This window comes from Acipenser ruthenus, chromosome 42 (assembly GCF_902713425.1).
Source record: "Acipenser ruthenus chromosome 42, fAciRut3.2 maternal haplotype, whole genome shotgun sequence".
NCBI lineage: Eukaryota > Metazoa > Chordata > Actinopteri > Acipenseriformes > Acipenseridae > Acipenser > Acipenser ruthenus.
Window position 1 is genome coordinate 4,622,883 of NC_081230.1, and position 243,793 is coordinate 4,866,675.

Below are 243,793 nucleotides of genomic sequence, written 5' to 3' on the forward strand. Positions count from 1 at the left end.
GCCCCAGCGACTTCGCACGTGGTCCAAGCAGTTTGCCAAACCATCCCTGGCACCTCCCGAGCGCACGCACGGGCCACAGCAACCCCACGCGGGGTTCCAGCGACTCACCAAATGGTCCCTGGCACCTCCCAAGTGCGTGCGCACAAGAACCAGCGACTTCGCATGGGGTCCAAACAGCTCGCCAAACTGTCCCTGGCACCTCCCCAGTGCACGCATGGGGCCCAGCGACCCCCCATGGGGTCCCAGCGGCTTGCCAAATTGTTCCTGGCACCTCCCCAGCACGCGCACGGGCACCAGCGACCCTGTGCGGTGTACCAGCGGCTGGCAAATGGTCCCTGTCACCTCCCCAGTGCGTGCGCCCGGTCCCTAGTGACTTCGCATGGGGTCCAAGCCGGCTCGCCAGACGGTCCCTAGCACCTCCCAAGAACGCGCACAGACACTATAGCGACCCCAGGTGGGGTCCAAGCGGCTTGCAAATGGTCCCTGGCCCATACCCAGCGCGCACACAGGCCCCAGCGACTTTGCATGGGGTCCAAGCACCGCAACAAATGGTCCCTGGCACATACCCAGCAAGCGCACGGGGCCCAGCGACCAAGTGCGGGGTCCCAGCGGCTCGCCAAATTGTCCCTGGCACCTCCGCAGCATGCGTGCGGGGTCCCATCGGCTGGCAAATGGTCCCTGTCACCTCCCCAGTGCGTGCGCACAGGACCCAGCGACTTCGCATGGGGTCCAAGCAGCTCGCCAAATTGTCCCTGGCACCTCCCCAGTGCACGCACGTGGCCCAGCGACCCCGCGCGGGGTCCCAGTGCCTCCCCAAATGGTCCTTGGCACCTCACCAGCGCGCACAGGCCCCAGAGACCCCTAGCGGGGTCCCAGCGGCTCACCAAACGGTCCTTGGTGCCTCCCCAGCACCCGCCTGGGCCCCAGCGACCCCACATGCGGTCCCAGCTGCTCGCCAAATGATGCCTGGCACATCCCCAATGCGTGCACAGGGCCCAGCAACCATGCGCGGGGTCCCAGCGGCTCGCAAATGGTCCCTGGCACATCCCCAGCACGCGCCCGGGCCACAGTGGCTTTGCAGGTGGTCTAAGAAGCAATCTAGGTAAAGTACCTTGCTCAAGGTTACAGCAGCAGTGTCCCCAACCAGGGATTGAACCCACAACCCTCCAGTCAAGAGTCCAGAGCCCTAAACACTACTCCACACTGCTGCTGTGTACTCTTGAGCAAAGTACTTTATAATAACAACTGTTATATATAACACTGTATATAACAGTGTTATACAGTAGCCTCCAAATGTATTCATACTCTTGATGAAGTGTAACTAAAAGTTGATTTAGCAAGAAAATGCAGGTGTACACTCAATATTGTTAGATACAAATAAGATGCTAACAGTTCTGCCATGCGGCAGGAAATACTGTGGTCGGAGCCCCACGGAGGGGAGCTGCCGGCCATGAAGAAGGGGGGGGGGTCAGGAGACCAGCTCCCCCCGGAACAATTTTGCTGCAGGAGAACGGGTGGCCGGAGCCCCACGGAGGGGAGCTGCCGACCATGAAGAATGGGAGGGGAGTTCTGGAGACCACCCCCAAAATTTTCTTGGCCGGAGGAGCCGGCCTGTGCGCGGTCCACAGGAAAACTACAGCTGTTTGGGTGGGAGGATGACATCCCGTCGTGGCCTCTTCATCTGACCACTCAGATGAAGAGGATTCAATTATTCCATCCTTGGTCATTTCATCCAGATGTTTCTTAATCAGCTTCCTCTTGAAAGGGGATACCCTTTATACCCGAGCTCAGACAGGCATGCCATCAGTGGTATGAATAGAATAGAATGTAGATCTTGTTACTCCCACACGGTCAGAGCATACTCTAGGCCACATCTTCATCAGCTGGATCAATGGCTTTTGGTAGATCTCCCTTCCAGCAGGTAGAATAAACACATCTGAGGGTACTTCTGGTACGTTATTCTGTAATAAAGTAGATTCACGAGTATCAACCACATACAGACTAATCCCGGATGTCCTGGTTGCCACAGTCTGCACTGGCCAAGATGTTCCCCACTCCCTTGGACACCGAAAATGATAAAACACATAGTATGGCTTGACCAGAAATTCCACGCACCTCTGTGACAGTGACTAAATTCAGATCATCGAACCTACTGCATACTGGACAAGGTTTACGTATTTGCTGGACAACACTGATGACTTCTTAATTATCCCACAAGTTGATTTTTTTGAAGATTTCTCAGAGGTCTGGCTTTGACCTTAACCCAGTATTATTTTTGTGCTGCCCAGTCTCTCTCCACCATGGTCCCTCTTCTCACCAAGTCAGACACTGTGGAAAGTGATCCTCAAAGACAGTTTGCCAACTTGGAATTGAGGTTATTCAGAATCCTGCACACGACTTCTGCTTCATCCATATCAGGTTTCCACTTCAGACAAAGCGCTCTATAATCATACGCAAAGTCTTGGATATCCTCTCCTGGAGTTTGCACCTCTCCTGGAGTTTGCATCTCTCAGTTGATTTTCAACCTCTGTGAGGAAATCTATGAGGAGAAAGGCTTTGGAAAATAGATCTTTCAACTGTTCCCATTTATGGACCATCTTCTTTTCTGCCACCCACCAGCTTTAGGCTGGACCTTATAAAGCTGAGGACAAAGTTGCCATTGTCTCAGAATCTGACATGGGTCGTATTGCTAAAAAAATCTTCTCATTTTTCAAGAAAACTCATGACATCAGTTATTTGTTCACCCCCATCAAAGTCATTCTGATAGGGGGTTTGCCTCCTGAAACTGGTAAGGATGTAACTCTTTCCATAATCATTGGTAACACTGACAGTCTACCCAGAGTGTCATTACCAGAAATGCAAGTACTATCAGAGAACCGGGACCGAATACTGGATACTCTTGGGAAGCTAGTTGATTTTCTCCAGCTCTTTTTTCCATACTCCTTCTTTCCTTAAAAAACAATGCGCCACAGAACTCTCCAGCCTGACTAGTGAGTTTTCCACAGGGGCGTACACTGCTTCAAACCTCATAATATGAAATAAATAGTTGCTAGATTTTATTGATATTTGACCTGATGATTAATAGATCAAATAAAAAAGTGTCATACACTCACTAACTAATTGCATTCATTATTTACACCTGTAGTTAGGCTTTTACAGTTTCTTTTAATTAAATATATACCGAGCATCAAAAGAAACGTATCACTATTATAACACATTTATTTTAAAAAACAAATGGTATATAAATGATGTACATTGACAAAATGTTTTTAGTTTAATCACTCGATTATTCATCCTTGACCATGACACACTTTAGTGACTATGACTGAAGCATATGCACTTAATCACCTAATTAGTGAGATAGTTGATTGGACACTGGATATTCAGTGATTTCAGCTGTTGAATTGCAAACTTGAATAAAATCAATAAAGAAAATCACAGAAAAAAACAATGTGCCACGTCTGTCAAGAGAGCAGCGCCTTCGTGCGATCTGCATGTTGGAGGCTGGACTAGGGCAGCGTACTGTGGCTCGCTGTCTTGGGTGCTCACAGTCAGCAATTTCAAACCTGGCAAGACAGTATAACCAGACACATTCTGTCAATGACAGGCCATGAACTGGGAGACCAAGAGTCACAACACCTGCCCAAAATTGACAGAACATTTTGCAGCATCATTGTGATTTCAGTTGTTAAACCAGCACAATAAAATGTCACTGCACCTGCTCTAAAACAGAGTTTGTCATTTTTCGATCACACCTAGTGAATTTTATCCAAATATACAGTGCCTTGCGAAAGTATTCGGCCCCCTTGAACTTTGCGACCTTTTGCCACATTTCAGGCTTCAAACATAAAGATATGAAACTGTAATTTTTTGTGAAGAATCAACAACAAGTGGGACACAATCATGAAGTGGAATGAAATTTATTGGATATTTCAAACTTTTTTAACAAATAAAAAACTGAAAAATTGGGAAAGAAAGATGTGGTCTCTGTTAAAACAAATGAGGGATGAGAGCATCACCAAAGACGGCTACTCTTGACCAATATCCTTGAGGCATACAAGCTTTTCAGTGAAGAATACAAAGATACCTCTTCATAGTCGTGCATACCGATAAATCATCTCATGACCACTCATTTTTATCACCAAACTCCTCAATAATGCGATCCAAGTCATTATTTTATTACTATAACATCTAAAAAAAGCAATGTCTGTGATATTCTTTGAGCGCTGGATGCAGAAGCAGCTGTCTTGTTTGTTTATGTCCGTGTTATCTATGTGGTGCCGGGGCTATCTGTATTCTTGAGATATGACCATTTTTATTTTATTTTTTCACCTTCTCTCGGCTCCTATCAGTCTCACTCAGCCATTGAATGGTTTTCTCTGCCTTTTTTTAATCAAGAAAACGTGAATACAATAGGCCTACTTCTGATTTGTCCAACGCCTGTGAATCTAGAGGCCTAAAGTGTGTATCCTAGCAACGTGCTAATCTACCATACTAGTGCTAAAAGAAGCGCACTCTCACACACTCAAGGTTTTAATGAAAACCGACAACAGAAGAATTCAGACTGGGTTCACCAATATGTAATCGAAGCTCAGGAAATTTAAGGACAGGTGATCAATAATTGATTAATTGCTGCACCCCTAACTAATAATAATAATAATAATAATAATAATAATAATAATAATAATAATAATAATAATAATAATAACACTGATATTGATCATCATTAGAATAATAACCTCATCCACGTCGATTGCAGCTGCATCATCTTCCACCAGTTGGTGTAAGGTGAATATCACATCCCTGTTTTGAAAATGATACTATACTCTACTATGCTATGCTATACTATACTATTCTTAGGGCTTGAACTTTTCATTTTCATTTTCCTTCTCACTACCTGTCTTTAAATCATAATCAGTTGTTGTTAAGCTGTACCTGCATTCAAATTACGAGAACATCTTAAAGTAGCAAGATTAAAGTGCGAGAACAAAACGCAAGTTAAAATAGGATTGGGGTGGGCGATTAACATCATTGGTTTATCTTGTGTTCGAATTACAAAGAAGGGCGAAATAGAATCAACAGTAGAGAATCCAATCCTGAAATAGAATCAGCGGTAGAGAATCCAATCCTGAAATAGAATCAGCGGTAGAGAATCCAATCCTGAAATAGAATCAGCGGTAGAGAATCCAATCCTGAAATAGAATCAGCAGTAGAGAATCCAATCCTGAAATAGAATCAGCAGTAGAGAATCCAATCCTGAAATAGAATCATCGGTAGAGAATCCAATCCTGAAATAGAATCAGCAGTAGAGAATCCAATCTTGAAATAGAATCAGCGGTAGAGAATCCAATCCTGAAATAGAATCAGCGGTAGAGAATCCAATCCTGAAATAGAATCAGCATTAGAGAATCCAATCCTGAAATAGAATCAGCGGTAGAGAATCCAATCCTGAAATAGAATCAGCAGTAGAGAATCCAATCCTGAAATAGAATCAGCGGTAGAGAATCCAATCCTGAAATAGAATCAGCAGTAGAGAATCCAATCTTGAAATAGAATCAACGGTAGAGAATCCAATCTTGAAATAGAATCAGCGGTAGAGAATCCAATCCTGAAATAGAATCAGCGGTAGAGAATCCAATCCTGAAATAGAATCAGCGGTAGAGAATCCAATCCTGAAATAGAATCAGCGGTAGAGAATCCAGTCTTGTCCTGCAATCCTGGAATGAAAACATGAAACCCCGGGATTTCGGGATTGTGGTTAACGAAAAACAATTGACTGCGGAAGTGATTGTGTGACTCTGCGCTGACTTGCTGCCTGTCTGCAGTGCGTGAGTGACGCACACACATTGGCCTGACAGCCTCCCTGGCCGCACGCACGCATGCATGTACGCACGTGAGTGACACGAGACAGCTCGTCTGCTTATTTACCGATTTGCTCACATGGATTTGTTTACTTGACTCTGGAGATGCGTGTATTATCCAATATCCTTTTTGTAGCAAGGTAACCAGAACTGAACATAATATTCTAGATGAGGTCTTACTAATGCATTGTAAAGTTTTAACATTACTTCCCTTGATTTAAAGAGGAGTGGTTGAATATCCCTCCTGAGAAGTTGCAAACCTATTAAAAGCCTACGGGAAGCGCCCCTCCATGTTATAAAAGCCAATGGAGGATTCACAAAATACTGATTGCCGGGGTATGAATACATCTGAACATCGTGTATTTAGAAATATATGTAAGTATTTTTGACAGATATGCTATTGATACATACAATATTGATAGTCATACAATTCTTTCTTTTTTATTTATTTGTATAGAAAAATACTGAGTTACATTTCATCAAGGATATGAATAAATTTGAGGCTACTGTACATTAAGTAGTTCTGATGGCTTACCATAGTTTGGACAGCTGGGTATATAACTTTCTGTGGTGCAGACCAGTTCAATACGCGAGCGGTCAGAGCTCTCTCGGATTTTGAAAATTGGTTTCCTTTTAGCCTAGTATTCATATATTATATCTTTAGACACATAACAGGTCTGCTCATCATGGCATCCATACTTGACATAGATGTAACTGTGAAATGCTTCCTGTTGGTGTTCTCTGCTCTGAAAACGATAGAGTGTGCCATTTCCCTGAAGAAACAAACAAACAAAAACAAATATCAAATCAGATGACATCATTCGAGTGAATTGAACATTATTGGTGGTTAGTCGCCACCTTTCCCTTGAAATATTCCTCTCAATATTGCCTATTTCTAAATTTCTCCTTTAAAATGTTGGACGCTGACAGTATCGCTTAAAAGGGACACCAGCTTATTAAAATGCGTTCATTGCAAAATGAGATTTGCCTTTTTGCTAATTTTCTCTTCACACATTTTTTTCCCCCAATGATAATGATAATGAGAGGGTGAGATTGATATTGTATGTTTGCACTGTAATTGTTTTTTAATGTGTTCTTTATTAAAACTGCTGTATCTCGTTAAAATCAGGGGTTTACGTAAGGGGTACACATCTATAGCAATCATTCTAAAATCTCCTTATTAGTGACAGACATAGAGAGAGAAAGCAAGAGACAGTAGAGACAGAAAGAGAAAGAGAGACAGAGAAACATATATATATATATATATATACATATATATACATGCACATACATACATACATACACACACATCTATATGTATATACAGTGCCTTGCGAAAGTATTCGGCCCCCTTGAACTTTGCGACCTTTTGCCACATTTCAGGCTTCAAACATAAAGATATGAAACTGTAATTTTTTGTGAAGAATCAACAACAAGTGGGACACAATCATGAAGTGGAACGAAATTTATTGGATATTTCAAACTTTTTTAACAAATAAAAAACTGAAAAATTGGGCGTGCAAAATTATTCAGCCCCCTTAAGTTAATACTTTGTAGCGCCACCTTTTGCTGCGATTACAGCTGTAAGTCGCTTGGGGTATGTCCATATCAGTTTTGCACATCGAGAGACTGAAATTTTTGCCCATTCCTCCTTGCAAAACAGCTCGAGCTCAGTGAGGTTGGATGGAGAGCATTTGTGAACAGCAGTTTTCAGTTCTTTCCACAGATTCTCGATTGGATTCAGGTCTGGACTTTGACTTGGCCATTCTAACACCTGGATATGTTTATTTGTGAACCATTCCATTGTAGATTTTGCTTTATGTTTTGGATCATTGTCTTGTTGGAAGACAAATCTCCGTCCCATCTCAGGTCTTTTGCAGACTCCATCAGGTTTTCTTCCAGAATGGTCCTGTATTTGGCTCCATCCATCTTCCCATCAATTTTAACCATCTTCCCTGTCCCTGCTGAAGAAAAGCAGGCCCAAACCATGATGCTGCCACCACCATGTTTGACAGTGGGGATGGTGTGTTCAGGGTGATGAGCTGTGTTGCTTTTACGCCAAACATAACGTTTTGCAATGTTGCCAAAAAGTTCGATTTTGGTTTCATCTGACCAGAGCGCCTTCTTCCACATGTTTGGTGTGTCTCCCAGGTGGCTTGTGGCAAACTGTAAACGACACTTTTTATGGATATCTTTAAGAAATGGCTTTCTTCTTGCCACTCTTCCATAAAGGCCAGATTTGTACAGTATACGACTGATTGTTGTCCTATGGACAGAGTCTCCCACCTCAGCTGTAGATCTCTGCAGTTCATCCAGAGTGATCATGGGCCTCTTGGCTGCATCTCTGATCAGTCTTCTCCTTGTATGAGCTGAAAGTTTAGAGGGACGGCCAGGTCTTGGTAGATTTGCAGTGGTCTGATACTCCTTCCATTTCAATATTATCGCTTGCACAGTGCTCCTTGGGATGTTTAAAGCTTGGGAAATCTTTTTGTATCCAAATCCGGCTTTAAACTTCTCCACAACAGTATCTCGGACCTGCCTGGTGTGTTCCTTGTTCTTCATGATGCTCTCTGCGCTTTAAACGGACCTCTGAGACTATCACAGTGCAGGTACATTTATACGGAGACTTGATTACACACAGGTGGATTCTATTTATCATCATTAGTCATTTAGGTCAACATTGGATCATTCAGAGATCCTCACTGAACTTCTGGAGAGAGTTTGCTGCACTGAAAGTAAAGGGGCTGAATAATTTTGCACGCCCAATTTTTCAGTTTTTTATTTGTTAAAAAAGTTTGAAATATCCAATAAATTTCATTCCACTTCATGATTGTGTCCCACTTGTTGTTGATTCTTCACAAAAAATTACAGTTTCATATCTTTATGTTTGAAGCCTGAAATGTGGCAAAAGGTCGCAAAGTTCAAGGGGGCCGAATACTTTCGCAAGGCACTGTATATATACACACACATACATATATACACTTTCTTTTTTTAATTCATCTTCGCCCTCTATTTCCAAATAATTATCAAAAATAAAACCTTTTACACAAATCTCAAAAACATCAGTATCTACAGGTTAATAATCAGTTATTCAGTTAGAATCATCATATATTCCGCATAAGACACCACTTGTACACCAAGGCATCTAAAAACATGTCCAAGTTTGCATTAGTTTGTAGTATTTAAAATCAAACTTAACCCTACATTTCACAAGCATATTAATAACAAATACAGCATCTTGGCTCTTACAGCCATTTACCTTGTTCTTCCTGCTCTTATAAATAGCCATCTTTGCTTGGCCGAGCAAGAAATTGGCTGACTGGTCTGTATACTTTGGTTTTTCATGGTACTTTGCCCCAAAAATAAAAACTGTTGTGTTAAAAACCAAGTTAAGATCTATAAATAGATGGGCTAAAAGATTAAAAATGGGTGTTGATCGGGAGCATTTACTAAAACAATGAAAAACCATTTCAATCTGAGTGCAGAATGGGCTGGAGTCAGACACTGCAGGGTATAGAATACTAATTCAAGCATTTACTGCAGGGGCTCCCGAGTGGCGCATCCGGTAAAGGCGCTCCGCATGGAGTGCAGGATGCGCTCTATAGCCTGGATGTCGGCAGTTTGAGTCCAGGCTATTCCACAGCTGACTGTGGATGGGAGCTCCCAGGAGACGGCGCATTTACTTCAACAATAGTATGTAAAACCTTCCACTGCAGATCCCCAGCTATCTTATACCCCGTTTACATTAGCACACCTATTCCACTAGCGCTCGATGCCCTCACGGTACGGGTGTGTTTACACTAGCAAATACCCGAGCCGAGCCGGAACCAAGCCATGAAACTCCAGCCCTGCAACATATCTGAATGTGGCTCGGGGCCGAAGCAGGCTGTGGGCGGGGTTACTGCATTTCATCATCACGCTGAAGCGTCATTAGAAGAAAAAGTGGCAACGCCCAGGACCTCAACCGTTGAATGTTTTCTTAACTCCTTACTTTACTCTTTTATAAATTTAGTCATTGCCAATTATTTTGTATTATTTTCTCCCAATTTGGAATGGCCAATTGTTTTGTTATGTTCAGCTCACCGCTACCACCCCTGCGCTGACAGGGGAGGGCGAAGACGAACACACGCTGTCCTCCGAAGCGAGTGATGTCAGCTGACTGCTTTTTTCACACTGCAGACTCACTGTGCAGCCACCTCAGAGCTACAGCGTCAGAGGACAACGCAACTTACAGGGAAGCCTGCAGGTGCCCGGCCAGACTACAGGGGTCGCTGGTGCGCGGTGAGCCGAGGACACCCTGGCTGACCTATCACTCCCTCCCCCCCGGCGGCGCTCGGCCAATTGAGCGCCGCCCCCTGGAAGCTCCCGTCCTCGGTCGGCAAAGGAATAGCCTGGACTCGAACTCGCGACATCCAGACTATAGAGCGCATCCTGCACTCCACGTGGAGCACCTTTACTGGATGCGCCACTCGGGATCCCCTAAATCAGCAGTTTTTAAACTACAGCCTGGCTAAACGGCAGTTGGGAGTTCAGTTCGAAGCGACAGACAAGCAAACCAACAAAATGCGAGAAGGAGAGCGGGTCGGGAGAGGGGGAGAGGGGAAGAGGTAATGGGCTCGCTCCAGGTTCGGCTGCCAGAGCAGGGCTGAAGCGTCTTGTCTCCCGGAGAAAGGTGCAGCTCCTCTCGCAGCAAAAAAGTTAATAGATTAGAAAGATAACCACGTTACAGACCTAATATTGATTTAGTTATAAAATGAATGCTTAATAAGATGTCTGTGTTATAAAGTGCCAGCGCAGCTTTTCTTCAGTTCAGATACTGTATCAAAAGGGAGAGACAGAAACGGAAGTTACAGTGCTAAGTTGTTTACAGTTTGAACACCGGTACTGTATTTACGATAGAAATATTTCACTTGTATCGGGAATTGGGGGACATGCTGTAGGAACGTTATATCCGAGGCGTGTTATTATGTAAACCTTTGTTATTATGTATAATATGGTCCCCCGTCTTTGCTTCCTTTGTTTAGGTATGTATTACAACGACCCCAACCCCCCCCACACACACACGTGTATTTTCAGTACTTCTCCGTAATAATAAAAATAGAACAAATCCATGATAAAAAAATATTTTATTAAATTAATGCTTTGTCCTATTTTTGCAGTCTGTGACATTTAATTTAATCGACTCAGCACGTTCATTATGCATGACATCTCTCAGCTCGGCTCGCCTTTCTCTAGTGTAAAAAGCAACTGAAGCTACCCGAGCCGTACCAGACTGGCTCGACTCGGCACCAGCTCGGCTCGGGTGTGCAGGTGTAAACGTAGCATCATTTAAAGGTGGTTTGTACAGGCTACTCCAGGCAGTCGTTATATCCTCTCCTACTCCCAGCCTCTCCAGTGAGTGTCAGGGAGCTGTTGGAGCTGTGTTTGGTGCTGCACTTTTACGCAAGCGCGGTACAAAGTCTTCCCTTTCACAATGTCCAGAGGGAGGTCGCTCAGACCTTGCAGGCTCAGCAGAGGCCCCTGAGGGCTGTTGGTGTCTTTAAGAGCAGGGGACACTAGCAGGCATGGAAAGGGTTGCTGTATGTCAGAGAGCTGGTGCCCCTCGAATAGTTCTCTCAGTAGCAAAAAGCCCCTCTGTGGGCAGTGCAGTGCGGAGCTGGCAGAGGAACCTCTCCACACAGCACACTAAGCACAGTCCCAGTGCCTTGGCCACGCTCTCCGCGCTCCATCAGCACAGCAGGTGGCGCAACTGTATGACCCCAGAACTGGTCAGCAAGCGAGTGAAGGTAAGAGAGTGGATGGCCTCAGTGTCCAGGTGGGGGTTGTTGACCAACGGCTCCTCCAGAAGCCAGTACAGAGTAAGTGCACCCTCCTCTGACCATGTCCAGAGCAGGCACCACGCCCCTAGCATGCTGCGATACAAGGCAGGCAGTGTAGACAGGTCCAGCTTGCTGCTGTCCATCAGGAACAGTGTTCTATCTAGCTGAAGCATCCCTACCTGACGAAGCAGGACGCATGCCAGCATTCTTCAGGACAGATTACCTGGGCCGTACAGCAGCCGCTGAACAGACTGCAATCGGAAGGCAGTAACTCGGCTGGCGATGTGGATCAGGCCCTGCCCCCCTCTTCCCGGGGCAGGTACAGCACTCCCTGTCTCAGCCAGTGTTGTCCATCCCCCCAAAAATCCACCAGAACTCTCTGCAGCTCTTTCAGCAGCCCTTGCAGTGGCTCTAGACAGGTTAGCCTGTGCCACAGCACTGAAGCCACCAGGTTGTTAATGATGAGCACCCATCCCCTTTATGACAGCTGCCAGTTCCTGTGTTCGCTGGCCTTATCTCCCTGTTGCACACCTAGTTGCTTGAAGCAGCTGCGCTTCCATTGCAGCTTAGCCGGGAGACCCCCCCCCCCCCCACTCCATTCCCCCACCAGTAGGGCACAGCTATAAGCCCAATTGATCTTGGTGGAGGACAGAGTTTCAAAGTCTGTGAGGGCTGTGCAGAGCCCCCTGACGTCCTGCTGCCCCCCCACGATGACCACAATGTCATCAGCATATGCTGAGAGCTGAAGGGGGGGGGGGGGGGGTGCGGGCATTTTGGAAGAGACATCCCATTAATTACTCTACGAAGTGGAAAAGGGGCTCAATGGCCAGGGAGTAGAGCATCCCCGACAGACAGCAGCCCTGCCTGACACTCCTCTGTACAGGGAAGGGTGCTCTCAAGCCTCCGTTGATCTTCAGCACACTGTGAATGTCACTATAGAGCACCTGAATCATGGCTACAAAACTGAAAGCCTTTCTCCACAAATACTGGTGCTTAACCCTGTGAAAAGTCTTTTCCTGGTCCAGTGAAATCAAACCAGTATTTAATCCCAATAGCCTGGAGACTGCCAAAATTCCCGAATTAAAAAAAAAATATTGTCAAACATCGATCTGTTGGGCACACAGTATGTTTGGTCAGAATGTACCACAGACCCCATGACCTCCCTCAGTCTGTTGGCCAGTGTTTTAGAAAGCAATTTTTAGTCTGCACATAGCAGGGTGACAGGTCTCCAGTTCTTCACTTCACTCAGGTCACTCTTTTTGGGCAGCAGAGTGACAACTGCCCTCCTACAGCTGAGTGGCATTTTTTTTTTCCACCAGACTTTCCTTGAATACTGACAGTAGATCTTCCCCAAGCAGGGGCCAAAAGCTCTTATAAAAGTCTACTGGGAGCCCGTCAATGCCAGGGGCTTTGCCATTTTTCAGGCCTAGCAGTGCCGCTGTAAGATCCTGCAGCGTAAGCGCCCTATCCAGGCCACCCTGCTCTTCTTCAGGGATCTGTGAAAGCCCTTAGTGGAAACTGTGTGTGCCGGCTGCCTGTTCCCCTGCCTCAGTAGAGAAAAGCTGTTTATAGAACTGCACAGCCCTCCTGCGAATCTCTCCTGGCTCTCACAGCTCTTGCTCATCCTCCGCCTGCAGGCAGTGGATTAGCTTACTCTGGTCCTGTTTTTTCTCCAGACTGAAGAAATACTGCATGGGGGCATCAACCTGTGATACACTCTGGAACCTCGTTCTTATTAGTGCCCCCTATACCTTTGTGTCCAACAGGTTATTTTATTTTGCAGGTCTACAATCACCCTGTTATTAGGAATGGACTCCAGAGCTTGTTGGAGCTCCAGGATGTCTGTCTCCGGTGCTCTCATTGACTCATTGACTCATTGATGCCCTTGCGGATCTGCAGTTCCCCTATGTCCCACCACTGCCTAAGGAAATTAAAAGAACTCTGCTGTTATACAGTCCCTTCATCTGTTCTTCTAACTCTTTTTCTTCTTGGTTTTTTAAAAGCATTTTCTCCTTTCTCTTTTTCTGCCTCCATCTCAGCCTTCACCCCCACACTCTCTGCTATTATGGTCTCACCTGGCTGACTGCTCTGGCTTGCTGGTTCCCCGGCTGTAGACTGAGTATTCTCCCCCTCACTAAGAGCCACGGTGCTCCTCTCCGCCCGCGGTCTCAACGCTGCTGCCTGCCTCCTACCCCTGAATGCTTGGCCCAACCCGTGTCTCCGATTCCTCAGCTACAATGCTTAGGCCGGCAGCCTGGGAGTCTGTCTGTCCCTGTGCGCTGCTGCTATTTTCTCCGGCTGTCTGTGAGTCAGGCTGGGCAGCACTGTTGCTTCCCGCTGCGTTTTTTCTCCCTGGAGCACTGGAGCTCACTTCCCCCTCTTCCTCTTGCTCTGTACAGTTTTTTTATGACATGCCGCTCGCTCCCACACCTGAAACACTTCGACTTCAAAGTTAAGTAAATAACATAATCATTATTTTCAATTCTAAACTTTAAAACGATGCTTAACTTTTCATTTGGATTATTTAGAATCATAAAAAGTTGCCTTTGGAATGAAACGATGTGTTTCAGCTGCAGCGCTTTGCATTGAAATGGGATCCTTTTCATCCCGACATAACCTGCCCGTGTCTGGCCAGCTCTCTCTAGTAGCTCGTTCTTGAGGAAAGGGGGGACATTAAACAGGATGATTTTCCTGGCTGGGGCTGCAAGAGGGAGTACGGGAGTGAAAGTATCGTCTACCACTATTCCCGTCTCCACAAGCTTGTTCACTATTTCTATTCGGGAAGCAGACCTCATATTTTCACATCCCACAACCTCTCCCATCGCTAACACACATTGTTCCAAGGGACAGAAACTCTCTAGGGTGATCTTCACCCCGTATCGGTGGGTTAGTTTTCTAAAAGGGAAAGGAGGGGAATCGGGACCCCCCAAAATGGCCATAGTAGCCAATCACTGACACAAAAGTCAGTTTATCATTTTCAACAATAATCTGTAAAACGTTTTTTCAAAACCCTGTTACAAAAAGCAGTAAAAACAGACAAAGAGAAAAACAGACCTTTCCACAGTGCATACTCGCACTTCTAACTCCACCCACGCACTCCTAGCATGCACCACGAGAGAGACAGAGAGCGAGAGACAGAGTGAGATACAGTAGAGACAGAGAAACAGAAACAGAGTGAGAGAGATGCAACCTATGCATGTTATCCTTTGTACCCCCTCCTCCTCCCTTCTTATCATTTCTATCATTCTGCATTCAGTACTTTACCTTTAAGTTGGGGGAGGTGCCCTTGTAGGAATAGCAGTAGGACCAGGAGTAGAGAGTTTCATTCTGGATTGATACACTGCCACCCATGATTCAACAGCTGCAATGCTGAAAGATACAAAGCCAGGTTGTAGGTTATAGAAGTTCTAGTCAGGGCTTCACATCATTGTTTCTGAAAAGATTCTCAAATGAGTACCCGCCGAAGTCGAATGGTACGCATAACTTTTTTTTTTTTTTTTGTCTGCCTGTGGAAGAGTGGTGGGCAATTCAATGACACACACACAGGAGACAGAAGGTTTAATTGAAAACACTGCACTTGTGCCCAGTTTTATTATTTTCTGTATTATCTTTTAGCCCGCAGAGGGCGCTGTTGTCTGTGGTCTGAATACCAGCAACGGTAAACAGGACCACAGTAATACAATACTGGTAAAACAGTAAAGCTGGCGCACTCGCAGGTGCTCAAAATAATAATGAAAACAAAATGCGAAATGAAAAGGAAAAATAAAACACAGTAATAAAACTACAAGATAAAGGTGTTGCTTACGCAGTGCCCCCACTGCCACTAAGCCGGTCAGCTCAGGATCTCCGTCCTACGCTGATATGCACTATAAACTGGAGTGGCCAAGGTTCCCCTATCACTACACACATCCTCTTGTAACAAGAGATTTTCATAAATTGTTTATTGCTGGCTGTCTTCCTCAGCCATGCTTGCCTGTTTTCTTGACACAGGGGTTGTACCGACAGACTGGAAAACAGCAAACGTAATACCGATCCATAAAAAGGGAGTCAAAACCAAACCATGTAACTACAGACCAATAAGCCTGACTTCTATTATATGTAAACTTATGGAAACTATAATAAGATCCAAAATGGAAAATTACCTATATGGTAACAATATCCTGGGAGACAGTCAGCATGGTTTTAGGAAAGGGACATCGTGTCTAACTAACCTACTTGACTTTTTGAGGATGCAACATTGAAAATGGATAATTGTAAAGCATACAACATGGTTTATTTAGATTTCCAGAAAGCTTTTGACAAAGTCCCGCATAAAAGATTAATTCTCAAACTGAACGCAGTAGGGATTCAAGGAAATGCATGCACATGGATTAGGGAGTGGTTAAGATGTAGAAAACAGAAAGTACTGATTGCCCCTTTATCAAATCTCTATTTCTGACCCCTGGTCGTTGTTTCTTTTTTCAAGTCGAAAAAGTCCCCAGGGTCGACATTGTCTGTACCTTTTTGGATTCTGAATGTTTGAATCAGATCGCCACGTAGTCTTCTTTCTTCAAGACTGAATAGATTAAATTCTTTTAGCCTGTCTGCATATGACATGCCTATTAAACCCAGGATAATTCTGGTTGCTCTTCTTTGCACTCTTTCTGTGCAGCAATATCCTTTTTGTAACGAGCTGACCAGAACTGAACACAATATTATAGATGAGGTCTTACTAATGCATTGTAAAGTTTTAACATTACTTCCCTTGATTTAAATTCAACACTTCTCACAATATATCCGAGCATCTTGTTGGCCTTTTTTATAGCTTCCCTACATTGTCTAGATGAAGACATTTCCGAGTCAACATAAACTTCTAGGTCTTTTTCAGATTCCTTCTTCAATTTCAGTATTTCCCATATTATATTAAAAATGCACATTTTTATTGAGGCACGGTGGCGTAGTGGTTAGCGTTGCTGCCTCACAGTGCCAGGGTCCTAGGTTCGAATCCGGCCAAGAGTACTGTCTGTGTGGAGTTTGCATGTTCTCCCCATGTTCGCGTGGGTTTTCTCCGGGTACTCCGGTTTCCTCCCACAGTCCAAAGACATGCTGTCCAGGTTGATTTGTCACTCTAAATTGCCCTCTGTGTGAGTGTGTGTGGTGCCCTGCGATGGACTGGCGTCCTGTCCAGGCTGTAGTCTCGCCTTGCGCCCTGTGTATGCCGGGTTAGGTTCTGGCTCACTGCGACCCTGTAAAGGAGTAAGCAGTTGATGATGGATGGATGGATGGATGGATTGACATTTTGAATGACCTTTGCTGCTACAACAGTGTTTGCCCCTCCTCCTATTTTTGTGTCGTCTGCAAATTTAACAAGTTTGCTTACTATACCAGAATCTAATTCATTAATGTAGATTAGGAATAGCAGAGGACCTAATACAGATCCCTGTGGTACACCACTGGTTACCTCACTCCATTTTGAGGTTTCTCCTCTAATCAGTACTTTCTGTTTTTTACCTGTTAACTACTCTCTAATCCATGTGCATGTATTTCCTTGAATCCCTACTGTGTTCATTTGAGAATTAATCTTTTATGCAGGACTTTGTCAAAAGCTTTCTGGAAATCTAAATAAACCATGTCGTATGCTTTGCAATTATCCATTGTCGATGTTGTATCCTCAAAAAAATCAAGTAGGTTAGTTAGACACGATCTCCCTTTCCTAAAACCATGCTGACTGTCTCCCAGGATATTGTTGCCATATAGGTAATTTTCCATTTTGGATCTTATTATAGTTTCAATAAGTTTACATACAATAGAAGTCAGGCTTACTGGTCTGTAGTTACCTGGTTCGGTTTTGTCTCCCTTTTTGTGGATCGGTATTCGTTTACAATTTTCCAGTCTGTCGGTACAACCCGTGTCAAGAGACTGTTGCGTGATCTTGATTAGCGGTTTGTAAATAACTTCTTTCATTTCTTTGAGTACTATTGGGAGGATCTCATCTGGCCCAGGGGATTCCTTTATTTTAAGAGCTCCTAGTCCCTTTAACACTTCTGCCTCTGTTATGCTAAAGTTATTTGAAAATGGATAGGAACAGGTCGACATGTGGGGCAAGTTGTCCGTTTCCTCCTTTGTAAAAACCTGTGAAAAGTAATCATTTAATATATTTGCTATTTTTCTTCATCTATGATTTTGCCATTTGTGTCTCTTAGACATTTAACCTCCTCTTTGAATGTTCTCTTGCTGTTATAATATTGGAATTGGTTTTAGCCCCCTTAGACTTTACGCAATGAACTTCTGTGTGAACAGGTGTAGAAATCTGTATGTGCATATAAAATTATAAAACATAAATAACTTGTTATAAAAATAGTATAAAACAAAAATATAACATAACTTTACGCAACATGACAGCACTTTCAGTGAAACAGAGTTCAAAGGCTGTGTCTGTCTGTTCAGAGTTCTATTACAGATTTCTCAGTACAATCTATGCAGAAAACACGCTTTTCAACTGTACCAGTGCATTTGCCACAGACTGGCCTTTTCACAACGGGCGCAGACATCAAAAGTTCTGTTTTTATTGCATTTAACAACCTGGCATTGTCTTTCTTTCCGTGTGCCAGTGGCTGAAGGTTGAGGGGCATTTGCCATCTGGCTTTCGTGTCTTTTATCAAAACGTTTCTGCCGTAGCTCCAGGGCTATAGTGTACAATTACATTATTCAAAACTGTCTTTCATTTTTTAATTAATTTTTTCAATTGTCCTGATACAGTTCTTAACCACTTCAACTCCAGATGTAAAAATGAAACGCCTTCCCAGGTACCAGATTATAATAATAATAATAATAATAATAATAATAATAATAATAATAATAATAATAATAATAATAATAATAATAATGTTTTCAAACCTGTAATGGCTATAAAATGTTAACATATGATGAATAAAACACAAATAAATGACCTAAACTGTGTTTTTCATTAACCCTTTATGCTGCTGTGTACTACATACCCATATTATGCTCCGTCTTTCGGGTGAGACGTAGTTATAAGTGACTCTGCAGCTGATGCATAGTTCACACACCCTAGTCTCTGTAAGTCGCCTTGGATAAAGGTGTCTGCTAAATAAATAATAATAATATTCAATATAGAGATAAAAAAAGTCTTTTTTTAACAAGAAAACAAAAAAGCTGCTAATAACGATAATAACAATAATAATCAGTAAACAGTAATTATCAAATAAAAACAACATCAAAACGTGTGCCAGTATTGACTTGCTGAGTGCCATTTATTGAAATGTTCAATACAACAGAATCCGGGATTGCCTTCGCAACCACTGCACATTTTTCTTTTGTCTTTTGTTTTAATTTTTGTAGCAGACCCTGTACCTTTTTTACGGTGTCTGCTTCGCTTGTGTTGGAGGGATAGTCACAAATGCTTGTACACAGCTACTTTGCACAGGCATTGTGATGGATCTGCCTGCCGCATTGCCTGTACCCAGTGCTGTGTTTTGATAGCATTTCATCACAGCACTGCCATTTCAAACCAAACAGCTTCCCGTTTGCAGCTGGCTTACCTGTAAAGTAGCTGCATGCTCTTCTGTTTGTACAGTTTGTATTGTTCTTGGATCCTCTTCATCATAATCACTGAGTGAGAAGTCAGCATCACTGTCGCTGGTATCGAAATCCTCCGAACCAACTTCACTCCCGTTGCTCATTATAGAAAGACCACGTACGTTGCCATGTTTAGCTTTCGCTATAAACTATATAAAGTATAACTAAACAAGTAAATAAATAATAATAATAAATAAAATAAAAATAATAATTTAAAACACTATATACAGTGCCGTGAAAAAGTATTTGCCCATTGTCTGATTTTCTGCATTTTTGCACATTTTTCACATTGTATTTGGTCAGATTCTTTTGTGGGTTGTAGTAGTATATAGAGGGATGCTGAGAGAAAAAATGACACCAAAGTTTGGTGCTTCTTTCATTTGTTTGGTGGGCAAGGTAATCAAACATGCAATCTTCAGGTGTGAAAAAGTTATTGCCCCCCTCCCAGTTAACTCAACCCAATTAAAGGGATAATTAGGGTCAGCTGTTTGAGTACTTTGGTTAACAACCAGGCCTGATTTGGGCCAGCCCTGCCCAATATAAATCTGACTAACTTTGGCACACAGGTTCTAGGGGCAGATCATGCCACGAACAAAAGTTTTTGATGCCTATCAGTCTGGAAAGGGTTACAAAGCCATTTCTAAGGCTCTGGGGCTCCACCGAACCACAGTCAGAGCCATATTGTCCAAATGGAGAAAGTTTGGGACAGTAGTGAATCTTCCCAGGAGTGGCCGTCCTGCCAAAATCTCTCCAAGAGCAAGGCTAAAATCATCCAAGAAGTCACAAAAACAAGAACAACATCCAGGGACCTGCAGGCCTCTCTCACCTCGGCTAAGATCAGTGTTCATGACTCCACCATCAGAAAGACACTGGACAAAAATGGGATTCATGGCAGAGTAGCAAGGCGGAAACCATTGCTCACTAAGAAGAACATGAATGCTCTTCTCAAGTTTGCTAAAAAGCACCTGGATGATCCTCAAGAGTTCTGGAACAATGTTCTATGGACAGATGAGTCAAAAGTGGAACTTTTTGGCCTTACATGGGCCGACATGGAGTGGGCCAAAATTCCTCCATGGCGCTGTGAGAGACTAATCAATAACTACAGGAAGCGTTTGGTTGCTGTTATTGCTGCTAAAGGTTGCGTAACCAGTTATTGAGTCTAAGGGGACAATTACTTTTTCACACGGGGGCATTAGGTGTTGCATAACTTTCTTTAATAAATAAATAAAATATGTATCAATTGTTTGTGTTATTTGTTCACTCAGGGTCCCTTTTATCTAATATTAGGCTTTGGTTGAAGATCTGATAACATTCAGTGTAAGAAATATGCAAAAATGCATTCACGGCACTGTATATACTTGTAAAAGCTGAATGGCTTCCTGTAATATATCTCAGCCTTCTAAATGCCCACAGTTAGATTGCAATCGCTACATGACATGCAATTGAATAAGAATGTCACCTGACCCTCCCCCAAATTTCATTGCACATTCCACAGTACTAGCACTGCTTTAGAGAATGAACCTGAAACGCAAGACTGAGAAACCGATCATAGAATAGAATGGGAAACTTAACGTATGCAGGTACAGGATGGTAGGAGTGTAGAGTAGTGGTTAGGGCTCTGGACTCTTGACCGGATGGTCGTTGGTTCAATCCCAGGTGGGGGACACTGCTGCTGTACCCTTGAGCAAGGTACTTTACCTAGATTGCTCCAGTAAAAACCCAACTGTATAAATGGGAAATTGTATGTAAAACAAATAATGTGATATCTTGCAACAATTGTAAGTCGCCCTGGATAATAATAATAATAATACTGTAAGTGGGTTTTCAATTGACGTACGTGCATACGTCATGGTGTTGAAGTGGTTAAATTGGTGACGAATAAAAATACTGAGCGTTAGTGTGATTGGTAATTTTACTGTATGCAAAGCTCCAGAAAAAAGACAGGGGGAGGACTTGATGTACTATACAGGAGTCGTGACGATTGAAGTTCTGCTCTCGAGATGACATAATAGAAAAAAAAACAGGCATGATAAAAAATAGCCAAAAAATAACAAACCACCAAAGACAACATAATCCCGCTAGATGCTTTCAGAACAGGCCAAATTTTGCTGGAAAAACGGCAATCTTAGCACTGGGGAAGTAGCCTAAACGTTGCACGCGAGACGCATGCATTGCCTATTAAAATGAATGTACCCCTGAATTCAATGTACAAATAAAACGTGAGTTATTAGAATTTGTTTTAGAAATATAAATATTTTAATTGGTGTTCTGGTACTTTAAGATTTAGGACTACACCTCTGAAAGTTCCCTTGCTTCTTTTTTGGACCAATTACTGCCTGGGTCACTTGCCATTATGTTGGATTTATTTCTTCAATCAATACGTGGTGGAACAGGAAATTGCATTTACTTGGGGAAAAAAATCCACCTTCAACACAAAATACAGTGACTGTGACGGCATTGCAGTTTACACTGAAAGTAATGAGCTTCAGTACCTGCACTGTGCTGCCACTGAACCACCTCGAGAGATGGTTGAGCGGCGGAATAACGTGTGGCTGCATTTTACCGACATTTCCCATTTACACTTAAAGTGATACCGCATCAGTGCCGCCACAGACTGAATTGCTTCAGTGTAAACATGCCTTAACATGTTTAGGGGGGCTAAAACAAATTACAAAATGTTTTTTCCAATATTATAACAGCAAGAGAACATTTAAAGAGGAGGTAAAATGTCTAAGAGATACAAATAGCAAAATCATAGGCAAAGAGAAAAAGTAGCAAACATATTAAATGATTACTTTTCATAAGTTTTTACAAAGGAGGATACGGACGACATGCCCCACATGTCAACCTGTTCCTATCCAGTTTTAAATAACTTTAGCATAACAGAGGCAGAAGTGTTACAGGGACTAGGAGCTCTTAAAATAAACAAATCCCCTGGGCTGGATGAGATCCTCCCAATGGTACTCAAAGAAATGAAAGAAGTTATTTACAAACCGCTAACCAAGATCATGCAACAGTCTCTTGACACAGCGGGTGTACTGACAGACTGGATAATTGCAAACATAATACCAATCCACAAAAAGGGAGACAAAACCGAACCAGGTAACTACAGACCAATAAACCTGACTTCTATTATATGTAAACTTATGGAAACTATAATAAGATCCAAAATGGAAAATTACCTATATGGTAACAGTATCCTGGGAGACAGTCAGCATGGTTTTAGGAAATGGAGCTCATGTCTAACTAACCTGCTTGATTTTTTTGAGGATGCAACATCAACAATGGAGCGAGGTAACCGGTGGAGTACCACAGGGATCAGTATAAGGTCCACTGCTATTCCTAATCTACATTAATGACTTAGATTCTGGTATAGTAAGCAAACTTGTTAAATTTGCAGGCAACACAATAATAGCAGGAGTGGCAAACCCTGATGTAGCATCAAAGGTCATTCAAAATGATCTAGACAGCATTCAGAACTGGGCAGACACATGGCAAATGACATTTAATAGAGAAAAGTCTAAGGTACTGCATGCAGGAAATAAAAATGTGCATTACAAATACAATATGGGAGATACTGAAATTGAAGAAGGAATCAATGAAAAAGACCTAGGAGTTCATGTTGACTCAGAAATGTCTTCATCTAGACAATGTGGGGAAGCTATAAAAAAAAGGCCAACAAGATGCTCGGATATATTGTGAGAAGTGTTGAATTTAAATCAAGGGAAGTAATGTTAAAACTTTACAATGCATTAGTAAGACCTCACCTAGAATATTGTGTTCAGTTCTGGTCACCTAGTTACAAAAAGGATATTGCTGCTCTAGAAAGAGTGCAAAGAAGAGCAACCAGAATTATACTATTTTTAAAAGGCATGTCATATGCAGACAGGCTAAAAGAATTGAATCTATTTAGTTTTGAACAAAGAAGACTACGCAGTGATCTGATTCAAGCATTCAGAATCCTAAAAGGTACAGACAATGTCGACCCTGGGGACTTTTTTGACCTGAAAAAAGAAACAAGGAACAGGGGTCACAAATGGAGATTAGATAAAGGGGCATTCAGAACAGAAAATAGGAGGCACTTTTTTACACAGAGAATTGTGAGGGTCTGGAAATAACTCCCCAGTAATGCTGTTGAAGCTGACACCCTGGGATCCTTCAAGAAGCTGCTTGATGAGATTCTGGGATCAATAAGCTACTAACAACCAAATGAGCAAGATGGGCTGAATGGCCTCCTCTCGTTCTTAAGTTCTTATGTATGATGGGGATGATAGGGAAATGTAGTTCCTGAAATACTCCTGAAGGGTACCTGAGACGCCATCAGTTTCCTACTATTATAACAGCTTTGACTGTTCTGAATACAGCTTAGTTTGGGTGAGAAGAAACCAAGCTTGTCATTTAGCAATCTTTAGCTATCAGAAGCATAATCAACAAGTACAGGGAAACATCTGTAATTGAGAAGCCCAGGACTGGAAGACCCAAAAAGCTGTCTGACAAGGATGAGCAATACTTGAAGATAAGACCCTGAAGGACGGAGGCCACTTTTCAGTTGTTGGTTGTCTCACATACTGTTTTCGATTAGATCCAGATCACTGCACCTTAGACCATTGTTCCATAGTCCAGTTTCTGTGTCCTTGTGCAGATTTGAGCCTTTTAGTCTTGGTCCCTTTGTTAGCAGAAGTTTTCTAACTGCAACACATCCTTCACAAGTCCTGATTTCACAAGTGATCTTTGTACTGTTGATGGATAGGCGACAACACCTGAGCCTTCTGCCAGTTCTGTTGTCAATTCAACGCTTGTCTTCTTTCTGTTCCTGAAGGGCATTGTGTAAGGTATAACCCACGACGGGCCGTGCGGTTCCCATCATATGTACCACGCCTGGGCCTTTAACCACCCCAGACATGGTATATATCATCAGAACAGCATAGCCCGAAGTGGTTTATACCATTTTTAACACTGCTACCTGTCATTTGTGGGAAGAAAAATAATTAAAATGCATTTAAATTAAGACAAAACCAAAAACTTTTATTGTGTATTGTGGCAAAGTGGTGAGTGAATACAGGTGAGTGCAGTGCAGAGCGAATATAAAACAGACAGACAATGATTTCCAGGTGAAGGGTGTTTATTGGTATAATTAACAATGTCCAGAGTCTTATGGTGAACACCTGTAAATAATAATGTTGGAGTGATACAGCGGCGTGTATCACTTGGTATTTGTAATTCCTCGGGTTTGACCCGTAACGAAAGTTCAGTTTTACACACCAACACTAAACACAAAACACAAACACAGTTCTTAGTGATAGTGATTACGTGCAAGTGGTGTAATACAGTTCTCCATGAAATGCAGGGGTGAAAGTGATGTCCAGGTTTATGCTGGCTTTCGCTACAGCTCCGGATCGTGATGCTGGTAGTCTATTAAAAAACAGATGACAGTTAACAAAACACTAACAAACACAAGACAAAATTCACGGTTCACAATACAGCACACAGACTCCTTGTAGGTTTTCAACACTAACCATTTACCAAGGAACAGATCACGTATGCTAAGTCCCCTCTTTATATCCTCGCTCATGACCCCTAGGTTAACGAGCCCATCCGCTCCTCCAATCCTCAGATGCCACACCATTTACCGTCTGGGTCATTGATTTTGGATACTGTAGCTGCGCCCCTTTCCTAAATGACCAACTACCACCTACCCTACGGAATAAATTGTCGTGCCATTTAGTTAAGGGTACTGTGTTCCCGTTACACAGTGCCCTCACAGGTCGAGAGGGAGATCTAACACCAAGCCCCATTCGATCTCTGTCACATGTATACATCCGCAGTGTAAATAGTCCCACATTTAATTTAATTTAAGTAATTATTTGCTTATTAAAAATAAATTGCACTTGTTCGTTTACTGTGAATTTCTGCATCGAAAGTGCCGTCTCACTAGAAACTAGAGGACTGAGCACAAGCTGTGATGATGGGCGGTGTTTCAAATGACACTAAGGAAGTAAGGGGAGCAGCAGTGATGGAGACTGAAGCCGGATCTTGAATTGAGTTTGTGTCCTTGTTATATGCGAGGCACACATATGTACGTTTTCATCCTTTTGGATCTCAAAAAGATGTTTTTGTTAGTTGTCGGACACCCTCGCGTCCAAGTCATGCCAGATTAAGTTGACGATTGAACCAGACTTTACACACCAATCCGACCGCTGTGCCAGGGGACAGTACCTCTGTTTTCCGCAGACGCTTTAAATCTAGTCCGGTAATTCGGGGGGTGGTGTCTGGCCCTGTCTTTACCTGCTTTTCTAACAGTTTTCATGACTGACAGGAATAAATGCTGGTTTTAAACTCACTGTCAGCAGAGATGTTAAAAAAATGTACCTATTTTGAAATGTACCTATTTTCCAGAACATTCCAGATAGATTCAGTGCTGAGTAAACTTGGAGTAACTTCTAGAACTTTCTAGAACTTTCCAGAAATATAAATAGTAGTATAAATACAGGGGCCTTAAGCCCACCAGTTCAGTTTAGTTCCAGCTGCCTAAGTGGATACATATCTGGATTTTTCTGAGATGGCATCAAGGTCATAGGAGACTTCAAAATGGTGGCATTCCTGATGGGTCTCCAAGGCGGTTTTACCAAGTTTCCCTGCTATCTTTGCCTTTGGGACAGCAGGGACACCAAGGCGCACTACCACAGGCGGGACTGGCCACAGCGGACCGAGTTCTCTGTGGGGAGGAACAACGTCAAGTGGGAGCCACTGGTGGACCCCCGGAAGGTGCTGATGCCACCACTGCACATTAAATTGGGCCTTATGAAACAATTTGTCAGAGCTCTAGATAAGGAGTCGGCAGCCTTCAAGTACCTTCAAGACTTCTTCCCTAAGCTGTCTGAGGCAAAGGTCAAAGCCGGTGTCTTCGTCGGACCACAGATAAAGAAGATCCTGGAGTGCAATGAATTCCCCAAGAAGCTCACTAGTAAGGAGAAAGCGGCTTGGAACAGCTTTGTCGCAGTGGTTTGGGGCTTCCTGGGCAATCACAAGGCTGAAAACTATGTGGAGCTGGTTGAGACTCTGGTGAAGAACTACGGCACAATGGGCTGTAGGATGTCCCTCAAAGTCCATATCCTTGATGCTCATCTTGATAAATTCAAGGAGAACATGGGAGTGTACTCGGAGGAGCAAGGCGAGCGCTTCCACCAGGATATACTGGACTTTGAACGCCGCTACCAAGGACAGTATAACGAGAACATGATGGGAGACTACATTTGGGGGTAGATTCGTGAAAGTGATTTACAGTATAATCGTAAATCTCGAAAAACTACTCACTTCTAAATCTTTTGTAGTCATTTTTGTATTACTTTAGTATAAATACATGTTAATTTGGATTCATATGTTGTTTTTTTCTGACTTTATGTGAATGAAAAGACACAAATTCGCCCGTTTTCTCATTGGAAATAGGTACATTTCAAAATATCACTGTCCTGGTCACAAAAGCAAAGTTTGTGGGGAATAATAGCCATTTTCTATACTTTTGAGGCATAAGCAATTAGGAAATAACACTTACTACCCAGGAACAAAAATTGTGTTACATAGATTATAATCTGTTTGTTTTCCTTTTATGTTTCACACTTTTCATGACAACAATAAGCCATTTGGTTAAGAGATCACTTACACCTCTACTTTTCCTTTTGTAACAGCATTTAAAAGAAAATGATAATCTTTTTCCACTACTTTTCTAGAGATAGATTTGAGCCCCGGACCCCAGTGCTGAATTGTCTTTAGTTGTGTATTAATGCAAGCATGACAACACTACCTTAGTTTTTTTTGTTTTTCTTTGACAAAGGTTTAGAAGATAAAAGGTTCTACAAACAGTGAACATACTGAACCATCTGGCCCAAATTAAGAAAACATTGCAGGACGATGACCAAGCTGAAAACAACTACACTCTCACAGCCACGTGAGAGTGTAGTTGTTTATATAAAATAAAATACACAACTAACTAATAAAATAACACAACACATAACAACACAGAGACACCCAGAAGAGCCAGTGTCCCTTCTCGATGTTCTTACATGATTAACCCTGAAACCAGAGGATTCAAAGATAAATGATAACTCAACATGAAGCATAATAACCCAGAACTGCTCAAAGAGATTGTGAACATTAAATAGCAAGGAGAATTTAAAACAGTAAAAAATATATTAAAATGCTGTTTGAAGCTGTAATATGTTTTAATAGGTTATTGACAGGATAGATCTTCCATCAGTGTCAGTGAAACGTGCCACCAGAGGGCGCTCTGACTCCAGTAATAACGAGCTTGTTTTCAGTATCAAGCACTGTGGTCCTAATCAAGACCTTATGAGATGTGTTGGATTTGTATCTTTTCATTTTTTTTGCTTCTACGAATATCTGTTACAAAAAAGGGGCAGCAGTGTAGAGTAGTGGTTAGGACTCTGGACTCTTGACCGGAGGGTCGTGGGTTCAATCCCAGGTGCGGGACACTGCTGCTGTACCCTTGAGCAAGGTACTTTACATAGATTGCTCCAGTAAAAACCCAACTGGATAAATGGGTAATTGTATGTAAAAATAATGTGTAAAAAATAATCTAATTGTATGTAAAAAATAATGTGTAAAAATAATGTGATCTTGTAACAATTGTAAGTTGCCCTGCTAAGAAACAAATAATAAGAAGAACAATGAGTTGGTTAGTGTACAAATAATGGAGACTTACACAAGAGTTCATCATCCTTTACATAGATCGCACTCAAATACATATCCATATCCACACATCCACTGCGTATTCAACACAGAAAACAATACCCATCACTGTCTGTACGCTATATAAGTGTTGCACAATGTTTAATTAACCCACTAAAATAAAGATTTCAATTAAAAGCATGTGCATGAGTATAATACATCAAGTTTAAGGTCAGCTTTGGCTAGCAAACACTTGCTAAACAACCAAAACAGCTCTCTTCTTTTAAAGGTCTAATTAACAGCAGATCATCAAACTATAAATATTAATACTTACCACTTTATTTCCTTATTAGCATTAAGACCCTGTATCGTTTGTTTGTTTTCTCATATTCTGGAGCTCAAATTTAAAGATTAAAAAAATACAAATGTATTCTTCAATGACTTAAGCAACTAATTCTCCATCTACTCGGATGACGAACTTCCACATTGCATTTAAAAAGCACCCCGGGAAACAGAGATTTGAGTTAGTGGTTCCTTTGAAAAAATGGTGCTCACTTTCTGTGCCCGAATTTAGGATGCCCTCAAATATAATAAGAACATAGAAAGTTTACAAACGAGAGGAGGCCATTCAGCCCATCTTGCTCGTTTGGTTGTTAGTAGCTTATTGATCCCAGAATCTCATCAAGCAGCTTCTTGAAGGATCCCAGGGTGTCAGCTTCAACAGCATTACTGGGGAGTTGGTTCCAGACCCTCACAATTCTCTGTGTAAAAAAGTGCCTCCTATTTTCTGTTCTGAATGCCCCTTTATCTAATCTCCATTTGTGACCCCTGGTCCTTGTTTCTTTTTTCAGGTCAAAAAAGTCCCCAGGGTCGACATAACTTTTAGGATTTTGAATGTTTGAATCAGATCGCCGCGTAGTCTTCTTTGTTCAAGACTGAATAGATTCAATTCTTTTAGCCTGTCTGCATATAACATGTCTTTTAAACCCAGAATAATTCTGGTTGCTCTTCTTTGCACTCTTTCTAGAGCAGCAATATCCTTTTTGTAACGAGGTGACCAGAACTGAACACAATATTCTAGGTGAGGTCTTACTAATGCATTGTAAAGTTTTAACATGACTTCCCTTGATTTAAATTCAACACTTTTCACTACATATCCAAGCATCTTGTTGGCCTTTTTTATGGCTTCCCCACATTGTCTAGATGAAGACATTTCTGAGTCAACATGAACTCCTAGGTCTTTTTCATAGTTCCCTTCTTCAATTTCAGTATCTCCCATATGGTATTTGTAATGCACATTTTTATTGCCTGCGTGCAATACTTTACACTTTTCTCTATTAAATGTCATTTGCCATGTGTCTGCCCAGTTCTGAATGCTGTCTAGATCATTTTGAATGACCTTTGATGCTACATCAGTGTTTGCCACTCCTCCTATTTTTGCGTCTTCTGCAAATTTAACAAGTTTGCTTACTATACCAGAATCTAAATCATTAATGTAGATTAGGAATAGCAGTGGACCTAATACTGATCCCTGTGGTACACCACCGGTTACCTCGCTCCATTTTGAGGTTTCTCCTTGTGGCCGAGCTGTTGCTGCGATGACGTCACGGACCAGGAAGGAACAACACATAAACAATGAATGGGCGGGTGAAGCTGAACGCTACGGCACTCAACGTATTTATTAAATAAATAAACCAAAAGATTTAAACAGAACAAAACAAACACCAAACAAAATGGCACGTTGGCCAAACAAATAACAAATTAGAAGTTATTTTTAAGTTTCGTTTTCACTCTCCTCGCTCTCTCCGCTCTCACTCCTCACACCCTCCCCGAGGGTAGAGAACTGCAGGTTTATATACAGTGACCATCTCCCGATTAGCAACAATTAATCAATGAATTAACTCGGGAGATGGTCATCGTCTGCACGAGTTTAATAAGGATGCGTGACTGTCAGCTAGTTAAATAAATCACTAGCTGATCAGTCATGCATCCTCACAGGGTTTTTAAATTATAAAAACAATAACAAATACGCGGTGCTTTGATCTGCGACGCAAACAAAAATACAAATAGTAAAACAGTTCACAAATATATATATATAGGGGCAGGACACTCCGCCACACATGCCCCCCCTTGTGCGCAGCACACATGGCCTTAAAAGGCCACCTCCCTCCTTTGTCCCCAAAGTCCCGGTTCACAGGCCCGGTCCAGAAACAGGGGAAGCAAGGTGTCTCTGGGGGCGGCCACAGTGGGATGTCCTCCTCCCACCCAAATAGCTGTAGTGTCCTGGTGGACCGCGCACAGGCCGGCTCCTCTGGCCAAGGAAATTTTGGGGGTGGTCTCCAGACCTCCCCCCTCTTCTTCATGGCCGGCAGCTCCCCTCCGTGGTGGAGGTGGGAGCGGTAAGCTGTCCTCCCATGGCGGTTGCGATGGAACCAGCAGGTAGTCACCCTCTGCTGGTGGAGGTGGGAGCGGTAAGCTGTCATCCCACGGCGGTTGCGACGGAACCAGCAGGCATTCACCCTCTGCTGGTGGAGGTGGGAGGGGCAAGCAGTCCTCCCACGGCGGTTGAGGCGGATCCAGCAGGTATTCACCCTCTGCTGGTGGAAGCTGTGGAGGTGGCGGAGGCAGAGACAGCTCCCGCTGCTCTGCCCCTGGCGGTGGAGGTGGCAGAGGCAGAGGCAACTCCTGCTGCTGCTCTGCTTCTGCTGGTGGAAGCGGTGGAGGTGGTGGAGGCAGAGGCAGCAGGTATTCTTCCTCTGCTGCTGGAGGCCTAGGTTCTGGACCTATGGGTCCCCCCCTTCTGGGTGCTGGATGCATGGGCTCCCCCCCTCTGGGAGCTGGATGCACGGGCTCCCCCCCTCTGGACGCTGGATGGATGCGCTCCCCCCCTCTGGGCGCTGGATGCACGCGCTCCCCCCCTCTGGGCGCTGGATGCACAGGCTCCCCCCCGGGCGCTGGATGCAGACGCTCCCCACCTTCAGGGCGCTGGATGCACGTGCTCCCTCCCTCTGGGTGCTGGATGCACGGGCTCCCCCCCTCTGGACGCTGGATGGATGCGCTCCCCCCCTCTGGGCGCTGGATGCAGACGCTCCCCACCTTCAGGGCGCTGGATGCACGTGCTCCCTCCCTCTGGGTGCTGGATGCACGGGCTCCCCCCCTCTGGGCGCTGGATGCATGGGCTCCCCCCCTCTGGGTGCTGGATGCACGCGCTCCCCCCCTCTGAGCGCTAGTTCCTCTTCTTCATAATAGCGGAAGGGACAGTTGGCAAATCGATGTTTTTGGTCGCAGAGGGGGCACACCTCCGATGGCTGGCTATATCGCCCCCTGGATTTCTGGCCACTAGGCGACACTCCTCCTCCCTGTCCTACACCTCTCGGTCTTCCTTCCATCCCATTTTCTTTTTTTTTCTTCCCAATCACAAAACACTATTCGAAAAAAAACCAAAAAAAAAAACGTACTTTTCTTTCCTGGTCCGGCTCCTGGAGGCGTTGTTTATCCCACTGCTGCCACCATATGTGGCCGACCTGTTGCTGCGATGACGTCACTGACCAGGAAGGAACGACACATAAACAATGAATGGGGTTTAGAGGGATAATGATTCACTATACACTTACAGGAAGTATTGTTGACTGATCAGATCTCCTTATGAATTATCTTTGTGCTCCATCTAGTTACAGTATGATCTTCACACACAGCACCTGGTACGGTCTGCCCAATCTCACTGCCTTGTAAACGTGGGGATTGGTTTTATTCTCCCTGGCTGTTGTTCTGGCTCTCACAGGGTAAATGTTATAACATGAATATGGTTTAAAAAGTGCGTCGTAAATTCGAAGGAATACGGTATATTCCCCAACAGATTGAGAGGAACGGTAGTTCCTCGTACAAGTTAGAAAAACTTGTTTGAAACTAGCTAGAGTCTCTATACAGTTCCAAGAGTTTTGCTGTTTTCACCATGCTGCAGCAGCAAAACTAAATCACTTAGAATTACCATCTGTACCAGTACTAAAAGTCTGAAACTTTCTTACATCAAATGTGAAAAAAATGTAAATACCTCTGTAGCAGGGCGGTAGTAAGCCCTGCTGATTATATGTATTTGTTTAATTTTAGAACGGGGTCTCCCCCTCCGCCCCTGTGCAGTGTATTTTGTATTTGTTTTGTTTGATTTTATTATTGTATACATGACGGCGAAGCTGAATGTTTATTGTTTTATGTAGTGACGGCGTAGCCAAATGTTTGTTTGTATTAAGTAGCGTGGATGGGAAGCCCCATCCACACAGTAATTAATAAACTTGTGCAGATTGTGGCCGAGGGGTTTAACTGGCTAGTAAATGATTCTATTTCCACTCGGCCATGATATAAAAGCCTGCAGCTCGATGCACTCTGGGTGTGGGTGTATGAGGAGCGAGAGTAGAGAGCGAGGAGAGAAAGAAAACAAAACTAAAAGAAAACAAAACAAAACATACAGGAACAGTGAAGGCTATTGCCCAGCCTGACCTGTGTTGTTTTTGTGTTCGAGATTTGTTTTGTTTGACTGTTTTGTTTTGCTCTGTGAGCACAGTGTTTTTATTTTTTGCTATTTTAATAATAATCACCAAAAACACAATAAACAAAACAAACACCTAACTCTTTCTTGAGCACTAACTAAACACAACACAGGAACCTAACTATAAAGCAGGACAGCTAAGCTGTTTACCTGTAACACAAAAACAAATCAGTCAAACAAAACAACTTACAACTACCTTTGCTTTTCATACGCTTGCACACACTACTAAGCAGGCTCTCCACACAGCAGCCTAGAACAGGCTGGCTGCTTTCCTTTTATACCCTGCACCTGGCTCTAATTTACAATGATAGCCAGGTGCAAGGGATAATATATATATATATATATATATATATATATATATATATATATATATATATATATATATAACAGTACTTGTGTATATATATATATATATATATATATATATATATATATATATATATATATATATATATACAAGTACTGTGCAAAAGTTTTAGGCAGGTGTGAAAAAATGCTGTAAAGTAAGAATGCTTTCAAAAATAGACATGTTAATAGATTATATTTATCAATTAACTAAATGCAAAGTGAGTGAACAGAAGAAAAATCTAAATCAAATCCATATTTGGTGTGACCACCCTTTGCCTTCAAAACAGCATCAATTCTTCTAGGTACACTTGCAAAAAGTTAGGGATTTTGTAGGGATATAGTCAGGTGTATGATTAAACAATTTTACCAAACAGGTGCTAATGATCATCAATTCAATATGTAGGTTGAAACACAATCATTAACTGAAACAGAAACAGCTTTGTAGGAGGAATAAAACTGGGTGAGGAACAGCCAAACTCAGCTAACAAGGTGAGGTTGCTGAAGACAGTTTACTGTCAAAAGTCATACACCATGGCAAGACTGAGCACAGCAACAAGTCACAAGGTATTTATACTGCATCAGCAAGGTCTCTCCCAGGCAGAAATTTCAAGTCAGACAGGGGTTTCCAGATGTGCTGTCCAAGCTCTTTTGAAGAAGCACAAAGAAACGGGCAATGTTGAGGACCAAGGATGCAGTGGTCGGCCAAGGAAACTTACTGCAGCAGATGAAAGACACATCATGCTTACTTCCCTTCACAATCGGAAGATGTCCAGCAGTGCCATCAGCTCAGAATTGGCAGGAAACAGTGGGACCCTGGTACACCCATCGACTGTCCGGAGAAGTCTGGTCAGAAGTGGCCTTCATGGAAGACTTGCGGCCAAAAAGCCATACCTCCGACGTGGAAACAAGGCCAAGCGACTCAACTATGCACGAAAACACAGGAACTGGGGTGCAGAAAAATGGCAGCAGGTGCTCTGGAATGATGAGTCAAAATTTGAAATACTTGGCTGTAGCAGAAGGCAGTTTGTTCGCCGAAGGGCTGGAGAGCGGTACATGAATGAGTGTCTGCAGGCAACAGTGAAGCATGGTGGAGGTTCCTTGCAAGTTTGGGGCTGCATTTCTGCAAATGGAGTTGGGGATTTGGTCAGAATTAATGGTCTCCTCAATGCTGAGAAGTATAGGCAGATACTTATCCATCATGCAATACCATCAGGGAGGCATTTGATTGGCCCCAAATTTATTCTGCAGCATGACAACGACCCCCAAACATACAGCGAAAGTCATTAAGAACTATCTTCAGCGTAAAGAAGAACAAGGAGTCCTGGAAGTGATGGTATGGCCCCCACAGAGCCCTGATCTCAACATCATCGAGTCTGTCTGGGATTACATGAAGAAAGAGAAGCAACTGAGGCTGCCTAAATCCACAGAAGACTGTGGTTAGTTCTCCAAGATGTTTGGGCCAACCTACCTGCCGAGTTCTTTCAAAAACTGTGTGCAAGTGTACCTCGAAGAATTGATGCTGTTTTGAAGGCAAACCAAATATTGATTTGATATAGATTTTTCTTCTGTTCACTCACTTTGCATTTTGTTAATTGATAAATATAAACTATTAACATGTTTATTTTTGAAAGCATTCTTACTTTACAGCATTTTTTCACACCTGCCTAAAACAGTACTGTATATATATATATATATATATATATATATATATATATATATATATATATATATATACGCACATGAATGTTTAAAAAGTGTTACAAATCATAAACACGTCCAACAGTTTATAAAATAAACACCACACGGTGTTTAAATCCTAAACACATTTAAAATGATAAACCCAGTGACGTGTTTTAAAAGTGTGACAAATAATTGTTTTACAGTGTAGCTTTTATACTTTTTGTTCTATTATTTCACAAGCACAACATTTTACCCAAATGTATGAAGGTCAGACACCTGGTTTTGCTCATTACACACTCTTATCTTAGCCACTGTACTATATGTGCTTAAACAATTTTTCTGTTTCTTGAATTATCTAAAGTAGTTTTTTCTTGATATCAGTTTCCCCTACAAAATGTCTCCAAAACCATTACTTTGGTTTAAATCGACACATTACTTTGTATCCAGACTTGGGGCCAGCAGTGTGGAGTAGTGGTCAGGGCTCTGGACTCTTGACCATCAGGTTGTGGGTTTAATCCCAGGTGAGGGGCACTGCTGTTGTACCATTGATTCAGGATAAACAACTGGATAAATGGGTAATTGTATGTAAACATAATGTGATATAATTGTGTGGCGGAGTGTCACGCCCCTATACATATGTGCGCTATTTTTATTATTATTTGTATTACTATTGTTTGCGGCGCGGACGAAAGCCGCCACCATTATTCGTTATTGTTTTGCGTTTTAATTATTAAACCTTGTGAGGATGCATGACTGATCAGCTACTGATTATTTAACTAGCTGACAGTCGCGCATCCTTACTAAACTCATGCAGACTATGGCTGAGGGGTAATAGGATAATTAATAGCTAGTTAACTCCTCGGCCAGAATATAAAAGCCTGCAGCTGTCCGCACTAAAGCAAGGGAGCAAGGTGGGAGAGTGATTTAAAAACCTAAACAACTGCTAAGGGTGTTGGTTTTACCCCAGCACGATACTTATTACACAAACACACACACTCACAAATAGTTAATTTATTGAGGACTGCACATAAATGAATGGTTTGCAAAATGTCATCCCCCCTCGAGAATGGTGCTGTTTAATATCTCCAGTCCCTTTCCCATCTCCACTATCATCCCCCCCCCTCGAGAATGGTGCTGTTTAATATCTCCAGTCTCTTTTCCATCTCCACTATCATCCCCCCCTCGAGAATGGTGCTGTTTAATATCTCCAGTCCCTTTTCCATCTCCACTATCATCCCTCGCCCCCCTCGAGAATGGTGCTGTTTAATATCTCCAGTCTCTTTTCCATCTCCACTATCATCCCCCCCCCTCGAGAATGGTGCTGTTTAATATCTCCAGTCCCTTTTCCATTTCCACTATCACCCCCCCCCCTCGAGAATGGTGCTGTTTAATATCTCCAGGCCCTTTTCCATCTCCACTATCATCCCTCGCCCCCTCTCGAGAATGGTGCTGTTTAATATCTCCAGTCCCTTTTCCATCTCCACTATCATCCCTCGCCCCCCCTCGAGAATGGTGCTGTTTAATATCTCCAGTCCCTTTTCCATCTCCACTATCACACCCCCCCCCTCGAGAATGGTGCTGTTTAATATCTCCAGTCCCTTTTCCATCTCCACTATCACCCCTCGCCCCCCTCGAGAATGGTGCTGTTTAATATCTCCAGTCCCTTTTCCATCTCCACTATCACCCCCCCCCTCGAGAATGGTGCTGTTTAATATCTCCAGTCCCTTTTCCATCTCCACTATCACCCCCCCTCGAGAATGGTGCTGTTTAATATCTCCAGTCCCTTTTCCATCTCCACTATCATCCCTCGCCCCCCCCTCGAGAATGGTGCTGTTTAATATCTCCAGTCTCTTTTCCATCTCCACTATCATCCCTCGCCCCCCTCTCGAGAATGGTGCTGTTTAATATCTCGTCCTTTTCCATCTCCACTATCACCCCCCCCTCGAGAATGGTGCTGTTTAATATCTCGTCATTTTCCATCTCCACTATCATCCCCCCCTCGAGAATGGTGCTGTTTAATATCTCCAGTCCCTTTTCCATCTCCACTATCATCCCTCACCCCCCTCGAGAATGGTGCTGTTTAATATCTCCAGTCCCTTTCCCATCTCCACTATCATCCCCCCCCTCGAGAATGGTGCTGTTTAATATCTCGTCCTTTTCCATCTCCACTATCATCCCCCCCTCGAGAATGGTGCTGTTTAATATCTCCAGTCCCTTTTCCATCTCCACTATCATCCCTCACCCCCCTCGAGAATGGTGCTGTTTAATATCTCCAGTCCCTTTTCCATCTCCACTATCATCCCTCGCCCCCCTCGAGAATGGTGCTGTTTAATATCTCCAGTCCCTTTTCCATCTCCACTATCATCCCTCGCCCCCCTCGAGAATGGTGCTGTTTAATATCTCCAGTCTCTTTTCCATCTCCACTATCATCCCTCGCCCCCCCTCGAGAATGGTGCTGTTTAATATCTCCAGTCCCTTTTCCATCTCCACTATCATCCCTCGTCCCCCCCTCGAGAATGGTGCTGTTTAATATCTCCAGTCCCTTTTCCATCTCCACTATCATCCCTCGCCCCCCCTCGAGAATGGTGCTGTTTAATATCTCCAGTCCCTTTTCCATCTCCACTATCATCCCTCGCCCCCCTCGAGAATGGTGCTGTTTAATATCTCCAGTCCCTTTTCCATCTCCACTATCACCCCCCCCTCGAGAATGGTGCTGTTTAATATCTCCAGTCCCTTTTCCATCTCCACTATCATCCCTCGCCCCCTCTCGAGAATGGTGCTGTTTAATATCTCCAGTCCCTTTTCCATCTCCACTATCATCCCTCGCCCCCCCTCGAGAATGGTGCTGTTTAATATCTCCAGTCCCTTTTCCATCTCCACTATCACACCCCCCCCCCCTCGAGAATGGTGCTGTTTAATATCTCCAGTCCCTTTTCCATCTCCACTATCACCCCTCGCCCCCCTCGAGAATGGTGCTGTTTAATATCTCCAGTCCCTTTTCCATCTCCACTATCACCCCCCCCCTCGAGAATGGTGCTGTTTAATATCTCCAGTCCCTTTTCCATCTCCACTATCACCCCCCCTCGAGAATGGTGCTGTTTAATATCTCCAGTCCCTTTTCCATCTCCACTATCATCCCTCGCCCCCCCCTCGAGAATGGTGCTGTTTAATATCTCCAGTCTCTTTTCCATCTCCACTATCATCCCTCGCCCCCCTCTCGAGAATGGTGCTGTTTAATATCTCGTCCTTTTCCATCTCCACTATCACCCCCCCCTCGAGAATGGTGCTGTTTAATATCTCCAGTCCCTTTTCCATCTCCACTATCATCCCTCGCCCCCCTCGAGAATGGTGCTGTTTAATATCTCCAGTCCCTTTTCCATCTCCACTATCACCCCTCGCCCCCCTCGAGAATGGTGCTGTTTAATATCTCCAGTCCCTTTTCCATCTCCACTATCATCCCTCGCCCCCCCTCGAGAATGGTGCTGTTTAATATCTCCAGTCCCTTTTCCATCTCCACTATCATCCCTCACCCCCCTCGAGAATGGTGCTGTTTAATATCTCCAGTCCCTTTTCCATCTCCACTATCATCCCTCGCCCCCCCCTCGAGAATGGTGCTGTTTAATATCTCCAGTCTCTTTTCCATCTCCACTATCATCCCTCGCCCCCCCCTCGAGAATGGTGCTGTTTAATATCTCCAGTCCCTTTTCCATCTCCACTATCATCCCTCGCCCCCCCCTCGAGAATGGTGCTGTTTAATATCTCCAGTCCCTTTTCCATCTCCACTATCATCCCTCGCCCCCCCTCGAGAATGGTGCTGTTTAATATCTCCAGTCCCTTTTCCATCTCCACTATCATCCCTCGCTCGCCACTCCTTCACTGGGACCTTGCTTGTTGATGGGGCTTCACTGACAAACTGCAGCACACAGGCTTCTGGAATCTCTTCTGCTACAGGTTTACCTGCCCAGGGATTAAGCTGAACATTTCATTCATCTACCTTCCATTAAAAACAATAACACAGGGATATGCATTAGGAGTGACCAGCTCTGTTCCCAAAGTTCTGCAAATAGTGACCAAGGAAATTAATCATTTATCACAATTCATCTAATTTATATTTCAATACAGCTACATTATAGAAACCCATGTCAATAGAATTCATCACTAAATTATGATTTATGACTTTTGATTATTGAATTATATTTATTGGCTTTGTGAAACCTTATTATTTGTGATTACTGTGATGGTAAATGTTTTGTATTGATGTAAATATCACATTTTTATTTATTTATATTTAACTATTTATTTGATAAATGGAATTTCTTGTAAAGATTTCTGAAGTGTAAACTTTGGTCCTATTCAAGTGTGTGGTCATCTCTTTGTATTGTATACCTTCTCTTGAGATTCCACCTCACAGACAACTGGATAAACCTAACAACTTATTACGTCTTATTTGAATATTTGTGAGATTGTTGTTATTAACCACTGACAAATCAAAAAAGAACAAGACATTTAAAAAAAAGAAAGATAGTGGGTGCCTTGGCACTGGACTGAAGGCTGCATGTGATTTGCAGGACTGCAAGACTGCAGGACCAGGTGTGCTAACCTTTGATACTGACTATAAACACAAATAACTCTACCAATGAATGTATCTGAAGGGCACATTTCTGGACTATTTGGCACCTACCTTACTTGCACTATCTACTCCCTATTACTGCCCCTTATTATATCTGTATTCAATCTGACACTGCAATCTTCATTAGCTGTTAACTCTATCTGAAGTATTTTGTAATTGTGCCTGCACTTAGCATTTATATTTAAACTATCACCCTTATTATCAGTATATTTTGTGGCCCTGGATAAGGACGTCTGCCAAGAAATAAATAATAATAATAATAATAATAATAATAATAATAATAATAATAATAATAATAAATGCTTATTTTTTCAAGATATTTTAGACATCTTCACCAACGTATCAACCATCTCATAGGATTTACTTTTCTGTGTTCTATAATTTTCTCGCATTCTTAACGGGAAACTTAAGTAGTTGTTTTTTTTGTGTGCGTTACATGTTAAATATATTATCTACACACATATATTATGCTCCAAAGTGTTTATATTTTATTATACCCAAGATTAATGTTTCATTCTGCAAGAGATCTTCATCAGGACACACCAATCAATATTCCCATAGGTTGCTACAACTATTTAAGTAAGGTTTGTGTATTGTTTTTATTACTTTTTTGACATCCTGACCACTTTTTTACACTATTAAATTGCAGTTGACTGTGTTCTCTTTCCAATGGCTTCACATGTACCCTTCAGAAGAACTTCAGAACTAAATGTGTATTTTCTATACAATGTATATGCTGACTGCAATCCCTTGAAGGTTGTTTTAGCGCGTGAAGGGGTTAGCTGCTTGAACGTGTAGTTGGGTTGGTCTTAGCTAACATCGTTTGCTACTCAGTGCGCTGGTAGTGTGTGATGAAATGATGATGATTCATGTCAAAGCAGAAGTTGAACTTTTGTCCATTAATGTCACAGAATTGCAATTTGGAATAAACTAATTTGTTAGAGTCTTTAAATCAAATGAGTAAAGTTGTCTGAACTTATTTATAAGTTGGCTTAACTAGAATTGAGTGGCAATACTTCATTTTCTTTAAGGCATTTTTTTTTTTAAATCAGTAATCTAGACTTGTTAGTGTTTACAGTGTATCATTCATCCTGTTCTTCAGAGTGACATACCTGCACGCTGACTGGCTTCACTGCTCGCGGGGGATAAAGGCGTTATCATGCCTGGTAGCCTGCATTATCATCTCATTTTGGATCTTCTTCACGAGTTTTAAGTCCCCCTTGGCCAGTGCCCAATCTAGTTCCACAGATGTTTTGCTGGAACATGGGGACGCCGTTCAATTCCCCCGCCCACACCGTCTGAGAGGAAGACATCTCTTCCTGCAGGCCTTCCTCTGATTCCTGGGCTGCCAGAGACTCTGGAGACCTGGAGTCGTGTTTGGAAAAAGACAGAGTTAGGCAGCAGTGACTATTGTGGAGTGAAGTGTGGATATTGGGCAAAAGGAGGTCATTACTCTTATTTCCTCATGTGTTATTTGTGTGTATGGCTATAAAACTGGAAATAACTGCTTGTGGATGAGGCTCAAAGTCACGACTCCTATGATCAATCAGTGCATTTACATGAGCATGAGAATTCTGATAGTTTTCGGAAAAGTATGTTTTCCAAAAAGCAATTCCGATATCAAGTGTCATGTAAACACGGTTTTTGGAAAATGTATCAGAATATTCAAAAAGTCAATTTTTGGAAAACAGCACCTAGAAATGTCTGATTATATTCCGAAAACTAACAAAATGTATATCCTGTAAACACACTTTTCTGAAAACATTCCAATAGCCTAATGCACATGTGCAAACTCTGCGTTTCCTGTGGTAACAAGATAGACCGGAGTTCTATTCCAGTGGTTCTCAATCCTGGTCCTGGAACTCCTCCTCCCTACACACCCCCATAGGGGGTAGGTATTATTGTTAATAGCCCATACTGAAGCAGCAAATGTGTTTCAGGTTTAAAATGACTGGTCTCGGTTCTATCTCAGAAATGTGCAGTCTATTCCAACTTTGCAGGTACAATACCCTTCACTTCCCGAAAACTTCAATCCATGTACAGAGTTTAGATTTTCTATAATTAATCATGTAAACACAGAAAAGTTAAGTTTTAAGAGAATGGGTTTTCTGATTCAGTTTTCTGAAAACTAACGCTTTGTCATATAAACATACTAAATGACTGTAGACCCTGGTAGATGTGTTAGATGAGGGTCGTGGGTTCAATCCCTGGTAGGGGACACTGCTGCTGTACCCTTGAGCAAGGTACTTTACCTAGATTGCTCCAGTAAAAACCCAACTGTATAAATTGGTAATTGCATGTAAAAATAATGTGATATCTTGTAAGTCGCCCTGGATAAGGGTGTCGGCTAAGAAATAAATAATAATAATAATAATAATAATAATAATAATATCACCACTAATTAAGCAAATAAGTGTCGCAATTAAAGTACGTTTAGGCTGGGGTGGAACAAGAACCAGGAAAGACAGACACTATGGGCATGAAGTAATCGGCTTCCTCTGTAGTTAGATTCCAGGGAATGGGATTTTGCAATAGGAAAGTTTAAGTGCAAAACAAAAAACAAAAGAATGCTTTGAGTCCTTGCGGTATCTCAAGTACTGTGCAATGAAAATAAGTGCACAGTTATAGGGCTCTTATTCAAAGAGGGGTACTGTCTCTGTTCCCTCTGCTGTTAGCATACTGGAATATTTAGCATATGTAAACTGCAAGGATTCCTGGACAAACTGTCTCTACTGGTTTTTGTTCCAACTGAGCTCTCAATTGAGTGAAGAAAGAAACATGCCTTATAAGGATACACACAATATACAATATAGCATATTGTTCCGGTTCAGTCTGTTTAGTTAAATAAAATACTTTTAATTACCAATAACATTATTATTAATAATAAAACATACTATATATAGCAATTCAATGCCTACGTTACCGTTTAATAAGACGATTAGTTGACGCTTGTTTACAATGTTCTCTTTGACTCCGTTTCCTGGTTTGGTTCCCCGCCCGCTAATGACGTAGTAAAGACGTGTCTTCAGAAAAGGAGGCACCAACACAGAAATTGGCTGCGTTCGAGATTCAGTTTTCGGGAGATGTCGTAGCAAAGCAGACAGAGCAAAATTTGCAGCTGACTTGGTTTACTTTCTGACAGCAGAACAAATAGAAGCAATTTAAGTTCCCTTCGCGATCTCCGAGGGTAACAATAACAGATTAAATCAGGCCCAACCCAGAAAAGAAAACAATAAAAACCAGCCATGAAGTATATTTTCAAAAGTGCATTTTATAAACCAACAGATTCTGGAACACTAGACATCATTTAAAAATAAATAAATAAATAAACCAACAGATTCTGGAACACTAGACATCATTTAAAAATAAATAAATAAATAAACAGCAGTGTGCCCTGCTTATCTGCCAGTTGTTTTGGAAATGCATGTATATTTGTTTTTTCTCTGTTCCCATACAGTTCCATCATCACTAGAATGGCAAATCAATTATTATGAAGCTGTTTAAGCAATTAAAGTTATGTACCGCTACATCAGTTTTACTAGTCCCGCTTGAAACTTAAATACAAGCGGGACTAGTAAAACTGAATATAGAATGTTCCAGTATTTGTCATTCACTATAGTTGTAATTTATACAAGCTCTTTTTCTGTGTTGGGGAGATTCATGAGGTCTGCGAACCACAATTCTGTGTTAAGTCCAGTTTATACCAACCTGTTATACTATACCTTGCACAGTGCAACACCTTTTTAATGACATGCATGTAATATTTGATGCTTATTAATTATGGTTTTACAGGGCGTGAGCTGGAGTGAAGGATAAGGCAGAAGACGCAGCAAGCAGCAGTTAGTAGGATAGAAAAGATGGTCGCTGACTGAGGGCGGTGATACCGACACATCCCAGGGGCAAAGGACCCAGCAACCGAAGAGAGGAATGAAAAGAGGTCGCTGACTGAGGGCAGTGATACCGACACATCCCAGGGGCAAAGGACCCAGCAACCGAAGAGAGGAATGAAAAGATGGTCGCTGACTGAGGGCGGTGATACCGACACATCCCAGGGGCAAAGGACCCAGCAACCGAAGAGAGGAATGAAAAGAGGTCGCTGACTGAGGGCAGTGATACCGACACATCCCAGGGGCAAAGGACCCAGCAACCGAAGAGAGGAATGAAAAGAGGTCGCTGACTGAGGGCGGTGATACCGACACATCCCAGGGGCAAAGGACCCAGCAACCGAAGAGAGGAATGAAAAGAGGTCGCTGACTGAGGGCGGTGATACCGACACATCCCAAGGGCAAAGGACCCAGCAACCGAAGAGAGGAATGAAAAGATGGTCGCTGACTGAGGGCAGTGATACCGACACATCCCAGGGGCAAAGGACCCAGCAACCGAAGAGAGGAATGAAAAGAGGTCGCTGACTGAGGGCGGCGATGCCGACACATCCCAGGGGCAAAGGACCCAGCAACCGAAGAGAGGAATGAAAAGAGGTCGCTGACTGAGGGCAGTGATACCGACACATCCCAGGGGCAAAGGACCCAGCATACCGAAGAGAGGAATGAAAAGAGGTCGCTGACTGAGGGTGGCGATGCCAACACATCCCAGGGGCAAAGGACCCAGCATACCGAAGAGAGGAATGAAAAGAGGTCGCTGACTGAGGGTGGCGATGCCAACACATCCCAGGGGCAAAGGACCCAGCATACCGAAGAGAGGAATGAAAAGAGGTCGCTGACTGAGGGCGGCGATGCCGACACATCCCAGGGGCAAAGGACCCAGCAACCGAAGAGAGGAATGAAAAGAGGTCGCTGACTGAGGGCGGTGATACCGACACATCCCAGGTGCAAAGGACCCAGCATACCGAAGAGAGGAATGAAAAGAGGTCGCTGACTGAGGGTGGCGATGCCAACACATCCCAGGGGCAAAGGACCCAGCATACCGAAGAGAGGAATGAAAAGAGGTCGCTGACTGAGGGTGGCGATGCCAACACATCCCAGGGGCAAAGGACCCAGCATACCGAAGAGAGGAATGAAAAGAGGTCGCTGACTGAGGGCGGCGATGCCGACACATCCCAGGGGCAAAGGACCCAGCAACCGAAGAGAGGAATGAAAAGAGGTCGCTGACTGAGGGCGGTGATACCGACACATCCCAGGGGCAAAGGACCCAGCAACCGAAGAGAGGAATGAAAAGAGGTCGCTGACTGAGGGCGGTGATACCGACACATCCCAAGGGCAAAGGACCCAGCAACCGAAGAGAGGAATGAAAAGATGGTCGCTGACTGAGGGCAGTGATACCGACACATCCCAGGGGCAAAGGACCCAGCAACCGAAGAGAGGAATGAAAAGAGGTCGCTGACTGAGGGCGGCGATGCCGACACATCCCAGGGGCAAAGGACCCAGCATACCGAAGAGAGGAATGAAAAGAGGTCGCTGACTGAGGGTGGCGATGCCAACACATCCCAGGGGCAAAGGACCCAGCATACCGAAGAGAGGAATGAAAAGAGGTCGCTGACTGAGGGCGGCGATGCCGACACATCCCAGGGGCAAAGGACCCAGCAACCGAAGAGAGGAATGAAAAGAGGTCGCTGACTGAGGGCAGTGATACCGACACATCCCAGGGGCAAAGGACCCAGCAACCGAAGAGAGGAATGAAAAGAGGTCGCTGACTGAGGGTGGCGATGCCAACACATCCCAGGGGCAAAGGACCCAGCAGCCGAAGAGAGGATAGAAAAGAGGTCGCTGACTGAGGGCGGCGATGCCAACACATCCCAGGGGCAGAGGGCCCAGCATACCGAAAACACATACAAGGGTTATGACTCGGAGAGCCTCCCCTCGAGAGGAAGTTGGTCCTGGAGGCCGGGACACGAGAAGAGATGAGAGAGAGAGGTACTCAGCATCTGAGACTTCTGTAAGGGGCGCTCATAAAACCCCTGTTTGGCCGAGACGTCACGCTGCCTGGGACTTGAAATAAGGACAAAGCATAGAGGTTAGTATAGGACTCGGCATCAGTGGCCACGTCCTGAAAGAGAGGCAGAATAGAACAGAGCCTCGAGTGAGGTAAGATAAGCGCAGGAGCTGCGACAGGACAGAGTTTGGCCGGGGGTTCGCTCTGACTCACATGGTGAGAACCCCCCTGAAGGTAAGGGAGGCGGATGCCTAGCCCTGAGGTCGGGGAAGTGAAACTCACTTGCCCCCCAAAGGATGGACCCCCGGCACCTCACGAAATCTCTCACACCGTGAGACAAACAAAGACAACACATGCCAACGCATAACATAAACAAAAGACCAGAAGGACAAACAGGACAAACAGAGGGATGGTTAGTAATTTGTTAGTAAGATGTGACTATGTGTAGACCTGCTGCTCAGTGGAGGGGAGAAAACCCTTGAGGCTGATTAGGGGAAAACCTCTGGTGGCCCCGGCAGACAGGAAGCCCCCACTCCGGGCATACTAGCAATTTTAAAAATGAGCCGCAGCTATACGAGAGGAGGATGAATGAATGAAAGAATCCACCGCGGAAGAGGACCAGCTCCCCACATTCATGATCTGGCTGTGAGGTGGAGAGGTGGGTTGAGAACCAGTGACGAGTGATCCTAGGAGCGAGAGAAATCAATGAACTGAGGGTCTGGGGGGGGGGATTCTTGCTGGGGAGATACCTTGACGTTGAAAAGAAGGGGCAGATAGGGGACGCTACTTGACAACTCAATGAACTGACCACGCTGAAATTGATCCATCTTGGAGGTACACAACTGAATGATGAAATAAATTAGTAGCAGAAGAAACTGTGGATTCTGAGCTTCTGAGTAGACCGAAGAAGGCTAAGATGCAGATGATCTCCATAGGTAGATCCTTGTATGGGGAGAAGTGGTGTTTCCGAAGAGTAGAATGAGCAAACTGAGAATGTTCATTGATGTAGACAGGCAGGAAGGTGAGGCAGAACGGAAAACTCTTAAGAATCCCACGGAGGGTCAGGTGAACTGCTGGTATGGAGAAAATGGGGGAAGAGAGAGAATCCCTAGCGTGGACGATGAAAGCCAGGATCTGGTTTGATTGAAGGAATAGGATGAATCCGATTCTGGCACAGAACGTTGAAAACACTGACCAAGCTGTAGAATATGAAGCTCTCGAAGAAGGGTGAGGGCTGCAGATATGAAATGCTGGGCAGATTGAAATAGGTTACTCAGAGTGGGATTCAGTCAAATAGCAGCTAGTGAAGCTAGGGAGTCTGGAGGGGGGGCAGCAGATGGGACCAGCTGATGGAACTTAGATACTGAAAGTAGAGGCAGAAGGGGAGCTGGAACTGACAGTTCAGGTTAGCAGCTGGAACTGAACGAACATGTGTAAATCCGATGCATAGTTCACACACCCTAGTCTTGTATCTTGTAAAGCACTTTGTGATGGTGGTCCACTATGAAAGGTGCTATATAAAGATTATTTATTACAATGGTAAATGCAGTTTTCAATGCAATGGTAAGTGTTATGCCACAGTAGGCATTAGGGTTTCATATTACTGTATTAAAGATTTATTGCATAAAAATAAAAGTATATTTTGAATGAATACCTAAACAGCCCCGTGTGTTACAGTGTAACGCTTGTATAACAGAGCGGATTGTTTTCTGTCACATCCATGAAAGCAACTACAGTATTTCTGAAAAATTAGAGATATTAAGAGTATATAAAAAGCAATTTGCATAGAAAATAATTTTGTTCTATTTTAACAAGGATATGTTATAATTCCTTATGCTTCACTGTATCAGTACAATGCTAAAAAGGTTTGCATTGCAATGGTTGAAAAGTGCCCTTTTTTCTCAACAAACCTCTGCCCTTTTAATGTTCTGCAGGTCTGTTCTTGCGAATTGAGCAAAAACTGCTATTTTCTAATTGCTTTGTGCCGTGTGATTTATTTATTTTTTTACACAGATTTTGCGAGGAGATTTCGCTTTGCTTTGAATATCGGAGCCGTAGTCTTTCTTTCATTGGCAAACTCAGACCACAACATGGTCTCATTTGAAATATTTTTTAAAACCCCAAAAGTAATGACTAAAGCTAAGGTTTACAATTTTAGAAAAGCAAACTATGATGGTATGAAACAGAGACTAACAAAAGTAGATTGGAGTAAAATAGAGAAAACATCCACAGAAAAAAGGATGGCTGTATTTTAAAAATGTAGTACTAGAGGCGCAAAACAATTACATCCCAAAAGTAGACAAATCTAAATCTAAAACAAAATGGCCAAAATGGTTTAATAGATCAATTAAAAAATATATTCAGCGAAAAAAGGCACTTTACAAAGCGTTTAAAAGAGACCAAAAACAAAGTACACAGAAAGAGTACTTGGAACTGCAAACACAAGTCAAAAAGGAAGTGTGGCAAAGTGGCTGGTAAGGGGAACAGGTGTAGCGGTGATGCGATGCAGGAGTGACAGGCAGACAACGGTAATTTAGTGAATAAGTGTTTATTGTGCTGTTTCCAGGTCTGGCGACCGTCAAATAATAAATCCCCGGCAGTACACAACAATGTGTAAAGCACGGGGAGCGTGAATAATCCCACACAGTCCTGAACAGAAAAACAAATGCACGGTCACCAGTCCTGGGTGAATTCAAACGTGCAGGTGCTCTGTGCAGTGGTGCTCCGGATAGTGCTTTCGTGGCGATAGCTCCGGAGGTGTGCTTTAACTGTCTAGTGGTGCGAAAAAGACAGACAATTACAAACAGACAGAAATAACACACAACACGTAACACTTATAGCTTTTATATTTGAGAGCTCCTCTCTCAGTCCTTCTCCTCTGACGTCTAACCCAAACGAAGGAAAAGAACAGCGTTACCCTGGCCCCTATATGTAATCCCGCATGATATCTAGGTAAACGGTTGCAGCTGCCTTATTACTTGCCGCTGCCCCTCGTTTACCTGTCAAATCAATACGGTCTTACAACAGAGTCTCGCTTCTTTCCAGGCTGGCCCACTTCCCGGTCTCGGAAACGAACTGTCAGGCCAGCCCTTCCAGATACTTCTCCTCCCGTTCTTTAGCGCCCTCACAGGTCGGGAGGAAGATTTATCACCAGAACTCATTGTATTTCTGTCACAGGAAGTTAGAAAGGTCAAGAGAGAGATAGAAATCAATATTGCTAAGGGGGCTAAAACCAATTCCAAAATGTTTTTCCAATATTATAACAGCAAGAGAACATTCAAAGAGGAGGTTAAACGTCTAAGAGACACAAATGGCAAAATCATAGATGAAGAAAAAAAAAATAGCAAATATATTAAATGATTACTTTTCACAGGTTTTACAAAGGAGGACACGGACAACATGCCCCACATGTCGACCTGTTCCTATCCTGTTTTAAATAACTTTAGCATAACAGAGGCAGAAGTGTTAAAGGGACTAGGAGCTCTTAAAATAAAGAAATCCCCTGGGCCAGATGAGATCCTCCCAAAAGTACTCAAAGAAATGAAAAGTTATTTACAAACCGCTAACCAAGATCGTGCAACAGTCTCTTGACACAGGGGTTGTACCGACAGACTGGAAAATAGCAAACGTAATACCGATCCACAAAAAGGGAGACAAAACCGAACCAGGTAACTACAGACCAATAAGCCTGACTTCTATTATATGTAAACTTATGGAAACTATCATAAGATCCAAAATGGAAAATTACCTTTATGGTAACAATATACTGGGAGACAGCCAGCATGGTTTTAGGAAAGGGAGATCGTGTCTAACTAACCTACTTGACTTTTTTGAGGCTGCAACATTGAAAATGGATAACTGCAAAGCATATGACATGGTTTATTTAGATTTCCAGAAAGCTTTTGAGAAAGTCCCGCATAAAGGATTAAATCTCAACCAGTGGTGTACCACAGGGATCAGTATTAGGTCCTCTGCTATTCCTTATCCTCATTAATGATTTAGATTCTGGTATAGTAAGCAAACTCAAATTTGCAGACGACACAAAAATATGAGGAATGGCAAACACTGTTGCAGCAGCAAAGGTCATTCAAAATGATCTAGACAGCATTCAGAATTGGGCAGACACATGGCAAATGAAATTTAATAGAGAAAAGTGTAAAGTATTGCATGCAGGCAATACAAATGTGCATTATAAATATCATATGGGAGATTCTGAAATTGAAGAAGGGAACTATGAAAAAGACCTAGAAGTTTATGTTGACTCAGAAATGTCTTCATCTAGACAATGTGGGGAAGCTATATAAAAGGCCAACAAGATGCTCGGATATATTCTTCAATTTCATGAGAGTGAGTGAATGAAACCAGAAAGGGCTGGGTGATGGAAGAGTGTTTTTAATAAAGGAGGCAGTGTGGTCCAGTGGTTAAAGAAAAGGGCTTGTAACTAAGAGGTCCCCGGTTCAAATCCCACCTCAGCCACTGACTCATTGTGTGACCCTGAGCAAGTCACTTAACCTCCTTGTGCTCCGTCTTTCGGGTGAGACGTAATTGTAAGTGACTCTGCACCTGATGCATAGTTCACACGCCCTAGTCTCTGTAAGTCGCCTTGGATAAAGGCGTCTGCTAAATAAACAAATAATAATAACAACAAAGTGTGATTTCATGGAAGGGTGGGGTAAAGAAATACCACCTGGAGATGCCTGGGATTGAGCCCAGGCCCTCATACATGCAAAACATGTGCTCTACCACTGAGCTACATCCCCCATTGTCATCGAACCCTTGCTTTGTGCAACTGGCCCCTTTGATTTCCAGGGCAGCGTTCCGTCATGAAATGTGTCGCCTATCCAAAATTTCTGAGATCAGACAAGATCAGGCTTACTTAAGGTGATGTCCGTAGGCAATTGCTTCCTCTGCTTTTAGGCCCTTCATATTATGTGGACTGTGGTAAAATGTAATTTTAAAATGGTAAGGCCTACTACACATAGAATTCCCAGGTGGCCTCTCATCCAAGTACTAACCAAATCCAGCATTGCTTAGTTTCTAAGATGGGCCTTAATCAAGATGATCTGGCCATAGTCAATTGCTAGTTTTGCTTTTAGGTCCTTTATGTTACTTAAACTGGGTGTGCTTTCTCTTTAACGCTGTTTTTTATCTCATTTTTTACACACCTCCATGGTAAAATTACATTTTAAAATCATAACGCCTACAGCACTTGGTATTCCCAGGAGGTGTCCCATCCAAGTACTAACCAAGCCCAGCCTTGCTTATCTTCTTAGATCAAGCTTACTCAAGGTGGTGTGGCAGTAGTCAATTGCTGGCTTTGTTTATAGGACCTTTATGTTACGTAAACTGGGGGTGCTTTCTCTTCCAGCCATTACTTTTTTTGCCTGGATTGCCTGGGACCAGGATACAGCACAGGGGAGTAGGGAGCAGCACAGGAGAGCCGGGTACAGCACAGGAGAGCAGGGTACAGCACAGGGGAGCAGGGTTTAGCACAGGAGAGCAGGGTACAGCACAGGGGAGTAGGGTACAGCACAGCAGGGTACAGCACAGGGAGCAGGGTGCAGCACAGGAGAGCAGGGTACAGCATAGTGGAGTAAGGTACAGCACAGGAGAGCAGGGTACAGCACAGGGAGCAGGGTGCAGCACAGGAGAGCAGGGTACAGCATAGTGGAGCAGGGTGCAGCACAGGGGAGCAGGGTACAGCACAGGAGAGCAGGGTACAGCACAGGGGAGCAGGGTGCAGCACAGGAGAGCAGGGTACAGCACAGGGAGCAGGGTGCAGCACAGGAGAGCAGGGTACAGCATAGTGGAGCAGGGTGCAGCACAGGGGAGCAGGGTACAGCACAGGAGAGCAGGGTACAGCACAGGGGAGCAGGGTGCAGCACAGGAGAGCAGGGTACAGCACAGAAGAGCAGGGTGCATCAATGGGGTGCTGAACAATGAGCACAAACAAATATCCATTCCAATTACACAATTTTTCTGACTATACTATAAGTAATACACAAGTAAGTTTGCTCTTACTCATTTTTTGGAGAAAAATAAAATGCACTGAATCCGCTCCTGGCTCTAATAGAGCAGTGACGACTAGGTGTCTGCAGAGAACCCATTACTTGTAAACAACTCATACGTTGAAACCAATACTCATACTTGGCCTACGTCATCTGAAGTGGGTGGGGCAAAAACTGGAAGTAGTGTTAAAGTACATCTCTCGCTCTGGGCTTCATCCAGAATGTGACAAGATGGTGGTTTGATTTATTTATTGCATTTATTTATTGCATTTATATAGCGTTTTTTATACAAAAGTATCGCAAATCACTGTACAGTACATAGCAGAAAAAATTCCCAACCACAATATATTAGTATAGCATGTCACACATACAACTGCCACAATCAGACCATTTAAATAACATATTTACAATATACACATAATACAAAAGCAGCAATTTTAAAGTTACATTAAAACACACTAAGATAAGAAAGCCATTTTAAAAAGTGTTTTTTTTAGTTTTGACTTGAAGGCAGAGCATTCCATAATTTAGGAGCTCTACAGAAAAAGCCCTGCCTCCTCCTGTGTTGCTTTTGTTGACCCTAGGAATAACCAGCAGCCCGCATCCTGTGATCTCAGAGTGCGGTTTGGAAGATACCGGGTCAGTAACTCCTGCAAATAACTATGTGCTAATCCATTCAGGGCATTGTAAGTTAACAGCAAAATATCAATTCTATACTGCACAGGGAGCCAGTGTAAAGAGGCCAAGACATGGGTAATATGTTCACCATTCCTGGGTTTAGTCAGAATTCTAGCGGTGGTATTCTGAACAAGCTGCAAGTGGGATAACACATGTTTTGGGGCACCAGAAAAAAGTGCATTACAATAATCAATTCTAGATGAAACAAAGGCATGAGATACGGAAATAGTTGGTTTATGTTTGGCTAAATGTTTAAAAGATAACTATATGTAGTAACTTTAACTAATATGTAGTAACTTCCTTAATATGAGTCTCAAATTTCTAGTTTAAGTTTTGATAAGGGACTGCAAGGGTAGAGCTTGTGTTATCCCACATTTCCTTTTAGTTGGTTCTGAGAGCCCACTAGCATAACCTCTGTTTTATCTGAATTCAAAATTAGAAAATTCTGTGTCATCCAATGCTTGACGTCCGTAAGGCAAGTAGCTAATAACACCCCGCAGAAGAAATTCCTGGCTTTAGGGACAAATCTAGCTGGGTATCATCAGCATAGCAATGGAAGTTCACTCCATGTCTGCGGATAATGTCACCCAACGGTAGCATATATAATGAAAACAGCAAGGGCCCTAGAATGGAGCCCTGTGGAACACCACAGACAACTTCTGATAATTCCTATGTCTATACCTAACTGTCTACATTACAAATTGTTCAAGAATTGTTCTTGACTCAAGTAAATCATCCAAGCCTTTTGAGAAAAGAAAAGGGGTTGATACATTTGCCTGTGAGGTAATGTTACAGTTTGTGGTCTAAGGCGTGTCTGGTTTGGGGTTTTGTATAAAATGGTTGTGAGGAGAAACAGTTTCTGTGACAGTTTCTCAAGACAAAAACAGGAAGAAAAGCTTACTTAAGGTTTGGTATGTATCATTAATCATACACTCGTTATTACATTGTTAGTTCAAAAATAAAGGCAAAGTTTTGGTGATTTATTTTTTAGTTAGAAAACTATAGGGCCTATAAACTTCTAAAACAAATAAACTATAAATGTTTTTTTTTAATTTAATTTTATTTCTGGTTCGGTATCTTTACTGTGTGTATAGCACAAATGATTTATAAATAGCTTTGAGGATCTAACCCACAGTGAATATATAAAATGGCAAAAGGAGAAGTGGTTTTTCTAAATGTACCTTATGTAGCTTCGGTAACAGCATTTATTTTAATACATTGTTACCTGATATACATTGTTATTACATTTTGCATTAACCAGTGTTATTACAAAATTGAGATATTCTATACTTATGTTTCAGTGTCTTTCAGTTGGTGTATTCAACAAATTATCTTGGCAATAGGGTAGCACTGCAGCCAAAAAAGGGCATAAACTTGTAAATTAATAAGCTGTCATTTCATCAGCATGCAGTTTAAGTGACTTGTGTGTCAGACGTTTGGTTCACGCTGGTCACAGTTTTGCACTGTAAAACATTTATTGTAGAGGGGGCAATTGTCCTGCGATTTTCCCGTAAGGGGGAACATTGAGGTGTGTTTCTTAACGTTACACAATCCCAGCATCTGCAAGCTAATACATTTCTAGATATTCTAGATAATTCAATTCAAACCTTTATTTAACCAGGTAAAGACATTGAGAACAAGTTCTCATTTAAAATGCCGACCTGGCCAAGAGGCAACATAAATACAACAAACAACAATACATAGACAGTTAGAGACATTACAGCAATACGAAATCAATAAAAATATAATTATAATAATAATAACAATAATAATAAAATCAGCGTCTGCTTTGACAAGCACATGAAACAGGGAAAAGAGCTTCAAGTCTAGAAAAGAAAGCACCCTCTGAGATAAAACCAGGGAGTTTAAGCCTTGATTGTAACTCATTCCAATCATGAGCAGCTGCATATTGGAATGAGTTCTGCCCAACAGCAGTAAAAACACGAGGAACAATTAAACTAATCAAATTGCTGAATCGAAGGTTGTCATAGGAGACCGATATAGTCAACAATTCTCTTAAATAGAGGGGTGATTTCCCGATTAGGATTTTATAAATGAGTCTGTACCAATGACATAGCCGATGTGTTTGAAGTACTAATGAATGTACTAATTAAAGGTAGCACACTTAAGGGATTTATAGGGACTGTATAATAATGTAAAGCAACAAATTATATATATATATATATATATATAAACTTTTAGAAGAAACATCTCTTCTAGTTCCCACCAGAAAAGTGTAAAGTGAAGTATTTGTAGAAGGGGGGGTAGGCGGGTACATTAATATTGTCATCAAGACCATGGCAAGCACATACAGAGGATCCCCATAATCACCAAATAAAATATGTGTATAAAATCACATCTGAAAGGTCTATAGGATGTATGATTAACATTTGGATAAGACTGGTGCAAAATCAAGGCACTTATTGCGTTCACCATGTGTGACAGGCAGACAGATGAACCATTTTTTTATGAGAACTCTAAAAAGAAATGAAAGAAAAGATGTTCCACTAATTGTTTTGTGATGGCTCGTCTGCAGGTTCTGCTGATATAGAGGATGGTCAAATTTCTCTTCTTGATGTTCTTGGTTGAGTCCAGCAGCCAATTCATGAGAAGTCAGTCTCTCAGCTCCAGAACACCAAAGACCTGTGCTGTTCTCCACTCTGAGAATGAGAAGCAGCTGGAGCTGCCATCCTTCAGAGACAAAATCCAGGTGGGATCCAGATGGAATGGAGCCTTCAGCTTCTTCACAGTGATGGAGGGCTGCCTGCTCACTCTTTGGCAGGATCACAGAGGACAGGGTGATCCTCAGTCCTTCATGAGTGGTGCTTACCCCAGTGTCACTGGTTCCTTTTCTGCCTTCCTGTGCAGCTGTGTGGGAGAGGAAAGTGGAATCGAGGGCCTTACTTCAACCTTCGCTGATTTCCGAAAGAGGCACCTTGCACCCAAGAACGCAAAAGGCGACAATAATTTCTGCACAGCTCAAATAAGGAACAGAAACCTTACTGATCACGGGTCATGCAAACGACGGAACACATTTGTATTTTCTGACGAGGACGTGGTTATAAATGTATGTAGAACAGGAGGTAGCCACTATCCTGACAAACGGCATAACAATCTGTATAAGAGCAATGACTTGTTCAATCTGACAGAGTGCTCATGGACAAATGAGCCTGAAGAACCGCCCAACTGTAGTTACACAGCAGATATGAAAACAAGGTTTATCATTCTAGCTTGTAGGAAGAAACTGCCCGTACATTTTCAAAAAAGCGTACCAAATTAACCTTATTTCATAGTTTTCAAGATTACCCTTAACCTGAACTACCCTAACTTTTTTGTTCTGCACTGAATAATTAAATCAAGAATTGTCCTTCATTAAAAGGTACCATATTGTTGTTTAATCGTCCCTGATCTATTAAGATGGGTGTGTTGCAATTTGTGAATTGAGGCTACTCATCAGAAAAGGTTGAGAAAGGTACAGAGCAGAAATAAGCTTGTATAATGCAGCACAGAACTGAAAACCTACTGTTAGAAAAGTCCAGGTCACTGTGAGGAAAAACTGTTTTATGTTTTGCCTAAATGAGGCACTTTCTTTATTGAAAAAGAAGAAAAATCTTTTGTTTTGTTTATGAACAATAAAAGTGCCCATCCCTTTGCGGAAATATATTTATTTGAAAAGTCTGTTGTCTCTTTACCACTTAGAGGGTCCTGTAACATTGAGCTCTAATTGCTTTGAGTCAGTTAGTGAAAAGAAGTAGTAGATTGGTATTATTTTTCATTTCCTATATTTACCAATGCCTGATAATAACCTGTGAACCTCTTTTTCAGTTAATTGAAAGAGGAAGTTGCACACAGCTAAGACTCTGTGGATTTAAACTTTCAATTTGCTGTACTGAGAAATTGAAACTGGCAGTTTAAAACCATTCTGGTTGTACAATTAGTGCAAGATTCAATGTTTGTGTGTCTTCCCTAAGGATTCACAAACCCCATTCAGCACTAATCCTGGAATACCCAATGTTACTATACATAAAATAGTTCAAGATAAGCGCCAATTGGGGTTTGTAAAAGCACCCCTAGAATTGGTTTGACCAGTTTTGAGAAAATCAATACATTGTATTTAAAGTGTTAGAGAACTTTTGCTGTATCCTGTGTTGCTTATATTGCAGCAAATATTTTTCATCATACTACATTGATCTTTTCAGTGTGCCATACTCTGTACAATAGAATGTTTGGTGGTGATTGGCTGGTCGTGTAGATAAAAGTTTAGTCAGTTAAATGACACCATTTAGGTAAAGGGGGGATGGTGGAGCTGTGCTTGGCTGCCTCGGGCCAGTGCTTGTGTTTCCCCTCAGGATATCCAGACACTAGCCATTGGGGTGGGTAGCTTTTATTTTCAGAATCACACTAATTTGACATTTTATAAAATACAAAACCAGTTGCTTTCTTTTTTAATTTGCATTCTTAAATACATCCATAAATACAAAACAATCATAGTAGCTCTTACTTAGTACCAAGAGGATCATTTGCAAATGAAAATGCATGCATGCCTAAAACACACTGCTGAATAACAAACAAACAGAGAGAAACCCATCATTAGGATGTTCCTCTGTGGACACATTGCCCACTTTATACATGTTCTGTGGAGTGAGTTGAAGGTGCAAGTCTTTATTTAAACAAATTACTTGAAAATGTGTTTTAACTAGTTATAATAACTTACTAATTTGAAAGAAGTGTAACTAAATACAGTTACAAATAGTTACTTTTCAGGGACGGTTTGCATTTTACAGAGGTTTTTTTTTCCGGTTTGGTCAGGCTGCAGCTCGAAATATTCGTTGAAGATCCAGCTGTGGAACCCCTCGTTCCCTCCTCTGACGTCGTATGAAAGCGTGTTCACGTGGCAGGGTTGACTTGCACTGTTGAAACACTTTCCACATCATACATTTGCAGTTGTCCTTTTTTTAATGTTAAAGTATCTATGTAATTTTTTTTTCACATAAAATGTAATCTGGTTCCACATTTAGTTACCAGTCTGAAAAAATAATCATTCCAGTTCCTGAAAACATACTCAGGTTACAGTGTAATGGTCACCCTGCACAGCTGATAAGCAACTGCACTGTCCTCCAAGAAGAGCTATTTGAATCTAGGCAATTGAAATGTATTTAGAACTGGGTGGATGTGCTCTTGTGTTTGAGTCTAGGGACGAGATTTGATTAAGCGGGTGGAAAATGTAATGGATTTCCTCCTAGCACCTGGCGAGTTAATAATACTGACATCAGCATAAGACCGCTTCTTAACTCTCAACCACAGAGCTTGCTATTGATAGATTTGAGGCACTTTTTACAGAGTGGAAAGGAGATCAAATTCATTACTAAGCTACGTTATTGCCGTTGAGTCATTGGCTACTAGAATCCAGATGAGCACAGATGGGCCGAATGGCCTCTCTGCCTGCATATGTTCTAATGTTCTTAAGTTCTTACATTGGAGTATTTTATAGAAGCAACTAAACATATTCTGAGATCAAGCCTCCTCTTGATTGTAACTTTTTAATGTTCTTATTAGCAAATGTTTGTGTAGCAGCCTCCATGCTCTTCAGCATTCTCAGCCCAATATAAAGTTAACTCAGAATGTATAAACACACATGTAGCAGGGCTACTTGATAAGGGGATTGGAATCTGTGTTCTCCTAGGTAACCAGGCTTCTCTCAAATGTTTTGTTGTAAGTTGCTTTACTGCAAGTGTCCTTTTTGGTTTTATCAGTTATTCTTTGTTGGAGACGGGAGAGAGAAGAAGGGACGGTAGGTGTGGCACTAGGACTAGGACTAGGACTAGGACTGGGTATTCAATGTGCCGCTGTAGAGAGTGTTCGGAAGACGTGCTTTGTCAGCGTCCTGCAGAGTTAAAGCCGTGTGAGTATAATTCTAAAAGTAAAGTGTTTTGCATTTGGAAATCTTGCGTATTGAATAAAGCTCCCAGACGTGTGGTTACTTCCCGGTCTCATAAGTTTTGCTTTTGTTGGATCAAAGCACTAAAGCATCAGGTTAAGAGACACACACCTTTTGTTTGCTTATTATTGCTAAACGCTGTGTCCTTCTCCTCTCATTTGGTTTAAAAAGGGGAAAGCCTTTCTATTTTTTGATGGCCAGCAATTACGGGCGGGGGAGACATTTCTTCTTTGTCAAAGCAGGTCACTCAGTTTAGGGCTTGCCCTCAGCGCACTGTAAAGGTAATTGGTTATTTCTTTTTTATTATTATTGTGGTTGTTGTTTTGTAAACACTATAGTTGGTTAAGTGATAGTTTGGTATTTTGCAAGTTTTTTGTTTTTGTTTTCTGAGTGCACTAGTATTTTATGATTTTTGTTGTTTTGATATTTCTTTTGATTATATTATTATTATTACAGTTTGCGTGGTTTTGTTTTCAGAAGGTGGGAGTTACTAACCAGTGTGGGTGAGGACAAGATAGTTATATAGTTTTTTTTGTGTGTTTTCTTTCCGTTTAATATTGAAGTCCTGCCAGTCTATTAACATTAAATTAACCCTTAATTCTTGGGGACCCCTGTATGCTGCTGCTGACTTTTCTAATACAGTGGCTCCCCTGTGTGTGTTTATGATCCATTTGGTTTTGTTGTAGAATCCTTGCTGGAGAGATCTGTTTCTATCTGTCCACCATCCCTCATTGAAAAGTGCACTGGCTGCTAGGCCCTGGTCTAAGGACCCTTCCTGTTGAATACATGTATTTTTAGATGCCTTTATTTATTTCAATGCCTTTCTCTTATTAAGACTGTGATCAATTTTATTGGTTATTTGAACCGACCTTTAGGTAACTTTGAGACTATTGTAATAAAACTTTTTGGACTTTTATTCTGCCTCTGCCACTCTGTTGCTATCTCTGGTCACTTTACCTCTATTCAACGAACCTGTTGATTTGGTTTTGTTAATAAATTGAGTATTTTCGAATTGAGTTTTTAGTGCCCCTAGTGGTGGTGTTGGGACACCTTGGTGGGTGCTCCTGTGTGGCTGCTACATACACAGCATTGATTTAGATGTTTGAAGCTATGTGCAAATGATCAGTAGGCAGTCGTATTTTTTTTAGTAGTTGCTCAAGATATTGAGTTTAAAGAGGCCAGGTCTAGCATTGAACAAACACACAATACTGATAATGAAGCTGCAAAAATGAAAACAGTATAACTGAATGGGAAATGGGCCATTGCTGTCATTCAATGTGGTTTCCTGTCTGATTGCCTGTGTAAAAAGACACATACAGCAAGAGAAACTCTTCTATCAAACCCTTGAAATGTGCTTTTCTTCAGTGATATTCTCCAGTAAAAGTTTCAGAACCACTAGATTTGTCAAAACGAATCAAGTGCCTTAAAACTGACTTGTGGGCGGGGCTTCGAAAGGACGCTCATCTGTCCCAAGGATAGGAATTCTCAGCTGCAAAAATCTATTAAAACCAGCGACATCATAATACAACTGTGCAGGTAGTGTTCCAGAACAGATCTGCATTGAACAGGTAGTAAGTTTGACAAGTCGACCTCACAATATTTCCAGTTCTGGACACCACAGTCCAGCGAAGAGCAACCAAATTAATGTAAGGTATGGAATGGTAACCCATGCTAAATGCATTGTATAATAATAGGAAAAGCATGGGGGGAAAACTGCAAAAATACCATGGTAAACCGTTTACTGTACAATAAACAGTTAGAAAGTTACTGCTATCCAAAGTGGTCTAGAAACTTAAAGATGGACGTTTCTCAGCTCTAGCTGGTCGCAGCTCCAAGACTACCCCCTGGTGGTTGCATTACTTAAGTATGTAGCAGCCTTTACATGTATGAAGTGAAACAGCCTGCATTCAGGGTTATGTTGTTGAATGCTGAGGAGTAGTTATTTTATAAAGGTATTTTATTAAAAAATACTGCACCAGGATCAACTTTGTTGAGAAGAAGCTTCTCATTTACAACAGGAGGGTCCACACAGTCACAAACCCACACAGGGGCAGATCATAAGCTGGAGAGAGTGGCAGGTATAGCAAAATCTGTAGTTGCATCAACGTTATCCAAGCATATTTTCAGACCACCACCTGAACCTTACCTATACATGGATATCAATAGATCTGTATCTGGAGAAGTGCTAATCCAGTTGTCATGAAACATGGTTTTAACATTATTTAGCATCAATTGAGTATCAGATTCTGGGGATATATGGGGTGTCTCTCCATCCTTTCATCTGTTGTCACACATTTCCGCATATATATGGAGAACCGCCAGTCCAATTGTTCTGTATTATTCTGTACATACTGTTATTTGTGATATCTGTGTATTTGTGTCATGGTCTTTCTGCTTGCTCCAGTGTGTGTGTTTGTGTCATGGTTGACTGCTTGCTCCAGTGTGTGTGTTTGTGTCATGGTCTTTCTGCTTGCTCCAGTGTGTGTGTTTGTGTCATGGTCTTTCTGCTTGCTCCAGTGTGTGTGTTTGTGTCATGTTCTTTCTGCTTGCTCCAGTGTGTGTGTTTGTGTCATGTTCTTTCTGCTTGCTCCAGTGTGTGTGTTTGTGTCTGTAACTGTTCATGCCCCATCTCGGTCACTCCAGTGTGTCGCCCATTCTTTCTTGTGTAAAGTTCCCGTCTTCTCATCTTTGAACTGAGGTCTGTCTTGTTTAGGGATCTTCACTGCATGGTACTGCGGGACTGTGTCTGTGTATTGTGCACGCTTGAAGAACCCACACTGAAACAAAACACACAATTAAACAGTTTAAAAGTGTGGCAATCACAACAGGCTTCAATATGGAGCAATATGATCAATGTTGTCTTAATCAATACTTCTCCACATATGTTCCTTCTATTGGATTTTTCAAAAGTCATTCCCAGCAATGTATTAACCTTAAACTTTAAATTTAAATTGAGTGACCAGTTATTTTAACTCTGATTTGTGTCCTCTCCACAACAGCTCAGGAGAAGTGGAGGTCAGGGACCCCCAGAAGCTCAACAGCGGGTGTAAACTAGCGCCCCCTGGAGGACAAACGCCAGCCCTACAGGTGTATATTTCTTCAGGTGAGCCAGATCCAATGACACTCCCTGAGGACTATCCAGCAAAGATTGGTATTAATTCATAATTAGGAATGATTCTGTACAACATGCAAATCAAATACAAGCATGCTGTTACAACAGTGAAGCAGCTGTGATTGAAATGAAGCAGTCAATAGAATTGCTTTTATTTTATGTTTCTGTTTGTTTGGTTTCTATTGTTTTGATGTTTGGTACACTCTTCTATGTTTTAAAGTTAAAATGTAGCCTTGGTTGTACATGTTATGTATATGGTGTTATTGTCAGTGAAAAAGAGGCCGTCAATAGAAATGTCTGCAACAGGAATAAGAAATACTAAAATAAATTACACTAGCACTAGTAATTGTTTAAAGTGTTAATGAACACCCTTAATCAACTGCTTTCTCCTGTGCGCTATACAGTATGTAGTACTGAAATATCTTTTTCAACATAGCAATTGTTTTGATATTATTATTCATATACCCTGGGTCATATATCTACAGAAGAATGAACAAACAAATGGTTTATCAAATCTTTGTTGTGAATCGGCAGAAGGCAAAATGCCACCATGAAAACACCCGGTGTAGTATCGATTCGGTTCCCATATAATTCAGTGCCCCCTGCTTGTTGTGTGCATGTGCAGAGCGATCTTTATCCAGTCACAGCACGTGCTCTGCTGATTTTGTCAAAGTGGGTTCATGGCGATTCAGCAGCTCCTGTGGGAACACGCAGCGACTGCCATCAATGAGCAGCTCCTGAGATAAACATGCAGCGAACTTCATACTTTAAATAATGCACCAAAAATACACAACATGACATTGAAAGAGTAACTTGAAAAGCACGGAAGTTGAGAAATTATCATATTAAATCAACAAGGCAGCCATGCAAATACTTTTTTATGTAACAATTAATAAAATAGTGTCCTTTACATAATGTGTGTTGTGCTTTTCTTCTGTTTTATATGTATTTCCAGCAGTCATTTATAAACACAATCTTATTATTATTATTTTTATTTATTTTTTAAAATTGTAATTTCACGGGGCGGGAGGCAGGCTACCTGCAGAGGTGTGGCCTGACTTCTTAGAGAGCCGCCCACCGTTGGGCCCAAGCCCTGTGCAGCATGAGGTCCAAGTCGTGGTGAGGTCACCGCTGCAGATTATGAAAGGGCTGCATCGTGATGCGGCTGATTCCAAGGGCTGGGTGCTCGGCACCCTCAGGGACATAGAGTTAGTGAAGATTGAAAACATATAAGAGAGGGCCCGTCGTTTGCTAAGGCCCGACATATAGAAGGGGGTCCAGACACACAGGAGAGATCCCCTGCACATAAATAGAGGCTTGAGAATCTGAAAGGAAGAAAGAAAGTGGGACTTTGGCTCGTTGAGAGCTGCCTTCGATGAGGTGAATTACAGACTTCCGAAGCTGGGACGGAGAGGCACTCCCAGAGAGCCTGAAATGAGAAGATTGCCTCGAGTTACGAAGGGAGAGCTCCTTCTGTGAGGTTAGCTAGAATAAGCTTAGATCCCCGGCTTGCGACTCCGACTCACTGAGAGAACCTCCCTCGGTAGGTAAAGGAAATGTAGCTTGCGCAAAGGTCGTGAAGTGCGACTCACGAACCCCCCAAAAGGATGGCCCCCCGGCTTCCCGCTAAAGATTCCTACGACTGCAGACAAACAAAAGAACCGCCAATGCATATAAAAAAAGAAAGAAACATTTAACACAACAAAGAGGGATAGTAACTGGCTCCCTACTAACTATGTGAAGACCCTCCGCTTAGTGGAAAGTAAAAAAAAAACCTCTCTTTTTAGGGGGAAACCTTTGGTGGTCCTTGCGGTAGGGTCATCCCCAATCCGGACATACTAGCAATAGACTGCTGTGCAGAAGATATCTCAGATGGGGAAGATCTTTTGTATGATTCAACTGCTGATGAGGTCGAGCGCCCCATATTTTTTAATTAGATGCTGGTTAATCTTTGCTCTTGCTGCTGAAGTGGCTGCCCTGTTTCGGAATGAATGAGGAGTACAGAATTGTGGGATAAGTCCTGCTCTGGAAACCAACTTGGACAGATGAGATGTGAACCAATGTCTGGATATAACAGTCTGGCTTGAATCGATGAAGAGGGGGTCAGAATTCAAAATGGGGTTGCGTTCTGCAATATATTTCTGCATGGAAGCATATGGGCATAGAGGAGAGTAAATTTTTGATAGGTGAATGAATTGACCTTGCCGGAGCGGATCCGTTTTGGAAATGTGCAGGAAGAGGATAAAGTGGGAAAAAATGCAGTAAGGCATACAGTTTCCATTGTTAGGTCGTCAAATGTTGAGAAGCAGCCTTGATGGAGGATTGAAATCAAATTGCTCAATAGAGATAGGCAGGCGAGAAGGAGAAGCAGTCGGAGAGCTCTTAGAGATTCCGTGCAGGAGGAGATGGACAGCTGGTATTGATAGGAGAGTTGGGGAGGTAATTGAAATTGATATTGTATTCCTGACAGACAGGATTTGATTGTAGCTGGTGCAAGATGTAAAGAGTCCTGAGCGTGTACTATAAAAGCCAAAATCCAGTCCTGGTTGAATGGGGTCGGATTAGTCCTGCTTTGAGAGCAGAAAGTCGAATAGGTGGTCCAGCCGGTGAAATAAGGATCTGGTGGAAGGAGCCAGTGCTGCAGCCATGTATGCTTGTGCTGCATTGAGTCGTCCGCTGATAGTTGGGTAAAAATTAAATACAATTTGGCATTTATTGGTTTTCTTTTTTTAGGTAAGCATTTCAGTATTTAGGAACATCTGTTGCATAATAACTACAGAAAATGATCAAATTTAAATGTGACAATGCTATTTGTCTTCATTAATAAATGTTTAATCATGAAGCATCTTGAAATACCTATTTTTAGATAGTGAAATGCCATGAACTAAGCCATTTTTTAACCTGAAAAAAATACAGCCCCTATTTTCTTTGACCTGTTGCGACCTAAAGACATGAAAGAACCCTCTGTTTTGTTTTTGCAGCTGGAGATAGAAGTAGAGAAGCCGAGACGCAAGCCCAGTCTGAGGGGATGGCCTAGACGCGAATACAAACAATAAAGACAATTTAAACTTCAAGCAGTGAGCAGAAGTAAAATCTGTTAGAAACTGCATTGGTTTTGTTTCTTAAGAATCTGATTTTGTGTTGCTTAATTTTGTGTTGCTAAATATGACAGTAACTGAAAAATAAAGCAATATGTTCTCTTCCCTGTAATTGTTATATACATTAGTTATCTTCCCTGGCATTTGATTAATATAGTTCTGTTTCCTGGCATTGTATGTATATACTTCACTCACTGGCAGGTTATGCACACAATAAATAGTTCCCTAACGTTTAATGCACATAGCTCCCTGCAATTGCATGTAGTTAGCTCCCTGGCACATCGATTGGATGTAGTTCCCCTCTCACAATTTAAAGTGAATAAACAACATTAATTACATAAAAACAAAGCAAGCAAAAGCAATGTGTGTGCAAATATTGTCACCATTTGAAAATGTTGGCCACCATAAATGTTCATTTGACCACCATGTTTTGAAAGCTAGTGGCCAAATGGCCACCAGCCTACAAAGTGATTTGTCCCACCCTGCACACAGCACAGCAACCCCCCTAGTGCACCCCTACCATTGTCTAGTGATCCCCCTCGCTACTGTACTTCCCTCCGCACACACACAGCACAGCAAGCTCAGTGCAGACCCGTGCTGCGTTACCACAATATCTCTAGTTCTGGTCGAAAGCTTGTTTCTCAGCCTCAGAGGGCTGCAGCTGGAGATGAGCTCGATAATACTCTGTTTCATAGTGAGGCTGTCTCTCTGTTCGTTTAAAGAAGCCACACTGTGGAGAATTAAAAATACAAGTAGATAAAATAGCAAGGACACAAGCACAGGGCTGTTCAATTACTAACTACAATTAATAACTATCTTTAACATGTTTTAAGTTGGTATTAATTAAAACAGAAAGAAACCTTTTTAACTTGTAAAACACCATGATACCTATCCTCATTTGAAATGTACACATTATTAAGTACAAATACATGATGATAAGATAATGGCTTCTTGCAGTGCAAATTAAAGCATTCTAGACCCCCATACTTTTCCTTTGCTGTCTCCCGTGTTTTCCACATTGCCATTGCCATTGACTGTTATTCAAACATATTCCCAATAGTTTTGATATGTTTTTCCTCACATCACTGCAAATAGCCACTTGCTTAAACATGCTTCTGAGAGATTTCTTTCTGTTTTATTAATACTTGATGAAATGGAATTACTTGGAAAACCTTGGAGTATCTGCAGAGCCCAATCCACAAGCAAATCTAGAAGAAAAGTCACTGCTGAGAAGCTGTGGGAGGAGCTTTTATTTTACCTTCCAGAGCAGGCAGACGAGCAGAGCCAGCATCAGAATCCCAGCGAGGATTGCAATCAGAATGATCCACCAGGGGACTCCTGTGTGATCTGAGACAGCATGCTCTGGATAGACCATCACTGAGATCTGTAAGAAAGATTACAACCGCACCAATAGGAATGACATCGTTTTACTATCACTATTAGATTACGCGTATGTATTTGTATGTACAGCATACCTCTGTGATAGACTTTTCTTTATACTAAGTCCTCATCTTCAATGGTTATTTTAAAAATAAAGTATGCAAGGGCTGAAGGTGTGCAGCTGGTCTACCTAATCAATATGTGATTGACTGATTAGGAGTAGAAAGTGGGAGAGCTTTGGAGTGTGGAGGCTCACTGTTTAAGGGGAAGCATTTCAATTATATTATAGTTATCAACCAGTGTATTTCTAAATATTGTTAATTGGGCATTTATATTTACAGTGTCTGGTGTTTGGCTCCTAACTTATTTACGTATGTATTATTCTGTTATTCTACAGTAATTGGTTTAACTGGTTTTGTGTTTTATTTCTTATTGATGTACACATTATTTGTTATTAATTATTGTTACTTGTAATTATGTCAGTTTGCATGTCTCAAAAGTTATATTATCTACTAAAGCTGGTGTTTTTGCAATTTTAAGGCAATCCTAAGCCAATTTTTGGGATCACACACGACTCAGTTGTATTATTCCTTATAAAAGTTTACCATTGCAATTTCTCACAGGCATACTATGCATTTACCATTGTTTACCATACCTCTTTGTGCTTCACCTTTGTTTTAACATGCTTCGACTATGCTTTATTACACTTTGCTTTGATGTTACTATGAGAAATGTTTAGTCTGAGAGACTGGATTATGTGTATCTGCTGGAGTGTAACTGTATTTGTAATGTTTAGTCTGAGAGACTGGATTATGTGTGGCTGCTGGAGTGTAACTGTATTTGTAATGTTTAGTCTGAGAGACTGGATTATGTGTGGCTGCTGGAGTGTAACTGTATTTGTAATGTTTAGTCTGAGAGACTGGATTATGTGTGGCTGCTGGAGTGTAACTGTATTTGTAATGTTTAGTCTGAGAGACTGGATTATGTGTATCTGCTGGAGTGTAACTGTATTTGTAATGTTTAGTCTGAGAGACTGCTGCCCCCCTGGATCCCCCTGTAAATGAGAGCTGTGTCTCAAGAGCAAATGTTTTAAATAAATAAAAGTTATAACAATTCAATATAAAAAATAATTGTGCTCAGTAAGACATGGGACACACTGTACCTGTGCAGCAGCGTTTCTCAGCTCTAGGTGTTTAATTGTGGATTTTACAGTGATGTTGGCCCTGACCAGCAGCTCCAGAGCACTGACTGATGGGAAATCCTGAGAGAGAGAGAGAGAGAGAGAGAGAGAGAGAGAGAGAGAGAGAGAGAGAGAGAGAGAGAGAGAGAGAGAGAGATTGCGAGATTGTTTAGCATTCAAATTTACATAAGAATAAGTCACACAAGTCACCAATGCTTGTCCAGTACTATAGCATCTCCTCAGGTCTTAAAAGATCCCAACCCATTCCATACCCTCTATAAAAAGAGTGGATCATTTCCTCTGTCCTAAATCTCAACATCATTTCCAACTGTGTCCTCTTTGCCTGGTTTCTGTGCTGCACTAAAGTATTGGTTCGGGTTAGCTTTGTCAACTGCGTGGTATATTTCAAGTCAATTACCCTCTGTACACTACTCTCTGTACTAAGTCTATCTCCACTGAAATACCAACTTAGCAAGCAAACCATTGTTGACAATCATAGAAACAGTTATGATTGAATTAATAGTTATAAATACTACTGCTAAACAGCTAAAAATACATCAACTGCATTGGTATGCTCTTTCAGGTTATAACAATATTTTAAACAGTGTAACAATACAGATAAGAACATAAGAAAGTTTACAAATGAGAAGAGGCCATTCGGTTTGGTTGTTAGTAGCTTATTGATCCCAGAATTTCATCATGCAGCTTCTTGAAGGATCCCAGGGTGTTGGCTTCAACAACATTACTGGGGAGTTGGTTCCAGACACTCACAATTCTCTGTGTAAAAAAGTGCCTCCTATTTTCTGTTCTGAATGCCCCTTTATCTAATCTCCATTTGTGACCCCTGGTCCTTGTTTCTTTTTTCAGGTCGAAAAAGTCCCTTGGGTCGACATTGTCAATACCTTTTAGAATTTTGAATGCTTGAATCGGAACACTGCGTATCTATTTCACAAGTTTTTACAAAGGAGGACACAGACAACATGCCCCACATGTCAACCTGTTCCTATCCTTTTTAAATAACTTTAGCATAACAGAGGCAGAAGTGTTAAAAGGACTAGGAGCTCTTGAAATTAACAAATCCCCTGGGCCGGATGAGATCCTCCCAATAGTACTCAAAGAAATGAAAGAAGTTATTTACAAACCGCTAACCAAGATCAAGGCAACACAGTCTCTTGACAAAGGGGTTGTACCGACAGACTGGAAAATAGCAAACGTAATACCGATCCACAAAAAGGGAGATAAAACCGAACCAGGTAACTACAGACCAATAAGCCTGACATCTATTATATGTATACTTATGGAAACTATAATAAGATCTAAAATGGAAAATTACCTATACAGTAACAGTATCCTGGGAGATAGTCAGCATGTTTTTAGGAAAGGGAGATAGTGTCTAACTAACCTGCTTGATTTTTTTGAGGATGTAACATCGACAATGGATAATTGCAAAGCATACGACATGGTTTATTTATAGTTCCAGAAAGCTTTTGACAAAGTCCCACATAAAAGATTAATTCTGAAACTGAACGGAGTAGGGATTCAAGGAAATGCATGCACATGGATTAGGGCATGGTTAACATGTAGAAAACAGAAAGTACTGATTAGAGGAGAAACCTCAAAATGGAGCAAGGTAACCAGTGGTGTACCACAGGGATCAGTATTAGGTCCTCTGCTATTCCTAATCTACATTAATGATTTAGATTCTGGTATATTAAGCAAACTCGTTAAATTTGCAGACGACACAAAAATAGGAGGAGTGGCAAACACTGTTGCAGCAGCAAAGGTCATTCAAAATGATCTAGACAGCATTCAGAATTATTATTATTATTATTATTATTATTATTATTGCTTTGAAGTTATCCATTTTCAATGTTGCATCCTCAAAAAAGTCCTCAGAAAATCTTGGAAAAAGTTGGTTTCCTATATGTGTTCAATAGTAAACATGAGTATATCTGCAGTCTGTAACCCCCCCAAAAAGAGGTCAAAGTTCAAAGTAAAGGTTTTCTATAAAGTACACACAGTACAGTATTTCACTTATTCAGTATATATAGACAATTGACAGCTACAAGCAGAACAGTTCTACATGATATGGTTCTTGAGTTATAGCCGTTAGAATTGTTGGGGGTCTCAGCCCGAGACCCCCAAAACCGTAAGTCCGATTGGTAATAAAACCATTAGCATAAACATACAGATATAGTGCAATAGCTGTGCCGAATATCAAGTTGATCAGCTGAAAGCTGTAGGAGGAGATGTGCTGAGAAAAACGTGTCAGAAACGAGTAATAATAATAATAATAATAATAATAATAATAATAATAATAATAATAATAATAATAATAATAATAATAATAATAAAGAAACCAAGAGAAAACAACCTCTGAATTTTTCAGCGCAGACAATAAGGGGTCTTGTCTTTCTAACTCGAACAGAGGCTGCTGAGACATCAGCAATTAAAATGTAAGGGAGGTACCTCACACTGCTGCCCCAGGAACTGCTGTCTGTCTCGGGCAAACCTCTCCCAAGGACTCGGCGGTGGCTGTCCACAGAGTACATCTTTTTTCGCGAGAACGCAAGAACCTCATGAAATAAGCTCCCCCTCACAACAAAAGAAATGACATTCTAAATTATTTTTTTCACCAGAGTACTTCTATTTTTGCCAGAACAGCTGCTTTTTTCATGAGAATTCCTTTTTCATGAGACGTGTGATGAAAAAAAAGACATTAAATGATAAAATAAATACATTTCCCGCTCACAAAATGAAAAGACAATGTTATAGTCAGTCTTATGGAGTCCCAATTATACCTCGTTTCCACAAACCTGCAGCACTGGCATTGTTCTGTCACGGTTATGAAAGCGGGCCACATTGTTTCTATGATTTTTGTAAAAACCCATACCGTGCCCTGGCGTGTCAGCACCATGCTGTGCCAGCATCCTTTCGTATCTGATACTGGCACGGCACGGTGCTGCCCAGAGCCAGAGGGGGGTGTGCGAGAATGTGTAACGAAACAGAAAAAAATTTTGGTAAACAAACAAAGAACTCTGTGGGAGGATTTTAAAATTAAAATGTTGATAAAAACATGTTGAGAATATAACCTCCAAAAGCAACTGAATACTGCAGTTAGGAAAATAAAAGTGTCACTTTACCTCACTAGCGGTTTACCATGGTATTTTTGCAGTTTTCCCCCCATGCTTTTCCTATTATTATACAATGCTTTTAGCATGGGTTACCATGTTTTATAACACCGTGTAACAATTTATTTATTTTTTGGTTCCTGGGTAGTAAGTGTTATTTCCTAATTGCTTATGCCTCAAAAGTAGAGAAAATGGCTATTATTCCCCATAAACTTTGCTTTTGTGACCAGGACAGTGATATTTTGAAATTTACCTATTTTCCAGAACATTCCAGATAGATTCAGTGCTGAGTAAACTTGGAGTAACTTCTAGAACTTTCTAGAACTTTCCAGTAATATAAATAGTAGTATAAATACAGGGGCCTTAAGCCCACCAGTTCAGTTTAGTTCCAGCTGCCTAAGTGGATACATATCTGCATTTCTCTGAGATGGCATCAAGAGGCTGCAAGCATCCGGCAGACGCATTTTGCTCAAGCAGTGGAACTTGTTGGGTGAAAGTGTGCGAGTCGCAGATCAGAGGAAGCGTCACCAACCTTTTTCCAGCTTCTTCACCCGTCAAGATTGGCTCTGCTTCTGCCACAATGTGACCAGTCTGTTCGAGGCAATCGGAATCGCCTGTAACCAGAATGAGTGGCGCCTCTTCATTGACAGCTCATCCAGGAGGCTCAAAGCCGTGCTTCTCCATAATGGTAACAAGTACCCGTCTCTTCCCCTGGCTCACTCGGTGCACCTCAAAGAGGATTACAACAGCATCAAGACCTTGCTGGACGCCTTGAAGTATGATGAGTACGGCTGGGAGGTCATAGGAGACTTCAAAATGGTGGCATTCCTGATGGGTCTCTGTCACAAAGACGGCCGGAGTGGGTGGCGTCAGACCAGATGCAGGAAATAAACAGACAGAGATGTGGTTTGGTGAAGCTGGGCGCGTGATCGCGCTCAGGATTTAATCAACAGAACAGAAAATAAAAGGTTTGAAACACAAAAACACTGGACACGGCACTTGCGCCAAAATAAATAGACAAACAAAACGGACTAGACAGACAAAACACGGTGAGTGAAAACACTTAACTATTATTCTTCTTCTTCTTCTTATTATTACCTCCATCTCCAATCCCGTTCTCCACTCACTGAACACCTAACCCTGAGTGAATGCTACGTGTCTCTATATGTACTGTTGTGCTGGGATTCAATTACTAATTAATTATTCACTTGAATCCCAGCACGTGAATTAATTCTGTGCAACCCCGTGCTCACATACTATACTTTAAATGCACGTGAAGTGATTTGTGCCCTCCTCGTGCCTAAATATAAATCTACATTTTTAAATACACGTGAAACACAGACCCGTTTATATCCCGTGTACCAATGACTATACACCAACATTAACACACGCACGCACCATACAACACATAATAAGCACACAGGGGCGGGACACATTGCCACATATACCCCCCCCTGTGCAAAGCACACATGGCCTCAACAGCCACCTCCCCCCTTAAAAATCCAGCAGTCCAGGGCAAAGTCTCGGGCTGGGAAGGGAGGCTTCAGTGGGCTCCTGGCTGGCCATGCTGTCAGCACCCCTGCCGGTAGTGGCACGGCTGACAGCCTGCTAGTCCCCGCTTGCAGCGAACTTGCTGCGGGGGATGCTGGTCTCCTGACCTCTCCCCCTTCCTTCGTAGCCGGTAGCTCCCCTTGGTGGGGCTCCGACCACAGTACTGCCGGCAGCGAAGAAGCTGCAGTGGGAGCAGGTCTCCGGACCTCCCCCACGATCTCCGGCAGCAAAACTGCTGCAGTGGGAGCCGGTCTCCGGACCTCCCCCACGATCTCCGGCAGCGAAACTGCTGCAGTGGGAGCAGGTCTCCTGACCTCCCCCACCTTCTTCGTGGCCGGCAGCTCCCCTTGGTGGGGTTCCGGCCACAGTATTTCCTGCTGCGATGCGGAGCAACTGGCAGCCCCAGGCGATGCGGAGCAGCTGGCAACCCCAGGCGATGCGGCGCGGTAGGCAACCCCAGGCGATGCGGCGCGGCTGGCAACTCCAGGCGATGCGGCGCGGCTGGCAGCCCCAGGCGATGCCAGACAGGCATCCTTGGGTGAAGCGTGGCAGGGAGTCAGGACCAGCCGGGGTGTGGGTGTTGGCCCTCTTCTCGGCCTCTGCGGCCAGGCGGTTCTTCCCCATGCTTCCCTCAGCAGCCTATGCAAGGGCTGCTGAGGGCCGCCAGCTTCACGTCCTGGTCTTTCTGGTGAAGGGAGAGGCAGCTCCTGCTTCTCTCCCCCTGATGGTGATGGAGGCAGAGGCAGCTCCCGCTCCTCTCCTCGTGATGGTGGGGAAAGTGATACCAGCAGGCATTCATCCTCTGCTGGTGGGGGAAGTGATACCAGCAGGTATTCATCCTCTGCTGGTGGGGGAAGTGATACCAGCAGGCATTCATCCTCTGCTGGTGGGGGAAGTGATACCAGCAGGCATTCACCCTCTGCTGGTGGACAGGGACCCAGCAGGCATTCACCCTCTGCTGGTGGACATGGCGGAGGCAGAGGCAGCTCCTGCTGCTCTGCTCCTGCCGGTGGAGGTGGCGGAGGCAGAGGCAGCTCCTGCTCCTCTGCTCCTGGCGGTGGTGGAGGCAGAGGCAGCTCCTGCTGCTCTGCTCCTAATGGAGGAAGTGGTGGAGGTGGCGGAGGCAGAGGCAGCTCCTGCTGCTCTGCTCCTGCCGGTGGAGGTGGTGGAGGCAGAGGCAGCTCCTGCTCCTCTGCTCCTGGCGGTGGTGGAGGCAGAGGCAGCTCCTGCTGCTCTGCTCCTAATGGAGGAAGTGGTGGAGGTGGCGGAGGCAGAGGCAGCTCCTGCTGCTCTGCTCCTGCCGGTGAAGGTGGCGGAGACAGAGACAGCTCCGGCTGCTCTGCTCCTGCCGGTGTAGGTGGGAGCAGCGTGTAGTCTCCTGACGACGGAGGTGGGAGCAGCGTGTAGTCTCCCCCTTTTTCAGGGGACTGGTGCTGCTCTGCCTCTCTTGCAGGGGACTGGTGCGGCTCTGCCTCGGAAGGGGAAACCAGCAGGCATTCTTCCTCTTCTGGTGGAGATGGGGACAGCAGGCATTTTCCCTCTGCTGGTGGAGGTGGGACCAGCAGGCATTCTCCCTCTGCTGGCAGCTTGGTTCCTAGGGTTATGGAAGCCCCGACTTTCCTCTCTTTGGGCTGTGGACGCACCGACTCCTCCCTTTTGGGCTGTGGACGCACCGACTCCTCCCTTTTGGGCTGTGGACGCACCGACTCCCCCCTCTTGGGCTGTGGACGTTCGGGCTCCCCCCACTCAGGCATAGGACGTTCGGGCTTCTCCCACTCAGGCGTAGGAAGTTCGGGCTCCTCCCACTCAGGCGTAGGATGCTCGGGCTCCTCCCGCTTGGGCTGTGGACGCTCAGGCTCCTCCCACTTGGGCTGTGGACGCTCCGGCTCCTCCCGCTTGGGCTGTGGACGCTCCGGCTCCTCCTCATAACTGCGGAAGGGACAGTTGGCGAACAGATGATCCTGGTCGCAGAGGAGGCACCCCGGCGTTGGCTTGTTAAATCGCCGTGGATGTCTGGCCTTTAGGCGGCACTCCTCCTCCCTGTCCTTCACCTCTTTATCCTCCTTCCATCCCATTTTATTTATTTATATATATATTTTTTTGTAATCCAACAATTTTTTTTTTTCCCTCAAAAAATGCGGTTCCTGCTCTGGCCTGAGTCCTGGAGGCGCTGTAGATCCCACGCAGGACACCACGTGTCACAAAGACGGCCGGAGTGGGTGGCGTCAGACCAGATGCAGGAAATAAACAGACAGAGATGTGGTTTGGTGAAGCTGGGCGCGTGATCGCGCTCAGGATTTAATCAACAGAACAGAAAATAAAAGGTTTGAAACACAAAAACACTGGACACGGCACTTGCGCCAAAATAAATAGACAAACAAAACGGACTAGACAGACAAAACACGGTGAGTGAAAACACTTAACTATTATTATTCTTCTTATTATTATTATTACCTCCATCTCCAATCCCGTTCTCCACTCACTGAACACCTAACCCTGAGTGAATGCTACGTGTCTCTATATATACTGTTGTGCTGGGATTCAATTACTAATTAATTATTCACTTGAATCCCAGCACGTGAATTAATTCTGTGCAACCCCGTGCTCACATACTATACTTTAAATGCACGTGAAGTGATTTGTGCCCTCCTCGTGCCTAAATATAAATCTACATTTTTAAATACACGTGAAACACAGACCCGTTTATATCCCGTGTACCAATGACTATACACCAACATTAACACACGCACGCACCATACAACACATAATAAGCACACAGGGGCGGGGCACATTGCCACAGTCTCCAAGGCGGTTTTACCAAGTCTCCCTGCTATCTTTGCCTTTGGGACAACAGGGACACCAAGGCGCATTACCACAGGCGGGACTGGCCACAGCGGACCGAGTTCTCTGTGGGGAGGAACAACGTCAAGTGGGAGCCACTGGTGGACCCCCGGAAGGTGCTGATGCCAACACTGCACATCAAATTGGGCCTTATGAAACAATTTGTCAGAGCTCTAGATAAGGAGTCGGCAGCCTTCAAGTACCTTCAAGACTTCTTCCCTAAGCTGTCTGAGGCAAAGGTCAATGCCGGTGTCTTCGTCGGACCACAGATAAAGAAGATCCTGGAGTGCAATGAATTCCCCAAGAAGCTCGCTAGTAAGGAGAAAGCGGCTTGGAACAGCTTTGTCGCAGTGGTTCGGGGCTTCCTGGGCAATCACAAGGCCGAAAACTATGTGGAGCTGGTTGAGACTCTGGTGAAGAACTACGGCACAATGGGCTGTAGGATGTCCCTCAAAGTCCATATCCTTGATGCTCATCTTGATAAATTCAAGGAGAACATGGGAGCGTACTCGGAGGAGCAAGGCGAACGCTTCCACCAGGATATACTGGACTTTGAACGCCGCTACCAAGGACAGTATAACGAGAACATGATGGGAGACTACATTTGGGGGCTGATTCGTGAAAGTGATTTACAGTATAATCGTACATCTCGAAAAACTACTGACTTCTAAATCTTTTGTAGTCATTTTTGTATTACTTTAGTATAAATACATGTTAATTTGGATTCATATGTTGTTTTTTTCTGACTTTATGTGAACGAAAAGACACAAATTCGCCCGTTTTCTCATTGGAAATAGGTCAATTTCAAAATATCACTGTCCTGGTCACAAAAGCAAAGTTTGTGGGGAATTATAGCCATTTTCTATACTTTTGAGGCATAAGCAATTAGGAAATAACACTTACTACCCAGGAACAAAAATTGTGTTACATAGTGTTATTTGTAGATTTGCTTGTTTAAATAGCAGAAAAATTTGCTATCATGCAATACTGTCCATGAGACTGCTACCTTCTATGTAAATAGTTAAGTGATATTTTTATTTCATACATTTTCTATAAATAAGATCAATAATTAAATTACATTTAAACAAAATGTTATTGTTAAAGAGTGTTTATGCAAAACCAGTGTGAATTTACAATCTAGCTTAAAATAACTTAATATTGTTCTGATGATAATGTAAATCTTCTATAGCGGGCTTTACGTTGTCTTTTATGATTTTGTTTCCTATACGTGTTTTTAATATAAAAAAGCAATGTAAAACCATCGCTAAAAACAAAACAAACAAACAAACAAAAAACGATTCAACATATCCATCTTGACGTGTCTTCAATACCATGTGTTGCCATGGTTACCATTGTCCGTATTGCGTAATTTCTGTTCTCTACACAGATTTATATATTTCGTGGGGACAGCTTGGCATGCTTCCATTACTGACGTGGTATGGAAAATGGTAATCGTGGAAACAAGGTATTATATACAGACATGTCATGGTTTATTAAATATATATTATTTTATGAGTTTAAACTGAAATAAAAATGTCTGCCACACGAACAAAGATTTTTTTCTGACAAAAGAAGATTAGACCCAAGATTAGATCAAGCATCTAACTGCAAAAGCTGTACTGAGCATGCTCAGAACCAAAATGTAAAATCCCTATAACTCAGGAACAGATTAATATTTTTTTTAACAAATCAGACAATGGCACAATTGTGGGCCAGTCCCCTTGTACCCTAAAATTGTCAAACAAAAATTCCAAACCGTTTTGGAGCTGGAGACCGACAAAAAAAAAAACACAGCAAAACACAGCAAAAAGCACAGATTATTTATTTTTGTTCACTATGTGGATCTCGGAATCCGAATATCTGAGCAGAATGAAATGGCTCACATCAAGATATCTAACCAAAGGGACCACACATCCAAATGTTTGTGCAAATCTATTGAACAGGGGCAATTATTAAAGTACAGAAATTGGGGTTTAGCATTAAACTGCCTCCTCAACTCTAACTATACCGCGCCACTATAATACTTTAACAGATCTCACTTTGGAATCTTGCTTTTGTAGTTTCTATTTATTATATCTACAGTATAGCTTCAGAGTTAAAGCTTTGTAAATACAGCCCAGTACTGTTACCACTAATATGTGAAAAGACACTATTTTCAAGTATTCATATATTCTAGGAGGATGTTGTTTTTAATGCTACTGTGAGTATGAAGAGTTCTAGATACCTCCAGAAACGTGCTGTTCCAAAGTCTGGCATGGACCGTCAGCTCGGCTGAACCATCAAAGCTGTGCAGGGGACACTGGAACAGGATACAGCGGGCTGAACCAAGTAAACAGTCCTGCAAGGGGGTGGTGGTTGTAGGGAAACAGAATGATTTATTTATTACATTTATATAATGCTTTTCATACAAAGGTATCACAAAGCATTGTATAGTACGTTTTAAAAAAAATACATTTACACAACACATTTTTAAGTTACATTAAAACCCATTAAGATAAGGAATCCATTTTCCATAACTTAGGGGCTCTGCATGAAAAAGCCCTTCCTCCCGTCTTAATTTTGTTGTCCCTAGGAATAACCAGCAGCCCCACATCCTATGATCTAAGAATGCGATTTGGATGATACCGGGTCAGTAACTCCTGCAAATAACTAGGTGCTAATCCATTCAGGGCTTTATAGGTTAACAGCAACATCTTAAAATCTATTCTATACTGCACAGCGAGCCAGTGTAAAGAGGCTAAAACAGGGGTAATATGTTCACTTTTCCTGATTTTAGTCAGAATTCTAGCGGTGGTATTCTGAACGAGCTGTAAGCGAGACAGCACACCTTTTGAGATGCCAGAGAGAAGTGCATTACAGTAATCAATTCTAGATGAAACTAAGGCATGCATTAGTCTCTTGGCATCAGATACAGAAATAATTGGTCTACGTTTGGCTATATTTCTCAAATGGTAAAAAGATATGTTTGTAACTTCCCTAATATATAAAGTCTCAAATGACAGATCAGCATTAAAGATGACTCCCACATTTTTTATTTGTAGTTTAAGATTTATTGAACATCCCACATTTTTTAGTTGGTTCTGAGAGCCCACTAGCATGACCTCTGTTTTATCTGAATTTAGCATTAAATAATTCTGAGACATCCGCAGTGTGTGTATGTGTGTGTGTATATATATATGTGTGTGTATATATATATATATATATATATATATATATATATATATATATATATATATATATATATATATATATACATTTAAGTAAAAAAAAACATTGAATATGTACAGGCAAACACTTATTTTAAACAAAGTAAAAAAAAAAACTATTCTGCTGTTTACATAATTGATGCTTTAGTTTGAGGCATCCTTCATTAGTGAAAAACTTGCATATAAACAAACAAACCTCTTACCGTACATTTTTTAACATTTACTGTGGTTTATAAAAGTCACTTATTTTAAACTGCGTCAAGACTTTTTCAGGTTAAAGGAATCGACCCGTTCCATCAAGGTAAGTCATTTGTTTTTATCCATTAAAATGTCTCCAATTGTCCTTCAATTAACAGTATATGCCTCACTTAGGCGAGAAAACATTTGTGACTTGCTTTCTTATTTTCAGATGCATACATGCAGATTTTTTTCTTTTGCTCTGGTGTTAAATGTAGGGTCGACTCGCCATTTTGTACTTTCTGTTTTGCTTTGGGAGCGGGAGTGTTGATGACATTCGTATGGACGTTCAGTTAACAATGAATTAGGAAAGCGAGTCAAAGGTTAACTGCATAACTTTGTTGTTTTAATTGGCCATGATTATTTCGCTGGCGCTACAATGAGGGAAACCACAATGCTTATATTTATGTTTGCTTGGCTTGGGAAGTTGGTGGGTGGCAGACAGCGGGGTGGCGATATAACGGGTGAAAATAGCATAGTTTATATATTGGTGACATTTGCTGGCGGTATGCAAGGGTGGCGTTATAAAGGCGGGGCGGTATAACAAGGGACAACTGTATATACATATACAGTATATATATATATATATATATATATTCATATATCATTGCAATTCTTTTTCATTGTGTTTCAATCATTCAGAGAGGCTCTGGGATCTGTTGCTCCAATATTGAGTTAATCTGCCTTTACCAGACTTTCAGCTGTTTTGAGTATTTGAGTCTTGAGTATATTCCTGCCCCACTGCTGATCTGTCTATCTCTATTCCTCTTGAATCCACCACCCTCTCCCTCCTCCTCATCCACCAAGAACCTCGGTGTCACCCTCGACCCCTCCCTCTCCTAGTCTCCACACTCTGGCACACCCCTGTCGCTTCTTCCTCAGCAACATACGTAGAATTCGCCCCTTCCTCACCGACTACCCCACACAGCTCCTAGTTCAGGCCCTGGTACTGTACCACCTACTACTGCAACTCCCTCCTGGCCAGCCTCCCTGCCTCTGCTATCTGTCCGCTCCAGCTCATCCAAAACTCTGCTGCCCACCTTGTCTTTTCCCTTCCTCATTTCTCCCACGCTACACCGCTGCTCCGCTCTCTGCACTGGCTCCCTATCGCTGCTCGCATCCAATTCAAAACTCTTGTACTTGCCTATCTCTGTACTGATCTTTCTGCTCCCTCCTATCTCCAAACTATCATTTCTCCCTACACCCCCTCACGCCCCCTCCGCTCTTCCACCACTGGCAGATTAGCTGTACCCCCCCTGCGCTCCCCCACCTCTAGAGCCCGCTCCTTCTCCACCCTTGCCCCTCAGTGGTGGAACGACCTACCTACAGATAACAGGACTGCTTAGTCCCTGACCACCTTCTGGCGCCTCCTTAAGACATACAGTTCAGACAGCATCTGTAAACCTCACAACTCTCCACTATACTGGACTATATGGCACCCAGTTGTACGAGTACCTGCATCAGCTTGTACTTGCACTGCACTGCTCCAATTATAACTACTTCCTGTATCTTATATTTGATTTTACTCTTATAGGTATCCATATTCACGTTTTTGTACTTGCTCTTATTTGAAATCATTCTCATCCTTTTATTGTACTTACTACCTGCTCTTACTGGAGTTTACTCTTATAAGCACATATTTTTACTATAAGTTAACTGCTCTTAGTCAAACTCGCTCTTAAATGTCATTATTTACTGTATTCTTTATTTTGCTCTTATTTGACTTATCTGCTTCTGATTTTATTGTACTTTATAATTGCTCTTATCTGAAAGTGATATTCTGTGATGTTATATTTTATAATGTGATATTCTGTAAAGTGATATTCTATAATGTGATTCTGTAAAGTGATATTCTGTAATGTGATATTCTGTAAAGTGATATTCTGTAATGTGATATTCTGTAAAGTGATATTCTATAATGTGATATTCTGTAAAGTGATATTCTGTAATGTGATATTCTGTAAAGTGATATTCTATAATGTGATTCTATAAAGTGATATTCTGTAAAGTGATATTCTATAATGTGATATTCTATAATGTGATATTCTGTAATGTTATATTCTATAATGTGATATTCTGTAATGTGATATTCTGTAAAGTGATATTCTATAATGTGATTTTCTATAAAGTGATATTCTGTAATGTGATATTCTATAATGTGATTTTCTATAAAGTGATATTCTGTAATGTTATATTTTATAATGTGATATTCTGTAATGTTATATTTTATAATGTGATAGTTTGTAATGTGATACTTTGTATATATGTTGTAACAATTGTAAGTCTGCTAAGAAAGAAATAGTAATAATATTGAATCCAAATCTGCCTTTATCAGACTTTCAGCTGTCTTGAGTATTTCCAGAGAACCCGAAGTGCGGGCACTGAACAGCCTTCCTCATTCCATTCAAATCATGGGGCAATGTGACCTTCCAGCTTCCACCCTAGCCCTAACCCTAACCCTATTCTCTGTCTATATCAATGTGACCTTCCAGCTTCACCTAGCCCTAACCCTAACCCTATTCTCTGTCAATATCAATGTGACCTTCCAGCTTCACCTAGCCCTAACCCTATTCCCTGTTTATATCAATCTAGTACCATTCAGAATGAATGCACACAATCAAATAGACATGTAAAAAATAACTGCAATGACATTGAAGCTACTTCAGATACTTCAATTGCTCTAAGTACCTTACTGTAACTTTCACAAGAAGGGTAATGTTATAACTAGGTACTAGTGTTTAGCTGAATGTTATTTAATGACATTCATGAACTCTGTCATCAGGAAATGTAAAAGTCACATGCGCAAGGTGATTATATATGAAGTCTGTGTTTGTCTGAGATGTAAAGTGTAAAATGTGTCAGTGATACTGTTAGTGGTGTCAACCGTACCGGCATTCAGAATAAAGCACAGAAGAAATTCAAAACGGTATGGCTGATGAAATAAAGCAGGTTGGGCACTCTTTACAATGTATATAGGTGCAGTATACAGTAAACACCATTGCAGGAAACTGCAGGAAATCATTTACTTCACCAAAATGAAGTATCTCAATTATCCCTTTTACAAAATGCAAAGAGAAGGACGTATGATACTTCTAGTAAAGCACCCTGTCCCTTCAGTGTGTGTTGTAAAGAAAGTTACCCACCAGCGTCAGTAACTTCCTCCTCTCTGAAGCGGACACTGCTGGTGTTGTTCTACCCACAATTCCCTGTGTCTGTATTCTGCTCTTCTCCTGATTGGACCGTCCCTTTCTGCTGTGATAATCCTGTAGGAATAGACAAAAGAAAAACAATGTAAAAAAGATTTCAAGTCGAAATAGTACCAGTAGTACCTAGCAACCACAGCACAGCACAGCACATGGCTACCACACTCGCGAGGTCCAGAGAGGAGGCAGAGTTCAGAGATGTGCAAAACAGAGCTGAGTTTGAAACTCACAAATAAAGGTGATCTTTGGCACAAATATTTTTCCACTGAAAAACAATTGAATCATAGAAACACATTAGTATTAGAGAGGTTTATTGGAAGTACGATATTTTTTATATAAATAATGGCCACTTGGTGTTATTGGTGCTGCCTTTCAAGTCTGGTTTGGTTTAAAAGTCAGTCTTTCCAAACGTCGCATTTGTACTTCCATGTTTCGATATTCAGTACGTCGTTTCATCCGGTCTGGACCAAACTTATCACAGCGGTGTAGTATTAGAAAGTGGTACATCGTCAGAATGCAGTACGTGTACCAAAACTTCACCGTGTAATGTCACACAGCGATATGCTGTATAACTTAATTGGTTGTACATTATTTTATAAAATGGAAACATAAAATGGAAACAGACAATCAAATTCTCTAAAAAGAAAAAAATCATGACAAACAAGACAAAATGAGAGGTCCACTGCAAAATTGCACAAGTAAATGAAATAAAAAAAACTCAATGCGCTACATACCACTTCTTAGTGCATACCTGAAAATAACACTACACCGATCTGTCATCTTCCACCCTACCCCGGAGCATCGAACATGGAACCACACAAACATGAACACCGATCTGTCATCTTCCATCCCTACCCTGGAGCGTCGAACATGGAACCACACAAACATGAACACCGATCTGTCATCTTCCATCCCTACCCCGGAGCGTCGAACATGGAACCACACAAACATGAACACCGATCTGTCATCTTCCACCCTACCCGGAGCATCGAACATGGAACCACACAAACATGAACACCGATCTGTCATCTTCCATCCCTACCCCGGAGCGTCGAACATGGAACCACACAAACATGAACACCGATCTGTCATCTTCCACACTACCCCGGAGCGTCGAACATGGAACCACACAAACATGAACACCGATCTGTCATCTTCCACCCTACCCCGGAGCGTCGAACATGGAACCACACAAACATGAACACCGATCTGTCATCTTCCACCCTACCCCGGAGCGTCGAACATGGAACCACACAAACATGAACACCGATCTGTCATCTTCCACCCTACCCCGGAGCGTCGAACATGGAACCAACAAACATGAACACCGATCTGTCATCTTCAATCCTTACCCCGGAGCATCGAACATGGAACCAACAAACATGAACACCGATCTGTCATCTTCCATCCCTACCCCGGAGCGTCGAACATGGAACCACACAAACATGAACACCGATCTGTCATCTTCCACCCTACCCCGGAGCGTCGAACATGGAACCAACAAACATGAACACCGATCTGTCATCTTCAATCCTTACCCCGGAGCATCGAACATGGAACCAACAAACATGAACACCGATCTGTCATCTTCCATCCCTACCCCGTAGCGTCGAACATGGAACCACACAAACATGAACACCGATCTGTCATCTTCCATCCCTACCCCGGAGCATCGAACATGGAACCACACAAACATGAACACCGATCTGTCATCTTCCACCCTACCCCGGACCGTCGAACATGGAACCACACAAACATGAACACCAATCTGTCATCTTCCATCCCTACCCCGGAGCGTCGAACATGGAACCACACAAACATGAACACCGATCTGTCATCTTCCACCCTACCCCGGAGCATCGAACATGGAACCACACAAACATGAACACCGATCTGTCATCTTCCATCCCTACCCCGGAGCGTCGAACATGGAACCACACAAACATGAACACCGATCTGTCATCTTCCACACTACCCCGGAGCGTCGAACATGGAACCACACAAACATGAACACCGATCTGTCATCTTCCACCCTACCCCGGAGCGTCGAACATGGAACCACACAAACATGAACACCGATCTGTCATCTTCCACCCTACCCCGGAGCGTCGAACATGGAACCACACAAACATGAACACCGATCTGTCATCTTCCACCCTACCCCGGAGCGTCGAACATGGAACCAACAAACATGAACACCGATCTGTCATCTTCAATCCTTACCCCGGAGCATCGAACATGGAACCAACAAACATGAACACCGATCTGTCATCTTCCATCCCTACCCCGGAGCGTCGAACATGGAACCACACAAACATGAACACCGATCTGTCATCTTCCACCCTACCCCGGAGCGTCGAACATGGAACCAACAAACATGAACACCGATCTGTCATCTTCAATCCTTACCCCGGAGCATCGAACATGGAACCAACAAACATGAACACCGATCTGTCATCTTCCATCCCTACCCCGTAGCGTCGAACATGGAACCACACAAACATGAACACCGATCTGTCATCTTCCATCCCTACCCCGGAGCATCGAACAAGGAACCACACAAACATGAACACCGATCTGTCATCTTCCACCCTACCCCGGACCGTCGAACATGGAACCACACAAACATGAACACCGATCTGTCATCTTCCATCCCTACCCCGGAGCGTCGAACATGGAACCACACAAACATGAACACCGATCTGTCATCTTCCACACTACCCCGGAGCGTCGAACATGGAACCACACAAACATGAACACCGATCTGTCATCTTCCATCCCTACCCCGGAGCATCGAACAATGAACCACACAAACATGAACACCGATCTGTCATCTTCCATCCCTACCCCGGAGCGTCGAACATGGAACCACACAAACATGAACACTGATCTGTCATCTTCCACACTACCCCGGACCGTCGAACATGGAACAACACAAACATGAACACCGATCTGTCATCTTCTATCCCTACCCCGGAGCATCAAACATGGAACCACACAAACATGAACACCGATCTGTCATCTTCCATCCCTACCCCGGAGCGTCGAACATGGAACCACACAAACATGAACACCGATCTGTCATCTTCCATCCCTACCCCGGAGCGTCGAACATGGAACCACACAAACATGAACACCGATCTGTCATTTTCCACACTACCCCGGAGCGTCGAACATGGAACCACACAAACATGAACACCGATCTGTCATCTTCCATCCCTACCCCGGAGCATCGAACAATGAACCACACAAACATGAACACCGATCTGTCATCTTCCATCCCTACCCCGGAGCGTCGAACATGGAACCACACAAACATGAACACCGATCTGTCATCTTCCACACTACCCCGGAGCGTCGAACATGGAACCACACAAACATGAACACCGATCTGTCATCTTCCATCCCTACCCCGGAGCATCGAACAATGAACCACACAAACATGAACACCGATCTGTCATCTTCCATCCCTACCCCGGAGCGTCGAACATGGAACCACACAAACATGAACACCGATCTGTCATCTTCCACCCTACCCCGGAGCGTCGAAAATGGAACCAACAAACATGAACACCGATCTGTCATCTTCAATCCTTACCCCGGAGCATCGAACATGGAACCACACAAACATGAACACCGATCTGTCATCTTCCATCCCTACCCCGGAGCGTCGAACATGGAACCACACAAACATGAACACCGATCTGTCATCTTCCATCCCTACCCCGGAGCGTCGAACATGGAACCACACAAACATGAACACCGATCTGTCATCTTCCACCCTACCCCGGAGCGTCGAACATGGAACCACACAAACATGAACACCGATCTGTCATCTTCCATCCCTACCCCGGAGCATCGAACAATGAACCACACAAACATGAACACCGATCTGTCATCTTCCATCCCTACCCCGGAGCGTCGAACATGGAACCACACAAACATGAACACCGATCTGTCATCTTCCATCCCTACCCCGGAGCATCGAACAATGAACCACACAAACATGAACACCGATCTGTCATCTTCCATCCCTACCCCGGAGCGTCGAACATGGAACCACACAAACATGAACACCGATCTGTCATCTTCCATCCCTACCCCGGAGCGTCGAACATGGAACCACACAAACATGAACACCGATCTGTCATCTTCAATCCTTACCCCGGAGCATCGAACATGGAACAACACAAACATGAACACCGATCTGTCATCTTCCATCCCTACCCCGGAGCGTCGAACATGGAACCACACAAACATGAACACCGATCTGTCATCTTCCACCCTACCCCGGAGCGTCGAACATGGAACCACACAAACATGAACACCGATCTGTCATCTTCAATCCTTACCCCGGAGCATCGAACATGGAACCACACAAACATGAACACCGATCTGTCATCTTCCATCCCTACCCCGGAGCGTCGAACATGGAACCACACAAACATGAACACCGATCTGTCATCTTCCATCCCTACCCCGGAGCGTCGAACATGGAACCAACAAACATGAACACCGATCTGTCATCTTCAATCCTTACCCCGGAGCGTCGAACATGGAACCAACAAACATGAACACCGATCTGTCATCTTCCATCCCTACCCCGTAGCGTCGAACATGGAACCACACAAACATGAACACCGATCTGTCATCTTCCATCCCTACCCCGGAGCGTCGAACATGGAACCACACAAACATGAACACCGATCTGTCATCTTCCACACTACCCCGGACCGTCGAACATGGAACCACACAAACATGAACACCGATCTGTCATTTTCCACACTACCCCGGAGCGTCGAACATGGAACCACACAAACATGAACACCGATCTGTCATCTTCCATCCCTACCCCGGAGCATCGAACAATGAACCACACAAACATGAACACCGATCTGTCATCTTCCATCCCTACCCCGGAGCGTCGAACATGGAACCACACAAACATGAACACCGATCTGTCATCTTCCACACTACCCCGGAGCGTCGAACATGGAACCACACAAACATGAACACCGATCTGTCATCTTCCATCCCTACCCCGGAGCATCGAACAATGAACCACACAAACATGAACACCGATCTGTCATCTTCCATCCCTACCCCGGAGCGTCGAACATGGAACCACACAAACATGAACACCGATCTGTCATCTTCCACCCTACCCCGGAGCGTCGAAAATGGAACCAACAAACATGAACACCGATCTGTCATCTTCAATCCTTACCCCGGAGCATCGAACATGGAACCACACAAACATGAACACCGATCTGTCATCTTCCATCCCTACCCCGGAGCGTCGAACATGGAACCACACAAACATGAACACCGATCTGTCATCTTCCATCCCTACCCCGGAGCGTCGAACATGGAACCACACAAACATGAACACCGATCTGTCATCTTCCACCCTACCCCGGAGCGTCGAACATGGAACCACACAAACATGAACACCGATCTGTCATCTTCCATCCCTACCCCGGAGCATCGAACAATGAACCACACAAACATGAACACCGATCTGTCATCTTCCATCCCTACCCCGGAGCGTCGAACATGGAACCACACAAACATGAACACCGATCTGTCATCTTCCATCCCTACCCCGGAGCATCGAACAATGAACCACACAAACATGAACACCGATCTGTCATCTTCCATCCCTACCCCGGAGCGTCGAACATGGAACCACACAAACATGAACACCGATCTGTCATCTTCAATCCTTACCCCGGAGCATCGAACATGGAACAACACAAACATGAACACCGATCTGTCATCTTCCATCCCTACCCCGGAGCGTCGAACATGGAACCACACAAACATGAACACCGATCTGTCATCTTCCACCCTACCCCGGAGCGTCGAACATGGAACCACACAAACATGAACACCGATCTGTCATCTTCAATCCTTACCCCGGAGCATCGAACATGGAACCACACAAACATGAACACCGATCTGTCATCTTCCATCCCTACCCCGGAGCGTCGAACATGGAACCACACAAACATGAACACCGATCTGTCATCTTCCATCCCTACCCCGGAGCGTCGAACATGGAACCAACAAACATGAACACCGATCTGTCATCTTCAATCCTTACCCCGGAGCGTCGAACATGGAACCAACAAACATGAACACCGATCTGTCATCTTCCATCCCTACCCCGGAGCGTCGAACATGGAACCACACAAACATGAACACCGATCTGTCATCTTCCATCCCTACCCCGGAGCGTCGAACATGGAACCACACAAACATGAACACCGATCTGTCATCTTCCACACTACCCCGGACCGTCGAACATGGAACCACACAAACATGAACACCGATCTGTCATCTTCCATCCCTACCCCGGAGCGTCAAACATGGAACCACACAAACATGAACACCGATCTGTCATCTTCCACACTACCCCGGAGCGTCGAACATGGAACCACACAAACATGAACACCGATCTGTCATCTTCCACCCTACCCCGGAGCGTCGAACATGGAACCACACAAACATGAACACCGATCTGTCATCTTCCACCCTACCCCGGAGCGTCGAACATGGAACCACACAAACATGAACACCGATCTGTCATCTTCCACCCTACCCCGGAGCGTCGAACATGGAACCAACAAACATGAACACCGATCTGTCATCTTCAATCCTTACCCCGGAGCATCGAACATGGAACCAACAAACATGAACACTGATCTGTCATCTTCCATCCCTACCCCGGAGCATCGAACATGGAACCACACAAACATGAACACCGATCTGTCATCTTCCACCCTACCCCGGACCGTCGAACATGGAACCACACAAACATGAACACCGATCTGTCATCTTCCATCCCTACCCCGGAGCGTCGAACATGGAACCACACAAACATGAACACCGATCTGTCATCTTCCACCCTACCCCGGAGCATCGAACATGGAACCACACAAACATGAACACCGATCTGTCATCTTCCATCCCTACCCCGGAGCGTCGAACATGGAACCACACAAACATGAACACCGATCTGTCATCTTCCACACTACCCCGGAGCGTCGAACATGGAACCACACAAACATGAACACCGATCTGTCATCTTCCACCCTACCCCGGAGCGTCGAACATGGAACCACACAAACATGAACACCGATCTGTCATCTTCCACCCTACCCCGGAGCGTCGAACATGGAACCACACAAACATGAACACCGATCTGTCATCTTCCACCCTACCCCGGAGCGTCGAACATGGAACCAACAAACATGAACACCGATCTGTCATCTTCAATCCTTACCCCGGAGCATCGAACATGGAACCAACAAACATGAACACCGATCTGTCATCTTCCATCCCTACCCCGGAGCGTCGAACATGGAACCACACAAACATGAACACCGATCTGTCATCTTCCATCCCTACCCCGGAGCGTCGAACATGGAACCAACAAACATGAACACCGATCTGTCATCTTCAATCCTTACCCCGGAGCATCGAACATGGAACCAACAAACATGAACACCGATCTGTCATCTTCCATCCCTACCCCGTAGCGTCGAACATGGAACCACACAAACATGAACACCGATCTGTCATCTTCCATCCCTACCCCGGAGCGTCGAACATGGAACCACACAAACATGAACACCGATCTGTCATCTTCCACACTACCCCGGACCGTCGAACATGGAACCACACAAACATGAACACCGATCTGTCATCTTCCATCCCTACCCCGGAGCGTCAAACATGGAACCACACAAACATGAACACCGATCTGTCATCTTCCACACTACCCCGGAGCGTCGAACATGGAACCACACAAACATGAACACCGATCTGTCATCTTCCACCCTACCCCGGAGCGTCGAACATGGAACCACACAAACATGAACACCGATCTGTCATCTTCCACCCTACCCCGGAGCGTCGAACATGGAACCACACAAACATGAACACCGATCTGTCATCTTCCACCCTACCCCGGAGCGTCGAACATGGAACCACACAAACATGAACACCGATCTGTCATCTTCCATCCCTACCCCGGAGCGTCGAACATGGAACCACACAAACATGAACACCGATCTGTCATCTTCCACCCTACCCCGGAGCATCGAACATGGAACCACACAAACATGAACACCGATCTGTCATCTTCCATCCCTACCCCGGAGCGTCGAACATGGAACCACACAAACATGAACACCGATCTGTCATCTTCCACACTACCCCGGAGCGTCGAACATGGAACCACACAAACATGAACACCGATCTGTCATCTTCCACCCTACCCCGGAGCGTCGAACATGGAACCACACAAACATGAACACCGATCTGTCATCTTCCACCCTACCCCGGAGCGTCGAACATGGAACCACACAAACATGAACACCGATCTGTCATCTTCCACCCTACCCCGGAGCGTCGAACATGGAACCAACAAACATGAACACCGATCTGTCATCTTCAATCCTTACCCCGGAGCATCGAACATGGAACCAACAAACATGAACACCGATCTGTCATCTTCCATCCCTACCCCGGAGCGTCGAACATGGAACCACACAAACATGAACACCGATCTGTCATCTTCCACCCTACCCCGGAGCGTCGAACATGGAACCAACAAACATGAACACCGATCTGTCATCTTCAATCCTTACCCCGGAGCATCGAACATGGAACCAACAAACATGAACACCGATCTGTCATCTTCCATCCCTACCCCGTAGCGTCGAACATGGAACCACACAAACATGAACACCGATCTGTCATCTTCCATCCCTACCCCGGAGCTTCGAACAAGGAACCACACAAACATGAACACCGATCTGTCATCTTCCACCCTACCCCGGACCGTCGAACATGGAACCACACAAACATGAACACCGATCTGTCATCTTCCATCCCTACCCCGGAGCGTCGAACATGGAACCACACAAACATGAACACCGATCTGTCATCTTCCACACTACCCCGGAGCGTCGAACATGGAACCACACAAACATGAACACCGATCTGTCATCTTCCATCCCTACCCCGGAGCATCGAACAATGAACCACACAAACATGAACACCGATCTGTCATCTTCCATCCCTACCCCGGAGCGTCGAACATGGAACCACACAAACATGAACACCGATCTGTCATCTTCCACACTACCCCGGACCGTCGAACATGGAACCACACAAACATGAACACCGATCTGTCATCTTCTATCCCTACCCCGGAGCATCAAACATGGAACCACACAAACATGAACACCGATCTGTCATCTTCCATCCCTACCCCGGAGCGTCGAACATGGAACCACACAAACATGAACACCGATCTGTCATCTTCCATCCCTACCCCGGAGCGTCGAACATGGAACCACACAAACATGAACACCGATCTGTCATCTTCCACACTACCCCGGAGCGTCGAACATGGAACCACACAAACATGAACACCGATCTGTCATCTTCCATCCCTACCCCGGAGCATCGAACAATGAACCACACAAACATGAACACCGATCTGTCATCTTCCATCCCTACCCCGGAGCGTCGAACATGGAACCACACAAACATGAACACCGATCTGTCATCTTCCACACTACCCCGGAGCGTCGAACATGGAACCACACAAACATGAACACCGATCTGTCATCTTCCATCCCTACCCCGGAGCATCGAACAATGAACCACACAAACATGAACACCGATCTGTCATCTTCCATCCCTACCCCGGAGCGTCGAACATGGAACCACACAAACATGAACACCGATCTGTCATCTTCCACCCTACCCCGGAGCGTCGAACATGGAACCAACAAACATGAACACCGATCTGTCATCTTCAATCCTTACCCCGGAGCATCGAACATGGAACCACACAAACATGAACACCGATCTGTCATCTTCCATCCCTACCCCGGAGCGTCGAACATGGAACCACACAAACATGAACACCGATCTGTCATCTTCCATCCCTACCCCGGAGCGTCGAACATGGAACCACACAAACATGAACACCGATCTGTCATCTTCCACCCTACCCCGGAGCGTCGAACATGGAACCACACAAACATGAACACCGATCTGTCATCTTCCATCCCTACCCCGGAGCATCGAACAATGAACCACACAAACACGAACACCGATCTGTCATCTTCCATCCCTACCCCGGAGCGTCGAACATGGAACCACACAAACATGAACACCGATCTGTCATCTTCCATCCCTACCCCGGAGCATCGAACAATGAACCACACAAACATGAACACCGATCTGTCATCTTCAATCCTTACCCCGGAGCATCGAACATGGAACCACACAAACATGAACACCGATCTGTCATCTTCCATCCCTACCCCGGAGCGTCGAACATGGAACCACACAAACATGAACACCGATCTGTCATCTTCCACCCTACCCCGGAGCGTCGAACATGGAACCACACAAACATGAACACCGATCTGTCATCTTCAATCCTTACCCCGGAGCATCGAACATGGAACCACACAAACATGAACACCGATCTGTCATCTTCCATCCCTACCCCGGAGCGTCGAACATGGAACCACACAAACATGAACACCGATCTGTCATCTTCCATCCCTACCCCGGAGCGTCGAACATGGAACCAACAAACATGAACACCGATCTGTCATCTTCAATCCTTACCCCGGAGCATCGAACATGGAACCAACAAACATGAACACCGATCTGTCATCTTCCATCCCTACCCCGTAGCGTCGAACATGGAACCACACAAACATGAACACCGATCTGTCATCTTCCATCCCTACCCCGGAGCGTCGAACATGGAACCACACAAACATGAACACCGATCTGTCATCTTCCACACTACCCCGGACCGTCGAACATGGAACCACACAAACATGAACACCGATCTGTCATCTTCCATCCCTACCCCGGAGCGTCAAACATGGAACCACACAAACATGAACACCGATCTGTCATCTTCCACACTACCCCGGAGCGTCGAACATGGAACCACACAAACATGAACACCGATCTGTCATCTTCCACCCTACCCCGGAGCGTCGAACATGGAACCACACAAACATGAACACCGATCTGTCATCTTCCACCCTACCCCGGAGCGTCGAACATGGAACCAACAAACATGAACACCGATCTGTCATCTTCAATCCTTACCCCGGAGCATCGAACATGGAACCAACAAACATGAACACCGATCTGTCATCTTCCATCCCTACCCCGGAGCGTCGAACATGGAACCACACAAACATGAACACCGATCTGTCATCTTCCACCCTACCCCGGAGCGTCGAACATGGAACCAACAAACATGAACACCGATCTGTCATCTTCAATCCTTACCCCGGAGCATCGAACATGGAACCAACAAACATGAACACCGATCTGTCATCTTCCATCCCTACCCCGTAGCGTCGAACATGGAACCACACAAACATGAACACCGATCTGTCATCTTCCATCCCTACCCCGGAGCATCGAACATGGAACCACACAAACATGAACACCGATCTGTCATCTTCCATCCCTACCCCGGAGCATCAAACATGGAACCACACAAACATGAACACCGATCTGTCATCTTCCACACTACCCCGGAGCGTCGAACATGGAACCACACAAACATGAACACCGATCTGTCATCTTCCATCCCTACCCCGGAGCATCGAACAATGAACCACACAAACATGAACACCGATCTGTCATCTTCTATCCCTACCCCAGAGCGTCGAACATGGAACCAACAAACATGAACATCGATCTGTCATCTTCCACACTACCCCGGACCGTCGAACATGGAACCACACAAACATGAACACCGATCTGTCATCTTCCATCCCTACCCCGGAGCGTCGAACATGGAACCACACAAACATGAACACCGATCTGTCATCTTCCACACTACCCCGGAGCGTCGAACATGGAACCACACAAACATGAACACCGATCTGTCATCTTCCATCCCTACCCCGGAGCATCGAACAATGAACCACACAAACATGAACACCGATCTGTCATCTTCCATCCCTACCCCGGAGCGTCGAACATGGAACCACACAAACATGAACACCGATCTGTCATCTTCCATCCCTACCCCGGAGCGTCGAACATGGAACCACACAAACATGAACACCGATCTGTCATCTTCCATCCCTACCCCGGAGCGTCGAACATGGAACCACACAAACATGAACACCGATCTGTCATCTTCCACACTACCCCGGAGCGTCGAACATGGAACCACACAAACATGAACACCGATCTGTCATCTTCCATCCCTACCCCGGAGCATCGAACAATGAACCACACAAACATGAACACCGATCTGTCATCTTCCATCCCTACCCCAGAGCGTCGAACATGGAACCACACAAACATGAACACCGATCTGTCATCTTCCACCCTACCCCGGAGCGTCGAACATGGAACCAACAAACATGAACACCGATCTGTCATCTTCAATCCTTACCCCGGAGCATCGAACATGGAACCACACAAACATGAACACCGATCTGTCATCTTCCATCCCTACCCCGGAGCGTCGAACATGGAACCACACAAACATGAACACCGATCTGTCATCTTCCATCCCTACCCCGGAGCGTCGAACATGGAACCACACAAACATGAACACCGATCTGTCATCTTCCACACTACCCCGGAGCGTCGAACATGGAACCACACAAACATGAACACCGATCTGTCATCTTCCATCCCTACCCCGGAGCATCGAACAATGAACCACACAAACATGAACACCGATCTGTCATCTTCCATCCCTACCCCGGAGCGTCGAACATGGAACCACACAAACATGAACACCGATCTGTCATCTTCCATCCCTACCCCGGAGCATCGAACAATGAACCACACAAACATGAACACCGATCTGTCATCTTCCATCCCTACCCCGGAGCGTCGAACATGGAACCACACAAACATGAACACCGATCTGTCATCTTCCATCCCTACCCCGGAGCGTCGAACATGGAACCACACAAACATGAACACCGATCTGTCATCTTCCACCCTACCCCGGAGCATCGAACATGGAACCACACAAACATGAACACCGATCTGTCATCTTCCATCCCTACCCCGGAGCGTCGAACATGGAACCACACAAACATGAACACCGATCTGTCATCTTCCACACTACCCCGGAGCGTTGAACATGGAACCACACAAACATGAACACCGATCTGTCATCTTCCACCCTACCCCGGAGCGTCGAACATGGAACCACACAAACATGAACACCGATCTGTCATCTTCCACACTACCCCGGACCGTCGAACATGGAACCACACAAACATGAACACCGATCTGTCATCTTCCATCCCTACCCCGGAGCATCAAACATGGAACCACACAAACATGAACACCGATCTGTCATCTTCCATCCCTACCCCGGAGCGTCGAACATGGAACCACACAAACATGAACACCGATCTGTCATCTTCCATCCCTACCCCGGAGCGTCGAACATGGAACCACACAAACATGAACACCGATCTGTCATCTTCCACACTACCCCGGAGCGTCGAACATGGAACCACACAAACATGAACACCGATCTGTCATCTTCCATCCCTACCCCGGAGCATCGAACAATGAACCACACAAACATGAACACCGATCTGTCATCTTCCATCCCTACCCCGAAGCGTCGAACATGGAACCACACAAACATGAACACCGATCTGTCATCTTCCACCCTACCCCGGAGCGTCGAACATGGAACCAACAAACATGAACACCGATCTGTCATCTTCAATCCTTACCCCGGAGCATCGAACATGGAACCAACAAACATGAACACCGATCTGTCATCTTCCATCCCTACCCCGTAGCGTCGAACATGGAACCACACAAACATGAACACCGGGAGCCTCAAAGCCGTGCTGCTCCATAATGGTAACAATTACCCGTCTCTTCCCCTGGCTCACTCGGTATACCTCAAAGAGAATTACAACAGCATCAAGTCCTTGCTGGACGCCTTGAAGTATGATGAGTACAGCTGGGACCCCCGGAAGGTGCTGATGCCACCACTGCACATCAAATTGGGCCTTATGAAACAATTTGTCAGAGCTCTAGATAAGGAGTCGGCAGCCTTCAAGTACCTTCAAGACTTCTTCCCTAAGCTGTCTGAGGCAAAGGTCAAAGCCGGTGTCTTCGTTGGACCACAGATAAAGAAAATCCTGGAGTGCAATGAATTCCCCAAGAAGCTCACTAGTAAGGAGAAAGCGGCTTGGAACAGCTTTGTCGCAGTGGTTCGGGGCTTCCTGGGCAATCACAAGGCCGAAAACTATGTGGAGCTGGTTGAGACTCTGGTGAAGAACTACGGCACAATGGGCTGTAGGATGTCCCTCAAAGTCCATATCCTTGATGCGCATCTTGATAAATTCAAGGAGAACATGGGAGCGTACTCGGAGGAGCAAGGCGAGCGCTTCCACCAGGATATACTGGACTTTGAACGCCGCTACCAAGGACAGTATAACGAGAACATGATGGGAGACTACATTTGGGGGCTGATTCGTGAAAGTGATTGACAGTATAATCGTAAATCTCGAAAAACTACTCACTTCTAAATCTTTTGTAGTCATTTTTGTATTACTTTAGTATAAATACATGTTAATTTGGATTCATATGTTGTTTTTTTTCTGACTTTATGTGAATGAAAAGACACAAATTCGCCCATTTTCTCATTGGAAATAGGTAAATTTCAAAATATCACTGTCCTGGTCACAAAAGCAAAGTTTGTGGGGAATTATAGCCATTTTCTATACTTTTGAGGTATGAGCAATTAGGAAATAACACTTACTACCTAGGAGCCAAAAAAAAAAAAAAATGTTGCACGGTGTAATGTGCAATTGTACACTGGTCCTGTGTCTCTCAGTCTCACAGCGGATTCTCACACTCCTTTTTAAATGCTACAGTGTAAAGTTCCCTTACCGTTTGTCCAGGTAGATTGTGATAGTCCGTCAGTCTCAGGGGGTTGAGGGGCTGAGAGGTGGAGCAGTGGGTATTTCGGTCCCCCTTGAAATACATTCCAGTTGGGTACAGAAGCCATTTCCCATTGGACAGCTCATGGGGCCACATGACATTGAGGAAAGCAGAGCCCAGAGTCTGCAGGGATTGACCAGGGTTGGTAACCTGAAGGAGAGGGGAGCAACACATTGAACATGATCTCTGGGGCTGAATAGGGTGAAGAAAGTTCACAGCTTCCACGCTGTTCTGCTGCTGCTGCTTTGAAATTGAAGCGCTTGTGCCGGCAGCCTGTTTACTTTGATTTGTTTTGTTTTATTCATTGCAAAGAAGAAACTTTGTCTGACAGAGGATACCAACAGTAAAATGGCACTGTCTTCCTCTCGGGTCTCACGGATTCACCATCTTTGTGATCCTTTCTACCAATTCTTCTCATCTCCCTTTCCCCGTTTCCTCCTCCTCCTCCCTCTCTCTCTCACCGTGAATTTGTACTCCACTGCACTGCCCACATCTTCCTGTGATGTCATGGCGCTCTCCCCTTTTGTTGTCCCACTGAAGAAGAGTTGATGAGGAACAGCCATCCTACAGAACAAACAAGACAGTTTTGGAACTATCTAGCAAAATTGTGCATCACCTGTGTTTTGCTATTACTTGTATTGTATTACATTTTCCGGTAACAGATCTTTATCTTTTGTTATAGACACCATTGTGTCTATTGGTTAATATTAGAATGGCTGAAACCTTATGTTATAGACCATCTAAGGCACATGGCAGTGCATGTGACCTGATTCTGGAACCCATAAGAGAGGGTTGTTCTGAAAGCCAGGACTGCTTGCAGGGCTGCTGTGACATTGAATCATTCCAGTGTAGTTGTATACAGTGTGTACAGTTAGCTAGATTACACATGACAAGATGTATTGTTAGATGTGTATAGTGCTGTTACACATGACAAGATGTATTGTTAGATGTGTGTAAAGTTATCTAGATCACACATGACACAATGTATTGTTAGAGGTGTGTATAGTGCTATTACACATGACACAATGTATTGTTAGAGGTGTGTATTGTGCTGTTTTGAAAAGCTTTACCCAGTGACAGACAGGGGAAGCTCTATCACAACTCTTGCTCGAGCCACAATCGGCTGCAGGTCAGGCTGCTCACTGATCCTGGAGAAAAACACAAACACATACTCTTCAGGTATATTCATCAAGGCTATGAATGACACAGTAAAGTGGCCAGTATCAGGCTCCTGTAGTCAAATAGATCCCTCTGTTTCTTTAAAGAGATTTCACAGACAACAGCAGCTCACACACACACACAATTAATTCAAATAAACCAAAAAATGTTTATATGGGTGCGCCCTGTGCTACCGTAATTGTTTAGAAGTTATTAACAGACAGGATTTAGGTACAATTAACAATTTTGAAAACCTTAAAAACAGACTACACTTTTCGGGAAGTTTACTGTTCCTAGAACCATCGGCAGCCAAGTCTCCAAAAAGAGGGACGCGTCTCGGCCCTCCGTGCCCTCCAGGAGTCCATCAAGAGGAACGCGTCTCGGCCCTCTGTGCCCTCCAGGAGTCCATCAATAGGGACGCGTCTCGGCCCTCCGTGCCCTCCAGGAGTCCATCAAGAGGAACGCGTCTCGGCCCTCTGTGCCCTCCAGGAGTCCATCAAGAGGGACGCGTCTCGGGCCTCCGTGCCCTCCAGGAGTCCATCAAGAGGAACGCGTCTCGGCCCTCTGTGCCCTCCAGGAGTCCATCAAGAGGGACGCGTCTCGGCCCTCCGTGCCCTCCAGGAGTCCATCAAGAGGAACGCGTCTCGGCCCTCTGTGCCCTCCAGGAGTCCATCAAGAGGGACGCGTCTCGGGCCTCCGTGCCCTCCAGGAGTCCATCAAGAGGAACGCGTCTCGGCCCTCTGTGCCCTCCAGGAGTCCATCAAGAGGGACGCGTCTCGGCCCTCCGTGCCCTCCAGGAGTCCGTCAAGAGGAACGCGTCTCGGCCCTCTGTGCCCTCCAGGAGTCCATCAAGAGGGACGCGTCTCGGGCCTCCGTGCCCTCCAGGAGTCCATCAAGAGGGACGCGTCTCGGCCCTCCGTGCCCTCCAGGAGTCCATCAAGAGGGACGCGTCTCGGCCCTCCGTGCCCTCCAGGAGTCCATCAAGAGGAACGCGTCTCGGCCCTCCGTGCCCTCCAGGAGTCCATCAAGAGGGACGCGTCTCGGCCCTCCGTGCCCTCCAGGAGTCCATCAAGAGGGACGCGTCTCGGCCCTCCGTGCCCTCCAGGAGTCCAATCAATCTTAAGTTAGATCGCCGATTACGGGTTTCCAACTCGTCAATATTTCTTTCAGAATGAGAGCTGCCAGATCTTTATCCACACGGTCAGTTTTCATTTCTTTCAGAATGAGAGCTGCCAGATCTTTATCCACACGGTCAGTTTTCATTTCTTTCAGAATGAGAGCTGCCAGATCTTTATCCACACGGTCAGTTTTCATTTCTTTCAGAATGAGAGCTGCCAGATCTTTATCCACACGGCCAGTTTTCATTTCTTTCCGAATGAGAGCTGCCAGATCTTTATCCACACGGTCAGTTTTCATTTCTTTCAGAATGAGAGCTGCCAGATCTTTATCCACATGGTCAGTTTTCATTTCTTTCAGAATGAGAGCTGCCAGATCTTTATCCACACGGTCAGTTTTCATTTCTTTCAGAATGAGAGCTGCCAGATCTTTATCCACACGGTCAGTTTTCATTTCTTTCAGAATGAGAGCTGCCAGATCTTTATCCACAAGGTCAGTTTTCATTTCTTTCAGAATGAGAGCTGCCAGATCTTTATCCACATGGTCAGTTTTCATTTGGAGGTCAGTTATTATTATTATTATTATTATTATTATTATTATTATTATTATTATTATTATTATTATTTATTTCTTAGCAGACGCCCTTATCCAGGGCGACTTACAATCGCAAGCAAATACATTTCAAGTGTTACAATACAAGTAATACAATAAGAGCAAGAAATACAATAATTTTTGTTCAAGTGTGACAAACCACAATTCAATAATACAGCAGAGAATAGTGATAGTTACATCAGGATATGATTAAATAGTGATAGTTACATCAGGATATGATTAAGTACAAAATACTACAGGTTAAACACTTGGCAGAATACAGTATTCTGAAGTACAGGATTAAATGCAGTAAAATAGGGGGCAGATAAGAGCAAAATAAAGCACATTTAAATGAAGGGTGATAGTGTCCCAGGATACAACAGAGGAGTTCTACAGGTGCTGTTTAAAGAGGTGAGTCTTAAGGAGGCGCCGGAATGTGGTCAGGGACTGGGCAGTCCTGACATCTGTAGGAAGGTCATTCCACCACTGCGGAGCAAGGGTGGAGAAGGAGCGGGCTCTGGTGGCAGGGGAGCGTAGCGGAGGTAGAGCCAGTCTTCTAGTGCAGGCGGAGCGGAGAGGTCGAGTGGGGGTGTAAGGAGAGATGAGGGTCTGGAGGTAGCTGGGTGCAGTCTGGTCAAGGCATCTGTAGGCTAGTACAAGAGTCTTGAACTGGATGCGAGCGGTGATCGGGAGCCAGTGGAGCGAGCGGAGTAGTGGAGTAGCGTGGGCGAAGCGAGGCAGAGAGAACACCAGGCGGGCAGCAGAGTTCTGGATGAGCTGGAGCAGACGGGTGGCGGACGCAGGGAGGCCAGCCAGGAGGGAGTTGCAGTAGTCTAGGCGGGAGAGTACCAGGGCCTGGACCAGGAGCTGGGTAGCATAGTTGGTGAGGAAGGGTCGGATTCTTCGTATGTTGCTGAGGAAGAATCGGCAAGTGCGTGCCAGAGTGGAGATGTGCTAGAAATAAGAGAGGCAGGGGTCCAGGGTGACTCCAAGGTTCTTAGCGGAGAAAGAGGGAGAGAGTGTGGTAGATTCCAGAGGAACAGAGATAGGAGATCAGAGGAGGGGGAGGAGGAGGGAAAGAAAAGGAGGTCAGATTTAGAGAGTTTGAGTTTGAGGTGATGCGAGTGCATCCAGGAGGAAATAGCAGACAGACAGGTAGAGATACGGGAGGAGATGGTGGAGTCAGAGGTGGGGAAGGAGAGGAAAATCTGAGCATCATCAGCATAGAAATGGTATGAGAAACCATAGGATGCGATGAGGGGGCCCAGGGAGCGGGTGTAGAGAGAGAACAGGAGAGGACCCAAGACTGACCCTTGGGGGACTCCAGTTAAGAGAGGGTGAGGTGTGGAGGTTGCTCCACACCAGGTTACCTGGTAAGTGCGGTTGGAGAGGTAGGAGGAGAACCAGGCCAGAGCAGTGCCAGAGATCCCCAGGTCAGCAAGAGATGATAGTAGAATAGAGTGATCAACAGTGTCAAAGGCAGCAGAGAGGTCGAGGAGAATTAGGACAGAGGAGAGAGAGGCAGCTCGGGCACACTTAAGTGAGTTGGTGACAGACAGGAGGGCGGTTTCAGTGGAGTGAGCAGAGCGGAAGCCAGATTGGAGAGGGTCAAGCAGAGAGTGGTTGGACAGGAAAGCAGAGAGCTGGCGGTGTACAGTCCGCTCGAGGGTTTTGGAGAGGAAGGGTAGGAGGGAGACAGGACGGTAGCTCTGGAGGGAGGTGGGGTCGAGGGTAGGTTTTTTGAGGAGGGGAGTGATAGAGGCTTTTTTGAAGGCAGAGGGAAAGATACCAGAAAGTAGAGAGGTGTTGAGGAGGGAGGAGATGAAGGGGAGTAGAGCAGGAGCAGCAGCTTGAAAGAGGTGAGTGGGGAGGGGGTCCAAGGCACACGTGGTGGGTTTGTGACCCTGGAGCAGGGAGGAGAGGTCAGAGTCTGAGAGGGGCAAGAAGGTGGAGAAGGAGGGCAAGTTAGTAGGGGATGTAGTGGGTGTAGGGGTTGGAGCAGGAGGGGGTGCAGGGGAGGGAGAGGTGTTAAAGAGTTTGCGGATATCTGAGATTTTAGAAGAGAAGAAGGAGGCAAAGTCGTCAGGGGAGATAGAGGAGGGAGGAGGAGGGGGGGAGGGTTTAGGAGGGAGAATAAGGTAGAGAATAGTTTACGTGGGTTGTTAGTGGAGGCTTGGATTACAGATTGGAAATAAGCACATTTAGCAGAGGAGAGAGTAGAGGAGAAGGAGGAGAGGAGAGTTCGGTAAAGTTCTAGGGCAGCAGGGAGTTTGGTTCTCTTCCATTTCTTTTCAGCAGATCGCAGTGTGATTCTTGCCGAGCGGAGCGCATAGGAGAGCCAGGGATGGGGAGGGGGGGGGCGAGCAGGTCGGGAGGTGAGGGGACAGAGGGAGTCGAGGGAGGAGGTGAGTGAGGAGAAGAGGGTGGAGGTAGCAGAGTCTACGGAGAGTTGTGAAAAGGAGTCGATAGGAGGGAGGTGAGAGAGAGCAGTGGAGGCAAGGACAGAGGGGGAGAGAGATCGGAGGTTACGGCGAGAGGTGACAGTGGGGGTAGGAGGAGCAGGGAGAGTGGGGAGAGACAGAGAAAAAGAGATGAAATAGTGATCAGAGAGGTCCAGGGGGGTGACAGAGAGGGTGGAGGGGCAGCAGGCCCTGGAGAAGGTGAGGTCCAGTTGATGGCCAGCTTTGTGGGTAGGAGGGGACGGAGAGAGACAGAAGTCGAAGGAGTGAAGGAGAGGGAGGAATCCAGCAGAGTGGCTGGGGTTGGAGAGATGGATGTTGAAGTCACCCAACAGGACAGTCGGGGTAGACAGAGAGGGGAGGGAGGAGAGTAGATAGTCGAGTTCATCCAGAAAGTGAGTGAGAGGCCCAGGGGGGCAGTACAGAACAATGAGCAGGAGTTGACAGGGAGAGGTTAGTTGGACTGCATGAAATTCAAAGGTACTGACAGAGAGGGAGGTGAGATCGGAGGGGACAGAAAAGAGTAAGGAGGGAGAGAGGAGAAGACCCGTCCCACCTCCCCGTCCAGTGAGACGCGGGGTATGGGACAGGACGTAGAGAGAGGACAGGGCAGCAGGAGTAACAGTGTTATCAGGGGACAGCCAGGTTTCAGTGAGAGCAAGGAAATCGAGCGAGAGGTGGGAGGCAAAGGCATATATGAAATCAGCTTTGTTAGCAGAAGAGTGACAGTTCCAGAGTGCACCAGAGACTGTGCGGGAGGGGGGGAGAGGCAGAGAAATGAGGTTAGAGGGGCTGGAGGAGCAGCAGCGGAGGGAGGGCAGAGGACGAGGACGGGAGGACAGAACAGGGATGTGAGAGACAGTCATAGCAGGACAAGCAAGACAAAAGGCACAGTAGGAGCAGTAGGGTGGAGGGTACAGACCTGACTAGTAGATAGCTTCTTCTAGAGCCCCATTAGGTTCGGATCTAGTCGAACAGCGTCACAGCGCAGGCCTCCCCTTGCTGGACTCCCACAGCTAGACTCCCGGCTCCCGGTTATGTTGTCTGGCATCGCTAATTTGTGTTTCAGCCTGTGTCAGCCTTCCGGAAAAATCTTTTATGTCCACTTCAATAGATTCTAATGCACTTAACACTCTGTTAAATTTTATGGTGAAGTCCTCCTTCATTAAACGAATTTCATCCAGTATTTTACCGGAGAGATGATCCTGTCTACTCTTTCTTTGATTAGTTTCAGCGTCTCCTGGATCAGATTGCTGGCTTGTTGATGGGGAGGGTGGATCACAGGTCTCCATCTCGATCGAGCTCTCATTTATTATTATTTTTATTATTATTTATTTCTTAGCAGACGCCCTTATCCAGGGCGACTTACAATTGTTACAAGATATCACATTATACATTATTTCACATTATACAGATATCACATTATTTTTACATACAATTACCCATTTATACAGTTGGGTTTTTACTGGAGCAATCTAGGTAAAGTACCTTGCTCAAGGGTACAACAGCAGTGTCCCCCACTGGGGATTGAACCCACAACCCTCCAGTCAAGAGTCCAGAGCCCTAACCACTACTCCACACGGCTTTTTCATCATACTTTTAGGCATTTTAGGAAGATAATCATATTTATATTTCCACAGATATCAGTTTAGTTAGATTTAACGTGTTTTTCTTCCAGGATTGAGAAGGATTAAAAATGATAAATGGCAGAGCAGATTTTTTGCGTCCTTTCAGTGCCACGCCATAGCCATGCCCCCGACAGGAAGTATTTTAAAATAAACTCGGCAAAAGGAATATTATATTTGTAACATGCGTTCAACTGCGCTTTGCTTTTAAAGTTTACAATAACCTTTTGTTTCTCTTTCTTTTTTCTGTTCAGGACCAACTCAAACCTCAGGGTTACACATTTCAGGTAAGTACACATTTTTCTGTTTACTTTTTACTATTTAAACCCATACTGTCAGTGCATGCTTAATTCAGGACATAAACATATCACAGTTTTACATTGGCAAAGAATAATGTGCATAGTCCTTATCAGTAATGGCTTGCTTCATCACAAGTTTAGTCCTTTAAGCCCATGGATTAGTCTGCTTGCTCTTTTTTGGACTGTCTCCAGGGCCACAATGCCACTTTGGTGCGGTGATGATCAGAATTCTACACAGTGAGCTCTTACCAATACAGAATGCAACTTCGTCATGACCTTAGCAATAGACTAGATTTGTACTCACGTGAGCAGTTGCAGATTGACTGTTAGGTCAGTGGTTTCTATGGTGATGGCGGAGGTGCTCAGGATTATATAGAAGGTGACCTGTGTACGAGAGAGCGACAGACTTGACTTTTAAACCATATTTATTAGATCAAAACTGTTACATAATCATATAACAATAAACAGAACAAAACATTATGTTCAATTAAATAATACAGCGAAAAAACACATCTAATTGTATTGTTTTGGGACTTTAAAACAACCAGCCTGACAAAAAAGTAATCCTTCTTCTAAAACTGTATTTTAAAACAAAAACTAGAAAACGTCTACACAATATCTCTTAACTGGGAAAATCTAGAGTGCTGAAAAAAATGTGTTGAGGCTGTTGTATAAAATCATAAGCCAGCTAATGAATTGGCATCGCAGCCCATTGGATTGAATGGAAAGGTAAGGGCTTCATGAGAACCGCAAACCATTCAACTGAAGAGCAAGCTCTGTATTGAAAGGGAAGTGCTTGTCTTACTGCAGGCTCCATCGGCCATGTTTCGATTCCCAGAGTGGTCTCTGGGTAGCTGCCATCAGCCGTGTTCGATTTTGCTCTATGTGTCCCTTCTAAGCTGTGCAACTCCAGCGTTCCATCATTAAAACTGCACCCAACTCCATATTGAGACAGGCGAGCCTTTGCAAACCTGGCAGATTGATTGACAGGCTGTTCGCTTTGAAGATAGTGGCTTTGATTGATGTAGCAGCTGTCACTATCACACACATACATTCCCTGATCGGCCCAATAAAAACCTTATCTGCATTTTTTTATCTCAAAGGACAACGAACACATCTAACATATGTAAGTAAGTAATTCTGTGATATTCTAAACTTTAGAAATACGTTTATTTAGAAGTATATACATGTATAAACTGTAACACCCCATGCACAGTAATTGCTGTATTTTACTGTATATATGTATTATTTTACTGTATATATTTATTATTTGATATCACCTGTGGAAATAACAGTAAATGTATTGGTTTTATACCGTGTGTTTTTTCATTTTGTTCGTGTGATAGTTGCAAAGTTTATTATACAGAGATAGAATTCAATTGTTATTATTATTTGTTTATTTAGCAGACGCCTTTATCCAAGGAGACTTACAGAGACTAGGGTGTGTGAACTATGCATCAGCTGCAGAATCACTTACAGTTATGTCCCACCCGAAAGACGGAGCACAAGGAGGTTAAGTGATTTGCTCAGGGTCACACAATAAGTCAGTGGCTGAGGTGGAATTTGAACCTGGGACCTCCTAGTTACAAGCCCCTTTCTTTAACCACTGGACCACACAGCCTCCTCCTCTGCAATGCAAGTAGGAGGATGTGATATAAAAAGTACAGTTCCTATGAGATCTTGACCATTTCATCTAGGGCAAAGAATGCCATTTGGTAAGCTAAATCCCTGCTGTGAAGATTGGCTAGGCTTGACCTTGTCAAGAACGTTTAGATTGTTATCAGAACTAAGTATCGAACTTCAAACAGATTTTGTTTAACACCTTGTATCTTGAAACTGATAACAGGACCGTGTAAAGTTCTTAGGAGACATCGTGTCTCCAAGTGTGTTTTCAATATGAGAGCCATCAAAAATATAGTAATACTGCCATCTAGTAGACAATGGAGATGGTTCAGTTTTGAATTAAATTAACATTGTTTTAATGGGAAAATATGTAAACTGTTATAAAAACAGTATTCTTGTGAACTCTTTAATTCATTCAGGAAATGGATTAAAATCTAATTAATTCATTAGAATGATAATTATGGGACTTACAGGATTTATTTTGGTACTTCATTGTGTGGAATCACATCAGGAAAATAGAAATAAGAAGAACATAAGAACATAAGAAAGTTTACAAACGAGAGGAGGCCATTTGACCCATCTGGCTCATTTGGTTGTTAGTAGCTTATTGATCCCAGAATCTCATCAAGCAGCTTCTTGAAGGATCCCAGGGTGTCAGCTTCAACTACATTACTGGGGAGTTGGTTCCAGACCCTCACAATTCTCTGTGAAAAAGTGTCTCCTATTTTCTGTTCTGAATGACCCTTTATCTAATCTCCATTTGTGACCCATGGTCCTTGTTTCTTTTTTTCAGGTCAAAGAAATCACCTGGGTCGACATTGTCTATACCTTTTAGGATTTTGAATGTTTGAATCAGATCGCCACCTAGTCTTCTTTGTTCAAGACTGAATAGATTCAATTCTTTTAGCCTGTCTGCATATAACGTGCCTTTTAAACCCGGGATAATTCTGGTTGCTCTTCTTTGCACTCTTTCTAGAGCAGCAATATCCTTTTTGGATAAATGTAATTATCAAGTAAAAATGAATAACTTAGCAAAAGTTATTTCACAAAAGAGTATTTTTAACTGAATGCATTTTCTGTAATTTACGATCTTTTGTTTAAATGACCTGATGGAGAGTTTACCAATGGAATGACTAGCAGAGTCAACCAATTGAATGACAATAATCTGACAGATAAACTGTGGCAAAGTGGTTTGTAGTGCGCAGGTGTAGATGTGATGCAATGCTTAAACAGATGACAGACAACAAAGTTCACAGTCCAAACAATCCTTTATTTGTTTTATAATCTGGGTCGTTTGGCTGCCATAAATAATAATCCCTGGCAATACACAGCAATGTAATCTACTGTACTGTGTACAATGTACTGTAATCTGCCAAGTGTTTAACCTGTAGTACTTTGTATTTAATCACATCCTGATGTAACTATCACTATTATCTGCTGTATTATTGAATTGTGGTTTGTCACACTTGTACTTTGCTTGAACAAAAGTTATTGTATTTCTTGCTCTTATTGTATTACTTGTATTGTAACACTTGAAATGTATTTGCTTACGATTGTAAGTCGCCCTGGATAAGGGCGTCTGCTAAGAAATAAATAATAATAATAATAATAATAATAATAATAATAATAATAATAATAATAATAATAATGTGAACTGCACAGTGAAACCACGGGGTTCAGTCCAGACTGATTGCTAACGTGAAATACAATTTATTAGTGAACAGTAGTGCAGTGCTGTCCGGGTTGGTGCTGGCCTTTAGCGACAGCTCCTGGTACATGTTAGCCGGCTAACAAGAACAAACGTTTACAATTAGTATGACAAAACAATACACTAAAAACACTCACGGTTGTATCACGGTCCTTCAGTGGTTCTCTCGCAACCACAACAAAGGAGCAGTTCACTGGACCACATCACCTATTGTACCTTCAACCACGCCCCCTTGGTTAGCGAGTTCAATCACTTTTCCTCCAATCCGCGATTGCCAACGCCTCCCGTCTGGGGCAATGACTTGTACTGTGACTCCGCTCCCTTTTTAGATGACTGACTTCCACCTTTCCCTGGAATGAACTTTCAGACCATCCTCTCTGTTCCCTTTACACAGTGCACTCACAGGTCGGGAGGGAGATTTATAACCAAGATTCATTCTTTCTCTGTCACATACACCTATTCTCAAATGTTATAAAAATGCTTGCAGCATGGAAAATCGATCTCTCTCTCCAAGGGAAACTCTCTCAAACAAATCAAATCAAAAGACAATACAACTCTTAGAAAAGCAACAAGGAAACATCTAAGTGTGTACAATTGGACTGAATCACTGAGAAGACTCAACAAAATCACTGTAACTTTCTAATCATGAAAACTAAAACATAGCTGCTGAAAGCGACTTACTGAAGAAAAGATCTTAATTTAAATGATCAATAAAAAAAGACTTTGTTGCTACTAAATCTAAAAGTATGCTAAAGTAAACAGAAGAATACTAAAGTTACTTAATACTAAGTGTTTTTTAAATCTGCTTGAATTGCTGCTTCCTTGCTACAGGCCTTGTTGCATTGTGGGACATGGAGTCCTGAAGAAATGGCCATCTTGTTTTTTCTTTACCAATCTTGAATCGAGAGGACTATACTTCAGATCTCAGGTTTCTAAGTTTAGGTCGGCCAGGATGTCCTCAGCTCACCGTGCACCAGCAACCCCTGGAGTCTGGCCGGGCGCCTGTGGGCTTTCCGGTAAGCTGCCTGAGAGCTGTGTTGTCCTCCGACACTGTAGCTCTTGGGTGGCTGCATGGTGAGTCTGCAGTGTGAAAAAAAGAGGTCGGCTGACGGCACACGCTTCGGAGTACAGCGTGTGTTCATCTTCACCCTCCCAAGTCAGCACGGGGGTGGTAGCGGTGAGCTGAGCATAAAAAATAATTGTCCATTCCAAATTGGGAGAAAATAATAAAAAATAATTGGCAACGACTAAATTAAAAAAAAAAAAAAAATATATATATATATATATATATATATATATATATATATATATATATATATATATATATGATAACATTGAATTAAATAAAAGTTGAATATTGTCTAAACCTTAAATCATATGCCGAATGAATCAATCATATGTACAGCCAGAATTCTATGATTACTGTAAAATATATATTCATATGTTTAAGTCTAACTTTTGATTGTACTTGGATATGAATGTAGTTCCCTTTCAATTCGAAGATAACCACCAAAACATTGCTTATGGGATATGCCTTCCTATTGGTAGGTATTCACTGAGCTCTTTATATCAGAGCTGCCGATAGGCCCCTTCCTGGGGTGACGTCCTCGATCCTGCCTACCGAGTTACCTATCGTTGGTTGTCGTCTTCTCTTTCAGGGAACCAGGGTTACGGAAAGTAACCTAACGTTTTGATGGTGATATAGAAGGATATTGTGGTAAAACCCCAGATCATTATAGAAAGGTATTGTTAATACATGGCTAAAGGCGTGTTGAGAAGGTATCCAAATACATGTTTGCTTGTCTTGAGATTAAGGATTTATGTTACAATTACTTTATCACCACAAGGACACATTTTTTTCTTTGTACATCAAAATTTGTATTTTGGCTGGAGTTATAATTTAGGCAGTATTTTTTTCACAGTTATCACGTTCACGATTTCCATGAACTGTACCCATTGACCGTGTAATATGTAGTTCCCTGTAGAAATTCTAATTTCTGAAAGAACGGTGTAAATATACATATTTTTATCACTTCAAATTAAACACAGCAAACGTTTGTCTGATTGTTGCATTTAGGAACCTGGCAGCCAGTTTAGTTTGCTTCTGGTAAATAATTGAACACAAAGCATAGCGCTGCGTCATTCAAAAAGGAAATATTCTACAATGTAGCATTTACAAGTACCTGTGCTGACCCTGCAAGCACACAGCGAATACACTAAACTAAACTAATATTCAGTGTAGTGTTGTCCTTGGCAGTCCTGAGCCACAAACCTAGTTTTGAGCGTAAAATGAAGAGTCATGCCGCATTGATAGCACTTGAGGGAGACTGTTCATTAAAATCGCTTGCATATTTTTAAGAGAATATCATTTTCTATTTAGGGATATCAAGATATTTAGTATGTAAGGGGTCTGAGTGAGGAAAAATGGGCAATACAATCTCCACCCCTACTCATGCTGTAAATAATTAGCTGATTCCAAACCTTTGAACACTATAAGAGCTTGTATATATAAATAAAAATAGCATCACCCACTACTTCCTAATCATTACCGAGAGTCTAAAGCCATATACATTCTGTCAGTTTTTACTGAAATTACAGTAACACTGAAATCAAATTTCAATTACAGTACAATGTACTGTGGATTTTATTGAAAATATGTTCAAGTGATTTTTTAAAAACTATTAATTGCAAATGAACTGCACTTGAAACCTGTATGTTCCATTCTGATCAGGTGCATTTTTAAACCACAAGAGCAAGTGGACTCAACAGCAAGGTATTGAGGAAATGGGAAACGCTGCCGTCGCATCCACAGTCTGTTCTTCATAGGCCTGTATTATTGTATCCCAGTTTTTCATAATGGGATGTTTTGAGATCTACAGCAACATCTTTCTTGCTCTTGTGTGGTGGTGAATTATCCACCGCTTTCAACAACTCCACTTTTGTCTGCAACGATAGTGCACATTGCTGCATGAGCAACTCGAAATGCATCATGGGATTTGTAGTCCCCAAACAGCACTACAATATAGTACAGAGGCGCTAATGTGGATGCAAGTTAATACATTTCGCAATATCCTTTACACTCAGCTACTCGAACTAGGGCGTTTAGTTTTTATTCACAGGAGGGCTCCAAAATAATTTGCACTAACAGGAAAATTTACAATAAGCAAATGCTAAATTTGTCCGGGACGTTGTAAACAATTCATTCTATCAGGAAATTCATTTAATCTGAGTTCGTTTTAACAATAATTTAACAAGAATATATGAACATGGCTCGAAATTAACGCTGGCCATGCAGCAATTCCCGTGGGTGCCCTTCTCAATTGCTGCAATGGCCATACAAATTGTATGTCTGTTCACAGCAATTATGGCAGCAGTGCCCCTTTTGCTACAGCAGCTAGAGACGCTTGTATTAATAATGTCATCTCAGAAAAGAGTCCAGAAAAATAGTAGGCCTTGAACTCAGTGAAAAAGTAAGTTTCTTTCAGGTTTCCAAAAAGTATTTGCTGTAACTCACTTGAATATGGTTTAAGAGCCATTATCACCTTATTTTAATTTCCTTTTTTTTTACCACAATGAAACCAAGACAGTAAGACATAATGTTCTACATTGTATTACAGTGTTTATTATCATTATTAGTCCATCTTATGATAAAAATAAGTTTATGTTTTTTCAGTTCATCCACAATGCCTCTGCATTTTGTATATTACACATGGGAATGATATTTCAGAGTTTACCTAAGTGAAGAAAATGGTTCCATGGCATAGTGATAAAAGTCAATGTCTTCAGGGCTGGGAGCTATGTTCTTGTAAAAGCCAATGTCTTCAGGGCTGGGAGCTATGTTCTTGTAAAAGTCAATGTCTTCAGGGCTGGGAGCTATGTTCTTGTAAAAGCCAATGTCTTCAGGGCTGGGAGCTATGTTAAAAAGCTAATAAAAAACCAGCAGCCTAAATTGAATCTCGGCTGCTGGTTGCCGAGCCACCCAGCATCAATACAATTGGTCGGATTGCCGGTGTGGTTTAATTTTCCGGTCAGGTATCTCGCTGCCTCTTGGTGCACAGCTACTCCCTGTCTGCCAAGTGCTGAATTGCTCTCTGTGCGTCTCGGTGATGACAGCTGTGTTTCTCCGAACAATTAGAGAAATAAAAGCACTGAAAGTGTCTACCTAATACATGAAGAGTGGGTTTTGTGTATATGTTGTAAATAGGATTGCGTACATGTGTGTAATTGTTATAGGAGGAGGAGGAGGAGCTACCGTCCAACAGCCTGATGAGGAGGTGCTGCCATCCCCGACAGTGACGAAGGAGAGAAGCGACAGGTTTTTATGGTGGAGGAGTCGTGGAGACCAAATCCACCACAGCCCCGACCTCCACCCCTGTGCTCCATTCCGGGGCCTAAGGGTCAGCTCCCTCAGCCCGTGCTCCCAGACACCCCACCGTCGTGTCTGGACCTCTCATCGCTGGGCCTGGGTCCCAGGTCGTGGTACCACCAGGCACAGTCGTTCGCCCAAATTCCTGTTTCACTCCCCCTGGTGAACCAGATGTCACTACACTTTTACAGGGGCTCTCGCCTCTGCCTGCAGCTGCAGCTGCCCGGTCACCAGCCTGCGCTCCGGTCGCCCTGTCCACGGTGTCAGGGTCTCCTGTCACTGGTCCTCGGTCCCTTTTAAGGGGGCACCGGGATGGAAAGAGTGGCCCACATGAAGACCCAATGTACCCTCCTGCCCAGCTGTAACTCCCACCCACACAGAGAGACGTCAATCAAGGAGGGAGGTGGCCAGTGGCGGCCATCTGTGCTTTGCACAAGGGGGGAGGTATGTAGCAGGGCAGTAGCCCTGCACATGAAGAGGGGTTTTGTGTATATATTGTAAATAGGATTGTGTAAATGTGTGTAATTGTTATAAATGATTAATGAAGTACCTGATGCTCCTGGGAGAGCCTGCCTGCTGTGTGTGATTGCCAGCTGTGGATAATCAGCGGGTAGGTGTGTTCCAGCGGGGCGTCAGGTATAAAGAGGTCCTGTTTGTTCACCTCGGGGCTGCTGCAAAGCCACGGACAACGGGCTGAAGATCGTCCACGCTACCCGAGCATAGAGACCGAAATAAGTTGCTGAAATCCTCCGATCGCCGTGATGGTGAACCGGGATCGGAGCCAAAAGAAGAAGCCAAAACCACCGACAGCCGGAGTCGGGGTGTGTGTTGATACATAAAGATTAGTTCAGGGATGGTAGATCCCCATAAAGTATAGCGAGGTGAGCAAGTGGGACCTCCATGCATTAGGGAGTAGCGCACGCCGTTTTTACGGCACCTTTTATTTTATAGTTTTTTGTATTGTGTTTATTTTGCTTTTTGTCCTCAGTGAGCCTCCATGGTTGGTAGTGTCACGTGAGCTGTTCTCACTGTGTGTGTGTGTGTGCGTGTAAATAAACCTGCGAGCCTGTGGGGCGTGTCAACTTCAACCTCTGTCTCGATCTCTTGCCTGTCACTCAGCAGCGAATGCACGCACCCACAGCAAGTACCCTGTTACACTAATAAATAGTCTATTTAAATCAAATAGCTTACTGAAAGTGTATATTTAACAATAGTTTATTCAGAGTTAAAAAGTTAGGGTTACCAGGTCTGGTCAGTTATACAACAGCAAGGTCTAATTAACATCAACCCAGATGCAAGCCATTCGCGCCCTTCCCCAATGGAGAAGCCTGGATCGGGAGTCAGCCTCACAGGACAGCACACATTAGAACAGCTGCAGTAAACAAGGACGCCTACATTACTTTATAAGCACCTTTAAATACACATCACATTACCTTGGCATTTCTCTTCATTGGATTCCCCAGCTCGCATTCTGCATAAGATCCATTCGGATTTGCTGCACAGACTAGCTGTTTATCCTGCAGAGGAGATCAAAGCAGAGTAAGAAAATTGCAGTGAGTGATTCCCATAAACTACACAACCTGCCCACAGGCTAACATTGCCACAGTCATCAAACGTACAACACAAGATTTTGTTGCAAACTAACAGGTATGTTTGACTGCCAAACCACTACCTGGTTTTATATTATGTATTGTAAGAAATTTACAGAGCAGTATATATTGAACAACATGGATATGATGTGAGTATTGGTCGTCCAGACCCACACCAGTCTTCTAGCACTTCAGTCAACACCACCATGACTGTAATTTGCATGCATGCATGTCAGTCTTATATCAGTCTTATATACTACCAAAAGAAGAAAGAAAAAGACAAGAGAGGAACAATCGATAGTACAACTGATACTGATAGCCCATTTGGAATTAACAAAATAACATAACTGTACCAGATCATATTTCACAATTAAGATCTCACTCGATCTCCAGTTCTCTCCTCTCAAATCTATTTAGCTTTCCTTAATTTTCTTTTTATGATATCATGATAGCAGCATTACAGGTAAGAGCAGCTGTCAGGGCCTTGTTTATTAAACTTGATTTTGAGGGGTATGTTTTCTCGGTCGTTTCAAAACAGATCAAGACGTCATTTCATATGCACTGTGTCCGTGTGACGGATCATTTTTTTGTTCAAGTTTCTGGAAATCCGTGAAGTAGTTTTTAAGTTACAGAATCACAAATAAATTTGTTTTGGCAAATTAATGAAGAGGTTTTTTTTACGCTGAAATAACTCAAGGCTCCCTGTGACAGGAGTGAAAGGAGTCCCTCTTGTAATTCACCCTCCCGACTACTGGCAGCGCTGTGCACAGAGGGCCAAGACAGAGGAGAAAGGCTGAGTAATGGTTGGGGCAGAAGCCGCAGTGGTGGCGGCCATCTTAACTTGGGGCAGGCCCTCATGGTTGAGCCCCATTATTGCAATCAGCTGTGCTGCCTTTGATGATTGTTGGGGTGGGGCTCGGCACTATTTAGGCTGTGGGGTTCTGCCATTTAGGTTGGCTGTGCTGGATTAACACCTGCAAGAGACGTGCTGGTTTGTTTGTTTTTCATTTATTTCTTTTCACCACTGAAGTCCTGTGTTTGCAGATCCTTGAAGAGCTGTGCGTTTGTTTTCCCTTGCTTTCCCTACCCCTTTGGATACCTGGGCGGATTTGCAGCACAGTTCCTTCTGTGCCTTTGGGTTTGTGAAGCCTCAGGAGGGAGCTGGGGCAGCAGCTGGAGGACACCGGTTGCCACCGTGTGGATGAACCACGTGAATGTTTTGTTTTAACTTTTGCGTCTCTGTGTAGTGCGGGACTGTTCTATTTACTGTTTTTATTTCAACCCTTGATTACTATTGCTAGTATTCCAGGGGGTTTCTTATTTTTGTTTGTGCAATACAGAATATTAATAAAACCCTGCCCAGCCCTGCCTTGCTGGTGCGCAGGTTGTACCTCACTGGCTGCCTGTCTCCGTCACTTCCTTCCATAGCCCACCACACTCCCGAATGGCGCATCCGGTAAAGGCACTAAGCGTGGAGTGCAGGATGCACCCTATAGCCTGGACGTTGCACCCTATAGCCTGGACGTTGCACCCTATAGCCTGGACGTTGCATCCCTATAGCCTGGATGTTGCCGGTTCGAATCTAGGCTATTACATTGCACTGGCACTTTATAACACAGACATCTTACTCAGCATTCACTTTATAACTAAATAAATATTAGGCCTACTATGTGGTTATCTTTCCTAATCTATTTACTTTTTTGCTGCGAGAGGAGCTGCGGCTTTCTCCGGGAGACGAGGCGCTTCAAACTGAACTCCCGACCGCCGTGTAGCCAGGCTATTTATAGTTTAAAAACTGTTCATTAAATGATTCTCGAGTGGGAATGTTATTTTTTTTTTTTTTTTGTAAAAAATAAAGTTAGCGTTGATTACATGGTGCTTTAATTCACTATATGTGCATTATAGAGAGAGAGTTATTTTATTTTGTATTTTAGTCAGATGTGTCCGGCGGTGCCCCCCAACCCCTCCCCCGTTTATAACGCTCTTCAGTTATAACACTCATATTGTGTGTCCCCCGAGACCCACGTTATAGTGAGGGAGCACCGTATATATATATATTGTGAACAAGCTGACCGTACCTTTGGGTTCGTGCCCCTTTAAAAACGTGACCCAGAGATAAAAACTTTGATTTTAAGCACTTCTGCTCACTTTTATTCACAACAAAACAAACAAAATGAAACAAAACAAAAGCCTAGCTCAAACGTAGAGCCTCACTATACACACATGCAGGTCCCTGTCTAACGTGCAGGACAGCTAAGCTGTTTACCTGACATATAACACCAACACAATACACACGATTTACCTCCTCCTTTTTTTTTTTTTTTTTACACAACCAACCACTTCTCCTACCAGCTCCCTGGTGATCTCTCTCTAATGGAGCTGTAAGCTCTCTTTTATAGTTTGTGGCTGTTCCCAATCAACACCAATTACCAAGTTTGGGAACAGTCACATTCTCACATGTTTTTGGCAGGGAGAGGAATTAACCCCGTCCCTGCCAACCACCACCAAAACACAAACATCACCCAAACTATTTACATACTGAGCCCTTACTATGTTAAATATATATATATATATATATATATATATATATATATATATATATATATATATATATATATATATATATTCATAATACTAATATATTGTGATTAGGTTTGTTTCCAAACACAAACATCACGTAATAAACTGCTCACAAACAATTATAGATTTGCAGCATTTGACTGTTCATTTATAAGAACATAAGAAAGTTTACAAACGAGAGGATGCCATTCAGCCCATCTTGCTCATTTGGTTGTTAGTAGCTTATTGATCCCAGAATCTCATCAAGCAGCTTCTTGAAGGATCCCAGGGTGTCAGCTTCAACAACATTACTGGGGAGTTGGTTCCAGCCTCTCACAATTCTTTGTGTAAAAAAGTGCCTCCTATCTTCTGTTCTGAATGCCCCTTTATCTAATCTCCATTTGTGACCCCTGGTCCTTGTTTCTTTTTTTCAGGTCGGAAAAGTCCCCTGGGTCGACATTGTCAATACCTTTTAGAATTCTGAATGCTTGAATCAGATCGCCGCGTAGTCTTCTTTGTTCAAGACTGAATAGATTCAATTCTTAGCCTGTCTGCATATGACATACCTTTTAAACCCGGGATAAATCTGGTTGCTCTTCTTTGCACTCTTTCTAGAGCAGCAATATCCTTTTTGTAATGAGGTGACCAGAACTGAACACAATATTCTAGGTGAGGTCTTACTAATGCATTGTAAAGTTTTAACATTACTTCCCTTGATTTCAATTCAACACTTCTCACAATATATCCGAGCATCTTGTTGGCCTTTTTTATTTGCAGTGAAGCCGCAACATGTAGCTAGAAGGTGACATTACTCTGAACAGCGGACAAGTAGGGAAAGCGAGCACGACCAAAACCAACTCTATCACGAATAAGCCAATAAAACTACGCTAGTCCTCACTTCTCTCATTCTGAAACCCCCATAGCCCTATTATTATATAGGCAATGAAAAGGTAGTGGCCACTAACTGATCAATTTTAAAATTATTAGAACAATGAAATTAGAGCAATGAACAGAACACTTGGCAAGGCTTCCTCATGAAAGATGTCATGTGTTTTAAGTAAAAATATAGATTTATAGTAATTTAATAATATATTTTTACTTGAAATCTGTGATGGACCATGCTTACCCAAGACCAAAACTTAATTAATAAATATGCCTCACACAATCACAATGTGATTGTCAGCAGGGCAGCTCACACAGGTCTAAAAGTGAAACTAATAATCAAATCAGTCTCACTCTCTTACCTTTAGTCTTGCATTAATGATGCAAAAAGCCCTTGCGGGGAACTAACAAGAAGCATCTTGTGATAGTCTTTAGCAGATATTGCAATGAGCCTTACAAGCTTTTTAAAAGTAAGTTTCAAGGATGTGATTAAAATGGAACCAAAATAAGAATTGGAAAAAAATAATGATATAGGTGAGAGAATTGTTGAATTTTCTACACATTACTGCATTTGTTCTATCTTTTAAATAAGTGTAATAACACATTAATTCCACAAATCTTACACATTTTCCACTTCTGTTTGCTACATAGATCTCAAATGTTCAGTTTTAAAACATGACACCTGGTACTGGACTAGGTTAAAGAAATTCCCCACAGCTTGCCTGCCCCTCAAAGAGATCTCTTGCTGCTTTACTTCCTGGGTCATTTTACACCAGCAGTGTCTTCTGGGTCATGTTACTGTCTGAAAGCATGTCAGTCAGAAAGGGAAGTAGCTGATTGGTTATTGACAGAAAGAAGCCAGTGAAAGGGTGGGGACAATTTCACCTTCCAGGTGACCCAGGAAGTGCAAGAGTCTAAAAGCACGGCTTGTAAACAGAGATTTATTCAATTTAGTGTAGTATCAGATATTTTAAAACATGGATTCTTTCAAAACTGCACATTTGCGATCTGTTAATGAATGAATGTTCATTACAGAGAAAATTTATGGAACTATTTTGTTAATTAGTTTAAGGCCCAGTACGACAGTGTTGTGATGTGTGTGTGTGTGTACAGTGTTTTGATGTGTGTGTGTGTGTGTGTGTGTACAGTGTTTTGATGTGTGTGTGTGTGTGTGTGTGTGTGTACAGTGTTGTGATGTGTATGTATGTGTGTACAGTGTAGTAATGTGTGTGTTTGTGTTTGTGTGTGTGTGTTTTTGTGTGTTTGTGTGTGTGCGTGTGTGTGTGCGCCTGTGTGTTTGTTTGTGTGTGTGTGCGTGTGTGTGTGTGTGTGTGTGTGTGTGTGTACAGTGTTGTGATGTGTGTGTGTTTGTGTGTGTGTGTGGGCACACAGCGTTGAGTACCTGGGGTCCTCGGAAGCCGCTGTAGGACAGTGTCTCTGGCACGCCCACCAGCAGTTGAGCAGCGTGGGCATCGTCTCCATCCTTCTGGGATTGCCTGGGGTCAGAGGGCAGGTTGGTGACAGTGACCTCTAGAGCCACAGTCTTTTGGTCACTGAGTGAGAAGACAGGCATGCCTTCCATATCACTGTGGATAGACAGAGAGAGGGGTCTAATATGAAAGAACAAAAAGGCAGGATTACACTGAAGAACAGAAGAACATTTACCAAACGAGAGGAGGCCATTTGGACCATCAATGCTTAGTTCCTAGTAGCTGATTGACCTCAGGTTTTAAAAGATTCCCAGTGATTCTGCATCAACAGCATGACTAGGTGACCCATTTCACACCCTAACCACTCTCTGTGAAGAAGTGTCTCCTTCAACAACATGACTAGGCAACCCATTCCACACCCTAACAAATCTCTGTGAAGAAGTGTCTCCTTCAACAGCATGACTAGGTGACCCATTCCATCACCTCACCACTCTGTGTGAAGAAGTGTCTCCTTCAACAACATGACTAGGCAACCCATTCCACACCCTAACAAATCTCTGTGAAGAAGTGTCTCCTTCAACAGCATGACTAGGTGACCCATTCCATCACCTCACCACTCTGTGTGAAGTGTCTCCTTCAACAACATGACTAGGCAACCCATTCCATCACCTCACCACTCTGTGTGAAGAAGTGTCTCCTTCAACAGCATGACTAGGCAGCCCATTCCACACCCTCACCACTCTCTGTGAAGAAGTGTCTCCTTCAACAGCATGACTAGGCAGCCCATTCCATCCCCTCACCACTCTGTGTGAAGAAGTGCCTCCTTCAACAGCATGACTAGGCAGCCCATTCCATCCCCTCACCACTCTGTGTGAAGAAGCGTCTCCGACCTTCTGTTCTACCCTTATAAAAATTCACCACAGTAAATGTGCACAGTAATTTAGCAGTTTCTCAATATGCTTTAACATACCTCTCTGGGCTTTACAATGCCTACTTACTGTATGTTTTACAATGCTTTCACTATGTTTATTACACCTTTCTATCATTTTACTATGGGACACTTTTATAAGGGTATCTCTGCTTTCAGCTGTGTCCTCTGGTCTTGGTGTTTGTGCTGTACTTACAGTATTGGTCTGGGTTATCTTGCGTTAACTGTCAAATTTTTAAGATTTTGAAGACTTCAGTCACACCCCCCTAATTCTTCTTTGTTCTAAACTAAATGCAATCAGTTCCCTCAGTCTTCAGAACTATTTCCTTTAAGGCCTGGGATAAGTCTATTTGCTGTTTGCTGGACTCTCTCCAGGGCCACAATGTCCTTCTGTGGTGACCAGTTGTGGTTTTTGGATCCTCATAAGGTAAATTATTTAAATGTCCAGGTGCCGTCGTTTGTATTGCAGTAGGAACTGTAGTAGCTACAGATTGGCTCTTGGTTAATTTAATCGTAATTCCATAGTTCATTTCAATCCCTGCCAGTTGGCTGAGTTTAATGAAGATCAGTCTTCATTTACTATATGTTTTGCCTCTTCAACAAGAACAAGAAAAACAAGAACATGTAGTTAACGTGTAATATATCTTTGTATGTGTATGCTAGAGTGTTAAACAAAGCACAATGGGGCCAAGTTTGCCTCAGTTGTGTTTTGCTTAACTTAATCACTTTTGCATTACAATTCAGGGCTGATCCTTATTTATATGTGTATGTCTTTTATATGTCTGGACTAAGATAGCATGGCTGTTTTTGTACTTGTGACATGTCTTTAGACAGAAAAAAACTACCACAAGCACTCATTAGCTGGAGTACAATGGATACACATTGTTAAATAATGCTTTTCTGTCCCACAGACTCACACAGCTAGTGGTGTGAAGAGGTCAGTAGTCGTGGCGCGAGTTCCGAAGCGATAGCTCAGCTGCAGGTTACTCTGACAGATCTTATCATCCCCACAGCCCTCCCGCAGGAAGTTCACCTGAGGAAACCAAAAGGACGTGAACAATGTAAATGCTGTACACATTTATGAAACTACAGACTTCCTGGGGCTGTGGGACAAGGCCTGGATTAAAGAGATGAAAACCTTTTAATATAATTCCTGTATGATGTACCAGCTTGTCTGAGATTGTATTTGGCTATATGGGGTTACTTTCAAGGAGTACTGACTGGCCTCTGTGTAAAGTATAATAGCCTCAGGGGATAATTTTTGGCCAGTGCACTGGTATCAATATAAAGTTTACAGGTTTCAGGAGGGAGTGATTGGCCTCAGTATGAAGTGGACAGGTCTCAGTATGAAGGGGACAGGTCTCAGTATGAAGTGCAGGTCTCAGTATGAAGGGGACAGGTCTCAGTATGAAGGGGACTGGTCTCAGTATGAAGTGGACATGTCTCAGTATGAAGGGGACATGTCTCAGTATGAAGGGGACAGGTCTCAGTATGAAGGGGACAGGTCTCAGTATGAAGGGGACTGGCCTGTATGAAGTCGTGTCACAGGATGGCTTTGTGAATGACGTCAGGCCAGAAAGCAGTACACAGACACAGTGGTGAAGAGTGGAACTGATACGCAATGGCAGTGTTCAGAAGGTTTATTGAACAAACAAAAGGTTTTAAACAGAAAACAGGACACGGCACTTGAGGCCAAATAAAAGAGACAAACAAAACGGATTAACACTAAACAAACAATGGACGGACAGACGAACAAAACACGGTGAGTCAAACAAACAAAATCCTTGTGCCTAAATACAATTATACATTTTAAATAACTCGTGCTGAACACACCCATTTATATCCCGTGCAGCCATCTCTATAAACCAACATTAACACACCACACGCAATATACAACATAGAAATGCACACAGGGGCGTATGAAGGGGACTAGCCTGTATGAAGGGGACTGGTCTCAGTATGAAGGGGACTAGCCTGTATGAAGGGGACTGGTCTCAGTATGAAGGGGACTGGCCTGTATGAAGGGGACTTGTCTCAGTATGAAGGTAACTGGTCTCAGTATGGACTGGCCTGTATGAAGGGGACTGGTCTCAGTATGAAGGGGACTGGTCTCAGGATGAAGGGGACTGGCCTGTATGAAGTGGACATATCTCAGTATGAAGTGGACAGGTCTCAGTATGAAGGGGACTGGTCTCAGTATGAAGTGGACAGGTCTCAGGGGGTAGTGACTGACCTCAGTGCGCAGGGTACTAGGCAGGGCAGCGTTAAGCACCGGAGACAGCGCCCCTAGCTTATTGGTTGGCTGATTTGAGTGTCGTGTCTGCTTGATGGAGTAACTTGCTGAGACAGAGATTGGGCTAAGCTTGTCACGTAGACTATCCTGAGAAATAAACAATGAGAGGGATTAGATGAGAGAGCAACATAGATTTATAGATACATTATTAACACAAATTCAAAATGAGTTTAGTTCTGTGTGATGACAACGTGGATGTCAGTGAAACATATCAACAGTATGTACTGAATGGTATATAATACGAATTTGCAAAGAAAAGTTAAATGACAATTTGAAAAGCAGTCTCCTGACGTATGCTAAAGTGTGACAGACTCTTTTCCCCCTGAATCTGAGATTCTCAATATTGTAAAAAATAAATAAATAATGTTAATAATATGTTTTACAGATATATGGGAACATGTGAAGTGTGCCATTCAGACAATCACCTCCACATGATAAATATACAGTATAAAACAAATATCATATTACATTTTAGTGTGGAAGAGTTAGCTCACTACGTACCAATGTGTCTCAGTGTTGGAGCTGCAGCCTGGTGGCTCTATATCATTTATTATGAAGTTTCTTACCTGCAGCTGAAAGATAGCGCTCTGACATGCACGGGCATGCTGGCCTCTCAGCTCCACCTCTTCAGAGCGCTGGTACTCTGGCTCTGAGCTTCTACGCCCAAGGAAGTTGACTCGGTGTGGCAGACCCAACTTCCTGCGTTCTGAGTCTGCCTCAAACATCACACTGAGAGCTGTGGGAGGAGGTGAAACATCACACTGAGAACTGTGGGAGGAGGTGAAACATCACACAGAGCTGTGGGAGGAGGTGAAACATCGCACTGAGAGCTGTGGGAGGAGGTGAAACATCACACTGAGAGCTGTGAGAGGAGGTGAAACATCACACTGAGAGCTGTGGGAGGAGGTGAAACATCACACTGAAAACTGTGGGAGGAGGTGAAACATCACACAGAGCTGTGGGAGGAGGTGAAACATCGCACTGAGAGCTGTGGGAGGAGGTGAAACATCACACTGAGAGCTGTGGGAGGAGGTGAAACATCGCACTGAGAACTGTGGGAGGAGGTGAAACATCACACTGAGAGCTGTGGGAGGAGGTGAAACATCACAGAGCTGTGGGAGGAGGTGAAACATTGCACTGAGAGCTGTGGGAGGAGGTGAAACATCACACTGAGAGCTGTGAGAGGAGGTGAAACATCACACAGAGCTGTGGGAGGAGGTGAAACATCACACTGAGAGCTGTGAGAGGAGGTGAAACATCACACAGAGCTGTGGGAGGAGGTGAAACATCGCACTGAGAGCTGTGAGAGGAGGTGAAACATCACACTGAGAGCTGTGAGAGGAGGTGAAAGAAACCGGGCGAGTTACTCTACCCATCAAAAATTATCTATTAAAACACTGCGGAGTGGAATTTTACACTATGAAAGCGTGTTGGCCACTACCTCAAACAAAGCTTGGGAGAGTGGCCAACACACGTAGCACCCAGGAAATCCTAAATGATTTAGACCACATACAGAACTGGGGAGAAATGTGTCAAATGGCATTTAATGTTAATAAATATAAAGGAAACACCGTTCACAAAAATGTAGGATTGAGATGGGTAGTATAGAACTAGAACAGGACCACCAAGAGAAAGAGCTTGGTGTTGTAATAGAAGCAACCAAATAAGCAAACATAATGCTTGAGTATAATCAAAATAGTGCAAATCAAAGGAGGTTATTATGAGGTTGTATAACAGACTGCTGAGAGTGCATTGAGCTCAGTTCTGGTCACCACAGTACCAACGGGACACTAGAGAGAGTGATGTGAAGAGCAACAAGACCAGTCCCAGGTCTTAAAGGAATGAGCCAGGAAGAGAGGCTGAGAACTAGAAATCTGGACACAAATATATAATCTCATGTGAAGAACAAGATTAACAGCTCTAGGCCATGTGACATGTTGGTGGCGCCACCTATAGCCGTATAAGAGCATAAGAAAATGTAGCCCATTCAGCCCATTAATGCTAGTCCACTTCCTAGAATCTGATCTCTACGTAATTGCTAACTTTGTCCTCTGGTTTATGTGCTATTAAAGCATTGGCTAGTTAACTTTGTCAACTCATTTTAAGATTTTGATGGTAATCAAGTCCCCCTCTAATTCTTCTTTGTTCTTCTTTAAATAGATTTAGTTCCCTCAAACTTCAAAACTAATTCCTTTAAACCCTGGGATTAGACTGGTTGCTCTCAAGGGACACAATGTCCTTTTAGTATTTGGTGACCAAAACTAAACACATTATTCTGAGTGCGGTCTCTCCAGTTAGTTACACAACATCATTAAAACCTCCTTTGATTTGAACACTTTGACTATAAACCCGGACATTCCATTTGGCTTTTTAATTTCTTCCCATAATCGAGGTAAAGGCATAGGGTTAGGGTTAGGGGTTAGGGTCAGGGTTAGGGTTAGGGTTAGGGGTTAGGGTCAGGGTTAGGGTTAGGGTTAGGGGTTAGGGTTATGGTTAGGGGTTAGGGTCAGGGTTAGGGTCAGGGTTAGGGTTAGGGCTTAGGGTCAGGGTTAGGGTTAGGGTTAGGGTATAGGGGTGGTACTCACTGATTTGGGGGTTGTATGTCTTGGGCTGTGCAGTATATATGAAGCAGGCCTTCACTTCAACACTGTGGGGATAAAAACACGGTCAGCTTCACAGAGTGTACAGTAAACATCATGAACATGATTAGGATCATGTGACACATTGCGGCAGTGAGCCCCGCCCCTGTGCGTATTTTGTGTTATACTGTGTGTTAATGTTGGTGTATAGGTATTGGCGCATGAAATATAATGGGGCTATGTGGAGCACAAGTGATTTAAAAGGTATATTTGTAATATGTATTTAGGCACAAGGATTGCACAATAACTTCACGTGCAGATAAAATGTGTATTAGTATGTGAGCACGGAGAATGCACAAATTAGTTCACGTGCTGGGATTCAAGTGAATAATTAATTAGTAATTGAATCCCGGCACAACAATATATGGAAATGCACATTTCATTCACTCGGGGTTGTGTGTTCAAGGGCAAAAGAACGGGAGAGAGAGAGAGGAGAAAATAAAGAAAGAAAGAAAGAAAGAAAGAAAGAAAGAAAGAAAGAAAATAACAATTGCTATCATGCTGGAGGGCCAGCATGATACTTGTTATGTGTTTAGTGTCCGTGCCCTGTTTGTTAGTGTCTGTCTGTTTTGGCCGACGCGCCGTTTGTTTTGTGAAAGTGTTTTGTTTTCTATTTAAACCTTTGATTTGCAATAAACCAGCGAACCAGCGCAATTCCCTCACCAGTCCTGTCTGTGTCCTGTGTTCTACCTGGCCTGACCTCACTCTCCAGTCCTGTCTGTGTCCTGTGTTCTATCTGGCCTGACCTCACTCTCCAGTCCTATCTGTGTCCTGTGTTCTACCTGGCCTGGCCTCACTCTCCAGTCCTGTCTGTGTCCTGTGTTCTACCTGGCCTGATCTCACTCACCAGTCCTGTCTGTGTCCTGTGCTCTACCTGACCTGACCTCACTCACCAGTCCTGTCTGTGTCCTGTGTTCTACCTGGTCTGACCTCACTCACCAGTCCTGTCTGTGTCCTGTGTTCTAAATGGCCTGACCTCACTCTCCAGTCCTGTCTGTGTCCTGTGTTCTACCTGGCCTGACCTCACTCACCAGTCCTGTCTGTGTCCTGTGTTCTACCTGGCCTGACCTCACTCTCCAGTCCTGTCTGTGTCCTGTGTTCTACCTGACCTGACCTTACTCACCAGTCCTGTCTGTGTCCTGTGTTCTACCTGGCCCGACCTCACTCACCAGTCCTGTCTGTGTCCTGTGTTCTACCTGGCCTGACGTCACCACTACAGCCTGTTTGTCACGCACATATACTGACAATAAATACACTTCTAACTACATTGAAAATACACAATAATGATGTGTACTTGTACAGGTACACATATTGTAGACTAAACCGAATTCTGACTTATTTATTAATTGAATATGGTGTATTACTGTGGTGTTCCTTATAAAGGTTTCCCATAGTAAAGTGTAATAACTGGTGGTGAAAGTATGGTAAAGCATCATAAATCCCAGATATAGCAAAGCATATTAAAAAACATGGCAAACCATGATACACTTTTCTAAATGCACAGTGTAACAGTTAACCTGTAAAATACTTTGGCTTTTATAAGGGATAATCAAATTACAGAGAACATTTATTTTTCCTTTTACTGCCCTCATACCTTTTTAGTGTTTTTTGTTGCAGTTGCAACAAAGTTTTACTTAAGATACAGTCTTTGATAATGTGCAATTCTTCAATTCTAGTTGCCAGATTCTCTTTCACCATAGTTCATTCAGTTCATAGTTCTTTCACTTCATTGGAACCCCTTCATTTTACAGCAGGTTTCGACCCTTTCAGCTTGAGTCATTTCTGACCAGCAGACGACACTCTGTGATTGAATGGATCGGTAATACTGGTATCCAACGTCAATAGGAACGCTGTGATTGAGAGAGGAGGTGATACTGGTATCCAACGTCAATAGGAACGCTGTGATGGAGAGGGGAGGTGATACTGGTATCCAACGTCAATAGGAACGCTGTGATTGAGAGAGGAGGTGATACTGGTATCCAACATCAATAGGAACGCTGTGATGGAGAGGGGAGGTGATACTGGTATCCAACGTCAATAGGAACGCTGTGATTGAGAGGGGAGGTGATACTGGTATCCAACGTCAATAGGAACGCTGTGATTGAGAGGGGAGGTGATACTGGTATCCAACGTCAATAGGAATGCTGTGATGGAGAGGGGAGGTGATACTGGTATCCAACGTCAATAGGAACGCTGAGATTGAGAGGGGAGGTGATACTGGTATCCAACGTCAATAGGAATGCTGTGATTGAGAGGGGAGGTGATACTGGTATCCAACGTCAATAGGAACGCTGTGATGGAGAGGGGAGGTGATACTGGTATCCAACGTCAATAGGAATGCTGTGATTGAGAGGGGAGGTGATACTGGTATCCAACGTCAATAGGAACGCTGTGATGGAGAGGGGAGGTGATACTGGTATCCAACGTCAATAGGAACGCTGTGATTGAGAGGGGAGGTGATACTGGTATCCAACGTCAATAGGAACGCTGTGATGGAGAGGGGAGGTGATACTGGTATCCAACGTCAATAGGAACGCTGAGATTGAGAGGGGAGGTGATACTGGTATCCAACGTCAGTAGGAACGCTGAGATTGAGAGGGGAGGTGATACTGGTATCCAACGTCAATAGGAATGCTGTGATTGAGAGGGGAGGTGATACTGGTATCCAACGTCAATAGGAACGCTGTGATTGAGAGAGGAGGTGATACTGGTATCCAACGTCAATAGGAACGCTGTGATTGAGAGAGGAGGTGATACTGGTATCCAACGTCAATAGGAACGCTGTGATGGAGAGGGGAGGTGATACTGGTATCCAACGTCAATAGGAACGCTGTGATTGAGAGGGGAGGTGATACTGGTATCCAACGTCAATAGGAATGCTGTGATTGAGAGAGGAGGTGATACTGGTATCCAACGTCAATAGGAACGCTGTGATGGAGAGGGGAGGTGATACTGGTATCCAACGTCAATAGGAACCCTGTGATTGAGAGGGGAGGTGATACTGGTATCCAACGTCAATAGGAACGCTGTGATTGAGAGGGGAGGTGATACTGGTATCCAACGTCAATAGGAACGCTGTGATGGAGAGGGGAGGTGATACTGGTATCCAACGTCAATAGGAACCCTGTGATTGAGAGAGGAGGTGATACTGGTATCCAACGTCAATAGGAACCCTGTGATTGAGAGAGGAGGTGATACTGGTATCCAACGTCAATAGGAACCCTGTGATTGAGAGAGGAGGATACTGGTATCCAACGTCAATAGGAACCCTGTGATTGAGAGAGGAGGATACTGGTATCCAACGTCAATAGGAACGCTGTGATGGAGAGGGGAGGTGATACTGGTATCCAACGTCAATAGGAACGCTGAGATTGAGAGGGGAGGTGATACTGGTATCCAACGTCAATAGGAACACTGAGATTGAGAGGGGAGGTGATACTGGTATCCAACGTCAATAGGAACGCTGTGATTGAGAGAGGAGGTGATACTGGTATCCAACGTCAATAGGAACCCTGTGATTGAGAGAGGAGGTGATACTGGTATCCAACGTCAATAGGAACCCTGTGATTGAGAGAGGAGGATACTGGTATCCAACGTCAATAGGAACCCTGTGATTGAGAGAGGAGGATACTGGTATCCAACGTCAATAGGAACGCTGTGATGGAGAGGGGAGGTGATACTGGTATCCAACGTCAATAGGAACGCTGAGATTGAGAGGGGAGGTGATACTGGTATCCAACGTCAATAGGAACGCTGAGATTGAGAGGGGAGGTGATACTGGTATCCAACATCAATAGGAACCCTGTGATTGAGAGAGGAGGTGATACTGGTATCCAACGTCAATAGAAACCCTGTGATTGAGAGAGGAGGATACTGGTATCCAACGTCAATAGGAACCCTGTGATTGAGAGAGGAGGATACTGGTATCCAACGTCAATAGGAACGCTGTGATGGAGAGGGGAGGTGATACTGGTATCCAACGTCAATAGGAACGCTGAGATTGAGAGGGGAGGTGATACTGGTATCCAACGTCAATAGGAACGCTGTGATTGAGAGGGGAGGTGATACTGGTATCCAACGTCAATAGGAACCCTGTGATTGAGAGAGGAGGATACTGGTATCCAACGTCAATAGGAACCCTGTGATTGAGAGAGGAGGATACTGGTATCCAACGTCAATAGGAATGCTGTGATGGAGAGGGGAGGTGATACTGGTATCCAACGTCAATAGGAACGCTGTGATTGAGAGAGGAGCTGATACTGGTATCCAACGTCAATAGGAACGCTGTGATTGAGAGAGGAGCTGATACTGGTATCCAACATCAATAGGAACGCTGTGATTGAGTAGGGCCGTGTGATAGAGTCCTGGTATATTTGCCTCAGGCGGCTGAGGAGAACACAGAAGAGGCTGAGGTAGAGAAATTGACGTTGATACGCCGACACAGGCGCACAGGATTTAATCAATAAACATAAACAAAAAGTAAACAATAATGTCATGTGACACTGCAGCTGCAGCTCCATGCAGACAGGTAATCGTCCCCGGCGGAGCGCCACAGCAGTTAAAAAAATAATTAAATCAATTTACAACAAATAACGCAAAAATATACAATAAAACTACATATTTCCCATGTGTAGGGCTTCCGCCCTGCCACAGGCGGTGATACTGGTATCCAAAGTCAATAGGATCTTAGATCACAGGATGCGGGGCTGCTATTTATTGCAGGGTGAATAAAAATAACACAGGAGGAAGGGCTTCTGTCAGGGAAGCTGGGACTCTGCTTTTTACAATCAAAACTGCATTTTCTTATAGTTTTGAATTGCTCATTGAAACAAATTAGATTTTTTACAATCACATTTTTTATCTCTTTAAATTCTGTATTAGAATTTTTTAATGTTTTGCTGTAATTGTTCCTCTGTGTGTGTGTGTGTGTGTGTGTGTGTGTGTGTGTGTGTGAAGCCTTGTGATGAAAGGCGCTATAGGAATATGACTTCATGTAAACCACGAAGTAAACCTCCGATGCTATACTGGGGAGAATTGGTGACAGCCTGAGAGACCAGGATTGGGGTAGGCACCAGTATCGATATTTTGAAATGATATCGATTTTGTTCCATATCGATAATAATTTCCATATCGCAATATCGTGTGTTTAAAAAAAGATCATGTATGCTCGCAGAGACATACTTTTTGATTGCTAATACTGCTAAAAATACAAACGGAATATAATCAAGTTTATATAATATAATTAAGATACAACAAATCCTATACATACCAATCATTGTTAGTCTCATAGGCAAACATCACACATAAAGTATTATTAGTCTAGATTTGTAATGTTAAGGTTAGGTTAAGGGTGAGGGTTAGTCTAGATTTGTAATGTTAAGGTTAGGTTAAGGGTGAGGGTTAGTCTAGATTTGTAATGTTAAGGTTAGGTTAAGGGTGAGGATTAGTCTAGATTTGTAATGTTAAGGTTAGGTTAAGGGTGAGGATTAGTCTAGATTTGTAATGTTAAGGTTAGGTTAAGGGTGAGGATTAGTCTAGATTTGTAATGTTAAGGTTAGGTTAAGGGTGAGGGTTAGTCTAGATTTGTAATGTTAAGGTTAGGTTAAGGGTGAGGATTAGTCTAGATTTGCATTATTTCGGTACAATGATTTTTACTAATCAGAAACCACTTGATTGCATATAGTACAATAAGCAGGGGATGCAGAATATTATGGGATACAGGATATTACACAACACCGGAAACTATATCCTGTTTCAAAAAGTGCGTGCATTAACTAATTAAAAAACAGGATTATTTTGAGATATGCCCATGCGTCAGTGGTTCAGTGCATTTTTCCATGTGATTACTTACACTATTAGTAAAGTATTTTTAAAATGTGAACTTTCGGTATTATAAATGAGATGTACTTTTAAAACATCCAGACATATCTCAAAATAATGCAACCCTTAGCACACCGTACTTAATACTTTTAGATGTGTTGTGCATTAGAGAAGATTAAATGACTTCCGGATTGGCTAGTCTGCGCAGTGAAGTACAGTATATATATAATATTTCGGTTTAGAGATGGCTGATAATGGCATGGAATAGTAAAACAATATTACTAGAGCTGTTTTTCTCCATGGATATTAAGATACTACGTTAAAGTAAGTTATTGCTTTTCTTATGTTAATATCTGTTAACGTCTATATGTATATGTTTCATATTGTAATTGTGTTATTATAGTTCCCTGACAAATTAAACATCCTTCCTTACATGTGGGTATCAACTATAACAGCCATTATGCGTTATACACAAGTCTCTTGCTTAGAAGTGAGCCCCTGCGCTGGTAGGTAGGTAGACCCTGTACCTACAAGTACCATCAGCGCAAGACACCGCCCCTCTTTCATCTTTCAGTGGACATTGTACACGTCTGAAGTTGGATCTCCAGTTCTGTGATGGGAGGTTTACATTCGGCGGGCGGTGCTCAACAACATAAACACAACTCTTGTCGATCAGAGCAGTTCACTCCGGGAGAGCACCTCCGAGCACAGAATAGCGCTTACACCCTCAGGTGGTAACCCTAATCTGGCTTCAATAATGCTTCATTCCTCCTGAAAAGTGATGAAATTAAAAGCTATTTTATCATGTATACTTGCATGCCTTTGGTATGTCATAGAATAAAGCAAAGAAGCTGTGAAAAGAGATGAATTATTGCTTATTCTACAAAGATATTCTAAAATGGCCTGGACACATTTGTTGGTACCCCTTAGAAAAGGTAATAAATAATTGGATTATAGTGATATTTCAAACTAATTAGTTTCTTTAATTTGTATCACACATGTCTCCAATCTTGTAATCAGTCATTCAGCCTATTTAAATGGAGAAAAGTAGTCACTGTGCTGTTTGGTATCATTGTGTGCACCACACTGAACATGGACCAGAGAAAGCAAAGGAGAGAGTTGTCTGAGGAGATCAGAAAGAAAATAATAGACAAGCATGGTAAAGGTAAAGGCTACAAGACCATCTCCAAGCAGCTTGATGTTCCTGTGACAACAGTTGCAAATATTATTAAGAAGTTTAAGGTCCATGGAACTGTAGCCAACCTCCCTGGGCGCGGCCGCAAGAGGAAAATCGACCCCAGATTGAACAGAAGGATAGTGCAAATGGTAGAAAAAGAACCAAGGATAACTGCCAAAGAGATACAAGCTGAACTCCAAGGTGAAGGTACGTCAGTTTCTGATCGCACCATCCGTCGCTTTTTGAGCAAAAGTGGGCTCCATGGAAGAAGACCCAGGAGGACTCCACTTTTGAAAGTAAAACATAAAAAAGCCAGACTGGAATTTGCTAAAATGCATATTGACAAACCACAATCCTTCTGGGAGAATGTCCTTTGGACAGATGAGTCAAAACTGGAGCTTTTTGGCAAGTCACATCAGCTCTATGTTCACAGACGAAAAAATGAAGCTTTCAAAGAAAAGAACACCATACCTACAGTGAAACATGGAGGAGGCTTGGTTATGTTTTGGGCTGCTTTGCTGCGCCTGGCACAGGGTGCCTTGAATCTGTGCAGGGCACAATGAAATCTCAAGACTATCAAGGCATTCTAGAGCGAAACGTACTGCCCAGTGTCAGAAAGCTCTGTCTCAGTCGCAGGTCATGGGTCCTCCAACAGGATAATGACCCAAAACACACAGCTAAAAGCACCCAAGAATGGATAAGAACAAAACATTGGACTATTCTGAAGTGGCCTTCTATGAGTCCTGATCTGAATCCTATCGAGCATCTATGGAAAGAGCTGAAACTTGCAGTCTGGAGAAGGCACCCATCAAACCTGAGACAGCTGGAGCAGTTTGCTCAGGAAGACTGGGCCAAACTACCTGTTAACAGGTGCAGAAGTCTCATTGAGAGCTACAGAAAACATTTGATTGCAGTGATTGCCTCTAAAGGTTGTGCAACAAAATATTAGGTTAGCGGTCCCATCATTTTTGCCCATGCCATTTTCATTTGTTTTATTATTTACAATATTATGTTGAATAAAAAATCAAAAGCAAAGTCTGATTTCTATTAAATATGGAATAAACAATGGTGGATGCCAATTACTTTTGTCAGTTTCAAGTTATTTCAGAGAAAATTGTGCATTCTTCGTTTTTTGTGGCGGGGTACCAACAAATTTGAGCACGTCTGTATTTGATGAAGGAAAGCAGCCAGCCACTCTCAAAGTTTACCTGGCTGCGATATCTGTTTTCCACACAAGATTGATGCAGTCACTGCGGGAGCTCACCCCTTGACTGCTCAGTTCCTGAAAGCGACTAGGCGTCTCCGCTCACCTAGGAAGGAATTGGTGCCTCGGTGGAGATTGAACGTGGTCCTGGAGGCACTTTCTAAGCCCCCGTTTGAGCCCAAGTTCCTGTTATTCTTATTAATTTATTTAGCAGACGCCTTTATCCAAAGCGACTTACAGAGACTAGGGTGTGTGAACTATGCATCAGCTGCAGAGTCACTTACAACTACGTCTCACCCGAAAGACTGAGCACAAGGAGGTTAAATGACTTGCTCAAGGTCACACAATGAATCAGTGGCTGAGCTGGGATTTGAACCGGGGACCTCCTGGTTTAACCACTGGACCACACAGACTCCTGTCTTTAAAGACTGCATTCTTGGTAGCTATAACTTCAGTTAGGCGTATGGGTGAACTACAGGCCCTATCCACATCACAGGCCTGTATGTGTTTTGGAGAATCTGGGTCAAAGTTACTCTTAGAACAAACCAAGCTTTTCTCCCTAAACAAATTTCTTCATTCCATGTTAACCAGCCTATTGAGATGGAAGCTTTCCATACCCCCCTTTTGCCACAGAGATGGATAGGCAGTTACACACTGCCTGGTTAGAGCATTAGCATGTTATATTGAACGCTCCGCCATCTGGCGCAAAACTTATCAGATTTTTGTTTGCTATGGGCCCAAATCCAAAGCCATGGCCCTTTCCAAAATACAACATTCCCAGTGGATTACTGAGACTGTCAAGACTGCCTATGAACTCAGTAACCAGGATCCTCCTACTGGTGTTACCTGCTACTCGACCAGAAGCCTTGCTCCTCATGGGGTCTGTTCCATGGAGCATCTATCACTGACATCTGTATTGCAGCTATATGGGGGGCACCGCACACCTTCACAAGGTTCTACAATCTGAATGCTGCAGACCCGACATGACCCAGCCATGGGAACAGGATTCTACAGGCTGCTGCACAATCCCTCTGAGGATGCCCATACAATCCCTCTGAGGATGCCCATACAATCCCTCTGAGGATGCCCATACAATCCATACAATCCCTCTGAGGATGCCCATACAATCCATACAATCCCTCTGAGGATGCCCATACAAACGTATGAACGTGCTCCCTCTTGGGTATAGCTTACTCACGTGTACGGAAAGATGTTTTATTTGTCAGGGAACGGTGGGGTTGTATTACAACCTTGGTTCCCTAAAAATATAAACATCATTTCTTACATTAATTGTCGCTGAGTTCATGGGGCGATTAGAAAGAGGGGAGCGCCTTGTAGGTACGGGGGCTACCCACGTCAGTGCAGGGGCTCACTTCCAAGCGAGAGACTTGTGTATAATGATTCAGGGCTGTTATGGTTGATACCCACGTTTAAGGAAGGATGTTTAGATTTTTAGGGAATCAAGGTTGTAATACAACACCAATGTTTTCTGTGTTTTGGAAGACTTCGATATACAGTTAGGTTGTTTATTTCTCATTTTTAACTTGTTTTTTTTATCTTTTGAAAGAATTTTACACTTTAGATTGTCTTTGACGCTGATCTCTGTGAAGTAACTAGTCAGGTATTTGGGTGTCATTCTTCCTAGAAGAACTGCAAGTACATGGTGTTACATGATATTTCCAGGAAATCTTGTTGGTCTCAGATTTTCCTATATGAAAAATGCACACATTCTGGAGAATTTGAAGTTTTAGTGGTAATTTATTTGAATCTGTTAGAATATTTATCGAACACTTGCAGATACTTCAATGCTGTACTTCCAGTAAAGTCTAATAAGGTCACCACTGGAAACACGTCAGTCACAGGAAAAGCAGTGACTGGTACTCAAATGTGAGTCAATGTGTCTACCTTCTGGGAGTTTGAACAATTACAATATTTATTTATTTATTTATTAATTTCTGTAGAAAAAAAATGACCCAGGAAGAATCATTATCTAAAAAAACCTTCTGAATTATTTTACCTACAAGGACTCAAACTTGCGTGTGTCAGCTGCGTTCCTTCATATAAAAATGTAAGCTCTACCAAGTGATGGTGATACATATGAGACATGATTTACTGGAATTACTTTGTTAGCTATGTGTACTTTAATGTATTCTACATCAAATTTTAAAACAGGTCAATTGTTTATACTGTACATATCCTAATGATCTGCAGCAAACATGTATCCAATGTAGTGTTTAATGGAGTTTAAACTACAACTCCCTCCTCTGAGGGCTAACCTACCAGACGCCATCCCGGCCGCGACAGTTCTTCTGCTCCAGATCAATGTTTTGGGGCTGCACTGAGATTTCTCTCAAGACATGAATGACAGGACGAGCCCTAGACACAGGAGAGAGAGGGTTAACATAGATCTAGGAAGCTGTTGAAAGGATGCCCTTCAGGTGAAATGCCAAGAAAGTGCAACCCTATCTGCATGGTTTTCAGCCTCTCTATCTGAATGGTTTGCAGCCTCTCTATCTGAATGGTTTGCAGCCTCTCTATCTGCATGGTTTTCAGCCTCTATCTGAATGGTTTGCAGCCTCTCTGAATGGTTTGCAGCCTCTCTATCTGAATGGTTTGCAGCCTCTCTATCTGAATGGTTTGCAGCCTCTCTGAATGGTTTGCAGCCTCTCTATCTGAATGGTTTGCAGCCTCTCTATCTGAATGGTTTGAATCCTCTCTATCTGAATGGTTTGCAGCCTCTCTATCTGAATGGTTTGCAGCCTCTCTGAATGGTTTGCAGCCTATCTATCTGAATGGTTTGCAGCCTCTCTATCTGAATGGTTTGCAGCCTCTCTGAATGGTTTGCAGCCTCTCTATCTGAATGGTTTGCAGCCTCTCTATCTGAATGGTTTGCAGCCTCTCTGAATGGTTTGCAGCCTCTCTATCTGAATGGTTTGCAGCCTCTCTATCTGAATGGTTTGCAGCCTCTCTGAATGGTTTGCAGCCTCTCTATCTGAATGGTTTGCAGCCTCTCTATCTGAATGGTTTGCAGCCTCTCTGAATGGTTTGCAGCCTCTCTATCTGAATGGTTTGCAGCCTCTCTATCTGAATGGTTTGCAGCCTCTCTGAATGGTTTGCAGCCTCTCTGAATGGTTTGCAGCCTCTCTATCTGAATGGTTTGCAGCCTCTCTGAATGGTTTGCAGCCTCTCTATCTGAATGGTTTGCAGCCTCTCTATCTGAATGGTTTGCAGCCTCTCTGAATGGTTTGCAGCCTCTCTATCTGAATGGTTTGCAGCCTCTCTATCTGAATGGTTTGCAGCCTCTCTGAATGGTTTGCAGCCTCTCCATCTGAATGGTTTGCAGCCTCTCTATCTGAATGGTTTGCAGCCTCTCTGAATGGTTTGAATCCTCTCTATCTGAATGGTTTGCAGCCTCTCTATCTGAATGGTTTGCAGCCTCTCTATCTGAATGGTTTGCAGCCTCTCTATCTGAATGGTTTGCAGCCTCTCTGAATGGTTTGCAGCCTCTCTATCTGAATGGTTTGCAGCCTCTCCATCTGAATGGTTTGCAGCCTCTCTATCTGAATGGTTTGCAGCCTCTCTATCTGAATGGTTTGCAGCCTCTCTATCTGAATGGTTTGCAGCCTCTCTATCTGAATGGTTTGCAGCCTCTCTGGATGGTTTGAATCCTCTCTATCTGAATGGTTTGCAGCCTCTCTATCTGAATGGTTTGCAGCCTCTCCATCTGAATGGTTTGCAGCCTCTCTATCTGAATGGTTTGCAGCCTCTCTATCTGAATGGTTTGCAGCCTCTCTGAATGGTTTGAATCCTCTTTATCTGAATGGTTTGCAGCCTCTCTATCTGAATGGTTTGCAGCCTCTCTATCTGAATGGTTTGCAGCCTCTCTATCTGAATGGTTTGCAGCCTCTCTATCTGAATGGTTTGCAGCCTCTCTGAATGGTTTGCAGCCTCTCCATCTGAATGGTTTGCAGCCTCTCTGAATGGTTTGCAGCCTCTCCATCTGAATGGTCTGCAGCCTCTCTATCTGAATGGTTTGCAGCCTCTCTGAATGGTTTGCAGCCTCTCTATCTGAATGGTTTGCAGCCTCTCTATCTGAATGGTTTGCAGCCTCTCTATCTGAATGGTTTGCAGCCTCTCTATCTGAATGGTTTGCAGCCTCTCCATCTGAATGGTTTGCAGCCTCTCTATCTGAATGGTTTGCAGCCTCTCTATCTGAATGGTTTGCAGCCTCTCTATCTGAATGGTTTGCAGCCTCTCTATCTGAATGGTTTGCAGCCTCTCTGAATGGTTTGAATCCTCTCTATCTGAATGGTTTGCAGCCTCTCTATCTGAATGGTTTGCAGCCTCTCCATCTGAATGGTTTGCAGCCTCTCTATCTGAATGGTTTGCAGCCTCTCTATCTGAATGGTTTGCAGCCTCTCTGAATGGTTTGAATCCTCTTTATCTGAATGGTTTGCAGCCTCTCTATCTGAATGGTTTGCAGCCTCTCTATCTGAATGGTTTGCAGCCTCTCTATCTGAATGGTTTGCAGCCTCTCTATCTGAATGGTTTGCAGCCTCTCTGAATGGTTTGCAGCCTCTCCATCTGAATGGTCTGCAGCCTCTCTATCTGAATGGTTTGCAGCCTCTCTATCTGAATGGTTTGCAGCCTCTCTGAATGGTTTGAATCCTCTCTATCTGAATGGTTTGCAGCCTCTCCATCTGAATGGTTTGCAGCCTCTCTATCTGAATGGTTTGCAGCCCCTCTATCTGAATGGTTTGCAGCCTCTCTATCTGAATGGTTTGCAGCCTCTCTATCTGAATGGTTTGCAGCCTCTCTGAATGGTTTGAATCCTCTCTATCTGAATGGTTTGCAGCCTCTCCATCTGAATGGTTTGCAGCCTCTCTATCTGAATGGTTTGCAGCCTCTCTATCTGAGTGGTTTGCAGCCTCTCTATCTGAATTATTTGCAGCCTCTTTGAATGTTTTAGCAAACATGTATTTTTATTTTAAAACATGATATCTGGTATTACACAAGGTTAAAGACATCTCTGTTTGCAGGCCTTGATTGTTCTTTTGTGGTTATCTTTTATGGAGGGTGAAATTATCCCCATTCCTTTATAGCATGTATTCCTGTCAGTAACCACTGGGGCAGCAGTGTGGAGTAGTGGTTAGGGCTCTGGACTCTTGACCGGAGGGTTGTGGGTTCAATCCCCAGTGGGGGACACTGCTGTTGTACCCCTGAGCAAGGTACTTTACCTAGATTGCTTCAGTAAAAACCCAACTGTATAAATGGGTAATTGTATGTAAAAAAAAATGTGAAATAATGTATAATGTGATATCTTGTAACAATTGTAAGTCGCCCTGGATAAGGGTGTCTGCTAAGAAATTAATAATAATAATAATAATAATAATAATAATAATAATAACCAACCAGCTGCTTCCCCTAATGACTGACATGCTTTACAACCAGTAAGAAGCTTGGTCCAGCTGCAGAGGTGAAATGACCATGGCAAGCAACTTGAGAATGTTCTTTGATCTAGACCCTCTTTATCCTTTTGGAGAAATGATGGCATTTTGTGACCAAAACATTTACCAAATGCAATGAAATGAGTGTAAAAGCACAGAGTAAGATAGTATTTGTTGCTCTCAGGGTGCATGTGCCTCACCTGTAAAGTACGACAGAGTCAGACAGTGACCCCACCACCAGATCAGGGTAGGAGTTCCCGTCGATATCCATCCCCCCTGAGAGAGAGTACCCGAAGAGCTTCACCCCCACCCCTTCCCCGTCCAGAACCTATGCAGGTGCACAAACAGCACAAGTATTAATGCTCTGACATTATTTGTGTTATTATAATGTACTTTGTACTTTGTCAGCACAGCCATCTTTACCAACTAAATAACCACAGTGACAGTCAAGGTCCTTTCACACCAAGCACGTCGAGTCAAAGCACCGTGTCCAGCGCAGCTGTGTTTCTTTAGAATACTATACATCTCATGAGGCTTTCACACCCATCGGGGAGCTGAATCAGACGCTGTCTAAAATAGAATGTTTTCCTATGTATCTTTTGGCATAAATGTATTTATATAACCCTGACTGTCATAAATGAGTCAGTATTTCAGTAGGGGTTCAAGCATCTCAATTTCGTATGCTCGTCTAAATGTTAAATTCTCTCCCACAGATAACATTGGATTTAGACGTGTCAATTTGTGTGTTTAAATGAACATAAGAATTTTGAAATTTTTGGGAATATATAGTTTTCCAAAAAGTAATTTCGATTTAAAAAATCATGTAAACACAGTTTTCTGAAAATTCCAGAAGTGAATTTCTTAAGCTGGTTAAGCCAGTCTGCTTTCATGGACTGACGTTGCTCTGTGAAAATGTGTCCATATGAAGAAACACTTCTTTCAGCATCCACAGAATTGATAACAACTTCCTTTCTTGCTAAACTGGGAAATAGTTCTTTGCATTTCTCTAAAATTCGGTCAAAGAAATTCTAGTACCGTTTTCTTTTGCATATAGTTGATATCCCTCCATTTCTGATTTACAGTCAGCATCAAACCCTGGAATACAATCTAACGGGAGGGGTTCTTTATCCAAACTACAGACATGTTGTGGGTCTTAAATCCTCACTGCCTTCAGAAACTTGAGAGCTGGTTAAATAAAACATGGTTTTATTCTGCATTGATCAGGGTTGTACTCGTCAATTTTTCAAAAACTTATGGAAATCTTTAACAACACACTGTTTGTTCATTCTGCCATCTGTGCTGTGCAACTCTTATGCCAGTGCTCGGTATGTATTTATTAATTCTGCAACTTTATTATACGTTTGATGAATTCTAACACTACGGCTTTCAAAATAAGTTCCATCCATCAGTGTGCAGCACACCAGGTGGAGACTGCTCCGTGCAATCTCTCAAAGAAATGCTTTTTGAGTTTGTTGGTGCAAATATTTGTTCTAAAACAACAAGTCTTGAGGTAAGCTTTTTAGTTTAAACGCTTAAAGACATTTTTAGAATGGCAATAATTGTCCCTTGTAATTAGGGGGTATTTTCTAATTAGCCAGAATTTGATGGGTTGATTACTTAATTATTCTTTTGATCACTTTAGCTGGAGTGGCTACATGGACATCTGGAGGCTTAGGACTGGATTGCAAGTTAAAAAAACAAGTTGTGGAAAACGCAGGGCCCTAATCATGAGACAACATTTCTGTTACAGTTAGTGCTGAAAGATACAAAAATATAATGATGTACTTTGTTAAGGAAATGTTGCATTCAGTGACAGTGCTTCAGATTGATTGACGACCTTTGGTTTGAAAGGAACTTGACAGCGTCAAAATACGCCGGACACTGATGCTTTGACGAGACGTGCTTGTATTAACCTGACAGTATGACTTACCCTGCACATAACCAGGTAAGCTACTTGGGGCCTCCTATAAAGACATTTTTTTAATGTGTTTTCAGAGGTTCAGATTTTGGATTTCTTTTCAGTTACTTTTGCAGGACAGGCTTTAAGATGCAGTAACCCCTATGATTAAGAAAAGGGCTTGTAACCAGGAGGTCCCCAGTTCAAATCCCACCTCAGCCACTGACTCATTGTGTGACCCTGAGCAAGTCACTTCACCTCCTTGTGCTCAGTCTTTCGGGTGAGATGTAATTGTAAGTGACTCTGCAGCTGATGCATAGTTCACACACCCTAGTCTCTGTAAGTCGCCTTGGATAAAGGCGTCTGCTAAATAAACAAATAATAATAATGATTAGTTCTTAATTCCCTGACAGACCTGTGCAGGTTTGGTGTTGATCCCATAAGCACTGCCGTGGTAGATGTAGACCTTGCCATCACCATCGAATGGGGCTCCCACGGCAATATCTAGAACGAGAGAGGAATTCAATATATCTGTATCAGTCCTGTTCATAAACGTGACAATATATATTATGTATAAGTAACAGAGCTAAGGCTGGCTGTGAACCGATGACCTCACACCGCAAGCAAGTGTCTTTACCACTATGCAAAAGAGCCAGGCTCGTCTGCATTCACAGCTATAGGGCTTTTAACCTCATCTCAGTGGCGGGACAGACTCTGTAACTGCAGTGCATCAAGCAGCATTGTCTGGTACACATCCGCTTATTTCTTTTACTTCATTTATTTATCAACTTGTTCTTCTGCCCAATTTAAGAAATGTCCAGGTTCAAAGCTGCAACTCACTATGATAAGGAGGACAGAGGATCAATGTCCGTTCAAGCTGTTCAGCCAATTGCCTCTTTCAAATGCCAAATTTAAGCAATGAATGCGGCCAAACCCTGGAAGCAAAACCAAATGTGGCTAGTATCCAGTGCGTGTCCATCGAGGCTCAGGGAGCTTCAACAACTCGCCGCCTCCCTGGATCTGGAGTGACTTTAGAGAACCACGTGGCTCACAAGCCACCTTATATGGCATAGCTATAATTAGGGCTTCTAGTTTCCAGTTCTTATTTTCCATCTCTCTCCCTCCCTTTAAACTAATCAATAGTTGTTAAGCCTTAACTGAATACCAGATTGTTTAAATAAGCGACGCACTACTAGAAACTAACACAGTGGAAATGAATAAACTGAATTCGGCGGTCAGAGCCAGAATGAAATGCAGGTTCAGATAGAATCAGGGGAGATCAATGCACGTCGTTTGTGAACTCAATCAAGATGTGAGGGTAAAAAGAAACAACTTCCTTTGGTAATTAGCGTTTGATTAAGAAAGTGAATCGGCTCAAAATATGTTTAAAGGGACATCACGTGATCAAAAATAAAACCTGAACACTAGAAGCCCTAGCTATAATGCAAAGAGCACAGACATTACATTACCTGTTTCAACCACAGGGGTCACGATTCTTTCCCATTGTATGGCTTGGCATCTTAGCCCATTTAATTGAATGGAGAGGCAAGGGCTGGACCACTAACCTCACTGTTCAAAGACGAGAGCCTTACTATTCAACTAAAGGCAGTAACAACTACATCCTGATTGAGATCCTTTCCACTTGGATGAAAGGATATACAGACATACACATACTAACCTGCAAAGCCATCTTGGTTGAGGTCTCCCACACTTGCTACAGTTAGTCCAAACATAGAGTCATAGGTGCCATTGAGTCTCACGGGACTGGCATGCTTCCAGAGGCCAGAGGGGTTTATATAGACATACACAGCTCCTCCGATCTCTGCCTTCCGATCAAAGACATTTGGTGCTCCCACAACCAGGTCAGTCCAACTGAGAGATGGGGAATAGGACGGAGAGGGGAGAAATAGTGTGGGGGAGAGAGAAGAGATAAAGTGGGGAAAAAGGGTTATTATTATTATTTATTTCTTAGCAGACGCCCTTATCCAGGGTGACTTACAATTGTTACAAGATATCACATTATTTTTTACATACAATTACCCATTTATACAGTTGGGTTTTTACTGGAGCAATCTAGGTAAAGTACCTTGCTCAAGGGTACAGCAGCAGTGTCCCCACCTGGAATTGAACCCACTACCTTCTGGTTAAGAGTCCAGAGCCCTAACCACTACTCCAAACATGATACACATTTAATACATCAGTTTACAATTCACAGCTTTGTTATCTTTTAGTAAGAAAATAACTAAACTACTAAAAGCTCCTGTAGTTAATCAGTTTTCACTGTCACAGAACAAAACCAACTGGCAAAATCTGCATATCAAAATGGAAAAATGAAAAAAACATTGAGTGATAAAAAACGAGGTACATCCTGCTATATATTTCAAGCTGACAGGCTGAAAGAACCGAATCTATTTAACAAAAACAAAGAAGAATTAGTGGGGACATGATTGAGGTCTTTCTAATCTTAAAAGGAGTTGACAAAGTTAACCCTATCCAATACTTTGGAGGACACAGTTGGAAATTAAGTAGAGAAAGACTTGGTACAGAGGGAAGGAGACACTTCTTTACACGGAGAGTGGTGAGGGGATGGACTACCTAGTCATGTTGTTGAGGCAGAATCACTGGGATCCTTTGAGACTCGACACAATTTTGAGATCAATCAAGTACTAGGATCCGGACGAACTCAGATGGGCCAAATGGCCTCCTCTCATTTGTAAATTTCTCGCTTTTGGGGACACAACAAAGGTACCTCAAGGTCATACTGGTGTATTTACTTTATCTAATTCTAAGCTCATCACAAAATATGTGCTATTTGATTAGATTTATATTTCAAATATTTCATGGACAAACAAAGGAAGCCATTTGGCCCATAAATGTTGTCCAGTTCTTAGTTGCTGATTGATCTCAAAACTTTGATCAAGGATCCCAATGATTAAGCATCTAGAAATACTAAAATAAACTTAATGAATTCAATGACAAACATTTAGACTAGAAGTCCTTTTGAATGTTTAAAAACTTAATAGTGGTGAAATTAGAAATTTTCAAAGAAACTTAATAAATTCATGTTTCTTGTCTTTTAATAGCTATGGATGAATAATTTGGCATTAACAACATGGCTAGGTCACCACTCTCTATGTGAAGAAGTGTCTCCTACCCTCTGTCCTCAGTCTTTCTCCACTTCATTTCTAACTGTGTCCTGTAAGGGCTCACATTCCCCTGGTCCTGGTTTCTGTGCTGTGCTTGCAGGACCTCCATCGTGCCGAGTACTTACCCATCATTGTTTAGGTCGGCAACAGCTACAGAGTAGCCGAATGAAGAGGCCACTTCACTCCCCCACAGGATGTGTTCAGGCACCAGGCGGTACACATTGTCTTTCTTCAGCAGCACTACTGCCCCCCTGTGGTTTGCACGGGGGGCACCAGCCACGAAGCTGAGCTCCTGGGGGCTTGTAATGCCATGGGCAGAGTCCACCGAGAAACCTGCCAAGGGAGCAGCAAAATCAGAACACAGAGTAGCACTGTATTTTCTAATGTTCATGTCTTTATGTGAGTTATTATTACTTCTGACTATTTATCTCTTTTCCTATCTTTTCCATTCATGCCTACTTAACTAGGCACTCACACTTCTGCAAGCTTGATGTCTCATTTGTGGTAATTAGCAGGCACCCACTCCTCTTAATGTGACCATTAAGAGACCATTTAGACTTTATCAATCGGGGTGTAGTCCATACATTAGTTATTGATTGTATTTATTTATTTCCAAAGCCTCACCTGCCAGCAATCTGGTGGTTACTTTTGATCCTACTTTGACTTTTGTGGAATGTGTTCAATTACTAAGATTTCTAAGAGTGCATGCTAGACTGAACTCCCTGCTGACTGACTGCATGCTAGACTGAACTCCCTGCTGACACTGACTGCATGCTAGACTGAACTCCCAGCTGACACTGACTGCATGCTAGACTGAACTCCCTGCTGACACTGAGTGCATGCTAGACTGAACTCCCTGCTGACACTGACTGCATGCTAGACTGAACTCCCTGCTGACTGAGTGCATGCTAGACTGAACTCCCTGCTGACACTGAGTGCATGCTAGACTGAACTCCCTGCTGACACTGAGTGCATGCTAGACTGAACTCCCTGCTGACACTGACTGCATGCTAGACTGAACTCCCTGCTGACACTGACTGCATGCTAGACTGAACTCCCTGCTGACACTGAGTGCATGCTAGACTGAACTCCCATCTGACACTGAGTGCATGCTAGACTGAACTCCCATCTGACACTGAGTGCATGCTAGACTGAACTCCCTGCTGACACTGAGTGCATGCTAGACTGAACTCCCTGCTGACTGAGTGCATGCTAGACTGAAGTCCCTGCTGAAACTGAGTGCATGCTAGACTGAACTCCCATCTGACACTGAGTGCATGCTAGACTGAACTCCCTGCTGACTGAGTGCATGCTAGACTGAACTCCCTGCTGAAACTGAGTGCATGCTAGACTGAACTCCCATCTGACACTGACTGCATGCTAGACTGAACTCCCTGCTGACTGAGTGCATGCTAGACTGAACTCCCTGCTGACTGAGTGCATGCTAGACTGAACTCCCTGCTGACACTGAGTGCATGCTAGACTGAACTCCCTGCTGACACTGACTGCATGCTAGACTGAACTCCCATCTGACACTGACTGCATGCTAGACTGAACTCCCTGCTGACTGAGTGCATGCTAGACTGAACTCCCATCTGACACTGAGTGCATGCTAGACTGAACTCCCATCTGACACTGAGTGCATGCTAGACTGAACTCCCTGCTGACACTGACTGCATGCTAGACTGAACTCCCATCTGACACTGAGTGCATGCTAGACAGAACTCCCATCTGACACTGAGTGCATGCTTTTATAACCTTTAGGGTTGATTACTGTAGTTCCATGTTTGCTAGCTTCCCAGATGCCTCACTAAATGTTGCACAGCTAAATGGAAATGCTGCAGCAAAAATAATTCTATACAAATCACTTGTCATATATCCCCAGTTTTAAGGTCGCTACATTGGCTTTTCACTTACATGGTGATCCAAGGTTTTGGTCCTGCTTACTTGCGTAACTTATTCCTTACAAACCGGCCCATACTCTGACATCAGTCAATAACAGTCTTTTGGTATTTCCATCTTTAAATTTAAGCTGCTTTATTTGGCTTTTGCTATAACATAAGTTTCTTTCAAAACTGCACAATTAAGAAAGATATTGGAAATGCAAAATTGGTAAGATTGATATATATTTTTAAAACATTTTTATATGGAAAGTAAAATATATATACATCTCTACACATTGAAGTTAAGGTCTACACAGAGTTCTCTCCAAGGTTTAAAAATGCAGTTCCCATTTTTTTTCACTGTCCCCTTCTGTTGAAGATCTGGTTCTTGGACATGCAGACATGTCAAAGACATTCCTATACAATTTGTAACCTACCTGTGCTGTTCATTCACTACTGATTGGTTTTATGTATACTATAGTGAAAACTTGCATCAACAAAATCAGCATTTTTTTTTTTACAATACAACTAAAGTACGTTTGCTTTATTTTATTTGAATAGGAGTGTAATATCCTCTGCCCTGGAGTGTGTAGTGGCTGGAGATGTAGTGAAGCCATTGTTAGAAATGAAGTCAGCAAGGCTTTGAACAGGGTGATATCAGCCTTGAATACCTGAGCAGTGTGTGTGTGAGAGGCGTTACTCATCACCAGCAAAATGAAACGTTTGCTTGAGATCTTTCTTGTGACCAAGTAAAGGAAACTGGAGGACTACTTCTGAACATGAGAACATTTACAAACAAGAGGAGGCCATTCAGCCAGCAGACCTCGTCCGGTTCCTTGTAGCTGATTCATCTCAAAACCTTTTCAAATTGGGTCTTAAAGGATCCCAGTGATTCAGCAGCATGACTACATCCCCTCACCACTCTCTGTGTTAAGAAGTGTCTCCTTCACTCTGTCCCAGGTCTGCACTTCATTTCCAACTGTGTCCTCAGGTCCTGGTTACTGTGCTGTGTTTAAAGTATTGGTTAACTTTGTTAACTCCTTTTACAATTTTAAAGACATTAATCAAATAGCCCCTAATTCTTCTTTGCTCTAGTACATAGATTCAATTCCTTCCTCATTCCTTTAATCTTTAGGGTTAGTCTGGTTACTCTTCATTAAACTCTGTCCAGGGCCACAATGTCCCTTTGGTACTGCAGTGACCAGAATTGGACATTCAGCATTGTCATCATGACTAGGTAACCCATTCCATCACCTCATCACTCTGTAAAGAAGTGTCTCCTTCAACAACATGACTAGGTAACCTATTCCATCCCCTCATCTTACTGTGAAGAAGTGTTGAAGAAACAAGATTAGATAAAGGGGCATTCAGAACAGAAAATTGGAGGCACTTTTTTTTACAGAGAATTGTGGGATTCTGGAACCAACTCCCCAGTAATGTTGTTGAAGCTGACACCCTGGGATCCTTCAAGAAGCTGCTTGATGAGATTCTGGGATCAATAAGCTACTAACAACCAAACAAGCAAGATGGGCCGAATGGCCTCCTCTCATTTGTAAACTTTCTTATGTTCTTATGTTTCCTTCCCTCTGTCCTAAGTCTCCACTTAATTTGCAGCTGTGTTCTGTGGTCATTGTTTCAGGCTGACCCAATGCTTGTACTGTACTGGCTATTAATACACATGAACTAATCATTGTATTGGAGTGGCCAGTGCTCCTCTAAGTGCATAAATGTGAATGCGTGTGACTGTGCATGGCGCAAGGTGATCGTGCTTCTCCTCATCCAGCTGTGAAAAATAATGATCACTGTTAAATGTTCATTGTTAACTGCTTTTATCACATGCAACATGCAGGCACCCAACATGCTGATGGGGGGGGGAGGGGGGGAGGGAGGAGGGGGGCTGCGCACAGACACACACAACTGTACTGAAGCATGACAGACAGACAGACAGACAGAGCCACTCCAGGGGGGCAGGGTGTTACACCCAGTGTTGCTTGTGAATGTGAAAGTACAGTCAAACTTTGCTTTACCTCACTATAAAGGCCATTTTTTTCCAGACCTGATTTTTTCTACAGCACTGAGATCAGGATAAAATGTTTGTAAATGTAACATGCATTTTTAGCTAGTAAAGAACTAGCACGCCAATATGGCATATTGAAATTGTCACCTTTTGTAGGGTGTTATCTTTTTAAAGTTATTTTAAACTGGTCTTTGTTTGCTTTGAAGTTTGTTTGCTTTGAAGTACATGCAAGTCACTTTGAAACTTAAATGCTGCTGAAAAAATCAGTTTTTCAATTCTACTTATGTTGACATTACTGATCAGCTCTCTGGTGGCGTAACGGAGCATCAGAGAGTCTCTGTCAGGTCTTCACGTACCCTTCAGTTTTTGCAATGCTCCCACAATGCTGTGCGAATTATGAATCACCCTGTATAAACACAAACTTATTTAAGTCATAATTTATTATTTTTTTCAGTTGGCCCGCAGGCACTAAATTTTCTTTTTTTTCTGTCATAATTTTATTCTTTGTAACATCTAGAAAAAAGTTATACAGTGGATTTTACCGGTTACATTAAAATAGCCAGCGCTAACAAAATATTTCCAGTAGCTCTGATCTAATATGCACTGTCATCACTGCGTGGCTCTCACAGACTCCTATATGAAAGGGGCACACACAGTAAAGAGTGGGGAGGACCTTCCCATTGAAGGAATGCAACCGACTCACATGAGCTGCTTCTGGGAGTCCTTGTACGATAAACAATTCAGAAGTTTTTTTTTTTTTTTTTTCTTAGACAATGACTCTTCCTGTGCGTATTTAAAAAAAATTTTTTTAAAAATCTCCAAAAAACTTTTCCTAAGATTTAGACACCTCATGGGACCTCAGGGAGTTGACCCGGAAGCATTCCATTGACGTATATACAAGCAGTGAGCAATACATTCAAATAAACGACCATTAAAGATGTACTGTATTTACATGTAGTTTCATTGATGGCATAGTAAGTGGTGATACATGGAGGTGAAAAGCAGGCCTTACATTTCATGGAGTGAGAAGAGAAGCGGGTTAATTCCCTGTATGAAGCGGGTCTCTATGTGAAGAGGAGCAGGTCTAATCCCTGTAGGAAGCGGGTCTCTATGTGAAGAGGAGCAGGTCTAATCCCTGTAGGAAGCGGGTCTCTCTGTGAAGAGGAGCGGGTCTAATCCCTGTAGGAAGCGGGTCTCTCTGTGAAGAGGAGCGGGTCTAATCCCTGTAGGAAGCGGGTCTCTCTGTGCTACGATGCTGAGCTACACCTTCAAAACCTGCTAGGTTGGTGTTTGTTTGATAAACAAGCCCGGGGAAGAACTAAAGGACGCCAAAACCTGCATCTCAAGGAGTCTCTGTTTAAGCGATATAGAGCTTGTATCCTTCTTATAATAATCACAGTTCTTTAAAATCAAATAATCAAACTAATCAATATCACTTGCAATTACCAAAATCACATTTGTTGAATTATTATTTTCTGTATGTTCATTGAGATACAGAAATAATGGCGTTTAACATGTAACAACTGGAACAATAAAACAGGTTGCACAGTACAGCTAGGTTTTTCAAATCTTGATTTGTTTTAATGAACACCACCAAGAAACACTGAAATGCACCCCTCCACCAACAAATACACCACGAAGAAGACACCAACACAACCGCAGCTCGCGGGCTACCCCGGGGATTCTCAACTCCACTCCACAGTCATTCTGTTTCAACCAGGACCACGATCTAGCATCAGCTGAGCAGGGCCAGTCTGTGCTTGGATGGGACACCTCCAGGAATCACCGTCTCTGCTATAGTGTCTCACATTGAAATTGAAAAACTGACCCCTAACATCTTGTATGAGAATCAAAAATCACTGTTTAGGATTTGTCACTGTTATATTGTGTCTTGTGTAGACATGTCAGTCTGTGAAGACAACGTGTTTGTGTTTAGGATTTGTCACAATGACATTATGTCTTGTGTAGTGATGTCAGTCTGTGAAGACATCGTGTTTGTGTTTAGGATTTGTCACAATGACATTGTGTCTTGTGTAGTGATGTCAGTCTGTGAAGACAACGTGTTTGTGTTTAGGATTTGTCACAATGACATTATGTCTTGTGTAGTGATGTCAGTCTGTGAAGACAACGTGTTTGTGTTTAGGATTTGTCACAATGACATTATGTCTTGTGTAGTGATGTCAGTCTGTGAAGACAACGTGTTTGTGTTTAGGATTTGTCACAATGACATTATGTCTTGTGTAGTGATGTCAGTCTGTGAAGACAACGTGTTTGTGTTTAGGATTTGTCACAATGACATTGTGTCTTGTGTAGTGATGTCAGTCTGTGAAGACATCGTGTTTGTGTTTAGGATTTGTCACAGTGATATTGTGTCTTGTGTAGTGATGTCAGTCTGTGAAGACAACGTGTTTGTGTTGAATCGTAGTTGCTGAGTACAATCTTCTATTTCGTGATTTCTTTAATATGTTGTGTTTTGGGTGTTTCTTATTATGACTCTAATCATTTCACACAAGATCTCTTATAACCATAGAGATGCCCTGTAAGGAAGTATTAACTTTTCTTTTAAAGTGCTTCGGAGCACCCTGCGTTTGTAAGGAACACAGTGTTACCTTTGCTGTGTCCCGTGTTGTCTGTATCGCAGCGTTATATTTTTAAACATACTGCCGACTCTTTTAATCATACATCATGAGTCATAAATCAACTGGGCAAGCTGAACATTTACTAAGGAGCAAAAACTATAGCATTATATCCAGATCACGCTCCCTCCTTCAACAGCGCTGCTTTTCTGCTCCCAAAATACCCATTCAAAATAAGGAATTCCCTATGATGTGTGAAGAAGAAACAAACTCTAAACTATCGGGAATATTTAAAAAAACGAACTGTGATATGGACAACCCGAGATACAGAAAAGGTAAATGAGTTTCTTGTGAACACAGCAGGGGGTTCTGGAAATAATTCTCGGTTAATGGGGACAATGTCTGTGTAATCAAACTACAATAGAACAACTGAAACTATATTGTAGGTCCTGGTTAGAACAAAGCCCTGCTTTTGTGGAGGTTTAAGAGTGTCTACTTTAGACAGACACAGCGACAAAGGGGCAGAGGAGGGGGTAAGGGGGTCTGGGGGTCTGACTAATAACCTCCAACAAACCTAAGTAGCTATTCTGGGCTACATCCTCAAAGCTTGTGCCGCGATCAGATGGGTCCAGGGTTCTGTAAACGAGGGCATCCTCCACAGGGCTGGCCATGAATAAGAGCCCTGAGCCCACATAGGCATACAGGGTGTGAGAGAGGGAGAGAGAGAGAGGGGGTAAGAAAGACCTGGCCCGGGGTTTATTTCATTAGGTGAGAAGAAGGGTGGGGTACTCGGACCACCCTTCAGTACCTCGTAATGCCAAGAACTGTCCCATTTCATGGTGGGTTTGAGGTATCTGCAAGCACACAAAACTACATAAAAGGGGTTTCCTACTTTAACTTTAATATCACTTCTCTGGGGATTAGAGGTGGGCTATTTTAGTGATAGTAGCTTTCCAGGGTTATGGAAGTATTCTGTTAGCTACAACCACTTAAAAGGTAGAATAAATATGTTTTCAATTCTTGTTTCTGTTTTTAATCACATCCTCCATTTTCAGGGATGGGTAGAAAACAAAGACAAGACAAGAACTGGAAACCAAGAAACCTGAAGGATACCTCGGTGAATTATTCCAACAGCAGCCTCCCCCTGTTTCACTTCTTGAGTGAAAATGGTACAAAAGCTAACAAGTTGCGTAAGCTTTTTAAAACCCATGTCCTACCTCTAATTAGCTTTAACACTCTCCAAATAACTGTGCAGTGATTAATCTCTATTGTCTGTAGTTTTGCATACTTGTATCTTAAACCCTGTAATTGGATCCATGGAACAATTCTCAGCACCACTCCCTCTCCCTTGCCCCCCCTACCCCTAGTGCCCGTGGCTGGTGTGGGCGTGGGAGGGGGGGCTTACCCAGGTAGCTGTTATATTGTAAAGGGATCAGTCTTGAATCCTGAAGCTTCTCATCTGCTACCTCATAGGGTCCATCGTCAAAGACACCACGGTCCAGCCCGGTCAGATTCACAAGCTGAAGACGTAGCTCTCCTGGAACAGAGTGAGGTCAAGAGACACAGCAAACAACACGCACACACACACACACACACACACACGCACACACACACACACAGCATTCTCAAACACACTGAGACACACACACACAGCATTCTCAAACACACTGACACACTCACAGCATTCTCAAACACACTGACACACACACACACACTGCATTCTCAAACAACACACACTGACAGACATACAGCATTTTCAAACACACTGACACACACACCGCATTCTCAAACACACTAACACACACACCACATTCTCAAACACACACTGACACACACACTGCATTCTCAAACACACACTGACACACACACCACATTCTCAAACACACTGACACACACACCGCATTCTCAAACACACACTGACACACACACCGCATTCTCAAACACACTGACACACACACCGCATTCTCAAACACACACTGACACACACACCGCATTCTCAAACACACTAACACACACACCACATTCTCAAACACACACTGACACACACACTGCATTCTCAAACACACACTGACACACACACAGCATTCTCAAACACACACTAACACACACACCACATTCTCAAACACACTAACACACACACCACATTCTCAAACACATACTGACACACACACTGCATTCTCAAACACACACTGACACACACACAGCATTCTCAAACACACTGACACACACAGAGCACTCAAACACACTGACACACACACACCACATTCTCAAACACACTGACACACACACACCGCATTCTCAAACAACACACACTGACACACACCACATTCTCAAACACACTAACACACACACCGCATTCTCAAACACACACTGACACACACACTGCATTCTCAAACACACACTGACACACACACAGCATTCTCAAACACACTGACACACACACAACATTCTCAAACACACTGACACACACACACCACATTCTCAAACACACTGACACACACACACCGCATTCTCAAACAACACACACTGACACACACACAGCATTCTCAAATACACTGACACACACAGTATTCTCAAACACACTGACACACACACAACATTCTCAAACACACTGACACACACACAGTATTCTCAAACACACTGACACACACACAGTATTCTCAAACACACTGACACACACACACCGCATTCTCAAACAACACACACTGACACACACACAGCATTCTCAAATACACTGACACACACCGCATTCTCAAGCAACACACACTGACACACACACAGCATTCTCAAACACACTGACACACACACCCCGCATTCTCAAACACACTGACACACACACAGCATTCTCAAACACACTGACACAAACACACAGTATTCTCAAACACACTGACACACACACAGCATTCTCAAACACACTGACACACACACACAGCATTCTCAAACACACTGACACACACACAACATTCTCAAACACACTGACACACACACACCACATTCTCAAACACACTGACACACACACACCGCATTCTCAAACAACACACACTGACACACACACAGCATTCTCAAATACACTGACACACACAGTATTCTCAAACACACTGACACACACACAACATTCTCAAACACACTGACACACACACAGTATTCTCAAACACACTGACACACACACAGTATTCTCAAACACACTGACACACACACACCGCATTCTCAAACAACACACACTGACACACACACAGCATTCTCAAATACACTGACACACACCGCATTCTCAAGCAACACACACTGACACACACACAGCATTCTCAAACACACTGACACACACACCCCGCATTCTCAAACACACTGACACACACACAGCATTCTCAAACACACTGACACAAACACACAGTATTCTCAAACACACTGACACACACACAGCATTCTCAAACACACTGACACACACACACAGCATTCTCAAACACACTGACACACACACAGCATTCTTAAACACACTGTCCATGCATTTGTCCATCTGCATGCCAAGCTTACATTTTTCCATATATCTGGAAATCCTCTCTCACACAGGCACTCATTAGACATTCTCAGATATGCAGCAGTATTGTACAGTGAGGTCGTGCACAGCACAGCCTAAAAGCCTAGGCCCCACTCACTCAGTGCTTTAGACAAGGAGATGTTCAATTCCGCACCTCACCAGCAGTGGGGCTTTAAGCAATATTAGACTAGTACTGGACATTAAAACTAATAAAAAGCACTAAATAATCTGTCTACCCATTAAAGAACAATGTAAACCTGCATTCCATGTCTCTTAAACCAAGCGATCAAGTCTTTAAGATTTGTATGGTTTATTTTAAGGGGTGCACAAAATACTGTAATAAATCACTGACCCTTTAGAGGGATGTATTTGTTTTGAGCAGACTCAAGATTATTACACTTCTGATTTGCTAAAGAAGGTAGAACATGAGCTCCTAAGGTACTTATTAGAGATTTCACAGATGAGATGGGCCGTTACAAATGAACGACATCCACCTTGCACTCAGATTTCCACCCACTCCATCTGCTGGTGCTTAATGCAGATGATCACAAGTTGAAGTTATCACAGGTAGCAAAGCCTGTTACACAATTAAGGGCTCCATGATTTTTCAATCTGCAAAAATAAGTTTCTCAAAAAGGTCATAGATACAGCAGAACCATATCGGATCTAAGATACAATCCCCTGTGTTAGCTGAGGGACCTCCGGCATGTGTCATTTACACACGCTGCTACCCACTGAACGCTACAGATGGAAACTGATCAATGCACATTTTATTATGGGTCTAAAACAGTAAATTCAGATCTTAACAGGACAGAATGGATTTACTTGAAGATACTATTCAGTTTCACTTTTTACATACTGTCACCTTTCATAAACGGCCCAGTTTAACCATGTTGAGTAAAAGAACACAAGAAAACATGAATTGCTGTGGCAAAAGCTGACAACATTGTTTTTTGTCGACCCCAAAGCCAGTTTGCTTTGTAAGACTGTTTATTTGTTGTTATTTGTAGTTTTTTAGATGATTTCTCTTTAGTCAACACGCACTTACAGTGCAAAATAAACGGTTGGATTACTTTAGCCCGGACATGGACATGTTTGGAATGCTGTATTCCAGGGCTTTGTTTTGCAATCATTTTCAGAGATGTTCTTTGTGCAGTATATATGCAGTAGTTTGTTGTTTTAGACACACTGATGTACCTGACATTGCTAGTCCCTCGTCAGCAGCAACAATTGAGGATTACACGGAAAATAAAGAAGAAAAACAACACAAATTACGTGTTACTGATGGAATTATTTCCACATGAACATTTTGTTAATAAACCCTTTCTTTTCCTCATATTGCAGTAAGTGCCCTCTCTATTGTATACCAAAAAAACAACTAAATTAAATAGTTTTATTGCACGTGGTAACTATGCAAATAAATAAACAAAAAATAAATATAAATAACGACACAAAGGACTTTAAACACTAAACATTAAAGAACTGTCAGTAATGCAAGCTTCACTATGAAGGCACATTACCAGGGCTCAGTATAAAACACAAAAACTGTCTTTTCAATAAAAGCTGGTTTGCAGCAGACAAAAAAACAACAACATGTCTAAAAACAACAAGTCTACGTGCAACCCCCTGGCCACACTGCCACAGCCTCTTATCTTACTAGGCCCACACCCAACCTTTAGTCGCTACGCCATGTGCACTTTGAAGGATTTCTTCCATTTCCCGAGTCGGACAAGGACATTTTTGGTGTCACAATAAAGGTAAGCTATTAAAGTGTAATCTCATGTAAGGATATTTCAAAAATATTACAAATAATCATATGAATCGCCAGTATAATTTATAAAGCCCCAACAATAATAAAGAAACTACAATGTAGTATAATGATGGACCCCTGGAATGAATTCAATCAGATACGACAGGCTCTGCTGTATATTATTTTGGGCACCTCTAAAAATAAACTCATAAAATTCAACCCTCATTTATACCTCACACACAGGGGCACCGCCTGTGGGAGAGATTGTGTGCCCAGTAAGTAAACAAGACTATGTGAAGTTATTCTTGGAAGACAGGGACTGTCTATGGAACTCTAAGTGTGGTTCCAAACCCCTGCAGAAAGTTCTGTTCCTGGCTCACCTTTCCAGTGGTAGGTACCAGGGGCTCCAAAGAGGATATAGCTGTTGTCGGGTGTGAAGCCTGCAGCCATGCCCTGCTGGCAGAAGCCAAACTGCTCGTGTCCCTGCGGCCTCCCCTCACAGAACTTCCACTCGCCTCCATCAAGGTCATCACGCACCGTCAGGTCCTCGCTCAGCACGTAGCATCGGCCAATCGGGTCACGTGTCTCTGAGGGCTGTCGGAAACGTTGCCGGAGCTCGTACAGGTGAGCACATGCCTGCCGGCGAGGAACAGAAATACAGTTTAAAAAGATGGATCTATTACAGGGGTGGCCAAACTTCCTGACCCTACGAGACACGTTTTAACATGTGTTCATAATGTGATTTATTTTCTTTTCATTTAGAAATTTAAAAAAGTAAAAATACTTCTGTCTTTCACATGATGTAAATTATAAATATAAGTGTGACTAAGCTTGTCTCCACTGCCTCTCATTTAATTTTGGGACAGCCGCTTATTCGGGATATTTTTACATCTCCTGAGTGGTCCTGACTGTATTTCTGGTTATACTGTATGTATTACTGTGACAAAGAGAGAGTGAATTCTTGTTTTAGATCTCCCTTCCGACCGGTGAGGGCACTGGGGAGGAGGAGCAGGCAGAGCCGCGGTGCGCAACGTCACAGACCCGGTCGGGAAGCGCAGTGGCAATCACGCATTGGCTGACGGCGGTTGCCCTCGCTGACCAATGGGGACGGGACGGGGCGTACAAAAGGGGGCGTGGCCCGGGGTTCTGTTCCTTCTGACAAGGTACAGTGCGTGTGAGAGAGAGAGAGAGAGAGAGAGAGAGAGAGAGAGAGAGAGAGAGAGAGAGAGAGAGAGAGAGAAACTGAAACTAAAATGAACTAATAGAGAAACAGAGGGAGGGAATTAAAGGACGTTTTGTGGATTGGACTGTCCTGTTAACCCATCTACTCCTTGTCTCTTTAGAGCACTAACGGGACGCTCCAGGATTACGCTAGAGGAGCGACAACCCAGAAGTGCTGAGTTTTATTACCCTGTGTTTTCCCCGTGCTTGGACTGCACAAAGAAGACGGACTATTGTTTTGTTGTTGGTTTATTTTGGGACTGCAACCCCCTTGTTATTTTGTCGGGTTACACATTGTTGTGTATCCCGGCTTCCCTATTGTTTATTTGATTTATTATTATTATTTGTTTGGAGCGTGTTTTGGTAGCTTGGGGCAAAGGGAAATAAAAACCAAGCGCTTAAATTGTAAAACTGGACTGGAGTCTGTCATTTTACACCACACCATCGGTCAACCCTGCCACACGTGGTGTCATCGTGGGATGGACCCAACCACTTTGTCGGCGATCCTGGAGGCGTTGGACAGCCGGAGGGAGGCTGAGGAACGGAGGAGGGAGGAGCGGTACACGGCTCTTATCGAGAGGGTCGGGATGGGGATGACGTCGGCGGCAACGGGGCCCGTGCTGGTTGCCCCGAAGGCCCGGGCCCAGAAAATGACGGTGGAGGATGACCCGGAGGCCTACCTGGCAGCCTTTGAACGGTTGGCTACCACCGCAGCATGGCCCCGGGAGTACTGGGCGAGCCAACTTGGTCCCTGCTTGATCGGGGAAGCACAAGCAGCGTACCAGGCCATGACTGACGACGATGCTGCCCAGTATGACCTGGTTAAGCAGGCTATCCTCCGCCGTCTCAATATCACGGGGGAGACTCATCGGGTCCGATTCTGGGAGTTCCGGCGACCCCCCAACACCCGGCCCAGGGTGGTAGCCCAGCAATTATGCGACCACATGGCGCAATGGCTGAACCCCAGTCAGAAAACCGGGATTCAGATGGGGGAGGCCATTGTGATGGAACAATTCTGCCATGTGGTCGGGGCTGAGACGCAGGCATGGGTACGCCGGCATAACCCCACGATGCTGGAACAGGCCGTGGCGTTAGCCGAAAACTACGAGGACTCCCTGGTGTCCGCCCGAACCACCCTGCTGGACTGCCCCCTTCCCTCCACTGGGCAGGGCTCTACACCGAAGTGGCGCAATATGTAGCTAGCTGCCCAGAATGTCAGAGAGTAGCACCAGGTCGAGTGCGCCCCGCCCCTTTGGTCCCACTGCCTATTATCTCCACTCCCTTTGAACGCGTTGCAATGGACATAGTTGGGCCAGTGCTGCCTTCTGATTCCGGGTACACGCACATATTAGTGATGGTGGATTATGCAACGCGGTACCCGGAAGCAGTTCCGTTGCGGTCCACTAGTGCCACTGCAATTGCGAAAGAGTTAAGTCAGATTATGGCTAGGGTAGGGATCCCAAAAGAAATATTGACTGATCATGGAACAAACTTCTTGTCGAAAACGCTACAGCAGGTGTACAAAATTCTAAAAATACGTCCCATTAGGACATCCGTTTATCATCCCCAAACGGATGGGCTGGTGGAACGTTTTAACCAAACATTGAAGCAAATGTTGAAACGGTTTGTGAGTCAGGAGCAGAAACATTGGGCTACCCTTCTTCCTTACCTACTCTTCGCAGTGAGAGAGGTGCCTCAGAGCTCAACGGGATTTCCCCCCTTCGAGCTATTATATGGCCGGCAGCCACGGGGCATCCTCGACCTGTTGAGAGAAGGTTGGGAAGAACACAAGGGCTCCTCTAAAAATGTAGTGCAGCATGTGCTCCTACTGCGTGATCGCCTTGATTCAATTGGTCGACTGGCTCAGGACAATCTCAGATCGGCTCAACATCGGCAACAGCGGCATTACAATACCAATGCACGAATTCGAACCTTTCAGCCAGGAGATAAAGTAATGCTGCTTCTTCCATCATTGGAATCGAAACTGTGTGCTAAATGGCAGGGGCAATATGAGGTGATACGGGCCATAGGATTAGTGAATTATGAAATTAGACAGCCCGATCGCCGAAATAAAACAGAAATCTATCATGTCAATTTGTTAAAGCCCTGGAAGGCAAGGGAGGTCTTATTCATAGCCCCAGGCGAGATGGAGGATGACTTAGGACCCTGTATAGAGACCCCTAGCCCCAGCCAGATTTCAATGGGGAAACAGTTACTTCCAGATCAGCAAGTAGAATTGCGTAAGTTGATTGGGAAATTTGGGGATGTGTTTTCTGACGTGTCCGGCAGAACTAACCTTACCAAATATGCTGTTATTACTCCGCCAGGTGTCACTGTTCGGGAGAGGCCCTACCGGATCCCAGAAAGCCGGCGGAGTGGCGTCCAGAACGAGGTGAGGGCGATGCTTGAACTTGGGGTCATTGAGCCTTCCAGAAGCGAGTGGTGCAGTCCTATTGTTATAGTGGCCAAGAAGGACGGCACTAATCGCTTCTGTGTCGATTTTCGAAAGGTCAATGCTATCGCCAAGTTCGACGCCTACCCCATGCCTCGGATCGACAAACTTCTTGACCGACTGGGGACGGCCGGGTTTATCTCAACTTTGGACCTGACGAAGGGATATTGGCAGATCCCTTTAACCCGCGATTCATGTGAAAAAACGGCATTTTCAACTCCGGATGGTCTGTTCCATTTTAAAACCATGCCGTTTGGGTTACATGGTTCGCCCGCCGCCTTTCAGAGACTGATGGACGAGGTGTTACATCCCCATCGTGAGTATGCAGCAGCTTATATTGACGATGTGGTGATATATAGCTCCACCTGGAGAGAGCATGTAATTCGACTTACAGCCGTCCTTCAGTCTCTGAGGGCTGCCCGGCTGACAGCCAACCTAAAAAAATGTGCGTTTGCGAAATCTGAAACTCAGTACTTAGGATTTATCATGGGAAACGGACAGGTGAAACCCGTAGCCACCAAAGTCCAGGCTTTGGTGGACGCGGCGGTCCCCAAAACTAAATCCCAGGTGAGGTCACTGTTAGGATTGGCCAGTTATTACCGCCGCTTTATCCCCGAGTACGCCACCGTGGTCGATCCTCTGGTGAACCTCACTAAGAAAAGTGCGCCAAATTTAGTCAAGTGGTCAGAAGAGTGTCAGGGAGCGTTTGAGACCATTAAGCGCAAACTGTGCCAGGCTCCTGCGCTAATATTACCAGACTTTAGCAAGAGATTCCTCCTCCATACTGACGCGTCAGAGGTTGGTTTGGGGGCGGTCTTGTCCCAGAGGGTTAACGGGGTGGAGCACCCCATTCTTTACATCAGCAAAAAAATGCTTCCTAGGGAGCGCAATTACTCGGTTGTAGAGAAGGAGTGCTTGGCCATTAAATGGGCGACTCACTCCCTCAGATATTACTTACTGGGACATTCATTTGATCTAGTCACAGACCACGCCCTACTCAGATGGTTAAGCACTATGAAGGATAGCAATGCCCGGATAACTCGGTGGTATTTGGCATTGCAGCCTTACATGTATCGTATGGTACATCGTGCAGGGAAAGATCACCAAAATGCGGATTATTTTTCCCGGGAGGGGGTAGTAATGGGGTTGGTAGGTTTGGCCGAGTGTTCCTTCGGCTCCACTCTGAGCGGTGGGATATGTGACAAAGAGAGAGTGAATTCTTGTTTTAGATCTCCCTTCCGACCGGTGAGGGCACTGGGGAGGAGGAGCAGACCCGGTCGGGAAGCGCAGTGGCAATCACGCATTGGCTGACGGCGGTTGCCCTCGCTGACCAATGGGGACGGGACGGGGCGTACAAAAGGTGGCGTGGCCCGGGGTTCTGTTCCTTCTGACAAGGTACAGTGCGTGTGAGAGAGAGAGAGAGAGAGAGAGAGAGACAAAGAGAAACTGAAACTAAAATTAACTAATAGAGAAACAGAGGGAGGGAATTAAAGGACGGGACGTTTTGTGGATTGGACTGTCCTGTTAACCCATCTACTCCTTGTCTCTTTAGAGCACTAACGGGACGCTCCGGGATTACGCTAGAGGAGCGACAACCCGGAAGTGCTGAGTTTTATTACCCCGTGTTTTCCCCGTGCTTGGACTGCACAAAGAAGACGGACTATTGTTTTGTTGTTGGTTTATTTTGGGACTGCAACCCCAGTTTCTTGTTATTTTGTCGGGTTACACATTGTTGTGTATCCCGGCTTCCCTATTGTTTATTTGATTTATTATTATTATTTGTTTGGAGCGTGTCTTGGTAGCTTGGGGCAAAGGGAAATGAAAACCAAGCGCTTAAATTGTAAAACTGGACTGGAGTCTGTCATTTTACACCACACCATCGGTCAACCCTGCCACAATTACGTACTTCAAATCAAATATATTCAGTAAAATACAATTGCCCTGATTTCACCAAAAACACCACATAAAAAGACACATGTTTGTAAGGATTCTTTTTGACAAGCTCTTCCCTTGAAGATCTGAATGCTCGGTTTTCATGCCTGCTCCGTACTTTTAAGAATTTGTGGATGACACACGCTGGGATTACAGTGCCTGCTCATGACGAGACGTAAGATACGTAAATATAATATGTATTTTAGACCTGCAATACAACTTTTAAACATGAATTATCTAGTCTAGCGCCCAATCCAATTTTATAAAAAGATTCATGAATCTGAATAAGAACGTTTGGTCCGGGCGATATTCCGTGCAATACAAAACTCGCTGTGTCGTTACATCAGATTCTTTACTGAACACAGAAAGGAACATCTGCTGACTGCTGAGGCATGCTTTAATTAAAGAGGCTGGTTTGTTTCTCCTCAAGTCTCATCCAGGAGGATATTCAGATGAAAATGTGTTGTGATTTGTTTCATAGATGTTGGTTGCTCGACTAGTGTGTAAGCGATTTGTTGCAGATGAGCCACAGATGTTTATCACTGTTTTCAGTGAAAGCAAACTCTTTCTCCCATCCTGGCTTCAAGCCTCTTACTTTCATGTATTACTCGTTGAGGGTTTACTCAATGCCATTGTCTCCACGAAAAAAATAGCACTTAATTCAAAATGATCCCATTGACTCAACCACACATCCGCCTTTCACACAAGGTGATTGAAATACGCATGCGCTAGCTCGCGGTGTCGAAGGTCATCAAGTGACGAAATGTGCAGTGAACATGCAGGCTGAAATAAACAGAAGAGAGAGAAGGGGAGAGAAGAAAGAATAATAAACACGAATGAATACAGAGAGCAGAAAGAATAATAAACACGAACGAATAGAGAGAGCAGAAAGAATAATAAACACGAATGAATACAGAGAGCAGAAAGAATAATAAACACGAACGAATACAGAGAGCAGAAAGAATAATAAACATGAATGAAAACAGAGAGCAGAAAGAATAATAAACACGAATGAAAACAGAGAGCAGAAAGAATAATAAACACGAATGAAAACAGAGAGCAGAAAGAATAATAAACACGAATGAATACAGAGAGCGGAAAGAATAATAAACACGAATGAATACAGAGCAGAAAGAATAATAAACACGAATGAAAACAGAGAGCAGAAAGAATAATAAACACGAATGAAAACAGAGAGCAGAAAGAATAATAAACACGAATGAATACAGAGAGCGGAAAGAATAATAAACACGAATGAATACAGAGAGCAGAAAGAATAATAAACACGAATGAATACAGAGAGCGGAAAGAATAATAAACACGAATGAATACAGAGAGCGGAAAGAATAATAAACACGAATGAATACAGAGAGCAGAAAGAATAATAAACACGAATGAATACAGAGAGCAGAAAGAATAATAAACACGAATGAATACAGAGAGCAGAAAGAATAATAAACACGAATGAAAACAGAGAGCAGAAAGAATAATAAACACGAATGAAAACAGAGAGCAGAAAGAATAATAAACACGAATGAATACAGAGAGCGGAAAGAATAATAAACACGAATGAATACAGAGCAGAAAGAATAATAAACACGAATGAATACAGAGAGCGGAAAGAATAATAAACACGAATGAATACAGAGGAGAAAGAATAATAAACACGAATGAATACAGAGAGCAGAAAGAATAATAAACACGAATGAATACAGAGAGCAGAAAGAATAATAAACACGAATGAAAACAGAGAGCAGAAAGAATAATAAACACGAACGAATACAGAGAGCAGAAAGAATAATAAATACGAATGAATACAGAGAGCAGAAAGAATAATAAACACGAATGAAAACAGAGAGCAGAAAGAATAATAAACACGAATGAATACAGAGAGCGGAAAGAATAATAAACACGAATGAATACAGAGAGCAGAAAGAATAATAAACACGAATGAAAACAGAGAGCAGAAAGAATAATAAACACGAATGAATACAGAGAGCAGAAAGAATAATAAACACGAATGAATACAGAGCAGAAAGAATAATAAACACAAATGAATACAGAGGAGAAAGAATAATAAACACGAATGAATACAGAGAGCAGAAAGAATAATGAACACGAATGAATACAGAGAGCGGAAAGAATAATAAACACGAACGAATACAGAGAGCGGAAAGAATAATAAACACGAATGAATACAGAGAGCTGAAAGAATAATAAACACGAATGAATACAGAGAGCAGAAAGAATAATAAACACGAACGAATACAGAGAGCGGAAAGAATAATAAACACGAATGAATACAGAGAGCGGAAAGAATAATAAACACGAATGAATACAGAGAGCAGAAAGAATAATAAACACGAATGAATACAGAGAGCAGAAAGAATAATAAACACGAATGAATACAGAGAGCAGAAAGAATAATAAACACGAATGAATACAGAGAGCAGAAAGAATAATAAACACGAATGAATACAGAGAGCGGAAAGAATAATAAACACGAATGAATACAGAGAGCGGAAAGAATAATAAACACGAATGAATACAGAGAGCAGAAAGAATAATAAACACGAATGAATACAGAGAGCAGAAAGAATAATAAACATGAACGAATACAGAGCAGAAAGAATAATAAACATGAACGAATACAGAGAGCAGAAAGAATAATAAACACGAACGAATACAGAGAGCAGAAAGAATAATAAACACAAATGAATACAGAGAGCAGAAAGAATAATAAACACGAATGAATACAGAGCAGAAAGAATAATAAACATGAACGAATACAGAGAGCAGAAAGAATAATAAACACGAATGAATACAGAGAGCGGAAAGAATAATAAACACAAATGAATACAGAGAGCGGAAAGAATAATAAATACGAATGAATACAGAGAGCAGAAAGAATAATAAACACGAATGAATACAGAGCAGAAAGAATAATAAATACGAATGAATACAGAGAGCAGAAAGAATAATAAACACGAATGCATACAGAGAGCGGAAAGAATAATAAACACGAATGAATACAGAGAGCGGAAAGAATAATAAACACGAATGAATACAGAGAGCAGGAAGAATAATAAACACGAATGAATACAGAGAGCAGAAAGAATAATAAACACGAATGAATACAGAGCAGAAAGAATAATAAACACGAATGAATACAGAGAGCAGAAAGAATAATAAACACGAATGAATACAGAGAGCAGAAAGAATAATAAACACAAATGAATACAGAGAGCAGGAAGAATAATAAACACGAATGAATACAGAGAGCAGAAAGAATAATAAACACGAATGAATACAGAGCAGAAAGAATAATAAACACAAACGAATACAGAGAGCAGAAAGAATAATAAATACGAATGAATACAGAGAGCGGAAAGAATAATAAACACGAACGAATACAGAGAGCAGAAAGAATAATAAATACGAATGAATACAGAGAGCAGAAAGAATAATAAACACGAATGAATACAGAGAGCAGAAAGAATAATAAACACGAACGAATACAGAGCAGAAAGAATAATAAACACGAATGAATACAGAGCAGAAAGAATAATAAACACGAATGAATACAGAGCAGAAAGAATAATAAACACGAATGAATACAGAGAGCAGAAAGAATAATAAACACGAACGAATACAGAGCAGAAAGAATAATAAACATGAATGAATAGAGAGAGCAGAAAGAATAATAAACACGAATGAATACAGAGAGCAGAAAGAATAATAAACACGAATGAATACAGAGAGCGGAAAGAATAATAAACACAAATGAATACAGAGAGCGGAAAGAATAATAAACACGAATGAAAACAGAGAGCAGAAAGAATAATAAACACGAATGAATACAGAGAGCAGAAAGAATAATAAACACGAATGAATACAGAGAGCAGAAAGAATAATAAACACGAACGAATACAGAGCAGAAAGAATAATAAACACGAATGAATACAGAGCAGAAAGAATAATAAACACGAATGAATACAGAGCAGAAAGAATAATAAACACGAATGAATACAGAGAGCAGAAAGAATAATAAACACGAATGAATACAGAGAGCAGAAAGAATAATAAACACGAATGAATACAGAGAGCAGAAAGAATAATAAACACGAATGAATACAGAGGAGAAAGAATAATAAACACGAATGAATACAGAGAGCAGAAAGAATAATAAACACGAACGAATACGGAGCAGAAAGAATAATAAACACGAACGAATAGAGAGAGCAGAAAGAATAATAAACACGAATGAATACAGAGAGCGGAAAGAATAATAAACACGAACGAATACAGAGAGCAGAAAGAATAATAAACATGAACGAATACAGAGAGCGGAAAGAATAATAAACACGAATGAATACAGAGAGCAGAAAGAATAATAAACACGAATGAATACAGAGAGCAGAAAGAATAATAAACACGAATGAATACAGAGGAGAAAGAATAATAAACACGAATGAATACAGAGGAGAAAGAATAATAAACACGAATGAATACAGAGCAGAAAGAATAATAAACATGAACGAATACAGAGAGCAGAAAGAATAATAAACACGAATGAATACAGAGGAGAAAGAATAATAAACACGAATGAATACAGAGGAGAAAGAATAATAAACACGAATGAATACAGAGGAGAAAGAATAATAAACACGAATGAATACAGAGCAGAAAGAATAATAAACATGAACGAATACAGAGAGCAGAAAGAATAATAAACACGAATGAATACAGAGAGCAGAAAGAATAATAAACACGAATGAATACAGAGCAGAAAGAATAATAAACACGAATGAATACAGAGCAGAAAGAATAATAAACACGAATGAATACAGAGCAGAAAGAATAATAAACACGAATGAATACAGAGAGCAGAAAGAATAATAAACACGAATGAATACAGAGAGCAGAAAGAATAATAAACACAAATGAATACAGAGAGCAGGAAGAATAATAAACACGAATGAATACAGAGAGCAGAAAGAATAATAAACACGAATGAATACAGAGCAGAAAGAATAATAAACACAAACGAATACAGAGAGCAGAAAGAATAATAAATACGAATGAATACAGAGAGCGGAAAGAATAATAAACACGAACGAATACAGAGAGCAGAAAGAATAATAAATACGAATGAATACAGAGAGCAGAAAGAATAATAAACACGAATGAATACAGAGAGCAGAAAGAATAATAAACACGAACGAATACAGAGCAGAAAGAATAATAAACACGAATGAATACAGAGCAGAAAGAATAATAAACACGAATGAATACAGAGCAGAAAGAATAATAAACACGAATGAATACAGAGAGCAGAAAGAATAATAAACACGAACGAATACAGAGCAGAAAGAATAATAAACATGAATGAATAGAGAGAGCAGAAAGAATAATAAACACGAATGAATACAGAGAGCAGAAAGAATAATAAACACGAATGAATACAGAGAGCGGAAAGAATAATAAACACAAATGAATACAGAGAGCGGAAAGAATAATAAACACGAATGAAAACAGAGCAGAAAGAATAATAAACACGAATGAATACAGAGAGCAGAAAGAATAATAAACACGAATGAATACAGAGAGCAGAAAGAATAATAAACACGAACGAATACAGAGCAGAAAGAATAATAAACACGAATGAATACAGAGCAGAAAGAATAATAAACACGAATGAATACAGAGCAGAAAGAATAATAAACACGAATGAATACAGAGAGCAGAAAGAATAATAAACACGAATGAATACAGAGAGCAGAAAGAATAATAAACACGAATGAATACAGAGAGCAGAAAGAATAATAAACACGAATGAATACAGAGGAGAAAGAATAATAAACACGAATGAATACAGAGAGCAGAAAGAATAATAAACACGAACGAATACGGAGCAGAAAGAATAATAAACACGAACGAATAGAGAGAGCAGAAAGAATAATAAACACGAATGAATACAGAGAGCGGAAAGAATAATAAACACGAACGAATACAGAGAGCAGAAAGAATAATAAACATGAACGAATACAGAGAGCGGAAAGAATAATAAACACGAATGAATACAGAGAGCAGAAAGAATAATAAACACGAATGAATACAGAGAGCAGAAAGAATAATAAACACGAATGAATACAGAGGAGAAAGAATAATAAACACGAATGAATACAGAGGAGAAAGAATAATAAACACGAATGAATACAGAGCAGAAAGAATAATAAACATGAACGAATACAGAGAGCAGAAAGAATAATAAACACGAATGAATACAGAGAGCAGAAAGAATAATAAACACGAATGAATACAGAGGAGAAAGAATAATAAACACGAATGAATACAGAGGAGAAAGAATAATAAACACGAATGAATACAGAGCAGAAAGAATAATAAACATGAACGAATACAGAGAGCAGAAAGAATAATAAACACGAATGAATACAGAGGAGAAAGAATAATAAACACGAATGAATACAGAGGAGAAAGAATAATAAACACGAATGAATACAGAGCAGAAAGAATAATAAACATGAACGAATAGAGAGAGCAGAAAGAATAATAAACACGAATGAATACAGAGAGCAGAAAGAATAATAAACACGAACGAATACAGAGAGCAGAAAGAATAATAAACATGAACGAATACAGAGCAGAAAGAATAATAAACACGAATGAATACAGAGAGCGGAAAGAATAATAAACACAAATGAATACAGAGAGCAGAAAGAATAATAAACACGAATGAATACAGAGAGCAGAAAGAATAATAAACACGAATGAATACAGAGGAGAAAGAATAATAAACACGAATGAATACAGAGGAGAAAGAATAATAAACACGAATGAATACAGAGCAGAAAGAATAATAAACATGAACGAATACAGAGAGCAGAAAGAATAATAAACATGAACGAATACAGAGCAGAAAGGATAATAAACACGAATGAATACAGAGAGCGGAAAGAATAATAAACACAAATGAATACAGAGAGCGGAAAGAATAATAAACACGAATGAATACAGAGAGCACAAAGAATAATAAACACGAACGAATACAGAGAGCAGAAAGAATAATAAACACGAATGAATACAGAGAGCAGAAAGAATAATAAACACGAATGAATACAGAGAGCAGAAAGAATAATAAACATGAACGAATACAGAGCAGAAAGAATAATAAACACGAATGAATACAGAGAGCGGAAAGAATAATAAACACGAATGAATACAGAGAGCGGAAAGAATAATAAACACGAATGAATACAGAGCAGAAAGAATAATAAATACGAATGAATACAGAGAGCGGAAAGAATAATAAACACGAATGAATACAGAGAGCGGAAAGAATAATAAACACGAATGAATACAGAGAGCAGAAAGAATAATAAACATGAACGAATACAGAGCAGAAAGAATAATAAACACGAATGAATACAGAGAGCGGAAAGAATAATAAACACGAATGAATACAGAGAGCGGAAAGAATAATAAACACGAATGAATACAGAGCAGAAAGAATAATAAACACGAATGAATACAGAGAGCGGAAAGAATAATAAACACGAACGAATACAGAGAGCGGAAAGAATAATAAACACGAATGAATACAGAGAGCAGAAAGAATAATAAACACGAATGAATACAGAGAGCAGAAAGAATAATAAACATGAACGAATACAGAGCAGAAAGAATAATAAACACGAATGAATACAGAGAGCGGAAAGAATAATAAACACGAATGAATACAGAGAGCGGAAAGAATAATAAACACGAATGAATACAGAGCAGAAAGAATAATAAACACGAATGAATACAGAGAGCGGAAAGAATAATAAACACGAATGAATACAGAGAGCGGAAAGAATAATAAACACGAATGAATACAGAGAGCGGAAAGAATAATAAACACGAATGAATACAGAGAGCGGAAAGAATAATAAACACAAATGAATACAGAGAGCGGAAAGAATAATAAACATGAACGAATACAGAGCAGAAAGAATAATAAACACGAATGAATACAGAGAGCGGAAAGAATAATAAACACGAATGAATACAGAGAGCGGAAAGAATAATAAACACGAATGAATACAGAGCAGAAAGAATAATAAACACAAATGAATACAGAGAGCAGAGAGAATAATAAACACGAATGAATACAGAGAGCAGAAAGAATAATAAACAAGAATGAATACAGAGAGCGGAAAGAATAATAAACACGAATGAATACAGAGAGCAGAAAGAATAATAAACAAGAATGAATACAGAGAGCAGAAAGAATAATAAACACGAACGAATACAGAGAGCAGAAAGAATAATAAACAAGAATGAATACCGAGAGCGGAAAGAATAATAAACACGAATGAATACAGAGAGCGGAAAGAATAATAAACACGAATGAATACAGAGAGCAGAAAGAATAATAAATAAGAATGAATACAGAGAGCGGAAAGAATAATAAACACGAATGAATACAGAGAGCGGAAAGAATAATAAACACGAATGAATACAGAGCAGAAAGAATAATAAACACGAATGAATACAGAGAGCAGAAAGAATAATAAACACGAACGAATACAGAGAGCAGAAAGAATAATAAACACGAATGAATACAGAGCAGAAAGAATAATAAACACGAATGAATACAGAGGAGAAAGAATAATAAACGCGAATGAATACAGAGAGCAGAAAGAATAATAAACACGAATGAATACAGAGAGCAGAAAGAATAATGAACACGAATGAATACAGAGAGCAGGAAGAATAATAAACACGAATGAATACAGAGAGCGGAAAGAATAATAAACACGAATGAATACAGAGGAGAAAGAATAATAAACACGAATGAATACAGAGAGCAGAAAGAATAATAAACACGAATGAATACAGAGAGCAGAAAGAATAATGAACACGAATGAATACAGAGAGCGGAAAGAATAATAAATACGAATGAATACAGAGAGCAGAAAGAATAATGAACACGAATGAATACAGAGAGCGGAAAGAATAATAAACACGAATGAATACAGAGCAGAAAGAATAATAAACACGAATGAATACAGAGAGCAGAAAGAATAATAAACACGAACGAATACAGAGAGCAGAAAGAATAATAAACACGAATGAATACAGAGGAGAAAGAATAATAAACACGAATGAATACAGAGGAGAAAGAATAATAAACACGAATGAATACAGAGAGCAGAAAGAATAATAAACACGAATGAATACAGAGAGCAGAAAGAATAATAAACACGAATGAATACAGAGGAGAAAGAATAATAAACACGAATGAATACAGAGAGCAGAAAGAATAATAAACACGAATGAATACAGAGAGCAGAAAGAATAATAAACACGAATGAATACAGAGGAGAAAGAATAATAAACACGAATGAATACAGAGAGCAGAATGAATAATAAACATGAACGAATACAGAGCAGAAAGAATAATAAACACGAATGAATACAGAGAGCAGAAAGAATAATAAACACGAATGAATACAGAGAGCAGAAAGAATAATAAACACGAACGAATACAGAGAGCAGAAAGAATAATAAACACGAATGAATACAGAGGAGAAAGAATAATAAACACGAATGAATACAGAGGAGAAAGAATAATAAACACGAATGAATACAGAGAGCAGAAAGAATAATAAACACGAATGAATACAGAGAGCAGAAAGAATAATAAACACGAATGAATACAGAGGAGAAAGAATAATAAACACGAATGAATACAGAGAGCAGAAAGAATAATAAACACGAACGAATACGGAGCAGAAAGAATAATAAACACGAACGAATAGAGAGAGCAGAAAGAATAATAAACACGAATGAATACAGAGAGCAGAAAGAATAATAAACACGAATGAATACAGAGAGCAGAAAGAATAATAAACACGAATGAATACAGAGAGCGGAAAGAATAATAAACACGAAGGAATACAGAGAGCGGAAAGAATAATAAACACGAATGAATACAGAGCAGAAAGAATAATAAACACAAATGAATACAGAGCAGAAAGAATAATAAACACGAATGAATACAGAGAGCAGAAAGAATAATAAACACGAACGAATACGGAGCAGAAAGAATAATAAACACGAACGAATAGAGAGCAGAAAGAATAATAAACACGAATGAATACAGAGAGCAGAAAGAATAATAAACAGGAACGAATACAGAGAGCAGAAAGAATAATAAACATGAACGAATACAGAGAGCAGAAAGAATAATAAACACGAATGAATACAGAGAGCAGAAAGAATAATAAACACGAATGAATACAGAGAGCAGAAAGAATAATAAACACAAATGAATACAGAGAGCAGAAAGAATAATAAACACGAATGAATACAGAGGAGAAAGAATAATAAACACGAATGAATACAGAGGAGAAAGAATAATAAACACGAATGAATACAGAGCAGAAAGAATAATAAACATGAACGAATACAGAGAGCAGAAAGAATAATAAACATGAACGAATACAGAGCAGAAAGGATAATAAACACGAATGAATACAGAGAGCGGAAAGAATAATAAACACAAATGAATACAGAGAGCGGAAAGAATAATAAACACGAATGAATACAGAGAGCACAAAGAATAATAAACACGAACGAATACAGAGAGCAGAAAGAATAATAAACACGAATGAATACAGAGAGCAGAAAGAATAATAAACACGAATGAATACAGAGAGCAGAAAGAATAATAAACATGAACGAATACAGAGCAGAAAGAATAATAAACACGAATGAATACAGAGAGCGGAAAGAATAATAAACACGAATGAATACAGAGAGCGGAAAGAATAATAAACATGAATGAATACAGAGCAGAAAGAATAATAAACACGAATGAATACAGAGAGCGGAAAGAATAATAAACACGAATGAATACAGAGAGTGGAAAGAATAATAAACACGAATGAATACAGAGAGCAGAAAGAATAATAAACATGAACGAATACAGAGCAGAAAGAATAATAAACACGAATGAATACAGAGAGCGGAAAGAATAATAAACACAAATGAATACAGAGAGCGGAAAGAATAATAAACACGAATGAATACAGAGAGCACAAAGAATAATAAACACGAACGAATACAGAGAGCAGAAAGAATAATAAACACGAATGAATACAGAGAGCAGAAAGAATAATAAACACGAATGAATACAGAGAGCAGAAAGAATAATAAACATGAACGAATACAGAGCAGAAAGAATAATAAACACGAATGAATACAGAGAGCGGAAAGAATAATAAACACGAATGAAAACAGAGAGCAGAAAGAATAATAAACACGAATGAATACAGAGAGCAGAAAGAATAATAAACACGAATGAATACAGAGGAGAAAGAATAATAAACACGAATGAATACAGAGAGCAGAAAGAATAATAAACACGAATGAATACAGAGAGCAGAAAGAATAATAAACACGAATGAATACAGAGGAGAAAGAATAATAAACACGAATGAATACAGAGAGCAGAAAGAATAAGAAACATGAACGAATACAGAGCAGAAAGAATAATAAACACGAATGAATACAGAGAGCAGAAAGAATAATAAACACGAATGAATACAGAGAGCAGAAAGAATAATAAACACGAATGAATACAGAGAGCAGAAAGAATAATAAACACGAATGAATACAGAGGAGAAAGAATAATAAACACGAATGAATACAGAGGAGAAAGAATAATAAACACGAATGAATACAGAGAGCAGAAAGAATAATAAACACGAATGAATACAGAGAGCAGAAAGAATAATAAACACGAATGAATACAGAGGAGAAAGAATAATAAACACGAATGAATACAGAGAGCAGAAAGAATAATAAACACGAACGAATACGGAGCAGAAAGAATAATAAACACGAACGAATAGAGAGAGCAGAAAGAATAATAAACACGAATGAATACAGAGAGCAGAAAGAATAATAAACACGAATGAATACAGAGAGCAGAAAGAATAATAAACACGAATGAATACAGAGAGCGGAAAGAATAATAAACACGAATGAATACAGAGAGCGGAAAGAATAATAAACACGAATGAATACAGAGCAGAAAGAATAATAAACACAAATGAATACAGAGCAGAAAGAATAATAAACACGAATGAATACAGAGAGCAGAAAGAATAATAAACACGAACGAATACGGAGCAGAAAGAATAATAAACACGAACGAATAGAGAGAGCAGAAAGAATAATAAACACGAATGAATACAGAGAGCAGAAAGAATAATAAACAGGAACGAATACAGAGAGCAGAAAGAATAATAAACATGAACGAATACAGAGAGCAGAAAGAATAATAAACACGAATGAATACAGAGAGCAGAAAGAATAATAAACACGAATGAATACAGAGAGCAGAAAGAATAATAAACACGAATGAATACAGAGAGCAGAAAGAATAATAAACACGAATGAATACAGAGGAGAAAGAATAATAAACACGAATGAATACAGAGGAGAAAGAATAATAAACACGAATGAATACAGAGCAGAAAGAATAATAAACATGAACGAATACAGAGAGCAGAAAGAATAATAAACATGAACGAATACAGAGCAGAAAGGATAATAAACACGAATGAATACAGAGAGCGGAAAGAATAATAAACACAAATGAATACAGAGAGCGGAAAGAATAATAAACACGAATGAATACAGAGAGCACAAAGAATAATAAACACGAACGAATACAGAGAGCAGAAAGAATAATAAACACGAATGAATACAGAGAGCAGAAAGAATAATAAACACGAATGAATACAGAGAGCAGGAAGAATAATAAACACGAATGAAAACAGAGAGCAGAAAGAATAATAAACACGAACGAATACAGAGAGCAGAAAGAATAATGAACACGAATGAATACAGAGAGCGGAAAGAATAATAAACACGAATGAATACAGAGAGCAGAAAGAATAATAAACACGAATGAATACAGAGAGCAGAAAGAATAATAAACATGAACGAATACAGAGCAGAAAGAATAATAAACACGAATGAATACAGAGAGCGGAAAGAATAATAAACACGAATGAATACAGAGAGCGGAAAGAATAATAAACACGAATGAATACAGAGCAGAAAGAATAATAAACACGAATGAATACAGAGAGCGGAAAGAATAATAAACACGAATGAATACAGAGAGCGGAAAGAATAATAAACACGAATGAATACAGAGAGCGGAAAGAATAATAAACACAAATGAATACAGAGAGCGGAAAGAATAATAAACATGAACGAATACAGAGCAGAAAGAATAATAAACACGAATGAATACAGAGAGCGGAAAGAATAATAAACACGAATGAATACAGAGAGCGGAAAGAATAATAAACACGAATGAATACAGAGCAGAAAGAATAATAAACACAAATGAATACAGAGAGCAGAAAGAATAATAAACACGAATGAATACAGAGAGCAGAAAGAATAATAAACAAGAATGAATACAGAGAGCGGAAAGAATAATAAACACGAATGAATACAGAGAGCAGAAAGAATAATAAACAAGAATGAATACAGAGAGCAGAAAGAATAATAAACACGAACGAATACAGAGAGCAGAAAGAATAATAAACAAGAATGAATACAGAGAGCGGAAAGAATAATAAACACGAATGAATACAGAGAGCGGAAAGAATAATAAACACGAATGAATACAGAGAGCAGAAAGAATAATAAACAAGAATGAATACAGAGAGCGGAAAGAATAATAAACACGAATGAATACAGAGAGCGGAAAGAATAATAAACACGAATGAATACAGAGAGCAGAAAGAATAATAAACACGAACGAATACAGAGAGCAGAAAGAATAATAAACACGAATGAATACAGAGCAGAAAGAATAATAAACACGAATGAATACAGAGAGCAGAAAGAATAATAAACATGAACGAATACAGAGAGCAGAAAGAATAATAAACACGAACGAATACAGAGAGCAGAAAGAATAATAAACACGAATGAATACAGAGAGCGGAAAGAATAATAAACACGAATGAATACAGAGAGCGGAAAGAATAATAAACACGAATGAATACAGAGCAAAAAGAATAATAAACACGAACAAATACAGAGAGCGGAAAGAATAATAAATACAAATGAATACAGAGAGCAGAAAAAATAATAAACACGAATGAATAAAGAGAGGAGAAAGAATAATAAACAGGAATGAATACAGAGAGCAGAAAGAATAATAAACACGAACGAATACAGAGAGCAGAAAGAATAAACTTGAATTTATTTTGAGTTTTCTCTGTTTTACTTTCAGTTTTGTTTATTATTCTTTCTTCAGTTCATTCGAGCCGCAGTGTGTGTCCCCCAGCATTTCACCGGGAGCCACATTTGAACTGCCCGAGAGCCGCATGTGTGGTTTGCGGATCTCTGATCTATTATAAATCACGTATGAGAATCAACCGTTAAGGATTTCAAAGTTCTATCCTGTGTATAAATGGTTTTCCATGCATGGAATAGGCACAATAATTTTACGGCTGGTTTCACAGACCTTAATTAGTTCTCATCCTGGATTATTTTACCTGAGGTTGAGGCCTAATATGTTTGGTTGGATTTGAAAAGTTTGTGCTAGATATGGCAGGGCTGGGAAATTAGAATTTCCTCCCTAATTGAAACTTAATGTGCAGCAGATGGCCAGGTGTTAACTGACTAATTGCTTCTTAATTAACCATGGCCACATGCCTTTAAAAAGGGGTGGAAAGCCAGTCCTCTGTTCTCCATTTGTTCTCCACAACCTAAAAGAAAGGATTGTGAAATCTGTGGAGATCCCTCACGACTGTGTGTCTAACCAGGGTGAGCTACGGGTTAACTGCAGCCAAAAAGAAGGATGTGTGTATACCGGGGTTCTGTATTTAGGGAATTTTAAATCCCACCAAAGTTTAATTTAGTTTGAGTTAAGGAGAAGGTTCCTGGTGAGGGACCTCCCTGTATAGCAGGAGTAGTGCATGGCCGCATGTAGGCCAACTTTTATTTACTAGCTTTGTTTTGAAAAGAAAGGTTACAAACGAAAGGAGGCCATTTGACCCATCTTGCTCGTTTGGTTGTTAGTAGCTTATTGATCCCAGAATCTCATCAAGCAGCTTCTTGAAGGATCCCAGGGTGTCAGCTTCAACATCATTACTGGGGAGTTGGTTCCAGGCCCTCACAATTCTCTATCTGCAAAAAAGTGCCTCCTATTTTCTTTTCTGAATGCCCCTTTATCTAATCTCCATTTCTGACCACTGGTCCCCTGGGTCGACATTGTCAATACCTTTTAGAATTTTGAATGCTTGAATCAGATTACTGTGTAGTCTTCTTTGTTCAAGACTGAATAGATTCAATTGTATTAAATGTCATTTGCCATGTGTCTGCCCAGTTCTGAATGCTGTCTAGATCATTTTGAATGACCTTTGCATGCATTTCCTTGAATCCCTACTGCGTTCAAAACTTGTACCAAACGTTATATGGTGTAGATTTGAGCAGGTCTTAGTTTAAAGAAATGAGATTCCAGCACAATTTTACCAACTACACCTATCAAGGCTACTATGGGGGATTTTTCTTTGATTACCTTACAGGGACTGACAGACCTAGGCTGTGTGGTCCAGTGGTTAAAGAAAAGGTCTTGTAACCAGGAGGTCCCCAGTTCAAATCCCACCTCAGCCAATGACTCATTGTGTGACCCTGAACAAGTCATTTAACTTCCTTGTGCTCCATCTTTCGGGTGAGATGTTGTTGTAAGTGATGCATAATTCACACACCCTGGTCTCTGTAAGTCGCCTTGGATAAAGGCGTCTGCTAAATAAAAAAATAATAACATATGAGAGCTACTACATGCTTTCTTGATACTATTCCTACACAACCATTAAAGATGTTCTTCTGGTTATTATGCCCACATTTTAAAAATGATAAATGGTTCACTTTCCTCCGGTATAGTTCCCTCAGCACTTAAGCTAGCTGTGGTAAAGCCTATGCTTAAGAAACACAATTTGGACCCTAAAGTCCTCAATAACTAAGGCCAATCTCCAACCTACCATTCTTAGATAAGGTTCTAGAGAGAGTTGTTGCAATTCAATTACAAACATTTCTAACTCTTAATGGTAGATTTGAGAAGTTTCAGTCTGGTTTTCATGCTGCACTCAGCACCGAGATGACCCTGGTCAGAGTTGTGAATGATCTGCTTATAAACTCGGGCTTTCCATCAGTATTAATTCTTCTTGATCTAAGTGCTGCCTTTGATACTGTAGACCTTTCCATCCTACTGAATCGTCTTGAAAGCACAGTAGGACTGTCTGGCCTTGTCCTATCCTGGTTCAAATCTTATCTTTCTGATGGCTTCAAATTTCAGTTCGCCTCTATTGCTATGCTGATTATACCCTGTTATATTTGTCCCTAAAGTCAGGAATTTCTTCTGCCTGGCTGTTATTAGCTACTTGCCTTACAGACATCAAGCATTGGATGAATTCAGATAAAGCAGAGGTTATGCTAGTGGGATCACAGAACCAACTAAAAGGAAATGTGGGATTACATGAGCTCGACCCTTGCAGTCTCTCATGAAATCTTTAAATAGAAATTAAGAGTTTGGGGGTCATTTGATCCTGATCTATCATTTGAGACTCATATTAGGGAAGTTACTAAAGTATATTTTTATCATTTGAGAAATATAGTCAAACTTAGACCAATTATTTCCGTATCTGATGCCGAGAGACTAATGCATGTCTTTGTTTAATCTAGAATTGATTCTTGTAAGGCACTTTTTTATGGTGTCCCAAAACGTGTGGTATCCCGCTTGCAGATTGTTCAGAATACCACCACTAGAATTCTGACTAAAACTAGGAAAAGTGAACATATAACCCCTGTTCTAGCCTCCTTACACTGGCTACCTGTAAATAGGAGGCACTTACACAGAGAATTGTGGGTCCTGAACCAACTCCCCAGTAATGTTGCTGAAACTTACACCCTGGGATCCTTCAAGAAGCTGCTTGATGAGCTTCTGGGATCAATAAGCTACTAACAACCAAACGAGCAAGATGGGCCAAATGGCCTCCTCTCGTTTGTAAACTTTCTTTTCAAAACAAAGCTAGTAAATAAAAGTTGGCCTACATGCGGCCATGCACTACTCCTGCTATACAGGGAGGTCCCTCACCAGGAACCTTCTCCTTAACTCAAACTAAATTAAACTTTGGTGGGATTTAAAATTCCCTAAATACAGAACCCCGGTATACACACATCCTTCTTTTTAAGATTTTGCTGTTAACTTACAAGGCCCTGAATGGATTAGCACCTAGTTATTTGCAGGAGTTACTGACCCGGTATCTTCCAAACCGCACTCTGAGATCACAGGATGCGGGGCTGCTGGTTATTCCTAGGGTCAACAAAAGCAACATGGGAGGTAGGACTCTTCTTGTAGAGCTCCTAAATTATGGAATGCTCTGCCATCGTCTGTCAGGGAAGCTGGGACCGTTACAGTTTAAGTCAAGACGAAAACCGCACTTTTATTAAATGGCTTTCTTATCTTAGTGGGTTTTAATGTAACTTTAAAATTGCTGCTTTTGTATTATTATTGTGTAAACTGTTATTTAAATATGCTATTTAAATGGTCTGATTGTGGCAGTTGTGTGTGTGACATGCTATACAAATGTATTGTGGTTTGTTGTTTTTTTCTGTTCTGTACTGCACAGTGCTTTGCAATACTTTTGTATAAAAAGTGCTATATAAATGCAATAAATAAATAAATGGGATACAACTCTGAGAGGCGGTTCTTCCCAATGCTATTTATGTAGTTTAACTGGGACATCACTTTGTTTAATTGGGATACAGTATTTTCAAATGATGAACGGAGATGTCAGAGGTAGACAGGTTTGCGTTGCACAGTGCAGTGAGTAAACTGTGTAAACCATGTGTGTCCTGCCCCTTTGTTTAGAGTATTATTTTTATTATTATTATGATTATGATTTCTGTATTGTATATGACAGCAAAAAGCCAACATTATTTGTATTATTATGTATTGTTTGGCCTTATAAGCGAGATGCCGTCCGCCAGGTTATTGTTTATATAAAAAAGTCCAACAAGATGCTCGGATATATTGTGAAAAATGTTGAATTTAAATCAAGGGAAGTAATGTTAAAACTTTACAATGCATTAGTAAGACCTCATCTAGAATATTCAATTCAATCTGAAAAAAGAAACAAGGACCAGGGGTCACAAATGGAGATTAGATAAAGGGACATTCAGAACAGAAAATAGGAGGCACTTTTTTACACAGAGAATTGTGAGGGTCTGGAACCAACCCCAGTAATGTTGTTGAAGCTGACACCCTGGGATCCTTCAAGAAACTGCTTGATGAGATTCTGGGATCAATAAGCTACTAACAACCAAACGAGCAAGATGGGCTGAATGGCCTCCTCTCGTTTTTGTAAACTTTCTTATGTTCTTATATTTTAGAATTACCTCGTGGGAATGCGTGACTGATCAGCTACTGAGTATTTAACTAGCTGACAGTCGCGCATCTTATTTAACCCGTGCAAAATGTGACGAGGGATAATCAGATAATTGTTAGCCAGTTAATCCCTATAAACCTGCAGCTTGGGCTGCACGGTGACGTGTGTCAGAGGCGAGACAAGAGACGTGAGTCTAAATCAGTAGAACAATTGCTATATTTAGAATATACTTGTTTAGTGTGTTGTGTTCTGTTTTGTTTCGGCTCTTGTGCCCTTTTGTTTTGAGAGTGTTTTTGTTTAAACCTTTTATTTTTATTCATTAATAAAAAGCTGAGTGCCGTTGTGTCTCAGTTTCACCCGTCAGTGCTTGTGTGTGTTTGGATTTCTGGTCTGACGTTGCCACCCTGCAGCTATCCAGTTCACACCACGTTAAACTCTTGAAGGAGTTGGAGTCTCTTGTGGTTTCTTAGGCTGCTGTTGCAAAGAAAGTTGGCGTGTAAATACTGCAGGTGCCTTGCCTTGTGATAAGATGTGATTTAATTATTTTTCTTTTCATGTAGAAATAAAAAAAAAACAGCGATTAAATTTTGTTTATGAATAAATAAAAAAAAAACAATTGACAATCATAATGTGATGTAATGTCATTGTTTCTTTTCATTTTGAAACAAAGTGTTTCTTTAATTGTCTCTTGTCTCTTACAGGTCTAGGTCAGTACTCGGTGCTGCTCATCACCTTTTCTTGCTCACAAACTCACCACAACTTTGCCGCCGACCCCCTGACTCTTCACAGTCACTCCAAGCCACTGGTTCTCTTTGCTTTCTCTTTCCAAGTCCACTGGAGAAATAAGAACAGAGGGAAAGTTTTAAACGAGTGGAGACCATGCAGTTCATCAATGCATGTCAGGTTCCGAGAACCAGACCGTTCTTTATCCCAATTAATGGCTTGGCATTCCATATACCTGGGGCTTCCAATACAAACAAATGAAATTGGTGTACAGGTGCTCCACTTATAATGGACTCCAAGTGCCATTAGAAATCAGTACAGTAGACCTCTGTTAATCCGTGCAGATTGGGACCAACTGTTTGGAATGATTCACTGTCCATTAGTATATGAGCTCATCCCAGCCCATCACCTTACCATCTTCGTCAATGTCTACTCGCTCGCAGTCCCATTCCTCCCCTGTGATTGGACACTGATACAATGCCCCTGTGTGATTGGCTCCCTGAGAAGGCAAACCCCGGGCTTGCGGAGCCCCCACCAGGATCCTGAAAGAACAAAAAAATGAAGATCTTAAAGTTTTTAGAATTGTGAAAAAGTGAACATTTGGCATAATTTCACAAAGACTCAAATAATCATCAGACCTGTTTTATCCTCCTTGTGAACAAGTTGGAGTTAATTAATAACCAGAGTGATGCACCTGCTCTGCCCTGGACCAAACGAGTGCAGCTTTTATGTAAACTTTCATCTGAACACAACAAAACTGTGAATATGATTAGAGGTAGCCAAGGCACACTTAGAAACATAAACTAGAGGAATATTAAGCCATGTGAACCAACTATTCAATCAGAACAATGCTTGCAATGTAAAAGGATTGTCATATGCATGTCAGGGGTTAAAAAGTTACCAACCCCCTGCAGTGTTTTCAGCAAACACATGACTTTACCTTTGCTGTGTCCCCTGTTGTCTAAATAGCAGCAGTCTTTATTTTGAACATATCCCTGATAGTATTATTATTATTATTATTATTATTATTATTATTATTATTATTATTATTATTATTTATTTCTTAGCTGACGCCCTTATCCAGGGCGACTTACAATTGTTACAAGATATCACATTATTTTTATTGATATGTTTTATTCACACACACATCATAGGTAAATAAACTTGGGAATGACCCTTTCAATGTTATTCGGGACATTCCCCTCTAAACATGGCAGTGTATCCAGTTCACACTCCCTTCTCCAACCATGCTGGTGATTGAAATAAGTGGTGTATTGTGGAAACAGAAAACCAGCATTGTTGCAGGAGGGAGCATGATCTGAATGGAATATCTATATGTGCTGTATCTGCAGAACATCTTTTATACCCTATGCAGTGCATTACCTCAGTAATGTGTCAACACACATAGAAAGCACGAGATTCATTTGTGTGACGAATCATATTATTTTGGTAGTGTGAGTAAGGTAAGTTTCTAAATAAAGAACGAAGGAGTGGGCTGCTAGAAATAAACCAGATACATCCGAAACCACATACCAGGTACTAAAAACACTTTTATTTCCCTGTTTTTAAACCATCTCACTTCAGAAATGTAACTGTGACATTTTTGCTGTAATGGTGAATAATGATCTAAGCAGAAATGGAGAATGATAGAGAACTGTGACAGAGATTGAATGATTCTTGGTGTTAGATCTCCCTCCCGACCTGCGAGGGCGCTGTGTAAAGGGAACAGAGTACCCTGGACTAGATGGCTCGACAGTTCATTCCCAGGGTTAGGTGGCCGTCTAGAAAGGGGACGGCGCTACGGTACACTAAATCAGTGACCCAGATGGGAAACGGCATGACATCCACGGATTGGAGGAGCGGATGCACTTGTTAACCAAGGGGTCATGGTTGATGGTATTTAAGGGGAGATAGTGCTTTAATGGCTAACACGATCCGGAGATGTCGCCAAAGGCCAGCACTAAACCCGGAACAACAACACGGCACTTTGTTTGCACTAAAGAACTGTATTCACTACGAGCACTAGAGCACGCACTGGTGTTTGTATTTGTGTATGTGTTTGTGTTTGTGTATGTGTTTGTGTTTGTGTGTTTGTGTTACGTGTGGGTGAACTGAAAACAGGACTGTTATTATTTTGGGGCCAACCCGCAGATTACAAATAAGCAATACACGCCACTGTATTGCTTCATTAACATTGTTATTATTTACTGTTGTTTTGCCATCAGGCCATTGGATTTAAAAACCATTAAACAACATTGCACCTGGATTATCATTGTCTGTCTGTTTATTAATCACTGCAGCATTACCTTCACCTGCACACTGTTAACCACTTTGCCACACAACACACTGAGATGGATATTGAACGGGTAAGGAATATGAACATGTAGATTATGGAAGGTATCCCTTTAAGTCCGGTGTGTGGGTCCCAGAGTGAATTCCTCTCTCATGAGGCACAAGCAGTCCTCATTGTAGCCTGTGCTGGTATTTCAAGCCTCTTGTACTCTGGGCTCTGCCTTATTTGGCCTGACTCTCCACTCTGTGCTCTCAGTCTGGGGGGGGGGGGGGGGGGGGGGGCTATTTTAAAACAGTGTCAGGGAAATTCCAGCCCGGCCTCTCAACCATGAACGGGGAAACAACATATCTTCAGACATCACGTAACATAACATGTGGGGACACCTCAGTGTTAAGGGAATAAGCTATCAAGATAAGGTTATAGTTATTTAACTTACAGTGAAGAAGAATTAGGGGTGATTGAAGTCTTTACAATCTTAAAAGGAGGAGTAGACTGAGGGAAGGAGACCGTTCTTCACACAGAGTGGTGAGGGTATGGAATGGGTTACCTAGTCATGCTGAATCACTGGAAGAGTGGTGAGGGTATGGAATGGGTTACCTAGTCATGCTGAATCACTGGCAGAGTGGTGAGGGTATGGAATGGGTTACCTAGTCATGCTGAATCACTGGCAGAGTGGTGAAGGTATGGAATGGGTTACCTAGTCATGCTGGGGTCATTTAATACCTGATTTGACAAAGATTTGGGATTAATCAGCTCCTAAAAACTGGACGAGTACTGATGGGCTGAATGGTCTCCTAATTCATACATGTTCTTATGTTCTGAAGCAGATACCATGTATTGTTAATAGAAATGTACTTTGCAAATCATTTTGATGTGATGTTTTGTGTTACAAAGCCTCTTTACAAACAGTCACATAAGAGTTCATAAAGTCCTGAGGTGAGCAAGTTGTTCTCCATAGAAACAAAAACAGGGCTGCTGTCAAACACCAGGTTATTAACCTGGCCCATGCATTCCTACTGGACATACTAGAGATGGGCGGTCCCATTACAAAACAGGTCTTGTTTGGTTACCACCCTGACCTCCGGCAACTCCATTGTAAAATAAAGGTTGGACTTGTAAAATCTTTAGGTCAGAGTTACTGAACATCCCTATATATCCAACAGTTTTATTGTTATCATTATTATCAGTAGTAATTGTACAGATGTAGTCGTAGTATTTTTTTTTCGTGGTACCAGTGGTAGTAGCAGTCTGATTTGAAGCCCAATGCAATTGTAGTGTAGTTGAAATGATATTTTCAACAAAATTATTTTATGGTCATACATTTATAGTACAACTTACTGCAATCTCAATTGTGTTTCTTTACAAATTCCTTAATCCTTTTTGTTTCTTAACTTATTATTATTATTATTATTATTATTATTATTATTATTATTATTATTATTATTATTATCTGTGTTATTATTATTATTATTATTATTATTATTATTATTATTATTATTATTATTATTATTATTATTATTATTATCTGTGTTATGCGCAGATCACCACTTACCTTGTATTATTATTTGCTGTTATTTATTTTTTCCTTTTTAAACAGTCCAGTGAACTTGACAGAAAATGCTTTATAAATATGGCTGATAATCTTCAACACTGTGTATGAGCTTGGTGATGTTGGGATGTGTCACATAGAATACAAACGTATTGCTGGCTTTGTTTTACAACGTATACAATAGCAGGACCTCGATAATATTTTTGTTTGTTTGGTGAATCTCCACAAAACTTTGCTTTATGCATCTGTAAAGACCTTCTTCTTGTCATGGATTTGTGGCACAGAACAATTTAGTGAACAAAACGTTATTTATCATAAAAACAAATAAAAAATAAAAATAAAAAAGCCATAGCTTAAAATGAGGTCACATGTTCAAGTTGTGCATTTCATTTAAATGCTGGATATGTAGACTGCATGTATGCTCTGGTTTATTTTTGCTTATTAATAAACCTATTTTTATTTAACTTGCATTATCGGAAAAAAAAAATGTCTCTGTGCTGCTAAATGCACCGCCTTTCAAGCCACTGTCTTTCTTCTGGATGTCTTTGTAGTCGTTCAATTTGCAATCATATAGTAATGGATACTACTGCACCTCATAAATGAACTTTTCATCGTCCATGATTAACTTGTTTTGAGGCGTGACTTGTTTTGAGGCGTGACGTGTTTTGAGGCGTGACGTGTTTTGAGGTGTGTGTTTGACGTGTGTCAAGGGTGTTAACCTTGCTTCTGATTGGTCAGTTTCATTCCAGTCACGCGACGGAAAAAAATATATAAACAGGTTCTATTTTAGCGACGTTAATTTTCTCAAAGCGACGTCGCTCGCGTCGCTCGCTGCTGGTGTGGAAACTCCAAATTGACTGCAGTGATTTCTAAATGATTCGCTTGCGTCCAGTGTGAATGCAGCTTTAACATTCCCAATGAGTAGCAACATGGTTACCCATTCCAAAAGAAGTGTCTGCTACCCTCTGTCCTAACTGTGTCCCTTGGTCCTGGTTTCTGTGCTGTGTTTAAGTATTGGTTAGAGTTAACTCCATTTCGGCAAGTCAAGTCCCTTTATTTCTTTTTTTCTTTAATAATTTAGCAGTTGCCAATTGATTTTTACCCCATTTTTCTCCCAATTTGAAATAGCCAATTGTATTACTTAGGCTCAGCTCACCGCTACCACCCCTGTGCTGACTCGGGAGTGGCGAAGACGAACACACGCTGTCCTCCGAAGCATGTGCCGTCAGCCGACCACTTATTTTCACTCTGCAGGCCTGCCATGCAGCCACCTCAGAGCTACAGCATCACTGGTGCACAGTGAGCCAAGGACACCCTGGCCGACCTAAGCCCTCCCTACCCAGGCGATGCTTGGCCAATTGTGCACCGGCCCCTGGGAACTCCTGTCCATGGTCAGCAGTGGAATAGCCTGGACTCGAACCGGTGACGTCCAGGCTATAGGGCGCATCCTGCACTCCACGCGGAGCGCCTTTACCGGACGCACCATTCGGGAGCCCTAGTCCCTTTAATTATAATTAAATCAATTCAGTTCCTTCAGCCTATCTTCATAGCCCATTCCTTAGGCCCCAGGATTAGTCTGGTTGCTCTTGACTCGACTCTCTCACATGTCCATTTCGTATTGTGTGAATTAGAGCTGGACACAGTATTCTAAGCCCGGTCTCACCAGTGTTCATACAACCTCATCGAAACCTACTTTGATTTGTACTCTGCACTTTTGACTATATAACCTCAGAGTTATGTTTGTGCCATACTGCCAACTCTTCTGACAATTCTAATCACACATCATGGCTCATAAATGAGCTGGGCAACTCAGCATTTACTCAGGAGTGTTTACCAGAAGAAAAGAAAGCTGTCTTGTGAGAATCACAGTGTATCCAGATCACGCTCCCTCCTGCAGCAATGCTGGTTTTCTGTTCCCACAATACAGCGCTCATTAAAAAAAATGCAAACCAATCTGTATTACGTTAACAGATATATTGCTACAATATGGGCAACCCGGGCTACAGCAAAGGTGAACACTGCAGGGGTTCTGGAACACTTTAACTGGGACACAGGGCAGCTGCTGCAGCTAATACTGGACTTGGTGCACATTCAATACCAGGTGTTTTTGTGGCACAGGCTACTGTCAGTTATCACAGATCATGTACCAGATCATGTACCTGTCGTTGAGATCCTGGTCATTTAAATGGTCAATTTAAATGAGGACAACTGTTGACCCGAGAGGTCAGGGTTCAAAGAGCAGAGGTTACAGGTCAAGATTTAAAATCCAGTGCAAATAGTATAAGCAGCTGCTACCTCCTGTAACATGTCTTTCAACCAAATGCAATTAGTGTTTTTATTAAGAATTCATTGCTAAGCACCTAGTTTTAAGGAGGAGCGCAAACCTGTTCACAGAAACAGCAAGGTAATAACGCGCATATGCCTTTTAAAATATAAAATAAAATATTAAAACAAGCATGTCAGTAACATAAATCATAATGACAAAAAACAGAAGAGAATAGTATAGAAAATGAAATGAATAGTTTCATGAAAATTGGATAAGTGCAATATGGATATTTAGCCCCTAGAGGTCCTCAAGCAAACAAGGTTTTGTGTTCTCAAGATATCTGTAAGACGAATGCACAGACAGAGGCAGCTCGATGTATCCCCACAATCTCATTCTGACAATGACTTGTGATAAATAATGCTAATACCAGTTTGCATCACTGTTTAATACAAGGTTTTCCAGATGTATACAGAACTGTGGCGTTTCGCTGGACAGGTGTACGTTTTGGGTCTATTAGACCCGACACTGGTTTCCATTGACCTTAAATGGTACTTTCTTCCACTATAATATTTTATGACTGTTCCTAGGTTGGGGTCACAAACTTAAAAACATGAATGTGCATTTATGTAGCTTTGTTTGCATGAGGAAAATGCTTTCACTTGGTCTTTTATAACATGGGCAGCATCTCCAAGTGTTTTTTTTTTTCCAGATTTAACTTAAATCACATATCGTTTTCCTAGTTTAAGCAAAAAATAATTATTTTTTCCACATTTTGCTTAATACATAAATGTTTATGCTACCATCATGTATTATGCACTTTCCACTGTATTTAATGTATTATGCTTTTTTTTAACTGTATATCATGTATTATGCATTGCTCTGTATTTAAAGTATTATGGATTTCTTGTTGTTACTGCATCTTGTAAAGCGCTTTGTGATGGTGGTCCACTATGAAAGGCGCTATATAAAATAAAGATTGATTGATTGATTGATTGATTGATTGATACAAAAAAACTTTTGTGTACTTTCAGATATAATTTATAAATATTGAAAAACGCGTATCACAAATTCAACATTTAAAGTCGATCTGAAAATTAAATCTGGAAAAAATGCTTTTTCTTTGAATCTTTATTTTACACTTGTCATCCAATATTTAGCTAACAGATACACCTGAAATCCATGATCTTTCACCATTTTAAAGTAAGTTAAATCTTTGTCGTTAACAATCTGAAAAAATAAATCTGAAGCCCATTTAAGCATTTGACAGGTTTCTCTGCACAGAGGAGGCGGGGGAGTCTATTTTTGGGCGGTTTTAGCAAAATGCTGCGTTTTTTTATTTTTATTTTACATAAAGAAACAGTGATTTGTAAAATAATATAGAAGAGCTCTGCCATGATTGACAGAGCAACACATCGAATCAGAATGAGAGGAAGATGCACACAGACACAGCCCCGCCCCTGGTTAAATGGGCGGGGACTCATTTGCATGTTAGCTTCAGATTTAGCTTGCAACAGATTTATTTTTCCAGATTTAAGAACATAAGAACATAAGAAAGTTTACAAGCGAGAGGAGGCCATTCAGCCCATCTTGCTATTTTGGTTGTTAGTAGCTTATTGATCCCAGAATCTCATCAAGCAGCTTCTTGAAGGATCCCAGGGTGTCAGCTTCAACAACATTACTGGGGAGTTGGTTCCAGACCCTCACAATTCTCTGTGTAAAAAAGTACCTCCTATTTTCTGTTCTGAATGCCCCTTTATCTAATCACCATTTGTGACCCCTGGTCCTTGTTTCTTTTTTCAGATTGAAAAAGACAATATTCTAGATGAGGTCTTACTAATGCATTGTAAAGTTTTAACATTACTTCCCTTGATTAATTCAACATTTTTCACAATATATCCGAGCATCTTGTTGGCCTTTTTTATAGCTTCCCCACATTGTCTAGATGAAGACATTACTGATAAACTTCTAGGTCTTTTTCATAGATTCCTTCTTCTATTTCAGTATCTCCCATATGATATTTATATTGCACATTTGTATTGCCTGCATGCAGTACCTTACACTTTTCTCTATTAAATGTAATTTGCCATGTGTCTGCCCAGTTCTGAATGCTGTCTAGCAAAATGACAAATAATTAATGACAAAAAATTAACTCACTTTAAAATACTGAAAGATCATGTTTTTTGGATGTATCCGTCAGCTAAATGTTGACTCACCAAGTTTAAAAAAACAAAGATTTAAAAGATTGAAGCATTTTTTTCCAGATTTCATTGTCATATTGACTTTAAATGTTGAATTTGTGATATGCGTTTTCAATATTTCTAAATGATATCTGAAAGTACACATTTCAAAACTTTTAAGTATGTTTTTGTTAACATTTATGATTAAGCTAAATCCGGAAAAAAAAAAAAAACATCACGTGTCTACCTTCTGTCTGTCACGTGCGATGTGATCTCACAGTTCTGTCCTGCATTTACAAAGGATCCTGTGAGTATATATTATGCATCCTAGACAGAAATGTTCTTCAAATAACTCTGGGGTTTTCAACCGGGGGTACTTCTAAGGGTCATAGGTACGCAGAATGACTAAAAATAAAAATGAAAGTAAAAATAATGATCTTGAATTTATTTTTTAACGGTATTATATATTATCTCTAAACCACTGTGCGTAAATATTTCATTTTTGTTTAGAGTGCATCCAGATTATTGATACATGTATTACTTGCAAAAGAAAAATGAAGGAAGACCTATAGATCTGTATTAACCTGAATTAATTGAAGTTTCATTTCTGGTATAATTTGTTCTTTTGCTTTGAACCTATTTTCATTCATAGTGTTGTTTGCTCCTGGTTGGCAGAGCAAAGATACTTTAAAAGGGTGTGTCCTGCCATAAGAATGAAGACATGAATAGCTGATTGTGTGCTCCTGATCAAAACCACGCAGGGTTCAATAGAAAATAGCACAAGAGCAGGGAGCAGTATATTAAAAATCTAATCTTTGATAGGCCTATAAATACAGCGTAGAGACGATAGAAGATTCTGTGAGCCAGGAAATGCAATAATACCCAGTCTCTTTTAATCTAAATTCATGAGTGTGCAGCTGTTTGAGATTATTTCTACACCCCTTCCTCTATCTCTTTCACTCTTTCCCTGCAGCCCCACAGCAATTCTCACAGACATAAAGCTGCTGCAGATCTTTCAAAGGGCTAACTGTCTGATGTCAGTCCTCCAGGTTCCCAGAAGGCCTTGCCCTGGGCAAGTGGCCTAGCACTTGTGACAAATGCAGATGAGACCACAGCATTATGAATATTCATAAAATGAGGCATTGGTGAGAGAGAGGAAGAGCCTGTATTATACTAGCTTCCTTCTATAGGGTGAAGCAAAACGGTTTCCTTTGAACACAAAGACTTTGCGGTTTATTCAATTGATCAGTGCTGGGTTTAACATAGGCATTTCATGTTATTCAAAATGTAAATTAATAATTTTAGTGTACAGAGTAATATAGATGTTTATATAGTAATATAGAGGTATGTATAGAGTAATATACATGTGTACTGATTAGAGGAGAAACCTGATTAGAGTAGAAACCTCACAATGGAGCAATGTAACCAGTGGCGTACCATAGGGATCAGTGTTAGGTCCTCTGCTGTTCCTAATCTACATTAATGACTTAGATTCTGATAGTAGTTGGAGTGGCAAACACTGTTGCAGCAGCAAAGGTCATTCAAAATGATCTAGACAACATTCAGAACTGGGCAGACACATGGCAAATTACATTTAATAGAGAAAAGTGTAAGGTACTTCACGCAGACAATAAAAATGTTCATTATAAATGCCATATAGGAGATACTGAAATTGAAGAAGGAATCTATGAAAAAGACCTAGGAGTTTATGTTGATTCAGAAGTGTCTTCATCTAGACAATGTGGGCGAGCTATAAAAAAGGCCAACAGAATCCAGGCTATGTCACTGCCGACCGTGACCGGGTGTTCCTAGGGGCCGGTGCACAATTGGACGAGCGGCACCCGGGTAGGGAGGGCTTAGGTCGGCAGGGGAATCTACGGTTCACCGCGCACCAGTGACCCCTGTGGCTGATAGGGCGCATGCGGTTATGCAGTGGAGCCATCAGATCTGTGGTGTCCTCTGGCACTATAGGTCTGGTGTCCACGCTGTGGATCCATAGTGCGAAAAATGACAGATTCACAGGAGCACGTTTTGGAGGACCCGTGTTCCAGCCTCCATTTCCTGAGTGAACCGGGATACAATTGGGCATGCTAAATTGGGGAGAAAACTGGGGTTAAAACCATTGGCGACGACTTTTTTAGATATATAGTGAAAAGTGTTGAATTTAAATCAAGGGAAGTAATGTTAAAACTTTACAATGCATTAGTAAGACCTCATCTAGAATATTTGCAATCTGGAGCAGAGCAGTTTCAGTACTGTGATGCGGCCGGAAGCCAGACTGCAGAGATTCAAGCAGATTGTTATCTGCGAGATGTTTCATCAGCTGGCTGGCTACAGCCCTTTCAAGAGTTTTGGAGAGAAAAAGGAAGACTGGATATGGGACGGAAGTTGGATAAGAAAGCCGGGTCAAGGGAGGTTTTTTTGAGCACTAGTGTTACTCGGGAAGTCTTGAGAGCAGCAGGAATCAGGCCTGAAGCCAGGGACAGGTTGAGAGTGTACATAATGGAAGGAGCAAGGTCAGAGCACAGAGACAGACGAGATTTGTTGGCCAGGGGTGCAAGGGGCATGTGGCGGTAGTTGATTTCAGCAATAGGCTGGAAACATCAGTAAGGGAGAGAGGAGAGAAGGAAGAGAGAGCAGGAGGGGCAATCAGGGGGAGTCAAAGTGGTCAAGTACTATACTGGGTTTGTGGCAGGAGAGTGTAGAATTAATGGTGTCAATTTTGTTCTGAAAGAAAGAGGAGAAATCGTGGCAGGAAAGAAAGGAGGATGAATGGGAGATGGATTTATCAATGGCTGGATGCAGGATTTAATCAATGGTTTTGAAGAGAATATTTGGTTTACTGTGTCCCATGGATAGGATTTCAGAGAAGTACTTCACCCTGGCCGCAGCGAGCGCACGCCTGTAGCTACTGAGGTGATCGGTCCAGATCTCTCTGAACCGTTAGTCCTCCACTTGCGCTCAAGCTTGCGGCAGGCAGACTTAAGCAGTGGAAGTTCTAGGGTGTCCCATGGGCAGTTGTGATGGTTCTTCACTGTTCTAGTTGTAAGCAGGGCAGCTGTGTCAATGATCTGAGTATGAGTGGTGTTGCAGAGGGACACCGCAGCATCGACCGAAGATGGGAGAGTACCAGGCAGAGGGGAAGAAGAAACACATTCCCAGAGTATTGTAGGATTTAGCAGATTTTTGGTACGGAAGGAAATAACTGTATCAGTAGCAGGTAAACCATCTACAGGTAACCAGAGTCAGAGGCAGATAGGTAAGTGATCCTGTTTCAAGTAATTAACATTAGCTGTATTTAAGAACATTATAAAGGTGGTGTTGTTCTAATTAGGTGATCTACTGTTTGTGATTCGTACCAGGTAAGTGTAGTTAAATTGAATAGGGGTTGATTTGCAATTTGATTGGTTTCCACACAACGTTTTGTAGTTGTGTGATCTCATTGAAGTGCATTGAAACTGTTGTGTTGCTTAAGTACTGTCTTTAGCTCAGTTTAGCAGCTGTTAACCAGTTCCCTTGCAAAGTGAGGGTGGAGCCTACTTAAGATGAGTGAATCTACTTGTGGTCAGTCTACAGGTAACCAGAGTCAGAAGCAGATAGGTAAGTGATCCTGCTTCAAATAATTAACATTAGCTGTATTTAAGAACACTATAAAGGTGATCTACTGTTTGTGATTAGTACCAGGTAAGTGTAGTTAAATTGAATAGGGGCTGATTTTCAATTTGATTGGTTTACACACAGCTTTTATCCATCTAGTTATTATAATGGACAGCTAGCCTATTTGTGCGCCAACCGAGAGCCTCTCTACCAAAGAGCCGGGAGTCTAGCTGTGGGAGTCTAGCGAGGGAGAAAATTCAAATCTAGCAGCGCTGTGGAAGATGCCAACTACTAGACAGGCCTTGACCCTCCCCCCACCGCTCCTGCTCCCACTACTACTGTACCCATCTGTCTCACCTGTCCTGCTGTGACTGTCTCTCGCAACCCTGTTATTCTGTCCTCTCACTCCCGTCCTCTCACCCCCGTCCCTAACCCCTTTAACCTCATCCCTCTGCCTCTCTCCCCTCCCGCACTCTCTCTGGTGTCCTCTGGAACTCATTCTTCTGCTAACAAAGCTGATTTCATCTCTGTCTTTGCCTCCCACCTCTCTCCTGATAACATTGAAACTCCTCCTGCACTGTCCCCTCTCTATGTCCTGTCCCATACTCCACGTCTCACTGGACAGGGAGGTGGGACTGGTCTTTTCCTCTGTCCCTCCTTACTCTTTTCTGTCCCATCTGACCTCTCCTCATTCTCTGTTAACACCTTTGAATTTTACGCTGTCCAACTAACCTCTCCCTGTCAACTCCTGCTAATTGAACTGTACCGTCCCCCTGGACTTCTCACTCACTTTCTCGATGAACTCGACTATCTCCTCTCCTCCCTCCCCTCCCTGTCTACCCCAACTGTCCTGTTAGGTGATTTCAATATCCATCTCTCCAACCACACCCACTCTGCCGGATTCCTTCCTCTCCTTCAACTTCTCTCTCTCCATCCCCTCCTACCCACAAAGCTGGCCGTCAGCTGGACCTCACCTTCTCCAGGGCCTGCTGCCCCTCCACCCTCTGTCACCTCTCCACCCTCTCTGTCACCCCTCTGGACCTCTCTGATCACTATTTCATCTCTTTTTCTCTGTCTCTCCCCTCTCTCCCAACTCCACCTACCCCCACTGTTACTTCCTGCCGTAACCTCCGTCTCTCTCCCCCTCTGTCCTTGTCTCCACCGCTCTCTCTCACCTCCCACCTATTGACTCCTTCTCCCAACTCTCTGTAGACTCTGCTACCTCCACCCTCTTCTACTCCCTCACCTCCTCCCTCAACTCCCTCTGGCCCTACCCTCCCCAACCCTGGCTCTCCTCTGTGTTCCGCTCAGCAAGAACCAAACTTCACTCTGCTGAAAAGCAATGGAAGAGAACCAAACTCCCTGTTGCCCTAGACCTCTACCACTCCCTCTTCTCCTTCTTCTCCTCTACTCTCTCCTCTCCTATTTCCAAGCTATTATCCAATCCTCCAATCCCCGGAAACTATTCTCTACTTTCTCCTCCCTCCTCAACCCTCCACCTCTATCTGCTCTGATGACTTTGCTTCTTTCTTCTCTAAAATCTCTGATATCCACAAACTCTTTAACACCTCTCCCTCCCCCCCACCCCCTCCCACTCCATACCCAACACCCTGTGTCTCCCCTACTAACTCACCCTCCTTCTTTCCCCTCTCAGACTCTGACCTCTCCTCCCTGCTCCAGGGTCACAAACCCACCACGTGTGCCCTGGACCCCCTCCCCACTCACCTCTTTCAAGCTGCTGCTCCTGCTCTACTCCCCTTCATCTCCTCCCTACTCTACACCTCTCTGGCCTCTTTCCCTCTGCCTTCAAACAAGCCTCTATCACCCCCCTCCTCAAAAAACCGACCCCACCTCCCTCCAGAGCTACAGTCCTGTCTCCCGCTGACCCTTCCTCTCTAAAACCCTCGAGCGGGCAGTACACCGCCAGCTCTCTGCTTTCCTGCCTAACCACTCTCTGCTCAACCCTCTCCAGAGCTCCAGGGACACACTGAAGTCAGAATTAGCATTCACAGACAGGGCTGTAGGATAGACACCACTGGGGCTGAACTAATACTGCAATTAACCCTGCTTAGAAAACAGCATATATGCGAGAACTCACAGCACCAGAGTACAAATTCAGGCTGTTTGTTAGGTCAGTAATACTCAACAGTATCAGTGTTTATTGAAAATTGCTGACATTTTTTTCATCAAAATGATAAGTCAAAATCAGTACGTTATTTCCTAAGTTCTGTATTTCTGTATTTAGTTATCTTATTTAAGCATGTTATCCTTTGTTTATTCAATAATTCCAGGAATATTTTTTTTTTGGAACAGTGGAAATAACCCTATGAACCATTCAATCACAGATCCTGGTTTTAAATGTTGTCGATTTGTTAATATATATATATATATATATATATATATATATATATATATATATATATATATATATATATATATATACACACACACACAAATCATGGTTCAGTAGTAACCTCGATGAAGGCTCTTCTGTCTGGTAGATCACTTTCATAAATCAACCTCGTTAAACATGTATCTTCATTTTAAAACATGATTCATGAAAGCACCAGATATTTTAATATATTCGCTAAAATATAGATTTATTTCAAAACTACACATTTGAGACCTATATAGTGAATGGATGCGAATGACAAAGAAAATGTATTGAATTATCTTGTTAGCAACCATCACTTTAAGCCAGAGTAAAGAGTTCAGAAAAGATATGTTGATGGGGTAGTTTGTTCTATTCTCGTCGGTTCCTCGTAGCTGATTGATCTCAAAACATTGTCAAGTCGGTCTTAAAACATCCCAGTGATTCAGTATCAATAACATGACTAGGTAACCCATTCCACACCCTTGCCACTGTGTGAAGAAGTGTCTCCTTCCATCTATCCAAAGTATACATAATTTCCAACTCTGTCCTCCATTTCTGGTTTCTGTGCTGCACTAAATCACTGGGATCCTTTGAGACCCAATGACACATTTTCTTTGATCAATCAGCTACCAGAACCAGACAAGCTTGATGGGTCGAATGGCCTCATCTCGTTCATACATGTTCTTATATTCTAACAACTCGTGTTCTAACAACTCAGATTTATTTAACTAACAATCTATTATGTCTGCTTCTAACAGCACAGTTGAAATTCTCAAATCTGTTCAAAAGAATCTCTGGGCTTGTCTGTATTATGTACCCAGCAGCTTTGAATATAAAAACTATGAAACTATAAAAAGATATAATGACTGACTTATCACTCAGTAATAAAACATATAACATACTAACATTAATCAAAATGGTTGCTTTTCCAGGTGACAATTAAGAATAATGGAAACATTTATTTGGGAGAGCATGTGTCAATAATTAGAGACGCAGAAACCGCCCCAATTCACATGACAAGGAAACCCCACCCTACCCTGTCTCAGAGCTGAGACTCGGAGGATCTTCTGAGACTGCTCATTGATGCAACAATACAGGAGCTTTATTAATACAGAGCCAACAGGAATGAAAATATTAACAGTCAGCCTGAAGAAAATGTGAATGTAAACAAGAAACAACGCTCTTTTAGACATGATTGAAACAATAAGACACGATTGTCATGAGATAATCACACCCCTAAAGGCGTTAGGCAAAGCAGAGTGAGGGCCTTTAACTCTTTAGTGGGATTATCTCATATTACACACCTCTGGAGATGTCTGATGCTTTTATGCAATATTTTAAATCAAAACATATTTTAAAATATTATTTTATCATTTGTTTTATTTTCGCAGTGTATGAATGCTCCTCAATGCCGTTAAGAAAGTAGTTATTTAAAAAGGATGACATCATCATACTGTATACATTGTAGCGCTGTGCTGGAGAAACTCCGGCTGCTACCAAGAAACTTTACCATTTACTTTCATTCTTTCTTGTGCATCATCCACATGACACAAGACCAGTACAAATAATGTTGGAGACACTGTTACAGAATAGATACAGCTGTTAGCTGAGAGATATCTATATCTTGCAGAACTAGCTGTAACCTTTATTGATCTTTCTAGATCTAAATGCTTGTGTGGCAGGGCAGGGCAGGGCCCTGTCTGTAAATAATAATATTGTGTGGTGATTTCGTGGAGGTTGGCAGAGATGGCGTTAATTTCCTATCCCTGCCAAAATACATGTGAGAATGTGGCTGGAGCTAACTGAATAATTGATAATTAGGCTCCAGCCACATGCTATAAAAAAGGGGGAAATCCTTTGTTTGGTGGAGGTGTTTTGGGTGAGTGTTTGTGTTGTGTTTATTTTTGAAAAGAAGAACTGTAGTGAAAGCTAATGCTCAGCCTACATGTTTGTATTTTGTTGAAACCTTTTGTTTTGGCCCTTGCGCCAGTTATTTTGTAATTGTTTTATTGTGGAAGTTATGTTTTTGTTTAACTGTTTTATTTTTGCTCTGTGAATGTTCTGTTCAAGTTTTGATTTACTTTTGTTGATTAAACCGTGCAACAGCGTGTTAACTGCAGTTTCATTGCCTCTGAGTCTCTTTACCTGCCGAATAACATCTGGGCCTGCGACGCTACCCTGTCACAGCTTGTTACTGTTCAACTATAACAGTTTAGATTGACTGATTCGTACTAGCTTTGCAAAGCAATTCAGTCTGCTACAATCAATCATGACGGGTTGTAGTCCCATCCCCTTTCATGTCTTGGCTGCCGAATACAAAACTTTTCTTGCTTTCAAGTCAAAAAGATCACTCATATGTGTGAACTATCATAATGGAATGGAATGACACACAACTACAGCACAGAAAGCTTTAGAGCGCAATTCATGCTGTTTTCTGTTTTCAGTGGTGTCTTCTTTATGATGTGTGTATTGTTTACAAAGATAGCTACATTCTGTTCAATGAACAGTCAGTTCAGCTTCTATATTATATTGCAACAGTTCAGCAGGCAGCTTAAAGGATTGTAGCACAAACAAGGTCATTTCAAACAGGGTTGAGTTGTTTGGGACTGCAGATGATGACTGTAATGGGGTTGCCTTGAAGATCGTTTTACAACACAGAAGTATCTCTAAAATATGACCTTAGTGTGGGGTGGCCTTTGTACTGAATGTTAGCCATATGGCTAATTTTGTGCTTAATGAAGGATCATATTTTTGTAAAACATTTATTTTAAAGTGATTATGAGGAAGGATACATAAAACAATGAAAAACAAAATAAATACAGTTAAAATAAATACAAATGATAATTAATTGAGCTGTAGCATTGAAGTATAAAAGCAGTAAGACCCTCCACATCAGGCATCCTGGACTGTTTGGCCCCCATTACCCAAACGGTCCATAATGCCTGGTAATGCCTGACGTAGAGGTCTTATTGCTTATGTAGCATATTGACTAGGAGCCATTTAATGTACATTTCACATGGCTGAAAAGCTGTATTACATTTTGTAACAGAACCACAATAGGGAAAGCAGATATTTTTTGTCAACGTCGAAAGATAACTTCTCTCTGAAGTTTGGCATCAACATTTTCCACTTCTGGCTCCATTCCTCCCTAATCACACACACACACACCCCTCAGAAATACCTCAACAATGCTCACAATGCTGACTATTTTATTCCATTAACAGAGTGCAGTTTTAGAGTTATCTGTGTAACTGTAAGGGTTTTAAAGGGTTAAGACATAAAAAAAACTCTCAATAACTTTTGCTAAATATTGTCAATACCAAAATCAGATAAGAGATTCTCCAGTTATGTGCAAAACTGGAAGTGTGACATAGAGAGGGACTGATGCATAACCAAACACCTCCATATATACCCGGAATCTGATATTGTCAATAACTTACAGCGAGCTAAATACTGTTTATACCAAGTTCCATGACGATTGGATAAGCGGTTCTTCAATGTAAGTGGAACTTACGGCTGTACGATTTCATCCCCAGCTGGGGAAAGTGACAGTTTATCAAATATGAAGCTTCTATGAACTAGAACATAAAACTGCGTTGTTGTATTGATGATAGTAAAAACTTTGTATTGAGGCTGTTGCACATGGGATCTGATGTGTCATTGTTATTATTTGTATTTATTTCTTAGCAGACACCCTTACCCAGGGCAACTTACAATTGTTACAATATATCACATTATTTTTACATACAATTACCCATTTATACAGTCCTAGGTAAAGTACCTTGCTCAAGGGTACAGTAGCAATGTCCCCCACCTGGGATTGAACCCACGACTCTCCGGTCAAGAGGCCAGAGCCCTAACCTCCACTCCACACTGCTGCCCCATTGTGCATCAAGTTAATTCCACGTCAGATGTGTTCATAGACTAGGCATTCAAAACAAAGAACCTCTCATAAGCAGACTACCAGTATGCAGCAGGTGATTGCCTATTAGGGCTGCTACGATTAAATCGAAAATCGATCGATTCCATTCCTCATTATATACATCGTTATAAACCCCGAATAATCAATTCAATAATAAATTGTTTGTAACACGCTGTGGCAAAGTGCCCCGCCCCTGTGTGCATTTGTGTGTTTTGTGTATGTATGGGTGCGTATGTTAATGTTGGTGTATAGTCATTGGTACACGGGATATAAACGGGTCTGTGTTTCACGTGTATTTAAAAAGTGTAGATTTGTATTTAGGCACGGGATTGCACATCACGCACGTGCATTTAAAATATAATATGTGAACACGGGGTTTCACGTAATGAATTCACGTGCTGGGATTCAAGTGAGTAATTAATTAGTAATTGAATCCCAGCACAACAGTATATATAGATGCACGTTTCTTGCACTAGGGGTTGGGTGTTCGGTGAGTGGAGAACGGGATTGGAGACGGAGGTAGTAATTGTTAGAATAAGAGTAATAGTTAACGTGTTTTCACTCACCGTGTTTGTTCGTCTGTCTGTCCTGCACCGTCTGTTTAGTGTTTAGTCGTTTTGTCTGTCTGTGTATTCCTTTTCTGGTCTGACGCCACCCACTCTGGCCGTCTTTGTGACACGTGGTGTCATCGTGGGATAGCCGCGCCTCCAAGCGTCAGACCAGGAGGGGTCTGGATTAAAAAAAAAAAAAAAAGTCAATGGCAGAAGACGCCGTCAAACTGCGGGACTGGTTCCTAGAAAATGCTGGGCTGGAGGCCCAGTCTCTGCCCATAGTCGTCCGGGCCCTGTGGATGATGGACAGTGAGAGATGGGAGGCATATCAGGAGGAACACACCCCAAACACCTTGGAGGAAGGTGTGGAGTTTGTCCTCAGCTACCTGGAGGCAACCATAAATGGAACAGCAGCCCAGGTAGCAGGACCACCAGCAGAGGAGTACCTGCTGTCCCCATCTCCACCAGCAGAGGGTGAGTACCTGCTGTCCCCATCTCCACCAGCAGAGGGTGAATGCCTGCTGGTTTTGCCTCCACAGCCCAAATGGGAGGAGCCTGAGCATCCACAGCCCAAATGGGAGGAGCCCAAGCGGAAGGAGCCCGAATGTCCTACGCCTGAGTGGGAGGAGCCCGAATGTCCTACGCCTGAGTGGGAGGAGCCCGAACGTCCTACGCCTAAGTGGGAGGAGCCCGAACGTCCTACGCCTGAGTGGGAGGAGCCCGAACGTCCTACGCCTGAGTGGGAGGAGCCCGAACGTCCTACGCCTGAGTGGGGGGAGCCCGAACGTCCACAGCCCAACAGGGAGGAGTCGGGGCGTCCACAGCCCAACAGGGAGGAGTCGGGGCGTCCACAGCCCAACAGGGAGGAGTCGGGCGTCCACAGCCCAACAGGGAGGAGTCGGGGCATCCACAGCCCAAGAGGGAGGAGTCGGGGCTTCCACAGCCCAAGAGGGAGGAGTCTGGGCGTCCACAGCCCAAAAGGGAGGAGTCGGTGCGTCCACAGCCCAAAGGGAGGCAAGTCGGGGCTTCCACAGCCCTGGGACCCAAGCCACCAGCAGAGGGAAAATGCCTGCTGGTTCAGCCCCAAGAGCCAGAAGGGGAGGAGTTACAGGCTCAACCCCCTGAAAATTTTTGGGGGGGAGAAGGGCAGGATGCTGGTGTCCCCCAGCAGCCTCTCGCTATGCTGCTGAAGGCAGCACGGCGTGCACATGCCCAACCGCCACAGCAGAGGGAGCCAGCACCGCCAGGAGCAGAGGATCTGGAGCTGCCTCTACCTCCACCACCTCGAGGAGCAGGAGCTGCCTCTGCCTCCACCACCTCCAGGAGCAGAGGAGCAGGAGCTGCCTCTGCCTCCGCCACCACCACCGCAAGGAGTAGAGGAGCAGGAGCTGCCTCTGCCTCCGCCACCACCACCGCAAGGAGCAGAGGAGCAGGAGCTGCCTCTGCCTCCACCACCTCCAGGAGCAGAGGAGCAGGAGCTGCCTCTGCCTCCGCCACCACCACCGCAAGGAGCAGAGGAGCAGGAGCTGCCTCTGCCTCTGCCACCACCACCGCAAGGAGCAGAGGAGCAGGAGCTGCCTCTGCCTCCGCCACCACCACCGCAAGGAGCAGAGGAGCAGGAGCTGCCTCTGCCTCCGCCACCACCACCGCAAGGAGCAGAGGAGCTGGAGCTGCCTCTGCCTCCACCACCGCCCGGAGCAGAGGAGCAGGAGCTGCCTCTGCTGCCCGTACCTCCGCAGGGAGTACGGTGGCCGGAGCCCCAGAAAGGGGAGCTGCCGGCCACGAAGAAGGGGGAGGAGGTCTGGAGACCACTTTCCCCAGCAGCAGTTTCGCTGCAGGAGTTCTTGTGGCCGGAGCCCCACAGGAGGGAGCTGCCGGCTACGAAGAAGGGGGAGGTCGGGGGACCACCTGCCCCCGCAGCTTTTTCGCTGCAGGACGGGACCAACAGGCTGTCAGCCGTGCCACTACCGGCAGGGGTGCTGACAGCATTGCCAGCCAAGGGCCCACTGAAGCCTCCCTTCCCAGCCCGAGACTTTGTTCTGGACTGCTGGGTTTTTAAGGGGGGAGGTGGCCGTTGAGGCCATGTGTGCTGCGCACAAGGGGGGGTATATGTGGCAAAGTGCCCCGCCCCTGTGTGCATTTGTGTGTTTTGTGTATGTATGGGTGCGTATGTTAATGTTGGTGTATAGTCATTGGTACACGGGATATAAACGGGTCTGTGTTTCACGTGTATTTAAAAAGTGTAGATTTGTATTTAGGCACGGGATTGCACATCACGCACGTGCATTTAAAATATAATATGTGAACACGGGGTTTCACGTAATGAATTCACGTGCTGGGATTCAAGTGAGTAATTAATTAGTAATTGAATCCCAGCACAACAGTATATATAGATGCACGTTTCTTGCACTAGGGGTTGGGTGTTCGGTGAGTGGAGAACGGGATTGGAGACGGAGGTAGTAATTGTTAGAATAAGAGTAATAGTTAACGTGTTTTCACTCACCGTGTTTGTTCGTCTGTCTGTCCTGCACCGTCTGTTTAGTGTTTAGTCGTTTTGTCTGTCTGTTTATTTTGGCGTCAAGTGCCGTGTCCTGTTTTGTATTCCGTTGTTTAAACCTTTTTATTTTGTTATTAAACGCTGAGTGCAGCCATTGCACTCAGCTCATCACAACCACCGTCTCTGTATTCCTTCCTGCTTCTGGTCTGACGCCACCCACTCTGGCCGTCTTTGTGACACACGCACAGTTAATAACATTATTTAAGTTTATCAATGAAAATGCACCGAGCGCCCTGCCTTGCTATTTACAGTATTTCTGCCAGACAAGCAGTGGGCGGGCTTCTTTTCCTGCTCATGTTAACTATCATCTGATTTGCTGGTCCCATCCTACCAGCGAATCAGTTTTGAAAATGCTTTGCAGGTACACGCCCCTCTGTGTATTGACTGCATAAACAAACAAAAAACAAACAACAACAACAAAAATAAAACGATCAGTGCTGTTAAACGCAATTTTGGAGTAACAATCAGCTTGACCTATAGCGATAGTGCATGTTGTGGTATGTAAATCAATTTATTATTATTATTATTATTATTATTATTATTATTCCAAGACAGAATGGCTGGGAAGCCTATTGTTATTGCTGGGATTATTATTATTATTATTATTTTTAATTTTTTTTTCCTTCCGCCAAGATTATTTAAAAGTTGCAAGAAATCAACACGAAAAGTCACGAAACTTGGTATGAGTCAGAGTGAAAACAAAGGTCATAGGCCACATGGTGTGGCAGCCATGGTGGATCTTTTCAAGAATTTTGGCCAATTTTAAAAAATCTTCTCTGGGCTGGGCTATTTCCCTCAGCACAGTCATGCTCTGGGGGACGGGCCGTGTCACAGCTGTATCATTTTAATAAATGTTTCCATATTTTTGGGGGTTGGTGGCAGTGCGCCACTGTGGGTTACGTTAAACATTTATTATTTTTCCATTCATGGTTTGGCAGCCTCGTCTTTTGGGGGACTGGGATGAATGATATCGTTCATGTTTTTCCTAGCTAGCCTTGTGTAGGTAGCTGTCAAGCATCACAATCATCAGACCCTGAGCGTCCATCACAGACCCTGAGCGCCCATCACAGTCATCAGGCCCTGAGCGCTCATCACAGTCATCAGACCCTGAGCTCCCATCACAGTCATCAGGCCCTGAGCGCTCATCACAGTCATCAGGCCCTGAACGCCCATCACAGTCATCAGGCCCTGAGCTCCCATCACAGTCATCAGACCCTGAGCGCCCATCACAGTCATCAGACCCTGAGCGCCCATCACCGTCATCAGGCCCTGAGCTCCCATCACAGTCATCAGACCCTGAGCACCCATCACAGTCATCAGACCCTGAGCGCCCATCACCGTCATCAGGCCCTGAGCTCCCATCACAGTCATCAGGCCCTGAGCATCCATCACAGTCATCAGGCCCTGAGCGTCCATCACAGTCATCAGGCCCTGAGCGCCCATCACAGTCATCAGACCCTGAGCGCTCATCACAGTCATCAGACCCTGAGCGCTCATCACAGTCATCAGGCCCTGAGCTCCCATCACAGTCATCAGGCCCTGAGCGCTCATCACAGTCATCAGGCCCTGAGCGCTCATCACAGTCATCAGGCCCTGAGCGCCCATCACAGTCATCAGACCCTGAGCGCCCATCACAGTCATCAGGCCCTGAGCGCTCATCACAGTCATCAGGCCCTGAGCGCTCATCACAGTCATCAGGCCCTGAGCGCCCATCACAGTCATCAGGCCCTGAGCGCCCATCACAGTCATCAGGCCCTGAGCGCCCATCACAGTCATCAGGCCCTGAGCGCCCATCACTGTCATCAGACCCTGAGCACCCATCACAGTCATCAGACCCTGAGCTCCCATCACAGTCATCAGACCCTGAACGCCCATCACAGTCATCAGGCCCTGAGCGCCCATCACAGTCATCAGGCCCTGAGCGCCCATCACAGTCATCAGGCCCTGAGCGTCCATCACAGTCATCAGGCCCTGAGCGTCCATCACAGTCATCAGGCCCTGAGCGCCCATCACAGTCATCAGGCCCTGAGCGTCCATCACAGTCATCAGGCCCTGAGCGCCCATCACAGTCATCAGGCCCTGACCGTCCATCACCGTCATCAGGCCCTGAGCTCCCATCACAGTCATCAGACCCTGAGCACCCATCACAGTCATCAGACCCTGAGCTCCCATCACAGTCATCAGACCCTGAGCGCTCATCACAGTCATCAGGCCCTGAGCGCCAATCACAGTCATCAGACCCTGAGCGCCCATCACAGTCATCAGACCCTGAGCACCCATCACAGTCATCAGACCCTGAGCGCTCATCACAGTCATCAGACCCTGAGCGCTCATCACAGTCATCAGGCCCTGAGCGCCAATCACAGTCATCAGACCCTGAGCGCCCATCACAGTCATCAGACCCTGAGCTCCCATCACAGTCATCAGACCCTGAGCGCTCATCACAGTCATCAGGCCCTGAGCGCCCATCACAGTTATCAGGCCCTGAGCGCCCATCACAGTCATCAGACCCTGAGCGCCCATCACTGTCATCAGACCCTGAGCGCTCATCACAGTCATCAGGCCCTGAGCTCCCATCACAGTCATCAGACCCTGAGCGCCCATCACAGTCATCAGGCCCTGAGCGCCCATCACTGTCATCAGACCCTGAGCACCCATCACAGTCATCAGACCCTGAGCACCCATCACAGTCATCAGGCCCTGAGCGCCCATCACTGTCATCAGACCCTGAGCGCCCATCACAGTCATCAGACCCTGAGCGCCCATCACAGTCATCAGACCCTGAGCGTCCATCACAGTCATCAGACCCTGAGCACCCATCACAGTCATCAGACCCTGAGCGCCCATCACAGTCATCAGGCCCTGAGCTCCCATCACAGTCATCAGACCCTGAGCGCCCATCACAGTCATCAGACCCTGAGCGCCCATCACCGTCATCAGGCCCTGAGCTCCCATCACAGTCATCAGACCCTGAGCGCCCATCACAGTCATCAGACCCTGAGCGCCCATCACAGTCATCAGGCCCTGAGCGCCCATCACAGTTCATTAAATTGCAAATCAATAAATCATCACACTGCAGATTATCTGTGTGAAATAAAGAATCTGTAAACACACACAAACAGGTATGTCTAAGCAGTAAAAAAAAAAACTTCAATACAGAAAACTAATACAACGCTATCTAATCAGTGTGTGGGGTGGCAATACATGCGTGTGGTAAGATGGCGGATGCATGGCTTCAATACAACGCCCACTAAGCGCAATCCAGTGTTTATAGATCAGTGGTCTGTGCTTTGTCCCCACATACTCCCCAGAGAATTCCAAAGGAACATTCTAATAACACACATGTAATTTCTAAACCCCGGAGCCCCACCAGGATTGGAAGCCTGTCTGCCTATTTCTATTCTGAATCGCTAGAGTAATACAGTGATGAATCGAGCTATTCAGCCCTGATTGGCTCATTGAAGTGGAGAGAGCTAAGGCCACTTTACTAAGGAGGATCTGATACTTTGACTGACTTTAATGTATCAGCAGGGAAAATGACTGCTTCACAAGCAGAACTGTACATACTGCTGAAGCTCCAGGGAGTCCCACAGAATGGTGCTGTGTTTCATTAAAGAAGCAATTGCTGGTGTTTCAGAAGCAATTTCCCTCAGTTTTATTAGCTTTAGCTCTGGTTTTCTCTGCTCACTGTGGATATGGAACTGCAACGAGCACGAGCAGACAAAGGGATATCCAATACTCGCTGTTCTCAGTACAATGGCTAGCAGGTCATTTTAAATTTAAAACAACTAACACAAATAAGTTTAAAGAAAACGTCACATAGCCCATTGGAATAAGAGAGCGATTCTTGCCATTATAGAAATCTTCAAATCTATTAGCCAGACTGCATGTGATTAAAAGTCATGTTTAGATCTATCATGGGTACCAACCAAGAACAAAAAAAGGTCATGTTTGTACCCCAAAATGTATTCAATTAGCATAGCTGGGAATTCATGCCAGTGGTCTCCTATATTGTTGCAGCAGACTACAGACCTCAGTACCAGGCTTGAGCGACCATAGAATAGAAGTAAAACTCTTAAGCCTAATTCATAGGATTTTATTTTTTGATACATATTTAATAATTCAAATAATACATTTTTGTATATTTAGCAACAGTATCTATTCGTGTTTTTTTCAGTTCTTGCACGGCTCTGAAATACTAGAACAAAAGCTAGTTTAAACAAAGCTTAGTGAGCTCTAATCTCCCTCTTGGTTGGAGTAAATAGTATCTGAATTGTATTTTAGCTTGTTTGTGAATTGGTTAAGAGAACTCAGACATATGCAACACATTTTTCCCCAGCACAGTAATTTGTGGGAAACATGTTATTTGAATTTCACACTTGTAGGTGGACCTGCATAATTATTCACAACTCCTCCAAAGCTGAGGAGAAAACACTTGCAATGAACCCGTAACTACTGTCCACTCAAAAAAAGTGAATCCAGTTCTACCCACGGGTCCAGTGGACCAACCCCCTTGTTTATTTGGTGTCAGAAACAGACTGAAATCCATTCAACAAAATGAGAATTTAGCAAAAGAAAACAATGCTATTGAAATGTTTTAGAGCAGGTTCACTGCTCAGATGCATGTTGGACACGTGACGGCGCATTGAAGACAGATGAGGTGCAGGACACATTTGTCTTTCAGTCTTTTGATGGACATCCTGAATGGCACACCTTTTCCTCTTGGATTTGGAAATATCATCTGCAGGGATTGGGTCAGCAGGGCGCTGTAGGGGAGCTGAGTTTGCAGATACTTTGTGGATTGGATCAGCAGGGCGCTGTAGGGGAGCTGAGTTTGCATATACTTTGTGGTTTGGATCAGCAGAACGCTGTAGGGGAGCTGAGTTTGCAGGTACTTTGCTGATTGGATCAGCAGGGCGCTGTAGGGGAGCTGAGTTTGCAGGTACTTTGTGGATTAGATCAGCAGGACGCTGTAGGGGAGCTGAGTTTGCAGATACTTTGTGGTTTGGATCAGCAGAACGCTGTAGGGGAGCTGAGTTTGCAGATACTTTGTGGTTTGGATCAGCAGGACGCTGTAGGGGAGCTGAGTTTGCATATACTTTGTGGTTTGGATCAGCAGGACGCTGTAGGGGAGCTCAGTTTGCAGGTACTTTGTGGATTGGATCAGCAGGACGCTGTAGGGGAGCTGAGTTTGCAGGTACTTTGCAGATTGGGTCAGCAGGGCGCTGTAGGGGAGCTGAGTTTGCAGGTACTTTGTGGATTAGATCAGCAGGACGCTGTAGGGGAGCTGAGTTTGCAGATACTTTGTGGTTTGGATCAGCAGAACGCTGTAGGGGAGCTGAGTTTGCAGATACTTTGTGGTTTGGATCAGCAGGACGCTGTAGGGGAGCTCAGTTTGCATATACTTTGTGGTTTGGATCAGCAGGACGCTGTAGGGGAGCTCAGTTTGCAGGTACTTTGTGGATTGGATCAGCAGGACGCTGTAGGGGAGCTGAGTTTGCAGGTACTTTGCAGATTGGGTCAGCAGGGCGCTGTAGGGGAGCTGAGTTTGCAGGTACTTTGTGGATTAGATCAGCAGGACGCTGTAGGGGAGCTGAGTTTGCAGATACTTTGTGGATTGGGTCAGCATGACACTGTAGGGGAGTTGAGTTTGCAGGTACTTTGTGGATTGAGAACATAAGAACATAAGAAAGTTTACAAATGAGAGGAGGCCATTCAGCCCATCTTGCTCGTTTGGTTGTTAGTAGCATATTGATCCCAGAATCTCATCAAGCAGCTTCTTGAAGTACCCCAGGGTGTCAGCTTCAACAACATTGGAGTTGGTTCCAGACCCTCACAATTCTCTGTCTAAAAAAGTGCCTCCTATTTTCTGTTCTGAATGCCCCTTTATCTAATCTCCATTTGTGAGACAGAGGCGTTTGTTCGCGCAAATATCCTTCTTAAAAAATTGGACAACCAAAAGTTACGTAAATTCTTCAGACTGAGTGTTGCAAATGGTGAAGTGATTCCTTCATCATCTGCCCAGCTGAGACATGAATACTTACCTAAAGGTAAAACAGTCTGGTTGCTTGTCAGTGGTCACTGACGAGTCAACTGATGCACAAGATCAGTACGGCTTACACATTGTATTTGTTTTGCAAGACCTAAATAATGAACATGCACCTGACGTACTAGAACTGAAAGCTGTCCTTGCAGATACACGCTTGAATAACTTTGACATTGATTTTGATGATGTCAGTGCATTTATCTCTATATTTGATGTATAAAAAAAATAACAATAATCTGTACACATAATTTATAAAATAGTTCTGTGCATATTCCGTGAAATACGATACTTTACCTGTGACACTGCCGTGAATTTTAAAGAAAATGTTCTGTGTTTTTCACAGGGACTCATGTAGAAAAAGTGACTGTTTATCTCAGCAAAGTTCAGAATGGCTGAAAATAAGTATAAAATAAGTAAAAAATAATTAATCTGAAAGAAATTGGAGGAGCTTTTTCTTTCCTTCGTATTACTCTAGAAGTAACTGCTAGTAGTTCAAAAAATGATTAATTCTAAATGGCATGATTGATCAAGAAATGTCACGCAAGTGCTATCCAGCTGTGCAGAAACAGAGGAGTTAGCCCAGCAAGAACGTCACCATAGAACAAGAACGCCACCATAGAACAAGAACGTCACCATAGAACAAGAACGCCACCATAGAACAAGAACGCCACCATAGAACAAGAACGCACCATAGAACAAGAACACCACCATAGAACAAGAATGCCACCATAGAACAAGAATGCCACCATAGAACAAGAACTCCACCGTAGAACAAGAACGCCACCATAGAACAAGAACGCCACCAAAGAACAAGAACGCCACCATAGAACAAGAATGCCACCATAGAACAAGAATGCCACCATAGAACAAGAATGCCAGCATAGAACAAGAACGCCACCGTAGAACAAGAACGCCACCATAGAACAAGAACGCCACCATAGAACAAGAACGCCACCATAGAACAAGAACAAGAACGCACCATAGAACAAGAATGCCACCATAGAACAAGAACGCCACCATAGAACAAGAACGCACCATAGAACAAGAATGCCACCATAGAACAAGAATGCCAGCATAGAACAAGAACGCCACCATAGAACAAGAACGCCACCATAGAACTGCGCTGACTTGACATGGAACTACTGAAGGGTACAGTGAGCGGCTGTGTGGAGAAGAGCAGCAGGCATTTTAAAAGTGATCTGGGTTCACAGGACTCGTGGATAGTACTTACAGGTTACAAAAATAAACAAGGGTTTATTCTCCCTTAATTTCACTCACAGGCACAACTTTTTCTCAAGGCAGAATTGAGGGGGAAAATCCCCACAACCTCCTTTGCGAAACTCGCATATCTCTTTTGAATATCTGGCCTCTAGTGCTTTATATGTTGCTGTTTTATTAGCAAGGTTATACAAAAATACTGAAGCTACTACAAAGTAAAAAAACTAAGCCTGAGCAAAGCTTAGAAAGATATTTTTTATTCTTTACACTTTTGCTATTTTAATGTTTAGTGATCAGATAGATGATTGCTTGAAACTTTTCATTCCCTTAGCAGTAAGATGCCATTCATGTCACACTAGTCTTAAGTAGCATCTATCATGGGTACCGACCAAGAGACTTTTAATTTCTAAGTTTATAATCAAGTATGTTGTGTAAATACACATATTTCGCACATGGTATGATACATCTACAGTGAAATCTATTACATAATGGGGAAGTCAAATTAAAACTAATAGAATACCTGAATTGTGTACTTCTACTGTAGTGCTCAAATGATTCATTTATATACCTTTATTTACAGTATTAGATTTGACAGTACCTCTGTAAACCAGCACTCTGTATAATCCAGCACAGTTTTCCAGTCTCAAGCAATGTCAGACTAGACAGATTATACTTTAATTATATATTATGAAAATGTATACAAATATTGCATTCTAGTTGAAAGCTGCATGTTCTGCAGAGCTCTAGCTAGTTTGAAACAGAATACATGCTCGTCTCAGAGGAGGTAATAATGTAATACAAGAACAGAAGGCTTGAGGAGTGCCAGGGTGCCCCCCTCTCTTTAACATCAATGAAGGATGTTTCTGCAGCACAGATGCCACACCCCCCCACCCCCCAAGGGGAGTCGGGGAGATAATTGCTTCATCTGGTTCCACACACACACACACACACACACACACATAGCACACACACAAGCACACACAGTTAATTGTGAAATAAAATGTGTTCCCAAGACTCTCGGGTCCTCATAACAAATGACTCCCTTGCAGACTCACATACAGCATGATCTGTTAGCAGCTATTTACCAACAAGTAAAAAGAAAACATCAGGTGGTCAATTAGGTGTTTCAGTTTTGATTTTCTACAAGCTGTAAAAATGTCAACCCTGGTGCTTTAATAGACTCATCACTGTCATCAACCAGACAGTGCAGGGAAGCGATCAGAAAGGTAAACAGAATGCTTAGGTATAGAGTACAAATCAGAAGAGGCGATCTTAAAGACTCACACCATGTTAATGATATTGTATAAAGACATAACAATTAATCAATTCATCTATTATTGGTCACCATGGCTTTTATTTTCAATGCACTGATCACTTAATCGATACAGGATAATTTTTGATAATTTGTCCCTAATCTCCCTTAAAAAGTGTCCCGTAGTAAAAGCATAGCAGAGTGTAGCAAAGCATAGTGAAAGCATGGTAAATTGCAAAGCATACAACATGGTTTATTTAGATTTCCAGAAAGCTTTTGACAAAGTCCTGCGTAAAAGATTAATCCTCAAACTGAACGCAGTAGGGATTCAAGGAAATGCATGCACATGGATTAGGGAGTGGTTAACATGTTGAAAACAGAAAGTACTGATTAGAGGAGAAGCCTCAAAATGGAGCGAGGTAACCAGTGGTGTACCACAGGGATCAGTATTAGGTCCTCTGCTATTCCTGATCTACATTAATGATTTAGATTCTGGTATAGTAAGCAAACTTGTTAAATTTGTTAAATTTGCAAAAATAGGAGGAGTGGCAAACACTGTTGCAGCAGCAAAGGTCATTCAAAACGATCTAGACAGCATTCAGAACTGGGCAGACACATGGCAAATTACATTTAATAGAGAAAAGTGTAAGGTACTGCACGCAGGCAATACAAATGTGCAATATAAATATCATATGGGAGATACTGAAATAGAAGAAGGAATCTATGAAAAAGACCTAGAAGTTTATCAGTAATGTCTTCATCTAGACAATGTGGGGAAGCTATAAAAAAGGCCAACAAGGTGCTCAGATATATAGTGAAAAGTGTTGAATTTAAATCAAGGGAAGTAATGTTAAGACTTTACAATGCATTAGTAAGACCTCATCTAGAATATTGTGTTCAGTTCTTGTCACCTTGTTACAAAAAGGATATTGCTGCTCTAGAAAGAGTGCAAAGAAGAGCAACCAGAATTATCCCGGGTTTAAAAGGCATGTCGTATGCAGACAGGCTAAAAGAATTGAATCTATTCAGTCTTGAACAAAGAAGACTACACAGTGATCTGATTCAAGCATTCAAAATTCTAAAAGATATTGACAATGTCGACCCAGGGGACTTTTTCAACCTGAAAAAAGAATCAAGGACCAGGGGTCATAAGTGGAGATTAGATAAAGAGGCATTCAGAACAGAAAATAGGAGACACACTTTTGCACAGAGAATTGTGAGGGTCTGGAACCAACTCCCCAGTAATGTTATTGAAGCTGACACCCTGGGATCCTTCAAGAAGCTGCTTGATGAGATTCTGGGATCAATAAGCCACTAACAACCAAATGAGCAAGATGGGCTGAATGGCCTCCTCTCGTTTGTAAACTTTCTTATGTTCTTATAGCAACAGATACTTTTTTTACCCATTTAAGACTGGTGAGAGGGAGGCTTAAACATGACTTAAATTTAAGACTAGTATCAAATTAAGACATTTTTATTTAGTTTGGGCTTAAATTTTATGTTAAGTCCAAGAAGTGGTTTTAAAAGCATTTAAGACCTTTTGTGCAACCGACCCTAGGTCTGCATGTTTGACAATGGTTAAATGTTTTGGCAGCATTCTCAATGATTAATGCTTGGCTAAAGTCTAAAACCTCAACATCCACAACAGTGGTAGTGACCTTGAGTGTTTCTGAGGGTACCCCGGCCCGCAGGCAGCTCTGGGCTGCACAGCTCTTTCACTTTACAAACTGTTCCCAGTCTGCACGTCTGCCTGATCCTGTGCAATATTAATGCAGCTCATCTCAGAACACCCTGAGCCATCAACTGCAGGGCTTTTAGTGGGAAACCAGAGAAGAAGAAACAGGCATGCTTTTGGATTGCTAGGTCCCAGCTTCACTGATCCTGTCACTGGCCTTATCTAACAATCTCTAAAAAGGAATGCATTTTGCACTCCAGATCCCAGATACTGTGGTTGGATTGAGTAATCTTATCTTGCTATACTAGCTAAATTAAATTTCAAAGTCTAAAAAATAAGATCTGTTTTATATGAAAGACAGTAATAACATAAGAAAATTTACAAATGAGAGTTGAGTAGACCATTCAGCCTGTCAGTCCTAGAAGCTGGTTAATCTCAAATCTCAAGTCAGGTCTTAAAAGATCTCAATAATTCAGTATCAACAGCATGGCTAGGAAACCCATTCCATATGATCTTTATGTAAAGAAGTGTCTCTTACTCTCTGTCTTAAGTCTGTTTCTACTTCTGAAGTGTCCTCTGCTCCTGCTTGTATGTGCTTTGCTTTGTCAGCAGCTTTTAAATTTTAAAAACTTCTGGCAAGTTCTGCAGCAATATAAACACTTTTGATATTTCTACAGAACAGAGAGAAATTTAACAGTGCCTTTGGCTGTGTCCATTTAACAGTGCATAGTTCAAAACTAATAAATCACAGTAATAAAATAACATTCTCTACAATGCATTTCTGTATCAAGTCACATACATCTCTAATCACTAATCAATAGATGCAGCGACACACATACAAACAACCCCCCATCCACCAGCACTTATTCAGTCAAGCTTATTAAAATCTTGCTCTTATGTGGAGTCCAGCTGCTGTATCAGGAACTGATATATCAAATTAAAACAGCATTCCCTATTCCAGAGGCCAGTGCAAATGCCCTTACTAATTTCAGGCAAGCATCTCTCAGGCACACAAGCATCTGTCTTAGGTTTGAAACAGTGTTGTTATAAAATTGGGAGCACTACGCTCAATCAATTTCAATGTTTTTCTGTTTGTCTTTTGGAATGAGACCATTAGATTTAAAACAACTGCAGAAGGGCTGCAGTGGAAGAAGTGTAGTTCTAGCACATCAGCAGCAGGCTAGTGTTGAGCAGTGGAAGTGTAGTTCTAGTACAGAGGTGGCCAAACCGCAGCTCCTGCTGAAATGCTGGGGGACGCACACTGTGCGGCTCGAATGAACTGAAGAAAGAGAAGAAAGAATCATAAACAAAAAAGATGAGTGAAAAAGTAAAAATAACGAGTTCATTATTTTGTTCTCTGTTTCATCCATGTTTATAGTCTTGTTTTCTCCTTTCCTCTACTTTCTACTTTCTTTGAGCCTGCATGTTCTCTGCAAGAGCATTTCCTCACTTAGGACCTTCGACACTGCGCGCTGGCGCATGCACATGCGTATTGCCATCACCTGGAGTGAAGAGCACAGATTTTCAGAACATGTGTGCTGTTGAAAGTCAATTTCATAATTTTGAATTAAGTGTGTCTTTGTTTGGTGGAAACAATGGAATTAAAACCCTCCACTAGTAATAAACGAAAGTATGATGCTGAAAAGCGAGGCTTCAAGTCAGGATGGGAGGAGGATCTGCAACACATCGCTTACACACTACAGGGCGAGCTGGAACGACTCAAGCGAGTTTTGTATGGCATGGAATATTGTTCATTGCAAACATCCTTATTCAGATGAATGAATCTTTGTATAAAATAGTGCTGGCGCTGGACTAGAGAATGCATGTTTACATGTTATAATACAGGTCTAAAATTATTATATGTACCCCTTCAAAATAAATACATCTCATTTGCCATCAACAAAGCTCTGAAAAGTACTTAATACATGGCACAGTTAATCCCCCCAGCCCCCTTTTTTTAAACTGAGCGTTCAGATCTTTAAGGGAAAATAATCCTTTCAACAATTTGCTTTGATTGTAAGTCGCCCTGGATAAGGGCATCTGCTAAGAAATAAATAAATAAATAAATAAATAAATAAATAAATAAATAAATATAATAATAATAATAATAATAATAATAATAATAATAATAATAATAATAATGTGTAATCTTATGTGGTATTTCTGGTAAAATTGGGGCAGTTATCGTATTTTATCGTACTGTGTAGGCTCTGCAATGTTCTATCCCTTCTTCTTGTGTATTGTGATGCCATCAAGAGATAACTACTGCACAGAGTAAGTGGAAGATTCCATTATAATGTTGGAGATAATTTAAAAAAATGTTTAAAGCAGTGCTAGAATTTAAAATACTAGTATTGTTTGTGTCTTTGTCTTGCGGTTCTTGGCCTCGTGAAAGTGTTGATATGCGGCTCCTAGCGTCAGGAAGTTTGGCTACCCCGTCCTAGTACATCAGCAGCAGGCTAGTGTTTGCAGTGGAGGAAGTGTATTTCTAGTACATCAGCAGCAGGCTAGTGTTTGCAGTGGAGGAAGTGTAGTTCTAGTACATCAGCAGCAGGCTAGTGTTTGCAGTGGAGGAAGTGTAGTTCTAGTACATCAGCAGCAGGCTAGTGTTTGCAGTGGAGGAAGTGTAGTTCTAGTACATCAGCAGCAGGCTAGTGTTGTTAGACATGTCATATTTCCTGTTTGAATTCTCATTTCTTATATCAAACTACACACAGTTTCTGCAATCAGATATTACACAAAGCTCAAAGATCAGCTATATGCAGAGCTGCCCGCCCCGATTACTGGAATACTGGGATTGAGCTCTCCACAGAAACCAGGTGCTGGCAATCAGGTGAGGGGCATTGCTGTTGACTGGGCTGATTTTACTATTCAGAGTGAAACAAGTGAAGAAACAGCTGCTTGGGTTTGGGATGATTGCTGCTTTTAGAGCACAGCAATCCACATACTGCATTTACCATTAATAACATGATATGAGTAACACTGAGTTACAGAACCCCCTGCAGCGTTTTCAAGAAACACATTGCATGAACCTGGTTGTTGTGCTATTGTTATTCAAACATCGCAGTGCATCAGGTTCACACTTTCACACTCCCTCATGCAACAATGCTGGTGAAATGAGTGGTGTATTGTGGGAACAGAAACCCAGCCTTGTTGCAGGAGGGAGAGTGATCTGGATACACTGCCATCATTATAAGAGAAATTATCTTTCTCCTGGAGAACACACCTGGTAAATCTTGAGAAATGATCTTTCTCCTGGAGAACGCACCTGGGAAATCTTGAGAAATGATCTTTCTCCTGGAGAACGCACCTGGTAAATCTTGAGAAATGATCTTTCTCCTGGAGAACACACCTGGTAAATCTTGAGAAATGTATTCCCCACCAGATTTTTGACCCATGTATGATAAAAAAAATGTCAAGAGTCAGCAATATGTTTAATAATTTGATTAAACAACAGAGGATACAGCAAGGGTAGCGCAATGTGTTTCCTGTTGGACAGTGAATATGATTATAATATTGAGCTACATTAAAACTAAGTCACTTCATCCACATACACAGGGGTCCTCATAATCAAGTAATCATCACACAGTACCCGAAAGGTTAAAAATAGTTGTATACAATTGATCGGATTATAGATTGATCGAATTCCTGCTTTTTAACTTTTTTATATATATAAATAAAATATATACTGTTATTTATATATGCTATTTAATATGTAGCAGTTGTGTGTGTGTGACATGCCTGAGGACCTTTTATACAAAGGTATTTTGTTGTCTAAATGTAAATGCTTTATTTAAAAAAAATAATTATATATATAGAGTGTACAAAACATTAGGAACACCTGCTCTTTCCATGAAATAGACTGACGAGGTGAATCCAGGTGAAAGCTATGATCCCTTATTGATGTAACCTGTTAAATCCACTTCAATCAGTGTAGATGAAGGGGAGATAGGTTAAAGAAGGATTTTTAAGCCTTGACACAATTGAGACGTGGATTGTGTATGTGTGCCATTCAGCGGGTAAATGGGCAAGACAAAAGATTTAAGTGCCTTTGAACGGGGTATGGTAGTAGGTGCCAGGCGCGCCGGTTTGAGTGTGTCAAGAACTGCAACGCTGCTGGGTTTTTCATGCTCAGCAGTTTCCCGGGTGTATCAAGGATGGTCCACCACCTAAAGGACATCCAGCCAACGGCAGGCCAGTGGTCGAAAACGGCTCATTGATGAAAGAGGCCAAAGGAAGAGGCTGACACAAATTGTGCAGAGCAACAGACAGACTACAGTTAGTCAACTGACAGTCCAGTACAACATTGGTGCCGAAAGACCCATAAAAGAATGCACAACTCGTTGTACCTTGACACGAATGGGGTATGGCAGCCGACGACCTAACAGAGTTCCACTTCTTTCAGCAAAACACAAGAAACTGCGTTTGCAGTGGGCTAAGGAACGAAAACACTGGACATGGAGGATTGGAAAAACATTGGCTTGTCTGATGAATCCTGGTTCCTGCTGTTTCACGCTGATGGGAGGACTAGGGTATGTTTTGTACTGTACAGTGCTTTGTGATAAAAGCACTATATAAGTGTAATAAATAAATAAATAAATAAATAAATACAAACAATTAAAAAAATCTATGGGTTCACCATATAGAGTGTGACTGACAGACAGACACCCACAGACACAGACAGACACACCCACAGACAGACAGACAGACAGACACACACACAGAGACCGACAGGCAGGCAGGCAGGCAGACAGACACACAGACAGACAGACAAACAGACAGACACACAGACACACAGACAGACAAGATCAGTGCATAAGGGTCCCCCATGTTTTGAATGACGGCCCTAAAAATAACCTAACAGTGATATTCTGTAATGTTACACAGCGAGATACAGAGCGTGAGTATATGCTCTTAAATGAATACATGGGGATAACATTTTGTTTTAAACTTTGGACTGAAAGCTTAGGTGCCCAGGGATTCACCTAGTAAGTATTGGCACTTGGAGTGCAAGTTGAGTCATGCAAGCATGGTTCAAATCTCACTCATGTTGTTTGGCTGTGGACCCATAGGGCAGGGAGTGAGTAAACGTGGCTGGGGATAAGTAGTTAACCTCATCATACTTCAGCATCCTCTAGTGATCAGACTACTGGTCAGGAAATTAAGTGGAAATGATTCGCACAGGGGAAGGGAGACACTTCTTCACACAGAGAGTGGTGAGGGGATGGAATGGGTTATCTAGTCATAAAGTGTAATAAAGCATAGTGAAAGCATGGCAAAGTATAGGCCAGAGAGGTATGGTCAAGCATTAAAAACATAGCAAACCATGGTAAACTAATACATAGTATAACTGTAAAATGATCTTGCAGATTTACTGCAGTAAAGTTTTATAAGTGTGGTTGCATCTTAAAGAGTAAGTAGCGGGGTTCCGAAAGATCCAGTGTTACACTCCCCCACGTGCTGCTACAACTGTTTAAAGAACGGACCTGTCATTTTTCTGTTCATTAACATCCTGATAACTTTTTACACTTATAACATTAAAGTCTGTTTCAAAACTTTTTTCAAATTGCCCGCTCTAGTGAACCGATAGTGTAAGGATTATTGCCCACATTGTCAAACAGGTAACATGGCAATAACGATCCATGATGTGATATGGAACAAAAAAGCCAGCGCACAAAAGAGCTTTGAAACAAACTTTAAAGTTAAGTGTAAAACATTGTCAGAATGTTAACAATGAAAAGAAATGACAGGTATGTTATTTAAACAGGTGTAGGAACACATGGGGACGTGGAAGGCTGTATTATTGGGAATCCCGCTACTTATTCTTGAAGTCATCCTGAGTAAGTATGTTCCCACAATGAGGCTAAATTCAAATTTAGACAAAAATCTATCAAGGAAAAGAAAATATAGCCCAATGTATGTGTCTATGGTTTTCAAACAAATATCAATGTTTCTCAAAAAGGAGCTTTCTTGTAGAGCTCTTAAATTATGGAATGCTCTGCCTTTGTTTGTCAGGAAGCTTGGACTGTTACAGTTTTTAAGTCAAGACTAACAACACACTCATAAAATGACTTTCTTATCTTAGTGGGTTTTAATGTAACTTTAAAATGCTGATTTGTATTATTATGTGTAACTGTTATTTAAATATGTTATTTAAATGGTTTGACTATGGCAGTTGTGTGTGTGACATGCTATACAAATGTATTGTGGCTTGTTCTTTTTTTCTGCTATGCACTGTACACGCTTTGCAATACTTTTGTATAAAAAGCGCTATATAAATGCAATAAAAAATAAATAAATAAAAAGACAGATGGGGCCAACATAGCACAGGTGTGAAGCTCCAAAAAGCTGTCTCTGGGTTTGCCTCCTACAATACCAAGCCAGTCTAAGAAAAGAAGCAAGGCTCCACGCAGGTGTTTTAGGACTGGCTGCTGCCTGACCTTTGCCTTGTTTGATAATCATTCAACCTTTTTTTTTGAGAAAAGTTTTATAAATAAAATGTTATTCATAAAAATCATGACGCTTATATAAGGCCCACATTATTGTAAACTATTATAAATAGTCACACATTTACATAAAGTTGTAAGCTTCCCTTAGAACATTTTAAGAAAGTAAAACTTTTCAGACTTTGTCAGCTTGACTGAGTGTGAGTCTGAGTATGTGAGTGCATATGAATTTAGGTAATGTAAACACACATGAAAACCAACAAGAATGGCTTTGTGACAGTGCAGATGCACAGAACATCAACAAGCAGGTACAAAGGAGGGCACTTCTACCATCTTTATTTTTATCAGTACATAAGGCAGAGACACCATCAAAAACAGACCTCTCGTCATGGGCAGAGATTCTCCTGTAACAGACCACACAGCTGTCATTTGTGAAGCAAAAGAAAAACAGCTAACCCAAAGCCAAGCCTATATAAGAACAGAAGAATGTTCTGGATCATTAATGCTTGTTTTGTTACTAATTGATCCATCCCATCTAGACAGCTCTTGGAGACTTACAATGAATCAGCAGCCGTAACATGGCATTCCATACACCCAGCTGTGACATGGCATTCCATACACCCAGCTGTAACATGGCATTCCATACACCCAGCTGTGACATGGCATTCCATACACCCAGCTGTGACATGGCATTCCATACACCCAGCTGTGACATGGCATTCCATACACCCAGCTGTGACATGGCATTCCATACACCCAGCTGTGACATGGCATTCCATACACCCAGCTGTGACATGGCATTCCATACACCCAGCTGTGACATGGCATTCCATACACCCAGCTGTAACATGGCATTCCATACACCCAGCTGTGACATGGCATTTCATACACCCAGCTGTGACATGGCATTCCATACACCCAGCTGTAACATGGCATTCCATACACCCAGCTGTAACATGGCATTCCATACACCCAGCTGTGACATAGCATTCCATACACCCAGCTGTAACATGTCTTTGGTGACACCTTTTAGGATTGGAGTGGAAACTCTTCTCTTGAAAGACAACATGTTTATAACAGCTTGTTTCCGCACTGCTTTTACCATCCAGCTGAAGAAGGACTTGCAGACTGAAATCTCCTGATATAATAGATTTTTTTTAAATCAATTGTTCACATTTTTATGTAGCTACATGACCATGGCTGTCTCTAGCTATGAGGACAGCGAGGTCGTGTCCTCGGTTGTTTTTTGCATCATCAAAGCTGATGCTCATGTATAAATTCTGGTAAAGTACAAAAGACTCCTTCATTTTCTCTGTTAGTTTGCCATGTAACACAGATTTGGAGGCTGAATATTAAACACCAAGCAGTCATATAAATACTGCAGCTACAACCTGAAACCCAAGTGTGCCCTCGGGAGAACGTCAGCTCTGGTTATGGCCCCTATTTTATGACCTTTTTATAGTCTTGGTCCCGAATTTTCTCCATATAAAATATATGCATCCTGCCTCTTAATTTTTTAATTCGACACCACACTTTACCCGACACTTGTTACAGGTACTGAAGGGTCAAAAACTGTTAAAAAGACTAGTGGAGAACACTGTCGTGTCACGTGACTGACCTCTGAATAGAAATGGATCGGTCATTCATTCATTCGCAACTACCAAGTGCAGCTGGTTAGTGTCAGTTCATAATGAGTGAGAAGCGAAAAATGAGTTCTCGTTCAACTGGCTTTAAAGCTCAGGTCATTCGGGATAACAAGCTTGTCAGCAGAACTTTCAAAATGCGTGTTTCTGCACGCGAAACAATCGACAATGTTTGATTTCTGTGTGAAACGGTAAGTTTATTATTGTTTTTGTTCACCGAGTGAATGTTGTTTAATGTACATTTGTTAACTTTTGCTTTTTAAGCCATCAAATTAGACAGTACAAGCCAATACCTAACAGTATAGTCAACAGCTTGTGCAGTTTGTGGTTGGATTGTTTTCTTAAAAATATGTGCCCCGCCCCTGTGTGCATTTCTGTGTTGTATGTTGCTTGTGTTAATGTTGGTGTATAGAGATGGCTGCATGGGATATAAATGGGTGTGTGCAGCACGAGTTATTTAAAATGTATAATTGTATTTAGGCACGAGGATGGCAGATCACTTCACGTGCAATTAAAGTATTTCATATGTGAGCACGAGGTTGCACATAATTATTTCACGTGCTGGGATTCAAGTGAATAATTAATTAGTAATTGAATCCCAGCACAACAGTATATATAGATGCACGTTTTACTCACTCGGGGTTGTGTGTTCGGTGAGTGGAGAACGGGAGAGAGAGAGAAGGAGAAATAAATTAATAACAATTGCTATCACGTGCTGGTAGGACCAGCACGATACTTGTTTGTTTATTTTTACTCACCATGTTTGTGTGTCTGTCCGTCCACCGTTTGTTTAAGTGTTAGTCCGTTTTGTTTGTCTGTTTTATTTGGCCTCAAGTGTCGTGTCCTGTGTTTTGTTCAACCGTTTATTTATTTGTTTATTAAAATACTGTGCGCTGCCATTTGCGTTTTCAGTTTCAACCCCAGTACTGTCTGTCTCTGTGTGTTTCTTTCTGGCCTGAAGTCCTCCCTGCAGCTAGCCTGTCACAGAGTTGTACTGAGTTTGTACAGTACTGTATACTGTAATTGATCCATGCACTGCAGTTCTTTCAACCGTTTTCATAACGACATTTAACTAAAAATATACTCGTAAATACTGTAATATTGTAAACGTGTTACTTATATGCATGTTAATGCCATGGCTTGTGTGCACCCGTGGCTAACTCGACACCTTGGATAAGTCAACACTAAATAGCATCCTTATGGGGTGTCGAGTGAACCGAGGTTGACTGTGTGTGTATATTGTAGCGGTCACGGGAGAAGGCAGCAGTAGGGCTGGTAGGTGACGTAATCACACACAAAGACATAAGCCTGATATACGCTTCTTGCAAAGGAGCCGGCTCTTTTGTACAGTGGTATCGGCGCTATGCTTCAGTGTGAGAGGTCCCGGGTTCGCGCCCGCCCTCCACCTGTGTGTGGATTGCCTCGCCCTGTGTGATGCGCCTGCCTGCGGGAGCCAGGATCGCTACAATATTATATATATATATATATATGCAATAAGGCCCGACAGGCTGTTCATATACATCCAGTATATGGACGCCTCGGGGTGTTGTGCAGCATGAGACAAAGCCGAGTTCCTCCAACCCCCCAGAATTACGTATATTGGACGTATACGGACACCATGACGGTCAAACAGAAAAATGCATAAATCATGTTTAGGGCAAAAAATGATAAGTTTTTTTATTAAATATCCTTATGCCAATGAAGTCAAGTGAGTATATTTATTTAATTGAAACATGCAAAAGTAAGTAAATCTTTATTTTTGATCTTTATGTGTTGAATTTTACATTGCCATTAAAAGATCCACTAGGAGGCAGAATTGAGACAGCATTGAAAACATTTTTTGACAGATTCCCAATTCTGTGAGGCAGCACAGTGATTTCAAATATGTGACAAGACTCCAACTGTCCGTATCCATCCAATATACGGACAGCTGGAACCTGGCTTGACCAATCACTTTGTTTGTTTCACGTTCCATTGAAAGACCTGGATTATATATAATATAAGAAGTATAAAGTCACAGTGTCTCTTATATTTATTAAACCTTCCTTGTAAAATTTGTCTTGTCATTTGTTGAAACACCATCACATGACCAATTATGGTTTGCACTCTCGCCCTCAAAGTCCTTAACAACTGTCTATATTCATAGCACTGGTACTCATAGCTCTGACAGACTGACGTGCTCACCTTTCATATCACAAAGAAAAAATATGACAGAAGAACTTCATCTTTTTAAAGGTGAGCTTCTTTTTTTTCTTCTTTACAACTTTATTTCCATTTCCAAAGCCCCTCGAAAACACAACATAAAAAGTCAAAGGCTCAGCAATACAAATACCAAATGAAAATCTGTCATCCTAACTTAGAATAGTACAAAACAAGCTAAACAAGTATGCCTTGTGCTTGGGAGAAAGAACCCCCTTCTAAAAGTTTCCCATGGATGGCAAAATCCCAGACAAGCACTGGCAAGCATGGCATAACACAGAGTGGTAGAATAGGACAGCCTTTCTAAACCATTACAAATGTGCCACTTTGAAAAGGCATGCCGCTCAGAGGGCAGGCTCACTCACCAGCTCTTCGGCTCAGGAGTCAGCTGTTTGTGAAGAGCCACAGAAAACCCAAACAGACTGCCCCTTTCCCCATCCTTAGCAATGGTCTCGGTCACATCCAGGTTAAACCCGGACCCCAGAGGAGGGCAAGCATGCAGTGCCCAGAGGACGAAGAGCAGGGCGGCCCAGGACCAAGACATATCCAATTCCACACGAGAGACACCGCTTTCAAACTAATATTCCTTTCCTGTTCCCACTGTTTCTTCTCTCCTTGTCTCCTTCTGCTCTTCTGCTGCAGTGCTCCAGTAGGGCCAGCTGCCTGCCTGTGTGTGTGTGTGTGTGTGTGTGTGTGTGTGAGAGAGAGAGACAGCGTGTGTGTGTGTGTGAGAGAGACAGAGTGTGTGTGTGAGAGCCTCCCTCCCTCTCTCTCTCTGGCTCCTGATTGACAGAAAGGACTGAACAAGTGCTTCAGATTCCCCTCCCTCCCCCTCTCTCAGCTGACATCAACACTCAGGGGGACTGGCTGCCAAAATACCAGGCAGGGTGACTAAGGCACTGGGAAGTGTTTAGGAAGGGGCAGGCTATTCTCTTTCACACTTACACTTACATTTCCTATTAAAACACGCCGCATCAGGATTGTGTTATAAAGGGTTTTCATGTAGCGTATATTTTGTCATCTTGATTGCTATGCTGATTTTGCTGCTTGGTTACAATAATGCTGCAGGAATGGTAGTTCAAAAATCAGATCATGTCATCTCAAAGTATGTGGTGCTAACTAAATAAATCTAGTGTACTGTAAAACTGTAAATATTTGCAAGCCGTTTATTGTGCGTTTTTTGCATATGAAAAAAAAACTGCAAACATTTTTTGCCTCAAATCTCAAATTCCACTAACAATATATACTTTGTATATTGCAACAGGTCGCCAATATTTCTGAAGTGAAATAGGTTATATGGGTGTGATTCGACAAATATTTTGGTTGCAAATATTTATGGCTTTACAGTATCTTATGTAATATATATGTTCAGATGCTTTCACGTGTGTTCAGGGGCTGCTTTTCAGTTCTTGTTGCCTGCTATAGACACAGGTAGGTTAGATCATCCCTGCAATAGAACTAGAATCTTACATCCAAATGAGCTGCTATTCACTCAATAGAGCTACTTCCATGAAGACATTTATATAGCCTCTGTAATATATTTCTATTGCAACAGGAACAGAAAAGCAGCTCCTGAACTCAGGTGAAAGCACTTGAACACACATCACAATATTGGAGTCAATACTGCAGTAAGATCCACTCAGAATAAATGAAAACATTATAAAAAAAAGTTACAGGAACAAGAGAAAAACTAAGAAAATATTATTTGAAGTAAGAAAAGCAATGTAAAAAGTACAGTAAAACTGAGTGAGAACAGGGAGCATTTGTACAATGAAATTGTTCAGATTATGGAATTGTTTAAATGGCTTTCCCAATCAGGAGACCTCCTAAAAAGAAAAGCTCTTTACCTTTATATGAAGACAGGCTGAAAGAACTGAATCTATTTAGCTTATAACAAAGAAGAATGCACGTCCTTAAAATCTTAAAAGCAGATAACATAGTTAACCCTAACCAATACTTTAAGTACAACGGGATACAGAGGACACAGTTAGAAAGTGGAGACAGACTTAGGACAGGAGTAGGAGACACTTCTTCACACAGAGAGTGGTGAGGGAATGGAATGGATTACCTAGTCATGTTGTTGAAGGAGAAACTTCACGCAGAGTGGTGAGGGGATGGAATGGGTTATCTAGTCATGTTGTTGAAGGAGACACTTCTTCACACAGAGAGTGGGGAGGGGATGGAATGGGTTACCTGGTCATGTTGTTGATTCTGAATCACTGGGATCCTTTAAGACCCGACTTGACCCAAGTTTTGAGACCAATCAGCTACTAGGAACCTAATGGCCTCCCCTTGTTCATACATATTCTCATGTTTTTAAATCCATGACAATACTAGAGACTGAATAACACATAATACACACCAGAAAGACAGTATAGTGGATCCCCTCCTAGTGGCTGATGAGTTAATAATACTGATAAAAGACACAACCTTGCCTCTAAACAGCTTGCTCTTTTATTTCAATGGTGAGACATTCATCTTTAAGCTGTAGGGTTTGTGGTTCACTTCTAGTCCTTGAATTTTTGCATTTTTTGAAATGGGCTGAGATGCCAATTCATTACAACAGGTGACCAGGGTCTGTTCAGATAACAGAAGTGTTTGGATAATCAAAGTTCGGATTGTCTCTGTGATTTTACAATACTGTCTAGGGACACATGTTCAAATCAGAATACGAGCTGCTCAGACTGTACACGGCACTAAACAAGGTCCATCTTGGATCTTGGGTCTGGGAGAGTTCTGTGGTGCAGGATCTGAGGAGTAGAGTCTAAATACGATTGGACATTTTAAAAACAAATAAACACGAGCAGCAAATGCCCTTCACCTGCCTTTGGGCCATGTTACTGAATAACTATGTTGTTTGATTAGAGAAAATGGGCATAAAAGTTATTTAACCATCCCATTGACATTTATAATAGTAACAGCATAGGGAGCAGTTACAATTTCCTTATGATATTAATTGTAGCTAACAAAATAGTTCCATACATTTTCTCCATGAGTGTGAAAGAAACAAATGTTTTATAAAAACATGTATTTTCATTGTAAAACATCAGCTACCACACTAGGTTAAATAAATCTGTTTGCAAGCCATGACTTTAGACTGTCTTGCACTTCCTGGGTCACCTGGTGGGTGAATATTGTCCCCTTCACTGGCTGTGTGGTCCAGTGGTTAAAGAAAAGAGCTTGTAACCAGGAGGTCCCCGGTTCAAATCCCACCTCAGCCACTGACTCATTGTGACCATGAGCAAGTCACTTAACCTCCTTGTGCTCCGTCTTTCGGGTGAGACGTAGTTGTAAGTAACTCTGCAGCTGATGCGTTGTTCACACACCCTAGTCTCTGTAAGTCGCCTTGGATAAAGGCATCTGCTAAATAAACAAATAATAATAATAGCTGTCAATGTCGCCTGTAATGTACATTTCTGCCTTTTTTTGCACTTACTTCTTATTACATTCATAGGTTTGAAAACATATATTTTTATTAGTGTGATGAGGGCAGGATTTTCAAAAGTTTGTAAATGATAACTCCAGTGTTAATAAAGAAATCGGTATGTAGCACTGATTTGGGCATTTTCAAGCGGTACCTTAACGAGCAGCGCTTTTTGCGACTATTTATTTTGCTTGCTTGGGAATTGGTTGTTAGTAGCTTATTGATCCCAGAATCTCATCAAGCAGCTTCTTGAAGGATCACAGGGTGTCAGCTTCAACAACATTACTGGGGAGTTGGTTCTAGACCCTCACAATTCTCTGTGTAAAAAAGTGCCTCCTATTTTCTGTTCTGAATGCCCCTTAATCTAATCTACATTTGTGTCCCCTGGTCCTTGTTTCTTTTTTCAGGTCGAAAAAGTCCCCTGGGTCGACATTGTCTATACCTTTTAGAATTTTGAATGTTTGAATCAGATCGCCGCATAGTCTTCTTTGTTCAAGACTGAATAGATTCAATTCTTTTAGCCTGTCTGCATACAACATGCTTTTTAAACCCGGGATAATTCTGGTTGCTCTTCTTTGCACTCTTTCTAGAGCAGCAATATCCTTTTTGTAATGAGGTGACCAGAACTGAACACAATATTTTAGATGAGGTCTTACTAATGCATTGTAAAGTTTTAACATTACTTCCCTTGAATTAAATTGAACACTTTTTACAATATATCCGAGCATCTTGTTGGCCTTTTTTATAGTTTCCCCACTGTGAGGCGTGTGAGTAATAATGGATTGTCCAGACAGTAATTTGTGTGTAAAAGAATAAATAGTTTTATTATTTTCCTTTACACAACAAAAATAATCAAAAAAAAAGAACGGCATGAGGGAGGGGGTGCTGGAGTAATAATCAAAAAGAAGAGAAGTGGAAACGTCCTTAATCGTCTTCACGGTGTTCCCTAGACATAAAACAAAAAGAACACAAACAGACAAGAAATTATCAGTACAGTTTCCAATTCGTATCTCCAGAAATTCAAAACAAACCACCACCAAACTTTCGTTCTCCCTCCGCCCGTTACTCCGCCTATTTTCCCTCAGGGCCAACCCCGAACACAGTAGTACGTTCCCTTTAGTATGCAATGTCCCGCCCCTGTAGTCAGTGGAACACCAATCCCCAACTGACAAGTGTCCTTATAACTCACTTGACTCCAATGACTGGAATTTACATACTCGTACTTCCGCCCCTCACCAAGGTGCCGCCCCTCATAAAGATGACTTTCGTCATGGTCACGAGACCTTGGTAAGGGAAGTCCCGAGTTGTTTTGATGCCTTCTACTGTCGGGAGGCTGAATTACAGACCGAAACCCCTTTGACTCATCACACCCACATTGTCTAGATGAAGACATTTCTGAGTCAACATAAACTCCTAGGTCTTTTTCATAGATTCCTTCTTCAATTTCAGTATCTCCCATATGATATTTATAATGCACTGTAACAGGGTGACATGTTACATGTGTGGGTAGTCACTGGAAAATACTGACAGATACAGAGCATTGGTGTTGATACGCTGCTCAGGAGCACAGATTTAATTAACACTGAGCTGACACTAGGGTACCAGCAATGGTAGACCTAGTGTCACATTTAATAAAGAAATAAAAACAAAAACAAAAGCTAAAAATAAAAGTTTTCCACACAAAATGACGAGCGCTAGCCCCTCTAAAAGAAACGTCCCGCTCCAGGAACCTACTCTACGGTAACCCTCTCTATACTGGTTTGCGATCCACATTCCCTAAGCTGACCTACTTCTACAATATTGTGTTCAGTTCTGGTCACCTCATTACAAACAAAAGTGCAAAAAAGAGTGACCAGAATTATCCTGGGTTTAAAAGGCATGTCGTATGCAGACAGGCTAAAAGAATTGAATCTATTCAGTCTTGAACAAAGAAGACTACGCTGTGATCTGATTCAAACATTCGAAATTCTAAAAGGTATAGACAATGTCGACCCAGGGGACTTTTTCGACCTGAAAAAAGAAACAAGGACCAGGGGACACAAATGTAGATTAGATTAAGGGGCATTCAGAACAGAAAATAGGAGGCACTTTTTTACACAGAGAATTGTGAGGGTCTAGAACCAACTCCCCAGTAATGTTGTTGAAGCTGACACCCTGGGATCCTTCAAGAAGCTGCTTGATGAGATTCTGGGATCAATAAGCTACTAACAACCAAACGAGCAAGATGGGCCGAATGGCCTCCTCTCGTTTGTAAACTTTCTTATGTTCTTATATTGAGAGGCTTGCTGCTTTCAACAAAGACAACCAGGGGCTCCTGGATAGTATGCTGAGTTCAGAGCCTTCATTACTGCACCCTGTTGAGTAACCTCTCCATTGAGCAGAGCTGCCATACTGTACATCTCAACCACGTCATAATACAGTAGGATAGCTGAGATGTGTGTTAAAAGTACTACAAGTACAACTTGGCAGAGGAGGCTCTTGATAGCGCAATCGAGTAACGATAGAATACCTGACTGTCCTGTTTGAACCACACATTTTGTGAATACATTTATTTTGAGCTAGCAGACATTCAATACAAGGAGCGCATGGAGAAGAAATGAATGAAGAAATGCAAGATTCCAGAAAGAGACCAGGACCACCGAACATGAAAGTTATTTGATGCTAGATATCTCAAAGTTTACTGTATAAATGAAGGTTATAGAATTGATAAAGTTATCTAATGCTACATGTCTCAGTGCTTACTGTATAAATGCAGGTTATAGAATTCAGAAGACATTTTAAAAAGCAGTCTAAGGAGACACTAGGAATGAGCACTGATGGGCCAATTGGCCTTGTTTGTAAGTTTATGTTCTAAAGAAAGCTGGAAATTGATGACCTTGCATTCACTAAAGAGCAGCAAGAAACTATTCTGTCTTTTCTGCCTAATTTTAAACAATGACAGGGGCTTGAAGGAAAATGCAGTGCTCTTCCTTCCACGGGAATGGAATTTCAGACTTGTCAAGAAGAGGAAAGGAAAAGCGCGTTGGCTGTTAAATATCTTCTCCCTGGTAATGGGAGCCTGGGCGGTCTGCCCAGAATTCAAAACAAGGCCAAACAATAGGAAGAGCGTGACTTCACTGTGCTTCACAAAGAAGAGCTGACATAAGGGTCACTTCCACAGAGCTCATTAGCTTCTAGGAGGGATCTTATTTTTAGAAGCTTTAAAGGGATACTACCTATTATGGGTGTGCCGATACTCATACTCCAAGTCATTTCCTTTAAGAAGTTTTCTTTCAGGAAGGTATTACATGAAATCAAACAAACCTATTAATTAATGTGTTGATTTCACAACAAAAAAGCTGCCTTTCCCTCACCTTTACAACTGAGTATCAGTCGATGGAGTGATTTAAAAACCGATTGGAGGTGAATTGCCCTGACATTTGTATTGCCATACCAGCCGTAACTGACAATGAAACTGATTCGTTGCATAGACATGCCCTTTCCTTAGACCTAACTTAAGAGCTACCGCTGTGTATTCCTGGAAATTGATTTCTGTTGAGTTTACAATCAGATTACATATTGCCCTACAATCCCATAATTAATTGCAGAGAACACACATTTCTAAAGAAACAATTAAAGGAAACCAAAATGATTTCATATCAAAAGGATAAAAGAAAGACAAATAATGGCAGATAAAATGTGTTTCAGTTAGTTTGATCCGGTTCCATGTTAAATCACACAGTCCGGTTGTTATTGATTGCTGATAGTTGTGCATGTAACAGGGCGCAGGCTGGGCGTGGACCAGTGACCGTACACCACAGGGAGCGTCTTAACCATAATGCAGGAGTCGGTCTCATCTGCAATCGTGGTTTAGCTTTTAACTTCATCTCACGGAAGGGACAGAATCTGTAACGGCAGTGCATCACACTACACTGCCTGTGACATGTTCACAAGGGCAACTGAGGGAAGGCTTTGTTTTGTGTGGAGTAGTTAACATGTTTTATTCCATTTAAGTAATACCTAAAAAAAAAAATCTTATTTTATAGACTGCGATGAATCCTGCAGCCAATTAGAGCACACATCTCCCTTTCTGTATTCCAGTTTTCTCCCCAATTTGGAATGCCCAATTATTATTTGTATCCTGGTTCATCGCTGCAACCCCCTGGCGACTCAGGTATGGAGGCTGGAATACGCATCCTCCGAAACGTGTTCCTGTCAATCTGTCATTTTTCGCACTATGGATCCACAGCGAGGCCACCAGACCTATAGTGCCGGAGAACAACACAGATCTGGTGGCTCCACTGCAGAACTGCAGGAGCCATATCGGCCACAGGGGTCGCTGGTGCACGCCGGGCAGCGTTGGCCAATTGTGCACCTCCCCCTAGGAACCCCCGGTCATGGTCAGCAGTGACATAGCCTTGATTCGAACCGGCGACCTCTAGGCTATAGGGCGCATCCTGCACTCCACGCGGAGCGCCTTTACTGGATGCGCCACTTGGAAGCCCATACCTAGATATTTAACTTGGTTATAATAATGAAGCCGTAGATAATAGATTTATATTGTGTATAATAATGAAGCTGTAGATAATAGATTTATATTGTGTATACTAATGAAGCTGTAGATAATAGATTTATAGACTGCAGGTGTCTGTATGGGTTATAGTGACACTCACAGCATGTAAACAGACGTCCGTTTTAGCCTCCTCGTCATTCTCTGCCAGTAAGGGCCCGCTAGTGTAAACAAAGAGCCTCATTTCTGTGTTTTTAAACCAGCAACAGTCCTGGAGGAGAACATTCCCATTCCGTATTGAAAATCAACATTCTGAGCGTCAAACAAAATCTGATCGGAATCCCTGCTACTAATTTCTGAACCAAAAGCTGGAATTTCTGTGTCTTTTCTAACTGTGATTTCCAACAGAATAGAAGCACATAAGAAAGGTCAATGAAGTTCTTTATGTGATGTGCCAGATAGCAGAAGAGTTAGCCTGCCCATCAGCCTAGCTCTCCACTGAATAGGTGCTCCACAAAGGGTGATAGCATGCTTGAGGGACGAAAACCCTTTGCTTGTTCACAACGCAGGCCAGGTTCAGGGCTGACTAGCCCTCTGTCTGTCTTCCAAGTAAGGACAAGGAACTGAGATTAAAAAATATCGATTCAGTTTCCTGACATTGTGCTGTAATGCAGATTGCATTATTAGATCACTGCTAAGCGCACTGCGGTTCTTTAGAATGACTGGTGTGCTCAGAATGGCTGATGAGAACATCTTCTCTGTGCTGAGTCAGCATGAGGAGCAGTTACACCGCCCTGGGAACCCATGTGACTGGGGAACATGTTACATGACACAATAATTCCAGTCAACAAAATGGCTCGTTTCAGCTCAAGTGGACCACATTCTTGAGGTGTTTCATCCATTATGGTTGATGATACAAAAAGAGGGCCAGCGTAAGCATGCAGGCAAAAGAAAAGCAGAGAGCAGAGTGAATCATGACCCACACGGGGAGAACGTTTCTGAAGGAGGGCTGTTCAATGTTAAACAAAATGATTGAAATATACATTGAAAGGGCAGGGAGGAAAACAACAATTGCCTACTGAGGATTTACATGAATCAATTAAAGATCATAGATGTCATGCTAAAAATTTCCCATAGTAAAACATAGCAAAGTGTAATACAGCACAGTGGAAGCATGGTAAGACCCAATAGTATGGTAAGGCATATTAAAAAAACAAACCATGGCAAATTACGGTAAATGCAAAGTACAGCCATGGGAATAGCATGGGAAAACTGTAAATTCACTGTTCAAAATTACTGTAATAAACTTTCTTTACCACCTAAATCCAATATATGTTACATTTCTGACATGATCACACACTGTGTATCATACAATACTTTGTAAAGGTCTGCCCCAGGCTACACAGTGAGTCAGAGGAGTGCACACTGAGTCACACACACAGTGAAACCTGAGAGCTCACTGCACTGCATTCACAAGCCACAGGGTTTCGTGTTTATACATTTGCAGCGCTAGCACCTGCACTTCTCAATCAATTGGACAATCCATATCCGATTAACAAGGATGAACTCTGGTCAAAAAAAGGATTTGTTTAGCTTAACTATTTTCCAATCAAAATAGAATTAGCCACCAGTCAGCCATTTAGTCTAAGCCTAAACCAAATATTCATTCACAATGCTTAGCAATTTAACTAAACTCATACCATTCCATACCCTCACACGGTGGTGAGGTATGGAATGGGTTACCTTGCCATGTTGTTACATCACTGGGATCCTTTAAGACCAAACTTGACAAGGTTGAGATCAATCACAAGGAACTGGGCGAGCATAGATGGGCCGAATGGTCTCCATAAATGTTCTTATGTTTTAACTAGAAAGATTTTTTTCTTTTGTGAATAAAAACCAAGCATCCCTGGTAGCATAAGCTAAGATTTGTGTTGAAGATAGAAGGGTTTATAATCAGGGGTTCACATCACTTTCAGCTTCTCACAGGAATACTAGCAGAAATGGTTTGGTAAAAAATGAGGGGTCATTATCGTTTCGCTGTCTAGCTCCACCTCCTCCTCAGACAGTTCAAACAATTGGGATGTCAGGGATCAGGGGTAGAGATTTGGAGATCGATTCTAGTGCCAGAGTACCTCATATAGCACGAGTGACGTTACATTCTGCCACCAGTAGACATGTTTCATTTATTATTATTATTATTATTATTATTATTATTATTATTATTATTATTATTATTATTATTATTATTATTATTTATTTGTTAGCAACCATAGATGATGACAGTTTATCATTGGGTCTGGTCTACTCAAATGACCCACCCACATATTGGGTCTTGATTAGGGCTGTATTTGATCATTTGCACCAGGAGGCTCTCTGGTGTTAAACTTTCAAAACAGTTTAGCGCCAATTTTCAAAACAATTTGAACCCCTGTCAAGGAGGTTTCAGTGGCATGTTACACATATGAATATGCACCTGGGCAGGAAGTCGTGAGGCTGATACAGGTGGGATCAATATTTGTTTTTTTAAATGTTCCTGTGTGGAAACCCACGCTCACAAGCAGAACTTCTTAATGGCAGTGTCAGAGACAACAACAATAGTTTATGAATGTTAAAGTAGGAGTCCAGATTGCTGGTTATTACAATGTGTAACAAATCATCATGCATTCTCTGTTTGTTTATTCCAATAGCCTTCCACCATATTCTATCCGCGCTCATCTTGGGAAGCGAAGCGTCAGCAAGCTTCCACAACACCACTCCCCGCAGTTACATTCCTTTTCTCTGAATGGACAGTTAAATCGAGATCCCTGCTATCATTGGTTGTTTTAAGTGTCAATTAAAAGAAAATTATTGACGTTATGAACTAGAATGATTCCACCTATTGCTTTCCATTTTTTTTTAATAAAACCTTGAAGCAGCCAATGATAGCGCTAGCAGGGATGGACTTTTTTAGTGACTTAGTGAAATATGGAGACTGGTATTTAATTATGGTCAGCGATAATAAGCTCAGCAGTTCCCCAGAGACCGTTGACAGATTCGAGAGACCCTGAGACTCAATAGAAAACCGGGAGGTTAGGCGGGTATGGCTCTGTGACACGGAGGACCCAGTCGCTGGTTCAGCTGTGCTTCCCGGAGCTGAGCTGATCAGGAGGTCCTGATTGGCTGGGAGGGCGTGCCCGGGGGGCCTACGCCTGTTTAAGAATGCAGCAGCACCAGTGTTCGAGGCAATGCCATAGCTACACAGGCTGGACTGAACGAAAGCCTGCTTGTTGACATCGAGGAGAGCATACGCTCCACGGAGAGAGCTACTACACGAAATCCTCAACTCCCAACTCCCGTGAAGGCGCCGCCCAGCCAGGACCGTCAGAAAGAGCCAGAGCTGGGAGATTTAATCTCAAACTAAGTACAGTGAGGGTTAGTAGTGTAGTAGGTTCCTGGAGCGGGATGTTCCTTTTAGTGGGACGTTTCCTCGCCATCTGTGGGCAAACTTTTATTTTGAGCTTTCTTTTCTTTTCTTTTCTTTATTAAATCCAGCGCTAGGATTACCATTGTTGGTCGGGGCCTGTGTTGTAATTAAATCTGCATGTGCAGTGTGTCAACACCCACTGCTGTTTGTTTTTTTGCCTTATTATTATTCAGTGACGACCCACATGGGTAACATCAACCTGTTACACGGCCAGATAATATGCTTGACTTTGCAAGCGTGAGCACCCTCGCTGTCTATATGAAAAATGCTTTCCTGTTACAAATGTACTGACGGTATGCATTTGAGTCTTAAAAACATGAAGAACATATGAAGTATGCTTTTTTTTATTGGTTCGAATGCGTGCCTGCGCACCAGTTATGTGAACCCCGGTTTATAAACATGAAGTTATATGGAAATGTAAAAAATATTGTTAATATATCAAGAAGTTAAAAACAGTGTGGCAGTAGAAAAGGTTTTTACTGGACATGGAATGGAACTTTATTGAGAGCATCATAGAATAACTGTGTACCAACTATAAAAGAACCTTTGTCAAAGCATCTGGTCTGCATCATGTTAAATGAATGGGCAGTGAAAGGGTTAATTCCTAATGGACAGTAATGGTAATGGAACATAAGTAAGAAAATTAAATAATACAGCTATACCAAACATTAAACGAAGCATACTGTCTCTATGCAGCTGTAACTACATCAATATGGGAGCCAAATTAGGTCAGAGGTTGATGTCATATATAACCCTGAAAATATGAGGTTCCTTCCTGAAGTGTCTTCATAGATACGAGGCTTTGACACTGGGCCAGCTTTGCAATAAACCCATCAGGAAATGGTTCGTTTTCTTGTACCACACCCACGAGCGAAGTCTATGGAATCCTACTATTGGTGATTGAAGTTGGCAGCTTAAATGCTTGATGAGATATCAGAAGTAGTAGGTACTGGGAGTAGCACCGAATAGACTAGTTGACTAGTCGAATAGCAAAGTGACAGCTGACCTCAGGTCCTGCTAGTTACTAATCACACGTCATGTGATTGTGAAGTGATTGTGAAGTCATTGTGCATGTTAAGTAAGTGAGCGGCTCAGAGCGGCTCAGTAAAAGAATCAGTTGAACGCCTCGCTCAGTTCCGCTCCTGTTGAGCCGCTCAGAGCGCTCCTGAGCATTTCTCATCAGTGATCAGAGTGAGCGCACGGAGATCGCCACCTGCAGGAAACAAGTGGAGGTGACGACAGCCGGAATTGACTAATTTACTCTGTATGTCACCGACGATGAATTGGTTCGACTTAATGAAGGTATGTATTAATACATAAGATGGTAAAAATGACTGGTTTTCGAATTTTTATCATTTAATTATTTCATTTTTCTAAATTTAGCGCTGTTTTATAGTTATTTATATGAGAATAGAGCCCCGCTCGATAGCTTGCGATAAGATGCAATCCGATTGAGCCCGATTGCACGGTGCAATTATGATCCGATAACCATGCAATGCCAATGATTGTATGGTTATCGCATCATTGCGATCGGATTGCACCGAAATTGCATAGTATATCGTGGACAAGATACATAAAAAACTGCATTTCTGTCTTTGTTTACTTCTATTCTTAGACAATAAATTCTAAATACAAGTATCTTAGAAATAAACATAGAAATAAACTGTACTACAGTAGTCTAGCTGTACACAAAAGCGATGGTGTAGGCATTTAATAAATAATTATTTTATTAAAATCAAACTTCTAAAAAGGCTACTTATGATGGGTTCGGGCACACGGTATTTATTTACAAGACACAAACGCCGCTGGCGTACAATTCCAACAATGGTACGGAGTATATATGCCAAGTGTATTAAAAGGCAAAAATAAACACATTTACAAACAAATGAAAATGTGCTGTGAAAACAGCGTGCGCTATTCCTCTAAAACGAGGTCCTGCCATGGCCTTGGACGGAGCGTCACGCAATTAAAATTATTAACTCATTAATCTATGTACATTATAATCAGAACACTGCTTGTTGCTGGTCCAGCACACCCGGTAAGGGCTGCTGGTAAAATATTTTCTAGATCATCGTCTTTGGTTAGCATTCCTGATTTTAGGAATACACCACCAATGAGATCCTCATTCCGGGTCATTTCATCAACCAGAACATCACAAATACCAAAAAGCAAATCATGATGTAGCAGAGCGTGAAGTGATTTAAAATGAGCTCTGTGTGCTTTCAGAGCGTTCTGACACTGAGCGGCTCCGTTACTGAACGCCCCGCTGTGAAGTCATTTAAATTGAGCTCTGTGTGCTTTCAGAGCGTTCTCACACTGAGCGGCTCCGTTACTGAACACCCCGCTGTGAAGTCATTTAAATTGAGCTCCGTGTGCTTTCAAAGCGTTCTCACACTGAGCGGCTCCGTTACTGAACGCCCCGCTGTGAAGTCATTTAAATTGAGCTCCGTGTGCTTTCAGAGCGTTCTCACACTGAGCGGCTCCGTTACTGAACGCCCCGCTGTGAAGTCATTTAAATTGAGCTCCGTGTGCTTTCAGAGCGTTCTCACACTGAGCGGCTCCGTTACTGAACGCCCCGCTGTGAAGTCATTTAAATTGAGCTCCGTGTGCTTTCAGAGCGTTCTGACACTGAGCGGCTCCGTTACTGAACGCCCCGCTGTGAAGTCATTTAAATTGAGCTCCGTGTGCTTTCAGAGCGTTCTCACACTGAGCGGCTCTGTTACTGAACGCCCCGCTGTGAAGTCATTTAAATTGAGCTCCGTGTGCTTTCAGAGCGTTCTCACACTGAGCGGCTCTGTTACTGAACACCCCGCTGTGAAGTCATTTAAATTGAGCTCCGTGTGCTTTCAGAGCGTTCTCACACTGAGCGGCTCCGTTACTGAACGCCCCGCTGTGAAGTCATTTAAATTGAGCTCCGTGTGCTTTCAGAGCGTTCTCACACTGAGCGGCTCTGTTACTGAACGCCCCGCTGTGAAGTCATTTAAATTGAGCTCCGTGTGCTTTCAGAGCGTTCTCACACTGAGCGGCTCCGTTACTGAACACCCCGCTGTGAAGTCATTTAAATTGAGCTCCGTGTGCTTTCAGAGCGTTCTCACACTGAGCGGCTCCGTTACTGAACGCCCCGCTGTGAAGTCATTTAAATTGAGCTCCGTGTGCTTTCAGAGCGTTCTCACACTGAGCGGCTCCGTTACTGAACACCCCGCTGTGAAGTCATTTAAATTGAGCTCCGTGTGCTTTCAGAGCGTTCTCACACTGAGCGGCTCCGTTACTGAACGCCCCGCTGTGAAGTCATTTAAATTGAGCTCCGTGTGCTTTCAGAGCGTTCTCACACTGAGCGGCTCCGTTACTGAACGCCCCGCTGTGAAGTCATTTAAATTGAGCTCCGTGTGCTTTCAGAGCGTTCTCACACTGAGCGGCTCCGTTACTGAACACCCCGCTGTGAAGTCATTTAAATTGAGCTCTGTGTGCTTTCAGAGCGTTCTGACACTGAGCGGCTCTGTTACTGAACGCCCCGCTGTGAAGTCATTTAAATTGAGCTCCGTGTGCTTTCAGAGCGTTCTGACACTGAGCGGCTCCGTTACTGAACACCCCGCTGTGAAGTCATTTAAATTGAGCTCCGTGTGCTTTCAGAGCGTTCTCACACTGAGCGGCTCCGTTACTGAACGCCCCGCTGTGAAGTCATTTAAATTGAGCTCCGTGTGCTTTCAGAGCGTTCTCACACTGAGCGGCTCTGTTACTGAACGCCCCGCTGTGAAGTCATTTAAATTGAGCTCCGTGTGCTTTCAGAGCGTTCTCACACTGAGCGGCTCTGTTACTGAACGCCCCGCTGTGAAGTCATTTAAATTGAGCTCCGTGTGCTTTCAGAGCGTTCTGACACTGAGCGGCTCCGTTACTGAACGCCCCGCTGTGAAGTCATTTAAATTGAGCTCCGTGTGCTTTCAGAGCGTTCTGACACTGAGCGGCTCCGTTACTGAACGCCCCGCTGTGAAGTCATTTAAATTGAGCTCCGTGTGCTTTCAGAGCGTTCTCACACTGAGCGGCTCTGTTACTGAACGCCCCGCTGTGAAGTCATTTAAATTGAGCTCCGTGTGCTTTCAGAGCGTTCTCACACTGAGCGGCTCCGTTACTGAACGCCCCGCTGTGAAGTCATTTAAATTGAGCTCCGTGTGCTTTCAGAGCGTTCTCACACTGAGCGGCTCCGTTACTGAACGCCCCGCTGTGAAGTCATTTAAATTGAGCTCCGTGTGCTTTCAGAGCGTTCTCACACTGAGCGGCTCCGTTACTGAACGCCCCGCTGTGAAGTCATTTAAATTGAGCTCCGTGTGCTTTCAGAGCGTTCTCACACTGAGCGGCTCTGTTACTGAACGCCCCGCTGTGAAGTCATTTAAATTGAGCTCCGTGTGCTTTCAGAGCGTTCTCACACTGAGCGGCTCCGTTACTGAACGCCCCGCTGTGAAGTCATTTAAATTGAGCTCCGTGTGCTTTCAGAGCGTTCTCACACTGAGCGGCTCCGTTACTGAACGCCCCGCTGTGAAGTCATTTAAATTGAGCTCCGTGTGCTTTCAGAGCGTTCTCACACTGAGCGGCTCCGTTACTGAACGCCCCGCTGTGAAGTCATTTAAATTGAGCTCCGTGTGCTTTCAGAGCGTTCTCACACTGAGCGGCTCCGTTACTGAACGCCCCGCTGTGAAGTCATTTAAATTGAGCTCCGTGTGCTTTCAGAGCGTTCTCACACTGAGCGGCTCCGTTACTGAACGCCCCGCTGTGAAGTCATTTAAATTGAGCTCCGTGTGCTTTCAGAGCGTTCTCACACTGAGCGGCTCTGTTACTGAACGCCCCGCTGTGAAGTCATTTAAATTGAGCTCCGTGTGCTTTCAAAGCGTTCTCACACTGAGCAGCTCCGTTACTGAACGCCCCGCTGTGAAGTCATTTAAATTGAGCTCCGTGTGCTTTCAGAGCGTTCTGACACTGAGCGGCTCCGTTACTGAACGCCCCGCTGTGAAGTCATTTAAATTGAGCTCCGTGTGCTTTCAGAGCGTTCTCACACTGAGCGGCTCCGTTACTGAACGCCCCGCTGTGAAGTCATTTAAATTGAGCTCCGTGTGCTTTCAGAGCGTTCTCACACTGAGCGGCTCCGTTACTGAAGCATTGTGAAGCGTGTGGGTTCAGATGGACGGAAGTGCTTTGCGGTTACAATCTATTTACACACTAAATTACATTTTAGAACATTAATCAAATAATCCATTCAAGTAGTTTTAAAATACACAAAAGTGAAGTGTTACGGAACAGAGTACCAGACAATATGAAATATATGATTTATTAATATTGTTTGTAAAGTGGTGACAAGTCGACCTATTCGACTATTGTTACCTGAACTATTCAACTCTGTCAAATTAGCACTCATTCTACCCCCTGTAGATACAAAACCTAACCTTACAGTGTGTGACTGCTGTTTTGTGGCCTCCTCACAATGCAGAAATGGTTAAAGAACATGGTGCTAATTCCAGTAAATCTTACTTAACGTATATCGCTATCATTTTGTGGTCTCAGATTTTCCACACATAATGATAAAGGTGAATTGAATGGTAGTTTATTTGAATCTTTTGGAATATTTATCGAATGCTCTTTGCAGATACATCAATTCTACACTTCCAGTCAACATCCAGCTTCCATAGAGGCAGTCCAAACCGGCGGGAAAGTCTGCAGACATTTTCAGTAGATATCTGTGGAGAGTTCTGCGGAGCACCTTGTGAGTTTAGTATTTGTATTAATAATGACTTATAAAAATGGACATCAAGTAAACATAATGAAATCAAACAATGTATGAGTCACTGTGACATAGTGACTGAGTGGGAACAGGTGCTGGAGTGATGCAGTGCAGTAATTAAACAGACAGAGCCTTGTAATCCAGTTTGGAACAGTGAACTTTATTTTTATTTTCCAATTTAATAGCATTTAATAGCAAGCATTTTTTGTCAGTAAAATCTTTAGAACCTGTCAAACAAAAACATCACGTCACATCACGTCACGTCACGTCACGTCATATCCCATCACGTCACATCATGTCACATCACGTCACGTCACATCACGTCACATCACGTCACATCACGTCACATCACGTCACGTCACGTCACGTCATATCCCATCACGTCACATCACGTCATGTCACGTCACGTCATGTCACGTCACATCACGTCACATCATGTCACATCACGTCACATCACGTCACGTCACGTCACGTCACAGGGACTTCTTTTTGGGCCACATTTTCAAAGCCTTATCACCAATCTTTAACTAACATACTTTTTGAAGAAGACAAAACATCTGTTAATTTAACGAAACTAGAACCGAACAAGTGATATATTTCAGGTCACTAGCAGTCTGTTAATGATAATTCTGATGACGTAGCTGAAGAATATGGTGAATCTGTGGAAGACCGTGAATTCTGCGGGAGCCTGCAAATTCTGCGATTTCCGAGGAATGCCGTTATGCGCAGATTTGTACTCTAGTCATAGTAAAGCAGTGATTGGTATTTAAATGAGAGCCAAATCATATATCTTCTGGGGTTTGAGTTATTTTAAAGAAAATAAAAACATACAGAATGTTTGTTTTTTTAAGTTTTTCTGGAGAAATATTTATTTAAAAAATGCCTTCTTAACAGGGAGTGCAGAATGGAAGTTCAGTGAATAGACGCTCTCCAGGTTTATTGTTTATAAATGCTATGAAAAAAAATACCATTAAAAATGAAATCCACATTTTAACATGATGAGTGCCTCTTTCATATAGGAAATGTGGGATCTACCAAGTAATGGTAATACATATTAGATAAGACTTAGTAGAATTGTTTTGTTGGCTCTATGTACTGTATCACTGTTTTCTGGTGTAAGTGCTGCTGCGGGCACAGACACTATAACAGACCATGTTTGTCTCTCCGAGACTATAAACTGTCAGTATCTGAAACTCTGCCAGACTGGGCTAGTGTTCCCAGCTCCGTTTATAACCACATGAAGCCATGTGAAAATAATGGATTAAAAAGCACACAAGGGAGTTTATAAAGTCTGGATAGCTCCTGGAATAATCAAAAATAGTTTATTTCCTGTAGTTCTCAAGCACACAGTTAGTGTTTCTACACTGAGGCATGAAACAGAGTTTATATATATATATATATATATATATATATATATAGAGAGAGAGAGAGAGAGAGAGAGAGAGAGAGAGAGAGAGAGAGAAATAAGAAAAAGATTATGGGAAAAAAACTCTTGCTGTCTGTGATGGGATACACCCCACCCCTGTGCATATTATGTTTTGTATTATTTTGTATTTGTATTATTATTTAAATGCAGGACGAGCAAAGTGCCGTCCGCCATTGTTTGTTGTTGTTTTATGTTTTAGTATTTACTCTCGTGAGAATGCGTGACTGATCAGCTACTGATTATTTAATTAGCCGACAGTCACGCAGACTATGGCAGGGGGGGGGGGGGGGGTAATAAGATAATTGATAGCCAGTTAATCCCTCGGCCAGAATATAAAAGACCTGCAGCTTTGGCTGCACAGGATTGAGTGTTCAGGAGTGGAGAACGAGAGTAAGAAAGAGAGGAGGTAAAATAATAATTAGAAGAAAACAATTGCTACTCGTGCTGGAACTACCAGCACGATACTTGTTGGAATTATTATGTTTGTTTGCTTTGGCCCTCATGCCTTTTGCTTTGTGTGGTTTTGTTTTATTGAAATCCTTTATTTAATAAAATAAATTAGCACATTTGCGTCTCGCCTCGTAGCACGTGCCTGTGTTGTGGTTTCATTTCCTGGCCTGACGTCACCACCCAAGCCATCCGTGTCACACTGTCCTTCCCACAAAATATTTTACAACATGAACTAGGTAATAACATTTCCTTACCAGTAAATAAAATGCTTCCATAAACTTTCATAAGAACACAAGAACATAAAATTTACGAAAGACAGGAGGCCATTTGGCCCCTCAAGCTCATCCGGGTCTGAGTAGCTGATCTCAGAACCCCTTTGATTGGGTTAACTATGTCAATTCCTTTTAAAATTTTAAAGACTTCAATCATGTGTTCCCTTATTCGTCTTTGTTCTGCACTGATTACATTCTGCCTATCTTTGTAGCGCATTCCTTCAACCCTGGGATTACCCCATCTTACACAGCCATTAGCTATATACCCTAGCTGAGCTCTCCAATGCAGTTTTAAAAACACGTTTTAGCAAACTTGTATATTTGTGTTTAAACATGGTACACAAGGGTCACGTGTTCTCGGTTTGCAATGCATGCTTCCAGATTATCTTGCACTTCCTGGGTCATTTCACCTGAAGAGTAAAATGGTCCTTGCGGGCCTTCCTTCCAGTCAGTAACCAACCAGACATTTCAAATATAAATGCATGTTTTCTATACTGTGGTTTGTTTTTTCAAAACTGCACATTTGACACCAACATAGTAAATAAAGTGTATAACAGGTAAGATTTTTAAATGATTGCAATATTATTAAGGTAAACTTCTTTTAGTATCCTTTTAGTATTTCAATGTAGTCTCCCTCAGCGCATCTTTCTCTTGGTTAAACAGGTTAATTTCTTCGGCCAAATGACCAGAAATGTGTTAATTTTGTTGCAAATAGGAATGTAGTTTACGGCTTCCATTTTTTTATTTTGAAATCATTTGAAAAAAAAAAAAAATCAATAAGTCATTGTGGCAAAGTGGTAAGTGATTACAGATGCGTGCAGTGCAGAGTGGATACAAAACAGACAGACAATGATTTCCAGGTGCAAGGGTGTTTATTGGTTTATTTACAATGTCCAGAGCCTCATGGCAAACACCTTTAAATAATAAATGATGGAAGTGCACACAGCAGCGTGTATCACTTCGTTTGTAAAAATCCCACGGGTTTGACCCGCAACCAAAAGTCCAGTCCACAAACACAGTTCTTAGTGACAGTGAATAAGTGCTAGTGGTGTAATACAGTTCTCCAGGAAAATGCAGGGGTGAAAGTGATGCCCAGGTTTATGCTGGCTTTCGCTACAGCTCCGGATTGTGCTGCTGGTAGTCTATTAAAACACAGACAACAGTTAACAAACACAAGACAAAACTTACGATTCACAATACGGCAACACAGACTCCTTGTAGGTTAATACTAAGTACATTTACCAAGGAACAGATCACTTTGCCTCGCCCCTATTTTATACCCTCCCTCATGACCCCTTGGTTAACGAGCGCATCCGCTTCTCCAGTCTGTGGATGCCACACCGTTTCCCGTTCGGTTCATTGAGTTCGGGTTCCGTAGCTCAGTCCCTTTTCTAGCCGGCCGACTTCCACCTACCCACGGGAATAAAGTGTCATGCCTTTAAATCCAGGGTATTCTGCTCCCTTTATCTAGTACCCTCTCAGGTCAGGAGGGAGATCTAGCACCAAGCGTCATGCGATCTCTGTCACAGTCATACAAATGAATAATTATTAGAATGTGTTTAACCTTACAATGTCTTGATTGCTGCCTTTGCATGTGTGTGCTTTAAATAATCGACTTGAGACATTTGGCATGATGATGGCCTAGAACCACTGCTGATTCTTCACAGCAGTGTTTCTGCTCCTCTATATTCTTCACAGCACTGTTTCTATATTCTTCACAGCGCTGTTTCTATATTCTTCACAGCGCTGTTTCTGTTCCTCTATATTCTTCACAGCACTGTTTCTATATTCTTCACAGCGCTGTTTCTATATTCTTCACAGCGCTGTTTCTATATTCTTCACAGCGCTGTTTCTATATTCTTCACAGCGCTGTTTCTATATTCTTCACAGCGCTGTTTCTATATTCTTCACAGCACTGTTTCTATATTCCTCACAGCACTGTTTCTGCTCCTCTATATTCTTCACAGCACTGTTTCTATATTCTTCACAGCACTGTTTCTATATTCTTCACAGCACTGTTTCTATATTCCTCACAGCACTGTTTCTATATTCCTCACAGCACTGTTTCTGCTCCTCTATATTCTTCACAGCACTGTTTCTATATTCTTCACAGCAGTTTCTATATTCTTCACAGCACTGTTTCTATATTCTTCACAGCGCTGTTTCTATATTCTTCACAGCACTGTTTCTATATTCTTCACAGCACTGTTTCTATATTCCTCACAGCACTGTTTCTGCTCCTCTATATTCTTCACAGCACTGTTTCTATATTCTTCACAGCACTGTTTCTATATTCTTCACAGCACTGTTTCTATATTCTTCACAGCGCTGTTTCTATATTCTTCACAGCACTGTTTCTATATTCTTCACAGCGCTGTTTCTATGTTCTTCACAGCGCTGTTTCTATATTCTTCACAGCACTGTTTCTATATTCTTCACAGCGCTGTTTCTATATTCTTCACAGCGCTGTTTCTATGTTCTTCACAGCGCTGTTTCTATATTCTTCACAGCACTGTTTCTATATTCTTCACAGCACTGTTTCTGTTCCTCTATATTCTTCACAGCACTGTTTCTATATTCTTCACAGCACTGTTTCTGCTCCTCTATATTCTTCACAGCACTGTTTCTATATTCTTCACAGCACTGTTTCTGTTCCTCTATATTCTTCACAGCACTGTTTCTATATTCTTCACAGCAGTGTTTCTGCTCCTCTATATTCTTCACAGCGCTGTTTCTATATTCTTCACAGCGCTGTTTCTATATTCTTCACAGCACTGTTTCTATATTCTTCACAGCACTGTTTCTATATTCTTCACAGCACTGTTTCTGCTCCTCTATATTCTTCACAGCGCTGTTTCTATATTCTTCACAGCACTGTTTCTATATTCTTCACAGCACTGTTTCTATATTCCTCACAGCACTGTTTCTGTTCCTCTATATTCTTCACAGCGCTGTTTCTATATTCTTCACAGCGCTGTTTCTATATTCTTCACAGCGCTGTTTCTATATTCTTCACAGCGCTGTTTCTATGTTCTTCACAGCGCTGTTTCTATATTCTTCACAGCACTGTTTCTGCTCCTCTATATTCTTCACAGCACTGTTTCTATATTCTTCACAGCACTGTTTCTATATTCTTCACAGCACTGTTTCTATATTCTTCACAGCACTGTTTCTATGTTCTTCACAGCACTGTTTCTATATTCTTCACAGCACTGTTTCTATATTCTTCACAGCACTGTTTCTATATTCTTCACAGCACTGTTTCTATATTCTTCACAGCACTGTTTCTATATTCTTCACAGCACTGTTTCTGCTCCTCTATATTCTTCACAGCACTGTTTCTATATTCTTCACAGCACTGTTTCTATATTCTTCACAGCACTGTTTCTATATTCTTCACAGCACTGTTTCTGCTCCTCTATATTCTTCACAGCACTGTTTCTATATTCTTCACAGCACTGTTTCTATATTCTTCACAGCACTGTTTCTGTTCCTCTATATTCTTCACAGCACTGTTTCTATATTCTTCACAGCGCTGTTTCTATATTCTTCACAGCGCTGTTTCTATATTCTTCACAGCACTGTTTCTATATTCTTCACAGCACTGTTTCTATATTCCTCACAGCACTGTTTCTGTTCCTCTATATTCTTCACAGCACTGTTTCTATATTCTTCACAGCGCTGTTTCTATATTCTTCACAGCGCTGTTTCTATATTCTTCACAGCGCTGTTTCTATGTTCTTCACAGCGCTGTTTCTATATTCTTCACAGCACTGTTTCTGCTCCTCTATATTCTTCACAGCACTGTTTCTATATTCTTCACAGCACTGTTTCTATATTCTTCACAGCACTGTTTCTATATTCTTCACAGCACTGTTTCTGCTCCTCTATATTCTTCACAGCACTGTTTCTATATTCTTCACAGCACTGTTTCTGTTCCTCTATATTCTTCACAGCACTGTTTCTATATTCTTCACAGCGCTGTTTCTATATTCTTCACAGCGCTGTTTCTATATTCTTGTGGCAAAGTGGTAATGACGTGCAGGTGAGTGCAGTGCAGAAGAATCACACAGACAAACGTTGGTACAGGTGCAAGGGTGTTTATTTAAATTAATAAATGTCCAGAGCCTCAAGGCAAAACCTGTAACTAATAATAATGCTGGAAGTGATACAGCGGCGTGTATCACTTCTCGTTATAATCCTACGGGTTTGACCCGCAACCCCAAAGTCCCGTTCCGACACCCACACTAAACACAAACACAAAGACAGTGCGTGATTCAAGTGCTAAAAGGTGCAAAACAAAAGACAGTTCCAGTAGTGAAAAGGTGAGTGGTGAAGTCCGGGTTTGTCGCTGGCCTGCGGCTGCAGCTCCGGATCGTGCTCAGTAATCTTTAGTGAGACAACAACACACAAGACACACAGTGTTAGAACACAGACACAAAACACTCACGGTCGATCTCACAAACGGGCTCCTTCTTGGTCATATAATTTAACCATATGCAAAGGAACAGATCACTCAAGCCATGCCCCCTATTTATACCCTTGCCCATGACCCCGAGGTTAACGAGCGCATCCGCTCCTCCAGTCCTCGGA

General features: G+C 42.4%; 1 protein-coding gene across 5 annotated transcripts; it reads right to left on the reverse strand.

Annotated features, from left to right (window-relative positions):
* Positions 1 to 59,596: 59,596 nt before the first annotated feature.
* On the reverse strand, positions 59,597 to 220,641 carry LOC117400929 (integrin alpha-7-like). Of its 5 annotated transcripts, none has more exons than XM_059011330.1 (26): positions 220,272 to 220,641; positions 178,556 to 178,683; positions 178,173 to 178,252; positions 153,700 to 153,955; positions 149,443 to 149,574; positions 148,612 to 148,719; positions 141,687 to 141,894; positions 140,094 to 140,287; positions 138,831 to 138,919; positions 136,719 to 136,846; positions 133,352 to 133,447; positions 122,817 to 122,878; positions 120,798 to 120,967; positions 120,172 to 120,318; positions 118,856 to 118,971; positions 116,983 to 117,166; positions 111,984 to 112,067; positions 103,158 to 103,237; positions 96,676 to 96,753; positions 96,067 to 96,169; positions 95,555 to 95,755; positions 80,537 to 80,656; positions 76,175 to 76,288; positions 66,410 to 66,508; positions 65,126 to 65,251; positions 59,597 to 60,434 (listed from the first exon to the last, which is right to left on the reverse strand). In XM_059011330.1, the coding sequence occupies exons 1-26, from the start codon at positions 220,448 to 220,450 to the stop codon at positions 60,276 to 60,278; spliced, it is 3,441 nt and encodes a 1,146-aa protein (XP_058867313.1). In that variant the 5' UTR covers positions 220,451 to 220,641; the 3' UTR covers positions 59,597 to 60,275. The 5 variants fall into 5 exon arrangements, with proteins under 5 accessions (XP_058867313.1, XP_058867310.1, XP_058867309.1 ...); XM_059011328.1 differs by lacking the exon at positions 148,612 to 148,719 and adding an exon at positions 64,474 to 64,597 and having other exon boundaries at positions 60,320 to 60,434; positions 220,272 to 220,640; XM_059011329.1 differs by lacking the exon at positions 148,612 to 148,719 and adding an exon at positions 64,460 to 64,597 and having other exon boundaries at positions 60,322 to 60,434; positions 220,272 to 220,640.
* Positions 220,642 to 243,793: the final 23,152 nt, after the last annotated feature.

Bases quoted from the DNA above. Each gene is read 5' to 3' on its own strand.
- LOC117400929 (XM_059011330.1), bottom strand. From the start codon at position 220,450: ATGTCTTGGTCCTGGGCCGCCCTGCTCTTCGTCCTCTGGGCACTGCAT. The intron at 178,684-220,271 runs GTGAGTGAGCCT...TTGTTCTTTCAG, and splicing joins ACTCCTGAGCCGAAGAGCTG to GATCCTGGTGGGGGCTCCGC. The intron at 96,754-103,157 runs GTGAGTACAAAT...GTTTTTCTCCAG, and splicing joins GTCAATCTGCAACTGCTCAC to GATCAGTGAGCAGCCTGACC.